The sequence below is a fragment of the Mauremys reevesii genome, linkage group 2 (genome assembly GCF_016161935.1).
Source record: "Mauremys reevesii isolate NIE-2019 linkage group 2, ASM1616193v1, whole genome shotgun sequence".
Taxonomy (NCBI): Eukaryota; Metazoa; Chordata; order Testudines; family Geoemydidae; genus Mauremys; species Mauremys reevesii.
Window position 1 is genome coordinate 156,143,066 of NC_052624.1, and position 287,608 is coordinate 156,430,673.

The following is a 287,608-nucleotide window of genomic DNA, read 5'->3' on the forward strand; positions in this document are numbered from 1 at the left end:
CAGAAGCCCTGCATCCAGAAAAACAAGGCCCAGCATGACGGCCGGGCCAATCCCAGCTGATGTCTTCAGTGTTTAGCCCTGTGGGAGCTCTAGCTAACCTTCTGGAGCAATTACTGATCTTAAAAGCCACGTTGTCCCGTGGCTCGAGCTGATGACTGATCTAAGCTTTAGATACAGCACGCTGAATCCTGAATCCTCATTCTGCAAGTTACTGGGAGACTCCCCCGTCCCTGTGACTTTGCTTTAGCTTCTTGGCGACCGGACGAGCTGGCAGAACGCTTGGTTTCCCTCTGCAGCAGCTCTGAAAGACGGCTGCCGCCTGTAGACAAGAAGCTGCACTTGGTGGGGTGTGGGGGGGTGTCTCTGCATGTTTAGGCAGGCAGCAGTCCAGGGGCACGCTCTGCCCCTGCCCAGATTCATTAGTCCACCCTGGTTACTGTAAAACACCACTTGGGCGATAGAATCCACCTCTGGAAGCCTGTTTGCCTCGCCAAACAGAGGGTGATTGGACCCCATTCAGCTGATATACAGCAGTGGCAGGGAGCCCTAACTGTCTCGGACTTGGGCTGAGTTCACGTTGGTCACGCGGAGCAGTATCATTAGTGGGCTGGATTCAAACCCTCAGTATTGAGGCAGAAGGGTGTGCAGCCCATCCCCGGCCCTTGGAGCCAGCCAGCCAGCCCTTTTATAAGGTTCCTTGCTCACACACCAGCAGAAAGGGTGGGGAGGTGGCTTTCGCCCCCTTGCCTTGCATAAAATGTATCCCAGGAGCAGCTTTGTGTTTACAAGGAGAGCTGGCTGTGGAGGGCAGGCAGAGGAGCTGCTTGCAGCTTACGCCCTTTCCAATGATCATGCTCTCCCCTTTAAAGCACATGCTGGCAGACTCACTGTGTGCTGGGCCCAGTGCAAGAAGAGAAGGGAAGCAGTTTCTCCTCTAATCACTGGCTGTGCGGGCAGTACAGGCCCGGGCAGCCTACAGCCCTGCTTTATGGGGCTTTTCAAGGGTGCAGAATTGCTGGGGTACAGCTTCCTGGCCCCACTCCAGTCCACCTCTGTTCTGCATGTAGCTTGATCCACAGCTGGCACCCAGCTGCTGCAGGGATGGCACAGAGCTGGTGATGTCAGGTCTGTAGCTGGCCTAGGGCCCTCCTGGGCCAGGGGCTGCTCCCTAGTGGTGGGCTTATAGCTGACCTATGGCCACATTTCACCAGCCCAGGTGATTGAAAGAAACCATCGCTTCATGTTGAAGCTGGGCCTTGGTCTTCAGACAAACCTCTGTCTCTTCTCTCACATATATATACACACACACAACCGCACACACCTTGCCCATTAAATACACCCTCCCAGCACTGCAAACCTCCCAAAGCCACCGGATTCAAGCAAGAGAGGTTGATTAAAATGATGAACAGAGATTAGAGTCAAACAAATCCCTTCCTTAGGAAGAAAATCCCCATCCACCACTCTTTCAACCCATTTTTTTTTCTGCTCAGGTGCCTTGGGGTTTTAATTAAATGTCAAATATAATTTGGGACTGCAGAGGCTGATGTGTGTATGAACATAAAACTTGACAGCTCACTCTGTGGGTCTCGTCAGTACTTAGCTAATACTGAGCTCTTTGGGCTAATTGACCACTCATTGGCAGAGGGCCATGGGAGAAATCTCCTGGACCCACTCATGTTTTAAGTAAACACTGAAAAATTAATAAATAAAGCTTGTTCCGAGCAAAGCCTGGAAGCTTCAGAAACAGCAATATCTGATTCTGTCTACACAGGAACGGAGGAACAGCCAACCCAGAGTGCCTCATGGGCCATTTAGTCTGGAATCTTGTCTCCAGCCCAGTTATGGTTTCCTGATTCTCTGTCTGCCCCCAGGGGCAGGTGAGAGCAACCACGACGTTGCTCTAACCTATGCCAGTTGGAAATGGTCCCCAAGGGACTACATGCCATCTGGAGAAGGCTAGTGCACATTGTTATCCTGTCATGCCCCCAGCCTGCCTCTCTCTGCTCCCTGCACTGGGTCAGAGGAGTAGGAGTTCCCAATAGCAGACCACAAGGCACAAGTGGAGTGGAGCAGAGCAGAGATCAGCTGTGTCTGGCCCTCTAAATTGTTCCAAATGCTCTGCCTGATGATTCCTCGGGGATCTTACTCAGGTACCTGCTGGTCTCGCTCCAAAAGGCCCTCTGTATGTGGGGAAGCATATGTAGATAATCTGTATATATAGCAGCACACACATTGATCATCTTCTTAAGTGTCTTGGATGAGGCCCAGAATCAGAGCGTTCAATTAGCCAGGAGAATCATGTCCTTACAAAACTATCACTTTCTCTCTGGCGGAGCAGATCTGGGAACCCGATCAATAGCTCTGACTGTGCTGCCGCCGAGCAGCCCTTGTTAGTCCTCCACACAATGTGAAAGGAACAAGTGTAAAAGAACTAGCTCTCCTATCTTCCTCTCATCACTGGTGTCGGCAAGGTGCTGGGTACGGGGCCTGAAGCACCTTGCCCTTGCTGCTGCTTTCCGATTCCTCGGCCCTTGCCTTGAGTAGTGGGGATGGAGCCCAGGCTTTGCCCTGTCCCATCAATCCTATCGGCTCTGAGTAGGGTGTGAGCGACTGCATGCCCCCATATCATGGGCCAGCATTACTTAAATTGAGCTGGGAACTCAGTAGCAGTAGGAACAAGGGGAGTTCCCCTCCGGGACGAGCTGGAGGAAGTCAGGCTGAATTACCCAACGGGAGCAGAATAACTTCCTGTGGGGGTAGGGGGGAAGCCCTGAGGTAGGGCCTCAGAGGCAAACTGCTGCAATCTCTGGTAAGGGAAGCAGTGGGAGAAGCCTGGTGGGGAAGAAAGCAAGAAAAGAGAAGCTCTGAAGGGGCCCAGAAGCAGAGGATTTCAGGGCTGCCAGAGGGGGCAGAACTATCAGTTTATGCATTTGGTTTGGACTTTAAGTGAGACCTTTTGTTACCCAGGAAGGGGATGGAATTGTTACGTGACTTGGCCGGGGGAGCCGAGCTACGGAAAACCCAGAGTCGGGAGTAGAGGTTGGCTGGGCTTGGCCTTGTGGCCAAGGAAGTGGCCTCAGCGGGTGGGGCGTGCGAGAAGTGAAATCCCCTGAAATGCTGCGTTCAGGCTTAAGGGGGTGCCCTTGAGGTGAGGATGCACGCCTACCCCCCACTTATTCCTCCACAGCTAGACCCACTCAGTCTCTGTAAGGGATTCATGCTCCACTATGTGGGTCTATGGTGAAAGTCACACTATAGCCCTCCGGGAGCAATTACTTGTTATGATTATTTGTGTTGTGGTAGTGGCAGGAGCCCCTGTCATAGACCAGCGCCCCGATGTACTAGGTGCTGTACAAACACAGAACAAACAGATGGTCCCTGCCCCAAAGAGCTTCCAATCTCAGCATAAGACAAAAGGCAAAAGGTTGAGACAGAGAGAGACAGCTGGGGTATGCAAGGAAAGGATGAGACAATAGTGACAGTTGAACTGATTTTGTGTGTTTGGGGGAGACATTGTCCCACTTGTGATTTGGGGGGGCTTTTTTTATAAACATTGGGAGACCGTGTGGTCCAGTGGATGAGGCACTGACTTAGGACACCTGGGTTCTATTCCTGACTCTGCTACTGGTCCCCTTTGTGACTGTGGGGAAGTCCCTTCCTCTCTGCATTTGTCTATTTAGAAAGTAAATTCTTTGGGACAAGGGCCACGTACTACCATGTATCTGTACAGCGCCTAGCGTAATGGGCCTCTAGCTGCTGCCATAATATAAATAACTGGTTCGTTATGTGCTTGGCTGTAACCAAGTGATCTATTTTTAAAAAGAATGTATATTTGAGAAACTTTCTGAAGTGAATCATTTTTAACTTAGGAGCCCTTAATACCAGAGGTGGATCTAAGCTGCAAAACTTGGAACCAGATCTGGATTTTGGACACCCTCTGAGTTTTGGGCACCCAGCTCCCGTGTGTGGGTTTGGTCCATCGGTAACACTTCTGTGGCTCTTGATGTTCAAAGCACTTCACCGACATTACCTAATCACACCTCACAAAGTTCCTCAGAGGGAGGCCGGGGTTATAAATGCCATTGTATGGGGAAACTGAGGCACAGATATGTGACTTGACAAGGTCAATCAGTTGCTTGGTGGCAGGGCCAGGAATTGAACCCAGTGTTCAAACTCATGATCTGATTTCTAGACCATGCTGGTCTCATTTCTAAAATTCAGATCCAACTGTGAGTTTGGATTTCAAACACCTGTGATGCTCAGGTTTGATGCCAAGCCCCCGGATCCAAATGCCCCTATTTCTAGAAGAGGTGAGAGGTTGTATCACTTGAGTTTGTGTGTGTGTGTGTGTGTGTGTGTGTGTGTGTGTGTGATAAGACAAAGGGCTAGATTGTGCTGAGCTTAACCTCAGTTGAAGTCAATGAGAGCAGCTGGTTGAAAACTAAGTGGGGGTGCTTGGTCAGAGGAGGACACGGGATGTTCTTAGGGCAAGTCTATGGGTGCAGTTGTGCCACTGCTGCACATCTGGTGCAGACACACCATGCTGATGGGTGAGCGCTCTCCCGTTGGCATAATTACTCCACCTCGGTGCAGTGGCTTTTTCACACCCCTGAGCGATGTAAGTTATATCAAATTAGGCTGTAGTGTAGACCTGCCCTAATCCTGCCTTAGTGTGAGGAGATGGACTGGATGACTTCTTGAGGTTCCTTCCAGCCCCATGTTTCTATGATTCTGACATAATTGCTTCAAGTTTTCTGGTGCTTTATCCCCTGGAGAGGGGGGTGCGTAGGAGGTTTAGAAAGGAAAGCCAGAGAAGGGAAAGCAAAGGAGAACGACAGGAGTGACCTTGGAAGAATCTCGTCTTATAGACAGAGAGGGAATGACAGGCTCACGAGCAGCATCAGAGCTGAATTACTTTGCCTTAATTACTATCATTCCGAGAGAATACAAAACTGCCGGCTTTCTTAATAGAAACTTGTCCTGGTCAGATGTCTCTCTCTGAGCAAACTCTCCAGACAAGGACATTACCAAGCTGGCAGACACTGTTCCATCAACTTCATATGCAGGAGGTTTAACGTTTGACAAATAGAGGAGTGTTTACTCAGAGGGGTCAGACCAAGCAGGAGATTCTATATTTGCCTGGCTCCTCTGCTTGCTTTTTTTTTTTTTTAAAGCTGCTGCTATTACCGAGCATCTTTTTCCACACTAACAATTACGTCTGTAGAAAGACCTCAATTGTGTGAGGGAGGGCAGCAAGAGGAGGGGCACTCCCCTGGGGTGGTTGAAGAGGGAGAGCTGGCTTGGAAAACATCAGTGAGGGTAAAAATAGCCTGAGCTTGGGGATGGTTGTTGAGGTGTATTGCTGTGAAGGGGTATGTGTAGGGGTGTTCTACAGACTCCTGCAGCCTGGTGCTATCTGCTGGCCACCACGGTTCCACTGCCGTCAGCGGGACTGCAAACTCAAGGGCCTGTCTGGTCATGAAGGAGGATAGAGTTCAAAACCTACTGATCTGTCCATGGAAACACTCCCATGGACTCTGTCCTTGCAGGTCCTGATCCAGGCTCTTTCCACTCACTCTCAAGCAGAAAGGCCATGGGCTGTACCTGTTAGTAGCTGACAGCCACACATCCTGGAGCAACCCGGTATTTCATCCAACACAGGGAAGCATGCCCACCCCGCTCCAGCTGGCCTGTTACAACACAGGTGCCTTTGCACAAGCAGGCTGTAGGTTTGTATAACAACCATGCTATGGGCCACCAATGAGATGGGCTTTGAGAACTAAAATCATTCACCTCATCTGCTTGAGCTAAAGAGCAATTCTGCTGGCTGGCAGCTGTAGGAGACTCTTTTCCTCAGACCAACCACTAGAGGTAGACAAAGACCCACCTTCCTAGAGAGAATTACATCTGCTAATGCACTTTTAGTGCAAGCAGTGACTCTACAGGGCCTTGCGCAATGGGGACTTGCCCATGCCTGAGGCTCCTAGGTGCTGCTGCAATGTAAACACTTAAAGGTAAAGTCGTGGCAATGGTCTCTTTCCAGCTGCCCTTTGCACGTGCTTATTGATTGTATCCCCACTCCCACAACACACTTTAACTACATCAGTGCCCTTGGATGTATGTTGCCAGCCTAACGAAGTGGCATTCGTGTGGACATAGATCTGATGTGCTTGCGAGCAGTTAAAATGAACCTCTCTCCACCGCTTGCAATGTCCCCCATGGGTTTTGTCCGGGCTCAGAGTTCCAGCCAGCAAGGAAAGCCAAGACTCTGTCTGGTGGCTGCTTGGAAGGAGGGGCTGTCACAGCCTCTTGCACCCAGGAATCCATGCTGCAGTGCTGGGACTGGCCCAGGAGCTTCAGCCTAGGCAGGAAGGGCAAGAGGACACAGAGTGAGCAGGACCCTAGCGACCACAGAGGGGACTGGGTGGCTCAGGGCACCACTGATTCAGGGAGGGTAGAAGCTGAAGGCCATACTGGTTGAATCCTGCTTGCTTTCCCAGCAGCACAGAAAAGATGTAAGGCCCTGCTCCCTGTGAAGTCAATGTCCAAACTTAATGGTGCTGCATCAAGCAGGGTGGAATGAGAGGCTGTCCCCACAGCCAGGCGCCCTTTGCCAATCAGAGCCAGCCAGATCCGATCCCTCTGCCTGCTGGGCTGCAATCACCATCCCAGGCAGGGATCCGTGTGCAGCAGCACCCTGGCAAACACCAGGATTTATGCAGTGCTCCCAGCCCCGGTCAGGCTCTGGGAGGGAGAGATGGAGCACTGCTGCTCAGAGCTACTCGTGTCTCCCCAGCCTCTGCCTGGGCCTGCCTGGAACTCACGTACCATTTCAATGTCCCATGTATTGATCGCTGGAGGCTATTCCACGGGGCTGTAAGTAATGGGAGGCCGGCCCTGCGCATAAGTACCCCATAACTCAGCCGTGCCAGGAGATGCAAGTAAGTTATGGCAGGGCAGCTGCGCAGATAATGCTAGCAGAGGGTCTATTCCATTTGTTTCGGGTCTGTTACCTCCTAGGCCTTGGGGGTTTGTTCATTTGTTTTCCCTTCTGTCAGGAGCTTTTATTAACAAGATGAAAAGGCACTTGTGTCAGGGACTGGAGCAAAGTCCTGGCTGGGAGCACTGACCCTGGCTCAGCAATGACCAGCAGTAGTCAGAGTTCCAAGATAACATGCCTCTCTGGTAGGGTTGCCAATTTTGGTCAGATGTATTCCTGGAAGTTTCATCGCATGACATAGTCTTTAATTAAAGATTCATCTTTCATTCTTGGAGATTCCAGGTCAGTCCTGGAGGGTTGGTAACCCTATTCTCTGGGCAACCTGAGGCCTGGTGGACTTTGCATTCTCCTTTCCTGGAGATCAAGGGCTGGGGAATGGCTCAGAGGTGACCTAGTCTAGGTGGAATGAGAGTCCAGAGCCCAAGGACCTTTGAGAATCTGGGCCCAGCCCCCTAGTAGGAATAGAAAGAACCAGGAGAAGAGAGCAAAGCCCAGTTCCCTCCTTGGACTGGTTCTCATTGCCCAGAAAGTGAGATCCTCCGCTGGGAAAGCCCAGCCTAAATGGTCAGCTGAGGAGCAACAGCTCTGCCCCCGCCAGGCCAGAGGCCAAACCTCAGTGGCAGCACATGTTGAAACCCAGCTGGTTCAGGTCTTGGCAGCAGCCAGTACTCACTGCAGATACTGGCTCCTGAAGGCTCTGCCTTACTGCTGTTGTGCAGAGCAGGTACAAGAATACCGCACGCTCCCAGGCATTAGGCACTTGGTGTACAGACAGAGTGCGTTTCCATTAGCCCGAGAGGAGAGGTATCGCCTTTACTATAATAAATAATACAGTCCATTGCCCTTCTCTAGCACCTTTCATCTGAGCATCTCAGATCACTTTCCCAGTATTAACCCTCGCAACAGCTCAGGCTGAGAGGCATTATTCCAGCTCTCTTACAGAAGGGGAAACTGAGCCACAGAGCACTGAAGAGACTTGCCCAAGGCCACACAGAGGGTCAGCTGCAGAGGAGGAATGAGAATCCAGTTGGCTTCTCTAACCACATGGTCAAGTTCCCCTCCCAGAGCCAGGAGATGGAACGCAGGTGTCCAGAATCCCACTCCCCTGCTCTCATCAGTAGATTTTACTCCCATCAGAGCAGGGAGTAGAGCCTAGGAATCCTGGCTCCCCACCCCTTTGCTCTGACTACTAGGTACTGCCCCCCCCAACATCAAAAGAAATATAGTGGTAGTAAAATTAAGCCACATCTTTGCCTCTTACTCCTGTAACAGAAGGCCTCCTGAACCTCTGCACTTCCAGCTACTCTCTTCATCAAGGCAGATGGGGATCACTGGCTGTTCACCAGATTTGTAATTAACAAGTAATTCATTAGGTGGCTAATGAACAAATGATCAATCTGGCAAGGCATGTCCAACATTTTGACTGGTGAGAGATGAAGTCGTTAATAACCACTTGGGAGCATCTGTGTTCCAAAGGCAGTTGTTTCAGCTGCAGCCGCTAAGGCTAAGAAATATGGCAGCCATCCACAGAGCAGAGCCAATGGATGGATCAAGGACAGCCATGCATCTCCGGGAGCTCCCTAAAGCAAAGAATGGATGAGTCCACTCCGTATTTCCTCAGTGGTCCAGCTATAGTATCTATATGGCCCGGTTCTGGGCTATATAGCCCATCATGGCTTGGAAAGGGTTAATGGGACCTGAGAGGCCAATTAACACATCTAGCTGCAGCTGGAGCATGGGCCAGCCCCCACTGAAGATGAGCCCCCACTGGGGGAAGAACTCAGTGGTGACTATGAAGGAAGGAAGCCCGGGGGATTGGAAGGAGAAGCTCTGAGGTCATTCTCCAGGACTACAGAGTGGTGAGAAGTGTTCAGTGTAGGAACAGGCCAAGGGGGCCTGGAGGTGGCAGTTGGTTTAATTTTATATTTTTGGCTTAGGGATTCAAGGGTCCAGCCCAGGCCCTGTGAGGAGGGTGACCTTGAAGATGCTGGGGGAGAGGCCTGCTGACAGGCTACAGCAGGAGGAAGTTTAGGGAGGCAGCCAGACCTGGAGGGGTCATTCCACTAGCTCAGGCTTTTCCGCTCCAACAGCGCTGCCTTGGAGCAAGATTATTGGGTGGAACTGAGGTTTCTTTTGCATTGTGCTTCTGGGTTGGGTGGTCGTCCCATGGCTATACAGGACCCAGAGCATCATCCAGCGCGCTGGGAATGGCAGCCGCAGCCTTCCTGAGGAGTTCACTGTTGGTCTCACTGAGGAGGTGTCTAGAGGGCCCACCTGAGATCAGAACCCCTGCAGATGAGATGCTGCACAAACAGTTCCTGCCCCAGGAAGTTCATTAAATGAACCGATGACAAAAAGACTAGGAAGGGAAACAGAGGCCCAGCCCCAGCCCTCAGAACACGGCTGGAGGTGTTCTTAGCATTCCAGTAACCCGCTGAGCCACCAGCACTGATCTGGAACTCCTTGTGCTAGGTTCTGTCCATACACCGCTTCTGCCCTGAAGAGCTTAAACAGATAAGGCAGAGCCCGGGGGTGGGGGGGGGGAATGCTGGAATCAGCGCTGAGGCTTTGGGGTTTGGACAGCACTCAGACCGGTCCCACCCGCCCGAGGATTACAATGTTAATGAGTAATCCATCACTTTAACAACCTTGACTCCAGCTAATGTGGTAATTCCTTACAGAATAGACTCCAAAGACGGGAGGGTAAGCAAATTCAGCTCGTATTAAAGGGACATAAATGGAAATGGTGGGGAGGGGAATCCTTTGGTCACATTTATCAATTTACCCAAGAAATAAAGTGAGACCTAGGAAGAACAGTCCCTTCCAATTAGCATGGACTCCAGCATGGGGCTTGCCCATAGGACCATTAGAAGGCTGGGCCGGTTACTCAAGGAGAGTAAAGGAACTGCACCCTGTGATCCCAAATATAAACTTCCAAACAAGGCCAAGCATCAAGTGCTGCCCTGAACTTGTGGCTTCATCAGTGGTACCTGTGAGGCACAGGAGGAGACTGGATAGAATATCCCAAAAACAATGCCAGCCTGTGTTCTCTCTGAATTCGGCTTGTGTGATTTGTGTTGGCATTGCACAAAGGGGTTGAAATTGCCCGGTACAGCTACAGAATAGTGTTACAAACATGTACCAGTATTTGTGGGGAAATGCATTGTTTGAGGCTGAGAGATGATAATGTCACCTACTGCAGGCGGGCATAGTCTGAGGTCCTATCGCACAGCAACACTCGCCGGTGTGCACCCCCAACACCCCTGTTATTCCAGCCCTGGGACCCGCCTTCGTCTCTGACAGTGCACCTCAATCCTGACCCATTACACCCTTTGCTACTCCAGCCCTAGGACCCCACCCCCCAAAACTCTGTCAATGCACCTCAATCCTGACCCATTACACCCCTTGCTATTCCAGCACTGGGATCCCCCAACTCTGTCAATGCACCTCAGTCCTGACCCATTATACCTCCTTCTATTTCAGCCCTCGGACCCCCCCAGCTCTGCCAATGCATCTCAATCATGCATTACACCCCTTCCTGGTCCAGTCCCTCCTTTTTCAGCTCTGCCTAGCATCACAAAAGCAGGATTGCTTGGATCTGGGATTTCGGTTCAGCCCATAGCAAAGAAAGGGACCTGTTTGCACAAACTGCCCCGTGGTTAACAGGAAGTCAGAGCTGCTTTTTGCTTTTCTCCGTCTTTTTACATGATGAAAGCAGCTGGCGCCCATGCACGCTAGCTCTTACCAGCAGGGTTGTGTAATGTAAAATGTTCCTGGTTTGAAAGGCATGTTTTGGTCTCTGCTGCACTGCTAATAAAGAAGACACTCTGTTGATGTGCAAATGGAGTTATTTTTGGAATTAATCACATTACTTGCACTGTATGGTGCAAATACCTTAGTACAATTGCACTGTCAGCCTGTATCTGGTCATGCTGTGCTATTAATGTTCATCTTGTCTGTAAATTCAGCATATGATTTAGGCTTTGTGTATACAATTAGGGCCACAGTTGCAAATGCATCTTCTAAAGTTGCATAGGCAAGATTCACCACCAGCAGGACCATGTTTGGATGTACTATAATCTCAGTGATGACCTGGGGACATCCAGTTCCTGACTCCTTGCTAGGATTTTGGAATCATCAAAGAAGAGATTGGCCTTTTCTCTGACCCCACTGCGTGCTGGGTCAGGACCCTGGGAGATTAGGCAATGCTGTGCAGACAGCCAGGCAGTGCAGACATGGTGCCTCATTTCTGGACTTCCCTTTCAAGACTCAGTGCCCTGATTTAAGGAGCTCTCACTGTATTATTTTTGAAGTAAATTACAAATCAAAGTGCAGATTGCTGGATGCTCCATGTTAAATCAAAGGCTGTAATGTAACAGGATCAGTGCTCTGTAATGCAAATGTAGTTCATGTTCACCAGGATTTTGTGTTACTAGCTAGTCGCTGGCCTAGCAGTTGCTGTGTCTGCAGTAGGGGGGTAACTTAATGAGCTGGGTCGTTTACCTCAGCTAGTGAAAGCTTTTTTTTAATATAGCTCCTGAGGTCTCAGGTTCAATTCCTGCAGATGACCCAAGGGGAAAGGCATTGTTATTCAAGCTAGCTGTGTCTGGGCACTAAAATCACATAGTGCCCCCTTAGCAGAAGACCATCCCATTGGGAAAGCACTTTGCAGCTAGCAGGACTGTGAACCAACCTCTTGTTGTGACCTGTTGTTACTATTGACACTGCACTGATGCTCACAATATGCCCCGTGTTTTCCAAATTGAGAGAGGAGGGCTTAGGGCCTGATTGGTAAAGATGCTTAGATGCCTAAAGATGAAGATAGGTGCCTAGTGGGATTTGCAAAAACACGTAGGCATCTAACTGCCTTTGAAATCTCCTGTTTTAACTGATAAAACTGCCAGCTCTGGCTAGAACACTTGTTGCAACAATGTAATTGAGTTTTTTTTAAATCTGTGCCCACAATAGACTAAGGAGCAAAGAGACTTGTCTCAAGCCAGCTGTAGGGGCTCCTGAGTTGCAGTGCAATGCCTAAGGCTCTTAACCACAGTGTTTTTCCTTTGTATGCCTTGCACACATCAGTGTCCAATCCTGGAGGGCGCTGAGTGCTTTCAATCCCAGCAGAAACAGAGGGTACTCAGCAGCTGGCAGGAGGGGCGCCCTTTGTGAAGGCTCACTTCACCTGCCTCCATCATCACCCAGTACAGAACAGAAGCTAACACTGCCTGCTGTGCTGGGTGGCGGTTGAGCTGGGTGCTTACTCCTTAAGGACCAAGGTGAAATTTTCCTAAGCAGGCAGCTCATAATGACAGCCAGACTAACCCCTCTGCAAAGCTGCTGAATCCCCACTCTGGGAGTCCCAGGCCTTCTGATTGCAACAGGGCTCATACCACCTTGACATCTGCATATCCATTATTATGTGGTGATAGAAAATCACCTCCCTTTGCCCCAGTCTAGAACACAGTGGTTTAGTGCACTGGCCACCTGTCTTTGGAGACCCAGAGTCAGAGTTTGGTTAGGCTGGTGAAGAGGGATCTTTACTTTTGCTGTTGGGTATTGGACCACATCTCAGAAACCACTGCATATTTCAGCATGATTGGCAGTCTCTGCTCAGGACTGGAGTAGTGCAGAGGGTGGCAGCGGCAGGTCAGGACTGAAGGGTACTGGCAGAGCTGTGTGCAGCTGCCAGAGGTGCTGTGTGTCAGGACTGTGGGTCAATGTTTATAAATGCAAAGTAATGCCCATTGGAAAACACAGTCCCAACCTATACATTAAAACAATGAGGTCTAAATTAGCTGTTACCACTCAAGAAAGAGCTCTTGGAGTCATTGTGGATAGTTCTCTGAAAACATCCACTCAATGTGCAGCGGCATTGATAGGAATCATTAAGAAAGAGATAGATAATAAGAAAATATATTGCCTCTATATAAATCCACGGTACACACACATCTGGAATACTGCATGCAGATGTGGTCACCCCATCTAAAAAAAAGGATATATTGGAATTTGAAAAGGTTCAGAAAAGAGCAACCAAAATGATTAGGGGTATGGAACAACTTCTGTATGAGGAGAGATTAATAAGTCTGGGACTTTTCAGCTTGGAAAAGAGACAGCTAAGGGGAGATATGATTGAGGTCTATAAACTCATGACTGGTGTGGAGAAAGTTGATAAGGAAGTGTTGTTTACTATTTATCATAACATAAGAACTATGGGTCACCCAATGAAATTAATAGACAGCAGATTTAAAACAAATAAAAGGAAGTATTTCTTCACACAACACACAGTCAACCCACAGAACTCTTTGCCAGAGGATGTTGTGAAGGCCAAGACCATAACAGGGTTCAAAAAAGAACTAGGTAAGTTCATGGAGGAAAGGTCCATCAATGGCTATTAGCCAGGATGGGCAGGGATGGTGTCCCTAGTCTCTGTTTGCCAGAAGCTGGGAATGGGTGACAGGGAATGGATCACTTGATGACCTGTTCTGTTCATTCCCTCTGAGGCACCTGGCATTGGCCACTGTCAGAAGACAGGACACTTGGCTAGATGGATCTTTGGTCTGACCCAGTGTGGCCACTCTTATGTTCTTATGACTGAAGGGCAGCAGCAGAGCTTTGAGTGGGGAGCCCGGGAGTGGCACAAGAGAAGGGGTGCTGGCTTCAAGTCAATACTGAAGGGCATTGGCAGAGCTGCTGAGAGAGGAACAGGAGCAGAAGAGCAGGGGCTGCTCCAAGTGAGCAGAGTTGCATGCATCGAGGAGCTGGCACAGCACCTTCCTGTGCTATGCCTGCTCTGGCATAAACGGGGAGAGGAGGGGGAGCAGTCTCCCGGACTCTCCACCCAGCAGCTTTCGCCAGTGCTAAATTCACCTGGGTGCTCCCAGCTCTTGGCAGTTTGGGTCACAACTCCCCTGCCCCAGAGAGCAAGGCTGTTTCCCAGCCCCCCTGTCTGAGCCCCAGGGAGAATCCAGGGCACCCTCCACATGGACATTCCCCCAGTGCAGAAACGGGCTGGAGAGCTCTCCACAGCAGAGAACCATCAGGCACCGAAACCTAGGCCTCGGGGTCTCTCCAAGGCAGAGCTACCACAGGGTCTTGTCCCCTCAGCACACAGTAATGAAGAGGGCAGCAAAGCCCCCAGAGCCCGAGCAGGAAAGTTGATTGCCTGTGTGAGCACCGGGAATGTTCCCACTGATTTCAGTAGGCTTGGGAGACCAGTAGGGGACATTTGTGGGAGGCACTCTTGCCTTGCCTTATCATATATATATATTTTAAAAAGCTTTTTGTCTGTCTGTAAAAGAAGAAGAGAAATGAAGCCAGTGTGAGGTCTGAGTGTGGCACTGTCTGGAGCTTCGGAAGATTTCACTGTCAATGGGCTCAGAGTGTGTGTGTGTGTGTGAGATTCCTCCCACACACACAGGCTGAGATCTGCTGGCAGCTTGCTTCATTTCTCCCCCAAGGAAGCGGATCCTACTTAATTAATTTACTTAATGTTTAAAATTCCGATTAAATGCAATGGGTAATGTATAGTTTATGTTGCAACCTCCCCCCCACACCCCCAAAAGAGGGGCCAAGCCATGCACTTTGCAAGGTGAATCGTGCATCTGCCTAGGGACAAACTCCCCCCCCCCCCCAGCTCCATGCCTTTCCTCGCTCCCTTGTTTCCTCTCTCTGCGTTCCTCCTGACGCTCAAAGCAGCTCCGCGGGAGCTTGCACATTCACCGACAGAGCCAGCCCTCGCCGACCGAGGAAGGCTCCCAGCGAGCCAGGACTGTGTGCGCAGGAGAGGGCTGCTTCCCTGGTGCCGGGTTGGATGCAGCCCCGTCCCCTGCTGCCGTGAGAGAGAGGGAGTGGGGTGGGAGCCCCATCTCAAAGCCCGGCGTTGGAACTATGTAGCTCTCTTCGGGGGTCTCCCGCTGTGGCACTGAAGGGAGAGAAAAGTACTTTAGAGCCCAGCCGATGGGGACGCCGCTCCCAGCAAGGATTGGAGCGAGCCAGCGCCTGCATCTTTGTGCGGTGGCAAAGTTTCCTGGCTTCTTCCTTGGAGCGGGAGGGCTGCGTCTAGCCTAAGAGCAAGGAGACCCTCCGCCTCTTTAAATAGTGTGTGTTGGGGGGGGGCAGCCTGCCTTATCTGTACACCCCCTCTCCGCCTCCCCAAGCAAAGGCACAGCCTCAACCCGCCCGCTGCGCTTTGCGAGGAGGCGACTGGTCATCGCGGGCTGCCCGTTGTCGTCTCCCATCACCCGGCTTTGCCTCCCCACCCCTCCGACTCCGGCCTCTCTGGGTTGCTGCTGGTGGGGGTGATGAGCGGACAATCAGCTGAGACAGGGAGGCGAAGTTGAAGGGAAGAGGCCGTTCTGGGCTGGCGCGTTTCATTCCAGGCTCTGGTCAGTGTCAGTCCCAGAGGCGAGCTGGGCAGTGGCAGGGCTGGAGGAAGCTGCCGCTGCTGCTCCCTTGTTGATTCTGCTGCTGCTGCTGCTTTCCACCACCGGGGATATCAGAGTGCAGCCCCTTCTCTCCACCCTCCCCCAGAAGGCAGAAAGAGAGAGACACGCAGACATCCCCAGTTTGCAGGAATTTCCATCAGCAAACTGGGCGAGCCAAGCGGGAAAAGGCAGGAGTCGTGAGCGCCCCACATTCCCCGCTGTCTAAAGGATCCCGCCGGATTGTGTCTACTCAGATCACGCTGTGGATATTCGTCTAATTTCCCCCCATTTCCACCTCCTCTCGGTTACCCTTTCGCCCCCGAAAGATGCTTGGGAGGAGTAGAACCAGAATTGTTCATCACTGGAAGAGCTAAAGAGAGAGAGAGGCTAGCTGGCTGGCTGCAGAGCTGGGGTGTATTTTTTGGGGGGTGAGGGCTGAAAGAAACCATTTTTTTAAAGTTCATCAGAGAAATCTCAGGATTTCTTTTTGCCTGGATTTGGGAGAGAGATATAAATATATATTTACACGTGGGGAACTATTGGATTTACTAACATGATTTTAGCAAACGTTTTCTGCATCCTCCTCTTTTTAGGTGAGTAATCCTGCTTAGGATGCAAATCATTACTCTCTGGTTTGTTTGGTGGTTATGAGTCTTTTGTCAAACCCCAGAAGCTCTGGTGCTTGGACAGCGTTTAAGAGCGGACATGTTTTGTATTAAAAGACAAACCCAAAACACAACGACAAAGCTTGGCACAGACCCTCACTTAAAAGTGGGCTCCAGTCCGGAATGAAATACAAGGATTGAGAGACGCTTATAGTTTTCAATTCAACTAAATGTCTCAGCAACGATTCTTACTGGGAAGGAATTGGGGTCCAGGGAAGGGGAGGGAGATGAGCAGAAATCAGGCTCTTATCTAGGGGGCAACTTTTTAAACTATCAAACTTACGATGACCCCCCGCCCCCCAAGCCTCTCCTTCCCGCACAGCCTCACCTCTCCAAGTTGTGGAGGAATTGAGTCAGATATTCTGATCGAACCCTCTCCTTCCATCTGAACAGGAGTAGCGCTGCCGAATTGGTACGCAGCATGCTGCAGATAGCTGCCCGGCTGCGCGTTAGTTCCCCTCTATACCAGCCCTTATGGTAGAGGCTTTTTAGGATTATTATTTTAAAAAGAACCCCCCCCTCGATTCAATCACTTTTCAAGACCCTTTCATTCCAGGCTGGTGTGAGGCAAGTCTCAGGGGTTTTTGGTGGCTGGTTTTAAAGTGTGCATGGAGGACTGATTTAGAAAGTTAATTGTGTCGTTGTGTGTTGGGGGGGGGGGGGGGAAGGAATTGCCATCTCTGTTGCAATCCAAGTGTCTGTTGTTTTAGATCATGTGTGACTTATTTAGCAGGCTATTTTGCCAAGAGGAAAGCTTGTATTTCTGAAGCAGCCTCATCCAGAGATGGGGAAGGTGCAGCCCTGGCAAGGGAGGAGTTGCAATGTATTTTAGGTGAAATAAAAGCAAAAAGCTCCCTTTCCCCCAAAGCACGTTATCACGTTGGCAAATTATCCTCTCGGTTCTTCCCAGTATTCTCATCTGGCAGGTAATGCCCCTTGTGCTACAATTCCACTCGTGCATGGAGACACAGTTACAGACAGTACCTGCAGCTCTGTCTCTGGGTCTCACATACAACACTGCAGCACAGAACTCCTGAGGAACTCTGCTGAAATCCCCTTGGCTTTATGAATTTAACCCTGCATGGAGTGGATTAGGGTTGGAGGACGAGAGAGACAAGGGGCAGAAGGATGTTTAAAGTCATGGGGGCGAAGGGGGTGAGGGAGACTTGAAGGCTGGCCATGGCACGAGTGGGAGTTCACTGCTTCAGGATTCTTCCCCTGGACTTTTGTTTTGGTTGCGGGGTTGGAGGGGGGCACAGCATGGGAAGCCCTCAGTAAGAGATCTATATGTAGGTTTAATATTTCCACAATAGGTCCCTGTGTCCTGGGATAGCAGGAGAATAAATGGCCCGCTCTTGGTCTCCCTTGCTGCTGGGCACAATTTTGCAAACACTTCAGTGACAAGAGCATGGCTTTTGGAAGGCTATTTTCGTTGATGGCCAGGGAAGGGTGTGGGGGAAGGATGTCATTTTGGACTGAGGGGGATGGAAGGTTATTTTCTCCTCTGCCTTAGGAGGGTCTGAATAGTTGCCTTGGGCAGGGGGTGACGGTCTCCTTTGCAATCAGTGCGTTACACATCAGTGTGTCTCTGTAGCAGGGTCTCTGGGATAAGCCTGGGTATGAGGCGAGATAGCTTGCTGCCTGGTTCTCTTTTGACAGCAAGTGGGAGTGCCTGACTCCATAGAGGGTGTGTGTGTGGGAATGACAGGGCTGTGGACTGGGGATGATGGAAGATGGAGTAGCCACTTGTAGGGCATGTTGTCATTCCCAATGGCTTGGGGGCTTTGCGGGCAGCAAGAATGGGAGAGTGGGAGGTGGGAAGGGGTCAGAAAGTGAATGCACAGATCCCCCTGCCGCACTGGCTCCCTGCTGAGAGCAGGGGGTGCGGTGGGGACTCAGGCTCTGCTCACAGAAGAGGTTGGGGTGGGGCAAACATCAACCACCAAATTATTGTAGTTGTTAGGAGTTAACCCCTGGTTTATTTGCATGCACATTTGGCTGGTTGGGAGGCCCCCTGTGAGCTAAATATGAGAGTCTGGGGATGGAGGGAACAGTCATAGAATCCTCCTCCCAGCCCTGCCAACCCAGGACACTCCAGCTAAGCAGCAGGCTGGGATACTGAGCAGCCACAAACCCACTTCATTTCACCCCCATGAGGAGGCTGTTTAGAAACAGGACCTTCCTCCTTTGGGTCCTTGTTTCTTTGTAATGGTCCCAATCTTCTGCGGCTCAGACTGGGCCAGGAGAATGGTGTGGAGAGGAATCAGGGAGAGGTGCAAATTGATGGATTAACAAGCTTATTGCAGGCAACGCTTACGCACGGTTCTAGACAGTGGGGCCGAGAATTGCCAAGCTGCACGCATGCTGGGTGCTGAGCAGAGCCTTAGTTAGCTTCCTAAATGGGAGCTGAGCTTTTCTGAAAGCCTGGCCCCAGCGGTAGGTGCTGAGCCCTTGATAATCTGTCCCCTTGTTCCAATGAGCAAAGAAAGCTATTGCTGTTGGGGCTAAACAAATGCCACCACAACGATGGCACACAGGGGTTGCATGTGCAGCAAGAGGAGAGAGCAGTACTACTGAGTTAAGCTAGGGCAGTGAATATTTGCTTATAAAGCACCCCATGTCCAATGGGCTCTGCCAAGACCATAGACCCATATTGCAGATGAAGTGACCGGGTAACGATTCGGGGAAGCTGTGGGGAGAGAGGGGTATTCTGACTAAGGAATGTTTGCTGGCTCTGTGACTGAGGTTTGTGCATCCAGCTACAAATCCTCACCGTGCTCTGATATCCTTGGAGACTGCTGGGGATTAGATGTAAATTCTCTGCAGATGTTTTATTAATATGAGTTCAGTATGTGCGTATGCGCTGGGCGTAGGAAAACACTCACTCTGCCCCTCCATGCAAACTCCCTCCTGGGGGCTCTGAGGATGCTATATATGCGAGAGGTGAGCAAGGTACATAGATAACTTCAGGCTTCCTATACAACAGCTGGGCCTGGGCTGGAGATGGTGGATGTCAGGGCACAATGTATCATTGGAGTCAATGGAGTGAACTTGGCCTCGTGTGTTTGGTCTGTGATTGTCATGGACCTCCTCCTCTCTGGCAGGATGGGCTGAGCAGGGAGGGTTTATTCTTTGCTGGGGGCACAGAGCAGGGAAACAGGCACCATTGATGCTTGTGATGCAGATTCAGGTTGGCACTGGGATGACAAGGGGAACGTTTTAAAGAAGGAGCTCATAATCTGGGGTGGAAGCAAGGGGGGCATGCAGGGATACCCAACTTCCAGTCATCTTTGAAAGCAGAGGGGGGCTTCCCCTTGTCTAGCTGGCTTGGGGAACAGTGCTCCCCCATAACTCTCCCTCCTGTTTCCAACCCCTGCTTGTAATGAGCTAAATGCACAAGCTCCATGGGATTTAAGAAGCAGGAGCTGGGGCATTATCTGTGTAGGGACCATTTCAGAGGTGCCTGCAATGGGAACTTAGGGTGCTTGGTGCTTTGCTGGATTGGGCCCCAACGTGGTGCCCCACTGGCTACCGGACCAGGATAGTCCCAGCGAATACGCCAGCCAAGATGTCTGGTTTGGGATGGCTGTGCCAGAGAGAAAAATTCTGGTCCTAGCACTAGAGAGTGGGCAGGCCAGGTAGCAGAGATAGGGCCACTGGAACATGCCCATGTCCCGCTCTCCATGTCACACCTGGTAGATTTGCTGTTGCATTTCCCATCATTGCCACTGGTGGGCATCTCTGCCCATGCAAGGGTCAGTGCAGGAGGATTGCCTTTCCATATGCACACTGGACCTCCCTCCCCATGGACTCTTTGTACAACCCTAGGCTCTCTTTTCATTACATCAGAACAAGGCCTTTTGTCTTTCTCATCTGCCTTGGCAGCATTTTCTGGGGCAGCGTGGCCTGTGGACCTGGCTCCCCCTTTGCCACGCCTGCCCTTCAGCCCCCAATGTAAACCAGTCCCATGCATTCACGCTTCTGCGTGCAGCTCGGGAGTCATGCGGAGTCAAGCTGGAGGCTGGGCTGTGCTCTGCAGGGGGATCTGGGGTGTGAGGAGCATGGCAGGATGGAGAAGGCACTTCAGATCTAGCTGTGGAACCTTGTTGAGAAGGACTGGAGCATGGATTTCCTTTTGTCTCCTGAGACCTGGGTCTGGATCTAGGCCTACTGAGGCTTAACTCAGCAGCGAGTCCTTGAAAAACCAAGGGTCAATGTCATCCGTGATGTAAATCCAAGTGTGTGCAGAGATGGGGGGCTGGGAGGAAGAGTCAGCTTTGGGGCGATGGGCAGATTTGGTGGATCTAAGTCCCCGGGGGCAAGCACCTTTGCCAGTTGTGGTGGGTTCTCTTGGATGGGGTGCAGTTGTCCTGGGTTGTTGTAGTTTTTTGTCTAGCTCTTTGGATCCCACAACTGGCAAAGCTCTGGACCTCGCACCTCTCCACTCCAAATCTTCATTCTTCTTGCAGTGATGAGCCCCTGATTGGTCCCTAGAAGGATGGGAATCTGGAGATACTGGCTCCTATTCCTCCCTCCACCAGCCCTTTCTGGAGTTTTTGGTTGCCTGGGCAAAGCATTATGTGAGGGGCTGGCTCAGAGTGGATGCGGTTGTGGAATGGGGAGAACAAGCCCGCTCAGCGCAGAAATTGTGCATGGAACCGGAGGTCTGACAGCAATATTCCAGTGCCGTTCTGCCTGATGGATCCCTCCTCCAGCCCACGTGGAGTATAGTATTGGAAGGACGAGAAGAACTTCCAGCACGGCAAGGGTAAATTTGCTCCCCATCTCTTGTCTGGATGAGGTTTTGAGCTATGGTTTCTTGCACCGACAGTGCCAGTTACTGGGACACCTTTCATGTCTGTCCAAATGGAACAAGATTCAGTGATGACCCAAAAGGTCAGACATCTGCTGAAATCAGAAGTAAATCTACTGTCTGCTCTTTGGCCTGAGGGCAAGTGATGGACACATTGCCAGTAAACAGCTCTGCAAAGGCATCTCGATCCAGACCTGTAACGCCCCCTGCTATTTCAGTCCCAGGCTTCCTCCCCCAGCTCTGGCAATGCCCCTCAGTCCTGACCTCCAACACCCCCTGCCATTCCAGTCCTCTCCCCACACACAGCTCTGCCAAGGCACCTCGCTTCTGACCTGCAGCACCCCCTGCTATTCTAGTTTTGGCTACCACCTCACCCTCTAGCTCTGCCAATGCCCCTCAGACTTGACCTGCAATCCCTCCTGCTATTTCAGCCCTGGACTGTACAACTCGCCTTCAGTGCTGGTTATTCCCAATCCTTAGCTTTTCTTTCTCTCTGCCAGTGCACTGAATGGTGTACTAATATTCTCAAAGGACTCGCAGGATAAATCACTAACTTGCAACGTAAGTGAAGGTTTGATCTCAGGTCCATGTATGAAAAGCTTGTGTTTGGTGCCTAACCTAAGGCACCACTCAGCTCCCAGGGCGGCATGTGTCTTATAGTGGCAGAGAAGAAGAGCAATCAATGGACATAATAGCGAATGAAAAGCTCATTCTCAGCTGCTGTGCGGGGCGGTAGGAAAGCAATGAGCACTGTTATGCACTCAGTCTGAACTAGGACATCAGATCCAAGAGGTGAAGCGAGGAGGTGAGAGGTTGCTGTGAACATGATGTAAAGAAACTCAAAACAAAGCCAAGTGACCCTTGCTTTCCTTGCCCTGCTGCTTGTTGCAGGTGGAATCTGCTCTCAGAATGAAGCTAGCATGGGCCTCCCAGCTGCCTCTAGGTGTCACTGTCTCACTTCCATACCTGGCCAGAGTGACCCGCGCCTGGGGATAAGGTGGAATTGGTACACTGAGGCTAGAGCCAGCCTGACATTTTCTGTTTATAGCTCGTGTTTTTCGTTACCAGAGCACACAGCGGGAAATAATCACTTGCGTGGCGCAGAAGGCAGGGCTGTAAAATCAGCAGTTTGCCTTTGAAGGCTGGGTGGGAGCAGGCCCATGGGCATTAGGAAGGACTGAAGTGGGGGGTACAATCCGTTACACCCCAGACACAGAGCGAGAAGAAGGGAGCCTTCCTGGCTGGGCATTTAAAGAGGCATTTTTCTTCCACTCTTACCTGCATGTTAGACTTTAGCGCCCTGTCGACAGGGCTGCGCAGGTTTCATTTCCAACCTGTCGGTGAAAGGCCTGGTTTTAAATTCAGTGGAATGTTGTTTAATATAAAGAAATACCCCCCGCTCCCCCGAATAAATCTAATGAGGCCCCTGCTTAGAAATGGAGGCTATTATGTCTGGATCCAATTATACTGTTTGGAGAAGGAGGAAAAGCGAGAGAGAGAGATGGGGGAGGCAGGGAGTCCGGGCATGACTCTGCTCAGGGGCAGGAGCTAAGTGGAAGGGAAAGACACACCGCTTTTATTAGCTCTCCTGCCAGCTCATGTGAAGGTCAGCAATAGCTGTGTGTAAACTGAGTAGCTAGTATATCCTGCATGGCTGTATCCAATGTACAGCATCGGCAACTCCCAAGTGTTCAAGAATCCTGAGTCCGATGCCCCAGAACTCATGAGGTTAAAAAAAAAATCCCATTTGGGGTTTGTTTCTTTGCCTTTGGTTTTTGAGCCTTTCCAGGTCACATCTTGAAGCTTTTTCTCCCAACCAGTAGGGCTAGAACCAAGCTTTCTTTTCTTTTCATGGGAGCTGAAATTCTCCTGTATTCACCTGACTCCAGGAACTGGGGCTTTAAGAAAATAAAGCAATTATTGTAAAATCACAGGAGTTGGCCACATTGGCTAAGGATTACATTCCCTTCCCCATAAATTCATTTGCTCACTTCAGTAACATTTTCCAGGGGAGGCCTATGGAAAGCCAATAAAGCCTCAGGGCTGCTCTAACATATGTTCTCCTTCCCATGAAAGCAGAGAATAGCCGCAGTGCAATATGCATGCCATGCCCCTTCCCTGCCACTGCCACTGCCACTGCCCCGTCCGCACCTTCCTGGGGAGCTGGGCTAGTGTATTGCTTTTATGCAGCTCTGCAGCACTACACCAACCAGGGGCTCCTTTAGGGGGCTGTGTCCTGGCCCTTTATGTGGCTCCAACAGCGTAACTAAGAATCAGGCCTTATACCTCCAAAGCTCATTTGATGGCTCAATGTAGACCTCCAGCATACTTCACTGATCAGCCTTGAGCCCTCAACATGGCTCTGCTGTGGCTTACAGCACCCCTGATATTCCAACACTGCTGGTGCCCATCACTGCCAACCCATAGCCCCCCTCCTTGCTGCTGTTCCAGCTCTAGGCTTCCTGACAGACAGCTGTGCTGATGCCCCTCACTCCTGGCCTGCAGCCCTCTCTGCTATTCCAGGACTGGCAGCTGACATTTACAGTGGCGTGTTTATGGCACAAGGTGGACAAACTTTCACCAGGGCTAAGAATGAAACCTGCCAGACTCAATGCATTGAGGACCTGAACTAGAACTGGCTCCTAACTCTGCAGGGGTGAAAAGCTGGTGCTCTGCAGCTGCTGAATTTCTGGAATGACTCTATGGAAGATGTACTATTTCCCATCTTTGGATCTGTGCTTAGAAAGACTGCAGAGATGCTGGTCTAAGGAGATATGTCCCTGTGCACCAGAGGGAAGGATCCACGTTCTGCGCAATCTTCCCTAACAGAGCAAACCCCGCAGCCAAACTGGCCAGCATGGCCTTGCCGTACAGTTAGCAACAGATGCAATACAGCTGTCAGACCCATTTGAAAACCTGCCGGAGGAGTGAGGTATTTAACGCCTGCACAGTCTGGAAGGAGGACTGGTCAGGGATGAAGGATGTGTGTGAATGTTTCAGTGGGGTCTGCTGGAATTGCACAGGGGAAAACTATTTTGGGAGAGAGCTGTGGCCCGATATTGTGGTGGGGAACTCCAGATGGTTCAGCTGGCTGATGGCCAGTCTTGGATCCAGTTTGCACAACAAACCAGAGCTTGGGTTGCTGGGGAATATATTTGGGAGCTGGCTGGCTGAAGGGGAGGTTGGGGCAGGGAAAGGAGGTAGTGCTGAGCCCTGGGCAGTGTTCAGTCATGGGGAAAGGGATGGAGGAATTGTCCCTAGTTATTCCCTTTTGTGCAAATATTTCCTTTGGTTTCCATTCATGCTGTCTGCTTGAGTTTTGCAGTCTTTACTGGTTTTTATTAGAGCCCCAAATAAGCTGCATCAGACCAGTAGTCTTATTGGATAATTACATATCTCCTTACCTTCCAAGTTCCTGTGAATGTAATCACTCTATAAAAGCAGCTGGGTGCTTCAGGATTGCTCATTGAAACAGGCGAGTTTTATTCACTTTTTTTTGGAAACCAGAGGGGAATTTCATGTAATTTTGATGTGAAACAGTTGCACATTCACTCGGCTATGTCTACACTGCAGCTGAGAGGTGTAATTCCCAGGTTAAGTAGACATATTTATGCTAGCTACAGCTAGTCCACAAAAATAGTGGTGTGAATGTGGCGGCCCCAGGCGACAGCTTGGGTAAGCTGCCTGCGTATAACCCCATCTGAAATCCTAGGTGCATCCTCTGACAACTAGCTCGAGCCACTGCCTGAGCTGCCATGGGCATACTGTTATTTTTAGCATGCTAGCTCAAGCATAGGTGAAGTAGGTGAAACTCACTAGCTGGCAGCAGGAGTAGACTCTTATCCTCTATGTGAACCAGCCTCTAGAGGGTGACTGGACATACGCTTAGCCAGTGGGTTACCCAACCCTTTGCCTGGCTCTGGTTTAAGCAGAGTCAGGGCTGAGCTGCAGGATTTGGAAGCAGAGCCAGGTTCCAAACCCCTTGAAAGCGAGAGGGTGTTGAATGCTTTCACCCACTAGTGACGTGTGACTGAGAAAGCTCAGGGCATTACTCAGCCAGGCAAGAAAGGAAGCCAGGACTGATGCCCATTAGGGCCCCTTGGGTGGCCTGCATTTGAGGCAGGTCAAAGGGGTTTGAGGGAGGGATAGCTCAGTGGTTTGAGCATTGGCCTGCTTAAACCCAGGGTTGTGAGCTCAATCCTTGAGGGGGCCATTGAGGGATCTGGGGAAAAAATCTGTCTGGAGATTGGTCCTGCTTTGAGCAGGGGGTTGGACTAGATGACCTCCTGGGGTCCCTTCTAACCCTGATATTCTATAATTCTATGTGAGATATGCTGTGCTCAGTGCTCCAGAAGGTGAGAAGAGCCCCTGTGTGTACTGGGCTTGGGGAGAGGAGCTGCTCCTTACTCCCAAATCAACGCATCAGTTACAACCAGTGAACTTGAGCAAGAATGGTTCTATATTCAGTTCCATTGATAAATCTGAGCTGCCCACCACAGCTGATTCCTACTGGGAACTCCAGCAGCTCCTGATTCCCTTTGGGGTGAATGGGAGGAGAACCAGGACCTGCATATTAACTGTCCATCTTGCCCCAGCACCCTGGGGAAGGTGGAATCTGCCAGTAGCTCCTGTGGCAGAGAGCTCCAGACATCAGCCACCCTCTAGAAACAGTTTGAGTTTGCAGGAAGGGAAAGGGGGGCGCTGCCTTCTGGCCTGTGGTCCAGTTCTTAGCAGTGGGGGACTGCTCAGGGCCCCTCTGCTGTTTGCACAAAAACTGCCAGGTCAGGACTTTCCATGAGCACAGAATCCTCCAGCTTTACTTATTTCTTTTGGAATTTGCTGCTTTTTGACGCATTTCTTTTGGCGAGCTGGACTCTCCCCTCTTCCACCTGCCCCTATCTGGTGCAACCAGGCCACTGACTGCTCAAGGATACAGTGCTGCAAATCCAGAATCGCTTCAGCAGACTCATTCCAGATTCACAGGACAGGGTGTTGGGCTCTCCCTGTGCTGGAGCTGGTTTACAAACAGCCAGTCAGGACCCCCTGTTGACTTTGGAATTAAACTGTAAGATACAGGAAGTCCTGAGCCACCATGCTGCATTGAAGTCACTGGGGATTGCAGCAAGGAAGGAATACAGGATCAGAGCTTATGTGGAAACGAGTGTGATCTAGTGGGTTGAACTCAGACTGGGAGTCAGGAATCCTGGGTTCTGTCTGACATTGACTCACTGTAGGGGTTGGAACGTGTCATTTCACTTTGCAGAACCTCAAAGTGGGTCTATCTTCTGTCATGGTGGGTCTATCCCATGTGCCTGGCTATCTCCTGGACAAGTTCACGAGCTATGTAAAGGCCAAGGATGGGCTTGGGGAGTTATTGTACCTCTAGAGATCTGGCCATGGGAAAGAAGAGCCTGGTGGTTTCAACCTAGAAGATCAGAAGTAAACTCCCACTGTATTTGTGGGGTTTGCTTATCTTGTCTTCCCAGTATGCCTGAACTCAGCCTTAGTTGCAGGCTGTTCCACACTGGGGGATGTAGTAATAAGCAGCAACAGGATCAATTATTTATTACTATTATTTGCATTATAGCAGCACCTAGAAGTCTCAGTCAAGATTTGGACCTCATTGTGCTAGGTGCTGTATATACAAACAGTAAGAGACAGTCCCTGCCCCTAAGAGCTTACAATTTAAATAGAGAAGACAGACAAAAAGCAGGAGGGGAAACTGAGGCACGGGGCAGTGATGTACCTTGCCCATGGTCCCACAGCAGCACACTGGTAGAGCTGGGAACAGAGCAAAGCTCTTCTGAGTCCCAGTCTGGTGCACTATCCACTAGTCCATAACCCGATGCTGGTGGGAAAGGGAGGTCGTCCCAATGAAGTGATTGCAGTCACCAGTGGGGGACTAAACCCCAACAAACGTATTGAGTTGAGGACCAGCGGATGCTTGATGGACACTGAGCTCTGTTGAAAATCTGGCCCTTAATGTGAATAGAGGTTACACATAAACAGGTGACAACATGGGCCTTCCTTGACATATCAGTGCAGCCTGGGACAGGAGGGGCAGAGAGACCTGGAAGTGGAGTCTGACCAAATTTACAAAGATCTCTGTCCCGCCCTTATTTCAATGGGTGGCTGCAAACTGAGAAAAAGACCCTTTTAGGTGGAACATCCTGGGTTCTGTGAGCCTGACGTTGGGACGCACCTGGAGTAACACTATGGAGTCAGTGGGCTTTGTTTTATCCTATGGATTGACAGCACATGATCCATTGAGATGGCCTTCATTTTTTGAGCTGTGTTGCGATTGGTTGCATTGGTCACATGGTATTTTTCTGTCTCCTAAGTGGATGAGTAAAGCTCTTATAACAAGGAGGAGCGGGTTGAAGAGTCCAGTAGGAGGTTGATTCTTGGCAGTCCTGCTCTAGTGTCTGCTGAGAGATGATTTACTGCATGTTTGTGAGCTGGTCTTTTCTTTCAGCAGGAGAAACTAGGCCTGCTCCACCTCCTCTGCAAGCTCTAATAAGGCTAGTCAGTGACAAACATTGCAGCCCTGGAAACAAGCTCTCTCTAGCTGATCCTGAGGACCGCTAATGTTTCCCAATGTCCCATGCTAGCACAATGTATCTTACATTCTCCTGCAGTGGCTGCTCCCCTAGAGGATAACAGTTTACTACTGCTGCTAGCTACTGGACTTACTTATCTAGCTCAAATGGCAGAGGTTGGTGTTGAAGGCAGGGAGTTCAAACCCTGCCGATGGCCTCTGTGGAAGGCTGTTGCCTAGCTCTTCAGAGAATGGAAACATTAACCCTTCTGTGACTGTCACCATAAGAGCTAAGCCAGATTTATTGCATGGTACAACATTTCATTACCTCTCATATTTTTAATATGCAGGATTTTCATTATATTGTAAGGATACTTCAGACTGAAGTGATGAAACTCATTTTGATGTGATCACTGACTACAAATATACTGCTTTATATGTGCAGAGCAATGTTATCGAGTAACTAGAGCAACTGACTGGGAGCAAGGATGTCAGGCTTCTATTCCCCTCTCTGCTCCTAATTTGCTATGTGACGTTGCCTGAGTTGCTTCATGGTATGGTGACTCAGTTTCCCCACCTGGCTAACAGGGTTGTAAGGACCAATCTACTAGCGCTATGAGAGGTAGTGAACTATGGGAACCTGGCCACAGGAGAAATGAGGCTGTGACACCAACTTAGTCTCTTGTGAGCTAGGCATGACAGACAGTTTGTGCTCAAGAGAATCCCAGGCCTGAAATAGCAGGTGAGCTGCAGAGCTGAACTGGGAATCATAGAAGATTAGGGTTGGAAGGGACCTCAGGAGGTCATCTATTCCAACCCCCTGCTCAAAGCAGGACCAATCCCCAACTAAATCATCTCAGCCAGGGCTTTGTCAAGCTGGGCCTTAAAAACCTCTTAAGGATGGAGATTCTACCACCTCCCTAGGTAACCCATTCCAGTGCTTCACCACCCTCCTAGTGAAATAGTGTTTCCTAATATCCAACCGAGACCTCTCCCACTGCAACTTAAGACCATTGCTCCTTGTTCTGTCTTCTGCCACCACTGAGAACAGGTGAGCTCCATCCTTTTTGGAACCCCCCTTCAGGTAGTTGAAGGCTGCTATCAAATCCCCCCTCACTCTTCTCTTCTGAAGACTAAATAACCCCAGTTCCCTCAGCCTCTCCTCGTAAGTCATGTGCCCCAGCCCCCTGATCATTTTTGTTGCCCTCCACTGGACTCTCTCTAATTTGTCCACATCCTTTCTGTAGCGGGGGGCCCAAAACTGGACGCAATACTCCAGATGTGGCCTCACCAGTGCTGAATAGAGGGGAATAATCACTTCCCTCAATCTGCTGGCAATCCTCCTACTAATGCAGCCCAATATGCCGCTAGCCTTCTTGGCAACCAGGGCACACTGCTGACTCATATCCATATCCATACTCATATCCAGCTTCTCATCCTCTGTAATCCCCAGGTCCTTTTCTGCAGAACTGCTACTTAGCTGGTCGGTCCCCAGCCTGTAACAGTGCATGGGATTCTTCCATCCTAAGTGCAGGATTCTGCACTTGTTCTTGTTGAACCTCATCAGATTTCTTTTGGCCCAATTCTCCAATTTATCTAGGTCACTCTGGACCCTATCCCTAACCTCCAGCATATCTACCTCTCCCCCTAGCTTAGTGTCATCCGCGAACTTGCTGAGGGTGCAATCCATCCCATCATCCATTAATGAAGATGTTGAACAAAACGGGCCCCAGGCACCGACCCCGGTGGCACTCCGCTTGATACCGGCTTCCAACTAGACATTGAGAAGTTGATCACTACCCATTGAGCCCGACGATCTAGCCAGCTTTCTATCTACCTTATAGTCCATTCATCCAATCCATACTTTTTTAACTTGCTGGGAAGAATACTGTGGGAGACCATATCAAAAGCTTTGCTAAAGTCAAGGAATAACACGTCCACTGCTTTCCCCTCATCCACAGAGCCAGTTATCTCATCATAGAAGGCAATCAGGTTGGTCAGGCATAATTTCCCCTTGGTGAATCCATGTTGACTGTTCCTGATCACCTTCCTCTCCTCCAAGTGTTTCAACATGGATTCCTTGGCCCAGTACTGGTACAGCTGAGGGTGTAGGAGAGTAGCACTGAGGGGGGTGGGGAACCCAGGGCTGATGTATGAGGAGTCGGGGAGGGATTGCATGTTAGGATCCCATTGAATTGCCAGAGCTGTGTGGGGTGTGTGTGCGGATGTGGCTGGTGGAGTAGTAGGAACTATGGGTCAGGATCATGTTGCATCAGCAGGACTGGGAGAAGGGACCTAGGTGTAGCAGGATGCTGGCTGGGTGGGGGGCTATTTGTCGGTATCAGAGGCTGTCAAAGGGCAGTGCATTGCTTCTCGTCCCTGCCACGTGGCTATCATCACTCACCACGCTCTGGCCTTTCTTTCCTTCCCCTCCCCTGCCCCTTGTCCAGAGAAGATCCTCCATTCCCTGGCATCCGGCCAAGATCCTCATGGTTGGCGTACCCCAGTGGACTGTGTCCGGGCCAATGAGCTGTGCGCTGCTGAGTCGAGCTGCAGCTCTCGTTACCGCACGCTGCGCCAGTGCCTGGCTGGCCGGGACAGGAATACCATGCTGGCCAACAAGGAGTGCCAGGCAGCTCTCGAGGTGCTGCAGGAGAGCCCGCTCTATGACTGCCGCTGCAAGCGGGGCATGAAGAAGGAGCTGCAGTGCCTTCAGATCTATTGGAGTATACACCTCGGGCTGACGGAGGGTAAGTGTCCTGCGTGTGGCGGATCTGGTCCATCAGGAGGGGGGTGCCCCATATGCAGCTGTTCTGATGGATTAGCCCCGTCAGAGCAGTGTGAGGGTGGGTCTGATCCCACGGGCAAGTGGTAAAGAGGCCCTTCTGTACCATTATGCGATGTTCCAGTCTGTTTGGTCAGGAGTAGCTGGGGGCTGTTCTGGTTCCTTGGGAGAAGTAGTTCTGATCCACTCGGTATGGCTGGAGGGGTGGTTCCGGCCCATTGGATTGTTGGTAGGTGGGTGGGTTCTGATTTGCTAGCTCAGCAGTAGTGTGTGTGGCTGGGTGTGGGTGGAGAGGGAACAGTTCTGATCCACTAGCTGCTCTGATCCACTCTGGCTAGGCCAGGAACCCCATGTGGCTAGTCCTGGGAGCTGGTGAAGCAGGTGTGAGTTAGGAGATGTGTTCAGAGCCTGACTCTCTCTCGTTGCCATTTACAGCTGTGCAAAGTGGAAGTAAAACATTCCCGCTGGTGTCCTGATTTGGAGCAATTCACACCTGTTCTGCACATGTGGGATAATGGCTGACACAAGTGCCAGGCAGCGAAGAATCAGATTTTTCATTAGTGTACTTGGGAGGAGGGTTTACTACGGGAATGGCAGAGGGGGCCAGCTGGTCTGGAGTGAAGAGCGTTAGTGGAGCAGTGTGTGTGTGGGGAGTCCAGGACTGGAACAGCAGAGGGTGTTGCAGGAAAGGACTGAGGGGCACTTGCAGAGCTGGTGCGGGGTCCAGGACTGGAATAGCAGGGGGTGTTCTGCAGGAAAGGACTGAGGGGCATTAGTGGAATTATGTGGGGAACGTTCAAGTTCATTCTGTGCCTTATTCTGTAGCACGGGCTGGTGTGAGCCTGGGTAGAGCTGGAGGGGTATCAGCAGGGCTGTCTTGGACTGGCATGTCTCAGCTTTTAACCCCCAAGGTTTCAGTGTTTAGATCCCAGGTAGATCTCTCCCCTCGTTCATTATCAAACAGAAGCCAAATTGATGGGTGGGGATGAGGAAGAAAGAACCAAACTCTCCCCTTCTCCTCCAGGCTCTTCCTCCTTTTCTCCACTCTCCTCCTCTAGATTCTTTCTCACCATTCCCCTTTCCCAGACTCTCTTCCTCTAGACTCAGGCACATCCCACCCCTGCCTTGGGAATTTGCTAGACTTGGAGAGCCCATGAGGCTTCCTAGTGCCTGCAGACACCCCCACTGCCATCGCCAACGACAGGGGCTGAGAGCTCGGAGAGCTGCACCAATGCAGAGGGCAGTCCCGGAGCCCGGCAGCTCTCTTAGCTCTGTCACTGCTTCCCTCTCCATGTTAAACAGCTGATTAGTATTCTGGAAGGAGCATCCTCACAAGAACCAGACTGGGCTGGAACAGGGGTTGATGGGGGTGAGATGAATGTGGGGTTGGGCTCTTCTCTGGTGCGGCTGCCTTTTCATAGCCAAGCTGCGAATGCCTGGCTGATCCCAGGCAGCCTCACCCCGGAAGGGGCCGCGCACACTGGAGCAGATTGGGCTGTAATGAGAAGACACGTCGGGGCATCGAGACAGGTCATGAAGAGGGGAGCCCATCGCGCAGGCAGCGGGGAGTTAATTTCCAGTTTGCGTTAGTAGGGTCAGAGGGCCAGGTCTCCAGTTGGTGCCTTTGCGTGGGCTGTTTGCCTGTTCCCCTCTCAGAGCAGGCTCCGGGCTGTCAATCTAGTCTTGGTGTATCTATATGAGTGTCCCCCAGGCCTTGCTTGCAGAGCATTTCCCTCCCCTGCACTGTATTGGCTCCTGCCTGTCTGTGTCCAGTGGATGCCCTGGCTTGCCAGGTGGGAACGGCACTTCATCCCTTTGCTCGCTGTCTCTGGAATTCGCATCTTCCAGGCAGGGTGGGCTCGTGGCTGGCGAAGCAGACTCCCTGCTGTCTTCTGCTCTGTTCCAGCCTGGATTATGGCAACTGCATTGGAGTTAGTGGAGTTGCTTCAGACTTACATTGGCATCAGTGAGGGCAAACTGTGGCCCTGGCTCCTGTTCTTGGCTCTGCCACTGATTCACTGAGTGACCTTGGGCAAGTTCCTTCCCCTTCTCTGTAAAGTGTCTTGAGATCCTCGGGTGCAAGAGGCTATATAAGTGCAGAAAGGATTATTCTAACAGTGATATGTGCCAGTACTGCTGGGTGGTGTTGGACCTGCCTAGCTGTGTGCCACAGTTTCTCCTTTAGCTCAAGCAGCTGGGGCCTGTGCTCAGGGAGCAAGAGGGCTGGGGTTGGATCCCCGTTCTAGACAAGAAGCTTTCAGTGGTCCTGTATCTGTTACAATATGATTCCAGCCTCAGCCCCTGTGCGTGCAGAACCCCTGCTACAGTTCAGGATGGGACTGATCGTCTGCTCTCCATGCCTCAGTTTCCCCAAAAAGAAGAGTGAGGAAGGGGACTAGAACTCAGGAGTTCCTGGTGCCCAAGATATTGCTTTGGCCATGAGGCTTGGCTGACTCTTTACGGACTTTTGATGCTGCGTGCATGCCATAGAGGGGCATGTGCCAGGAACAGGCTGTAGGCTGTACTAAAGCCCCACATGCAGTCTGTCAGCTGCCCTAAGTCCAGGAGAAAACCAGGCACCTCCTTAATACGGGTCATTCTCTGGCAAGGGTGGGGGTTGAGTGAGAGCAGTGGGAAGGACATGAGGGAATCTCGGAGCTGGCTGTTTCCATAAATGAACTGCCTCGAGATGCACCAGAGGCAGCTGTGATTGCAGGCCAGTGAGGGTGTAAATCAGACAGGGGAGCAGTGCAGGTAATTGAAATTGGATTTTGCCAGTGCTGGGCCGGTTTGTTTATTGGAGAGAGGATTATCTACTCTCTCCTCCTCATCAAAGGGATGGGGGAGGAAGCTGTCTCTTCCCATCCCCCACGTCAGCAAGTCAGGGGCCCTCCCCTCCCCTCGCTATCACATCGCAATCAGTGGCTCGACTGACTGGCTGTGCTAGGGTGTGGAATTGGGGACCCCCCAGACCTGAGGGGCTGGGAGAGCTGGCTGGAATTTGGTGTATGGTGGGCAGGTGCTGGCAAGCTTCCTTCACGCAGCTTTGCCCATGCCCCTCAATCCTGAGTCTGTAGCCGCTCTGGTCATTTCCATCCTGGGTCTGCATAGAGCAGGGGCTGCCAGTCATTTCTGAGTATCCCCCAGTTGGTTGCTCTGTGATATGTGAAAAAGTATCACTGGTGACTAGAACGAGCCTGAGTCTGCCTCAATCCCAGCTGCCACGACGCTGCTCTTTGTAGCAAGCAAATTTCCTCCCTCCCATTTCCCTTGCACCTGGGCTGCCCCCTGGATGATCTTTTCCAGACAGAGGTACATCATCCATCCTTGCTGTCCCGCAACAACGAGCCAGTCAAGACATGTCCAGCCCTATCCGTAGCGAGCTCTGTAGCTTTTCCTTAATACGTTTGCCCATGATGCTGATTGCAGACCATTGAATGCCTGGGAATGCTCCAAGTACCCACAGATGAAATGGCAGATGTTGCTTCCTTGTAACAGAGAGGTGAAAAGTGGGTGTATGTGTACTGGGGTGTCTTCCATGCAGAAAGCCGGTGCTAGAGAGCGAGGATGTTCTAGTGGCCAGCAGGACCGGTAAGGTAGCATGTAGGGAACTCAGAAGAGCCCTGGGGAAATAATAATTGCCACTTACAAAGGATGTTGGATCTGCAAGTGTTTTACAAAGGGTGGGGGGTATCACTATCCCATTTTAAAGATGGGTGGGGAAATGGAATCAGAGAACATTAAATGACTTCCCCAGGGTTACACAGCAAGTCAGTGGCAGAGCTAGGACTAGCCCACAGGTCTCCTGACTCCTAGTCAGATGCATCAGCCGCTGGACCAGGCTGCCTCATTAAAGATTCAGAGCCAGATTTTTCAAAAAGCTCTGTACCCGAAGCTCCTGCTTGGGCACCTGAATGGAGTGACCAGCAGATTCAACATACAGAAGGTCCCATAAAAAACCCAGCCCTTATTTAGGTGCCTCAGTGGGAACTGAGCTCAGCTGAAAGCCTGGGCCTGATTGTGGGGTGGAGGGAGGAAAAATTGGGGGAAGGAAGGATAAAGCAGAGAGAGCTGAACAGGAGAGAGAGGATGAAAGGAGGTCGGGGGGAGAGAGGGTCATAGGAGTGCATCCTGCAAATGAAAAAAATTCATTTATTTTCCTCCTGTAATTAAAAGCCAAGGGAGTGTGGCAGGGATTGAAAGGGGAATAGTTCATCTTTCTAACCATGCAGCGCAACCAAAACCATAACACTCCTCTTCCTTACACGGGATTCTCCTCCAGAGGTGGCTCCCCGGCGGCTCCAGGCTGGAGGTAGAATAGAATGCGGCCTACCCACAAAGTGGAATCTGTTCAACTATCACTGTGATTTTTAAACTAGTTTAGTTCAATCAGTGAAACTCTGTGTGTGGACGCTCTTCAATTAGGTTAAACTGGGCTTATGTTGTTTTAGTGTGTTGGTAAATGTACAGGGGTAAGCTCAACCACTAGAACCAGCTTTTAAACTGGAATAAGTGTGTCCACCCAGAGGTTTGCAGTCATTTAAAGTGTTGTAAGTCTGTGTGCAGTTGACATTGGGACCAGATTTCCAAAAGCACTCAGCACCCAAATGTGCTGAAAATCTGGCCCTGATTATGAGTGCTGAGTACCTCTGAAAACTTTGACCCCTGGTGACTCCCTTAGACCTTCACCCACGCTTGGTTAAAACACACTTTTTTCTGATGTTAAATTGCAAGTGAAGATGAGGCAAGTTGTAGTTTTAACACGTGTCAGCTGGTGGAGGTAAACCCTAGCCTCTAGGTCAGCTCCGCTGCTGGATGGCAAAAAAGCCGGGCTGGAAGCGGGAATCTCTACTTAATGGCGATTTGCCCCACAGCACCGTGCATTCAGCAATTTCAAAGGGCTTTGCACTCATGAATGAATTTAGCCTAACAACACCTTCAGGAGGGAGGGAAGAATACTAGCCCCATTTCACAGAGCAGAAAACTGAGGCATCAAAAGAAACTAAGGCACAGAAGGGAAAAAAAGGGTGTGTTCTTACCATGTGTTGGAAGGCAGGCTGTAGCTTTCACATAGGTTAGCAGGGTGAGATGGTGACTCTGGCCAGGATGCTAGGTTTACCTCAACCTGTTAACTCATGTGAGAACTGCATGGCTTTGCCTTCACTCAGATTTTACCTTGTGTTACCACATATTAGCTAATGGGGTAAGAACACACCTTTTCCTCTTGTGATGACAAGGCCAAAGGGCCCAAATTCATGCACAGAGTCAGCGGGGAAGCCAGGAATAGAACCCAGAATGACTCCTGACTCCACTTCTGTGGTCTAACCAGTAGGTAACAGACCATCTGTAGAAGGTTGTGCCTATGCCCAGCATGGAGGGGTATTGGCAGAGCTGTGTGGGGAACCCAGGACCAGAATAGCAGGGAGCTGCTGCAGGACCATCCAAAGCCATCATACAAAATCCCATCTTGTTTCAGAGACCTCACTTTGCAGGTAGACTCACTGTAGTGCAGCAGACCTCTGGGCAACATGGTCCAGTATTCCATCTCCTTCCATAACTAGATCTCTTCCCCCCTTGTCACACTGGATCAGAGTGGTCTATCTAGCCAGTATCCTGTCTCTAGCACTGCCAATATGTGATGCTTTAGAGAGGTTCAATTCTCCCACAATGCATCTCGCCAATAGACTGCTCTCTGCTCACCTTTCCAAGTGAGCAAGTTTTGCATTGTCCTGGTGTATGGCAGCTTAGTCCCCAGCATTAAGCCTGGTTGGTTTCATCCCAGTGCCTTTCCCAGAGGTTAATTGCTTCTCAGCCAGCTTAGGGGAAGTTCGATGCCCTTTTAATACTGGGTAATTTTCCTAGCGAGCAGCAAGGTTCAGCCAGTGTTTAATTATTTATTGCATTGGCAAAGCAATATAGAGAGAGGTTAGTGTTTCCTAAACACACTTTAATAAAGGTGCCATTTGTCATCAGAGCATTAGCAAACCCAGCACGGTGAACGTGTTGGCACGATTTAAACGAGGGACTCTTACAGGATGAGCGTAAGTGTTTCCTTTTCTTTTAATGGCCTTTCAGTTTTACCAGCCTGTGGTAACAGGCCAAAATAACACATGAGGAGGGTGAGGTTGTTGTTGTTCTTCTCAATATTCATTTGTAGTACTGTAGCAGAGGCATCAACCAAGATAGTCAGAGAGAGCCTCTGCTCTAAAACTCTCACAGTCTAGCTAGGGCTAGGGTGACCAGATGTCCCTATTTTATAGGGACAGTCCCGATTTTGGGTCTTTTTCTTATATAGGCTCATATTACCCCCCATCCCCTGTCCTGATTTTTGACATTTGCTGTCTGGTCACCCTAGCTAGGGCAGACATGGGAAGAGAAGGCACAGAGAGAAGCGGCTCCTCCATGGACACAAAGCAGGGTCTGGGGCAGAGCCAGGAATAGCATTTAGGTCTCCTGAGTCCCCAGTCCAGTGCGTTGCCGCCTTGTAGCTTGCCTTTTCTCTGTGTTCTTCCTGCTCTTCTCCTTTCCAGCCTGGAGGCTGGAATTCCGTTCTCTCACATCACTGAGGCTCCTCTCAGTGTGCTTTGATCACCTCCAGGAGGTCAGTCCGTGGTCTCTAAGCAGGCGCCTTCTGGTTTCTCTTGTGGGCCTGCAGCGCTGCTGCTCCCTCCCAAAAGGCAATTGGTACCTTCTTCCTGCTGCTAGGTACCCAATCGTGGGACTCCTCACAAGGCACATTCAGTGGGCAGGGCAGGTGTCCATTGCCGAAAGGAGCTGGTCACCATGGGAACAGCTTGGAACTGGGGCCGGCGGGTCTGTGCCGTGTAATGTGTACTCCGGGTGACTTCGGCCAGGTTGGTCCCTGGGCAGTGGAGGTGAGGTAGGTGGACAGAGAGTGAGGCCATGGGACAGCTTGTGAGAGACTGACTGTACCATGTCTGAGCTGAGATGACTTGGGCTCAGTTGAGATGGGGAGGTCTGGAGTGGCCAGCGTGACCATGACACAATCTGAGGGCTTGTGTTTCAGCTCACGGCTGAAACACAAGCTGTGTTGTTGTCGCTCGTGCTGACTAAGCACGAGTTACTTCTCTAGTCCCTTCATGCCATGAAGACACCTGGCCGGGGGAAGGGGACTGAGACCCACCAATTCATTTCTCAGAGGCCACCAAATGGCGGTGAAAGCTATTGGAGCCTCTCTCTCTCCTTTTGCTGATCTCCCCACTATCCGGGGGTCCCATCCCAGTCTTGCTTCTACTCTGCAGCAGGAAAGGAGGGTGGCTCAATCCCAGCGTCCCGACAACCAATTTTGCCTCACAATCCTTTTGAAGGATTTCCTGTAGTGAAATGCATTTATAACCATCCACGGAGGAGCTGCTGGAAGGGGAGCCGGCCCTGCCTGATTGCTTCCTCCCCATTAATCGGCCTTTTTTCCAGCAGAAGGTTTTGAGTGGCTTCTTAATTATGGGGGACAAAAGCACCCTTGCTCAGGCTAATAATATCCTGAATGATCCAGAAGAGCCTAGAAAAGTGGGCGTGGGCCACAGTCTGTTAGGAGGCTTGTACATCTTTTTAAAAACAGAAGCTTCCTGTCTCCTCCTGCTCTGGCTGAGCATCCTCCCTGTCAAGGGAACTAACTGATGGGTCACTGTGTGAGATCTCTGTTCATCCCCAGAATAGGTGCATCACCTGTGGGCCAGAGCAAGCTCCCTCCATGTTCCCCTTCACTCAAGAGAGAGAGAGAGACCCCCCTACTCCCAGGAGTGAGAGGGCAACCAAGTCTAAGATAGGACAATTAGCATGATGAGTGTTCTTGTGGAGGCAAGGTCTGGCTGTTGGAGAGATGGTCTCATGGTTAAGGCTCTGGACTAGGACTCTGGAAGTTTGGGTTCTGTTTCTGGTTCTGCCACTGACTCCCTGTGTGACTTGGGCAAGTCACTTTGTTTCCCTGTGCCTTATCCCCACCCTGCAGATGGGAACAGATTCTGTTTTGTCTTACCTAGTGACACTGTAAGCTCTCTGGGGCAGGAGGTATCTTTTACTTTCTATTTGTACAGCACCCAGGGCAATGGAGCCCTGAGCTTGATGTGGGATTGTAAATACTATCATACCAATAATTTAAAACACTAGGAATGAAATTGAATCCCACTCAAGTTACATCACATAAATCTCATGGGAGTAATTGCTTTTGATCGCTATGGACCTAGGTTGGATTTGAATCCATGACCTGGTGGTAAAGGCCTATATCCCAGCACTTGTCTTATGAGGAGAAGGCCCCCTTTTTTGTGCATGTAGCCTTACTCCAGATCAGCCTTGCAAATTTGAATTTGAAGAGAGAGAGAAAGAAAAAGCAGATCCGAGAGTGTGGATGTTGGTGTGTGTTGATGTTAGGGAGCAAGCAGAGAACCCCATATTGGGACTCCTGTGTTCTGATTTTGGCTCTCTCTTTGAGAACAGTGGGCAAATCACTTGAACTATCTGGGCAAAATCAGCTCTGGCACAAGAGGATGGAACTTTCATTGATTTCAAAGAGTTGCAGCTGCTCAGATCAGGGCTGATTTGAATCCTCCATGCCTTACTTCACCATCTGTATGGTCTACCAAAACTGACAGATTGTGAGGTTTGTTTTGGTAAAAAAATAATGTGAAAAATCTCAATGTTTGTGTTTTGCTTTGAAGTGATTGTTTCAAAATTCTTTATTTTAGTATCAAAGCAGTTTAAGGATGGTAAAGGCAAAACTCAAATGTTTCAAAATCAAACTGTGTTTTGATTTGCTCAAAGTTTTGGTTCAGCTCAAAACAAACATTTTGGAATCACTAGTGAACCGAAAAGAGTCGGTTCTTTTCACATCTGTACACCTGAAACCAGGCAGAAGGTGGAATTTGGAGGTCCCCTGTTACTCCTGACACCCACTTGTCATCCCAACCCCATGGCTTGGTTTGCTGTAGAGTCACCCGTCCATACCCATCCCTTCATGCTTCACTTCCCCCTCTGTATGCTCTGCCAAATCATGTTGTGTTCTCATGCCAGTGGCTGGCCCACCTCGAGGATAAGAGCCTGTTATTGCTGCTAGTTAACAGTGACTCCTTTAGCTCAAGTGGTTGAGGCTTGTGCTTTGCCCCTGGAGGTGGTGGAGTCAGTCCCTGCTGACTGCATGTGGTGTGGGTAATGTAGAATAGAGATGAATAATACATACTTTCCTGGCAAGGAGTGGGGAGGTTGAATTCAGCGGTGATCGCCAAGTGCTTGGAGATCCTCATGATTATTTCTTGGGTCTGTTGTGACGGGTGCAAGCCAATGACCACAGTGAAAAGTAGCTAGCTATAATTTGTGTTACAGCAGGGCCCACAGGCCCCAGCTGAGATCAGGGTCCTGTTGTGGCAGGGGCTGCACATACATAGGGTGACCAGATGTCCCATTTTCATAGGGACAGTCCCGTTTTTTGGGACTTTTTCTTATATAGGTGCCTATTACCCCCTATCCTGTTTTTTTCACAGTTGCTGTCTGGTCACCCTACACACACACATAGCAAGAGACAGTCCCTGCCTCGGGAGCTTACAGTCCAAACAGCCGAAGGAAGGATGATCATCCCTGCTTTGCCAACATGGAGAGATTAAAGCCCATATTCTTAAAGATATTTAGGCACCTAACTCTCCTTGATTGCAATGGGAGTTAGGCAGCTAAACATCTTTAAGAATCAGATCTTCAGTGTCTTGCTGCAGGTCACACAAGGAGTCTGTGGCCAAGCCAGGGATTGAACCCAGCTCCCCAGAGTTCTGGTACTGCACCTTATCTGCAAGGCACCCTCCCACTCTAGCACCACAGCTTCTAGTACTGGTTTGGGCAGACAGGACCAGATTCTCTTCTCAGCTACGCCGGCATCACTGCCCCCCGTAGACAATGGTCTATACTGATGTAACCCAGAGCAGGCTCTGGGCCTGCCTGCTGGGTTTGGAAATAGGCTGCTCTGTTTAATCATCTGTCCCTTTCCTGGAGAATCCCCTTTGCTGATCAGCAGAGAGCTAGCTTGGAAGGGAGCCAGCCCCAGCCCAGCCTCCACCTCCAGGGAGCCAGTGTAGGCAGTGTGGTTAGACCCAGTGTCCTCCTTGGTTTATGGGACCATGTGTGGCGTGGCAGTTCATCTGCTCCTAATCCCTCCACTGCAACCCCAGCTCACTTATCAGGAAGGTGGGCACTTCAGCATCTGCCAACCCTTCCTCCAGGCAGGAAATGTCTTCGGACAGGCCCTCTCCAAAAGGCCTGGCTCTCTCCCAATCCACAGAGATGTGCCAGGAGCTCACTGAAAGCATGGCTAGGTACAATGGAAACCGATGCACGAGGCTGTTGGTCAGTCTTCTGCTGGGAGCTCGGAGTGGCCTTCCATTGATTTTTTTTCTCTCTCTCTAGCAAGAGCCCCTGCACAATGGGAGCGTTCAGGGTCCAGGACTGATATTAATGGTCCTTTCACGAATCTCTCCTTAAGAAGGACAAATGCTTTCATGGCCCATACGGCTTGTTGTCCCATTCTTGACTTTGCTGACGGCTGCTCTTTGGGGGTGCAGTTTGGTTTAGGAATTTGTGTGCACAGGTGTGTGTGCGTGCAAGAGAGATCATCACCTGGAGCTAATTTTTTTATCTCTCCTGAAGATGCTTGAAGGCAATTTAGTAATGGGCTTGTTGCCCTGGAGAGCAATTCTCCAAAATCTGACCCTGTTAAAGTCAATGGGAGTGCTCCCAAGCTTTGGCCCCTAGTGTGGTGCTTTATGTATACTGGTCATACTGACAGCTTCACTCAGTTCCATGGAGATGTGAAGCAACCCTGGAGAAAAGCCACAAGCTCTTGAGCTCTCTGCATACCAGTGCTCCAAGGGTTAATATGCCATGTTCTTTGGCAGAGTTATGGTCCCTGGGTGGGGTTGTTAGCAAGGGGCTGTTGCATTCTGTTGAGCCTGTTTGGGGTCTGTAGATTTGGGTTATTAAACCCCAGTGAAGGTCTTGGAAGCAAAACATTTGAAATTATAATAAAATATTCACCCAAATTCTTCCCCCCTCCCCGCAAATATACACCTTTCTGTCATGTGGGAAAGTGTTTGTGAGAAGATGGACTTGGAGTCAAGAGACTTGGGTTCTGTTCTGAGCTCTGCTACAAGATGACTTTGCTGCATTCACACACACACACCCTCTCTGTGCCTCAATTTCCCCATCTGTACAATGACGATGACAACAGATTTATAGCAGGTCTCTGTAGGTAAATTCATTAATGTTTGGGAGGAGCTATGATATGATGGTGCTGAATGCTGTATAATTATCTAGATAGGGACCCAATGATACAAGGAACTGTAGGGAGCTGCTTATCAATACGATTCAAGGTTGGAAATGCCTTTTCCTTCCCCCCCAAAATCGGCCATGATTCTAACAAAGGCTAAGCCCTGAACTAGAGCTGTTCAGGGGTGAGGGGAGAATTTTGACATGTTGAAATAACTTTCTGTTCTGAATCAGAAGGTACTGTCAAAATACTGACAGTTTTTGCAAAGCAGGGGTAAAAAATCCCCCAAAGTTTTGAATCTGGGAAAACTTCAACATTTTTGATCGACATGCCAAAATGAGATATTTTGAACTGAAAAAAAAATTCATTTAATTTTGAAGTGTCCATTTGCAACGAACGTTTGTTTCAATTCTCCTGAAACAGGAAATCAAAAAGCTTTGGTGAAATTGACATTTTCCTGTGGGGAAAGTGTCAATTTTGACAATTACATTTTCCTATGGGCAAATTTTTATGGTCACATTTTTTTGACCAGCTCTGCAGAAATGAATAGTCAGAACATTCCAGGATGAATAGGATTTGTAGGGAAGTCAAAGGAATTTCCGTGGCTGGATCCAGCTGAAATTCAGTGGGATTTAGCACCTAATCCCCTTAGTGCCTTATGACCGGCTTCCCCCACAGTGGCTTGCGGGGGCGGCTCAGTAATAGCATGGGTGGTTGTTGGGTTTATTCAGTGCGGGGTTTCAATCTCTTTTATTTTATTTTTTTTCCCCTACTCCAGGAGAAGAATTTTATGAAGCTTCCCCTTACGAGCCGGTCACCTCTCGTCTCTCTGATATATTCAGACTCGCTTCAATTTTCTCAGGTAATAAAAGCAAAACAAAACATGCTTTCACTGTTTTATATTCTCTTCCTCTCGCCTGTGAATAGACCTTCTGCCAACCTCCAGGGGAATGATAAAACATTAGCTCCCTTTCCCATTCCTCAATCCCTTCCTCTCCAGCCTATCTCCCACCCCATAATATCTCATATTGCGCCCCCCCTTCCCCGGTTGCCTTGCAATCATTATTCTGTGACTAAGATGTTGCAGCCTGGAGCTATGGATAACGGTGACATCTCTAGCACTGCTACTGAGAATGCTCTGGGCTTGATTCTCAATCGCCCTGCACCTCATGCTGTTATTTCCACCCGTGCAAAGCGGGCGTGAAACACTACAGGGCAGATGCTCTTCACATAAAGCAACAAGTGAGTAAAAGTGCAAATCGAGAGTAGCTCCACTCAGGGAGATTTGGATTGCGCTGGTGTGACTGAGAGCAGAATTGAGCCTTACTGTTCTCATTCGTTAGCGGTTCACACACACCATGCGCTGATGATGCTATGAAATACAGGGCAACAGAAGCAGGTTCTTGGGGTTCACATGTATAGATCTATAATTAATGTGTTGCACCAGAGTCTAATCTCAGTGACGTTGGTGCCAATCTGGCGGCACTGCACTGATTTCTGTGGAGTTACTTGGAGTTTAAAGCAGTGTAACTGAGAGCAGAGTGCTGGACCAACGTGAGTGAACTAATAACGCTCTGCTGCAGAGTCCAATGGGAGGCAAATGTAGAGAGAAGTGCAGGGGTGACCCTACATTGGTCCCTGGTGGGGACAGGCCAGACTGAATCTCCTGGGTCTTCCCCCTGCTAATTTTTCTGAGCTGGGAGGAGTCCTCTTTGCAACCACACAGTGACGTTGGTAACCAACCGTTGTGGTGAGTGGGATTAGAAAAGGTGAATGGCTTTGTGCAGTTGTTGGAGCTGGTTACGTAGAGCCACCACCTGAGATCCCAGGGCTGGGTCAGACCTTGAGACTCTGTAACTGGATCTTCTGGGGAGTGCTCTAGTCCTGGGAGACCTTGCAGAGATGGAGTCTGGGAGCAGCATGGGACCTCTGGGCACTATTCTCTGCCTTTGGGTATTCAGGGTAGTTCTAATTCTGCAGCTCGACATTGCCTTCTCTCCTTGCCCTCAAGGGCTCCCTCTATCTCTGTGTCTCCTTCCATTCTATGTCTCCTTTCTTCTTCCCTCTCTCTGCCCCTCTGTATTGTCTCCAGGCCTGTGGGTCCCTTTCCCAAGCCAGACGACCCATGTGCACGTGTGCGTTCTATGCGGCACTGGTTCTTCCTCTCTATTTGAAATGCATTCTTTGATTTATGCACCTCCAAGGGCCTCCCTGCTGCAGCTGTGTAACTGTTGAAGCATCGCTTGCAGGTCCTCCCCTTTCTTATCTAGCTCCATTCCATTCAGACATTCAAGATTCCCATTGGTGTCAGTGGGAGCAGGGGTATAGCTGTGTCTGGTGCCTCCCATTTCCTGACATTGGAATCCATCTGCCAGATGCGTCCAGCAAAGCAACATATTCCTGCTCCCGCTAAAGTCAATGGATGACTAACGGATACTGAGGAACTCTGGGGTCATGCCCCTGGGAGAGGACAGCTTGGGAAAATAGCCAGAAAGGTGCAATGAATCCAGGGCCAAATTCCCTGCTGGTGGAAATCGACAGGGCTCCATTAACTTCAGTGCAGATGTGCCAGTTTACAGCAGCACAGAATTTTCCTGGTCTGTCTCTGTTAGTCACTTACCTAGGGTCATGTCTACGCTATGGGTGCTAAGGACACAGATACGGTGCTGCTGCTATGCCTCTGTAGCGTGGATGCTACGTACACCAATGGAAGGGGTTTTTCCACTGATGGAGGTAATCCATCTCCCTGAGTGGTGGTAGCCACATCGGCACTGACGGTTAGGTCAGCTTAACTATGGCACTAGGGTGCGAAAAATTTTACACCCCTGAGTGATGTAGCTAGGTCAATCTAAAGCATAGTAGGGCTCGGAGGGGCATTTGGGGGTGCAGATGAGGAGAAATTGGCAAGACAAAACTAAGCTGGAACGTGCTACCTTCTCATCTTCCGTGGCATGACCGTCAGCGTGAAGAGCACAGGCTCTTCCTTGGAGTGGATTTCTTTTTTTTACAGAGCTGTTGTGGTTTGGTGTTTTACTTTTTTTTTTCCTTTGGACCCAGCTGCCTCCAAGCATCGGATAATAAGGAATTGATAAAGTGGGCTGGAGATCTCGTAATTTGCTCATTTGTCTCGTAGACACACAAAACGTGTTCTCTCGCCCAGCAGAGTGTCAAGTCCATTAAGCAAAGATTTTCCCAGAGGGAGACACTTAGACACAGCTCCCCCCTCCCTCTGGGGGGCTGAGATCCTGCTGCCATTCCCATGCTTTGGGCAGGGGAGTCAGTGGTGAGGGGAACAGGAATGGGAATGAGTGACTGGGTAATGGGGCATCTGTGCTGGAGTTCCAGGAGGCTGTTTGACCAGGTGCCAGCCCTGGGTGGAGAGGGCAGATGGCCGTTGGTGTCACCTGCATTTGTATCAGTCTGGACACGCTGTGATTTATGAGAGAGTCCAGGGGTGGGGGCAGGTCCGGCTGGCAGGTTCAAAGCAAGAGCTCTGGAGAAAAAGCAGAGTTGATTTTTGATTGGTTTGGGTTTCTCTCTCTCTCTTTTTTTTTTACCTGAGGGATCTTGATTTCCAGATGCCCAAAATGGACATGAAAGGACCTTGTAGTGATAGGGTTTGAAGAAGGGTACCAGTATGTAGAAGCAGAAAGCCTTAAATGTTCTATTGGGAGAAAGGACTTCTCTCAGGGCCAATTTGTGCAGCCCTGTGTCCCATTGGTGAGCACTTGCCTATGGAAGGCCATAAGACCCCTTGTGGAGTTAATACTCACCTGACTAAGGATTGCACAATTGCAGAGTAGGAATGAGGAACATCCAGCCACATGTTAGTCCCATGGCAAAATAGTGAAAGAACAGGTTAAAGAACACTGGGGGGAATGAATCTAGTGGGGTCCCAAAGGGGTCAGCCCTAGGTTCGGTACTAGCCAATATTTTCATTAATGATGTGGATCATGGAGTGGAGAATATGTGTATAAAATCTGCAGATGACACCAAGCTGGGAGGGGTTGCAAGCACTTTGGAGCACACAATTAAAATTAAAAAATGCCTTGACAAACTGGAGAATTGGTCTGAAATCACCAAGATGAAATTCAGTAAAGACATGTGCAAAGTACTTCACTTAGGAAGGCAAAATCAAATGCACAACTACAAAATGAGAAATAACTGGCTAGCTGGTAGTCCTGCTGGACAGGGTGTAGAGGTTATAGTGGATCACAGATTGCATATGAGTCAACAATGTGCTGCAGTTATGGAAAAGGCTAATATCATTCTGGGGCAGGGGTAGGCAACCTATGGCACAGGTGCCAAAGGCGGCACGCGAGCTGATTTTCAGTGGCACTCACACTGCCCAGGTCCTGGACACCGGTCCGGGGGGCTCTGCATTTTAATTTAATTTTAAATGAAGCTTCTTAAACTTTTTAAAAACCTTATTTACTTTACATACAACAATAGTTTAGTTATACATTATAGACCTATAGAAAGAGACCTTCTACAAATGTTACAATGTATGACTGGCACGTGAAACCTTACATTAGAGTGAATAAATGAAGACTTGGACACCACTGCTGAAAGGTTGCTGACCCCTGTTCTGGGGTGTATTAACAGAAGTGTCATATGGAAGACAGTGGAGGTAATTGTCCCTCTCTAGTCTGCACTGGTGAGGCCCTAGCTGGAGTCCAGTGTCCAGTTCTGGGTGCCACGCTTTAAGAAAGGTGTGGATAAACTGGAGAAAGAGTCCAGAGGAGAGCAACAAAAATGATGAAAGGTCTAGAAAACCTGACCAGTAAGGAAAGGTTAGAAAAACTGGGCATGTTTAGTCTTGAGAAAAGAAGTCTGAGGGGGAGACCTGATAACGGTTTTAAATATGTTAAGGGCTGTTATAAAGAGGACTGTGATCAATTGTTCTCCATGTCACCGAAGGTAGGACAAGAAGTAATGGGCTTAATCTGTAGCAAGGGAGATTTAGGTTAGATATTAGGAAAAACTTTGTAACTGTAATGGTAGTTAAACTCTGGAATAGGATTTGAAGGGAGACTGTGTAATCACCATCACTGGAGGATTTCGAGAACAGATTGATACAAACCTGCCAGGTCCTGGTTTACTTGGTCCTGCCACGGCACAGGGAGCTGGACTTGATGACTTCTCGAGGTCCCTTTCAAGCCAGACATTTCTCTGTTTCTATGAAAAAAATATGAATGATGGAGCTGGTTGGGAATCTTCTGTTGAATGATTTTCCCCCACAGAAAATGAAGTTTCTGCAAAATCAAAATTTTCTGCTGGAAATATTTCTTTTCAGTTTCCCATTGGGGAAAATTGAAATGAAACATTTGTTGTGGGTTAGTTTGACCCAGATCAGAATACTTTATTGAATCGACCCAAAATGTTTCCTTTTGAATCAATTAAAAAATAACATAAAGCTGCATTTTTCTAGCTCATTGCCTTATGGGTGTTGTTATTTGGATACCTGTTGTCTCCTATGAGCAGCGCTCCCTGGAGGACTATATCTCACACAATGCAATGTGGCTCCCTCAGGAATGTCAAAATGTTTTTCAAAAATGTCTAAATGAAAAGTTTCTACATTTTTGGGGGGGAATTTCCATTCCATAATTATTATTTTTTTTAATTTCAAGTTTTCATCCTGTTCCAGAATGAAAGCAAATGTTGATATGTCAGAAATTCCAACTTTTGATCAGCTCCAATCAATGGGTTTAAAAGCAAGGCAGATCAGCTGTACTCTCAGGATATAAACATCTGTATACACCTGGGTCTACCTTACTGCTTAGCAAGAGTTCTCTGCCCTGACAGTGAGGGGAAAATGGACCAGATGGACCAGGCACACAATTTTGTCTTGATTCCCATGAGAAGAACCCATGCTGTATTTGGAACAGACTCTGGGTACAGCTGCTAAAAAGAGGGAAGAACCTTACCTGGGGTCAAGTCTGTCAGGACTCCTGGGTCTAGGTGTGCCAAAGAGACCAGTTGTAACTAGAGCTGTGTCAGTAACTAATTTTTCAGTCTGTGGCTGTCCTGTAAAATTGGGGTGGAAAATAATTCTGGTCAACCTGAAACAAAGTTTTAAAAAATGTTGTTTTTTTAACCAAAAAGTTGAAGAAAGAATGTATTTTTGGTTGAATAAAATGCTTCATTTTTGAGCTTTTTTATGCATTTTAAAACTTTTTAAATATAAGATTGAAGTAAATTTTGAAATGAAAAATTGTTTCAAATCAAAACATTTCAGTTTTGGGGAGGTCTTTTTTTCGGGGTTTCAGTTTTTTAACTGAAACAAGTCAGTGAATTTGACATTAATTTGTGAAGCATTTTGGTGTTTCCTAATCTGTATTTTTTTTCTTAGTGAAAAAAGTTTTGGATGGAAAATTTCTCCCAGCTCTAGTTGTAATTCACGCTAACACCATGGGCCTCTCTGTCTGTCACTGTGGGCCTGGAGTTAAGGTTGTCTGGGTGCTATAATTCTGCATTTCCAATCCTTAATTACCTTAACACTGAATTTCCTGAATATTTAATAGTTGGGTTTGGGATCACAACATCCTGTTGCGTCTGACGAAGTGGGTATTCACCCACGAAAGCTTATGCTCCAATACGTCTGTTAGTCTATAAGGTGCCACAGGACTCTTTGTCGCTTTTTACAGATCCAGACTAACACGGCTACCCCTCTGATACTTAACGTCCTGGTAAGGATTTTTACTCTTAAGCTACTGGTAGGAACTGTCATCTTACGTCCATCGTAATGTAGGTTTCTGTCCTGAAAAATAGGTTTGAATTTGCTACTTGTTTCTGACTTAGAGGTTTGATCCTCCGGGTCAGGCAAGAGCAGCTCATGGTTTTAGATACAGAGGTCCCAGGTTCAATGTCCACCGATAATCCAAACAAGGCTGTTACATCTTTATTTTTGTGTGGGTGTCTGGCTTAAGACAATTTAAAGGGGTCTGACTTTTCAGACAAGGTTGAGTGCCCTCCCTTGGAAAATCTTTAAACCCTTTGCAGGAGTCTCAAGTTGGGACCAAGAAGTCACTTATTAGCCCTGGCAACTGAAATCAAGTAAGAGCAGACTGGCTGGACAGAGTTCAGTGGTCTGTCTGTCAAGGAGGAATCTGAGAACCTCAGATTTCTCTCGGTGTCTTTCCTTCAGTGCCACCCACTGAGCATCCTTTGGAATGTCATCCCAGTCCATTTGTAACTTTTGGCCATCAGTTTCCATGACCACCCCTTGGCGCTGCCTTTCCATTGGCTTCTCCCTCTTCTCAAGTCCCCTACATCTCCAGCCAGCTAAAATCAGGACTTGCAATGCCTTGACTTCTTTTCACCCATTCTCCTTTTAACCCTGGAGATGAAAGCCAAGCCCTTACCATTTGCCTTGTGCATGACACGAACCCTGCTCTCCAGCAGCCATGTCACTATGGCTACGGAGTTCGGTTGTGGTAATATACGAGGCAGGAGAGGAGTGGAAGGGCCGGAATATTATTACTCTTCAGAGGTACATTACATGGCTCATTGCACCGTCTAGAAGGTTAGGGCTTCTTTAAGAGCACGTTCCTGGAATGGGGTAGGCTAATAGAAAAATGTCCCTTCAGACGCTTCCAAATAAAACCAGTTAAGGGCACAAACGGCTGCTTTTGTCAGCAGTGAAGTGACATATTGCTCTGCTCCGGTGAGAGGTTAATGCTCTTAACTGCAGTGAGGTAGCTCATGCGCCTATAACGGTGACACACTGTGCTGGCCAGCTGAATGCTCCTGCCTTAGAGGGCTCACGTTCCACAGCCAGGGCCGCAGCTCAGGGCATGGGTGAAGGAAAGGGGAGGCGTGAGCACAGCCTGCCACCATTAGACTTTTGACCCTGCTGAATGGTGGGCAGATACTAACAAGGGACTGGTTACTTTGGGGCGTTGGTAATGGACTACAGAGCCTTATGCTTAGGGCCCTTCCAAATTCACGGCCATGAAAAATGCGTCACGGACCGTGAAATCTGGTCTTTTGTGTGCTTTTACCCTATACTATACAGATTTCACAGGGGAGACCAGCGTTTCTCAAATTGGGGGCCCTGACCCAAAAGGGAGTTGCAGGGGGTTGACAGGTTATTTTAGGGGGGTCACAATATTGCCACCCTTACTTCTGCGCTGCTGCCTTCAGAGCTGGGTGGCCGGAGAGTGGCGGCTGCTGACTGAGGGCCCAGCTCTGCAGGCAGCAGCACAGAAGTAAGGGTGGCAATACCATACCTGTCATCCTTACTTCTGCACTGCTGCTGGCAGTTCCGTCTTCAGAGCTGGGCTCCCGGCCAGCAGCCGCCACTCTCCAGCTGCCCAGCTCTGAAGGCAGCGTCACTGTCAGCAGCAGGGCAGAAGTAAGAGTAGCGGTACTGCACCCCCCCCCTACAATAACTTTTTGACACTCGCCCTCCACAACTCCTTTTTGGGTCAGGACCCCTACAATTACAACACCTTGAAATTTTAGATTTAACTAGCTGAAATCATTAAATTTATGATTTTTAAAATCCTATGACTGTGAATTTGGTAGGGTCCTATTTATGCTCCTTGGTCACAGGCTCAGAGAAATCAAGCTGTTATTGTCTGTCAGCTCAGTGGCCTGCATGAAATGAGTTTACTGGTTCTCAGTTTTGTCCACCTCACAAAACATCTAGCATCACAATGGGGCGGGGGGAAGAGCTCAGCAGACAGGTCACAGATGGAGAGGATCATAGCTCTCCTATTAGTGCCCTTCTCTGTTCAGCACTGAAAGGGTTAATTGAAGGCAGCGGCTAGATTGTTTTCCCTGAAGTAATGCCCAGGCAGGATCAGGACCCCCTATTGTGCTAGGTGCTGTACAAATGCCTCGCCTGACCTAATCGCTGCCCTGAAGACTTCTCAATCTAGTTGAGAGGTGGCTCAAAGGGAGGATTTAAAAATGGAAAGTAAAATCATATTGTTGCTGAGTCGAACTCCTGGTTTTAACTTCTGAAGCAAAGGTGCTCCAGGGAGCTCAGCCCTTTGGGTTCCAGACAGCATGGCCATTTCTCCCCCCGCATTTTGGATTAAATTATCATCAAGGAAACATTTAGCTGGTGGAAAAATATGAAAAGTGAAGTGTGTGGCGTCAGGGATTATTAATTCGTGGGCTGATCTATTCCAAAAACCAACCCGTGATTAACAGGAAATGTTTCTGGCAATTGGGGCAGGGGGAGGAAGGGGCGGAACTGCCAGCCAGAGGGGGAGGCTGGGATATGGGATAGGGAAATGCTCAGCAAAGGGGAGTGTTGCTTTCACGGCTGCATGAGGCATAACGTGATTATCCTCAGGTTGTCTCCCAGGCCAAATGCGGAAAACATGTTATTTAAATTTCAAAAAGATCCGATTCCTCGCCAAACGGCTGTCAGAGCTGCTAAGTGTCACCGCAAAGCAGGTTAGAGCTGCTGCTCGGGCGTTGCTCCAAACTCCTGGAGGAATCACCACTAGCTCCAGGGGACATGAGCAGGAGGTGCAGGTTTGGGAACACGGGGAGCGAATAGACATTTGTATGTTGATCTGTTGCACCTCTCTTGTGCATAGTGGGATTCAGCCCTGGGCAGAGGAGCCCACGCTAGGCCTGTATCCCAGTCAAGTCCCACTTTAGCCCTCTCTTGATGGATTAAGTGGTGCATATGTGACTGCCACCATCTTGACCAACCCAGTGGGGATTGAAGCAGGGACTGAAAGGCCTGAATCTCTAAAGCCTGAATGTCCTACACCCATCCGCCCGCACACATGGGTGCACTGCCTCTTGCCTGCAGTTTCCCTTTCCCACCCCTTGTTCAGCTGCATCCCTTACCCTCCTGCTGCTCTTCTCTTGTTATTGCAGAGGATCCAACCACTCCTGCCCTGACTAGACCTCACCCTCCTGTCCTGCCTCAGACGCCACTCCATCCCCATTCCTGCCCTAGTCCACCACCCTGTGTGCCCGTTTGCTGAGGGCTTTTCTCCTGTCCTGGGCTGCTGCTCAGGATGTTCCCTCTATCCTGCGCTCCTACAAATTTCTTCTCCAGTGTCTTTTAAGAGCAGCCGAGGATATGGCTTGGTGCAGCTGCATCTCTCAGCCCATCCCTTCATTCCTTTTGCCCTCCACCCTTGGTGCTGTGTCCATGCATGCATGGCAGTAATGAGGCTGCGAAGGGAGCAGGAGCTTCCCCCCTGACCTGAAGCCGAAGCAACTGAAGCAAACGAGCTGTTACTGTTGTTTGTCGATAACAAGGCCGGGCCAGCCTGGCATTAATTGCCTGTGGGGATAGCCGTGGGATTATCGTAACCTTTTAAAAAGGAGCTGTGGAAGCAAAGAGGGAGATATTGCATACTCCAGGCTTGCTGGCTGCAGAGCAGCTGACCTGATTGGGAACTCCTGAAATGCCATCACCAATGGCTTTGGTGGTGGGTCTCCCCCTAACCCCTTGTGTGTTTTTGTTTCCTGCATCAATAGACCCAATGCCCAAGTTGGCACAATTAGCAGTTTGTGCTCTGGAGAGGCAGAGGGTGGAAGGGCAGGGGGGCTGCAGGGCAGGACTCATATGCATCAGTAGAGCTGTTTGTGGAGAGCCAAGACATGGAACAGCAGGTCGCTTGCAGAGCAGGTGAGAGGGCGTTGGCACAGCTATATGGGGGAAGCTGCTAAATGCACTTCCATCATGGGGGAATTTTCTCTTCTCTCTCTTTCCATTCACACCTTCCCTTTTCTCTGGAGACCAACTGCAGAGCTTTTCTGTCTGCTCTCTCTCTCTGGTATCCTTACTGTAATGCCTAGTGGTCCCAACTTGGCTCAGAAGCCGCTTGCACTAAGCCCTGTATGCACACCTAGTGGGAGACGGTTCCTGTCCTGAAGTGCTCACAATCTGAACAGATGAGGCAGACACAGGGTGGGACAAAGGGAGGATTATTCTCCCCATTTTACAGATTGGGGTGGGGGAACTGAGACCCAGAAAGATGAACTGACTTGCCTGAGGCCACACAGGGGAGTCTGTGGCAGAGCCAGGAATTGCACCCAAATCTTTTGAGTGCCCAACCAGTTCTTTAAGCACAAGACCAGCTTTCCTCTGTCTCTATCTCTATCCCAGATTCCTTCTCTCCTCCCCTTTCATTAAAAGCTTGCCATACTTTGCCTGAAGGTCTCCCTTGCAGTAGACACCATTACATTTTATTGTTACCCCTTTTGGCCTGAGCAGCTGGTTAAAATTTGGGACCCTTGCAGTTTTTCTAGTTGGGAGGAGAAATTGTTTCCCCAAACACAGGAGGAACAAAAAAACCCAAACCCACACACATTTCCTTTGTTGGTTGTCCCAAGTCTGCCTTTCCAGCCAGCACTCTGTATCCAAAGAGCTTTGTCTCTTAGCTTTATCTCAGGACCACATTATTGTGCTTCCAGGTTACGTTTACTTGGCTTTTTCTCTCTGCTTCTGTCTTTTGTATCCTTGTCTTGTGCCTCTTGTGTGCACCCACAGACCAGAGAAACTGTTCCCCCAATCAAAGCCCCGTCCATACACTTGAAACCCTTTGAGCCACGTAATTCAGCTTCTGCTTGGCTTTTCCGTGTGCCTATGTTTTGGGTGCTGCTGCTGTTGCTTCAGTCACGTGATCACAATGGATTCTTTACATTTATTCTGAATGAAAGCAGTGGCCATGTATGACCCATAACAAGGTTTAGCTCAAGCCAGAACAGTGTTCTACAGCCTGGTACTGTCTCTGCCCAATGTTTGCAGTAAAGGGAACCCACGCTGGACAAGGGAGCGCGCTGAGTTCAGGCTGCAAGTTGGTGGCAAATGTTCATTCATTTCCTGTGCTAGCAGCGCCTGGCTGTTGGCAAAGGGGTGAATAATGACACATCTGTCCCAAGAGCCAAAGGCAGCCCTAGGGAGAGCAGACATGGCTTCCGACAGCATTAGTGGACGTTAGCAGCGATTCATGTGAGACTCAGACTTTATAGCCATTATTTTGCCTCAAAATTCTTCCGGACTCACCTGTACTGGAGATTCTATGAAGCCTCTTTGTACGGGGGCTGATGGGGAGGGAGATGGATCTGGGGTGCTGATAAGCACCTAACTTCTGTGCTGGAGACCCTGATGCAGGCTCGAGCTCTTGTATGCTTGATCTGTACACAGTAGGCAGCATACACAGGGTTGCAGGTAACCTTCCCTTTCCTGCCCTGGAAGTCTCTGCACCATCTCCTGCCCCTGGAGGGCCCTGGGCCCTGTCCTGCCTATTGTGAGGGTTGGGATAAGCTCAGGGGCTGAGGGGAATGGAGTTGCCACTCTCCCAGAGCTCCCTCAGAAGCCCCAGCTTCATAGACCCCATTGCCTTTCTGCCTCATGAAATGTTAATGCTTGTGCCTCATTAATGAGCTCCCCAGAAACTGCGCTTTTCCAAGTGCAGGCTCTATTAAAATGCATCCAGGTCCCCGCAGGTCTCAGGCAGGACAGACGCAGATGCTCACGAGGATTATACAATAAGCCAGCACTGTGCATTGATCCCACATGTATGCCGGTGCATCAGAATGCTGTGCGCTCCGCTCTATTAAGTGTTCTGAGGGCTCTGAGGATGATCGGCCAGAGTGAGCATGATCCAGCTGCACCAGTGCCTGATTCCTTCTGGTCTAAACCAGATCCCAGAATGAATGCTCAGCGAGTGTGGGACAAGGTGAAAAAAGGCCCTGGGAGCTGGAGAGAGACAACTGCCATGTGTCTACCACCATATGTGCTGCCCCCAGGCATGTCTGCCTTCTTATCATCTGCCTATTGCTCCTCACTGTGGTATCTAGGGAAGGGGAAGTTGCAGGGTAGAATGTATGTAGCTTGGGAAGACAGGAATCTGGGCAAACTCTGTGTTCTGTATTTTGCAGGGTACGTTTTTAACATATTTGCTGTGTTAGTACTTAGCACTTGTCTAGAGGTTGGCAAGCAACTGTCCCAGCAGAGAACACTCCCCAATCCACTGCTGGGGAAGGATGTGGGATAAATAGCTGGCTGTGTATGTGTTGGGGGTGGGGGGATTGTAGCTATTTCCGTCCCTGCCTTTTGAAGCAGGGTGTGCGACATGGCACATCAGAGCCAGCTGCAGGTGTGATCATGGCTACACCAGTTCTAGCCTCTCCCAGCAGGAGGCGCTGTAGGGAATGGTGCAGGTGCACTGGCTGTAGGGCCATTCCAATTTTGGCTTCTCCCAGCAGGGAGTGCTGCAGGGAGAGGTGCTGGAAGGCTGTATTCCAAACGAGGCTTGAAATGTCTCAGTTGCAGAGATGGCTTTAGAAGCTGTCTGATTCTCTTAACAGCTGCTTTGGTAGGCAACAGCTTAGGAGGGCTGGCTGTGGGGGAGCTCTTGGTGGGGCCTGTGAGCACTGATGGAACAAAGCAGGGAGCGGAAAAAACAAAGCCAAGGTTTCCCACCTAGGTAGCTGCTTGCCATTTGCTAATTACCAAGGCTCTGCAAATATTTCTGTTAGGAAACCCTCCTTGATGCTGCCATCTGTCTCTGCCAGTGGAAACTGGGGAACAGCGGACGAATCCAGGATCCTGGTTGGTTTGTGGGGGAGGGGAAATTAGGGAAGAAATTACTGATGCTGTCAGGTGACTTTAAAATAGCATCTGGCTCTCCTTGGGCAATTCATCATTTTGACAAAAATTTCAGCTCTTGTTCCTTCTCCGGGGTGTGTGTGTGTTTGTATATATATGTGTGCGTGTGTGTGTTTGGTTTTTGTTTTTGCTGATTGCTGGGATTCCGGGAGCAGATGCTGCAAATCCAGCTGTGCACTTGGCAGGCCAGCATTTCCGCTTCTCCAGCAGCTCTCTTCACTTAACTGCGCCCCTTCTCCCTGGTCCTGCCTGGCTGCAAGCGGTCCTGTTGGGTCTCTAGCTCAGTGCTCTTGGCTTCCCTAGGCTAGGGGCTGTCCACGTCCATGGGACGATATTAGTGCAAGTGCCTAATACAGGCAAAAAAAAAAAAAAAAAAAGGCTGGTGCTGGTGTGGTTTACTCCAGATATGCCTCACCAGAGCCAGCCCTGTCTTACACCAGGGCAGTGCATCTCTCCTGGAGGGGCTGCAGTGATGCAGCTGCTTCACTGCAGAAGCACCTAGTATGCATGGTGTCTATGGGCAGTGGTCACGCGGCCCCCTGGGGGAACCAGTGGGGAAGGTGCTAGCTGGCTGGGACCCGGCACATCATAGGAGGTGATTCTGTTCTAGAGCTGGGCAAATAATTAATCCCGATTCACTGAATAATAGACTAGAAAAATATTGCAAATTCATGGCATAAATTATGCACTGAATATTATTTGATGAGCTTTGATCCTCCTGCTGCTTCTTGCCTGGCTCAGGTTAACCCCTCCCATGCCAGATGTGTACCTCTAGTCTGAGCAGACTTTAGGGAAATTCATGTTAAATACAGGTCCTGTTCTGGCTGCAGATATACACACTGATCTGGTGGCAGCTGTCTGTGAACCTCCAAACAGGAATTGGTAATGCGGATCTCAGGGGTGAATACGCCAATGTCTCAGTCGGGTCACAGTGCCCATGTTTTCTGACTTAGATGTCTGAGAGCACCTGACTAAGGTGGTCTGAGCTCCTGTGACTCTCATTGAAGTCACTGGGGGAGTGGAGATTGCTCTGGGTCTGGCCCATTGTGATGCTGAGGGCTGGAATTTGCCAGCAGATGGGGGCAGAGAGGGGTTCTGTGCCAAGTTGGCAAATAAGTTTTACGAAGTATTAACGCACTTTAAAAAAAATGCTCCAACAGCCAGCCAGCCTGCCTGTCTGTCTGCCTATCTGGTGGGGAGGGATAGCTCAGTGGTTTGAGCACTGGCCTGATAAACCCAGGGTTGTGAGTTCAATCCTTGAGGGGGCCATTTAGGGAACTGGGGCAAAAATCTGTCTGAGGATTGGTCCTGCTTTGAGCAAGGGCTTGGACTAGATGACCTCCTGAGGTCCCTTCCAACCCTGTGTTTCCTCAGCAGAGAACAGGAAATGGCTCTTGGTTTGAGCTGCCCACAGCAATGAACCCTGCAGCTGCTCATAGAAACACAGGTCTGGAAGGGACCACAGGAGGTCATCCAGTCCACCCTCTGCACTGGGGCATATAATGTATCTAGTATATAGGCATCTTTGCCCTCAGCCTGGAGTTCCAGAGGCAGGCTGGCTCAGGTAGGGTGACCAGACAGCAAGTGTGAAAAATCAGGACTGGGGTGGGGGGTAATAGGGACATCTGGTAAATCAGGACATCTGGTCACCCTAGGGGGGTCTGGGTTAGGCCTCCAGGGTGCTGCATTGGTCTGTGAGGGGCAGGTGGTTTGCTACGGTGCTTGACCAATCAGATGGACCATGCTCTAGTCTTCCCAAAGCTCTATTTGTTCAACTGGGCCACCATGCTGGTGGAGGAAGGGTAAAATCTGTGTCTCTTGGAGAAGTGGGTTCCAACCATCTATTCACCCTTGGAAATCAGTTCTCTGTGCGAGACACCCTGAGCCCGATGCTTTGCTGAGCCTGCCTTTGCACTCTTATTGACACTGCTTTGGCAGTGCAAAGGAGCCTGAGGCCTTAGTGTAAATAGGAACCAGGCTCCTCTTGTGATCAGTCACCAGTGCACTGTTGGTGCAAAATGCTACAAGTGTGGTAGCGCTTTACACCCACACTTTACTGGTGGGAATGACTGCACCCAGTGCAGGGCGGCAGGTTGTCATCCCCTGTCCTTTGCATGAACGGCGCAGTTCACGCCTAGGCAGATAACACATGTGAGGCCCTTGCAGCTCACTTCTGGCTGAAGGGGAGAATTTCACCCTGTTACTTGAGGTGACCCCCTGCTAGCAGCAGTTGGCCCAGCACCTCTGTGTCAGGCTGCAGTGGCTTACACAGAGACCGTAAAGCAACACCAACTGTGACACACGTCATTCACCGCATGCCTCTAGCTGTGCAGCGATGCCAGCATCACACATGCCCCCCTGGGGTTTATTTACCCAGTAGCCACGCAGTTAACCATTGCCGCTGCTGCATTTTCACATGGATCTTTGTAGGAGTTGTATCAATTTGTTGCCTATGCTCATATGTCCATATACAGACACTTCTTTTTAAAAGCAAATATCTTCTGTGTTCAGGCTCTGATTGGGAATGAGCCAAACTGTAATTACAGCGGCATTAGTGAAAGAATATGCTGGGAGAGGGGGGAGCAAAGCACCCAGGAAACCTAAAAGCGGTATTAAATTCCTAGTTGGACCTTGTTTTCCCCAGCCCTCCTTCACCTTGTCCCATGTGGCACCCCAGCAGCAGCCCTCCTTTTGTCCTTGCCATAGGGACCTACAATGTAGAGGTGTCTCATCAAGGCACGGATTTTCAGTGGAAGGAAGCATTGCCAAATAACCAATTCAGTGCCTCCCCCCGTGTGGTTGCCATGCTGGTGTGCGGCATCCTAACTGGCAGGAACGTGGCTGATGACTGCTGCGTTGAATGAGTGGCTCGACTGGGTTCTGGTGATGCCTATCCCAGTCATAGCATAATAGGCATAATGCAGTATGTGCCTGGGCACTGCAGCTGTGTCTCAGTGCCGGGGCATGCCAGAATGCTGTAGCCACCCTTTGGTGGGGATGCCCTGTTCTGGCTCCCCTAGTCACATACATCCTCTCCTCTTCCCTAGTTTCAGGGCATGCCAGCAGCATCAGCCACGCTGCCATCAGCTCTGAGTAACGCCCATCCCCTCTCCCTCTCTCTGCTTGGACAGGAATGGATCCTGCCACCAACTCCAAAAGTAACCACTGCCTAGATGCAGCCAAAGCCTGCAACCTGAATGACAACTGCAAGAGGCTGCGCTCGGTCTACATCTCCACCTGCAGCAAAGAGATCTCGGCCACCGAGCACTGCAACCGCCGCAAGTGCCACAAGGCCCTGCGCCAGTTCTTTGACCGGGTGCCCAGCGAATACACCTACCGGCTGCTCTTCTGCTCCTGCAAGGACCAGGCCTGTGCCGAGCGCCGCCGGCAGACCATAGTCCCCAGCTGTTCCTATGAGGACAAGGAGAAGCCCAACTGCCTGGATCTGCGGAATATGTGCCGGACGGACCATCTCTGCCGGTAAGAACTGTCCTCCCTCCCTCCCTCCCAGGCCATGCAGAGGTGCACGATTTGGTCTTGGTTATCCTCCTGCATGGCATTATGGGGAGACTAGAATAGGGATGCCCCACAAACCCTCATGGGGAATTCGCTGCAGATCTGGTGGAGTCCAAAGGCCTGATGGCAAATCCTTTTCCATCTGCCTGGTCTCTCAACAAGCCTGGATCCTTCCCAGTTCCTCCAAGCAGCCAGGACATTGGAGGTGGGAGAAAAGAAGCCTCCTCTTCCATTCCCAACTCTTCTCACCCTGCACCTGTCCGAGCCAGGCTGAGGAGTGGGCAGAGGGGATGTTGTGCTGGAGTGGAGGGAGGCACAGAACAGTCAGAGCACCACATCAATGCAATGATGCAGTGATTGTGTGGCCTCCTTTGGCTCCCTGGCAGTGCCGGGGTGTGCGGCTGGTCTGTATACATGTTTGCAGTGGTCTCTTCTGCACTATGCTCTGGCAGAGCTGGTTAGCCTCTGGCGACTGGGTTTATCCTGGTACTGGTTGTTAGGCTGGGTTTATCCTGGTACTGGTTGTTAGGCCCATGGTTCCATGGACTCAGTGACTCCAGGGACCTGGCGTACCCTTAGACCAGGGCAGTGCAACTCCAGGATGTCAATGGAGCTGTGCCGCTTCCTACCTGCAGAGGATGGGCCAGTTTTCTCTGACATGCTTGTCGTGACATGGTGCTTCCATGTTCCACAGTAGGCACCTTGCTATGTAATCCATCTGCTGTACTCCCTTTACTGGTTTTAACTCACTCGGGAGGAGCCTGTGATTTAAGAGATTAACTCAGATCCTTCTCGGTCACCCCCTTGCTACTGGATGAGTGTATGGGGTTGTAAACAATCCCCGACGGCTGCAGCATTTCCACCGATTGGTGTCTGGGAGATCCTGTACCGAGGCATAGCCACTCGGGTAAGCTGGCTGCCTGCCCGTACAGCCTGCAGACCGAGTGTTCCATTATTCCTTGGTGGGATACTAGAAGAACTCAGGCTGGATTGTGTAGTCCAGGCTCCGTCTGCTTCTGGGGAGGAGCTTTATTCTTTATGCATAGACTTGGATGTCTAGCGGTGTCCCCTCTGTTGGTTCAAGCATTGCCTTGGCAGTGATGTTCTGTCGCAGCTGTTCAGATTCCTTCATCTGTCTGTTGGCATGTGTAATCCATCTGTCTGCCTAGTCTACCCCAGCCTAACCTTTCTAGGTATTTACACCGCTCTCATCATCATGTCATCCAACCTTCCATGGGGAAGGGCTACAGCTGTACTTAGGAATTTGTCTTAAGTCTTTGTCTAATGTCATTGGCTTGCTGGAAGCGCTGGGGAATTTAGGGCCCAGATCTAACCTGCCCTACTGAATCTGGGTTTTACTGAATCTGCTCTATGGGGGGAGCTGGCTGGAGTATTTGTGTGTGTGACAGCCTTCCTTGTTACATCTTGAATTTTGAATAACAAGGGAGAGACAGTTTTCCCTCTTGCTTTTTATTTCACCAGCACTGCTAACAGGCCCAGTCTTAAGGGGAAGTACACTCTAGACTCTAGCTGTTAAGGCCAGGGAGTGGGAGTCCAAAGACCTGGATTCTATTCACCAGCTCAACCACTGACCTGCTGTGAGACCTTGGACCAATCACTTCCCCATTCTGGGCCTCCTGTTCCCCTCCCACCCTTTCTCTGTCTTGTCTATATACACTCATGGGCACCAACTTATATGGGCTCTTGGGGCTTTAGCCCCAGGAATATTCACATTCAGGGGCTCTGCTCCAGCAATATTTGGAGCTAGGTTTCTCCCCTGCTCTGGGCTGCCGGCAGCTGCCGCGAGCCCAGAGCCTTTTAAATCCCAGCCGCGGCCGGGAGTCAGAGGGCTCTGGGCTGCCTGCAACCGCGCGGAGCCCAGAGCCTTTTAAATCCCAGCCGCGGCCGGGAATCAGAGGGCTCTGGGCTGCCCGCTGCGGCGGGGAGCCCAGAGCCTTTTAAATCCCAGCCGCTAGTCAGAGGGCTCTGGGCTCCCTGCGGCTGCAGGCAGCCCAGAGCCCTCTGACTCCCGGCCGCGGCTGGGATTTAAAAGGCTCTGGGCTCCCCGCCCCTGCGGGCAGCCCAGAGCCCTCTGATTCCCGGCCGCGGCTGGGATTTAAAAGGCTCTGGGCTCCCCGTGGTTGCAGGCAGCCCAGGGCCCTCTGAGTCCCGGCCGCGGCTGGGATTTAAAGGGCTCTGGGCTCCCCGCTGCAGCGGGCAGCCCAGAGCCCTCTGATTCCCGGCCGCAGCTGGGATTTAAAGGGCTCTGGGCTCCCCACGGCTGCCAGCAGCCCAGAGCCCTTTGAATCCCAGCCCCTGGCCGCTGATTGCCCCCTCCCCAGACCCCTGCCCCAACTGCCCCCCAGGACTCCCACCCCCTATCTAAGCACCACTGGTCCTTGTCCCCCGATTACCCCCGCCCGAGACCCCTGCCCCTAACTGCCCCTTGGGACCTCAGCCCCTATCTAAGCCTCCCTTCTCCTTGTCCCCAACTGCCCCCTCCTGAGACCCCACCCAACTTCCCCCCAGGACCCTCCTACCTGTCCCCTGATAAACCTCCTGGACTCCCATGCCTATCCAATTGCTGCCTGTGCCCTTACTGCCCCTCCGAACCTCTGCCCCATACAACGCCCCCTGCTCCTTGTCCCTTGACTGCCCCCCGGAACTCCCTACCCCTTCTCCAACCCCCAAACCGCTTACTGTGCCACTCAGACCAGCGTATCTGGCTCCGTGCAGCTCCAGACAGTTGCTGCCATGCTCCCCCATGGAGCCCACAGCCCTCTCCCACCCCCAGCACCTGCCTTCCAGATTTGAACACCTCAAAATTCAGGAGTGCTCAAGCTTGGTTTGGGCAGCTTTTACTTCATTTCTCCCAAATCAGTTTCCCCTGCAAGGTGCCAACTGAAGGTGTTGGAGAACAGAGAGATCGGGTGGCCTCCTAATGCCTGGAAAAGAGACAAAGGCCAGAGGAGGGAGTGTCAGTGCCTGTGCGGACTTCTGGGAAGTGCATGGTGTTGAAGGGGATGCTGTGATGCTTTGGAACAACTCCATACAAAGCCAGTCAGGACTCTGGGGGAGCCTCCTCTCTCGGAGCATACTGTCTCCAGGGCAAGAAGCTTACACCTTCCTGGGTCTGACCTCAGAGCATTCAGCATGCCCTTCCACATCATGCACTTTCCACAGCGAGTCTGCCCAGGCTGGTCCTGGGGCAACCAGAGGTCGCTGCACCCCAACTCTGCAGTCAGATGTGACTCTCAGCCAGACAGTAAAACAGAAGGTTTATTAGATGACGGGAACACAGTTTAAACAGAGCTTGTTGGTACAGAAAACAGAACCCCTCTGTCAGGTCCATCTTGGGGGGTGGGGAGCCCAGAACCAAGTTCTGGGTCTCTCCCCATTTCCCCAGCCAGCTCCAAACTGACACTCCCTCCTCTGGCCTCTATGTCTCTTCTGGACAGGGAGGCCACCTGATCTCTTTGTCCCCAACACCTTCAGTTGGCCTCTTGCAGGGGAAACTGAGGCACCCACACAGTATTCAGAGAAAATATTAAGAACATTCCCACTTCATCACAACAGGTGCAACAAAATATAATACTGTATATTGAAGTAGGCAAGTGCTGCTTCTGACTTTCCACTTTTAATTGACCCTTGTAATCTTGTGGCACTGACGTGTTGTAGCTTCATTTTATATCGGCTTACAGGGCGGGAGCGGGGGGGCACCACCATTTTGGGCCCCACCAAAAATTATACAAACCTGCCACCTATGTATACACTGTGAGCATTTTGGGCCTGGGCCTGTCTCTGACTGTGTGTTTGTACAGTGCTTGGCATGCTGGGGTCCAGATCTCTGTTCAGACTCCTAGTCACTGCAGTAATAGAAATAGTAAGTAAGTAACAAGGAGTCCTCATTTGATGCTTTGTGTCTGGAGGATTGGGGTGTAGCAGGGGAGCTGCCTTTCAGTGGCAGGTGGGTGTAGGGAGAAGGAAGATGGCCCGATGGTTAGGGTGTTAGCTTGGGCTCCTGTGGTCAATTCCCTGCCCTGCCACAGACTGACCATAGACTTAGCCTCCTGGGTGTGTCTACACTGCATTTTAAAACCCGCGGCAGTGAGTCTTAGAGCCCAGGACTACAGACTCGGGCTCATGCTACGGCGCTAAATACAGCTGTGTAGCTTGGGCTCTGAAGCCCACCCCAGGCTTCATTTTTAGTGTTGTAACGTGAGCCAGAGTCTGTAGACCCAGGCTGAGACGCTCTGCGGCAGGTTTTAAAACGCAGTGTAGACGTGTCCCCACGGCCTCAGTCTCCCAATCGTACAATGGGGATAAAGCACTGCGTTACCACACAGGGGTGCTGTGAGGATAAGCCCATGAAAGATTGTGAGGTGCTCACTGCTCAAATACTACAGCGATGGGTGCCATTTCAATACCACTCAGAGATAAGCTCTTGCTTTAAAAACCCACGCCCATATCTCCACTTTTAGTGAAATCTGTTGGTTTCCCTGTGTACAAACTAAGTCGAGAGTGCTCCGGACTTTTCTCTGAGCATTATTATTCCTACAGCAAAAACTCCCCTTACTCTTCCCAGTGGCAGATTGGCTGTGTAAAGAATTTGTTTAATATTGGAGGAGGGTCCATTTCCTGTCGAATGGCTGCAGGGTCTCAGGGGTTAGTGCCAAAATAGAATCAATCATAGGACTGAAAGGGACCTTCAGAGGTCATCTAGTCCAGTCCTCTGCACTCATAAAGCTGTATCTACTTCTCCTTTCCTTGGAAATGAGTATGTCTGAAACTTCTGAATGTGGCTTTTCATCCACTAGTAATACAATAAACCAGTGTCTATGAATAAATGATATGGGGCAGGCTCTGTGCAGCGTCAAATTAACGGCAGTTCTTTGTCAGCAGGTCTGCAAGCCCGACACTTGCTCAGAAGTTAAATGCTGTGGATGTGTCCGACTTGCAGAGGGAAATAACCTGCATTAGGAAAGAGTTGAGAGAGAGTGCCTGAGAGAATGTAGCTCTGCAGAGCACAAATTATAGACCCTTTCCAGCATGAAACGAAGTTTAGACTGAAAGGGGAGGGAGAGCAGCAGGAGTGCGGGAAAGTGTGCAACATTTGCCTTGTGTGTTTTCACTTTGAAATATGTTCCTGGCAAAGAAGAGAATTTACAATGGTGCGTCAGAGCCCCAGGGCTGGGGAAGCAGGACTTCCGGGTTCTATCCTTAGCTCGTGGAGGGCAGCGCAGGTCCAGTGCTTAGAGCAGGAGACGGGGAGTCAGGACTGCAGGATGCTATTCCTGCCTCGGGGAGTGCAGTGTGGGCTAGTGGTTAGAGTAAGGGGGGTGTGGAAGCCAGGACCCTGAGGTTCTATTCCTGGCTCTGCCATGGGCTAACTGGGTGGCTCTTAAGGCCAAATTTTCAAACTTGGGTCATTAAACATTTACACTTAAATTTTTATTTAGGTACCTCTCTTTTGCCACTGAATTTGAAAAGTTTAGGCTTATCCTCTCTGCCTGTTTGTTCTCTTGGTAAAATGTAGATCGTGATAGTGGCCTATCCCCCCGATAGCTGTGATGAATTAATTAAACACTTGGAGAACATTTCATGAACATGCTAAGAAAGTGCAGAGTAGATGTTGAAGTCAGCCTGTGTAGAACCCAGGAATTCTGGTGCCCCTGTGCTACCTGCTAGACCTACACTGCCTTCCAGATCCCAGTATAGCACCTGGAGTTGTAACTCCAAATCCCTTGCTCTCTCCCTGAGGGCACGTCATGCTTGTCTGCTTAGACTCCTTATTGTCTGGTGGCTTTAGGAAGGGATAGTGCTGGTCTTGCACAGCAATGTCCTGCCTTGCAAAGAGTTAATCTATCCAAGGCATCCCAAGCTACCAGTGTGGAGTAGCTGGGAGCCCTGTTCACATGCGATGGGATTCTGACATGCTTGGGCAGCTCACTTGACCTGCTTTTGTTTGCAGCTGTAAAGCTGTTTAGAAGAAGAGACCTGTCTGCAGACAAGTGCGGCCCAACACCTGAGCTGTGTTTCCCTGAGGGATGCAGGTGGTAAAAAACAAAGAAGAATTTTCTTTTTAACTGTCGGGCTGAGAGCTAGAGAGGAGATCTGGTTCCTGGTGTTTGAAATGGAAATGGCTCTAGCAGATCCTCTGGCTGAGTTTTAGCTGGGGTGCGTGCGTGGGTGGGTGTTTGTGTGCACCACTCTGTAACCATGACGTAACCTTTAATTAAAAATGAATCTCTAATTTCTGGAGACTCCAGGACCATTCTGGAGGGTTGGCAGCCCTAGAAAAGAACTTTGTTTTGTGAAAAAAGTTGAGGTTTTGGCATTTGGTTTGATTCCACATTGGGACAAAACTGAGACCTTTAGAAAAAACAGAAAGAGAGAAACACGTCTACACAGACAAAAAGTACCCACAGCAGCAAATTTCAGAGCCTGGGTCAACTGACTTGGACTCATGGGGTCTGTGCACAGGGCTTAAGCTAGCAATGTCGGCATTCCCACTTGGACTGGAGCCTGGGCTCCAGGGCCCTCCTCTCTTGTCAGGTTTCCAGCCCAAACCTGAATGTCTACACTGCTATTTTGATCCCAGCAGTGCAAGTCTGAGTCAGTTGACCAGGACTCTGAGGTTTTTCAGGTGTGTAGACATAGCCAGAGTGCCACCTCAGAAAAGCCAGGTGGCCAGGCACTCACTTGGGATGTGAGATCCAGGTTCAAGTCCCTGCTTTCCCTGATTTGGTGCCCTTACCACTGGGCTAAAGAGTCAGTCTTTCTGGCCCTGGCTCAGTGCAATGTACAACAGCTCCAGCAGGAGTGAACCCAACCACAGAATACCCTGGGGGTCAGGGTAATCACTTGAGATGGTGGAGACCCAGGATTATGTCCCTGCTCCAAATCAGGAAGACCAAGGACCTGAACCTGGGTTCCCACATCCCTGCTGCATGCCCTGATCACTGTGGTTCTCTCATTTTGGCCAGGAATTCTATCCTGGGCCCAAGAAACCTTCTGGGGAAAAGTTTTGTTGAACCTGCACCATTTCAGTGAACAGTTTCGGTTTCGACAAATTGGTCTTTTCCAATGACAATAAGTGTTGTTGAAAAATTCCTGATCCGCTCGACTGCCCAGGTGCCTTAATCCCCATTGGCAGTACCCCCAGTTATTCTGGGACCCTCCACAGCTCTGCCAGTGACCCTCAATCTGGCCCTGCTCCTCCCCCACCCCCGCCCAACCTCATACCTTGCTCTCCTATCTCTGGAACAAGGCTGGCATTTGTGCCAAGCTGTGGATTTGGTGATACTTGCTCTGGGGGCCTTTCTCGGCCCAGTCTGAGCCTGAGCACTAATGGTGCTGAAAGACTCTCTGTGGGTTCTGTGGGGCCAGCCATCATTGTGGGATCTGAGCACTTTCCACTTAAAATCAATAGCAATAGTGAAGTCCCTGGTGGGTTTCCTGGAGTCTCTGGCACTTCTCCCCTTTTGGGGTAAAATCCCAACAACCTCTGCTTGGGGTTAGGATGGTTGTTTCAAACCGTTATTAATGTACTGGGGGGAGCGTAGGTTGATTAGTTTCAGTGTTGTTTGTTTTGGGGGTGTTTTGGGGCTTGGCGCTAGAAGCGGGTGTCAGTGTTGTGAGCTCCAGTCTTAGGGTGGGAAAACTGAAGTGAGATGAAGGCAGCAGCCCAGCCAGTCCCACTGGGGACAAACAGCAGAGTGGAGCTGTTGGCAGTGTAATAAAAATCCGTTGATGGAGGCAAAGAGGCTTCTGGGTGTCAGACGACATGAGTGCACAGGGCCAGCTGTGACGTGGGCATCAGGCTACCAAAAGGAGGGCAAACCCTGCATTTCCTATCTCTCCAAGGGGTGTGTGTGTTGGGGTGCATGTGTCTTAAGATAAATCTAGGTGTGTATGTGTGGGTAGGGTGGTCTGTATTGTGGTTATCTGGATGCTGGGGCCCTTTGTGTGTTTGGGGTGATTTGTGGGGGTTGGAGGATTTGGCAGGAATGTCATAAGGGGCACTTTGGGGTGAGCGATTTGGGGGTCAGGCCAATGTGAGGGTTGTGTGCCAGAGGTAGTTTGGGGAGGGGGTGTTTGGGGATGTGACCATTGGGGTTGGCACGTGGGGAGCTGAGTTGCTTTGGTCTATGCTCTCTTGCTGTGTTGTGGGTGGGTGGAGAGTGTCATCTGAGATCAGAGAGAGGAAAATCTTGACTGATGTTACAAGGATGCACGGAAGAGCCGGCCAAGGAAAAACATCATTAGCGATAGTCTTGTCTCAGTGTATCTGAGTCTCCCGCTGCCCCTGTCTATATGACTTTGTCTGTCTGTCTATCTAGCTGCTAAGACTCTCTGTCTTTGGCATCTAACTACAGCACTGTCCCTGCAGAAGGGTTGGGAACCTGCTGTTCCCATTAGAACCTGCACCCAGCCCTCTGTCTCCCTCACAGCTGTTGGGAAGGCTGAAGTGAGCACTTGTCTGCAGATTTGTTCCCATAGCTATTAGCCTTTTGGCTGTTGTGGGCACTGGCTTATCCATTGCCGGCTAAGTCTTGAGCATCCAGGAATCTACTGGAGCTGTTCAGATGAGGTTTCTGCTCACCTAGGGATGTCATTTGCATTTCCCACAATGGTGCAGTAAATTTGGAGCTGGGGAAAGCAGATTTTGGCATTCCTGGGGACACTACTTCTACTTCCCTATCTAATGGACTGAAGCTGGACAGAATCAATCTCTGCTCCTAAAGAGCACGTCTACCTGCAATTAAACACCTGCAGTTGGCCTGTGTCAGCTGCCTTGAGCTGCGGAGCTATAAAATTGCAGTGTTGACGTCTGGGATTTGGGACTCTCCCTCCTTGCCAGGTCCCCCAGAGCCCGGTCTGCAGCCCAAGCCCAAGTCAGCTGATACGGGCCAGCCATGGGTGTTTTATTGCAGTATAGACATACCCATAGACTGGAGCTGGGGGAGTCCAAACTCCTTCAGGGACAGTCAGTTGTACAGATATTTAGTCCACATTTCCCTGGGTTTGCATTGAATTAAGAAGGGCCCATGTGAGGATTGTGAACAGTCCATGTGATGGCCTTGTGTGTGCAGCTCCGGTGTAGCTTTGGCTGCCGTCGATTCCTACGCACACAAGATGTAGCCAGCAATGGATGAGCCAATGCCCACCGCAGTTGTACGCCGCTAGCCTAGCTTTGCCAGCCTGTGAGGTATCACTAACCACTGTGAAACTGTTCCGAGCCCTCACTGTAGGTGGAGCCATTTAGTAAACATCAGCACGAACTTGTAAGGTCAGTCCGGGCTTCCCTGACCATTTCAGCAAGGCCATGTCCAATCTTTACAATAGTAACGAGTTGGCATCCGACCCAAATCAGGCTCTTGTTAGCGATGGGCGGATGGGGTTCAGACACAAAATCTGCCCCGACCCTTTGCCCCAGAAAGTTGGATCCACCCTGGTTTTGAGATCTGAGAACATCTGCTTCACGTGGCTCCTACTAGTGTGAGATGGACGTGGCAGTGGGAACACCCAGAGAGAGAAACTGCTTTTCCAGCGTGTGCTGGAGGCTGGGTATCTCACAAGGGAACCTAATGGGGTTGGCTAAGCAGCCATGCTCTTATCTGAACGCAACTGCCCCAGTCACTAGAAGCCATTGCCCAGCAACCCCTGGATGATTAGAGCCTTATCAAGCTCTGGTGGGTTTGGTAGGGTAGTGAGGAGCCATGCATGATGACCTTCCCCCGGTATCAGATGCATCCTCTTTGGGTCCAGGCAAGATGTGCTGGCAAACAGGCTCCACGCTCACTCAGGAGCACCAGAAAGAGCCTGATGTTTGTTTGTAGTTTTGTCTGTTGCTGGAAAGGTGTTTCCACTCCCTTGTTTGTCTCCAAGGCGCTGTACATTTATAAATAACAAGGCATTGGCCGTGAACCAGTGCCAAGGCTGTAATTCAACCTCAGCATGCTGAGAATGTGTATAAATAGAGCATGCCGGCTTTGCCCTCGCTCGCTTTGCATCTGTCTCAATTGGGCTGCAGCCTCAGGCAGCCTTTATCTGCTCCTGCGTTACCCCTCCAAGCGCAGTTATGGTTGTGTAGTCCTGGCTCCAGAATCTCTGCCACAATAACAAACTCTGCTGACTTCCTTTGGAAGATGTCAACCTCATCGTTCCTCAGGACCAGCTGGCGTGGCTTCCTCTTAGATCCTCTGTGGATAGCACAGAGGTATCACTATGGTGGCCAGATATTTGTGCTAGTTCTGGATACTCTAACAAACTGGGAGCCGCCTAAGACTTGACACAGATTCTCCTGCTTCGGAGGAAGCACAGAGCCCACCCACCTGAGCTCAGAAAGAATCTCCACCAGCTGTTAGCAGTACAGGGCTTGGGACACACAGTTGAGCAATTCAGATTCCATCCAATAGAGGGCAGTGGTGCACTTACACACTAGCCAGGACAGTATAAAGTAGCACAAGTTAGTTTAATGGAGCATCTTCTCTATGGGCCTTCTATTCCAAAACATACTTTAAAGAGGTAATGAGATTGGAGGATGTGGGAAGAGGTTAAGAGGCACATACATGGGACAAGAGTGAAGAAAGGTGAAGAGAGGCAGAGAGCAATCAGAGAGGGTTCAGGGAGGCGGATGGCAGGAAGGGTCTCAGACCCGTAGCCAGGAGGTGTCAGGGAAGGAGTCTTGGCCTAGCGATGTCTGGGTAGGTGCCTCTGTCCCTCCCGCTAGCCCCGTTTTGGAAGCAGTGCAAGCTTTGGGTTATACCAAATAAAGTTGCACTGTCTTTTGGGACCAGAGCTCAGGGTCAGATTTCCAAGTGCTCAGCACCCACAACTGAGGCCAGATTTTCACAAGAGCTCAGCATGTTGGGTGCTGTGTTTGGTAGAAAATCTGGCCATGAATGTGACAATGGGAGCTGCTGGGTGCTGGACCCTTTGGAGAACTTTATTTAGATGCCCAACTGGCACTACTGAGCGCTTACCCGTTGTGAAAATTCCAGCCCTGATGACCCAGCTAGGGTAGTGTGCACCGCTTCCTTCTGTATAGGATGGAATTAGAATCACACAACTGCCACTGAAAGTGGAGGGTAACAGGGCCACATACAGGTGTAAGTTCGTTGACTGGACCACCCAGAGCCTGATATGTGCCTGTACTTATCAGTCCTGAGTCGTTGCATGATGCTCATCTTGTTAATGTTTACATGGGACCAAGAGTGTTGATTGCACTCTGAAGCAAATCAACAAGGAGCAATGCTACCTAATAGCGACACAAGGAAGAGATAAAGCTTCTCTGCCAGGATGGGAGGTAATTAAGCCTCCAACTTCCACTGTTAATGCAAGGCAACATGGACTGTAATCAGAGAACCTTTAAGCAGAGATTTCTGCTGTTCTCTCACAGCAGTTGTTGTAAGAGGAAAAAGCCCAACAAACCAAAAAAAAGCAGAGCCACCTGGAGAGACGTGCTTTTCAAGGAAGACTTTGGTGAATATCATGCTGGGGAAGCTTCTCACCTTCTTGGAGACAGATGACGTCCCAAAGTGAGCAGGGGTTTTGGAGACCTCGGCTCTGTTTTTTAAGATGACCACCTGATTTTTTCAGCTCATGCTGAGCACCAGCCCTTGGAAAACCAGGCCCCTTTAAGCTGATTCCAGTTGGGCTCCCCAAATCAGATTTGAAAATCTTGGCCAGGAGGTCTGATCTAAAGCCCGTTAGAAGTCAGGGGAAAATCTCCCACTGGCTTCAATGGGCTTTAGATCAGGCTCCAATGTCACATTTTTACAGAACAAATCTAACATGGACAAGATTCATCCTGGGCTTGGAGGGACTTTCTTTTAGGGTAAGAGCCAAGTGGGGAGGTCTCGCTCCAAGATCCATTCAGTCTCTGGCCTCTGCTGAGACTGCCCACAAAGGCATCCATTAAAATATTTGGTTTTGTGATTTGTCCAATTGGAACTGGCCTGAATGAGACCCCCCAACTCATCGCACAGGCAATTCAACTGCTGTCAAGCAGTAATTACATCTGGCCTGGGCTAGATTCCAGCTGGCAGCTCAGTTTCGAAGGTCAGTCAGAATTTACAGCTCTGAGGCGTTAGAATCAGAGTTTGGGGATAAGAGAGTCAAAATGGCAAGTGAGAGAGTCCCAAGTTCAGGCTGGCCCAGTTCAAAACATCCTCAAGCCAGGAGAATGGGATGTGCAGTTAAACACCCTCAGGGCCGCCGAGAGTGGGTTTGGGCCCTGGTGAAAATTTTTTTTCAGGCCCCCAGCAAGGGGGGACCGGGCCAACGAAGCCAGGGAAGCCGGGTCCCGGGCCCCCTTCCGGACCACCGGGCCCTGGTAATTTGTACAGGCTTCTCCCCTCTCTCATCGGCCCTGAGCACCCTCCAGTGTTTGGAGCACTGATGCAATAGTTGGTGAAAGCACTGCAACTCAGCTGATGAGAGAGGATTAGTGGGCATTTGAAGAAATAGGCACACAGGAGCTGAACAGCTGGGAACCCAGTGCCCTTATTCAGTGCAGCCTGGGAAGAACTGGTGCTTCTCTATTCAGAATTCTAGTTTCATCTTCCACTGCCACTCAGGTCTCTGCAGACAGCAGGTCTCTGTTCCAGTCCCATCTTCCACCACAGGTCAGGTTGCCAAGAGTCAGCTCTGAGGTTTGCCACAGGGATTCAGATACTCCCTCCCATGAAAATGAATGGAACTTATGCATCTGAATCCCTTAGTCAGCTTTGAAAATCTCACTCCAGTCCCCAGTCACTTGGGAACAGGCTGGGTTTTAGTGCAGTGCGTGGCCCCAGTCCCTGAAAGGAGGGGCGTTTACAGACTGAACGGGGTTGTGATGGCAAAAGGCAGATGGGGCTGTTTGCTGTGGTGCTGGATGCCGTAGCCTGTGTTAGGTGATGAAGCATGTGTAAATTCTGTGCTAGTAGAAGGAGCGTACAAGATTAGATTACAGACACAAGCTGTGACAGCGAGATGGCTATGGACACCGCTGTAGCTACAAAAAGGTTTCTGCGTATTCTCAGAGGGTTTGGTGCACAGCCACCAGCAAGAAAGCAGCTGCTTGGAATCGCAGTGGAAGCTGTTCAAAGCCAATTGCTACAAAATAGCAAAGGGATGCCTGCAGCCTGGGTGGCCAGGAGTTACTTATCCCAGAAATACCAGGCAGTCTGGCATGAGAGGCAGGCTCTGCTCAGGAAGGACCCAGGGCTGTGGTTGCTGGGCAAGCTGGAAGGGCATTGGCAGAATAGTGTGCAGACCCCAGGAAGAACTGTACTTCAGGACTGGGGGCAGAGTTTGGAAGAGTCACATTGGGATGGCAGAGGGTTTTGAGGGTCAGGATTGAGATCTCTAGATGTGATAAGTCTAGTGCACTGACTGGCTTCTCCCAGCAGAATCTTGTTTTCCTTTATCACATACTGGGGTTACCCCAGAACTTCCTCATTGTACCCTGATCACAGACTACAGCCTCCAAGCCAAGCAGAACCCAGAGATTGTGGGGGAGGAAACAGGACCAAGCTGTGACAAGAAAACCTTATAAAACAACCAGAAGCAGAAGCAAATTCAAAACAAGGATTGGAGACTTCACTGGGTAATGAGAACATCCCCAGGTACATCAGAGAGGATAGAAAGCTAGAAGACATTTAAACCCTCTTACTTCAGGGCAGGAGCCAACCAATAACTGATGGGGTCAGTAAGAAACTTCCCTGATGGGCAGATTATCCCATAATTGCCCACTTCAGGGTTCTTGCAACTTCCTCTGAAGCAGCTGGTCTTGGCTATCATTGGAGACAAGATGCTCAGTAGCACCAGCCCCAAGCATTCAAACATCATGGGTCAGGCCTCAACAAATCATGAGATTGGCTTAAAAATCATGATGGTTTTATTTCCTTAAAGATACATTTTAGCTAAAGCTGTTTGGAGAAACTCCAATGGAGCCATATTCGGTCAGACATCTAAACACTTCAGTTGACATCTAAACACTTCTCAAAGCTGGGTCAATTTTGCTGGAATTTCCTTTTGGGGGGAAAAATGGGGGAGAGGGAGCATTCCAGCAATGTCGAAATGGCCTTTTTCAACATTTTTGGGGGAAAATGTTTCATTTTTTCATTTTGAAATGTCTCTTTAATTTGCTGAGTTCCTTAAATTTTGTGTTACCTACTATTTGTGTCTAGCAATTATATATTGTAATAAAAATTAAAAAATGTCAAAATCAAAACATTTTGATTGACCAGAAACAAAAAAAATGTTTTGGAATTTTCTTTCCTTTGAAATTTTTGCTCCAATTTGGAATGCAGCTAAACATCAAAATCTCAAAACCCTCTAGAAAAATGAACTTCTGTCCTATGCACAGCAATGATTTTGGATTCATTTCCTTTGCCTTCTGATTTCTTACCCCCTAGGGTTACACTCAGGTCACATTTTCCAGATTTTCTTCCCAACTGCTAGGGCTTGACACTTAGTTTTTTAACCATAAAGTGAATTTTTCATTTAATGACATGAATCCAGGAGCTGGAGCTTTAAGAAAAAACATCAAACGCTGCAAGACTCATAATAAAACTGCAAGAGTAGGCAACTCTGAAGACTGGGTGAGCCACTGGTCTGATTCAGTACAGCAATTCCAATGTTCTTAAATTCCTGTCCTCCCCTTATGAAGCTTGGGCAGGCAGGATGTCTAACACCACGGACTGAGACTGGCCTTGGAGAAGTAACGCTTGCAGAAGTCAATACTGGAATATTTTTTTTCTGATTCCCCTCCCCTGCCCCCAGATGGAAAGTTTTTCTTTTCTTTCTGTTTTTAGTTCCTTTGTTTACTGGCTGTTGGTGGCATATTCTCAGCCAGACAATCATTCTGGAGATTTCACTGCTTTTCGCTGCTGCTCTCTGACTGCACAGGGCTGGCTTTTAAATGGTCGTCAGACACTGGCCTCTGTCCCATCAATAGTCATAAAGTTGGGGAGATAAAAGCTATCAGTTTTCCATTACGACTGAAAGCAATACTGTAGACAGCTATTTTCTGAATGCTGGAGATAGAGGTATTTTAACTAGCAGACAGTGTACCAGCCTGGAGGGCTGCAGCTCATATAAACAGCCTTGCAGTGAGAGGAGGCGGTGAAGTGAACAACGCGCTGCTTGCGTTTTACCTCCAGTCTCTGCTAACGTTGCTCCATTGTGGGCTGGATTGCTGTTTCCCAGAGACACCCACTGTGTTCTGCAGATGCCCCAGGCTGCCCCGAGTGGGCCAGGGTAAGATTAGAAAAGTCCAAACTGTAGAGGGGCAAACACGGTGGCCAAGAGGGCAGGGACCCCAAGCCAGTAACGGCTTCACCCCTGCACTGCTGAAGCCCAATGTTGCCAGAGCAATAGGGATGCTGCTCACTCCCACCATGGCGTGATCAGCTATTCCACTACCTAAGACCATCAGAGTCCGCACCAGCTGACGCAAACCTTGCTCAGGCAGTTGGCTTCCCCTCCATGGCTTTGCCCTTCACAGCTGCACTTCCCCCATAGAGCTGCAGTAGGCTGCGCTCTCTACCCTCTGCTAGCCAGCCGGCTGGATGCAAGTCTCTGCTGGCAGTGAGCTTGCATACGCTGCCATTGGTGTCTTTCCACAGCCACACACTCTACGAGAGCCACACACTCCTACACTTGGATTTACTTGTGACCGATACAAATGAAACATTGCAGCCCTCAGGCTGAGCATGCATTTCCTACAGGTAGCCAGGATTCATGCACCTGGAATAAAGAGAATAGAAACGTGGACTGGATTTCTGTGCCCATCTGGGATTGGCTCTGGGTACAGTTCCCTGGTGGGAGGAGAAGATTTGGAACTGGATTTAGTTTGCTGGCTGGAATGGGCCTGGAAATGCAGCAGCCCCATTTTATAGTTGTGCTGCCCAGGGAGGCTGAAGTGGTGCACGGATGGTCTTTGTGCTGGGGTGAAACGCAACATTGTGGCCAGATCTTAAGAAGTGCTGAGCTGCATCTGCAGCCCCCACTGACGTCACTGAGCACTGCCTGGGGCTTAGCGCTTCTGAAAGTTAGATCCTGCTGAATGACCTAATTGTGATGGGTTTAGAAAGGGCACCCAAGCTGCAGAGCCTGACCTGGATTTCCAAGCCCACCCCATTCTGGGAAGTTCTGATACGGGACCATGTGCTTTAGCACCCCAGAGAACAGCTCACCTGGAAAATGAGTTTTAATTGAGCTAAAGCTCCCTGGGGCTGTATCTAAGAAAGAAGCCACTCTGGGCCTGACTCTGCTCCCACACACCTGCCACCTGCACCCTGATGTGACTCCATGGATTTTGGTGGTGTTACGCCTGGTTTACACTGGGGTGACCAACAAGGAGAATCGGTCTCTCTCTTGCTACTGCTGGACACTGAACACCTGTAGACCGGCCTGAATGCAGCAATCCTGCACCATGCCCCAAGGTACCAACACTGTTACTGCATGTACAGCATGATTTTCAGAGGTGCTAAGTGTCTCAAACTCCCATTGACTTTACTGCAGGTCCTGAGCCCTTTAAAAAAAATCCAGCCCCTTCATGTTCAATCCAAAGCCCACAGAACTCAATGTAGTTGGGGATTGGTCCTGCTTTGAGCAGGGGGTTGGACTAGATGCCCTCCCAAAGTCCCTTCCAACCCTGATATTCTATGATTCAATGGAAAGGTTTCCAGGAACTCCACTGGGCTTTGGTGGGGGCCAGACCTCTCCACCAACTCAGGTACTTGGGCTTCTAGCTGTGTATCAACACATTGCGTGAATGTGGACAGGGAAGTTTGTAGAAAGCTCCCAAGGCTCCTGGGTACAAGCCTAGGCTTTGGAACTGGCTGAAGCATGTCTATTTGCTTGCACTGTAACGCCAGCAATACAAACCGGTCAGCTGTCTTGTGGTGGCTGGGCGGGTACTACTTCTCCTGGAGTGCAATATCTGTGCCCATGCCATCAGCATTTCTGGTTAGACTCTGTTCCAGGCAGGTTTGTGTGCCTCTGTGCTACTTTTTTAAAGTTTACAGGCTGCATCTGTCTATTGAAATGCAAAATGCCCTCAGCATCATTATTAGCATTAATCCTGCTTATTACGGTAGTGCCTAAGGACCAACCAAGAATGGGGCCCCACTGTGCCAGGAGCTGCATGACACAGAGGAGCAGACAGTCCCTGCTCTGAAGAGCTTGCAAACTGACTATGCAGGGCAGACTCAGGGTGGGGGAAGGGCTGTAACACACAAGCAGAGGAAGCAATGGGATGCCATGATTTCTGGGCACTCCCTTGGTTCTGACGCAAGGACTTGGTGCCAACACCTCTCGGATTGGTTATTCCTGAGGGTTGTGAATGGTTTGGGCAAGGAACTCTCCTGCCTGCTGTAGGGTAAAAGAAATCCTAAAGTCCCAGGATCTTTTTGGGAGAATGAGGCAAACATGCCTCCCTAAGCCAGGTGCTAGAACTGTTTCAACCTGCAGCTTCCAATGAAAGACCCTGAACAGCAGTGACCAATCCTAGCCAAACCCTATAGGAGCAGGACTTTCTGCTAGCTGGGTCTCCGAGTTACTGTAATTCACACACCACCTCTTCTTTAGTATGGAGCTCACAAACATAAAGGACTGGAGGCAGGGCCAACGTGGATAAGTGCTGGGCAAGCTTCCTGCCCAAGCCCTCCACCGATCACCCTTCACTCTGGACTTGTAGCACCATCCTAGGCCTGGGCTCCTCACTCGTCCTCCAGCTCTGCCAGAGCCTTGACTTGCAGCCTTGTCCTGCTATTCCAGTCCTGGGCTGTTGCACATGTTGCTCTGCTGATGTCGCACAATCCTGACCTGCCTCCAATGTGCTATTTGAGGCCCAACACTCTCAAATCCCTGTTCTGAGCAAACAAGCTATTGCACCGATTCTCAGCTGCCGCACCCCCGGGTACTCTAGTCCTGGGCTCTACCACAGCTCTGCTAATGTACTTTAACTCTGATCTGCAGCCATGCTGCTATTCCAGATCTGAGACTGCCACCTCTACCTGTCCAACTGTCCCAATGCACTGTAATTGTGATCTGCAGCCCCCTTGGCTATTCCAGCCCTGGTGCAACTAATCCAGTCTCTCAGTGTGCCTTACTCTCGTTTTCTAGCATCTATTGATTTCTCCAGCCCTGAACCAGTAGCTCAGCCAATGCACCTCTTTCAACCTGAGGTACCCCCTGCTCCTCCAGTCTTGACCTTCTCTCTCACTTCTAATGAGGCAGGTCAGTCCTAGACTGCAGCATTCCTTACTAGTCTAGTCCTGGTTCTCTCACTGCAGCGAAGCTTCCAGTTCCAGCAATGCAAAGCTGTAATGCCTGGGCATGCACAAGGGGTAATACACTAAATGTTGCCATGAGACACTTGGCTTGCAATGCTGGCCAGGATACAGGTGAAGTGAGCTGCACAGTCTCAGCCTATTCTGAAAACAGACTCTGTTCAATGCAGCGTGCCATTGCTTCTTCATTGCTCAGTTTTATTGAAACTGTTCTTCATCACCAGATGGTTGGATTCCGAGAGATTTGGGATGTGGAGAGGGGAGGTTGGAGAGGTCAAATCTCTAGGTGCCTTAGCATGAAATCCTACCTCTCCTCCTCATTTATATTATGATGCCTTTTGAAAGGCCCCTGAGAAACCCTCCAGTTCCCAAGCCCTGGCCCTCTCTTGTTCTCTGAGTGCTTTAGAGTGAGAGGAGGGAGCGTTGTGAATTGCGAGGCTTTTTGTGCCAGGAAACCTTCCCCTCTGCCACTGAGAATTCTGACAAACTCCCTGTGCAGTGTGTCTGATTGCAATGGACAGGTTTTAGCTCCCAGAATATAAAAGCCTTTTGCAAAACACTAACCTCAGCTAAGGGGAAAGGAAAGGGGGGGAAAAAAGCTGATTTCAGCAGCTGCAGTTTGCTATATTTTTCATCTTGCATCAGCAAGTCAAGACCACAAATAATCTGGTCTTATATGCTTCACTGATGCTGGTGCTTAAGAATTTCCCATCCTCTAAAGGCTGAATTTCCACAGCATCCAAAGGCAGGGCAGCTTTTAATTCTTCTTTGGTTTCTTTCCCCTTTCCCAATTCTCTCCCCTAAAACAATTGACTTATGGGATGGGGAGAGGGTGATTATTCGATTGTGGCACTGACTATATATATATATATATATATATATATATATATATATAAACTTGTGTCCCCAGCTTCATATCCTTTGCTAGTACAAGCAAAATGTCATTTATAATGGATGTTTCCTTGATAAACAGCATCAGAGCAGCTCAACTTTTTCATTACAGCATGTAATGAGAGTGGCTCAGTGCTGCTGTTTAGCTGTCGAGATATTCCCCCAGAAAGAAGAAGAAGGGGAAAAATATGTACATGAACTTACCGAGTGTTTTGAAAACCAAATAAAGAAATGAATAGAATAGATAGATTTATATAGTGAGATGGGAAGCAGGCATTCCCGCTGGCCGCCTGTTGGGGACTTTCTGGGCTATGGCATTGTTTAACATTATCATCTCGACTAGATCTTATTGGGTCGCTTTCCCCACTCTGTAGGCTTGCATTTGGCCGAGTGTCTTTGGATGCTCTTATTCGCATGGTGAAGCAGGAGGGAACTCCCCATTGCTCGTTGTCAGGCCACCAGGTCAGCACTCAGTTGTGGCTAGTTGCCCTGTTGCTGAAATTCCAGTTGCCAAATGTTAACCATTTCCTGTTGGCAACTAGAGTTCAGAATACTTGGGTCAGACTACTGGTCCCTCGGCCTACTGCTTCATCAATAGGGACCAATAGAAAACAGTGCAGACCAGCTGAAAGCAAGCCCACTTGAATTGCCACTACTGATGTGATCTTCTGGTTGGATGAGCCTTTCAATCAAGGTCTCAAAGGGTGACTGTGAAGAGGAATCCAAAGGGATTCAGGCTATTATCCAACCTGCCCTGTTTTATGCCTGCACTGATTTATATGAAGGATGCGCCAACTGTCGTGTAAAATTTGTGTGTGATAAAGGAATCCTCCCTTTCCCGTTAAGGCCACAGACTGAGGTTTAGATATCCCTGGGGATGAGGTGGGGCCTAGACGGTGGCTTCCTTCAGCGTCACTCCCTGATTAGTCAGCCTGGTTTGTTACCAAGGGATGCTTGCTATTCTTGAAACCTCCAGCCTTCCTTTGGGCCTCACTCAATCCATCTGCAGGGATTGTCCCTTCCCTGCTGCAGATGGGTATATGGAAAACATGGAGGGCCAGATTCTCCATTGCCTTCCTCCTTGCCTTGCTGTTCACGCCGTGCCAAAGTAATTGGTCCCAACTGGGACAGTGTGACGTTATTGATATAATCTGGGACCATACAGAACATGGTTGCAACCAAAGTCCTGTAGTGGCATCAAATCTTGTATGAAGGGGGTCAAATGAGGTGTTTAAGACCAGGTTATAGGTTGCTGGTTATGATGATGCTGTCTGTATGCATGCATCATTTTGTAGTTGAAATATGAATAGTGTCTCTGTACTGTCTAGTATCAGAGGGGTAGCCGTGTTAGTCTGGTTCTGTAGAAGCAGCAAAGAATCCTGTGGCACCTTATAGACTAACAGACATTTTGCAGCATGAGCTTTCGTGGGTGAATACCCACTTCTTCGGATGGATGCAAGCAGTGGAAATTTCCAGGGGCAGGTGTATATATAAGCAAGCAAGAAGCAAGCTAGAGATAACGAGGTTAGATCAATCAGGGAGGATGAGGCCCTGTTCCAGCAGCTGAGGTGTGAAAACCAAGGGAGGAGAAACTGGTTCTGTAATTGGCAAGCCATTCACAGTCTTTGTTTAGTCCTTTGTTTAGTCCTCTTCTTGACCTGCTGCTCACAAACAGGGAAGAAATAGTAGAGGAAGCAATAGTGGATGGGAACCTGGGAGGCAGTGACCATGAGATGGTCGAGTTCAGGATCCTGACACAAGGAAAAAGGGAAAGCAGTAGAACAGAGACCCTGGACTTCAGAAAAGCAGACTTTGACTCCCTCAGGGAACTGATGGGCAAGGTCCCCTGGGAGAATAACATGACAGGGAAAGGAGTCGAGGAAAGCGGGCTGTATTTCAAAGAAACCTTATTGAGATTGCAGGAACAAACCATCCCGATGTGTAGGAAGAAAAGTAAATATGGCAGGCGACCAGCTTGGCTTAACAGTGAAATCCTTGCTCGTCTTAAACACAAAAGAACAGCTTACAAGAAGTGGAAGATTGGACAAATAACCAGGGAGGAGTATAAAAGTATTGTTCAGGCATGCAGGTGTGAAATCAGGAAGGCCAAATCACACTTGGAGTGGCAGCTAGCCGGAGATGTTAGGAGTAACAAGAACGGTTTCTTTAGGTATGTCAGCAACAGGAAGAAAGTCAAGGAAAGTGTGGGCCCCTTGCTGAATGAGGGAGGGAACCTAGTGACAGAGAATGTGGAGAAAGCTAGTGTACTCAATGCTTTTTTTGCCTCTGTCTTCACAGACAAGGTCAGCTTCCAGACAGCTGCACTCTGCAGCACGGTATGGGGAGGAGGTGACCAGCTCTCTGTGGAGAAAGAAGTAGTTTGGGGCTATTTAGGAAAGCTGGACGAGCACAAGTCCATGGGGCTGGATGCGCTGCATCCGAGGGTGCTAAAGGAGTTGGCCGATGAGATTGCAGAGCCATTGGCCATTATCTTTGAAAAATCATGGCGATCGGGGGAGGTCCCGGATGACTGGAAAAAAGCTAATGTAGTGCCCGTCTTTAAAAAAGGGAAGAAGGAAGATCCAGGGAACTACAGGCCAGTCAGTCTCACCTCAGTCCCTGGAAAAATCATGGAACAGGTCCTCAAGGAATCAATCCTGAACCACTTAAAGGAGGGGAAAGTGATCAGGAACAGTCAGCATGGATTCACCAAGGGCAAGTCATGCCTGACTAACCTAATTGCCTTCTATGACGAGATAACCGGCTCTGTGGATGAAGGGAAAGCAGTGGATGTACTATTTCTGGATTTTAGCAAAGCTTTTGATACAGTCTCCCACAGTATTCTTGCCAGCAAGTTAAAGAAGTCTGGGCTGGATGAATGGACGGTAAGGTGGATAGAAAACTGGCTAGATGGTCGGGCTCAATGGGTAGTGATCAATGGTTCCATGTCTAGTTGGCAGCCGGTATCAAGTGGAGTGCCCCAAGGGTCGGTGCTGGGGCCGGTTTTGTTCAATATCTTCATTAACGATCTGGAGGATGGTGTGGACTGCACCCTTAGCAAGTTTGCAGATGACACTAAACTGGGAGGAGTGGTTGATACGCTGGAGGGTAGGGATAGGATACAGAGGGACCTAGACAAATTAGAGGATTGGGCCAAAAGAAATATGATGAGGTTCAACAAGGACAAGTGCAGAGTCCTGCACTTAGGACGGAAGAATCCCATGCACTGCTACAGACTAGGGACCGAATGGCTGGGTAGCAGTTCTGCAGAAAAGGACCTAGGGGTTACGGTGGATGAAAAGCTGAATATGAGTCAACAGTGTGCCCTTGTTGCCAAGAAGGCTAATGGCATTTTGGGTTGTATAAGTAGGGGCATTTCCAGCAGATCAAGGGATGTGATCATTCCCTCTACTCAGCACTGGTGAGGCCTCATTTGGAGTACTGTGTCCAGTTTTGGGCCCCACACTACAAGAAGGATGTGGATAAATTGGAGAGAGTCCAGCGGAGGGCAACAAAAATGATTAGGGGGCTGGAGCACATGACTTATGAGGAGAGGCTGAGGGAACTGGGATTGTTTAGTCTGCAGAAGAGAAGAATGAGGGGGGATTTGATAGCTGCTTTCAACTACCTGAAAGGGGGTTCCAAAGAGGATGGATCTAGACTGTTCTCAGTGGTAGAAGATGACAGAACAAGGAGTAATGGTCTCAAGTTGCAGAGGGGGAGGTTTAGGTTGGATATTAGGAAAAACTTTTTCACTAGTAGGGTGGTGAAGAACTGGAATGGGTTACCTAGGGAGGTAGTGGAATCTCCTTCCTTAGAGGTTTTTAAGGTCAGGCTTGACAAAGCCCTGGCTGGGATAATTTAGTTGGGTTTGGTCCTGCTTTGAGCAGGGGGTTAGACTAGATGACCTCCTGAGGTCCCTTCCAACCCTGAGATTCTATGATTCTATGATTCTGAGCTGATGGTGTTAAATTTGCAGATGAACTGGAGCTCAGCAGTTTCTCTTTGAAGTCTGGTCCTAAAGTTTTTTTGCTGTAGGATGGCCACCTTAAAATCTGCTATTGTGTGGCCAGGGAGGTTGAAGTGTTCTCCTACAGGTTTTTGTATATTGCCATTCCTAATGTCTGATTTGTGTCCATTTATCCTTTTCCTTAGAGACTGTCCAGTTTGGCCAATGTATATAGCAGAAGGGCATTGCTGGCATATGATGGCATATATTACATTGGTGGACGTGCAGGTGAATGAACTGGTGATGGTGTGGCTGATCTGGTTAGGTCCTGTGATGGTGTTGCTGGTGTAGATATGTGGGCAGAGTTGGCATCGAGGTTTGTTGCATGGGTTGGTTCCTGAGCTAGAGTTACTATGGTGCGGTGTGCAGTTGCTGGTGAGAATATGCTTCAGGTTGGCAGGTTGTCTGTGGGCGAGGACTGGCCTGCCACCCAAGGCCTGTGAAAGTGTGGGATCATTGTCCAGGATGGGTTGTAGATCCCTGATGATGCGTTGGAGGGGTTTGAGCTGGGGACTGTATGTGATGGCCAGTGGAGTCCTGTTGGTTTCTTTCTTGGGTTTGTCTTGCAGTAGGAGGCTTCTGGGTACACATCTGGCTCTGTTGATCTGTTTCCTTATTTCCTCGTGTGGGTACTGTAGTCTTGAGAATGCTTGGTGGAGATTTTCTAGGTGTTGGTCTCTGTCTGCGGGGTTAGAGCAGATATGGTTGTAGTACTGTCTGTACTTCAAACTTATGCTGTGCTTCTGGGTGACATCCCAGACAAGTTGGTGTTAGCTCTGCCTAGCCTGCTTGATGGCCCATTAAGGACCATCAGCTACACAACTGACCCATTGAGAGAAGGCAGATACGCCTTGTAACTCAGCAAAGTATTCAGGAACTTGCCCATGTGACTCCAGACTCCATTTTGCTGTAATTTTATACAGTAAGAACAAAGAGATGTTCTTACACCTGGAAAAGGCTATAAAAGGCTGATGCCTCATCTCCATCTTGTCTTCAGTCCTGCTTCTTACCTCTGGAGGGACTTTGCTACAAACTGAAGCTTTGAACAAAGGACTGAATGACCCATCCCAGCGGGGGATGTACTCCAGAGACTTGATTTAAACCTGCAGTTTATTTCATCACTGCTACAGGCCTGAACCAAGAACTTTGCCATTACTGTATGTAATTGATTCCATTTAACCAATTCTAGCTCTCATCTATATCTTTTTCCTTTTATGAATAAACCTTTAGATTTTAAAGGATTGGCAACAGCGTGATTTGTGGGTAAGATTTGATTTGTATATTGACCTGGGTCTGGGGCTTGGTTCTTTGGAATCGAGAGAACCTGTTTTTCTTTATTGGGGTGTTGGTTTTCATAAACATTCATCCCCATGGCGAGTGACACTGGTGGTGATACTGGGAAACTGGAGTGTCTAAGGGAATTGCTTGTGTGACTTGTGGTTAGCCAGTGGGGTGACCACTGTACTTGTGGTTAGCCAGTGGGGTGACCACTCTTTGTCTGGCTGGTTTGGTTTGCCTTAGAGGTGGAAAAACCCCAGCCTTGGGCTGTAACTGCCCTGTTTTAAGCAATTTGTCCTGAATTGGTACTCTCAATTGGGTCCCGCCAGAACCGCATTGTTACAGACAGGCCAGGTGTTATTTATCCAGTCACTAGTTAAAATTATGCTCAATTTATATTTTCAGTTTACAGTCTTATAGGGTGAATCTGGCACTGGTTTGACAGCTCTTGAGAGGGGAAAAAAACCCATTGCTTATCCACACAACAGATGCAGTGTGATACACTTCCTCCATGCTATGCCCCTACAAATGACTTCAATCTCACTGGAGGGGTTTCTTCCATGGGGGCACAGAGGGTTTGCCTGCCAAGGTGCACTGAGTCCTTGGTGTGTCGGCAGAGACGTCTAATGATTGCAGAGATTTTTGCAATGCAAATGCCTGTCTGTTGGGAGCAGGGCGGCATCCCGCCACACGAACACTTCTGTACAACTGTCAGATGACAGCAGTGTTGCACCAGTAATGACCTAGGCTGGATTTGAATTCATGAGCTAGAGGTGAATGGTTCTACAGCCCCTCATGCTCCCCATAGCCAGCCAGTCATGCCTAAATGCAAATCTCCGATAGGAACCTAGGAACCTCCAGAGCTGAGCAGAGCAGGGCTCCATCTAGCCCAATATCCTGTCTCTGGTGGTGGTCAGCTCCAGCTGCTTCAGAGGAAGGTGCAAGGAACCCTGCTATGATGGAATGACCTACCCCTGTGGAAAACTCTCCTCTAAGCTCCCAATAACTGATGATTTACCTAAATGTGCTTTAGAAAAATGCAAAGTCCCTTCTTCACCTGACTTCTGCATAGAGGTTGTTGAATCTATCCTCCTGTGCAATGCTGAAGAGGAATAAAGAGAACCAAAGGAAGAGGTGAAAGAAAGGAATAACAGAAACCTCTGTATTCCCCTCCCTTCTAATTCATTTCTTTGCACAAGAGAGGTGGCTTCACTACTCAGAAAGATAATGATAAAAGACCTCAAATCTTCAGCAGAAAGCAGATCAGCATTCAAAGAAAGTTTAAAGAAATCTTTCAGCTCAGTGGCTACCTTGCTCAAGGCTAACCACACTCTTAACACAATAATAAGTCAATGCTCACTGAATAATTAAATAGAGAACCTTCATAAGTATTGACTTAATGTGACAGCCAGTCTATACTGACTCAGGGTTTGCTTATGTAAACACAATCTCTTGTTCAGCTTAGTTAGCAGTTCAATGAAATAGAACATTCCTTCAATTAAAATCAAATGATGTGTGCATTTAATTCTTTCCTTCTCTTACTGGGTAATAATAGGTTTTGAACATAGGCGAGTGGATAAAAAAATCTTTCAAGTGCACTTATCCGTGATGAATCAAAATGTAGTGTCCTAAAAAATATGGGTGACTTTATTTCCTAATTCAAAGACAAAGTGGACTTATCTTTGCAGTTGACCTTTTGTCTATCTGACCTAATTTATTCCCCCCCCCCGCTCTCTCTCTCTCTCTCATCTAAATAAGAACTTACCTTAAGTTTATCATAAAAGACACAGCTATTCACTGCCTCTAGGTTTTTACTGGGTTTAGTTTTTTTGGTCTCCTTTTCTTTCCCCTCCCCCCGTTTACTTTTATTCATCATCAGCTTCCATTATGACAGGAAGGTTTTTATGAAGTGGCAGGTGTGTGTACATTTGTAACAAGATATTCCCTGGCACAGATTCCAGAGCTAAGGTTCAGTTGAGATTTGCACTCAAAGCATGACTAAGATTCCTCTGTGTCACACTGTAATGATTGACTTTAGTCTCCAAATCTGGGCCAATAGCTCTTCATGGGCCAAGTGAAATGTCCATATTTTACTTTTTTCAGTGACATATTGATGAGGCAACAAAGAATCCTGTGGCACCTTATAGACTAACAGACGTTTTGCAGCATGAGCTTTCGTGGGTGAATACCCACTTCTTCGGATGCAAGTGGTGGAAATGTCCAGGGGCAGGTTTATATATGCAAGCAAGAAGCAAGCTAGAGATAATATATATGCTTGCATATATAAACCTGCCCCTGGACATTTCCACCACTTGCATCCGAAGAAGTGGGTATTCACCCACGAAAGCTCATGCTGCAAAATGTCTGTTAGTCTATAAGGTGCCACAGGATTCTTTGTTGCTTTTACAGATCCAGACTAACACGGCTACCCCTCTGATATATTGATGAGGAAACATATAAATGCTCCTCTTGTGGATTTTTCCCCTGCTTCCCTCTTTTTTCCTTTGGACTCCTTTAGTTAACCAACCACAGTCCTCACAAATGCCAAACTCTGTGTCGCACACATGTTTTCATGAGCATGCATTCTTAACAACATCTCAGACATAAACCACTTCTGAACTTGAACAATTAAATGCATAAAGAGTCATTCTCCTTATTGGTCATACGTTTTGCCAGGGTTATCTGATGGAACTACATCATCCATCTAGTGGCTTCTGTTTTCAATGGAAAACACATTTTTTGTCCTACAAATTCCATTTTTGTGTAAGTTATCTATCCAGCTCTGTTCCTATCTATCTAGGCACTTATACTCACCCTGTTACAGTGGTATCTGACGACCTCACACTCTTTATCCTCAACACACCTCTGTGAGGCAGGGCAGAGCTGTTCTTCCTGTTTTACAGAGGGGGAACTGAGGCATAGAGGGGCTAGGTGACTCATCCATGGTTATACCAGCAGGCTGTGGCAGAGCAGGGAACTGAAGCCAGTCTTCTAAGTCCCAGGCTTGGGCCCAGCCAATCTGTCATCCTTCCTTTGACTCCCCACTTGTGCTCTGCGCACACACCCTGGTGAACCCAGGGTGCAAAATGAGCATCATAGGCACGTGTCCTGGAGGACCTTGGAGAGGGATGAGCAGGGTTGATCGAGGAGCAGGCAGAGTGAACATAAGGGAACAGGGGTTGAGTGCTGATTTGGGCAGGCTATGCTGAAGGAATAGGTTAGTGAATGAGAGGGGCCACTGCTGAGCAGGGGAAGGCAAGTGTCTGCATAGATACTGCATGTGAAGGTTTCCCCTGGCATAGCTTATTGGGCCCCAGAGCTCAGAGAGGGCAGAGTCTGAGGAGCCCACTAAATGCTGCTGCAGAAGCACAGGGCTCCCTACACTCTTGGCCTCCCATGCAGTCCTGCTCTTCCCTCTACGGATCCCTCCTGAAATCTCAGCCCGGCCTACCAGCTGCGAGTTTAGTGTGTGCCCTGTTGGGGTTGTAGAGCTCTTGGTGAGCAGGGGCTTGTCTGTGTGAGGTGCACACTCCCGGGATGCTCTGACACAGCCAACCCTCCCCCTAACCAAACAAAGGCAGGGGGATGCGGTGCCGGAGGCCGAGCCAAGCATGGAAGCTCTCAGGCAGCAATGAGGGTATTGCTCTTTCTAGCGCTTTCGTCCTGCCTGCCCGGTGGGTGGCTGAAAATCTTCTGCCTCTGGTTGCGCTCATGAGAGTTCCATGGCGCATCACAGTGACTCAGACAGGTGCTGAACTGCTGAGGGAGGGGCACATCAGAGCGGGTGTGCGGACGCCTCTGTCCATTAAAGCCATTTTGCCTCAGTCCTTGTAAAAGGCCCTTGAAAACACATCTTGAGTAATTTCCACATTGTGGATGTTTTCTGCATGAAATACTCAAATGCATGATACGGTTCATGGGGCAGCGAATTCCTCAAACTGTTCCTGGTGCTGTGCCGAGACCCTGCCAGGTGCTCAGGAAGGAGCACAGTTAGGGCCACTTAGGCACCTTGGCGTCAGTTCTCATGGCGTTTAAGACCCGAAGGGACAACCAGCTTATCCGGTCTGACCTCCTGTCTATCATAGGCCACCCACCGCACCCGCACGCTAAACCCAACCACAGAAATGAGACCCAAGTGTTACAGCCCTCGGGAGTCCTTGCTGGCTAAAAAATGCTCTGGAAGAGACTTTTAATGCTGGAATGTGGGTGTCTTGGTGGCACTGACAAACGGCATACAAAATGCTTACATGAGATTAGGGAGCATTGTACAACGGTAACTAGGCAATCGTATGCATTAGCAGTGTGGCCCAATGGTTGGGGTCCTTGCCTATTGTTCAAGAGATGTGGGTTCTATTTCTGGCTATACCATTGACTGGCTGTGTGACTTTTGGCAAGCTGATTCCCTTCCCTGTGCCTCTGTTTCCCCTCCTACCATTTGTCTGTCTTGTCTGTTTAGCTCTTTAGAGCAAGGACTGTCTCTCACTCTGGGTGTGTACAGCAATGCGCACAATGGGGCTGTGATCTCAGTTGTGGCGAAGAACGTTGATTCATATAAAAACCAGAATTGCCTCCAAATGTGACCTGGTGAGAGATGGGGGCATTGTGTGACTTAGGGCAAGTCTCTGAGGCCCAGATTCTCATAAGTATGTAAGCAGAATCAATGGGATTTAGGTGCCTAAATACTGTTGAAGCTCTGGGATTAGTCCCTCGGGTCTCAGTTCCCCATCTGTACAATGGGGATAATAGCACTGCCCTGCCTCATGGGGTGCTGTGAGGATAAATATGTTACAAGATTGTGAAGGGCCTTAGTTTTTAATAGGGGTAATTAGGAGCTTGGAGTTGTGGCAGGGTGGCCAATGGGAACAAGGATATGAAGTAGAAATTACATATCCAAGGTGGAAGCCAAATTCAAACAATTTAATGGGACCAAACGGGGCAGGGAGATAATCTTCATCCAAGAATGTTAAAGGAACTGTCTCATGAAATTACAAGCCCAAGAGCAAGGATTTTTAATGAATCCGTAAACTCAGGGGTCGTACTCTACGACTGGAGAATTGCAAACAAAGTACCTATATTTAAGAAAGGGGAAAAGAGTGAAAACTACAGACCTGTTAATTTGACCTCAACTGTATGCAAGGTCTTAGAACAAATTTGAAAGAGAGTAATTATAGACCTAGAGGTAAATGGTAATTGGGATAAAGTACAACATGGTTTTGCTAAAGGTAGTCATGCCAGACCAACCTGATCTCTTTCTTTGAGAAGGTAATTGATTTTCTAGACAAAGGAAATGCAGTAGATAGAATCTACCTGGATTTCAGTCAAGTATTTGATACAGTTCCACATTATGGTCAGCGATGAATTACCAACACATGATGGTTAGAAACCTTCCCCTAATTTCAAGCCTAAACTTGTTGATGGCCAGTTTATATCCATTGTTCTTGTGCCAGAATTTGCCCTTAACTTAAATAACTCTGCCTCCTCCCTGGTGTTTATCCCTCTGATGTATTTATAGAGAACAATCACATCTCCCCGAAGCCTTTGTTTCATTAGGTTGAACAAGCCAAGCTCCTTAAGTCTCCTCTCCTACGGTAGGTTCCCCATTCCTTTGATCATTGGGGTAGATGACCCCAGGTGTCTGGCTGATGGGTCTTGCTCACATGCTCAGGTTCTAATTGATCACCATATTTGGGGTTGGGAGGGAATTTTTTCCCAGGTCAGATTGGCAGTGGTTTGCTGTTACCACCTTGTCTCTGATATCAGTGACTGCAGGCCAAGTTTTCCAAAGTTACCAATGATTTTGGGTGCCCAGGCTCAGATGTCTTAAAGGGACCTGAGTGCTCCATACTTTCTGACAGTCAAGCCCCTTCAAGCTGTCCCACATTGGGCATAGAAAAATGGAGGCACTCCAAATGACTAGTTACTTGGAAAATCTTGGCACTGCACCCTTCCCACCTCTCATGACTGGAACAGCTGCAGGTGACTTGAGCTAATTTAATGTGGTCAAATTAAACTGCACTCTGCCTGTTTTCCTTTAAAGGATACAAGGAAACCTTAGCCAGGGAATCCCAGCCAAATTGAATTGTCCCGGCCTTTTTGTCCAGAAGGAAAACACATTTCCGAGATGAATTCATCAAAGGGGAAACAAGCCGGAGAATTTTAACTTTGAAATTCAGCATTCGGGTTGGTCTCATTTGTTCTTCTCTTTTAATCCTTTTTTTGTTCCTTTTTTCTTGGATGGATTTCAGGAAAATAACTTGACAGCCAAGATTTTTGGTGCGCGCGCGCTCTCTCTCTCTTCTCCTCCTCCCTCTTTCATGGGATTTGACCTCAGCTGCCAGGGAAGCTGACTCCAAAGCAGGTCTCAGATTTCTAGGCAAAGACTGGCTGGGCCCACCTGCTGCCTGGAGTTGTGAGCAGCAATTTGGCATGAGTTCCCCGCATTGCTGCTAAAACGGACTTGGCTCTGTCTCTTTTCACCGAGGCACTTAAAGGCAGAAATCTGAGAAGCCATGGGACTGTTCCAATAAGGTTTATTCCTGGCAGTTAGAATCTCATCCAACGACTGTGAACTCATTGTATATAACGGAAAGAGTGACATCTGGCTTGGATATTATGGAAAGATTACCAGCTGGCTTGTCATGTATTATGAAAAGAATAACATTTGCCTTAGAGGATGCTACAAGCCAGGAGCAGGGCCCCGGGGAGTGGGCTGACAAATTTCCATCACGCTGGGTGATGAACTTGCCACAGTTCTTTAAGGGAATTGACATAACTTTGTCTCTAATTCTGGGAGAGGGAGATGCTGTCATGAACTTTATTTATCTCCTGAGGAGCGGTGGGGGAAGGAAAGAAGGAAGGAGCTCAAGTACCTTCTTAGCACAAGTATGTTTAGAAAGCATCAGAGTTTTTCTGCAGTTGGGCAGGTCCCCCCTTGCCTGCAGATTGGCAAGAGGTTATGGGGGCTTTTAAGGCCAGATCTAACCTCACTGGTGTCAGTGGAAAGGGTCCCATTAACTTCAGTGAGAGCTGGATCAAGTCCTTGGCCCAGGACTCCAGGCTTCTAGGGTAGACTAGACTCTACATTCTTAGCCTCCCTCCCTTCTCTCTGCCTTGTGCATGGGGAGGCATTGCTGCAGCCCCTAGAGACATACAACCTGCAGGGGGTATGAATGCCCTAGCGGGAGCATGCTCAGAAGTGGCCTCCTGTCCATGGGAACCGCACGCTTTCCAAGGCATAGCTCAGCTGTGCCAGCTGGTATGAAAAAGTAGTTGGGGGGGACCCACTTTGGAGCGTCTCACATCCCTGGCGGCACTAACACTCTCCCTGCTGCTTGCACTCATGTAGCCTGATTCTAAGCTTGCTTGCACTGGGTCCACACCAATGCAGCACCACTTCAGCAGAGTCACTCCTGATTTACACCAGAAACATCTGCAAGGAGGATCAGGCCTCCAGGGAGCTAAGGTACAGGGACTATTCCCTGCAGAGGTGGGCAATGGGGTTAGAGCTTCGTATACTACCCCTTTGCCCATCCACTAGAGTCAGCACTCCGCAGCCCTCTGTCCCCTGCAGTCTAGCTGCAGCTTTGGTTATCTCCTGCAGGGTGGTTTATTCCTTTGCAGTAGGGCAGGAGTGTTTAGGATGGGCACTGAGGACAGGAGTCAGGCACAAGTAGAAGAGGCACAGGCTGGACATCCATGGAGGTCAGTCTGGAGGTGGTAATAGCAACACCAAGGGCAATGGATGCTGGAAGAGAAGTGGCAAATGTGGGAGCCGGGTCTCCCCTGCTCTGGATTCATGTGGTCTGCGTCTCATGTTGCATCATCAAAGATAGGCTCAAGTTGCCTGGATGCTGAATGGCCCAGAGCGGGGTGGCAATTGGGATTCAGGGATTTGGTCTAGCCCATTATGAAGATAGGGGCCATTTGGGAAATCCAGATCTGGGTGCAGATTTTGCACAACCCCATCTCTAAGAATAATTCTTTGCCCTTCTCTAGTCCCTGACTTCCCTGGATCTCCAGGCACCTTGCAAGCCTGCTATCTGTGCTTTTGCATTGGTGCCCATCACCCTAGTACCCGAGCTCCACATTAATGAATTAACCCTCACAAATGCCTCCCATCCCACCCCAGGAGGTAGTAGTATCCCCATTTTGCAAATGGGCAGATTGGGGTGCAGAGAGGTGAAATGACTCACCCAAGGTCACCCAGCAGAACAGTGGCATAGGGCAGGGAATAGAGCACAAGTCCTCTGAGTCACAGTCCCCCCTATTAGCACCCCCTTGAGCAGAGCACACACTCCAGCTGTGAAATGTAAGTCCCAGATATAAGTGGTGAGTGGCCCCCAGCCTTCTCAGGTGCCAGCAGCAGTCGTTTCCGAGCAGCAATGTATTCTTTTCTCACCCTTGCTGATGCTCTTTCTCTGGGGAAGGCAGGCAAGGCTTTTCACACTCTGAGCTGACATAGCTCACAGCTGGTTGCATTCAATGTCTTCAGCTTGGGAGGGGCGTGTTGACCAGATGCTCAGTAAGGTGGCTCAGCCCTGGTGTTCTGATTTCCCTCTGGGGTGCTGTATCCACAGTTTTCCATTCCATTGGTACTGGGCTTTGTTGTTTAACTTTCCCTTCCGCATCTATCCTGGCATCCCTTCTCTTTTCAGCTGCCACTGCTCAGCAGGACCTGTTTCTGTTTGCAACCTGCCTGCTGTTGTATATCCAGTTGTACCACTAGCAAGAACAAACCTTTCCTCCTTTCTCCACAGATGCTGCCTTTTGAGATTGATTTGTACCAAAATATGTATTCAGTTGGGGATAGAAACCCCCATGCTTCATGGCATTCACCAACCTCTAATTAATGGGGGTCAGGAAGAAACTTCTTGTTGGGGAAGATTATCCCATAATTGCCTACTGCAGGGATTCTTGCCCTTGCCTCAGAAGCAGCTGGTCTTGGCCACTGAGAGAAACGGGGTACTGGGCTAGATGGACTCCAATTTCGATCCAGTCTGGCAATCCCTGTGTTCTTTCTTGTGAGTTTCCCTCTTACTTTTTTGTGTGTTTGTGAACAGACCATCGTTCAAATGTATTTGCAGAACAATTATTGGTCTGTGGGTTCTGAGGGTATGTCAACACTGCAGCTGTAACTTCCACCTTGGGTAGATGTATAGGTGGCTAGCTTTGATCAAGCTCGCATGCTAAAAATAGCAGTGTGGCCGGAGTGGTGCAGGCAGCAGGAGCAGCAGCTGGCCACTTGAGTACAATCCTATCCAAGACCCTAGGTGTGTATTTGGGTGGTTGGTCCATGCCTCTGTCCACACCATTAGTAGACGTGTATCTACCCAACCTGGAAATTACACCTGCAGCTGCAGTGTAGACATAGCCTGAGATAGTGTCGTGCGCCCCTAGGTCACATGGTGTTGACTCCATTCCCTGGTGGGAAGAATGTAACTCTTACAATCAGATTTCCAGCATGAATGGCTGTGTTTGCAAATTCAGTTTGCTTTATCCTCATCTGGGGTAAACTGGCATAATCCATGGAGCTACACTGGTTTACATCAGGGGAGGATCTGGCCCTCCAAATTTGCTTCCTATGAATATTCTCCTAAATTTGGCTGTTTCCTTGAAAGTACCTTTCTGCTAGAAAATTTGCAGAAAGGGTGAAATCTTTGTAGAGGGGTCGCACAACTTTCCTTCCCCTTTTAGGGTGTGTCTTCACTGCAGAGTTAGTCCAGTTGATCTGCATGGCCATCTGAACACATGTGTTAGCCTGATTCGGGTGTGAGCACCCACGCTGCAAAGCCATATCTGAGTTACTGTGACCTCCCTGTTTCTGCACCCACCAATGGTTCTTTGAGCAGAGATATTCTGATTCTTTCCCAGCCAGTTGTCAATTATGGGAGAACTTGTCTGTCCTACCGGGGGAATTATGGGAAGACATTACAGGACTATCAGCACTTGAGTGATTTAGCCTGTGTCCTCATTGCAAAGCAGGCGGGTTCTAGCCCAAGTGAAAGTGTAGCCTGGGTTCTACTCTGCACCCCCAGCTGGGCCAGGTAGCTCAGGCTTGAAGCACCTCCAGACCTGAGTAAATGGTTTTTGGGTGTGGACTGTAGGGAGAGTTAGTGTAAAACACTGGTAAGAGCCCGGATTAACTCCTCAGTGAAGACACACCCTGGGGGGACTCAATCCTGCAAGGTTCTGAGCGCTCCAAAGCCAATCCAGTAAAGCACTTAAACACATGCCTGACTTTAAACACAGGAGTTGACTCTACATGTGCGTAGGTGCTTTCCTGAGTATGGGATGGAAAGCTCAGAGCCTTGTAGGCTGGAGCCCAGGGCACCTGTCACTGCGTTGATTCTGCCACAGGCTGTGGAAAAGTGCCTTTCCCTTTGGGAGAATAATATCACAGACCAGGGAAATAAACAAGCAGGTTTACTGAAGCCTAATCTGCTGCATTGTGAGGAGGAGTGGAGTGCTATCAGGTTAGCTTTGCGTTGGATTTACGAGTGGCACTAAAACAAAAGAGCTGAGCATGACAGAAAGGAGAGGTTTGTTTCCAGCAAGGAGTGGGAGCTGGCTCTGAACTGGGGGTGAGGAGAGGGTGGGCTGATGTATGCATTGACGTCCTTCCCTCCTGAGGGCTGACAACATGTACAGTTCGCTCACTGAAGGGTGGGGGAGTTGGATCAGGGGCCAGGCCGTTCTGATTTGCTTTTGTTCTCACATTTTCCACAAGAGAAGAGGGAATTAAAACCCACATCGGTGGCTCCTGAATGGAACACTCCTGACACGCAAGCAGCACGCACTCCTCTCTCTCAGGGTCCGTCCACACTGCAATCTGAAGTGTGATTGCGCTAGCTTTACGCACGCTAGCATGGCTTAAAACAGCAACGTAGGTGCAGCGGTGCAGGCTGCAGCATGGGCTGCACAAGCCCACCTGGAATGCTGGGCACTTATTCGCATTGGAAAGCCCATGCTGCCACATCTCCACTGCTAGTTTTAGTTATGCTACTGTGGGTAAGTCCACCCCATCCGCAATCCCACCTCCAGCTGCAGTGTAGACGTACTCTCGGTTGATGTGTCTGCTTACAGCACGTGGGGAGGTGTTAGCCAGGAGATGGAAGCCAGGGAATTGGTGGCTAAGGTGCAATAAGAACAGGAGTACTTGTGGCACCTTAGAGACTAACAAATTTATTTGAGCATAAGCTTTCGTGGGCTACAGCCCACTTCTTCAGATGCATAGAATGGAACATATAGTAAGGAGATATATATACATACAGAACATGAAAAGGTGGAAGTTGCCATACCAACTGTAAGAGGCTAATTAATTAAGATGAGCTATAATCAGCAGGAGGGAAAAAAAACTTTTGTAGTGATAATCAAGATGGGCCATTGCAGACAAGAGGTGTGAGGATACTTAAGATGGGGAAATAGATTAAATTCCTTTAGCTGTTTCTCTTTCTCCCCTGCTGTCCTCTGTCCTGCCCTTTCCCACTTGGTCATTAAAGACAAGTTTGTTATGCTGCTGGTTAGCCAGAATGCTTCTCTTGGGCAATCCTTTTAAACTGGAGAGAGGCACTCGGGTCCTATGGTGGCAAAGGCCATATAGACACCTAGCTAGACAGAGAGCATAGGACAATTGAGTCTCAGAATAAGGCAAAGGCTGAAAATTTGCATCCTGCACTCTTTACCATGCTTGCTGGCCCCCATTAGGCCCTGGGAAGCAGAGAACAGCTGTAAAATATACTGCTCTTTGGGGACACCGCCCTACCCAAGTGGGCTGGAAGCAGGCTCCACATATGGACCTCATACCAGCTATTCACCAGCCGGGGAAGACACTCTGAACAGAGGTTATTCTCATGGGACCAGTTATTCCCATGCTAAGTCCCCTTTCCGCTTCCGAGCAGCATAGAACGGGCCTTAGCGTCGCTGAGAATCAGGCCTGATGCATTTTTAAGTTCTTGCCTGAGCACTTGTATCCTTTAGCATCGCCTCGCCAGCTTAGGAGAATTGAAAACGCCAGGGGTGAGACATGCAGGAGGAGGTGATAGCTGAGCTCATTAATTCTGGCGAGCTGTATCATACCTCGCTGTTTGTTTCTGGGCTGGTAATGAATCGAGGCAAACTATTGTTTTTACACTGCCTAACTCCAGGGAGAGAATGTTGTATCCAGAGGAAGAGAAAGATCTCTTCATTGTCCTTTATCAGGGCTGCTTTGCAAATCCAGGAATCCCCTGGGACCTTTTAGCTTTAGCAGCTCCATAATTCATGATCCAGCTGAACAGCAGTGCATATCATTAACCCTAATGCTGAAGTCAGGGCTTCTCTACTCTCAGTACGGAATGTCTGTGCCAGGCACATTGGAAGCCAAGAGAGTAGGGGTTCAGGATACCCCATCTTGTAGTCTTATGTGTTCTGCAGGTAGAGATGTTCATGTGTTTATGGGAGACCTGGCAAATTGGGTCCACATTCCGTAATTACAGTAGCAAGCCCAGAGTTAGGCACTGTACAGATACAGTGAGAGACAATCCCTGCCCTGGAGATCTGACAGTCTAAATAGATGAGCAGTGGGAAGGAGGAAGATGAATATCCCCATGTAACAGTGGGGAACAGAGGCACAGAGAGATTAAGAGTACATCTGCCCTGCAGCTGGCAGCGTGCCTCCCAGCCCAGCTAGCCAGAACTGTGGCACACTCCCAGTTGCAGCGGAGACATTCCCTAAGTGACTTACCCAGGGTCACACAGGGAGTCTGTGGCAGAGCCAGCAATTGAACCCCCTTCTCTCAAGTCCCAGTGTCTTAACCACAAGACCAGCTTTCCTCTCTGTCTAAAGTAGATGCAGCTCCACTGGAGGTCTCTGGACCAGATTTATCAGTGGACTAAATGGTGGTGTCATCTGCATTATTATTATTATTACTATTGTTATTATTTTATTATTTATTACTGTTAATTATTTATATTACCCTAGTGTCTAAAGGCCCCAATCCCATTAAGATTGGCACATCCCATTAACATAGCCCTGGAAAATGTAGTCTGTAGATAGGCAGTAAGTGGGTCAGCAAACTGGTGTAAGTGCTAATTCAGAGCAAAAATGAGTGTAACTTACACACTAAGGGCTTAACAAGCAGCAGGAGAAGGTATAAGATACAGCACATGGGACGACTGTTTATCTTCCAGTTTCCTGGCGGCTGTTGCATGTTTCACTTCTAATCCTTTGGCATGTACAGCAGAGTCAACCACACTCAGTTTTGAACACACACAATGCCAGACTGGCACAAGTTGCACCACTTTCCCTCTTACCCTTGTTTTCCAACCACTTGCATCCTGTCCTCAATTGTTATTGCTGAGTGCTAGTAAGCAACTGCTGAGTTCCACCCCATGGGTGGCTGCATTTCAGCAGGATCTGTCACTCATTCTGTAGAGTGCTTTGATATCCGTTGTGACAAAAAGCAATGTATAAATGGAGGGTATTACTGCAGATCCTTCCACTTCATTCAATCACGGCTTCGTTTGTTCCTCCATTTAATGTGATCAAAAACTTCTGGATCCAAATAATTTGTATTTAACCCCCCCCCCCCCCCACAATTTCCGCCCTTTATTTTGATCAATTTGGATGGCTCTAGGCAGGTAGTATTGGATAATTCAATCACTGGTTGTAGAGAGCTGACATTTAATTAACAAGGAAGCAAAAAGAAAAAAATTGGAAAGAGGCAAGAAAAAATTGCTCAGGGGAGACTCCCCTGTGAAAGCCAAGGTCTTCTCTACATTGAGCAATATGATGTCAGGAGACCTGGCTACATTGACCCAGTTTGGCTGAGTCACAATTCAGTCCTCAATATGTTGCAAACCCTGATGAGGGAGATGCTGTTATTGTTACTGAGTTCCACAATGTGGTGTTTTTTACAGTGCATGTGGGGCACCTATTCCAGGTATTATGGTGAGGCAGTATAATCTAGGTATTAGGGCACTGGACTGGGAGTCAGGAGGCTTAGGTTCTATTCCATGTTGTGACTGTGGGTGTGTCACGTAGACTACTTCCTTCGCTGGTCTTGTCTGTTCAGACTGTAAGCTCTTTGGGGCAGGAGCTGTCCCTCACTAGGTATATGCACAGTGGGGTATGCAGGTCTACTGCAACATTAATAATAATAAGGCACCACGTGTTAGATGACTGGAACTGATTAGACTGAATCGAGAAGAGTATTCATTTAGAGATCCACAGAGTTCAGCTCTGGCTTTGCCAAAGCTGTTCTAGGTTTGGAGCTGGTTTTCTTTTTCTGTTGACTCATCTCTTGTTCAATTATTACTTTTGTTCCTGGGAGGAAACCCCATTTTTTTTCTTGGCCAGCTTTCCCAACTGTAGAAAGTTCCCTACCCAGCGCTGCCAGTTCCATTTTAGATTGAAATGATACGATTTGCAAGGCGGCTTTGATGTAACTGAGAAGAAAATCCCTATTGGCGGCAGTAAGCCATATAGCTGTAAGGCTGTAATGTAAGCAAACTCCTTAACTCCATATGGAACTCCTCGTTATTGGCCTTTCTGGAAATCTCAATCTCTCTCTCTCTCTCTCTCTCTCTCTCTCTCCAGGGGCGGCTCTAGCAATTTCGCTGCCCCAAGCACGGCAGCACGCCGCGGGGGCGCTCTGCCAGTCGCCGGTCCCACGGCTCCGGTGGACCTCCTGCAGACGTGCCTGTGGAGGGTCCGCTGGTCCCGCGGCTCCGGTGGAGCATCCGCAGGCATGCCTGCGGGAGGTCCACCGGAGCCGCGGGACCAGCGGACCCTCCGCAGGCACGTCTGCAGGAGGTCCACTGGAGCCTCGGGACCAGCGGACCCTAGGCAGGCATGTATGCGGGAGGTCCACCGGAGCCGCCTGCCGCCCTCCCGGCGACCGGCAGAGCGCCCCCGCGGCATGCCGCCCCAAGCACGCGCTTGGCGCGCTGGGGTCTGGAGCCGGCCCTGTATCTATCTATCTATCCTCCATGTTTCTCTGACCTCCCTCTCTTCAGAGTCCCCTCTTCCTTTCTTTCTGTCCCTGTTTAGCCAACCCCAAGAAAACCCCATCCTCTAAAGGAATTAAAACAAAACACATGAAGGAAGACACCAATCAAAATGGTGGCACTAACATGGTGTTTGCAGACCATCACTGTGTTCGCTCTGCTTGTATGTGCCATCCTTCCCCCTAGTCCTTGGTTCTGTCTTTGTAAGTTCTACAGGGCAGGGACTGTCTCATTCTGTGTTTTTACAGCACCTCATGCAATAATCTCCGCTGGGGTCCCTAGGTGCTACCATAACACACATAATAATAATAGCCGTGCTCCCATATGGCCCTCATCACCTTGGTATTTGAGAGCCTCCCATTAGGCAACAAATATTATGGTTGTTGTCTCTCTCTCCCCTGCCACCGAGAAGCAAGAGAAGACAACAAGGGGTATGAAGGAAAACAGAGGCAAAGTGGCTTATCCAGCAGTCTGAGGCAGAGCCAGGAATAGAACTGAAATTGCCTGGCTTTCAGTCTGCTGACTTAGCCACTAGCCCAAACAAAGATGGGCTTGGAAGAAAGGGAAGAGGCTTTATTTGCATCTTTATGTGATGCTCAGAAGCAGGATGTTCTGGTCTGTTCCCCCACCGCCCCTAATCCCTGACACCACTGTCATCCTTTCCCTTTCTTCTGGCCTTTTTGTCACCTTCATTCTGCCCACCCTGTAGCTTAGAGCTACGCCAGTGGTGCACTGGGGTGAGCATGAGAGCCTAGAGGGGAGCTAGTATGGGCAAGCAGAGCCTCTGGTTTCTTATTCCCTTTGTAAACTTGCGACTTTGTATTTCAGTGTCACCGGCAAATCACAAAAACAACCCAACCCCGGGCGCTTCAACCGCACGCCAGCCTCTAACATTCCAGGGGGCCGATAAGATCCAGCAGTGAAATTATACAATCCTGGAATGATGCTGGCAGCAGTGTGGCCAAACAAGGATATGAAATTTACAGAGCACTCGGAATGTAGGCAGTACTTAAAGAGCGAGCAATGTCCCAGCATACCAGTCACTGCTGGTAACTAGCTAAGCATATTAGGGCAGTGTCTTGTATGCCATCCTTATAGTATTTCAGGGCCGCCCAGAGGGGGGGGCAAGAGGGGCAATTTGCCCCAGGCCCCGCGTTCCGCAGGGGCCCCCACGAGTGTTTTCCGGGACCCCTGGAGTGTTTCCCGTCTTCCCGCGGCTCCGGTTGAGCTCCCGCAGGCATGCTCCCACCGGAGCCCGGGACGAGTGGACCTGCCGCAGGCATGACTGCGGAGGGGGCACTCGTCCCGCGGCTCGGCTGGACCTCCCGCAGGCATGACTGCGTCAGGTCAGCCGGAGCCGCGGGACCACGGCACCCGCCGCAGTCACTCGTCCCGGGCTCCGGTCGACCTGCCGCAGGCATGCCTGCAGGAGCTCAACCGGAGCCAAATGCCGCCCCCCAGGGAAAGGGCCGCCCCACGCGCCTGCTTGGCGCGCTGGGGTCTAGAGCCGCCCCTGAGCGGGGCCCCCCGCCGCCGAAGACCCCGGGCCCCCGGAATTCTCTGGGCGGCCCTGTAGTATTTACAGGGTAACTAGGAATCTGTGTGCAGTACTTGGACACCAACATAAGTGATGGCCCCAGCTCACCGCTCCTTCCTCAGTGGAAGGGCCCTGAGTAAGCAAGCACCAATGAGTATAGGGTTACTCACAGTACATGCAAGGTAAATAATAGTGCAACATGCATGGATACCCATGGAACTGTATAATGGTGTAGCTACGGCTTTGCTACTCCTAGTATTTCCAGTGTAGTTACTATGGCCCAGGGTCACATGCACAGCTAGCCATGTAACTGGCTGACTGTAGCAGTGCAGTGTAAACCAGCAAAGGGTTTCATTTAATCCAAGGTATCAGACACAAGAAAGGGTAGCCTTGTGATTTGGGCATTGGCCTGGGATGCAGGAGAGATGAGTTCAGTGCTTGGAGCGTCTGAAAACTTCCTTGGGTGACCCTTGGTCTCTCTACAGCATTGTGAAACAGGGGGACGGCACTGCCCTCGTTTGTGTAATCTGCTTCAGTTTGTAAGCTCTCCAGGGCAGAGACTTTCTATGGCAGGGGTTGGCAACCTTTCAGCAATGGTGTGCCGAGTCTTCATTTATTCACTCTAATTTAAGGTTTCGCGTGCCAGTAATACATTTTAACATTTTTAGAAGGTCTCTTTCTATGTCTATAATATATAACTAAACTATTGTTGTATGTAAAGTAAATAAGGTTTTTAAAATATTTAAGAAGCTTCATTTAAAATTAAATTAAAATGCAGAGCCCCCCGGACCGGTGGCCAGGACCCGGGCAGTGTGAGTGCCACTGAAAATCAGCTTGTGTGCTGCCTTCGGCACGCGTGCCATAGGTTGCCTACCGCTGCTCTATGGTGCCACAGCACCTGGCACGATGGGCACCCTGTTTTGGCTGCAGCCACTAGGTGTGACTGCTGGGGCGGGGTTGTTCCTAGAAGGAGCTATTGCTTCGGCCTATCTGTAATGCTAACACCTCACAACCCGTACGTGGACCCAGACACTAATGACATGAAACTTGTGGCAATGTGACAGCACGGTGATTGCTCTTGCAACAGGGAGAGTCGGCCCCATGCCCTGCAACAGAGCCGCTCTCACGTCCCCCCGGCTCTCTGCTCACCATCCCCTGAGTGCGTCAGAGAGGAGCTTGCAGGTCAGGTTGTTGAGAGAGATTTGAAGCGAAGATACGGAGTTTTTCCTGCTGTTTTGGCTGGCGAGGCTCTAAAGGCTTCTGTTTCTGTCACCCTGAGGGCTCAGGGATGGCAGGACCCAGCCACTCGGAACGAGCTGGACAGGCACGTCAGCCTCGGCTGTGCTCAGAAGCCACATCTCTCTGAAGTCAAGCAAGTATGAGCCACTCAGGCGGGGAGCGTTTGTGCTGAGAGGAGTGGGAGGGGGCTCTGAAGTGCCTGTCACCCAACCCCCTCAATGGTTGTCCAGCTCGTCAGGCTTTGAAAGCATTAAGGCTTGATCCTGCAAAGTGCTGGGCACTCTCTGCTCCCACTGGAGCTGGGGTGTGCTGACTGAACTCAGCACCTCTCAAAATTAGGCCCTTAGTGTCTGTTCCCATTCTGGCTTAGGAACAAACTGTAAACAGCTCAGAAATCCTTACCCCGTCAACTGCCGGGAAAAGCGTGCCAGGCTCTCGCTGACTTCAGTGGGTCTTAGGGCGGTGTGTCATCCAGCAACAGCAGGGAAGGGAGACCCCAAAGGACAGCTGCCAAGTGGGCTGCAGAAAAAGTAGGCCATGAAGGAGAGCTTTGATCTGTCTCTCTCTTTGTGAGCACGGTTGCAAGAGGCCTGATGTGAATTCTCCTGGTTTTTGCTGTGTGCGTAGTGCATAGTGCAGTGGCTGGATGCCGGGCAGGAGAGAATGGGTCACTGATGCTTCATAGAATCTTTTCTCCAGACCTTCCTGCTCCAAACCAGCATTTCTTACTGCCAGGGGAAGTGGTGGCCTTCGTGTCTGGGTCTCCCTGTGTTTGTGAGAACCTGTTTAAAACAACGATGGAGCAACGAGGTGAAATATTTCCCCTTTTGTTTCCCAATGTGTGTATGTATAAAAGGAAGGGCTTTGTCTCACTCTGTCCCCGGTGAGCTGCTGAATAGCTGAGGGATATAAATCCTCCTGCTTCAGGGCACAAACCAGCCACTAACTAATGAGGGTCAGGAAGAATCTTCTCCTGTGAGCAGGTTATTCCTTAATTGTCCACTGGGGTTTCTCGCCTCTTCCCTCTGAAACAGCTGGTGCTGGCCGCTGTCAGAGCCAAGTCTGATCTGTTATGGCAATTGTTATGTTCCCATGAGAAGCCATATGACATTTGCATGGGTCTGCTTGGGTTAGGCACTCTGATATTCTCTCCATATGTGTATAGCCATATCATTTCTTCGCTGTAAATCCAGCCTTACAAAAGCCCCATGGAAATGTACTAGCCCAGGCTTTGAATCTACTCACCCAACCTTTGGCATGTTCCTGAAAAACAAGACACCCCCCCATCCCCCAAACAACCCAACCCCTATAAATAGCTCATTCGCCCATCAGGAAATCTTACTCCTGGTGAGGAGTGGAATTTTGCAAGGTTGTGGTGATCAGCATGGCCGTAATCAGCAAAGAGATCTGGGAACCTGCTTATTCTTGAGAGGCAGGCCTGAGACCTCAGCCCACCCTGTCCCCTTCATGCTTTCTCTGCATTCTGATTCTTGCTTCTGAGGGTTTGTGTTTTTAGTGCAAAGTTAACTCGAATTCTACTCAAGTGTTGCCCCTAACCAGAGTCCCATCCATGCACAGAAACCTCTCACTTGAGTCTGCTGGTGCTTTTCACTCAAGCTGGCTGGACTAATGGGGGAGGGCAATTGATCTTCAGAGCATCCTCATGTTCTGGGTGTGAGCTATGTTCAAAACCTACCCGGATCTATGCTACAAAGAGGTTGATGTAAGTCACCATTTGTCAACTTATTTGTGCGTGTGTTTGCACTCAAATCTGTCTCCCAATAACATAAATGCCCTGTTACGGTGATGCAGTAACGCCATCTCCCTGAACGGTGTCGAGCCATGGTTGACATACAGTGGTAGATGCTGCATGAGTGTGATCGATGACAGAATGAGATCATATACATTAAAATATTGCTGCAGATCCTAGCCATTATTCTCCTTTAGCTCTTCTCTCTAATACGTTCTCTTCTCTTCTTTTCCTCTCTGCTTTAAAACCACTGAATTTACTAGTTCTTAGGGAGGAAAAAGCAGACAAACCAACCAAACCCTGTTCTCTCTCTTGTGTTTTGTAACCAGGTCAAGATTGGCAGATTTTCACACAAATTGTCAAGTCTCTTTCCAGTCACTTACCAGCTGCCCCGGGGATAATTACCAGGCGTGTCTGGGCTCCTACGCAGGGATAATAGGTGAGTCTGTCTTGCTCATCATGCAGAGCACAGCAGGGTTGCCTTTCTCAATCAGTGTCTGGGTTTGGGGGGACTGGTTTATGGATTGTGGCTTGGGGGACTTGACACTTTAGAGACAGAATAACTTAGTGCTGGGGCGTATTGGAGGGGTGGTAGTGGATGCAGACGTTGGAAGTTTAGCAAAGCTGCTGCAGCCAGCAAGAACAACCACTTGTATCTGCAGGAACCTTCCTCTTAGCTCGCAAGAGCAAAAGCACCAACCCCTTTGTGCATCTGCTGCAGGGTGGGGTTATAGGGAGATGCTGTGGCCTAGTGGACAGGGGGAGCTGGGTTGTATTCCTACCTCTACCTGCTGTGTAACCTTGGATAAGTCTCAGGTTTCCCTCTGTTAAAGGGGCATAGAGATGCTGGCCTTGCTATGTACAGCAAGCTCTTTTGCTAAAGGAGGATGTATTATTACTGGAGACAACTCTGGTTCTAGAGGTGCACCTGGGAGAAAACAGGTGAAGGTGGCAGAGGTGTTTGGCAAGCTCAGCCGATGCCGATTGGCCTTTCCCCAGAGGGGTGCTCCCGAGGTCTTCGGCAGTAGGTTAAATCCTAGGGTGCAGGTTGCAGGGGAGAGAGCTGTGAGTTTCAGAGATAGAAAATCCAGCCGCTTTGTCACTGACTCAGTTTCACTCTTCAGTCCAGGGTTTTGCTTCTCTTGGCTTTGCTCTGACCCAGAGCTCCTTCTCCCCCGCCTCCCCCGCAATTACTGCACAGCATTGCAGGGGCCACAGTGGGCAACCGGGAAATGTTGTTATGATCCTGACACCAGGACTCAAAGGCATCCTGACACCAGGAACGCAGAGGGGATGATGGGTGGGCCAGGGCCCCGTGTGAAGCTGTCAGGGCAGCTCTGCTCATCGCACCTGAAGAGAGAAGCAGGGGCACGTTGAGCAGGCAAGCAGCATGTCTGAGTCAGACAAGATTCCCACAGAGAGAAGGAAGGAGCAGGGGACCAGGCCAGCTCAGAGGGACCAAGAGCCATGTGTCTGCTTAGACAGGACAATACCAGGGGCTAGTTATGGGACATGGAGCCTTTCGCCCACCACCAAATTGTTACCCTCCCTCCATCTCCCACTGAGTTACCTGCTTCCCCTTCTGTGCTGTGGATCCCACCCTGAGCTGGTTCCTGAGTGAGCAGCTGGAGGGAGAGTCCCTGGTAGCGCGGGTCTCTCAGAGCCACTTGGGTTGGGGAGAGCTGGAGGCTGGAACGAGCCATCTGCAGTTCCCTTTAGCTCTGCCTGGATCATGGGGAATCCACTGGGCATGGAAGACGAGAGCCAAGCTGGTACACAGCCCACCCTGCTGTGAGGGGAGGCTGTCGGGGCAGAAGGGAGCGCAGAGCTGTTTCTCTCCGTCAGACTTTGCTCTTCTGGCCCCTGATTCCCTTTCCTTCCTCCTGAGCAGGGTTCGATATGACACCCAACTACATTGACTCGAGCATCACCAGCATCACGGTGTCGCCCTGGTGCTCCTGCAGAGGAAGCGGCAACATGGAGGAGGAGTGTGAGAAGTTCCTGAGAGACTTCACGGAAAATCCATGTCTCCGTAAGGCACCGCTCTTCACTCGTTGTCTGTCTGAAGGGGCTTTGGCCTGTCCCAGGGAGCAGGGCAGGAGCTCTGGCTGTGGGGCAGCTCCCAGATATTCCAGTCCCAGCCTCTCCCAGCAGAAGCTGTGGGAAGCAGTCTGATGCAAGGGACTCCATGGAGTGCTATATGCTGTGCTGCAGGAGCACTTTGTGTCGGTGGAAGCTCACAACTGCTGTATTGCAAGCTTCTCTCAGCAGTGGTGCTGCAGGTGTCTGTAACCTCCTAGATATTCTGGCCTCTCCACAAGACCCTGTCAGAGCTCCTGCTCCATGTCTCTGAACAGGAAGGAGATGTAGGAAATTCCTTCTGGCTTGGGCTTGCTTTCTGTGGAGTTTTGGGAAACCTTACAACCTTGCAGATAGCTATTGACAAGGTTCCTTTGATGAAGGAGGCTCTGGTGTGCTGAGCTCCAGGAGTTTCATTCTCTCCATTACTTATTATAATTGTATCCATTTAATTAGTTGTTATTCAATTTAATCATCCAAAAATGTTACCGTCAAGCTCTCGCCTAGTGCTAACAATGTCCCCATCCCTGCCTAATCGTCAAGCTAATTTAATCTGTTTTGGGGATAACAACTGAGTGCAAGCAGGCCTGGATTATTCTGCCATTGCAATTTAGTCCTGCCTTGCAGGATTAGCCTAGCGTACTCATGAAACAGAAGGCATTGTCGATTTCACACCAGGAGGCATTGTAGAGAAGGAAGTAGGAGCCCTGGCTCCCTTGGTACTATGTAAATAGTAAATAAAGAAATAATACAATTATTATTATTAATAATGCACCTCAATCCTGACCAGCAGCACCCCTCTTTTTCCAGTTCTGGATTCCTCATATGCTGGTCTGCCAATTCCCCTGACTCCTGACCTGTAGCACCGCCTGCTATTCCAGTCATGGCCCCCATTCCCTACCCCACCCTAATGTTTCCAGTGGGCCCCCCCCCACTATTCCTGCCTGCTCACCCTATTCAGCTGTACCAGTGCACCTCAGTTCAGACTTGCACAGCTGCCACATTCTGTACAGCACCATGTAGGACATACTATGCAAATAAGCTATTTTGCATATTTGCAGATAGTTTGCATTTACTCTTAAACTTCCCCTTAAAAGTATCATGAGGATTTCATGCTGGTGAAAGGCATCGGGCAGAGTTAAGGTTACCTATACAGCCCCCTTATGCATGTTCATTAGGACACAGTGTTTAATTATACCACTATATGCTGCTTTTCCCCCACATGAGTTACCAGGATTTGAACCTAAGGCCTTCTGTGTCACAGCATACACCTCAGCCATCTGAGCTATAGTATAGGAAGAGCTGTTGCTCTAAGCAGGCTGTTATCCTCTATGTGGACTAGTCCATAGAGTGGGGGACACGTCACCAATGGGTTATACTACTTTTTGTGAGGCAGCACTGGAATGCTGGGTGTCAGGATTCCTAGCTCTGGGAGGAGAGTATGGCCTAGTGGTCGGTGACAGCACAGCCAAGCACAGTTCAGCCCACAAAGTGGATGACACTTGCTATGTCATGTTTGAGAGTGGCACGGCATTTTACAAGCTACAGAGGCAGGCACAACAGAGCTGCCAAATGCATGAGTGTTGTGTGACATGCGTGATATGGGACTTTTGGACCAGCTTCATCCTCCACTGTTCCAGACTGAGGTTCTCCAGAGAGCTTACCAGTCCCGTCAAAAGCGTGTGTCCGTTTTGTTATATGGCTCAATGGCTGCCAGGGTTTAGACTGAGATCTGCCCAAACTCATTTCACTTGTGAGTGCTAGAGATGTTGGAGTCCAGAGTTAGGTAACAAATGTGTTGTTGCCTTGTCCCACCAACACCTGTTCCCCATCTCATCATATAGCTCAGTTAAGCCACTGCAGTTGCAACATGCCATTAATACGCTAGACAGACCCAGGTCTATTTCCACCTACATACAATCATAGAAGATTAGGTTTGGAAGAGACCTCAGGAGGTCATCTAGTTCAACCCCCTGCTCAAAGCAGGACCAACCCCAACTAAATCATCCCAGCCAGGGATTTGTCAAGCCGGGCCTTGAAAACCTCTAAGGATGGAGATTCCACCATCTCCCTAGGGAACCCATTCCAGTGCTTCACCACCCTCCTAATGAAATCGTTGTTTCCTAATATCCAACCTAAACCTCCCCCACTGCAACTTGAGACCAGAGAAGGGCTACTAGGATGATCCGAGGAATGGAAAACCTGTCTTATGAAAGGAGACTCAAAGAGCTTGGCTTGTTTAGCCTAACCAAAAGAAGGCTGAGGGGAGATATGATTGCCCTCTATAAATATATCAGAGGAATACATACCAGGGAGGGAGAGGAATTATTTAAACTCAGTACCAATGTGGACACAAGAACAAATGGATATAAACTGACCATCAGGAAGTTTAGACTTGAAATTAGATGAAGGTTTCTAACCATCAGAGTAGTGAAGTTCTGGAACAGCCTTCCAAGGGGAGTAGTGGGGGCAAAAGACATATCTGGCTTCAAGACTAAGCTTGAAACGTTTATGGAGGGGATGGTATAATGGGATAGCCTAATTTTGGCAATTAATTGGTCTTTGACTATTAGCGGTAAATATGCCCAATTGCTGGTGATGGGATGTTAGACGGGGTGGGATCTGAGTTATTACAGAGAATTCTTTCCTGGGTGTCTGGCTGGTGAGTCTTGCCCACATGCTCAGGGTTTAGCTGATTGCCATATTTAGGGTCAGGAAGGAATATTCCTCCAGGGCAGATTGGCAGAGGCCCTGGTTTTTTTTTTTGCCTTTCTCTGCAGTGTGGGGCATGGGTCGTTTGCTGGAAGATTCTCTGCATCTTGAAGTCTTTAAATAATGATTTGAGGACTTCAATGGCTCAGACACAGGTTTGATACAGGAGTGGGTGAGTGAGATTCTGCAGCCCGCATTGTGCAGGAGGTCAGACTAGATGATCATAATGATCCCTTCTGACCTTAAAATCTATGATTCTGTGATTGACCCTTGTTCTGTCATCTGCCACTACTGAGAACAGCTGAGCTCCATCCTCTTTGGAACCCCCCTTCAGGTAGTTGAAGGCTGCTATCAAATCCTCCCTCATGCTTCTCTTCTGCAGACTAAATAAGCCCACTTCCCTCAGCCTCTCCTCATAAGTCATGTACTCCAGCCCCCTGATCATTTTTGTTGTCCTCCACTGGACTCGTTCCAATTTTTCCACATCCTTTCTACAGTGGGGGGCCCAAAGCTAGACGCAATACTCCAGATGTGTCGAATAGAGGAGAATAATCACTTCCCTCGATCTGCTGGCAATGCTCCTACTAATAGAGTCCAATATGCCGTTAGCCTTCTTGGCTACAAGGGCATGTTGCTGACTCATATCCAGCTTCCCATCCACTGTAATCCCCAGGTCCTTTTCTGCAGAACTGCTGCTTAGCTAGTCAGTCCCCCGCCTGTAGCAGTGCATGGGATTCTTCCATCCTAAGTTCAGGACTCTTCACTTGTCCTTGTTGAACCTCATCAGATTTCTTTTGGCCCAATCCTCCAATTTGTCTAGGTCATTCGGGACCCTATCCATACCATCCAGCGTCTCTACCTCTTTTGCAGCTTAGTGTCATCCACGAACTTGCTGAGGGTGCAATTCATCCCATCATCCAGATCATTAATGAAGATGTTGAACAAAATGGGCCCCAAGACTGACCCCTAGGGCACTCCACTTGATACGGGCTGCCAGCTAGACATCAAGCCATTGATCATTACCCATTGAGCCTGATGATCTAGCCAGCTTTCTTTCCACCTTATAGTCGATTCATCCAATGCACACTTCGTTAACTTGCTAGCCTTCCTGTACCCTGTGTCCTTAAGCCACAACCCCTGTCTCTACTCCAAGTATAATTCCTTCCAGGTCTGTAAACTCCGAGTTCCACAGCTCTCCTCAGTTTCTCCTATTACCAGTAGTGCCAACCCCAACCCCCGAGTCTGGGCTTCAAAAATCATGAAATAAGCTTAATACTCATGAGATTAACCCCCAGATTCACACAATTTAGGGGCTTTTTTTCTTTGCCTTCTAGTTTCTAAGCCTTTAAGGAACACTTGGGTCACGTTTTCAAGCTTTTCTCTGTAACCAGATGTGACAGATGCTATAGATACATGGACTATTCAAAGATTACTACACTGACTTTATAAATGTTATATGTATCCTGATTGGCTGACTAGTGATTGTCACACCAGGAGGGCTGGAATCATGGCTTTTGTTTCCAAAAAACTGAGATTCTCATGCAGTCACTTACATTAGATACTGGGTTCTAAGTAAAACACCAACTATCATGAAACTCACAATCAAACCCTACGTGCTGGCAATGCTACCTAACTCTTCTACCCTCCTGCTCATTTGTCATTTCCTTTTCCTTTGCAATGAGCAATAGGGGTGTCATGGCGGGGAAAGTGGTGAGAGGAAAGATTAAGGTGTGTCGGAGGGAAGGGCAGCACCTTGAACTCAGTGGCTTTGAACCATGTGGCTGGCAGCTGATCTCTTCCAAGTTTCTGGCTCCTGTGCATTGTTCCTATCTGGGGGAACTGGAAAGCTCTGCTTCTGGTGTGCTTTGCCCATGGTGCATCTAGGGCTGATGAGAATGCCTATGGGCCAGAAGAGATGCCTGGCGAAGGGAGCAGGGATGCTGAACTTGGGGGATGAGGGTGGGTGTAGCAAGGGGAAGGGAGGAATGAAGGATGAGAAGGAGGTGGAGGAGGATGGGAGGTGATGGGGAAGGAAGATAGGGAGAGGATGGAGGTGAGGAGGTGGAGGTGGAAGATCCTCTACCAGATGGTATTTTTAGTTCTGCTTTCTAGTAACTCTCATCCCATCACTCTCTTCTTTTCTCTGCCTTCCCTAAACACTGCCGCCACACCCCCGAGATGCCTCTCCTGCACGCAGAGCTGGAGAGGAATCGGGGGCTCAGTGGAGACAGCGTAACTTGTGCTGTTTCCATCAGCAACTGCCATATTCTCTGTGATGGCGCCGCAGCGGGGAGCGGGGCAGGAGACAATGCACCTGGGCATTTATCTCTGCACTGGGCACGGAGCCCATGCAGCCAGAGCAGCGGGTCAGCGCACGATGCCTAGTTGCCCCTTCCCCCCACCCTCTTTGGAAGCTTTTCTCGTGCCGTTGGGTAGAATTGCCCCGGGCTGCCACCTTGAAACAGACTAGGGCCTCGTGTGCATGTGTGTGTGTGAGACAGAGAGACAGGGAAGGAGGAGTTACTATTGGAGCAGCAGAACTGCTGCCAGCCCCAATCTTCTGCATGGGAAAGCCACTGACAACCTCTGCAGAGCAATGGGCTGGAGCGGGGAGGACTCCAGGACCGTCCCAGGGGATCCATGAGACCTCTCCATCAGGGGTGGGGGTGCTGATGATGGAAACCATGCATGTGGTGTTTGTTATTACTACTTCAAGCCAAGAGGTGTGGCTCACCCCTAGTTCCAGCACTGCTGCCCTCAATCCCCTTCCCTGGGCTCAGGGAGGAGGTGGGGTCCCCACTAGAGATGAGAGTTCGTAAGATGTATCCCCTCTGTGGTGGGATTCATTTAGTGATATTTGAGAAATGGGCTTGGGGCGGGGGGGTTAAGGAGAGGAAAACACTTTGATCTGCAGGGGCTGTGTCAGAGCTAATGAAGCAGAACCTCAAGGCGGCAGGCTGGGTCCCAAAGCAATGAGGTCTGGGCAGGAAGGAGGACTGGAATGAGGAGCAGGGAATGGGAAGGAGGATAGGTGGGTAGAGAGAGTGTGTGAGAGAGAGAAGGTACGAGGCCAGGAAGGAAGAAGAGTATGAATGAGAGATGACAGCCTGACAGGAAGAGAAATAACTTGCCCACATTGTTTGATGCCTGCTCACTCCCACCCCTGGCCGGGGGTATCCCACTGCCAGCTAGTGACTCCTGGCTCTCTCTGCCATGGCATGCGTCTCAAAGTGGGACGTGTGCAAATAAAGCTTGAGGGCTTTTGCTTCGGCAGCTGCCTGGAAGCAAGCAGACCCCCTCCCAAGGAGGAGGCTGTCCGGCTGGCCCAACAGAGCCCCAGCAACTATCTCCTCTCATGGGCTGCTGGTGTGAGAGTCTGGGCGTGGGATGGCAGTGGATGTCTCTCAGTTGTAAGTCAGCCCCTAGCCATGATCCCTGATGACCATGAAGCTTGATACAACCAGCTGGGAGCCACCCTAAAACACAGCAAGCAAAATTTCTAGTGGTTAGAGGAGGGAATGGGCCGTCAGGACTCCTGGGTTCTACTCCTTGCCCTGGGAAGGGATTGTGCTCTAGTGATTAGCACAGTGGTCCAGGAGTCAGAACTCCTGGGTTCCATTCCCAGTCTAAGGAAGTAATGTTGTGTAGTGGTTGGAGCAAGGATGTCATGTCTGCCATGGCCTCTGATCTGGCGTCTACCACCAACTTGCTGTGTGGCCTCGGGCAAGTTGCATCCTGGTTGGGTGCCTCAGTTTCCCCATCTATAAAATGGGGATTATGCTGACCTGTCTCATGAGGAGGGGAAGTTCGTGAGCTTTAATCCATTCCTAATGTTTGTAAAGTGTTTTCAGATCCATGGGGAAGCACAGCATGTTTAGTATTTATTTTTGTATGCCCTGTGAGTTGTGTGCATAGAAGTTGATAGTGAAACCACATCCCCAAAGCCCTGTCTCTCTTTCCATTCACAGGAAACGCCATTCAGGCCTTCGGCAATGGTACGGATGTCAACCTGTCCCCCAAAAACCCCTCGCAGCCTGTCACCCTGCCCCCTAAGACAGAAAAGAGCCCCGCTTTGCCAGATGACATCAATGACAGCAACACCATCTACGACACCAGTGTGATCACAACTTGCACCTCTGTTCAGGTAGGACCTCGGCTCCGGCTCCTGCTCCCTCTTCACAGAAGACACGTGTTAACTGGATGCATGGACCTAGTTTGGCCAAAGCTTCCCACATATTGATGTGCCTGCCGGGACTTAGCCTATGGTCTTGGAAAGTGAGGGTTGTCTATTGAAGGCTGCTGTTTGCAAGTGTGCCTCTTGAGTTATTACAGCGCCAAATTCTCTGCTACCCAGAATCCCCTGGGCCCATACCCAGCACTGTATTCTCTGTTACTCAGAATCTCCCTGGGCTCTGCCCAGCCCCTGATACATCTCCATTACCCAGAATCCTCCAGGGCTCCTGAACAGCCCCAGCCCCAGCGTGCTCACTGTTATGTGTATTAGATGGTTTGATTTCTTTTCGCCTTCTCTTGATTGGGATGGATCTCTCCCAGGCTCATGCTTTCCCATGCAGTGACCCACGGGCTACCAATTTTTGCCCAGGTTGGCTAGCCTTCCTGCTTTGGGCGAGCACTGGAAGCTGAAAGTGCCCATCAGTATCCAGACACAGCCTGTGGATTTACGGCCCGCACGTATGCCCCTATGCACACACACTGCTATGTAATCCTGCTGGTGATGGGCTGGGGAGGAGGAGGTGGGATCTGGATCAAGATTAAGATTATGTCTGAGGCTGAATTGGGGGCCCATGCTCAGGTTCCAGGGCAATGAAACCTTGGCAAGTGATTCTGTTAAGACAATGACCCCAAATAGATAATCTCTTAGGACTATAGTTGCTTTTGTGGGATTTCCCACACCTTGGATTGCAATCTTCTGAGCTGCCCTCCTGAGATTTTAGCCATAACTAAACAGGAATCAGAACTGGAAAATAAGGTTCCTTCTGCTTTTGAATCGAATCCAGAAACAAAACCAAACCCACATGGGCTGGCAAGGTGTGACGAGCAGGGAGCAGGGCGGATTTGACCTGGGAATTTTTTTTTGTTTTTTGCATTAAATGGGAATATATTTAATGTCAGTTGAAATTGAACAGGCATATTTATGTTCAGTTGATACAAACTGAACATAAATTCCTATTCAGGAATTTTCCTATTAAGGAAGTGACATTAGAAGAATTTGATCACATACTAACATTTTCATTTTTCTGGATTAATTATTCAAATCCAATAACTCTGGCCAAGAATGCAGCAAACTTTTCTGGCTGTCCAGGAGAAAAGGGTTTCAGTGTTGACAAATCGATTGACTTCAATGGCTCCAAAAGGGTGTTTTTTTTTCACTAAAATGATTTATGATTAAATCTGTAAGTTGCCGGGGAGTTACATTGGGGATGAGAAGGAAGCTACCTGAGCTGTAACCTGAGCCAGGAGGGGGATGAGAAGAAGTGACTCCTTCTGCCCGGGAGACTGAACAAAGGAGAGGAAGAGCAGAAGGGAGCGGGGAGAGAGCTGCTGAAGGGATTTTTAGAGTCAGTTTGGGCTGGGTGGTGCAACGCAGGGAGCCCCAAGCTGGGGTCTAAGCTCCCTGAACCCCCCAGAAGGACTTGATGGAGGGGTTCTGGTTGTACCTACACACTCTGCTTGGGACTGTGTTCCTGTTGTCTAATAAACCTTCTGTTTTACTGCTGGCTGAGAGTCACTGTGAATCTCAGGAAGAGGGATGCAGGGCCCTGACTCCCCCACACTCCGTGACACAAGGATCTTAGAATTTAACCCTCAAAGCACAATTCACAGCTCCATCCTTGGCCTCCTCAAATTCCTCTGGCCATGCAGACTTCCAGTTGCTTGGGAGTTATTCTCATCCTGCAGCAAGAGCTGGCCATGCCCATTTGGCATTCTCCTTCACAGCTTTGCCTAGATGAGTGATATGTCTATGCGGTGGTCACAGGGTGTGACTGCAGGTTGTGGAGACGTACCTGGGCTAGCTTTAATCTAGCTGGATGGGGTACTGATAGCAGTGAAGTTGCGGCAGCATGTGCTTCAGCAGGGCCTACCCAGGTGGGCTTGTCCAACTTGTGCGCTACTCTGGTAATCGAGCTCGCTAGACTAAAGCCAGCTCAGGTACATCTACTTTACCCAATGATTACAGTATTGCTCTGTCCTAGGACTGAAAGATGTGTTGTTAGCTAGTTCGATCCATTGCTTTCTAAAACTCTAGTGAAGACAAGGCAAGCTGCACTATAGCAAGGCTTTAACTCAACCCGTTTAGCACGTGCTGTAGTACAATTTACCTCGTCTGGTCTAGAGTTTTAGAAGGTGTTGGGACCGAGATAGGTAACCCCATCCAATAACCTTCAGTCTTAGTCTAGATGAAGCCTCAGACCCACCCAGAAATTACTACTCCCCTCATCCCTGCACCTGAAGCCGCGTTGCTGAAGGCAGGGGAAGCATCAAGTTACCACACTGATCGGAGTGGTGTACAGACAGCTATTGGAATCACTCCACTGGCCCCCGTCTTTTAATGTTTATCAGATAGTAATGCCCAGAGGCTCTGATCTTCTCTAGGGACTGTACAAACACACAGAAAGACACGGTCCCTACCCCAAAGAGCTAGCTAGATAGATGGGCATCTCCTACTCACAGTCCTAACCGGCGATGATTCTCTGTCCACCTCTGCAGAAACAAAGTAAGTTTCTTCTTCTCCTTCAGGCTGGTGAGCACACGTGAAGGCAGCAATGTCACCCTTGGGCAGCCTCTAATTAGATCCGGCATGCTTGAGTAATTACATCTTATGTTTTCTAGTTACCACTCCGTGAGACAATCAGCAGCTCAATTTCATGCTAGAATTGCGACACATCAGGGCCCCGCCATCGCCTTGGCGGGCACTTGGCTCACTGTTCATTGTGAGACACGCTTGGCAGATTGTTCTTCTAAGTGGGAGGAAAGGGAAAAACAATGGTGTTATCAGCGTTACCGCATCTTCTGCTCCATTTGCCACCTGATGATGGAAGCGCTGGTGGTTGTGGTGTGGCGGTATATTGCTGGAGTCAATTACTAGTGGACTAGTTTTGCTCGTAGTAAACCCAGTGAACTCCACTAGGTTAGACCCTGAGCTCAGTTGCTACTCAGGGAGAACTGAGTGGGAAGAGAGCTGGGTAAAATGTTTTTGCTGTAACTCTTGTTCAGTGAAGAATGCAGATTTGGTTGAGAATTGGAGTTGAAGCCAACCAAGTTTTGGTTGAAAAACACCTTAAAAAAATTGGAAAAAATCAAAACGTTTCATTTTGACATTTTATGAAACAAAATATTTCGGGTTTTTTTTGTTTTTTTTTGGTTCAGAACAACTATGTGCTTCAAAATGTCCTTCTAATTTTATTGGAAAAAACCTCCAGATATTTAAAAATGGTCCAGAACCCAAAACATTGTGATTTTGTCAAAACAAAACATTTCATTCAACCTGACATTTATTTATTCTTTTTTAATTTTGGACTTGTCGGCATTTTTTGAAAAATTCATTATTGGTTTGCCCTGGAACAATTTTTTCCTGATTTTTTTTTCCAGAATTTCCAGAGAACCAAAACACCCATTATTAGCACAACCCTAATAGGAGTGATACCTGAGTGAAAACTGAGTAACACACAGGGCCCTATTCTGATCCTTTATACTGTGAGGAGGGTCATGTTCTCTGCTTGTAAAAACAGGCACAGCTCCGTTGGCTTCAGTCAAGCTGCCCCAAATATACCGGCAGAGGGCTTGGCCTGTGTTACTCCACTGATTTCAGGGATGTGACAATGGATTTACTCCAAAAGCAGGCTCAGTCACTCCTTTGTAAATCAGGAATAGCTCCATGAAGTCAGTGGAGTAGTTCCTGATATATACCTGTGTAAGATCAGAATCTGACCCCAAGTGAGCAAGTCTGGATTTGACCCACTAGGTAAATCAGGAGTATCTCCATTAGAGTCATTAGGCCTAATTCTCCTATCATGTACACTGGTGTGACTCCATTGACTTCACCAGAGTCACTCCAGATTTACACTAATGCAAGTGAGAGTAGAACTAAGCCCAGTGCAGTTACACCAACATTGACCTTAGTGGGGTTACTCACATTTACACCAGTGTAGCTGAGAAGAGAACTATGCACTTAGCTTTTCAGTTCATACCACTTTGTCAAGAATTAAGGTGTGCTCTGTCGGTGAGAGCCAGGGGACTAGAAAGCACTCCTGGGATTCACGTCTAGCTCTGCTACTGACTCACTATCTGACATCGGGCAAGAAAATGAAAAGAAAAAGTTAGCTTGTATTCTTTGAACTTCCGTAAAAGTTTTTCTTGGAAGAGCAGTGCCATGTGTGTGTCCTTGTGTGTATTTGTGGGTGTGCGTGTGCTTTACCATTGTGCAGTGGTGGCCTCCCCGGGAGCACTGTGGGCTCTGAAATATGAATGAAAATCCCATCCCCCAGCAACTCACTCAGATAGTACAAATCTCACTTTCTTGAGTCTGTCCATTTTCCCTTTAACTCTGAACTGCAGAAGGATGAAAGGAAGAGATGAGTCTAATGGCCCCCATCTCACTTCACATTGAGAGATTTCAGTGCTTTTATGGCCATCTCCAGCACTAAAAGGCCTATTGTAGTGAGATTGGGAGAGCTTCTTGTTAGTTCTTTTGTTCTTGAACTGTACCTGCTCCTTTCAGAAGCTTATTCCCCAGCTTCACCTTACCCTTCTCAGCTCTCTCTCACAAGAGCTTCATGGGAGAGCCTGGCTTATGTATGATTGGCCAGTCCGCAGGCTTAGAACCAGTGGCTGGAACTGGGCAAACCCCACAGCCCCTTTCAGACTGACACAAAATGGAAGGATAATTAGTCTCGTGTACACTCTGGAGCAGCCCTGATGGCCTGAAGTCAGAGTAGCTGCACTGCTGCCAAACCCAAGTGCAGCACAAGCAGCGGCAGTGGACTCTAGGTATTTATGCTCCAGTTTTTAGCTGAGCCCTCCGAAGCCACGGAAACTTGTAACTGGAATCACCACAAGTTAGTTCCGTTCATGCAAACCCCAGCCTGTCCTTGTCTGTGCTTGTGCTGGCCCATAATGGCTGAGTCGGGGCTGTTACTGGTGGGAGACCAGGCATACAATAGTCTGTAGGGGCAACCCACCTGATACAGAATCTGAACTCTTCTCAGGGCTATTTCCCCATCCCCACAGCCCCTCCCCTGCAGCAGGCAACAAGCGCCATTCACTCCTAAGCTACATTGAACCGCTTCTGCTCTCTGGCTGGATTCTGATGTGGGGCTTGTCATCACTAGAAATGTAGGTGATGTTAGAACACAGCCATCAGGACTCATAGAATCATAGACTCATACATCTTGCAGTCAGGGTCCACAGGGGCCTCTGTGTTTAATACCATGTCAGGGATTGAGCCTATATATAGTTCCAGGAGGGTTCGCCCACAACACAATGCTGAATGCAACAGTCCCAGCAAAGTCGTGTTTGACAGCATGTCAGTTAACATGACTCGTCAAGGATGTGTTCTAACACAACCTGTAAAAGCAGCAAAGAGTCCTGTGGCACCTTATAGACTAACAGACATATTGAGGCATGAGCTTTCGTGGGTGAATACCCACTTCGTCGGATGCATGACGGATGCTTAACACAACCTGGCATTCCAGTGAAGGCAAGGTCTCCTCTCCAGGTTTGTCTTCACCGCAGGGTTAGCTTGTGCTATCGACACTTGAGTTAATGCCTCTCGAGTGCGAGTGGCCACACAGCAAAAAACGCTCGAGTTGCACTAGCTCCAGCATCTGCAGCGCTCGAACTCCATCCCCCATCCAACAAGCCAGCTAGCTTCAGTTGAAAGCAACACTTATCTTAAGCTAGAGATGCGTGTGTGTGGATGGAAATTGGCTCAGGGGCAACACTTGAGTTATACCTCAAGATAACACTGCTGGGAAGACAGGCCCTTAGATAACTAGCCCATCCTGATGCAGATTCAGAATTTCCTCTCAAAGGGTATGTCTACACTGCAGTTAGACACTGCTGGCCTGTGCCTGGTGACTCTGGTTTGCAGGGCTCGGTCTGTGGGTCTGTTTATTTGAGGTGTAGATGATTCGGCATGGGCTGCAGCTGAGCTTTGTGACTCTCCCACCTTGCGGGGTCCTAGAGCCCGGGCTCCAGCCCGAGCCTGGACATCTACACTGCAATTAAATGGGCCCGCAGCCCGAGCCCTGCAAACCTGTCAGCTGGCACAGGCCAGCCGCGGGTTCTTAACTGCAGTGTGGACGTACCCTGTGTGGGAAATTTTACATCGTGAGTGTTTGTGCCGTGAGTTCCTCAGAGCAGGGACTGTCTCTTGCTAGATGTTTGTATGTCACCTAACACAGTGGGGCCCCCAACCCGGGTGGGGCCTGGTAGCTGTATTGCCATACAAAAAATAATAATGATATCTGGATTCATCTGCTTGAAGACTTTCAGGCAAGGAACACATAGTCAATCGAATTTGCAGAAATTGAATTAATATTTGCAGATTTATTTTGTTTGTACTATCTGCCCAGATCTAGGCAGGAGTCCAGCAGAGAGGCTAAGCAGCCCAGGGAGCGAGGGATGAGAATTTTCTTTCTTCTCTCCTTCTCAAAGCTTTTCTGGCAGCCCCAGCATACGCAGAGCACACAGAGAGACTTAATGTTTCAACACCAGACACACACTCTGAACTGCCTTCAAATGCCCCATGCAAATGTGGAAGCCTGGTAATTGCAGGCCTGTGATCAGAATAAAAACAATTCGGGATGCCCTTGTAGGCCAGCTCTGCAAGGACAGTGGAAAATGACAAAAGTTCAGCTCCAATGAAATTGGGCTTAGTGTGCTCCGGAGGGACAGCTTGTTTGAGTGGGGCTGGTGGAATGAGTCAGGCCTTTAGAACTGAGGGTACGGAACAGGCCAGCACATTCCTTTCTTACTAGCTAAAGGGAATGATTTGTCTCATCCACAATGTAACACCAGAGGTAGATCTTACTGCTTTTTTTGGAGATTAAAGAGAAATGACAGGAAGGAGGAAGCTTGCTCTGGAATTGCCTGACAAAGATGCTTCCTCACACCCCCTTTATTTTGTCACAGATTGTGAGGAGTGACCAGTGATGTTCCATGGTGGTTACAGGTGTTAATCTCTGATCAAGCACAGTCTGTCCACGATGCAGCATGATGGCCTATTACTTAAAGCAAGTGTCTGGGAGTCAGGACTCCTGGGTTCTATTTCCAGTTCTGTGAAGGAATGTAATATAGTGGCTCCTGTGCTCTGTTCCCCTCTGCCACAAACTTAATGTGTCATCCTGGGCAAGTCACTTTAGCTCTTTCTGCCTCTGTTTCCCTATCTATAAAATGGGGGTAATGATTGTTGGCTACCAGGTCTGATTTCAGGTTGCTTGAAACCCTAAGACCTTTGGCAAGACCTCCTGGCTTGTTCTCTCTCCTCCACAGGAACATGGACCGAAGCTAAACAAATCCAAAGAGCACAGTCTCTGCTTCTCGGAGGTATGTGTCATGGCATCTCCTGGGAAGAGAGAAAGGGGCAGGCTGGAGAGCATGGAAGTGTGAGCATGGGGGTGCTTTGTGCCATGTGTACATGCCAATAGAGGCAAGAGATGGAGTCAGATTCTGTTACAAATGAGGCTCAGCATATCTATTAGGACTATAAGGTTTCTCTAAGCTGAGCTGGTTTTCAAGGGCTGTATCTACAAGGCGACACTTTAAGGAATTAAAGAAAACAGCCAAGCTTTTAAAATCCTATGAGCCTTTTCCTACTCTGTTTCCACATCTTAGTGGCACTGTATGTGTGTATCCCTAACACCTACTCACCCCTGTTGTGTTTTGCTGGCTCTAGAATATGTGCTAACCCTCATTACAGCCCAATTCTGCAATGTTCTATTTGTTCAATCTTAGGTGTTCCTATAGGGCTCCAGCCTGAGCCTGAGTGTCTACGCTGCAATTTTACAGCCCAAGTCAGCTGACCCGGGCCAGCTGCTGGTGTTTAATTGCTGTGTAGACCTGCCCATAGCCTCTGTCACCTTGGAATCTAGGTATTGTCCAGGCAATGAAGCAATGGGAAGTTGAAGGGGCCAAGCATCTTGCCAGAGAGTGCTTAGTATCTTAGGCCTTATCTACACTAGAGAACTGAACCATTTCTATTCAGCTGGATTAAGCACAAATGGTTTAGCGTGTCCACATTAGCCAGGCTGAATCGGTTTAAGGATCCCTTGCAGGTTTGCTTCTCATCCACACTAAAGCAATACAGTTGCAATGCCCTCTGGGTACCTCTTCCACAGCTCAGCTTCTATATGCAGTGCATTCTGGGAGATTTCACAAGGCCACTGGTGCACCGTAGGATAGCAGTGGGAGGCATAGCATTACTGTTCAGCTAGACCGCGTCCATACTGGCATCATAACGACTGAGACTCAAAATGTGTTTTGTTTAGATCCGCTGAAGAAGAGTTGGCTCGGAACAGCTGTGACCCAGCAGATTTGAGAAGAGCTGGTTGACATGATATTTTTTTCTTCAGATCTTGAAATGTTGATGAAATTTTTAAATACCAAAAAAGAGGAAATTTTGGATGAAATTTTCACAAAAAAATTCACCTGTTTTTTCCCAACAAATTATAGAGCAGGGTTGATATTTTCAAAATTTTGGGGGGGGAACCCCTAAAAAATTTGGGGAAAAAAACAAAATTTTGAAATGAAAAATTCAGTTTTGAAAAAATAAAAAATGTGGGCAAAAAATCCAATTTTAGAGAAAAAATGCAAGCTCTTTGATTTCTTTGAACCCCCTCCCAAATTCAGAAGAAAATTAAAAGCTATTTCCCAAAGATCCCCACCCAACCCCTGTAGCCAACCAGATCTGGCTACAGTTGGTAGCATGATTTTTCAGCGATGAGGGGAAAAGCCATTGGAACAAGCTACCAAGGGAAGTGGTAGATTATCCGTCTCTTGATGTCTTCAAGTCAATATTGGATCCCTTGCTGGAAGATATGCTGTAGACAGACACAAGTTACTGGGCTCAATACAGAGATAACTGGCTGTTATTCTCTGGCCTGAGTTATGCAGGAGTCAAACTAGAAGATGTATTGGTCCCTCCTGGTCTTAAAATCTATGAGCAGTTAGAAACAGTGTTTATTACAGCAGATACATTATTCCAAGATAAGATCAGATGCTTGTCCCTTATGCAAACACAGAGCTCTGCCACTGAACTAAACTTCTGTTTTCCATTTCTCTGCCCACAGACACAGCTGACCACAGACATTATGCCAGACCAGAAGACTTTTGTGGACCAGAAGGCATCTGGCAGCCGACATTCAGCCAGGGGTATCCTCTCTGCTCTCCCATTCCTTCTTGTGAAACTGGCGTTATAAAGGAGAGAGGAGCCGCATTGTGAAGGAAATGCCAACAAAACCCATACTCGCGCGCGCGCACACCCAAAAACTCTTGCAAGAATTCTCTCTCTCAAGTTGTTTTCTCCCAGGGTTTCTGCTTTTGAGAAATTAAATAAAAGAGAATCCTTGTGTCAGACACTCAATGTGCAAGAATAGAGTTAATGCTGGCCCTGGAATCACCGACCTCTGGGTGGACATGCATCCCAGTGGATGAACTTTGATCATTTTCTTTTATAGGTACTTATGGTTTTTTCCTTTCTGAAGCAAGAACCTGAGACTCACAACAAACCGGAACACACCCACACACATATACACGCGTGCACACACAAACAATGGATCCAAACAGAACTATGGGGGAACAGGCGGTGACCTACTGAAGCTTTGGTGAAGGCCAAGGGACAGAGAATGACCTGCCACTTCCTGGATGGACTCTGGCAGTGCCAGGATCACTATAGCTGTTTGCAGGAGGATGGAGCAAAGGACAGAGACCTTTTTTCCCTCCCCATGTTCAGTTTCTCTTTGCGGCTTGAGAATTCTATATGTTTAATTCCCACCCCAGATGAAGTCTGGTATTCTGTATCCTGGGAGATCCACAAGCTAGTGTTTTACATCCTCCACTCAAACCACGGTGGGGCAGGTGTGTGTGTGGGGAGACAATGAATGTTTCACATGCGGACCCCAATCTCCCCTTTGAGGCTGCATCCCTGACTGGATGGGCGAACACTGGATCAGAATGTGGGCAACTCGGAACCCAGGGGATCTTTTGCCAGTTCCATGGGAAGGGGGTTGTCTCTTTAAATCTTTTCCTTTCCTGGGGTTGGCGAAAATTTTAAAATCAAAGACAAAAACCTCCACCGTTAAAAGGTTGTCATGACATTTCCAAATTGCTCTTTCGATGGGGATCTTTTCCTTTATCCCGTTGGGTTTGGGTTGGATGGGAGAGGCCATCCATGAATGGGGGCCACTGTATGTTACTCTCTTTTCGTTTTCTTTTGTTTTATATATACATATATAGTGTATGTATATAGAGACCACCTATATCTACATATATGTATGTATATACATAACCATATACATATACTGTGTGGCTTTTTTTTGTAATTCCTTTCTTTCCTTTTTTTTAAATGATCAAACAACAACAACAAAAATGTATTATTGTAAAATTTATTTTTTTTAATAATGTCTATAATGGAAAAAAAAATAAACCAAGAACAAAAATGAAACCTTAATTCTCCCAGCCTCTGATGGGGCTTCGGGAACAGGAGAGTGACCAATAAGTTTAACCAATGGCTAAAATAAACATCATAGGAAGCAAATGGTGTCCTGTTTAGTTCAAAGTGCCTGGTTCCTGCTGCTCTGTGGATGTCCTTGTGCTGGCTGCGGCCAGTGCCCCCACCAAGTGCAGCAGCAGTCAAGGAGGGTGGCTTCTAAACGGCCATTTGTGGCACAGTTCATGGAAACTGGAAGCAGAGGGCTGACTGGGCTGGCAGGAAGAAGGCATTTGTCCAGACTTGGTAGTCGGGTATCTTATGTTCCATGTGAGATCAGGTCTCTCTATTTTAGGTACTTATATGGCCCCATTACCACAGTGTCTGTCAGGGCCGGCTCCAGACCCCAGCACGGCAAGCATGCGCGTGGGGCGGCCCTTTCCCGGGGGGGCGGCAGGCTGGGCCGGCGGACCTGCTGCAGTCATGCCTGCGGGAGGTCCACCGGAGCCCCGGGACGACCAGACCTGCCGCAGGCATGACTGCGGACGGTTCGCTGGTCCCGCGGCTCGGCTGGACCTCCCGCAGGCATGACTGCGGCAGCTCAAGCGGAGCCGCCGGACCTGCGAACCGTCCGCAGCTGCGGGAGGGCCAGCCGAGCCGTGCGACCAGCGGACCCTCCGCAGTCATGCCCGCGGCTCCGGGGCGCCTCCCGCGCATGACTGCTTGGGGCGGCCAAAAAGGTAGAGCCGCCCCTGGTGTCTGTTCACCTCATAGTCTCTATGCATTTATTTTCACCACACCCCTATAAAGCTGGGCATTGCTGTTATCCCCAGGAACTGAGGCCCAGAGAGGCTAAAGGGAAGATTTTCAAAAGCATCTCAGTGACTTAGGAGCTTATGTCTCATTTTCAAACCTGACTGAGGTACTGAGAGCCTCAGTTCTATCGGCTTTCAAAGGCTCCAAAGTGCCCGAGTCCCTTCTGCAAATGAGACATAGGCTCCTAAGTCTGCTAGGGACTTAGGGCCAGATTTTTAAAGCTATCTAGGCCCTGAAAGAAGCAGCTAAGCATCTCACGGGATTTTTAAAAGTGCCCAACTCCCACTGACTAGGTGCTAGCTGCATCCTTGGGCACCTAAACACCTTTAAAAATCTGGCCTCTAGTGACTTACTCGGGGAGACTGTGACAGAGCAGGGAAGTGAATCCAGCTCTCCTGAGTCCTGTCACCTAAATGCTGCCTCATCCTTTCCCATAACCCCACCTTTAGCTGTACTGGCCCATCCACTCTGGAATCCCACCCCACCCCTCCAGGTTCCCCATCAGGATTCGTTGCTTGGAGGGGTCTGGGTTTTCCCTGTGGCCCTCCCCTGTAGAACGACTCCTGCACGGTTGGTTCATATATCCGTCCAGCTCCTCTCCCCGCATCTCCTCGCGTTTACTGTTTAGAGATGCTTCTCAATGCCTGTGTGAGTGGCTTCAGGTGTTTCCCACTGTCAGTGACTGGGGATGAGGAGCTACTCGCGCACCTGCCTACTTCTATGCTGTACGTGAAGGATCCCTAGCGCACTCTGGAAACAATACCTGTTACTGATGGCATTAACATTACCCTCAGCAGTGCCCATCTTAGGGAGATTGCTCGGTGCCTGGCCTCTTCAGCCCCTGGGCTTGATGCGGTGGAGCTGTGTGATACAGATTTGGCAGGACGAAGCATGGTTTAGGGCTTGCACAGCACAGTTGATCAGATCTGAGGGTTTTTTTGCAAAGCCGGGTCTGTGTCCTGGTTATCGGTTTCCCTTGCAGGGCAAGACGAGACTGAACCTCCTTCTGCTTTGGGCCTCCCCCGCTACCTTATGGCTCTGAGAGGGACGGCTCACTGCAAAACGAGAGAGTTGCATTATGGGCGGAAGAGCCACTGCTATGGCCATGTGTGTTCTTTACTCTGCAGAAATGGGCCCCCTTCACTGGAGGGGAAACAGCTCCTTCCTTATGAAACACAGAACTGTGTGATTCAATGGAGTGGGGCAGAAAATCACAGAAATCTTCCCCGAATCCTACCACATACACACAAGCCCCCACCCTCTGCATGAACACATTCGACAAAGGCCTCCAAAGAGGAGAATCATGTTGTCCCAAAGGCTACTTGAAATTTGCTAGGAGAGGGGTTTTGTGAAGAGCAGTGAGATAAGCCCTCTCAGAGCCTGCACTTAACACCAGATGCCCTGTTGTTTAGCTACAAATCCCCAGCCTCCTGCAGGAATAGAATCCTGCACAATCACAATTCCACAGTCTTCTTTTTATCACCGTGTTGTGCATCCTCTGAGAACAATTTGGGCTGCACTCCTGTTTTTCATAACTCCTTATGGGTCGAGGGAGGCTCAACTGATCAAGCTTTTTCGTAAGCAAAGTTCCTGTTAAGACGGGATCTCTTGTACACATAGATGGGCCTGGACAGTGGATGGATGGGGTGGACTGGTGCTCTGAGGTGGTACTGAGATTCTCTTTCTCAGGTGCTCACAGGCTCAGAGTCTAACTGATCACCAGATTCAGGATCGGGAAGGAATTTTCCCCCAGCTCAGCTTGTTGGTGACCTTGGAGTTTTTCGCCTTGCTCTGCAGCATGGGCTGTAGTTTGCCCGCAGGGATCTTCTGGATACAGCTCACCATTGCAGAGGAGTCAGGCACTGGTGCACCTTGGTCCCTCCAGTTCTCTGCCAGTGGCACATAACAGTTTATTCTCTTGAGGGCTGTAATACTTTGTCTAATTCTCGCTGTTGGGCTTGGTGTAGCGATGCTGTTGCGTGGCCTGACAGAAGGTCAGAGTAGGTGATCTGGTGGTCCCCTCTGGCATTAAACCCTAGGATTCTGTAACAAGGAGCAAATGTCTGCTCAGAGCTCCCATAGCAGTAGTGGGAGGGTGAAATTCATTCCGGTGTATAAGACCAGCATCACGCTACGAAGTGGGACTTAACTGATGCCCGGGCTTTGCACTGGCACTCTGCACAGGGTGAATTTCACCCCTTACAATGCCCTGAGCACCTGCATTGCAAGTTGACTTCAAGGGACATTGCAGCTGCTCAGCATCAGTCCCTCAGCACCGAATGCTGGCTTTGATGCGCTGCATGGAATGAAGCCAGGTGACAGGATGCCCTTGTGAACAGTAACCAGCAAGCACTGCACAGCCCCTCCTCCAAGGAACAAAAAGTGAAACTGACTATTTCTTGGATGCCAGTACCCATGTTATTGATCAGGGCTCCCCTGCGCTGGGAGCTGCACATACACATAGTATCCCTGCACTCCAGCAGGGAGATGTAATTCCCAGCTCAGATACATGTCAACAAGCCAACTTAGCCACATGGCCACATTGGCACAGATGGTGGCTCAAGCAAGCTGCCAGAGTACAAACCCACCAGAGATCCTAGGTACATACTCCAGTAGATGGCCTGAGCAGCCACTGCCATGTTGCTATTTTTAGCATGCTAGCCTGAGCAAAGCTAAAGCATGTGCATCTACCCAAACTGGGAATTACACCTCCAGCTGCAGCATAGATGCACCCATAGTAAGAGACAGCAGTGCCTGCCCCCAAAGCGCTTAGAATCTAAATAAACAAAACAAATGGGGAGGGGGAATAAAATGACTCACCCAAGATCACGCAACAAGCCAGTGGTGCAGCCAGGAACAGATCTTTATTTCTGACTCTCCGACCAGTGCTCAACTCTTTGGATCGCACTGCCTCTCGCTATTTGAGCCATATGTGTCACATATGCTTCATTTACTAACAAAACCAGTAGCTACCATTCTCATCCCAGCAGAGCAAGCAGGATTCAATTGCATTAACCCAGTTACCCGCTAAATTCTGTTTCTCTTCCCCCACCCTTACCTTCATGATCAGGGATGATGCAGAGAGCAGAGCAAGAAGAGCACAGCTCAGTTTTCCAGGAGTGAGTTGGAGACAGAAAATTTAGTGGGGAGAAATAAATGTCTCCTTTGAAATTTGTAAAACTAAACAAATTTGCTGTGGAAGTTGCCAAGGGGAAGATAAATATGTCACGTCTCTTGCAGAAGTCACTTTGCAAACCCAAACTGCTCTTTAATATATTCACCCCAATAACAGCTAAGGGAATGACAGGCACTGGAAACAGAAAGCCAGATGTGCTAAGCAGTTTGGTGCTGAAAAATATCAACAGCTATCCAGGACTCCAGAGGATGGGGGAGAGGGAGTAATTGAATGCCTGGCATGTGGGGTGTTTAGGGTCGAAGTTTGTGTGCCTTTTGCTGGCTAAACGCCAATTAAATCAGCAGGACTTGGGCCTCAGAAAGGATTGAAGGATTTTGCCCTTAAAGCTGATTTTCAAAAGGAAAAACAACTTGGATTGGATCTTCTTTTGTAGAAATCTGAATTTTTTCCCTGCTTGTTTTTTTTAACCCTAGAAATATCAGGAATGTCAAGCCTTGTTCAAAATAATATCCAAGTTTTGGAAGGGAATATCAACCCTGCTGCTTCCAGGCATGAATTTGTTAGTCTCTAAGTGCCACAAGAATTCCTTGTTGTTTTTGCTGATACAGACTAACTCAGCTACCACCCTGAAACCTGTCATCCCTAACAGAGGGGGGTAAGAAAGAAACTTCTTTTAGAGGCAGGTTATTCCATATCTGCTGCTTGCACCTTCTTGGGCTGAGCCCATATGGTAATCTCGATCTGTGGTGGGGTGTATTCCCTAAACAAGTGATGAAAGGGTTAAAGTGAGCCAGAGAGGCCAACTAACACACAGCTGCTTAATTGACCATGAAGTCCAGCTGGGAAGGGGCTGAGAGAGGACTATACACAGGGAAAGAGCGGCACAGAAATGGGGCTGGAGGGAAAGTGAGAGGAACCTTGCAAGCACTGTTGGGGTTGAGAGTGGGTCAAGGAGAAAGACTGGGGGACAGACAGACAGATAGATGGAGAGCTAGCTAGTCATGGGATCCTTGCCGGAGTACAGAAGGCTGGCAAGCAGCCAGGGTGTAGTGGTGTCATTCACTATGGAACAAGAGGGGCAATTGCCCCACCCAGACTTTTCATAGGCCTATCTACTCCATTATGTCCATATTTTGGGTGCCCCCCCAGCTGAGCTTGCAGGATGTAATATAATCACATATAATATTCTCTGTGCTAATGCAACTTTGAGCTGTGCCCTGCCCCTGTGCCCTCCCCTCTCCCCCCCCCCCCCCGAATGTTTCTGAAATGATCTAGGGTGGAGCAGGCTCTGGTGATTTGCCCTGAAAAGAGAGCAGGTGCTGAACTGCTAGGGAGAAACCCGGGAGGTGTTTAACTGGGGAATAGAGGACGGGAAGCTGGAGAGGGATGCAAGGTCAAGCCCAGGGAGGGTAGCAGTAGGTTTAAATACACTTGTTGGTTTGTGATTTTATTGGGAGATTCCAGGGGAGGGCTCTGTGAGTCCCAACACTGATAGTTGGGTGAACCTAGAGCGGTTGTAGGGGAGAGGGCTTGAGAAAGGCCCAGTAGGAAGAAGTCTGGTGGCATGAACCTTGGGTGCCTGTCCTGGAGTCCTTGGATTGGAGCCCAGTGGAAGAGGTTGGGGGGGCTGGGTTCCCCTGTTAGCTGGTTGTGTGGGGCCCTGAGGGGGACAAAGATAATGGAGAGCCCTGAGAGAAGGGTGTGATGACCATGGGGCCCAGAATCTGGGCTGAAACCCCTTTTAAAAAGAACATTTGGACTTTTAGTTGTGAGACTAGGGGTGGGACTGAATCATGACTCTACCAGAGGGCTGAGTTATGGGAAGAGAGACCACTGCAAGGCAGGAGCAGCTGTCAGCAGAGGGAGCCCAATGGAGAAAAGTCTACTACTCTCTTGTGCAATCTTTTGCAGGGGGTCTTAGCTGGAAATATGGACTGAGAGCTCTCTCAATCCCTAAGCGCATCTTTAACAAGGATATCTTTCCCTTAAGAGTCTCTCAGGCATTAGCGTTAAAGAGATATTCACCAGGAAACATAAGAATCACTCCCTCTCTTGGTTAACTGAATTTCACTTGCTTGGCTTCTCTGATGTCATAACCCTATCGAATTTGGTCCTCCATAGTCTTGTTTTCTAATAGAAAAAATTCAAACCCATCCCTGACTTTTTCTGGCCTTCTCCATCCAACATGAGGAAGCACAAAAGGCACAAACCATGACTTCTCCAGACCCCACTCCCTCTGCTCAGCTGTCACGTTCCAACCACCCCAGAACCTCTCGCCTCTGTTCCATCTGGTTCTTCCAGGGCCCAGTGATGATTGAGCCTAGTCCTATTTTAAACAAAAAAAAGCTCCCAATTATGCTTCATGCTGATTCAACAGCTAGTCTAGGCTTCAGAGAGACAATCCTGGAATCTTCTTGCATAGGAGCCCCAGTCATGAACCAGGTGCTGTACAACCTCAGAGCAAAGGGGTGGTCCCTGCCCTAAGAGATTGCAATCACTTGGGCTGAGCAGCGTTCTTGGGAACTTTGACCCCCCCATTTCCAATAGGCGATGAACACCTTGATTTTCAGTGAGGTCAATGGACACTGCAGTACTCGGCCCCTCTCTTTTCTCATGCTCCCAGAGATAAAGTGATCTTGGGTTGGTTTGCTCCTGAGATGGCATTGCTGCAGAGAGAGGCTTGTTCCTGCAGGGCTGTATTACTCACTTCAAAGCAGTTCAGGAGGTTGGAAACTCACTGAGGTTTTTTTTTCCTAAACGGAGCACGGCCTTGGGTTGCTGAACAAAGATATCAAGCCAAGGTGCTAATTGTCTGAGCATTGCTGCTCTCCCTGTGTTAGAGCCCGGCTCAGCATGCAGCCCCTGAGATCTGGCAAACACATCTCCCGTGCTTGGCAGGTTCCTCCTCAACATAGTGACTCCCATGGCCCCCGTTAGCAACTCTCTGAGCTGTGCTATTTCAATTACTCTGGCAGCATGGCAGTGGCTTCCTGGCGGGGGCTGGTAGGTGCCGTGCTGGAACGTGCTTGTAACTCAATGGCACAACGTGATGGGATTTTTGTGTAGCACATCAAAGGCAGCTTGCAGCTAGTGTGGAAGGGAAGCCGGGGAAGTGAACTGATGTTGACGTTATGGACCATCCATCCAGCTGTTCAAAGCAAGATCCTCTCACAAGGGGAGGCCTGACTGAGCCATGGTGAGGCTTTCCCCTTCCCTTTCGTCCTGCCAGATTATGTCATTGGTTTTATGCAGCTTTCCAAACAAAAAGGATGTGCCCCCTTCAGATATCCCTGCAACTCCCATAGCATGAGATACCACCCCATCCTTTCAAAGTGCCGGGCAAGATGCTGACATCTTCATTGTTCCAAAAGGAAGACGAGGCCAAGGAAGCCTATGTCCCTGGGTTTTTAGTCTTGACTGACTGGCTGCTGAGAAACATTCCATGTGCCCAAGTGCAGGCGAAATATGAAATTAAAGAACTGGTTAACTTAAGTTTGGTGCTATGTGTTGTAAATAAAGACCCTGATTAGCAAGTGAAAGAAGGCCTTGAAAATAATGAGTGATCAAGCCAGAAGGGATGGAGTAGGGAGGATGCCTGGCTCACATAATTGAGATAAGGGGAAGTTTTGAAAAAGAAGGTCTCTGAGGTGACTTCAGGCCTTTTAAAATAAGACATGGACCTTCCCACCCTACCTACCAATGTTCTCTTAAAAGTAAAGCCTATGTGACCCCAGGCACAATGGAAAAACTGTTGGACAGCAACCAGGAGGGGAGGAAAGGCCTTGGGGAAGGAAGAAGGCTGTGGTTTTTGTCTGGATTAAGATGGAAACTAGGGGTGAATTGTCTCAAATTGGTTTGTAGCTGAAGTCAGTAATTAGCAATGACATCATTTGTTAGTTAAAGGCTCTAAAAAGAGTTATGACTTTGAGGGTGCTTAGTCAAACCCTATCTGATCATACTGGCGCACACTAGGATGACAGGGTTTTCTCCAGGTCTGGCCTAATTTTAAGTGTACTGATCACATGCTTATGAATACTTTATTACTGTATTGGATGTAATGATTGCTTATTTTTAAGTTGTTAGGCATGTTTAGAGCTATTGTATAGCTTGCCCTTTGGACTGAAAGGAATTTATGGTTAAATTAGTGTCTAGCCTCCCATATTAATAATAGCTAATATTAATAGTTCCAACATCAAGTGGCTTGTACCCACTGTGCTGTCTGAATGCTCCAGTTGGGAGACACCTCTGTGAAATCAAACCTTCTAGGGAAGTGCTTCTCAAAGTCAGGCCGCTGCTTGTTCAGGGAAAGCCCCTGGCGGGTCCGGGCCGGTTCGTTTACCTGCCGCATCTGCAGGTTCGGCTGATCGCGGTTCCCAGTGGCCGCTGTTCACCGCTCCAGGCCAATGGGGTGTGGGAAGCGGCGCAGGCTGAGGGGTGTGCTGGCTGCCCTTCCCACAGCCCCCATTGGCCTGAAGTGGCGAACTGCAGCCAGTGGGAGCCGCGATCGGCCGAACCTGCGGATGCGGCAGGTAAACAAACCGTCCCAGACCCGCCAGGGCCTTTCCCTGAACAAGTGGCAGACTGGCTTTGAGAAGCACTGTTCTAGGGTATCTAAATCATGCACCCCCTCTATGCTGCTGGCTATTCTGGGTACCACTAGGTACTACCCACCAGCAGTGCTGCCAAGCATTCCCCATTCAGCCAGGTGGAATGTATCTGTGGTGCAGCTGAATGCCCCCAATGCATGTAGGTGCAATTATACCTTCTCTGACTCAGTTCCAGCCACACAGGTTGTACCGGCGCTGCTAAATATTTATATCCAAGATAAGACTATATCTGCTGTACTGATGAATGTGCCAGTTCCACTCAGGTAGCTCATACCTACTGTGCTGCTGAATGCATTGTAGCTTCTAGGCAGAACATATTTGTTGTGGGGCTGACGGCAGCAGGTTTAGGATGAAAAATCCTGGCAATATCCCCCGAAGCCTTGCTAAGCCTCTCTTCTTAAACAAACCGCTTTTTGTCAAAGCAGGGAGTCGGCATGAGGAACAAAGTGCTGACTGCCTGATGCAGCTGAGATAAACTGAAGGGAGTGCCCCTCTGATGTCACAAAGAGCAGGGTTGGAAGGCACCCATTCTAGCTGCTAGGGAAGCATTGGAACATAGGGTATGACCCCCTGGCCCATCTAGTCCAGTGTACTGTCTCTGACAGTGGCCACATACAAGAAACAAAGCAGATGTGGGGTAATCTGCCCTCCACAGAGGGCTCATAGTGATCTCTCAGCGTTAAAAGTTGGCTTCAGCCCTAAGCATGAGTTTTAAGATCCCTGCTGATATTTTTGTTATCAATCATGATAACCATGGATATTCTTTTCCATAGAAATGTCCAATTCCTCTTTGACTCTTAAGTTCTTGGCTTCTGTGACTTCCTGTGGCAGTGAGTTCCACAGTTTATTGTGCTGTGTGGAAAAAGTGTTTTTATTTGTTTTGGGTGTGCCACCTTTTAATTTCATTCAATGACCCTGTAGCTGGGTCATCACCCTGCTCTGGCCCAGAAGGGGTTAAAAACAGCCCTGGAAAAGGGCTGTCCCGGGGAGCCAATAGGAAAAGGCTGGGAGGCAGCTAATCAGGGCCAGGCTGGGCCCTATAAAAGAGCTGCAGAGCCAGAAGGCAGGGGAGTCTTACTCTAGTCCTGGAGTGGGGAGGGCTAGCTGCCTGGGAGCAAGGTACCTGAGGTGGATCAGTGCTGGGGAAGGGCAAAGGGAGCTGGGGAGCTCTAGCCTGGTAAACAGACATCAGAGCATATGCAGGCAGTAAAGTGGAGTTTGGGCAAGGGATGTACGCTTATCAGTCCCTTTAGAAGAACACTTTAGTGGCTGTATTTCAGCCATTCATGGAACACTGTGAAGCCACCCTGGCAAAGATGGTGAGTCTCAAACCAAACTCTTGCAATAAATCCCCGACGTATGTTTTGGTGATTGGCAGGTGCAACCACAGCCTCTTCCTGTGGTGATGGGAGGGTTACAAGGTTTTATAGAGCATGGATCTTATCACGGTTAGGTTATTTTCTTTTAATTGCCAGCTCTGATTTCATTAGACTGGTTGGACAAAGAGCATGTGATGTGAGGGGAAGGGATGTCTGCTCCCATGTCACAGGAGGACAAGTGATGTCACAGGAAAGGCAATAATATCAGACAGCATATCAAGAAGAAGGGAAGTGACGTCACAAGGAAGAATGAGGCTGGACTGTATGTCACATGAAGGGACGGGAAGTTGACGTGTCACAGGAAGGAAAAAGGAGGTGGGAAATTTTTCTGAATAACTGACACTGCTGTAAATCACAGGGACTCCAGCTACACTGAAGGCACATTATCTGATACAGAAAAGGATTTTATTTGCACAAAACTTTCTGGAACAGTCCTTTCTGAGGAGAGGCATGAATGGAAGGAACTCAAGCTGTGTGGAGCAGCTCTCCCTTCCACCGAAGCCCTGGCCAAGTCTTATCTCCTAGGGAGCTGGAAGAAGGCTAAAAGGGGGTGAGACTAGATAACCCTTGGGGGTCCCTTCTGACCCCATGATTCTATGATAAGACTCCCACATCTTGGGCTAATGTTTAGGCAGCTTTTCAAATCTCTCCCTCTGGTGATGGAAGCTTTTAGTGTGTGGTCCACTGAGAATCTCCCTCGTAATTTCTCTCTGTCATGGAGTTTGGGGGAGACAAAGCCCTGCCTCCCCAGCTTCCTGCGATTCACCATGACTCTCAGCCAGCCAGTAAAACAGAAGGTTTATTCAGATAACAGGAACACAGACCAAGATGAGTCTTGCAGGTACAGACAGCAGGACCCCCTCAGTTAGGTCCATCTTGCAGGGGGGCCCAGGGAGGCCAGAGCCCTGTCTGGGCTCCCCTCCATTTCCCAGCCAGCTCCAAACTGAAACTCCCTCTAGCCGTCTCACCCAGCCTCCCCCCGGCTCCTCCCCCAGCCTTTGTCCATTTCCCCGGCAAAGGTGTCACCTGGCTCCAACCCTCCTTCCTGGTTCTCATGTTACATGCTCAGGTATGTGGCCTCAAGGAAAGTCTCCCATCCCCAATGCAGTCAGTCCCAGCAAAACTCCCAGGTCAATACTCCTCTCTCCCTGCTGCATCACAGGCACCCACACAGAATTCAAAGAAAACTTTAAGAACATTCCCAGTTTGTCACACACTCTCATTCAAATTTTCATGGCTTGAGCCAGGCCCTGCAATTCAGAGAAATCCTCCGAGGGAAGGGAAAATGCTCTGGCTTTTTTCACCCGGTTTCGGCTTCAGCTCGGCTAGAAGAACAGAAACCTTCCTTCGCCATTCTTGTTTGGACACAGCTCTTAAAAGCAGTGGTGAGCTGGAGCCGATTCCCACCAGTTCCCAAGAACCGGTTGCTAATATTAGACCTCCGTGGAGAACCGGTTGTTAAAGGGCCAGGGAGTGGACAAAGAACTCCAGTCCACAGGCTGGACCAGCCTGTTGCTCCCAGAATCCCCAGCTGGGGAGGCTGAGGTTCCTCCGGCCCCTCCCCCGTTTCCCCCAGCTGCAGCGTGACCAGCCGCGGGCACCAGCTGGGCAGCTCAGCTGAGCTCCTGAGTCGTCCTGCTGCTTTGAGCTGCAGGCAAGGTAAGGGGGAGGGGGGTCTGTAAGCTCCAGGGCCGTTAGGGGGAGCAATTTTCCCCAGGCCCTGCAGGGGCCTCCGGTCCCACGAGTATGTCTCCCCCAGCCCCAGCCCCTCCCCCGCTTCTCCCCCCCCCTTAAATCAGAACTTTTTATAGGGAACCGGTTGTTAAGATTTTGGCAGCTCATCACTGCTTAAAAGGCAGGGAAACAAGAGAGAGAGAACAGAATACTCTCTTCCAGTCTTCTTTATGAGCACAGCATGCATTTCTGCCCCAATGCTTATCGTTATGCATTTGTATTCCAGTAGCACCTATAGACCACAATTGAGATCCGGGGCCCATTGTGCTGGGTGCTGCACAGACACATTAGAAGACATAGTCCCTGCTCTGAACAGTTTACAATTGAAATAGACAAGACAAAGGGTGGAAAGAAGCATTATTAGCCCTATTTCACAGCTGGAGAACTGAGGCCACAGGGAGAGATCACATCTCATTTTTGCACATGAAAAAGGTGGCCAGCCCTTCCAGAAGGTTTGATATGTGTACCTGTCATGTGCTGGGCTTTATAGAAAATCTGGCCATAAAGGTCACCCTGGGAGCTGCCAGGTGCTGAATGTTTCTAAAAATCTGGCCCTTATTTAGGTACCTAAATGGGAACAGTGCTCCTCTGAAAACACAGCTCCAAATGTGGGTTCTGAGCCTTTGGAATTTGGACTCTGAGTTCTTCAAAATCTGATGTATGTGACTTGCCTGGGCCCAGGTCTCTTGAGTGCCCATGAAAAGCCTGACACATAGAACAGCCTCTCTCTTTTGGTGGCCGTATCACACCCATCACTGTAGTATCAGTGGCCAACACCCCTTCTTTTCTATGGTCTCTGCTATCCCTTTGTTATGGCTGCCCTGGATACAGCTGCTCTTGCAGGTAAGAAGGAGAAATATCAATTCCTCTTCCTGCAAACGAAGGCAGCTCCTTCGATCAAATAAACAAAATCCAACCAGTGATTATTTCATCTGCCACGGAGAGCGCTTAGCCTTGGCCTGACTCAAACAGTGAGGGCAACGCCAGTGACAGCCGACGACCTTTGCAACATGCAGAGGTACTTAAAATAGATGGAATGGCACCTTTGCCCCCTTCCAATTAACTTGATGTTATCATTTAGACTTTAATAAGCACCCCAGAGCCAGCATGCTGAGGCAGGTGCCCTCTTTCCCCCCTGTTCTTAATTCTCTATTAAATAAGTTATCACCTTGGGGCTCTCTTGACACTTCTAGCTTTCCTGTGAGCAGATACTTTTGCCTCATTAACAATTCCAAGCTGCTTCACTTCACAGGAACTGTTTTCCATTGTGCTGTGTTTAATTTTAAAGACACAATAATAGCCTTTTGCATGGGCATGGTGTTTTTCCAGCCCCAGGCCTCATACTGCTTTGCAAAAAGATAAATACCACTAACGTTCTGGAAGGGGAGAAATTGAGGCCTAGAGAAGGGGAAGTAACTGGCCCAGAGCTGTGCAGCAAGCCAATAACAGAGCTGGGGTCTAACCCACGAATCCTAACTCACAGGTCTCAGCAGGGTGGCACTGGCTAGTGCCATGTACAGCAGCGATGGAAGTCCCAAAGGACTTTGCACAATGAGCATATGCCTTATCTATTTCTTCTTTGGCTGACATGGGATTCTGGTGCCCGCTGGAGAAAGCCCAGGGATGCACATGAGGATTTCAGGGTGTTGAATGGGCTTTCAGAGGAAGTTCCTGGGAGGCAGCCTGAGCTGAAGTGACTAGGCAGAGTTAACGGGCCTGGGCCCAAAAGGGGGCTGGGACACACTCTGTTGGCATTGCTTGCCTTGCAGTGGTAGCTGGAGGCCTCAGCCAAGGTCAGAGACCTATTAGGCCAGGTGCTGCAGTAAGAGACAGTCCTTGCCCTGGGAAAGTTGTAGTCTATATAGAGAAGGGGTGGGGGGAGGACAGACTATTCTCCCCATTTTTATGCACAAGGATTATTGAGGCGCAGAATTATTGAGGGCTTGATTCTGCAAAGTGCTGCATAGCCTCCCAGGAATAAGAACACCCCTTAGCATAGGCGGCAGGTTTGTATAATTTTTGGTGGGGCCCAAAATGGTGGTGCCCCCCCGCTCCCGCCCTGTAAGCCGATATAAAATGAAGCTACAACGCGTCAGCGCCACAAGATTACAAGGGTCAATTAAAAGTGGAAAGTCAGAAGCAGCACTTGCCTACTTCAATATACAGTATTATATTTTGTTGCACCTGTTGTGATGAAGTGGGAATGTTCTTAATATTTTCTCTGAATACTGTGTGGGTGCCTCAGTTTCCCCTGCAAGATGCCAACTGAAGGTGTTGGGGACAAAGAGATCAGGTGGCCTCCTTGTCCGGAAGAGACACAGAGGCCAGAGGAGGGAGTGTCAGTTTGGAGCTGGCTGGGGAAATGGGGAGAGACTCAGAACTTGGTTCTGGGCTCCCCACCCCGCAAGATGGACCTGACAGAGGGGTTCTGTTTTCTGTACCAACAAACTCTGTTTAAACTGTGTTCCCGTCATCTAATAAACCTTCTGTTTTACAGTCTGGCTGAGAGTCACATCTGACTGTGGAATTGGGGTGCAGGGACCTCTGGCTGCCCCAGGACCCCGCCTGGGCGGACTCACTGCGGAAAGTGCATGATGTGGAAGGGCATGCTGAATGCTCTGAGGTCAGACCCAGGAAGGTGTAAGCTTCTTGCCCTGGAGACAGTCTGCTCAGAGAGGAGGCTCCCCCAGAGTCCTGACTGGCTTTGAAGGAGTGGTTCCAGAGCATCCCAGCATCCCCTTCCACCCCATGCACTTCCCAGAAGTCCATAAGGCACTAACACTCCCTCCTCTGGCCTTTGTCAAGAAGGCTAACAGCATTTTGGGCTGTATAAGTAGGGGCATTGCCAGCAGATCGAGGGACATGATCATTCTCCTCTATTCAACATTGTTGAGGCCTCATCTAGAGTACTACGTGCAGTTTTGGGTCCCACATTGCAAGAAGGATGTGGAAAAATTGGAAAATCCAGTGGAGGGCAACAAAAATGATTAGGGGGCTGGAGCACATGACTTCTGAGGAGAGGCTGAGGGAACTGGGATGGTTTAGTCTGCAGAAGAGAAGAATGAGGGAGGATTTGATAGCTGCTTTCAACTACCTGATAGGGGGTTACAAAGAGGATGGATCTAGACTGTTCTCAGTGGTAGCAGAGGACAGAACAAGGAGTAATGGTCTCAAGTTGCAGTGGGGGAGGTTTAGGTTGGATATTAGGAAAAACTTTTTCACTAGGAGGGTGGTGAAGCACTGGAATGGGTTACCTAGGGAGGTGGTGGAATCTCCTTCCTTAGAGGTTTTTAAGGCCCGGCTTGACAAAGCCCTGGCTGGGATGATTTAGTTGGGAATTGGTCCTGCTTTGAGCATGAGGTTGGACTAGATGACCTCCTGAGGCCCCTTCCAACCCTGATATTCTATGATACTCTAAACTGACCGCCAAATTTAAGTTGCGTGTTTTTCCTGTCAGGTGAGGACTCTGGGGCAGGGCTGGGGATAAGGAACTTGGGGTGCAGACAGGCTGCCCCAGGGCTAGGGCCAAAGAGGACTCCCCTCCACCCTCCCTGGCAGCAGCAAGCTCCAGGGGAGGGACCCCTCCTCTCCCCCGCAGTTCACTGCACATGCTCCTAGGTCCCTCTCAGGTCCAGAAAGCCCACTCGCCTCCCCTATGGTGGGTACCGAGGGGGGAGGTTGCCATCACGTGTGGCCTCCCCTGCTGCCACTGGGGATGGGGCTGCCCCTTGCCCAGCATGGTGCAGGAGTGGGGACTGCAGGGTGGTAGCTGGGGAGGGGCACAGTATCACAAAATTCACCTAAGCCCCAGCTGCACAGGTCTAGGAAGCTCTCCTCCCCAGTGGTGTAGCCAGGTTCTAACGTCAGGGGGAGTGAACATGTAAAAAAAGATGCCAGCCAACATATCCAATTACTAATCAGGTAGTTCTATAACAGGCTGCCCTGGACCCCATCACCCCCTGAAGCACAAGGTAGGGGTAGGCACCACCATGTTGTGCAACAAACACTTGACAAAATTACTGGACTTAGTGATGGACAATGCGGGCAGGTGGGTATTATGTCATTCAATCATTCAACCCATAACATTGCACACATTTTGCCTCAGTGAAATTAAATATCCAGAGAATTACTGGGCCTGTGATGATGACCAGGGCTTGCTCACCTGTGGCTCCCCCTCCCTGTGCTGTGGAGGCACAGCCAGGCAGGTCTGCATCTGTAAGCAGGCACCCTGCCTCAGGTAGCTCCCGTGGGCCCTGATAGCCAATAGACTGGGAGCCTCCCGGCCAATGGAATGGGCTGGGCTGGGCTGGGCTGGGCTGGGCTGGGGGGCGGAAGACAAAGGGGTGTCAGTCTCACCACCACACTTGGAACTGAAAATGTGGGGACTTGATGGGACCCAACTTAAAAACTTAAAAGTACCTCTAATCTAGCTTACCACTCAATCAGGATAAACCAATCAGACAACACACAGTCCTTCAAAATTCCAAGGTCTTTCAGCCCAAAACAGAGTTCCCATGGAGTTCTTACACCAACAAAGAAACAAACCATTCCCTCCCCTCCTCCCCCTCCCTTTCTTAGGAGACACGGGGATACTACAGAGGGATACCTCCCTCCCCCCCCTGAGAATCCAGGAGGAACCCAACAACAAGTCCTTAGAAAAAAAGAATTTAAAAAAGAAAAAAAAACTAAAAAGAGAATCTAGAATCTCTGAGAGACACTCATAGGAAATATTCATCAATCTCTCAATCTCTCCCCCCCCCCCTCCCTCCAGTCAGTCAAAAAATCAGCAAACACAGAATAAAGCATTTTTTTTTTAAACACACAATTGCAAATGTAGAAAACAAATCATAAGACTAATTCACCTTTCTAATTAATACTCACTATTAACAAGAGAGATTTGAAATTATCTCGTCTCTGATTGGTCCTTTGGTCAGGTGGTCACCAGGTACTGCATGTTAACCCTTTACAGGTAAAACACACTTTAACCCTTAACTATCTGTTTATGACAGGGAGATTGTAGGGAGCTTTGGAGGAGGGGAGGCAGTGGGGGAGGGGAGTGGGCTGGCACAAAGGGGAGGGCTCTCTGGAGAGGAGTGACAGGGGCACAGGGGTCATTGGGAGTCTCTCGAGGGGGCAGAGGGTTGTGTGGGTCTCTGTGGGGCAGGGGGCTGTGATGGGCAGAGCCAGCTGCAACCTGGGTCTGCTCTGTGGGGGGTGTTGCTATAGTCCCCTCAGGAGCTCCCCCCATCCTGTGTATTTTATACCAGCCCCAGGGTGCCCATTGCTGCTCCTTTCCCCGCCCACGGCTCCATCTGTCTGTCCTCACTACCCCCCTGGCTGTGTCCTGGTGTGTGTCTGTCCCACAACCCCCTGGCTGTGTCCTTGTGTCTATCTGTCCCACAACCCCCAGCTGTGTCTGTCTGGCTGCCCCCACCACCCCCAGCTGTGTGTGTCTGTCCCACAACCCCCCAGCTGTGTCTGTTTGTCCCCACCAATGCCCCCCCCCCGGCTGTGTCTTTGTGTCTGTCTGTCCCCACCACCCCCGGCTGTGTGTGTCTGTGCCACAACCCCCCTGGCTGTGTCCTTATGTCTGTCTGTCCCACCACCCCCAGCTGTGTCTGTCTGGCTGCCCCCACCACCCCCGGCTGTGTCTGTCTGTCCCCCCCCCCCCGCTGTGTGTGTCTGTCCCACAACCCCCTGGCTGTGTCCTTGTGTCTGTTTGTCCCACAACCCCGGCTGTGTCTGGTTGGCTGTCCCCACCACCCCGACTGTGTCTGTCTGTCCCACCCCCCCAGCTGTGTCTGTCTGTCCCCACCAACCCCCCGCTGGGTCGTTGTGTCTGTCTGTCCCACAACCCCAGCTGTGTCTGTCTGGCTGCCCCCACCACCCCGGCTGTGTCTGTCTGTCCCCCGCTGTGTGTGTCTGTCCCACCACCCCCTGGCTGTGTCCTTGTGTCTGTCTGTCCCACCACCCCGGCTGTGTCTGTCTGGCTGCCCCCACCACCCCCCAGCTGTGTCTGTCTGTCTGTCCCCACCACCCCTCGCTGTGTGTGTCTGTCCCACAACCCCCTGGCTGTGTCCTTGTGTCTGTCTGTCCCACAACCCCCTGGCTGTGTCTGTTTGTCCCCACCAATGCCCCCTCTCCCCGGCTGTGTCCATGTGTCTGGCTGCCCCCACAGCTCACTGGCTGAGTCTGTCTGACAGGCACAGACCCTGCTGCTGCTCGGCTCAGGGCTCAGACGCTGCCGGTTGCTCGCTCCCCCTCCCTGCTGTGGAGGCGTGGCCAGGCAGCTCCGGCACCGCCCCCGGCAGCTCCCATTGGCTGGGGTTCCCGGCCAATGGGCTGTGAGCCAAGTCGGGGCTGGGGCCTCTCCCGGGAGCTGCCGCTGCAGTGAGAGCGCCCGGCATGGCAGCGCGGGGACCCCTGAAAGTACAGGGCCTGGGGCCCAAACATTGGTGGAGCTGGGCCCACCTTTAGGATTATTGGTGGGGCCTGGGCTCCACGGGCCCATAGAACTCGCCGCCCATGCCCCTAAGAGCCTGACTTCTAGTCGTTCAGCGCACTGGGAGCTGAGCAGAGCTGGTCAGGAGATGGGTTTTTTCCTCACAGAAAATTTCAAGTTTTCATCAGCAGTTTCTAACATTTCCTCACCCATTTCCCCCCACCAAAATAAATAAATCCAATAGTTTTTGACTGAAAACACCACCCCGCACATTCTTGTCCTGTTTTGGTTTTTACAGTGAATAATCAAAAACTTTCAGGCAAACAGGCGCTTTCCATGGAACTAGTCATTCTGTCAACAACAACAACAAAAATCCATTGAAGAATTTTCGAGGGAGGTGTTTCCACCAGCCCTACAGCTGAGCTCTTTGGGGGGGGGGGAAACATGGCTGCACTTGACCTGACCACAGTAGTTCAGCTTGCAGCTTACTTTATGATCCCTGTGTAAGTCCAGCAGCAGCAGGGTTAAAGAGAGCAAATGGAAGAAGTAGATCATTTTGTTTAAGAGGGAAAAAAAAAATCAGTGCTCACTTCTTTAGGTAGGTAATTGCAAAAGGCCTTCACAGGCCAGGCTGTGGTGCTTGTTAGAAATCACCATGCCCATTACATGTGAGCTCAACAGCTGCCTCTCCAAATGAGGAGGGAAATAGATCCAATCTCAGGAGGACGATGAAACTGAAAGATTCTAACGTGCGCAGAGAACAAACAGAACTTCATAAAATAGCTTATTGCGCCAAACTGCTTCCTTTATGGTAATTGCCTCTCAGCCTCCACCATCTGTTGGCAGATGGGGAAGCTGTGGGAAAGGAAGGGAGGGACTGCAAACCTTGAAGAGATTTAAAGAAAAAGCAAGACACATGGTTACTTATAAACAGCAGCTCCATGCAGTTGCCATGATGATGGGTATGGCATATAGAATAAGCAGAACTTGCGTAGGGCAAATTCTGTCATTCTTACTTGTGCTGTTATTTGTTACAGTAGCATCCAGAGACCTCAACCAGCAACAGGGTCCCATTGTGTTTGGTGCTGTATGGACACACAGTAAAAGGCAGGGCCTGCTCCAAAGATCTTTATAATTTAAATAGACGAGACAAAGGGTGAGAGAAGGGAAGTATTGTTACCCCCATTTTACAGAGGGGGGAAAGGGAGAGATTAAATGACTTGCCCAAGGTGTTTCAGGGAAGCTGTGGCAGAGCTGGGAACTGGACTCTCATCTCCTGAGTTCCAGCCGTGTACCTTAACTCCCAGGCCAACCTCTCGCCAATGTAGCCCACACTTCAGTGATCTGCAGTGCTTCCCTGAGATCTTTTAGTTATAAGGTGGGAGAGCAGCTCCATCTCCTGGGGCTGATATGAGCAATATTTCACATCCCAGCTGCACTTGGACAACTGATGTACATAGCAAGCCCATTCCCTTTTCTCCTGGACAGGGGCAGCTCTAGGCACCAGCAAAACAAGCTGGTGCCTAGGGCGGCCAAATCTAGGGGGCGGCTGGCTCGGCCGGCGGACCTGCCGCAGTCACGCCTGCGGGAGGTCCACCGGAGCCCCGGGACGACCGGACCTGCCGCAGGCATGACTGCAGAGGGGGCGCTCGTCCCGCGGCTCGGCTGGACCTCCCGCAGGCATGACTGCGGCAGCTCAAGCGGAGCCGCGGGATCTGCGAACCGTCCGCAGCCGCGGGGGGTCCAGCCGAGCCACGCGGGACCAGCGGACCCTCTGCAGTCATGCCCGCGGGAGGTCCGCTGCTCCCGCGGCTCTGGGGCGCCTCCCGCGCATGACTGCTTGGGGCGGCCAAAACGGTAGAGCCGCCCCTGCTCCTGGATCTCTCGCGCACGTGGCTCCAGCTGTGGCTAGCTCAGATATTAACTAATAACTTCTTCTCCAGGATCCTCCAGCATTTGGTAGCCAGCTCTGCTTGGCACTGGCCAACTTGTGTTCCCACAAAGAGACAGCTGTGCTGCAGCTGCTAAGTTCCCAATAGCTTTGTTTTGGTTTGCACTCCTTGGGCCTGTGCCAACCAACGTCACACCCCATAGGGAGGTTATACAGGCTGTGCCCTCTTGGCATGGGAACACACTCCCCCATGAGGCAGTGAAAGGTGTAAAGGCACTGTGCAGAGATACCAGCTGGGCTCCAAGCACCCCTTCAGCGATCGGCTGCAGCACGTTGGTTGGGGGCAGAATTGGGGTCAGCGAATTCCCAGGGATGTGTGGAGTTTGTGCCACTTGCGGGACTTGGTTGGCTGTGTGGTATGGAGTGTCTGGGTATTCACGCCACAGGGGGAACAGCAGCAGTGTGGACTACTGCTTAGTACAGACCAGCTCTAATGCAGAACCTGGACCCTATTCACCACTGACCTGTGGCTCCTGGGTGCTGTGCCAGCAGCCTGTAGGTTGGTGGATCAGTCATTAAGGAATGCCCCCAGCATGGAGAGGGCTCCTTTGAATCATAGCACCTGTGCGGTGTTCCTCACAGTCCCCAATGTAAGAGGCATGGCTGGAAGATGGGCACAGGGCGGCAGCTCCTTTGTGCTCTGGTTATCTTTTTCTGCCGGAAATCCTGGAACGGTGCCTTAGCACTGTGGCCAGTTGAATGTAAATTACAGCTGCTGTGAGGATGCTCTAAGTTAAGTCAGGCGGTGAGACACTCCCCTCCCCCAGCCACTTCCAGGATGTGGCAAAGCACAAACATGCCACTTTTGTGTGCCCCATTTCCTGTACTGGAATGAAGCTTGGCTAGGACTGAGAATTAGCCCCTGGGTGGCATGGGCTGCATGAGTCAGGCTGGGAGCTGGAAAGCCAGGTGGAACCATATGGTGTGTCTGTATCCAATAGCATCCTCTATCTAGTCATCACAGAGTCCTGCCTCTTCTCTACATGCTTGATTTTTATTGTTTTTTCAGGCCCTGGGGGAGCAAAGTAACCCAGCCAAGATTTCACCAGGACAAAGTCTGTCTGGAGATGCATGAAGCAGGAGCCACTGAATGGGATGAGAGGCCAATGGGAAAGTAAACCCTGGGAGAGGAGGAAGGAAATAACCAGAGGCTCCATCTCATTGTCTTATTACAGGAAAGGCCCCTCCTCCTGTCACTCAATTGCTTTGTACCCATAAGCCAGCTGTAATCAGAGGAAAGAATAGGACACATACAGCTCCATGGACATACTGGCCACTGCTTAATGTAATTGAGGGGAGCTGGGTGGATTTAGTCAGTGCCACAAAGGGAACAGGGCCTTTATGCAGCAAACAGGTCACAAAAGGCAAGAGCAGCAGCTTATAGCTCAGAGCCGGGCCTGTGGATTTAAGCATGATGGCACATTGCAGGCACTTTATTAGGGGGAAGGAGTCTCTCTAATGCCAGGTTAACTGGAGTCTATTCTGGATAATCCCAGGGGATAATGCCTGGGTGAAGCCATCATTTGTCTGATGAGGTCCTGGGGGAGGTGGAATCGATTTCTTTGCTTATCTTTAATATTATGAATGGAGCTCAGAGGACTAGTACAGGTCCCAAGGACTCCGGAGGCCCAGGGATTTAAAGGATTTGGGGAGAGCTGAGTGTGCAGTTCTGGTGTTATTAGCTGGAGTTTTGAAAGATGGGTTGAATTAGTTTTTTATTGGGATGGTAGCACAGGCTGAAGCAAAGCGCAGGGTTGGGTGAGCCATCCCCGCCGCAGCTCTGGCAGTGAATAAGCCGTGTGTGCAAGACGCTAGCAAAGGACTTGTCCTCACCATTCCCAGCTCCAGGCAGTGTTGTTAGCTCGCCCACTTTAGCAGGTGCACCTGAGAATAAGGGTGGCCCAATGGATGATGCACTGGGCTTGGAATTGGAACAAGTGGGGCCTATTCCTGGGCTCCAGTGTGTGACCTTGGTCAAGCCACTTCCCTCCCCATGTTTGTTTCCCTTCCTACCCTTTGTGTATTTAGACTCTAAGCTCACGGGGCAGGACCTGTCTCTCTGTGGTCATGTGCACACTGGAATCGTGGTGTGTGACTGCCGGGGGTGGCAGACTTGCCCCAGCACTAGCTTTAATCGAGCAAGTGCGAGAACCAATGGCGGTGAAGCCACGGCAGCACAGGCTGTGTAAGCCTGAGTAATTACTGAGGGCTTAGCCCATGCTGCTGAAGTCCATGCTAGTGTAGCATCAGTGCACAAGCTAGCTAGATTAAAGCTAACTCAGGTATTTCTATATGTGCTGCATTTATACCCCCTGCTTGTAGTGTGGACACACCCCATATGAGGCTCGTAGCGCACTTGTATTCAGGCTCTTAGATTCCCTAGGCACAATGGAACCCTCATCTCAGCTGACACCACGGTAATACAAGTCACAGATATTACCCAACCAAATATATAAAGCCTAGTATAGGAGCCATCCTATCTGCACCCCCAGGCCCAACTGGGCATAATACTTAGTCCTGCCTTGAGTGCAGGGGACTGGACTAGATGACCTCTTGAGGTCCCTTCCAGTTCTATGATTCTAACTGTGCCCTTTGGTGCAATATTCATTGTGTCTTCAGTATGGCCGACCCCAAATGTTCAAAAACCATGAGTCAGCCTTCCTCCCCCATCCCCAAATAATGAGACTTACAAATATATATTTCAATGTGCCTTCTCATTTGTAAGCCTTTAGGGGTCACTTTTCCAGTTTTTCTATGCTACTCTGGCTACAAACCGGAGCTGGTTGGACATCAGAATTTCAGTTTCCTAGGAAATTGACTAGCTGCTGTTCGTTTTTTTGCTCTGAATTGGAACAAGCTGAATTTTTCAAATTCTTCCGCAAAACAAAAATTCCAAATGTTTTGGTTCAGGACCCCAGCAAAATGCTTTGTTTTGATAACGTAGAATAGTTATATTAGTTTTATTTGATGATGTCAAAACATTTCATTTCTAAAAGTCAAAATGTTTCGACTAGCATTTCAATTAGTTTCACTTTGACCTTATCATATTTCATATATATTAAAATATAAATGGCAATATGACCTCATTTCGCTTATTGACTCCTTTTCTCATTTTGATGGGGTCAGAGGTGCCATAGCGTGTGTTTGTACGTTTTGGAGCTCCACACCTTTGCTCTTCACGCTTCTCATGACAGTCTTCCCATCACATCGCTATATTAAAAGTGTACATTTCTATCTGAAATGTAATATAATATAAAATAAATATTTTAGTATAAAAGTCAAAATGAAATATTTTGAAACAATCAAGTCAAAATGAAACATCTTTATCTTATTGACACAATGTTTTAACATTCTCAACATGAAAGAAGAAAAGTGAAATGATTTTTTCAGCTTTTTCCCCTTGAAAACTTAATAGAAATCAACGTTCCCCTGAACCATTTTAAATTCTGATGGAACTACAGTATTTAATTTTCAAATTTTCTTTGACCAGCTCTATGAGAAACATTCTTGGTGTTTCAAAGAGACCTGAGATTGTCCTGTAATGACCTGACTGTAGGAACTGGGGAATTAAAAGAAACTCCAGAAATTGAGATTGGGCAATGCTATACCTTTGTAATTGTGACTATTTGCCTAATCTTAACTAACCCCCAAATCCAGGATTTACTCAGTGATCCAAACTGTACCCCTAAATCTCTGCATCCAGTTAGGGAAGCAGCTAATGAGTTCTGGGCTGTAGCTGGCACAGTGCAGGTTGTTGTGTAGGTAATTGCAGAAACTTTCCTCAGTTCAGTCTTTTCCCCAGAAGGCCCCTCTTTCTCCTCTGGTCTGTAGAAGCTGCTGCATTTCTCTCAATTAACTCCTTGGCTGGCGTCGTTCCAGTAACAGTTAGTGGCGTTCACAGGACTCCCGTGTCCTGCGTTACAGCTTCCTAATATAATTACCACAGCCAATTAACAATGAATTAAATCAAGGGGAAGGGGGGTGGAGGAGATAAAATTGTGTACAACCACAAAAGGTCAGGACCGTGAGTGTCTGATGGGAGGTATTTTTCACAGCTAGTTCAGGGCTCCTATCCTTCCTGTTCAAATATGGGAAAGGGACGATCCCAAGGGGTAAAGCTGTGAAATCAACTTGGAATAAGAGACTGAGGGGAAAGGCCAAAATGCGTTGTGAGACAGCCCAAGAATCCTGGCAGAGTTCCTATGGGGGTGACGTTATGAATTTAGCGCTGGCATGGCAGTCTGCTCACTGCAAGGGAGGATAAGGCAGTAAAGGATCAGAACTGGGCTCTGGTGCTCACCGAAGCAGCCTGAGTGCATGGAAAGGAGAACTAGAACTGGATTTCTGTGTCCGGTGCCCCTGGGTACAAGTCCTGGGAAGGGGAGAACCTGGAAAAGATGGTCTGATATAATTTGGTAGTCCTAAATAGAGCCTTGCGCAAACCTGTTTTTAAACCTGCTTCCGTCCCTCTCCAGGTGGTAGCAGGACCCGTGGGATCCCAGTCCTGCTGCAGGGCTCTACACTAGTCCCATGCAGGGGTCTGTCCCTAAGTTCTCCTAATGAACAGATACCATTGTGATGGGGGGCACACAGCCACCCAGATTGGTAGAGAATATTCTACCTCTGTGGTTTGGAAAAGCTTTATGCTGTCAAGAAACACAGGAGGACCCTATGGTGCTGTAAAGTGCTGTAGCTGCCTGTATGTCCAATCGTGTGTACACACACCCAGTATATCACACAGTTCATTAAAGCTTTCCAGTGCTTATTACTGTACATAATTAAATCCATATGGGGGGAATTTTATATATGCACAGTCTGCCCTTTATGGCATCACTGGCTTTATGTATTATGGTAATTTTTAGAAAGCTGAGTTTTAGCTTTAGAGGAGAAAAGCCATACGCTTTCTTCTAAGGTTATACACTGAGTGTAATGCAGGCCTTGGTATTGAACGCAGCTCTTCTGAGCCCCAGTTTTTCTTACCATTTACTTTTCTTCATAGGCTATTCCTGCCTTGGGGCTCATACAACGCCTTCCTTTTCTGCCGCAATGGACTGCCTTTTGCCTTGATTCCCTCATGCCACCAGCAGAGAAAAAACTCTCCTCTTTCTCATCAGCTCAGAGCCCGGTTTTAATCATCATGCCCGTACCTCACATTGGGAAGGAGACTCATGAGATCTGACTGTAAGACCCAAGTTGTTGTGCTTTTCACACTGACAAGTTTTTGGAGGACCCTTCAAAATAATAAAACCACTTTGAATTCTAAGAGGCATGCAAACGCCTCTCCTCCTTGGCATTCATTAGCAACCTTGCTTGTTTGACTCTTGCTCCTAATTTGAGCAGAGGCTCTTCAGTTTTTAAGGCCCTGAAACCCCAGCAAATAGGAAGACAGATGTTTTTTTTCCCCACTGAGGTATCCCCAGAGTATCAGTGGGGAGGACTGGGCTGGTACAGAGGGTGCCAGGTTTAAGGTTGGGATTTCAAAGGAGATGAATGGAGTTTAGGTGCCTAACTCCCGCTGAATTTAAATAGATGTTGGATGCCTAAGGCCTGGCCTATGCACAAGTTTTGCACCTATTTAACTAAAGCAGTGTATTGAAATGGGACCTTGTGTAGACAGGTATAAATCAGTTTCTGAGAGATTTATCTTAATTTAGCTTGTGCACTTCCAGGCACAAGCTAAATTGCTATAACAAGTTAAACTGCAGTGTCTATAATGAGGGGTTGCATCCATTTTACTAAACTGGTCTCTAAACTGGTTTAATTAAATTGGTGCAATTTTTGGGTGTTGATAAGGCCAGGGGCGGCTCTAGCTTTTTGGCCGCCCCAAGCAGTCATGCGCGGGAGGCGCCCCGGAGCCGCGGGAGCAGCGGACCTCCCGCGGGCATGACTGCAGAGGGACCACTGGTCCCGCGTGGCTCGGCTGGACCTCCCGCGGCTGCGGACGGTTCACGGGTCCGGCGGCTCCGCTTGAGCTGCCGCAGTCATGCCTGCGGGAGGTCCAGCCGAGCCGCGGGACAAGCGCCCCCTCCGCAGTCATGCCTGCGGCAGGTCCAGTCGTCCCGGGGCTCCGGTGGACCTCCCGCAGGCATGACTGCGGCAGATCCGCCAGCCAAGCCTGCCGCCCCCCCCCGGCAGTAGGGGACGCCCCCTACATTTTGCCGCCCTAGGCACCAGCTTGTTTTGCTGGTGCCTAGAGCCGCCCCTGGATAAGGCCCAGTCCATTTAAGTGCTGCTGAAAATCCCAGCTTGTCTGGGTGTCAGGAGCTAATAGGTGATGGGGAAAACCTCAGGAGTTTTGGACTTGAAACTTCAGACACTTCCCAGAATCTTTCTAAGACATCCTTAGGCTGTAGATCTCATGAGAAGAGACTCCTCTACTCTGACTGGGTTAGAAATACAGTCAGCACAACATTCTTGGCAATTATTTGACGCTTCTGCATTCAGAGGCTGTGGGTGAGCATAGGTACCGTATGTATCCACATGCTGTCTGTCTGGGGTGCTCATGGGGCACCCACCACCATGGTATCTAGGCTGCGGTGGGAATGCGTGTGACTACACGGCTATCAGAAGGTGTGTATGTGACAGCCTGCAAGTACTGCATGAGACTGTTGGTGCTCAGAGGCCATGACAACTGGGGCGTGCAGGCCTGATCCAAAGTCCACTGAACTTCATTGGCTGTCTCTCCATTCAGTTCAATGGAATCAGACCTAAAGGCGTGCACCCCTGCTAAGAAGAGTGGAATTGCAACTGCTCACACCAGGTCTGATTCCGGTTCTTTGTGTACTTGTGTGTGTGTGTGTGTGTGTGTGTGTGCGTGCACATAATCCCCGTGTCTGCCTTTTGGGATCCTGTGGGCAGGGGCGGCTCTAGAGACCAGCGCGCCAAGCAGGCGCTTGGGGCGGCCGTTTCCCAGGGGGGCGGCATTTGGCTCCGGTTGAGCTCCCGCCGGCATGCCTGCGGCAGGTCTACCGGAGCCCGGGACGAGCGGACCTGCCGCAGGCATGACTGCAGCGGGTCCCGTCTTCCCGCGGCTCCGGTTGAGCTCCCGCAGACATGACTGCGGCAGGTCCGCTCGTTCCGGGCTCCGGTGGACCTGCCGCAGGCATGCCGGCAGGAGCTCAACCGGAGCCGCGGGAAGAGGGGACCCGCCGCGGGACCGGGAAAGGGCGGCGCAGCGCTCCGCGCTGCTTGGGGCAGCCCGATTTCTAGAGCCGCCCCTGCCTGTGGGGTGTATCTGGTGAGGTGTGCGCACATGTGAACTAACCGTAGAATATTTTATATCTTCCTCTAGCTTTGTAGGCAAATTTAAGGGGGGGAAGGGACTTGCCTGCCCTGAATTTCATGCATCTCTTAGTGTAAGGAGAATTATTTGTCAGATATACAGTGTCTGGGAGAAGGCCTCTCTTGAGTCAGTGTTCAAATATGTGAGTCAACTCAATAAACAGAGAGGTTTGCAATGAATTAAAGAAAGAAAGCAAGGGTCTTGGCACAGCTTGCGCTCAGCCGCAGCTTTCTATTAGCAGCATCAACCCCCCATCCCCACCCCAAAGTAGCGTGTAATTCCCTGGGAATGGCTCTGTAGCTAGCTCAGAAGGGGAATGCAATTGGATTGCAGTTGTTAAGTAGTTAGATGTATACAGTGGGGGTCAATAACAGGGCACATACAGACAATACAAGGTCCAGGGCTCCCAGCTGAGAGGCAATGTTGCACTGCTGGTGCCCTTTGTGTCAAGCAGGGGGTACGGCCCCTGGAAGCAGGAGTAGGGGATACAATGCACGGCTCACGCTGTGAAAAGAGCAAGGCTTTGGCTTCAGTTTACTCAATTAACCTTTCTAATATAGCAGCAGGTTTAGCAACAGGCAATTACTGTGAGGGGAGAGTGGCTTCTTATTACGTGCATTACAGTAGCACCCACACTGTGCTAGGACGACACAGGCACTCGGTTCTTTGTCTCAGGTGCTTGCTCTCATGCATAGGGTAGGTGTGGTGATAAGCCCCGTTGTGTTCTGAGGCCTTCTGGGGTCCTGCCTGGCCCCCATGTAAAGGTAGAGCAGTCGCAAGGCTGCTCTGCTCCCCAGGATCCCCTATGGACCCTGGAAAGTAGAGAAAAGCCATGTGTAGTGCACTCTGGCCATGCCCCTGATCTGCATCCTACCCTGGGGGCTGAGAGCACAATCAGTGGCAAGATCCAGCTGCGTCCCAGGGGAAATGAATTTTGGGGATGCATCAGGATTGTCAGACTACTAGGCTGCAGGCAAAGGGCCACAAAGTGTAGTAGAGTAGGTCTAGCCTGAACTGCTCACAAACTGCTCTGTGTTTCAAAGAGAGATCGGCACTGGGCACCATATAATTCTTGACCAAGCATGCAGTGACCTCCACTGCCATCCCAGTCTATCTTGGGCCACGCTGTGCCTGTCCTCTCTGAATAGTATTCAGCGGAGGGATTCTTCCGATCATCCCCTTCTGCATGTTGTCCCAGGCCACCCAATGGTATGCCTGCTATGGCAGACACTCTGGTTTCATTCTCAACATCCCTCCCAGGTATTTCCATCATCTCTTCTGGATCACTTTGGAGACAAGGAGTCGTTCGAACTGGATTTGAATGGCATGAAGAAAGGAAAGGGGGGCTCGGGGCAAGGGGAATACAAAAGGCAAACATACAAAGTTTTATTCGCAAGTTCTAGTCATTCCATGGTGTTACAGCTATCCAGGGTAATGCCCTTTAGATAAAAAGGACTGAACGGAAACTAATGGGATTCTAACAGAGTGCTTCAGGGGTGATATCAAGTGGAAATCTCCAGCTAATGCCAACAAAAAACAAAGGAGAACAAGTTCATTGTTCCCAGCAGTTTATTTCTTTCTTATCTTTAATTTGAGAATTTTGTTTGTGTGCGTGAGCTCCTAACTCTGAGGGATGCTGCTTCTTTTCCAAAGCAATTTGACATTCAGAGCTAGCACCACGCATCTCTGCCCCCCCATCAGCTACCATCTTGCTGCTCCTTGGACTACAGTTCTGCTGCCCCTACCAAACGGTTTTGTGAATTGTGTGTCAAAGTCACAGCAAATTGTCTAATTATAACAGATTAATCCATTAGGATTTACATTCTTCTGTTTACTGGATGGAACTATCCATTTCACAGCTGTGCCTCTCAGATCTAACCAGCTAGAAGGCAATTTAAATATAGAAAGCAATTTAACCTAGTTGGAGACCAAGGCATCTCACTTAATGTTGTGCATAAATTTCCAAGCTCTTTGCTCCCAGCCATCAAGGGAGCGGCCAACAGTTTGATGCCCTAAGAAGAAACCTGAAAAGCAAGGAGGCAGCATTGGAATGGGATAGGAGACAGAGGTAGGAAAGGAGCTTGTTCTAACGAGCAAAGATTTTCAAGGTCAAACAATCATTTCTTCTTTTTCTATTCCCTCGTGAGGAGAAATGTTGTGCTGTTTTTAGGGCAATCAAGTTAAGATTAGCTGTGCTCAGCGCCAACGCTGAGAAGAGGCCTGTTTATTTGGGACTGTTTACTCCAGCAAGATTATTAGAGCTGGTTGAAAAATGCCACATATTATCCATGGGAAATGTTAAGTGTTTTTTTTTTTAATTTCATAGAAACTTACACAATTTTTATAAGTACATTTTTGAAGAACCTTTTTTAAAAAAAATTGGTTTTCAGAAAACATTTTTAAGAATAAAAACTGGTTTTCAAAACTGTTTGGTCATTTTTACTTGCTTTTTGCTCCAAAAAAGCTGTCTTTTTGGTTTAAAAAATCCAGGAAATGCCATTGAAATGAAGATTTTCATAGAAAGAAATTAGTTTTTGACCAAGATATTTTTCATCAAAATTACTTTTCAGGATTTTTTTTGGATCAGCTCTACAGATGATTGTTAAATATTTCCTGGTACAACAATTCAAACTTTGAATTTGTTTTGGATAAAAGAAGGGGGCAATATTTTTATACAAATGTTCACAAACTATTTTCCTGTGTTTTAGACCAGCTCTAATGATCTCTATTACAGCAGCATCCTAGACACTTTAATCAGGTCAGAGCTCTATTATGCTACATGCTGTACAAACACAGAGACAGGGTCCTTGCCTCAAAGAGTAAGTAGGTAAGACAGACAAAGGGTGTGAGGGCAAACAGAGGTGAAGTGACTGGCCCAAGGTCACCCACCAGGCCTGTGGCAAAACTGGGAATAGAACCTAGGTTCTGACTTCCAGTCCCAGAATTATGAGATCAAGAATCTATTCAATGAAAATGACAGGCTGACAGTTTAAACATGAGGAAAGAAAATAATTTTCTCATCCACCCATATTTAGCTGGTGGAACTCATTGCCACAAGATATGATTAAGTGCAAGTGAGGAGCAGGATCCAAAAAAAGATTGCATGTTTCTACGGATAACAAGAACATCCTGTTACAATAGCAAAGATTTAAAAAAACAAGCCAAGAATTATGTCTGGGATATAAACCCTCATGCTTCAGGACATAAGCCAAACCCTAACTAATGTGGTTTAGGAGGAAAGTTTCCCTAGGGGCAGATGATCTCGCAATGCCTACTGCAGGGTTTCTTCCACTTTCTTCTCAAGCAGCTGGTGCTGGCTACTAGCAGAGAATAACTTGACTAGATGAATCATGCGGTTTCAAGATATTCTTCTTGCTCATGTAACCCATATAGGATACAATGTATCCCAGCTCACTGCAGGCAGACGCATCACCAGCTCTTATCTCTTCTCAACTGAACTGTTAGGCAAAGACCTCCTGTCCATCCAGCCATTCCCAGCGGGCTGAAGAGGCATATATCTTTCTGGTGCTGTTTCTACCCATCCATGCATTTTGGCTACGGCCACGGACCAGTTAACAGGGATGTCGTCTTATCTCTGACCTCTGTCATTCTGTTGAAGAGGTGGCATGTGAAAGCTCCATGCAAAGTAAATGCTGGTGTGTCTGATCGGCTCAGGGACTGTAAAGAAACACAGCAATGCACCTGCCTCCTTCTTAACAGCGACCTGTGAGTTCTCCAGCTGTGGCCGGGGAGACTCGAGCCAAGCCTCCAGCCTTGGCAAATAGCAAGGGACAGAGAATGACATTTCCGACAGCTAAGTGGCGCATGAGGTGAGCCGCTGGTACTCAGCTTGGCCCGACACTTCATTTATGCCCACCAGGATGTGATGAGAGGGCAGGCTGATGCCAGCAGTGATATGAGCTGGATGCACTAAACCAAAAGACACACCGCAGGCCTTCTAGGTGGTAAGGGAAGTTGGAGGGCCCGTGGCACTGCTTGATAGCCATTTACGTGAGTAACTGCAATCCACTCAGTCCATTAATGCCACCGTTCAGCCTCGCAGGATAGTCGCTCAGCAAGCTGCATTGCTGCTTTTGAGGAGGGGGTGGAGGGATCGCTGAGTTCAGTTCTGGGCATCTGTGTGCCAAGAGGAAATGGAAACAAACTGGGAGGAATTGGGAGAAGGGCAACTAAAAGGAGGAATGGCCTGGAGAGGATCAATGTATGAAGGAAAATTTAGAAACCTGAGCCCTCAATAGCTTGGCTAAATGGCAAGTAATGGGCAGCCAGCGATCAGTCTACACATCACGTGGGTACGGCTTTGAAGCATGCCCAAAGCAAAGAAGAAGAATGTTGTGTAATACAGTGGGGTATGACTGGGAGTAGGGGGCTAGATATGGAATAGATTTCAGTGGAAACCTAAATAATTTAAACCGAGGCTGGAGAATAGACTTCAGGAAGGAAAGGAGGCCTGGTGAGTATGGCACTGGGCTGGGATTCAGGAGATGAGAGGGAGGATAGTCGTGTGATTAAAAACCAGGGTTCAAGAACTCTGGGTTCAGTTCCCAGCTCTACCACAGGCTCCCTGTGTGGCCTCAAGATGTCCCTTCATCTCTCTGTGCCTTAGACTCCTAACCGGTAAAATGGGGGAAACATCCCCTCTTTGTCTGCCTTATCTATTTAGATTGTAATCTCTTTAGGGCAGGGTCTGTCTCTCCCTGGGCTAGCACAAGGAGGCTGCCATCTCAGTAGGAGCTGCATGTGCTACCAGAACACAAGTAATAATGGTAAAATAGGGATCAGTTCTACACTGGCCCCAGGGGGAGGGGGACCAGCTGGGAAATGAAAGATCTTTTCCAGATGCTGATAGGAACATAAGGAATGATCCAAGCAGCGGGCTGCTCATCTACCTCTGAGATCTTCCAGTGTGTTCTAGTCAGCAATGGTACCCTGCACATTCTCTTTCGCCCCAAGTACTTGCCTGCTTCCTTTATGTTTAAGCTATTTGCATTACTTGCTCCTCCCCCACCCCCACCTTCTATTTCATAAAGTGACTTCTGTCATAAAGATATTGGTTTAAAATTCCTGCAAGGACTGCCCATTCCTGAGCGGGAGTTCATGCCCCCACTTGCTCAAGAATTCTTATATAAGCTCTGCTAGCCAGTCCCTGCAGGGTTCTGTCTGCTTCAACCAGGTCACCTCAAACCTGGCTTGTCTCTAGAGCTAAGCTCCCAGGCTCCTCCTAGCTGCTTCTCCTCTCACCATCTCTACAACAGGCCTTTTTAGTCTTTTAAAGAAAGTGACCAGCGCTCAGCAGAATTTATTATATGTGAAGTTTAAGTGTTTTAGTTTAATTTCATTCTGTGCAGTTCTTGGTCATTCCCCGCCCCCCCATCTTGTATTCAAAGGCTCTCAGGGTAACTTGAGGGCCTGACTAGAGTTATGAAAAGTGGCAGTTGTTTTTCATGGGATTTTAAAAACAATTGTTTAATTCCAAGTGTGTGTGTGGGGGGGGGGAGGGGTGTTACAGGGCAGAGGGTGTTCGAAAAAATCATTTTTTTGAAAAACTGAACATTTTCATCAGAAAACATGGAAAAAATTTGAGTGAAACAAAAATATGCATTTTGGGTGAAAAGCCATTTTGTATAGGAAATTAGACGGGCATTGGACCCATCCCTTACAAGGTGCTGGTAATGCTTAACTCTCACCAGTTGATCAGCCAACACCCAGCAGGTGCTGTTCAGCTCCTCCCTGCATTGAAACCTTAGGGTATGTCCACACTGCACACTAAACCTGGCTCTGTGGGACCCGATGTGAGTGTTTCCAAGCCCGCACTTGAGCGTCCACATTGCATTGTAAACGCATCCATGTGACACTATGCAGGCATTCTGCGGTTTGAGCTGTGTCCACACTGCACAATGACAGGGAGTGGACCTGTGTCACAGCAGGACTCGGACTCTGACCCACTCCCCTAGTTGGGTCCTAGGACCTTGCTGACCTGTCAGACTGATTTCTGCGTGGATGAAAGCGGGGTTCAACTCCAGCCTGAGTCAAAGCCCAGGCTTTCATGCAGTGTAGACATCTCGATAGTGTACACCTAGCAAGCTAATCAGTGGAGGACGTCATGACTGCAGGGGTTCAGAAACCACTTTGAACCAGCCTCCTTCCCATACCAAAAAGCCTCTGTAAGATGTGGTAGGTAATACTCAAAGACCTTTAGGCCTAACCCTGCCCCTTCCTATCTTAAATGCTTATAGGGTGTGCATCACCACAATGTTGGAGCATATCACAGACTTCAATGTAACTGTATTTATCCTCTCTACAGCCCTATGATCCGGGGCAGTGTTATTGCACTGTTGTTCAGATGGGGAACTGAGGCACAGCGAAAGTAAGTGACTTGCCCAAGGTCACACAGGAAGCTCGTGATGGAGAAGGGAAGCGACCCCAGTCTCTCCAATCCCAGGGTAGCACTCTAAGCACGGGGCCATGTTTCCAGGCCTCTAGCTTAGGCCCACTGCTATGGAAGTTGAATTTATGAATGCTGGGAGGATAAAGCCGATTTGAAAGAGGAGGGGGAGCTCCCCGAGACACCAGCTCAGGAGGAACGGCAGCTGTGAGTGAGCCCTACTCCCCCCACACCAGTGAGAAGAGAGTGAAACGAGTTCCCCCTCACATTAACCAGAGGAAGCTCGCCCTACCTGCCAGCTGTGGAACTCAGCTCTGTGCGTAGCTCTCCCTGTACATCCCTGAATAGCAGGTAAAGAGAGACAGAGGGCAGATCCCCATGGCATCCTCCCCTGCTGAATCCTTTGGAGTGTGTCTAATAATTAATTAATGTGACCAGCCCTCCTCTTGCCTTCACCTGTTGACAATGCTAATGTGGGTCTGGCCTTCATCTCACTTTTGTTGTTCTCCCTCCTGATTGCCACAGACTATGGGGCTGACAGTGCCCATCACATCACCCTCGCGTAGGGGTGAAGCTGGGGTCTTTGTCGCTGGAATTTGGGCTTGTAGGACAGATGAGGTCTCTTCTGAGATGAGCCTCCCAATTCCTTCCTGAGATGTGGCCAGGGCTGCTCCTCACAAGCGGCCACAGGCAAGCTGGAACAGGAATGCTTCCTGGGTGTCTCTGAAGGGACCCTGCTTGGCATGAGGAGAGAATCCATCTTTCATGGGCCTGTTAGTTTGGGTTCCTTTCACTTTCCTGTTAGATGAGAAGTGATAAATCACACCAATTAGTCAAACTCTATTGCAGTCTATATTTTGTTCCTTGAGGGATTAAAATGGACTGCATCCAAAAATGACTGGCTGGCCCACTGGGGAGCTCCCATCATTAGTCTACAGCTGCAAGAGCTCCCATTCCAGAGAGCTCTGAATGCCACTTTGCAACGGGCATGTTGGAGTCAGCCCTGTGTTTCTGCATCTCATGCTCTGTGCCCATTACTCCATTAAAGCCAGATGGAAACCGGAGAGCCGTGTGGAGTGCAGGGAGCAGACACATCCCTGTTGGTCAGATGGTTTGATGTTACAGCAGGGCCTGCCCAACAGAGATGAAGGATCTATTGTGCTAGCTGCTGCACACACACATTGTACGAGACATCCCCTGTCAAGAGAGCTTGCAATCAAAGTAGATGAGATGGAAAGAAAAGATGACCCTCGTTGTACAGATGGGGAACTGAGGCACAGTCAGATTAAGAGACTTGCTCAAGGTCACACAAGAAGTCTGTGGCAGAGCAGAGACACAATTTCCAGTCCCAGTGCAGTGTCTTAACCACAAGACCATCCTTCATGTCATGAGGGAGTGGGTTATTGGATTCCCACACTGGTCCTGATCCCATTCCCATTGTTATCCGTGGAAAGAACATTGATGTCAATGGGTGCAGGAACAGGTCATATGGGCCAAACTCCCATTCACTTCACTTGCTCTAGATCAGGCTGAGCTTGGAAACGGGGGCAAAGGGATGGGATGGTTTGCAGCCTATGTGTAGGAGAGTTAAAATGGATATATGTCCAGCTGGTCCCATGAGAGGACAAGCAATCCAGGTTGAGGACCTGGCAAAGACCACTTCATGAAGTGCATAAGCCCTCAGGAGGTTACAGGCCTGATTTCCAGAAGATCCAAGCAACTGCCAAGTCAAGGGGAGCTGGATGTCAGGAACATCTCTGCAAACACTGCACATGCTGAGTGGGAGGGTGGGACACTAGCCATAATGCTCAACTACAGTGAGAGACAAAGGTCCATCCAGTTAATCAAGCTTAATACCCAGAGTTCCTTAGATTTTCACTTCATTTACAGGTAACACAGATTTAAAATGTCATTAGTTTGTAATAGGTGGGTTAAGTGAAGTGGAAAGAGCCTGCCGCTCGCAGGAGACAGATAATTCCGAGCTGGCCACAGGAGCCAGGGGAGGATTTTGTTCCTGCTCAGAATACACGCTAGCAGTGCTAACACGTGAGGGGTGGGATTTAATCCTTCCTGGTGCCCATGAGGGAGCCACAGCTGTTCCCTAGCAGGTTACACTAGACAGAGTTCCTCGAGGGGCAGTGCATACTGTCCCTTTAGAGAAGCCATAAGGGACAGTGGACAGAGAAGTGGCACCTGGTCCTGAATCAATGCCAGTACATTGTCAGCTCCTTTATGGCATTGCACACCCCTGCTGTGTTTATGCCATGAGAGCCCTTCTGTTGTATCAATTTACATGGAACATGTGGGCTAAGCATGTTAACATAACCCACTCACTGCCCAGCAGCAACCAGTATTAAAGAAGATTCAGGGGCAAACAGAAACCTCAGCCTGCTTGATTCCTTGGCAAACCCATCATTCAAAATCCTTGTAGCCTTTTTTTTTTTAAAAGGGTTGGGGGAAGGTAGTGTTAGAAATGTAAAGTCTTAGGGCTTTCATTTTAACAGGACCCTTTGTTCCCTCTCCTTGTAGATGGAGATGGTTTTTCGAAGGAAAAAATGTGTCTGATGGTATCAAAGAGGGCAATAACTGTCTGCTTGGGGAAAAGAGAAGAAGTTAGTTGAGATGGGCTGACGCCGCTGTGGCTGTTTGTTAAATTCTGATCCTGTTTCACCCCAGGTGCTGTTTGGGATTCAACTGGAGCCGGTAGAGGTGGCGATCTCCTCTGTGTCTCTCTTCCTGCCCTGGCCAGGTCAGGACATCACTAAGGATCAGGATGAGGAAGGATCAAGGTCCCAGAAGATGGGGGTGGCAGCCAGGATGATGAATCTCAAGTCAGTAGCCAATTTTTCCCCTCAAAGTCTCTTTCTATAAGGACCACAAAAGGCCGTGATGGGCAGAATAACCCGTCCCCTCATTATTTTGTCCACCAGTTTAGGCCTATTTTCCAGTTTTGGTTCACTGATTTCTGATTCCACTCTTCTGTCTATTACCAGGCATGATCTACACACAATTCTTGAGTTGTATCAGTAGGTCTTTTGGTTTGGACTAATTCAGCGTTTGTCTCTCTTTGGCGCCTTTTCCCATCAGCATTTGTTGTTCTAGCTCATTTGGGACATCTTAGGAACTTACTCACTTTTTACAGTTGAAGTTACAATTCAGGTAAATGTGTTATCACACCACTTCCTGGGTGAGCTATTCCATGGGATCCCCCAACCATTGGCTTCTCAACACACAGAGGAAAGGGGAGCGGCAGAGAGACCACCAAACAACTGATCCATAATAGCTGTTATGAGAGATAAGATTGGATCACCAACCTTCTCCCAATTACTGATGTCCCACTGATCTCTGCAGAGCAGTAACCTATCCTCCACCAATTGCAGCAAATGACATGCTGACCTTCCACCATTGCCACAAAGGGCTCACGGCCAGACTTGCAATTGCTGCCAAAGGCCATACTAGCATTGTAAGTACTTTCCAGCCCACCCGCTCCCCACCCAGAAAAAGAGGCAATGGTATCTTTTTCTGCAGTAGCATTAGGTGCAGATGAGAGCAGCAGCAGATGTGGCATTGAGCAGGGTCTCAGTGGAGTAAAGGTGGAGCGTTTGGGCTGAGGTCCAGTTTGCTGCTCTGGGAAATTCCAAGAAGTCTGTTCCAGATTACAGAGCGGCAGCTGTGTTAGTCTGTATCAGCAAAAACAACAAGGAGCCCTTGTGGCACCTTAGAGACTAACACATTGATTTGGGCATAAGCTTTCGTGGGCTAAAACCCACTTCATTAGCCCACGAAAGCTTAAGCCCAAATAAATGTGTGAGTCTCTAAGGTGCCACAAGGACTTCTCGTTGTTTTTGTTCCAGATTACAGAGTCGGGCTCTTTAGTTCAAGCAGGAGAGACTCATTGTTAGTTCTGGAGGTCCCTGGTTTGTCACCCAATAAAGTACCCCTGCTACCAGTGAAGAATTTTGAGTTTGTTGCATTTTATATTCACTTTCCACAGCCATAAAGGTATAAAGCAGCATTTGTCTATATTTACACAGTCCCGCATCATCACAGTATCTGAGCGCCTCATAATCGTTAATGTATTTCTCCTCACAACTGCCCTGGGAGGCAGGGACGTGCCATTATCCCCATTGTACAGATGGGAACTGAGGCACAGGCATTAAATGACTTGCCCCAAACACAGGGCTCCTGTGAGAGAGACAGGAATTGAACCCACATCTCAGGTGAGGGTCCTAGCCTATGGAGAAGCAGCCTTCCTCAGGGAAGGGTCAAGCCCCAGACAGTTGAGTCTGAGTGCTGCACCACACAGATTCCACCCACAGCTCTTCTACATATGCTGCTCCTTGCCCAGACTAGCCCCTGTCAATGAGAGGAAGGTGTAGCCCTCCAGGTTTCCTTTCAGATGGCAGCTGCTCTGTGCTCCACAGTAACAAGGGTTGCTTTATGCTCTGCTAGGCAGCTTAGCCCTTGGTCATTCCCCAGAGCTTTCTGGCCTGCTTTCATTAAGGTCCTGAGTGCTGGAGAGTTGCTTTGTGCAGACGCAATCCAGGCCTCCTCTCAGGATTTTCTGAAATTCTCCCACTGTTGGTCCAGCACTGGGGCAGCATTGTCTGTGCTTGCAAGGGTGGGAGGGCTAGTGTAGAGCAACTGCTCATATTTTGGCTTGTGTGTCATCTTAACGCACTCAGCCCAGCTCGTGCTGACCCAGTAGTAAAACTGGTCTATGCCAGCACTCCTCCTCTTGCTAGCTCAGACAAGCAGCCCTGGGGCTAGGCCCGGGGTGGGTGAACTTCAGAAAGTTTTCAATGTAGGAAAGTCCTTAAAGTCTAAAGAGGGCAGAGAGTCACCCAAAGTGGAGCCACCCAGAAAGACACTGTCCCTTTCAGACCCAAATCCTCTGATGGGCATTTCAACTCCTCTCACCCCCAGTCCCATCAGAAATCAGCTGTGCCATACAATGCCACCTGATGCACTGGCTCTCCAATCTGTCCCAGCCAGCACAGCATTTGGGGCTCCAGTTCCCTGTAGGTATCTTGCTGTAATCCAGTCCTGACTCATGCTCTGGCCCCAATAATCCAATCCCCTCTCCAGCAGACCGGTTCCTATGGTTGCAACAGGAGTTTTAAGGGGACTCTGTATTTAAAGGGACAGGCGTGCCTGCCATATCTCCATCATTCAGTTCATCACTTGGAGTCTTTAAGCCTGGATGAGTTTCAAAAAAATACACTCCAATTCAGCGACAAGTTATTGGGCTTGATAGCATTCTCCTAGTCCGAAAGAATAACTCCATCCCCAGCTGGAATTCTCCAGCATGTGCTATGCTGGAGGTCAGAATAGATGGCTACAATGGTCTTGTCTGGTCTTAAAAAACTTGGAATGGAGAACAGCTGTGAATATTAATCTATTGCACCATTTGGTGATTGTTTTGGAAATGTATAAAGCTGATCCCAAGCGCCAGTGCCAGAGAGTTGCTTGTCAAACAGGTGTGTGTGAGAGAGAGAGAATATTTGCATTTCATACCATAACAACAACCTGTAACTTTTCCACCTCTCTGTTTAATCCTCCTTGACATCCCAGTTGCTGCTGCTTCTGTAATGAATACACAGACAGGGAATTAAAAGAGTCTTCACTCTGTTTTATTTTACCCACTGAGTCTAATTAAAGTATGCAAAATGTGGCAGTTGCGCAGGCACTGAAGAATAATTCACAAGGACACAGCCACTTGTTCAGCTGGCTCATACAGCTCTGAGTATTGGGAAAGGGGGATGGGGCATGAAGTTTAGCTGTGCAGCCACGGCTAGGCAGCTTCTCTTCAGCTCTTGAGGCGGCCGTTGCTCACTGCAAGGTTACATTGGTGATGTCAATGCTTCCTTTTTTATCTTTGGTGCAAGATGAAGGTTCTCATGTTCCCCTCTCCCAAACCCTCCAGTGCTCGGAGCTGCTGCTGTGTGCAAGACATGCTGGCAGCTCGAGAATCTGCATTGTAATTCTGTGTGATTAACTAGGGCTGGTGCTGAATGCCTGGAATTGGCCTGGGGCTGCTGTTCTTGAGTTTGCTGCTAGTGGGTGCTAGATTGGGAGAGGATGCTGCCAACGTGGGGTCAGATTCAGCACTATCATCTCGTGCAGCAACCCCTGGACTTTAAAAGGTTGCATGGGGGTGTAAATCAGTGCTGGTCTGGCCAGCGAATATAGAGATGAAGAACTATTGTGTTCTCACCAATCCCTCTCCCTTGGCTTTTACCATTATTTATATTACTGTAGCACCTAGAGGCCCTAACCAAAACCAGGGCCTTTTTGTGCTAGGTACTGTACAGCTTAAGGACTTCTCCATGGCCCTGCAGTGGGGTGTGAGAGGCAGCATGCACTAGCATGCTGTGCTGTATCTGCCCCATGTGGACACTGCTGATGGGAACTAACAGGGATGTACTTTGTGTGAACATAGTCCTCTTCAGACAGGAGTTTGTGAATTTGCCAGCTAGGTATCTAGTCAGAGCCAGTCCCTGCTCCAGAGAGTTTATGATTTAATGAGACAAGGCAGACATCGGGTGGGAGGAGAAACCATAGCACGGAGAACAGAGGAAGTGACTTGGCCAAGGCTGTACAGTAGGCCAGTGGCAGAGACAAGAATAGAGCCCAGGTCTCCCCCATCAGTCTTCTCTGCTTTAAAAAAAAAAAATGGGGGCGTGGTGCAGGTGGCATTGAAAAATTTAATAAAATCGAAAGCAAAGAACATCCTACTCCCCACATGCTCTTACCCTTCAAAGGCTCAGTGAACTTCTTGAAAAGCACATGCAATGCCAACAAACCCCTGGTTGTTGACAGGCAGGATTGAACTGGGGACCTCTGGAGCTTAGTGCATGAGCTACAAGCCAACTGGCTGTTAGCTAAGGCTGTAGAGCAAACTCATTTTCTCTCTCTCTCTCTAAGTGGTCTTGATGCCACTAGCTGGGACAGAACACCATAGCCAGGAGGTGTGTGGGTTACACAAACAAAACTAGCCGGCTCCACAGCTCTGTGATTTGTAAGGCCAGCCCTGGGTTGTCAGCAGAAGGGCTTGACCCTGTGGCCTCTGGCTTTTAGTGCACGAGCTGCTACTTGCCTGAGTTAAAGACCCAGCTCTTTTAGTGATGGCTGTACAGGGCTCATCAATCTCTCTGTGACCACCACCAGTGGGGGCTAGAGCAGCAAGCCAAGTGCAGACGTTAAGTCTTATGCTACCCAGTGGTAGGTGCGTGTCGTCCTTCCCATTCTGCTGCTGGGGAAAACTGTGACACAGAGCAGGGAGTGCTTTGCCCCATTCACATCAGTGTAATGGACAGAGCAGCACATTCCAGATGCATCCAGCCAGTCCCTCTGGCCAACATTGTTAGACACGGTGCAGTTCTTGCTACTGTGCTAGGAAGGCTTTCCTGCCACTCCCTGGGTTTGGTGTGGCTGGTGCCATGCAAACTTCTGTGCAGCCATCAAGAGGTTAAAGTTTCCAGGGATGGTCTCCACTCCAGCCCTTGTTTTGCTTGGCGTATGGTGGGATGGGATTCCTGTGGCCCAGGACAGCTTAGTTCCCAGGGCTCCTCTTATAAAGAGGGTATTTTGCAAGGAAGCTGACCCCAGCCTGTTCCACAACACAATGGGGCCAATTCTTCCCTCCCTCCCCTGAGAGGCCAGGGCCCTCTTTTTACAGTGCTGGGAAGGAACAAGGGGCTTAATGTTCCATTTTGGCCTCATGGCCTTGGGCTCATTTCCCTGACCTTGCACAATCATCTTTTGATGACACAAAGCTAATGTATATGAGAATAAAGCAGGCAAAGGGAAAAGGCTGGGACCCGGCCCTGGCTCCACAATCAATACTTCCGCAGTGCATGCCAAATGGCGGAGACTGTGCCAGTGGCATCTTTGAGCACTGACAGGGGGAGGTTCCTGATGCATCTCCTGCTATCCTTCCCAAGGACCACACACACAGTGTGCCTGTCCTCTGCCTCTCACAGATACACACAGGATGCAAATTCATGGTCACCCTGGCCGCTTCCAGGCCCTGTATCCAGACCCCATTCCAGGTGGGCACAAAACTCCAGTTCTAGTTCTTCTCCTCCAAGGTGGCTCCATTCAGAGCCCATTCTAGATCAGCACAGGAATCCATTCCTGGTTCTCTTCCTCCCAGAGTCTGCATGCAGAACTCCCAGACCGTCCCACAGACATGCAGTCCAAGTTATTTACTTCCCTCTGCCTCCCAGGGGCTGCACCCAGACTCTCTTCCAGGTGAGCATAGGAATCCAGTTGCGGGTCTTCTTGTCCTAAATTGGCATGTGTCAAATGTATCTGTGATCAGGCAACACTGCTCCATCTGTGACCCCCTGCATTGGCCCCACACTGGCAATGAGAGGGTTAACGAGAGCCTGTGGACCTAAGTGGCAGTGCCCTGCTACAGCTGCAGGAGAGATCAGGTGTGGAATGGGAAGTTACAAGGAGACCTAGCCCCGGCCAGGGCTGCCTAGGTAGGAGAGCAGAGCTCTGTGTCTCCTCATGTGAGAGAAATCTGGTTGCCGCTCAGCCCCTTGCTGAAAAGGGACAACCAGAGCTTGGTGGACTGGCTGATGCCTGGATTGTTTGAAGAAGAGCCTTGAATAGAAGGCTGGGGTCCCAGTGAAGATTCCTTGGATGACTCCCTGTGAGTTGCAGGAGTTTTGTTCCTGATTTCTTCTGGATCTCAACATCCTAGCAGGTGTAGGACTGCTGTGTGTCTTGGGTCAGAGAACTAAAACACTGCTACTTCGGACTTCACAGGAGAAAGCAGCCTACCAGCAGAGACCTTCAGCTGGGTGAGTGGTGTCTGACTGACTGCATGGGGGTGCTTCAGAGTGTAGCCTGATTCTTTAAAAAGCATTGTGTGCACCGGGGGGGAGCGGTTGTTTTGGTAGGGCTTTTTGTTATAAATGTCCATGTGGCTCTGCGTTATTTTACAGAAGCCCAGGTCAGGAAAGGGTGTGCCATCCACCTGGAGCAGAAGGTGGTGAGGTCTGTGATAGCTCGGAATCGTTTGTGCATGTACAAGCAATGATTTGTCTAGAGTAGCCTTTGGATGTGGCCATTAATTCATGCTGGGTTCCAGTGGTGCTCCTGTGGAATGGTGGGAACCAAACAACTCCCTTGCGGTTAATGTTCCAAGCGCTGGCGCCAAGGGACTCGCGGTGGATATGTCAGATCCTATCATGGGCTGGGAATGCCTGCGAGGCGGCAGAGCGACTGGGGCATGTTCTTTCTGAGATGTGGTGCTTGTTTTCATAAAAGGAGAGCAGCTGAAGTCAACTGGGGGAAGGCAGCAGTTTGTCAGCCCAATGGGAAGCCTGGAATATGTTTCAAAGATCTCACCGAGTCTGTCTGTGGGAGTGGGAATGCACTTGGCACGTGTCTCTTATCTCGTGTAGTTAGTGATGATTTGCAGTATTTTGCCATGGCAGGCAATGCTAAGCAAGGGGTGGGACTCGGGACTCCTCAGTTTTGTTCCCAGGTGGATCCTGGCCTACGGGTAGGGTGCCAAGGTATTACAGTCATACAAACAAGAAGGAATAAAGAGCAGGGCACTGGGACTCAGGATTCCTAGCTTCATGTGGTGAGCATGGCTTACTGGCTCGAGCAAAGACCTAAGAGTCAGCACTCCTGGGTTCAACTCCCAACTGCCCCATATGTGCAATGGGTCCAGTACCGGAGTGAGATGCTTTGGGATATTATGGTGAAAGGTGTTAGAGACGAACAAAGAATTGGGTAACAGTCTCTGCTGGGATCACTCTGCTCTATGCCCCAAGGAAGGGTGGGGAGTGGTTAAGTGAATGGTAGCTGGATCCTTCTCAGTGGGGTGACTGAATCTTTTTGTTTGGTTTGGTTAGAGCTGGGCAGGATATTCTGGGTTCCAGGATTTCTGCCTCCCTGTCCCGCATCTCCACCCAGTGCCTTAGTAATTCCCGAAGGGTAGGAAGCCAGATCATTTAAAACCAACGTGGGCAGAACCCTGAATGTTCTTCCTCCACTCTCCTCCTTTCTGTTCTGATTTTTGCTCTTTATGGCACCTAAAACCAGCAAAGCAGCCTGTTCCCATCAGTTTCCCAGACTTGTTTCCCAGACCCAATGTCTGGAGAAGCATCTGTTCTGTTTGGGGCACTTCATCAGAATGGAATTGAGCCTCGATTCTCCCATTGCTGAGAATTACTTCCAAAAAGTAAAAGCATGTGATCTGACATCATCTTTTCATGGGAGAGCCAGGACTCGTTTCAGGTGTGCACAGAAAACCAGCTCAAATTCTTCTGCACCCTATGGTCTGTCCCAAGCAGGCATTGGACCATTCCTGTCCAACCTTGAATTGGATTATTTGGCATGCCTACAAGAGATGCTCCTATCTCAAATCCCCATGCCTTGCAGAATAACCATCCTCATTCATATTTTCCTGGCCTCCATCTGATACAGCCATATCATTTACACACACTGTAGGTTTTTCCAGCTAGGGTTGTGAGCTCCAGTTTATGGAGCTCACATTTTATTGCTTTATGCCTAGTTCCTTTCACATGTCCCCTTTGCCCTCTGCAGCATGCACCTAAACCATCTCTCTTTAATTTAAAGAGAAGGGAACAATCAAATAAACTTGGCTTACTGCATTCTTTTCAGCTTAACCTTTAAACATACATATATATATGAATTTATTTCCCTGGAGAAAACTTAGCTCCAATGTAGCTGGCATCTTGTTTTGTGTGCGGTGTTGTGTAGCTTATTTCCCCAGGGAAGTGTGGCTAACATGCCTCATCCAATTTCCATTGAAGTTCCTTGCTTTAGTTTTGTTTACCTGGTTGCATTCACAGAGGCACCAGGAGGTTGCCTGCGGTGAGGCAGTGAGTCAAGGGTGGAGTTGGGCATAGCAAATCTAAACGCTACCCACGATAGATGCAGTCCCTTGAACGAACTTCATGCTTCTGGGGAGCTGGGACTAGAACTGCCTGCTGCCACCTTCCAATACCAACCTCTGCCATGGGCATGGAAGGAAACCTCCCATTTGCTGGCTGTACAGCTCCTTGCACAATGGAACCCTCATTGGGGCTCCTAGATGCTGGCGTAATGCAACAAGTAAATATCAGCGATAATTTGAGTAGCATTTATTTGGATTTAAATACACATGCCAGCGTACACATCCCAGGTTGCATTATAAAAATAATAATCCCTATTTATTGTACCAAGAGCTCTGAGCTGAGATCAGGGCCCCATTGCGTTAGGTGCTGTATGGGCGCACAGTGAGAAATAGTCCCTGCCCCAAAGAGCTTGCAATCCAGGTAGATGGCAGATAAAGGGTGAAGGAAAGGCATCCTGATTCTTCATCTTCTTCTTTGTCTGTCTTTGGGCCAAGCTTTGCCAAAGAGTGTAGTGATTTTGGCTGCCCAACTTGACATCTGAAAGGAGGAGGGGGTGGGTTTTCACAAAGGGCTGAGCACCTGCCCTCTGAAAATTAGGTTCCTTTAAAGCACCCAAAAATAATCAGTGTCTCTTGAAAATCCTGGCTATTATTCCCCAGCACCTCTGAAAATCCGGCCCTTAGGCAAAAGAACTGCCCTCCACCCCACTAGTACAAATGTAATAGTAAGAAATAATTAGACTACAGGAAACCCAGATCTCTCCCTTTTTACTTTTCATGGGACTGTGGATCAGAATTTGCACCTTAATCACCCCACTTCCGCAAGAGCAGATCAGTGGAGGAGTCCTGCTCAAACCCGAGCTATCCTAAGGGACGAGCACTAGCTGGAGGACTACATGGATTTGCAAGGCAATATTTAATTAGCTGCTGAACACGGCGAGTGCTTTAATTCTGTATGTTCAGGAGACGTGCATTGCTGCCCACACACGCCAGTTGCCATAACAACTTTAATTTGTTTTGTAGCCTGCGCTGATGGATTTTTTGATTTTTTTTGTTAATCTCGCTCCTCCTTTTCTCTCTCTCTTCCATTCCCCAGTCCACTTGCCTTCCCTCTCCCACACCCCACCTCTGCAATGTTTAGCAACCTTGTAACATCTGCACCCAGAAGGCCTGCCCTCTCCCGGTCTCCGAGATCCCTTCCCCATGGGGAATAAGCCGCTTGCAGCCATGCCACCCCCTGCCCAGGTCCCTGATTTACTACCCAGTCAAGAAGCTGAAAGTGAATCTCCCCCAACAGACCTTTAAGCTTAACTGAACTGCTGAAAACACCCTGATCCTGGGTGCTGAGCACAGCATCCAGGCACCTTGGAGAAGGGCATCTGAGGCCATTCATGCTGGACTGTAGAGGGGGTATTTTTGCCTTCGACTACCTGTGACTTTAAGGGAACGAGACCTGTATCTTTGTCTCTAGTCACTGCAGACCCAAGGGGTGCTGGAAACTCTTAGGAGTCCACAGCCATGACAAATTCAGTGCCATGGATGCTGTGTCTGGGAGCCCATTAGCACTGTGTGTGTGTGTGTGGGGGGCACCATAGACACTGGCAGCTCTGCTGCTGCATGATGGGACAGGTGTGCCAGGTAAAACGCACCGCCAGCCCAGCCTGCACCACCATGTCCCACTTGAATTTCAATGGGGTAACAGGGCAGCAGCAGCCTTTAGCTGCAGGGGGGATGGAGAGGCAATGGAAGAGCGGAGTGCCAGGGACTAACACTGTGCTGCTGCCAGAAAGGATTAGGGTTCATTGGCATATGTGGGGAGGGCAAGACATTAATAAGAGGCTGCCAGTGGGGACTGAGGGGCACTGGCAGAGCTGTGTGTGGGGAGCAAGCCCCTGTTCACATTGGTTCTCATTTGCCCATTGCACTTACACCAGCATGGCAACATCACCAGAACTGGCAATCCGGTACTGACCCCTTCCTGATGGCAGCACAGGGTCTCTGGTGCTTCAGGGTCTCAGAGAGGTGCCCTGCAGCGAGCTGGCTTATCATACCTGCTTCGCTGTCTAACGTACCAAAGCCAGGGGCAGCGGCACTCCTCCATGCTGCCTTTTGTACACTAACGAGCAGGCGCAGTGGCAGAATGATTTATCCCAGACAATTTGTATGCAGTGGTCCTCGTTGCCAAGGGCAAAGTCATTGTCTTTCAGAATTACTGTCTTGCTAATTCTGCTGACAAAATATTAAAAAATGTCTCTCCTCACCACTTTCCCCCCTGACCCTACCCCATCCCTGTAGTTACTGGGACTGAAAACTGTGAATTTCAACTGCAAGACCATTACAGACTGTGAGATCAGGGCCAAAATGCAAATCCTGTCATCAAAACTACAGCTCTTAAAGGCAAAGGAACCTGCTCTCATCTGCAAATGAATGATGAGCAAAGTTATCCCCTAACTACCTCGCTGCAAAGAACCCTGCAGTAGGGCTAGGCACTGTTGGAGATGGGGCACTGGGATAGATGGATCCCTGATCTGATTCAATCTGGCAGTTTCTATGAAAATCCACTTTCCATATAAGAAGACTCGGTGCAAACACCTGTTACAGGTGCCATCCTCTTGAAAGGAAAGATAATGGTGTCAGGGCCCCCGAGGTGGTGTTTGGTTTGTTTGAAAGAGATTCGCCATCTGCTGAATTATTAAATAAATAAATATTAATGCACCAGAGGGAGAGGCGTGTGTGTGCATAAGCAGGGAAAGGTCACACAATCATTCCGAAGCTGCATTGTCTTCCACTAGCATCCCCCAGGGATGGGGGCAGGGAGACAGAAAACTTGCTTGAGCGAGAAGCAGGATGGCTATCTGCTTGCAGAGCAGTGCTTGTTGCTGCATGATCTATCCCTGAGTTCCTTCTCTGCACCGCAAAGACTGAAGCTGCATAGGGGGGCTGAAACTGAGGTGCCTAGTAGAACTGTGGATTGGAATAGCAGGAGGAATGGTAGGTCAAAGGTTTGGCGTGCATTAGTAACATGGTATGGGAGCACTCTGGACTGGGTTAGCAGTGGGTGTTGCAACAAAATCATCTGCTGTTCAAGTCTGGGGCTCACTCGTGGTTGCATGTGACCATCCTAGTTCTGGAATAGCTGGGGATGAGGTAGGTCAAGACCAACATGCATCACCAGAGCTGCTGGTGGGGACACCCGCGCTAGAATAGGGGCACAGCAGAGCCGTGGGTGGGGGGAGCCCAGCACTGCAATAGCAGGGAGTGCATCCAGTCAGGTTTGGGGTGCATTGGTGGGGAGCCCAGTGCTGGAATAGCAAGAGTGTGTGAGGTGAGGATTGGGGCACATTGGCGGAGGTATTGGTGGGAAGCCTCGCACTGGAATACCAGGGGTTCTGCAGAGCAGGGCTGGAGTGAAATTAGCAGAGCTCTGTAGAATAATCTTTCAAAGCACCAGCCCATACACTGCACAGCTCCAGCCAACACGGTGTCCTTTTTTTCTTTCCATGACCCCTGAGAGTTCCTTGCATTTAGCTTACAGGCACGGGGTTGTAAAATTACTCCTGACTGGATAGGCAGGGCCGGCTCCCCTCACCAAAGCAATACAGCACGAAGCACTGTGGAATAATATAAAAATCAATCGTCTTGTTTAACTTCATTGTTCATTCATTGTTTGACTGCACCAAGGAAAAGCTAAGTTATTGGAGGCCCTCTGGCGTGCCTCTAATATTCTGTGCATGTTCAGAGCTCCAGCATAATAAGGGGCAGGCAGCTGATGGGGGAAAGCATGGATCTGCTATTGATCCCCCAGCTGGTCTGCTGGACACAGCTGGGCAAATGACTGTTGTAGTGCAGGCTTTGGCTGAAGCCAGAGAGTGAATGAATATGAAAGGTAGGGTGACCAGATGAGAGGAAGAAAATATCAGGACACATTGGGTGGGGAAGCAAAAAAAAAACACCACACACACCTAAATATTGGGACGGTCCCAATTTTATTGGGATGTCTGGTTACCCTAATGAAAGGGCCCAGTACAAGTAGGAACATGGGATGCACTATATTGGGCCAAGGCCCTAGCTCCTGCTTGCAGAGGCCTCAGTCCTGGAATGAGATACATGTAGGTGGACCCCTGTGCCCACAGAGATCTTACTGCAGGATCAGGGCCATTGTCTGTGATTGCAGCAGAAACAGGCTCTCTTGCAAATGGAAGTAACTGGACGCTCTTTCCCAGTTCAGGCTTGCCTTGGCAGTAATGTCTAGTGGTTAGAGCAGGGTACCTGGTGTTGCTGATTCTGTTCCCTACTCTGCCACTGCCTTGTTGTGTGTGTGGTTTTGAATGAATCACTTCCTGCCCTGTGGCTCAGTTTCCCCACCTGTAAAATAGTGAGGATGATGCTTCCTCACCCCCCGCCCCTGGGGAGGCTGTGAAGACTTGATCCTGTAACCTTCACTCACGTGAGCAGGCCCATTCCAGTCCAGGGGGATAGTCGCATGAGTAAAGGCAGCGGGGCTGGGTGATTGGTCCCTTCTGGCCTTGGAATCTATGAATAAATCAATGTGGCCATCTCGTCTGACCTCCTGTAGTTCCACAGAACTGACCACAGAACTTCCCTGAAATAATTCCCAGATCAGACCTTCTAGAAAAAACATCCAATCTAGATTTAAAAACTCAGTGATGGAGAATCCACCATGACACTCATTAAATTGTTTCAATGGTTAATTACTCTCACTGTCAAAAAACATGGCCTTATTTCTAGTCTGAATTTGTGTAGTGTCAACTTCCAGCTATTTCATCGTGCTAGACCTTTCTCTGCTAGATCGAAGAGACCATTATTAAATATTTGTTCCCCATGTAGTTACTTACATACTGTAATCAAATCACCCCTTGACCTTCTCTTTGGTAAGCAACCCCTCTCATCCTGAAGGGTCTCAAAGCACTTTAGAAATTCCAGCACAGTGATTGGGCTCATACTAACTAGATGGAATTCTCTGGCTGCAGGAGATCAGACTAGGTGATCTAATAGATTCATAGATTTAATCATTTTTAAGGCCAGACGGGACCTAATCTGACATCCTGTGGCCAGAGAATTTCATCTCGTTACTCCTGTAGTGTGAACTCAATAAACTGTATTTGAATTTCTACAGTGCTTTGAGATCCTTCAGGATGGGGTAGCTATAGGAGGGCCACACTTTGTTATTATGCATTGGAACAAAACAATGGAAAGAATAAGATTGGCCAAGAATGTGCCCCATCATGCAGCGAGACAGAGGCCAGACTCTGGGATAGGGGCATGCACCACAGTGTAGGGTCTTCGAGTTTTCCACCCACAAACTGAAAAATAAATGCACCTCTATTGACCCCAATTGATGCTAAAACAGAATGGAAATGGGAAGGATTGTGTTGGCTCTGTAGAGACTAGAGGGGGAGAGGAAGAAGAGAGGCAGTGAGAAAGGAGCAGGAAATGGAGGAAAGATGGGAGAGAGGTAGCACAGAACGCTGTGGGAAATAGCACCAGATCCTCAGCTGTTGTGAATCAGCACTGACTCCAGTGCAGCCACACTGGTTTACACCAGATCTAGCCTGTGGTGGTGCTTTAAGCGCTCACCCCATCTGTTGCCTTCCCAGACAAGGGACCTCATTCTCCATCGCCTTGCAGCCCATGCAGTCATTTGCACCAGGGCAAAAGGCTGCTGATTTGCATGGGCAGCCCTTGGAATAGTGCTCTGCTCAGGTGCAAACGATTGCACTAATGTGCGGGGGCATCAAGAGAATCAGGCCCATGAAATCTCTTAGACATGTCCAAACAACTTCCACTGCTCTGGCGGCCTGTCACTCTCCCAGCCCAGGATTCTGCTCCCGTTCTCTGACTGGTTACCTACACGCTTAGCCATTCTGTAGGTATTGCAGCGCTACAAAGAGCATGAGCTGGGAATGAAAGGCAGCACTGATTGCGAATACTGGGCCTTTTGCATATGTGTGTCTCACACTCAGATGTCCACAGCATGGGCAGCTTCCGCTCCCCAAAGTATTAATTTGCACAGGAATAGCTTTCCAGTGGAACTGACATTAATAACAGGCTGAGTTAGAGCCTGGTGGAGGAGCTGGGTGTTAATGATTCTGTGCAGAGATGGAAGGGGATTGTTACTGAAAGTGATCTATGGGCTGTTGACTTTGCTGAACCCTGAAATCATAGTGAACTATCTAAGAGGTGGGTGCCTTCCAGCCAAGATCCCAAGCTTTGGGTGGGTGGAGGCGGTTCCAGAACTTGAATATGGATCTGGCTCTAAATGTTGAGCCTGGAATGTGATCTGACTTGAATCAAAGCCCTGGGATAAAATACCTCTGGAAAGGTCCAAGAGCTGGATCCAGATCCAAATCCTGGAGCTAGGGACTTTCTCTAGATCTCTGGCCCTATTGTATTCCTCCCTAAAAGCCCCAATTCCATATCCTGCTTGGTTAGTCTTGTCCCAGGAGTCACCTGGCCTTTCTACAAAGTTGCTGTTTTTGGCAAATCAGAACCCAGGAGTCCTGACTCCTCATTCACCTGCTCTAACCATCAGGCCTGCTCATGCCTTACATCTGTCTTGTTCTTAGGACGCCCCTGGATGGGGTGGATAGAGACTGAACCTAGCTCTAAACACATGAGCCCTTTCGGCTTTCTTCTAAAGCCTGTGGTCAATTCATAAACCTCTTGCCTGCTCCAGTCACTTGGGGGTGGGGGGAAAGAGGAGGGCTGTTTCAAAGACGTGTTTGGCCATTGTATTTTACACACACACACACACACACACACACACACACACACACACACACACACACACACACACACACACACACACTACCTTTTTCTGAGTGTCAGAAATCCACATCAGTCCAAATTCTCTCATGGGGCCGCTGTTTGTGACAACAGCCCTGGTTGTCCATGTGGACTGAACCCTGGATCTCAAAGCAGGAGCATGTATTGAGCTAAGGTACTAGGCTCGTTAACTTGCAGGGTGGTAGAAACTTATAAACTTCTCAAGTAGCCCATCCACTAGAGCTGGGTAAAGACTGACTCTAGGTGAGTTCTACATATATTGTGGGCCTCATCTCTAGGTTTGCTGAAGTTCCCAACCGGAGGCAATAGGCCTTAGCTTCTAGTCTGCCCTGGAAATTAGGGTTGCCAACCCTCCAAGATTGTCCTGGAGTCTCCAGTAATTAAAAATAAATCTTTAATTAAAGATCATGTCGTGTGATGAAACTTCTAGGAATTCATCCAACCAAAGTTGGCAACCCTACTGGCAATGAATCCTGCCAGCGGTAGTCTCCCAGCCATGGTCTTGCTGCTCTGTGAGGCCACCTTCCAGCTGTCTCGACTTGCCCCATTATTCCACTGCCTTGCAGCAAGCTCTCGGGACGTGGGTGCCTCTGTTTTCTTGTCTGCCATTGTCTAAACAAAGTCATAATTAGCCTGACATGTTTATGGGTTTAGATCAATATGTTTATGACATGGGTTTCCTTTAATCATGCCAAACACACAAAAGGAACCAGGATGTTGAAGCCAGCTGGGGACAGCCTGTCCCCAGCCTGTCAGGCACTGATCTCAAACAGCCATGATCTGCAGCCAGGCCATTCAGTTCAAACCCCCGCCCCTCCTCCCGAGCTCTGAGGTGTCCCAGAGCTTCATAAAGCCACCATACATCATGCTATTCTGCTGTTTCCTCTGCATCACATGTCAGCCTCTCAGCAGCAGCAGCAGCACCGGGGTGCCTAGTTGCCACAGTTTTATGGCTTCCCATAAACAGTCCTTTCCATCACCCTCTCTTTTTTAATTACCTAGAAGATAACCTCCATTCAATTTACAGCTCGTTTGAAACCGTGAGCCAGGGGCAATAAATATTTAATGCTTGTGGAAGTTGCACCAACTGTCCAGGTTTGTTCGTTTTCTAGGAGTTGCCTTCATTTTCCCCCACTCATTCTCCCAGATCCAACCCTGCCTCTCCTCCTCCAGTTTGTACGGAGAAAAAGGGAATGTGACCAAGGCAGAGTGGTGCAAGAACACTTACTGGGCCTCGTCCTTAGGGCTTAATTCTTCTCTCACTACTGTGATTATATTCCAGCATAACTCAATTGACTTCTATGGAGCTGCTCCAGACTTTCACAAGTGTAATTAAACCAGAATCAGGGCCTTAAACTCTCTCTTTTATAATGCTGATATAGATATATATTTTTCCTATGGGAGGAGCAGGGGATTTGGAGTAAGGACTCCTGGGTTCTAGTCACAGCACTTGGTTTAATAGGCAGCAGGTTTCAAACAAGTAAAATTAAGTATTTCTTCACACAAAACACAGTCAACCTGTGGAGCTCTTTGCCAGAGGATGTGTGAAAGCCAAGACTATAACAGGGTTCAAAAAAGAACTAGATAAGTTCATGGAGGAAGGTCCATCAATGGCTATTAGCCGGGATGGGCAGGATGGTGTCCCTAGCCTCTGTTTGCCAGAAGCCGGGAATGGGTGATAGGGGATGGATCACTTGATGATGACCTGTTCTGTTCATTCCCTCTGGGGCATCTGGCATTGACCATTGTCAGAAGACAGGATACTGTGTTAGATGGACCTTTGATCTGACCTAGTATGGCTGTTCTCATGTTGGTAATCATATGAGCTAGTAGTTAAAACAAGATTAAATTTGAAATTCTGACTAGCACTACCCATCAGGTTAAGAAACTCCCTCTAGAACAGGGATTCTCAGACTTTTGTGCTGGGGACCCCTTTCACATAGCAAGCCTCTGAGTGCGACCCTCCCCTTATACATTAAAACCACTTTTTTAATATATTAAACACCATTATAAATGCTGGAGGCAAAGTGGGGTTTGGGGTGGAGCCTGACTGCTCATGACTCCCCATGTAATAACCTCGCAACCCCCGAGGGGTCCCGACTCCCAATTTGAGAACCCCTGCTCTAGATTGGTTAAAATAAGAGCATTTCTCTTTTGTTTATTTAATCATTAAGACTTATCCTAAGGTATTAAAACTAATCCAGATGCAGTAACAATAGTCCATTGCAAACAAACTTTTATTCAGGGTTAACATACTAGAAGTACAAAGAATATCCTATTCTGTGGATGTACAGCTCCTAGCACTGACCAGTGTGGGGCCATTGGTGCTATTGTAATACAAATAGCCAAATAGATACATTTAATATACACTAGGATTTTTAATTAATACATAAATATAAATGTTTCCCAGCCACTTCTTAGCTGAGACTTCAGCCATTGGTTGTTTTTTTGGAGGCATCACAGCAGAAGTGGCATTTGAAGAAGGAAGTGTTTTAAGGGGTGAGATTCAAGGAAATTGTTCCAAGTATAAGGGCAACACAGAAGGGAGTACAAACAGGCAGTTGAGATCACCTCACAGAGCAAATAGGGAGGTGATGTGATGAGAAACAGAGTGAGTAATGGAGCTGGCTGAAAGTTTTCATTGAAAGAATGGTATTTTTTTCAAAAAAGTGTCTCTCACAGTTTTTTGAATGTTTCCATTTTGGTTTGGGTTTTTTGACAAAAATCAAAACGTTTCATGTTCATTTTTTTCTCTCTCCTGTTTTCAGTGCCAAAAATGGAGGGAGAACCAAAAACCTCCTTTTTTATTTTTATTTGTTTCCTTCCCCTCAAAATTAAAATGTCTCCATTTTTTTTCCAACCAGCTGTTGTAGATAGGGAAGGAAGGGCAGTAGTGAAGAGCCTTGCAGGTTAGGAGAATGAGCTTCAACTTGATAGGCTGGACGGGGAGGAGCCATTCAAAGAGTGGGGGGGTAATATGTTCAGAACAATATGTCAGGAAGACGACCTTATTAGTTGTATTTTGTATGGATCAGAGTGGGGTGAAGTGGATGCTATTAATTTTGCATTGATTGCACTCAGAACGGTATTGCATAGGGAGAACCTACATGCACTTCAGAATAGCCAAGTTCACTATGGCTGCCTTTGAAGTGGGATTTTGCTTTTATTTCCAGCATGCTCCATGCTCAGTGTAAAACAATTTAAAATACCTGTAAAAATGCCATTCTTTTCATCAAGGAAGTTGTCCAAAATCTTGCCAACTGCATTGCTTTCTGGGAATTATGCAAATCAACTTGTGCTCCTAGATTTTGTGTGAATGTACCCGAAACATATTTTGGTTGCATGTATTAATTACTACAACACATATTTTATTGTAACATAATAGATATATTTACTGTACAAGGAATGGCTGTTAATTATACACAAGTGGGCCTAGAAAATGGATTTGTTTACTTTGATGTCTAATGCAGCAGACTTTTGTCAGCTTGTTAAACTTAATCAAAAACAATCAAAATATGCTCCCATAAATTATGGCAAATTAATTTTAAACAAAGAGGAAAATAGTAGGTAGCACAAATGGAAACAATAATAAAAATTTTTTTGAGCTGGATTTGAATATTGCATTAAGTTTGTGTCTGAAGAGAGAGATCAGATCAGAAATAGTAAAAGTTCAGAGAAGGGCACCCAAACTTCTTAGAGGCGTTGAGGGTTTCCATTTCCACATGAGGAGACTAGCATGGATAGGAGACAGAAACCCAGCAGATATGCTAGAATGATAGTTAGAAGACTCAAAGCCGCAGCTGTACAACCGTATTGCATTTTAGTGCTGGTGAAAGTTAGCAGCCCTGGAGACAAGTTGTTAACAAAACAGTTACAGCATATGTAGGGGCAGTGCTGGCCTAGCAACATGCTGCCCCAACAGCAAGCCTCATGCAGGAGTAACAGAGGTGCCTTTTGCGGGGGAGCCAGTATTGTCCCGTGGGTCTGGCACTTAGGCTGTAAGCTTTTTGTTGTGGGTCTGTACAGCACAATGGAGCCCTGGTCCACATCTGGGGCTCCTAAGTGCTATCACACTACAAATGATAAATAATATGGCACTGCACTGGGACTCTGTGTTCTAGTTGTGTGACCTCAGAAATGTCATTTCACCTTGGCTCCTTTCCCTGCTCCTTGAAATCTAAATAGACCAGTTCTATGGGGTCAGGACTGTGTCTCTGTGTATTTGCTCAATATATCCCAATCTTAGTTCAGGCTTTTAGGACTTCTTATAATGTTATCACCTGCCCTACCTGAGACGGTCTATGGTACTCTTGTGGCCTCCATCGCCATAGTATCAGAGCACCTCACAATGTTATTAACGTACATATCCCCACAGCACCTCTCTGTGGTAGCGCAGTGCTGCTAGCCCCATTTTACAGATGGGGATCTGAGGCACAGAGAGGCTGGGTGTCTTTGTCACCCAGGAAAACTAGAAATTGAACCTGTATCTTTTGAGTCTCAGGCTAGAGTCAGAGCTGCTGCTAGAAGTAGTATGCCAGTTGCTATAACTGTCTTTGTGACGTGCACATAAGTTCACCATGGCTGAGGCTCACCCCTGTGCAGAGGACTTTTGAATTAGGAAAGAAAGTTGGCATTAGTCTGTATTGACTTGTGTCATAAACAGATAGTTAAGGGTTAAGGTCTCTTTTGCCTGTAAAGGGTTAACAAGCAGTAACCTGACGAACACCTGACCAGAGGACCAATCAAGGGACAAGATAATTTCAAATCTCTGTGGAGGGAAGTCTTTGTCTGTGTCCTTTGTTTGGGTTGCTGTTCTCTCTTTGGATCTAAGAGAAGCCAGACATATCTCCAAGTTTTCCTGAAGTATTTCCTACTATCCAGTATAGTGAGTATTAGAAAGGCGGTTTAGTCTTATAATTAATTTCTGCATTTGCAATTGTGTGTTGCTGGAGAAATATCTTTATTTCTGTTTGCTGTTACTTTGATTATTCTGAGACAGAAGTAGGGGGGGGGGAAAGCCTCTCCAGGTTTATAAGTTAGACCCTGTAAATTTTTCCATCCTGGTGTTACAGAGATAGTGTTCTTTCTTTCTTTTAATAAAATCCTTTTTCTTTTTTCTTTCTTTTTTTTTTTAGAACTTGATTGATTTCTTCCCTTGTTTGGATTTTCAGGGGAAGGGAAGGGGGATAGGGAATCCCTCTTTGTTTGATTCAAGGTACCTTTCCCAAGGAGTAGGGGAGGGGGGAAGAAGGTGAGGGGAATGGATTATTTCCCTTTGTGTTGAGATTCAAGGAGTTTGGATCTGTGTTCCCCAGGGAAAGTTTGGGGGAACAGGGAGTGTGCCAGACACTAAAAACCTGGCTGGTGGCAGCGTACCAGATCTAAACTAGGATTTTAGTTTAGAGGAGTCCATGCAGGTCCCCATCTTGTGGACGCTAAAGTTCAAAGTGGGGAACAAACCTATGACAACTTGACTGCAGCCTACAGTGCTATGTGGCATGTTTGGTTGGCTGCCAAGCTGATGGAAGTTATTCCTTGTAGGCTGACGGCGCGGTTCATCTAAGAAAATGGTTAGTAACCAAAGCTTCATCCTGAAAGTTTGGGGAGGAAATCAATCACCTTAAACATCTCTGCAATGGTTTTCCAGCAGGGTTTGGTTCAATATATTCACATCAGACCTTCCTGAAACACAAGCTGAAAAGTATGCATGTGCTGATGGCATCTGTATTGCTGGCACTAGACATGATTTCTATAGGACTGAAGGGAATTTCAGCCAAGACATGGATACTTTGACCACTTACTTCCAGCACTGGAGACTAATTCTTAGTGAAACCAAGACAGTGGCAACTATTTTCCATCTAAACAATTGTCTTTGCCAATTGACCCATCTCAATCTATGTACTAGGATGGCCACTGCCATTCCATCCTGCCAGATACTTGGGAGTAAAACTCAACTGTAGCCTGACATACTGGCCTCAGCACATGAAAACAAAGGGCTCTTCCCGTACTGCTCTGGTACAAAAACTATTGGGAATCTCCTGGGGATCAGACCTTTGGGTCTTCGGTACATCTGTATTGCCCTTGATGTTTGTTTCTGCTGAATAGTGCTCTGCTTTTAGGGGGTACAGTCACCACATTCAGCTTTTGGACATGTGGCTCTTATTAGTGGCCGCCTGAATTATACAAGAGCCTCCAGTTTGTATGTGCTAGTGTAACCCACACACCTCCTGGGTGTGGTGTTCTGTCCCATCTGGTGGTACTGAGACCACTTAGGGAGCAATTAATGAGTCTGCTCCAGGGCCGCCCAGAGGATTCAGGGGGCCTGGGGTCTTCGGTGGCAGGGGCCCCCCGCTTCGGCGGTAATTCAGCAGTGGAGGGCCCCCGCCGCGGGTCTTTGGGGCACTTCGGCGGGTCCCAGAGCGGAAGGACCCCCCCACTGCCAAATTACCGCCGAAGCAGGACCCGGTACTTCAGTGGCTGGTCCCACTTTGGCAGTAATTCGGCAGCGGGGGGGCCTTCTGCCCTGGGGCGGAAGAACCCCCTGCCGCCGAAGACAGCTCTGGGGGCCCAGGCCCCGCGAGAGTTTTCCGGGGCCCCCGGAGCGAGTAAAGGACCCCAATCCAGGGCCCCCGAAAAACTCTCGTGGGGGCCCATGCGGGGCCCAGGGCCTGGGGCAAATTGCCCCACTTGCCCCCCCCGCTCTGAGCGGCCCTGGTCTGCTCTGCAGCCTTAGCTAGCAGTCAGTTGGCCTTTATCTCACACAGTAGATGCTCATGCACTAAGCTCCAGAGGTCCTAGGTTCGATCCTGCCTGCCGCCAGTCATTGGAGTTAGACTAGCTCACGGAGCTCAGTCAGCCATTACTGTTAAATCGGCCTGGTTTCATCTATCACAGCTCTACAGTCTATTACGTATCCGGTGGACTGATGCCCTGTTTTTAGACAGGAAACAACAGTGCCAACAAAAAGGTCTGCTCGTATTCAGGAGAGGCACCACGGCTGATCTCTCAACACACCTTTGCTAACAGCAGCTCAGACTCTCCTGGACAAGAATGCTACCAGCCCTTCAATGGGCACAGATGATCAGCACCACCAGGGAGCTGACAACTGCGCTTTTATAGAGTGGATGAGTGGGAAAGGCCGTGTAGCAGTCAGCCATTTCAGGAAACCATTGTGGCACCTGTCTCCTGGTCCACTTGATTGTGGCTACTCACCAGCTCATCCAGATTTGCCACAACTGTGCACTGGATTGGCCTGGTTTCCTCTCCACTGTGACTGTGGGGCAGCGTTGCATGCAGTAATTCATACGGTGGAAGAGGGTCCAAACTGACACCTGGAGGGTGGTTAACAACGCCTAATCTCCCTTGATACAGAAGCTATCCTCTGGTTATGGAATCTGGACATTGAGCTGTGATGGCTACATATGAGAAGAAGATGCAGAGAACGTATGCACCACCCAACCCTTATTTTGAGACCATTACTTATGCACAAGCTCTAGGTTTGCTTTCTGCACATGGGTGCATTTCTCTTCTATTTGCACAGATCTGATGCACCCCTGGGACCCACTGCAACCATCAAATCTCTGAGCACATGCTCCATGAGTTCCCTTGTTTACTCTCTGCCCAGCTGCTACAAACAGAATAATTCCTGTCTCCTTTTTTTTTTTGGTCTGTAGAATGCTTTGAATGTTTAATAAATTGTTAATTAAAAGCCAAGCATCTAATCTATTTCTGTCAGATGGCTCTGGGTGTTAAGAGTAGGTGCCCCCACATGGGGAACTTCAAACCAATACACATACGTGTTTCAAGTGTGAGCATGTGCGTGCACCCAGCATTAGTATGCTGTGCTGTATTTACATAATTCTATTGACATTTTGAGGCTAAAATTATGTATGCTGCTTTAATTCACTGTTAAATTAAATTATGAATGTTCAGAATGTAGTAATTTCTTTTGTTCTATGAACAGATTGTTTTATATATCTGCTTATATTACTAAGTTATTAATGTAATGATTTCATAATAGCAGCTCATTCCTTTGGGTAATATACAGAGAAAAGTGTGTTCCACACACTGCTCAGGCTGGCTTGTTGTCCCTACATGGATTATGGGTTTTAGGAATAAAGATATTATTTTTGGCAGAGCATTTAAGTAGTTAGACAGAAAGTGGGATAATATGCTGCACTGTTTCCTCTTCTGTGTATTTTGGTGGCACCTGAAGGCCTCCTTGTACAGCACATACATATAGCAAGAGACAGTCCCTGCCCTAAAGAGGATGCAATCTAAATAGGTAAGACAGACGTAAGGGGGAGAAGTTAAGTATTATCCCCGTATGTTTGCCCTGAAACCATCATTCCTTTTTCTCCAGAAAAACAAAACTAAAGAAATCAAGTTTCTAGGTGGATTTCAGCTTGAATACCTTGCCAATTCTTTCCAAAATGTCCCATTACTCTCTTGTTGTTTGGAAATGACTCTTAACATCAATGCTTTCTTCCTATTTTCCTTCTAAAAGATGTCCAGAGAGCACGATTGCTGTCTGGCTCCAGACATGTGCCGGTACTAGTACTGCATACAGAGGGCAGGCCAATAATGGACTCAAAGGACAAAAGGCTAGGTCATAGCTGCTTCGCTCCAAATGCTTGCACTTTTCATTGAATCCAAGCTGAATATATAAGAGACTCCATTGTGAACCCAGAAGAAACAGGAGATGAATGATTGAAGGCAGTTTGCTAATTGGTTAACATTAATGGGACCCTTGAGCTACAACCAGCACTGAATGGATGTCCTATACCAACCGCCCTAGCCTAGTATAGCCTTGCGTGTATTCCGAAGGCTGTGTTTGTACTAGCAGATGGTTGGTCTTTCAGCTTCAGTTGTTTGGTGTAACGTACTGTGCGGCCAGTACTGAAAACGAGGGTTTCAGCAACACGTGCTTCCCTTGTTTTAGTGCACCAGAGCAGTGAGGAGGAAAGGGAAAGGGAGAGAGAATGGAAAAGTGAAAGACTTTACCTTGAAAGGTCATAAAAATGCAAGGCAGAATCAAGTAGTGAAAGCCAAAGACTGACTTCAGGCTGCTTTTGGACCAGTCCTCTAGCATTCACAGCAGTCTTGCTCCAGAACTGTCTCCTGTGCTCAGGCAATGCATTAACCAACGTGCCACTCTTCTTCATTGCTCTGTTAGTAACGAATCCCATCCCATCCAATACCCTTTCATCCCATTCTATCCAATAACACAGATCAGTCCCTCCTTATACTGTATTCTGCACTAGCCTCCTGTCCCATCCAATCCCAGGTCTACCAATGCATCCCAGCTATGCCATTACATCTTACCCCATGCCACTGAATCCATTGTTATCCAACACCTCATATCGCCATCTCCAATACCTGTCAGTACCAGCTCACCCAATACCATCCAATGGACCTCTCAAGCCAATGAATGGAGCTGATCAGGAAACTACATTTCCTTCACCAGGAACAGAATTAGGCACAAAAATGCTTTTTAATCAAAAATTCAGGTTTTCATATGAAATCCCCCCCAAATCTGTTTTCATTCAAAAACTCAGCTTTTGTTGACAATTTTCAGTGGCAAATTTGCAAACCGCACAGTCAAAGCCCCGCCCCCACTTCCTAAAAATCAGTACAAATGGTCACTGCCTTCAAAAATTTGTTTTGTCAAAAAAGATTTTAGTCTCAACAACAAAAACCTTGTGGCAGAGTGTGTTTGGCCGGCTTTACCGATCAGTATCTGAGGTCATAGTTCTCATCGCATAGCGGGACTCACTCTTCAGTTTAGAAGGTGCGTTGTCATAGCTGGTTGAGAGGAGGACACTTTATGTTCTCACATAAGCCGCAACGCAATTGTTCAGTGAGACTCGGGTAACTGCTGCAATTCCTTAAAAGTTAAGGGCCACTTAACTGAGAATAGAATTGGGCCTTTAAAAGAAATAAGATGTTCGCACATCTTGTGCCTTCTTAATGACCTTCTGCAGCATCTTAGGAAATAACTAAAGTCTGCAGAGTAACTTTATAGATTGTCAGTGATGGAGCTTGCAAGTGCTTTAGTAAAGGGGCAATGATCATTGCACACTTACATCAACTCTTGGCTTAATAGCACAGATATGAGTAACCCGCTTGTATAACAAAGATGACCCCACGTGATGTTTTCAGAAGAACCCTAGGGCAGGTCTTGGAAAATGTTCAGCACCCAGCACTTCCAATGTGATGCTTGGGGGGGGTGGATTTTCCAAACAGCTCAGCATCCAACCGTCTCCCACTCTGTCACCGCTACTCAGAAAAATCTCAAGTTCTCCTTGGCTTTTCCTTTTTGTCCCTCCAGCTGCAGTCATTGAGCTTTGTCCCATAGTGACCAAGAAAGCACAGGCTCCAGCTAACATGCAGCATAACCAAGTTCCTGTGCAACATTAATCAGCATAGCTTCTCTTACTTCATGAAAGCAAGACAGCTCACTAATCAGCTCCAAAGAGCTGTCAGACCCCTAGGGATAAGCATGTGTGACATCTAGGAGACTAGATAATCCAGGGATGTTCCTTTCCCAGGGAGATCCCAGAAACAGACTTACTCAGAGGAGCATATACATTAACCATTTCACTGCTGGCTTTCCATAGTGCCTATGCTGACGGATACTGTCAGATGATGTCTGTTCCATTTTTAAAATCAATGGAATATATGAGGAGATCCCTGGGACCTCCAGCCTCACTCAAGTGGTTAACGTCTGGCAAGCATTCCCTGGGGGCACCACACGGGTTTGTTTCCTGTCTCATTACAGTGCAGTGGCTGTTTCAGTTAATCATAAACATCCCTATGGGTATAACCAATTTAAAGCTGGCCCAGTGAGCACTTACGCGAATCACAACTCCGTATTCTCTCTTGATATCCCAGGACCTTATGTACTGTTTAATAGGTGCCTCAAAAAGTTAAGGCCAGGTAAGAAAAGGGAATCTAGACCCTGGCATGCCAGGGGCTCTCACTGAGTTTGAGCGTAGCTGTTTTCTGAGTTCAGCTGCACTGTTGAGATCACCGACTGTCAATCTGAAAGTTGAATGACTCTGATTAGCAACAAAGGTTTCACAGGAGCTGGTTGGGTTAAAAACTTCTAGTCAGCTTTGAACATCTCAATCCATGATCCTTGTTTCCTGTGGAAATGAAAGCTGGGTCTTGTAAGGGCCATGTTGCCAGTTCTTGCAATTTTACTGGGAGGCTCTCAATATTAGGTGTCCCCCCCCCCCAAAAGCCTCAGCTCCGGGGTCATGTGATTGTGAAAGAGACTGAGCCATCACGGTTGTAGAGAAAAGCTAGAAAATGTGACCCCTAAAAGTTCACTAACTAGAAAGCCAATAACAAGAACCCCAGATATATTATTTTTAATGTCCCATGATTTTTAAACCAATCTTATGAAATTGTGTGTTGTCCCTTTTAAGGAGAGTCCTCAGTCCAGCTCTGACTTGGGCAGGGATGCATGCTAGGACAGGGCACCTGCATCCTATTATAAGTCAACATTCCAAAATCTGGATCTCAGATTGGGGACTGCTCAGATCTGGGATTTTGGTTCAGGACCATCATTAATGGGGCTAGTCCTTCTCAATAAGCAGATCCTAGGTCTTCACTCCTATTGAATGACAATGCAGGTGTGCGTGCATGCTGGTGATGTCCAGGGGATCATTCCCTATGAGGATATCAAGGTTGGATTCCCGTATAGAAGCTGGTACTTGGCTGACTATCTAGGAGACGCATGGAACATGTTCTCCACTGGGCACAGAACATACAATCCCTTTCTTATTTGGGTCTCACCTTCAGTCACCGTTATTATTTTCCCTCACTCTGGCTTCTGATTACTCTCTCTAACATGTTTTGTTTCCTTTCTCATACTGATGAGGTTTTCTCCTCTGGGTGCCAAATTTCCTGCTAGACCCTACCCAGCTGAGCCAAAATGCCACATTCCCCTAGAACATCTTGGGATATCCTTCACCGCTCTCAACAACAACCTCAGCACTCACAGCAGTACTTTTTCTTTTTTTAGCTCAGCATGGTGTATAAATGGCAAAAAAGCAAGTAAATCAATGACCCAGTGATAAACCTAAGTGAATCGCTGAGCCTTGAACAATCTCTGACCGACCTGATGAAGATCCCAAATAATTTCCATTCTAATCTATGTTGCTTGGCTTCTAAGAAGGTAATAGCTCCTTTGGTGGCATGGTGTCCTTTAGATGAACAATTTATAGCTTTGCTTCAGCTTTCTGCACTCCTGGAAAGCGTAGGAGGGGAAAAAAGTCCTTGAGTTACTGCTCAACAATTGTTTTTTGGTGTGTGTCAAGGAGCAACAGGCAGTAAGGCCCAGGGCATGGAGTCTGCTCCTTGGGAGCCAAATCCAGCTTTTATTCTGTCCCTGCTAACTGCTTACTCGGGCAAATCTCTTAGAAGTCAATGGGACCAAGTCCTGAAATCCTTGCTTTTGGGGTGTATTTTTGGCTTTGTTGTGTGCAAAAGAAAGTTCTGCTTTTTCAGAAAGAGTGGCCCCCGTTTTCTCTATTTCGAGAGGGATTGCTGGCTAACAGGAGCTTGGGGTCAGAACTTCTGAGTTCTTGTCCTGCTTCTGGAAAGGAGGACTGAAATGATGCATAGGCCTGGTTCTGTCACTTCACACAGTTGAATTCATTCCCCCCCCATAAAGGACCCAATCCACAGCTCATTAAAGTCCATTTCTGTTAGTGTTAATGGGTATTAGATCAGGTTTAAGCATTAGAGCCAGTTGGAAACTTTTCCAACAGAACATTTTTTCCATCAGAAAATGTTTGGTCACAATCATAATTTGCTGCAGGGACATGTCAATTTCAACAATTTTTTAAAAAAAGAAACTTTTTATAAGGTCAAAAGAGAATTTCAAATTTTATGTAACTTTTATTTTGAAATGTATTTTATTTTTGATTATAGTATAAAAAACAAAGTAAAAATCTGAATAGAACATTTTGATTGACTTGAAACTATTTTAAAATTAATAATTAGTACTTTATTATTTATTTGAAAAAAAAATCTTTGTGGGAAACATTGAGGGTTTTTTCCCCTTCGATTCAGAACAGAAACATATTTTGAAATGTCAAGTTTCCCATGGAATGGAAGTTCTGACTTTCACCCAGCTGTGCTAACAATGAATGATTTCCCAGAAAAGTTGGTTGACACTGCAAACAAAAACAAAGCAGGAGGAAAAACAAACAAGCCCTCCCCCACCCCCCAACCCCAGTTACTTTGCTGGGAAATGTCATTGTGTCAGACTCAGTCACATCCAACTGACTCTGTGTTGTCTGTGAAGGCCCATTACAAATATTACAGCAGTGAGTGGAGTGAGTTGAACGTATTAAGCTTTTATACATGGATTTATGCACTATATCAGCGAGACTATGACTCTGTATTACTTATATTTGCAAGAGAGAAATTAACATTCATGATATGACTGCATGTGGTTGGGCAAATTGCTACACATTTCTGTGTGTTTCTCCATACACACAGCAGCACGGCCCTTCTCATGCCTGGGGTCCACTTGCCACTTAGTTCATTTGGCAGATCTGCACAAATGCACCTGGTGTATGTGGCCGGACTGAGAATTAGGAGATCTGACTCCTAGTTCTGACTTTGCCACTGACCTGCTTTTTGACTTTGAACAATCCACTTGATTTCTCTGTTTCCTCTCCCACCCTGTGTCAGTTTAGATTTAGCTCTTTGGGGCAGGGGTTGTCTCTTACATGGGTATGGTACAGTGAGGTCCTCCAGACTGTACTATAATACAGCTGATGACAGGGAGATGCATGAGGAGTTTTTCCAAAGCCTCGACGATACGGGCTGGGTTTCAGGAGTCCACAATAGCAGCGAAAGTCAATGAGAGCTACAGGTGCTCAGCACCTCTGAAAATCAGACCCTGGAAGTTTTCAGTACCTGTCTCCCACAGGGAAGGTGAGCTCCCTCCTGCACCCTTACTCGTATGAGCTATCAACGAAGCTACACATCTTGAGTTATAAGACCAGGGTCCCAATGCAAGGTCCCCATTGCACACACCTACCTCAAGTGGAGCCTTTGCAAATAAACCCTGCCATGCAGTGCAACAGAACCCTCTGCTGCTCCAGGAATCGATCACTCACCCAGCAGGAATTGCTCTCCAAACTAATCAGTCTTGGAAATACCAAGCTGTGTACTCATGAGTGTCAGGACAGAGTTTGGAGCTGAATGCTGGACTCGGGCCCTCAAAGGGAGCGGGGCTGCTTGCCAGTGATGTGCTGCTTTCACTGAAAACTTTGTCATCAGATCTACTCCATTGTCTCTTCATGTTTTCCATATCATATGATACCAATGAGACAAGAGGCACAGTGCTCGTCTGCAGGGTTATTGCACTTCTTGGAAGCCTTCAAGTCACTTGGCTACAGCTCTTCTAAGTTGTGACATCCTGCTGCAGAGCTGCTCTGCTTTGAGCATCTTTAGACTTAATTATTGACAATTAATATGAATCTGAGATGTGCTGAAAGCGCAGTCCCAAGGAGAGTGAGTTTGATTGCCTTGTCTCGATTCCTGATACTAGAAAGACAAGGTGAGTGATCTTGCATAGAGCTCAAAACCTTCTCTTTCATCAACAGAACTTGATCCAACAAAAGATGTTGCCTCATCTACCTTGTCTCTCTAATATCTTTGGGACCAATATTGTTATGACAACACTGCAAACATCTATTCCTGATGGACAGTTTCACCTATCACTAAACAATCAGTCTTTATTTGCCCATTAATGTATGTAGTGGAAGGAAGAGCCGGTCAGGATTGAGATGTATCAGCAGAGATGTGTAGGAGACGCAGGACTGGAACAGCATGGGGTTGGTGCAGGTCAAAATTAAGGTTCATCAAGAGAGCTATTTAGGATTGGAATAGCAGGAGATCCTGAAAGTTAGGAGTTAAAGGGTTTTTCCTGCAGTATTTTCAGCCATGTGAAAGTCTGAAATACTGAGAATTTCACTCAAAAACCCATTTTCATGAAATCTCCATCCCAGATTTGCTGACCTGATTGACTTAGACCAGCAACATCAGAACTATTGGGCCCGTCTCCAAATTGAACTGCCATTTGGAAGTTCGACCTCAGTATTGATAAGAGGTGGTTGTTGTTGTTATTACATTGTATTATAGTAACACCCAGGGCCCAATCAGAATGAGAGCCTTATGTTGTACACATGAATGGCAAGGAAGAGTCCCTGCCCCAAACAGCTTACCCACTGATTTTCTTTACTGCCGCTCACGCTCAGCCAAGTACTGAAGAGACATAGATAAACTAAGGCAGTTCGACCATTAGAATATTTGCAAAGTTGGTGCTGTCAAACCAACAGACACTCAAAATAATCTGTTTAGGCACTGGGTGAATTCATTCCAACCAAAAGGCCGTCACTGGTGTCAAAGGCAGTTAGTATCTTGCAGCCGGAGTATCTCTTTCTCGTTAGTTTCCCAATGCTGAACAGTAAACACATTTCACTATTTTGCCATCTTAAGAAAAAAAAATTTTTGACAGCTTGGTTAACCTTTCTCTACCCCCTTCTCACTTTTAAGTTCTGGAGATCTCAGCCCAGGGCCGCTGCGAACAGCAGCATGGGAGGAAGAAAGAACATTTCCATCAGATACTTTCTGTGTCTAAAAACACTGTTGGTTCCAAGCATTCTGTTGTCTCTCCTATAATTAAAGAAGCTTCTCTCATCCTATTGTAAAGGGTAATCCTGATTAGAACATGCAGGAGGAATGGATGGCTCTGAGAACTAGTGCTCGCATTCAGTACTAAGCTGGTCAAAAATCCTCAGTTTTCTCAGTGCAAAAATGACTTGTTGATTTTAAAAAAAATCAACATTTACAGAAAAAAAACTGATTTTTACTCAATTTTTTTGGCTTTTAACAAAACCCTGAAAATTTAAGAATAATTTTCCACACTTTTGTTGGAAAAAATCCAAGATGTTTTTTCAAAGACTTTTTAGGAAACAGAAGTGATTTGAAGAAATTATTGGTTTTGTTAGGGGGAAAAGAATAATTCCCTAATGGCTCCGTTTAGCACTTTTCACCACTCGGTGGCCTGGGGCTTACCTGGACTGATGGTGGATGAGGTCTTGTGTTCAATACATGCACAACAGACCATTAGGCGACTGAGTTACAACACTGCCACAGGGATCAGACCTGCATTATGATCCCAGTCCTTGGAATTTCCATAGTGCTGCACAGTCTGTGAATACAGTTAAGGTCCTGCAAGGAACAGAGTTGCAACCAGTTCAGGAGAAGATGATGTTGACCTGAATAGTACACTCTTTGGGGCAGGTACCGTCTTTTTGTTCTGTGTTTATACAAGGACTTAGCCTAATGGGGGAGGGCGGCTGGTCTATGACTGGGGCTTCAACCAACGTGCTACTGAAATACAAATAATATATTGGCACCTAAAGGCCCCAACTGAGATCAGGGTCCCTCTGTGCTAGGTGCTGTCCAGACACTTAGGGCTCTGCTGCACACAGGTTTTGTATGATTTAACAACCAGGGTAACCCACAGTGGGAATGCAGTCAGATAGACGGAAACACGTGTATGCCCATTACAATGGACTTGGCTCAGTGAGGGGCAGGACCTTCCACTCCCCCCTAGGCTGGATAAAGGCATGCCTTCTGTGACCCCTCTTTTATAAACTGATACAAATAAGTTATGTAGAACTCTTCTGACACGCTAAGTGACCACATTGTACCCGCTGATTCCATCAAAACTTCTCCATCCATCATCCTGACCATATTTCTACGAGGGGTCAGTGTGTCCCTGTACCATCTTCGGGGAGTGCGTTTATATCATAACTTGTATCGGGGTGATCTGGTACTGCCCTTCTGGAATGTGTTTACATGAATGCCTAGTGCCTACTGCTTCCTAGGAATGTCTGTATTTTAGCAATGCCAGACAAATTCTTGCCAAGTTCATGTATTGGATAGTGAACTGTCAGCAAGCATTTGCTTTGTACCAGGGCCTGACTCTTGCTGATTTTAGTTCAGGCTCCACTTCTTGTTTCAGGCCCATGCTTCAGGCTGTCTTTCTACTAAAACTTACAACACAAAACTCCCTCCAACTACATGGCACAGTTCCCACCTTCCCTGCCTGCAAGGAGCCTTGTTGACATCCGATGGCAGAGGTCAGACCCTGAGTCAGTAGGACAAGTCCTTTCTTTCTGTTGATGTGGGGTGAGTTAATGTGTGTGTTTGCGCCTTTCATTCCTGCCAGGGATAGAGCACTCATGACGCAATTACTTCATTATGTGGCATTAGCAAGAAAAGAAGGAAAAAAACCTGGAGGTTTATCAGCTAATTGTAGTTTTAAAGAAAATAATTATGAGAGTCAAAATGATTTACTAAATTAAGTCATTCTGCGGGACTGGGCTTCTTTACAAGACTTCAATTATGCCTTTTTACTTGTGTTACATGCAAAAAAAGAAGGCAGCATTGTGTAATAAGTAGGGATAGGGTTCCTGGAATGGGCACTTCTAGAGGCAGATGGGGGTATATTTCCAGCGGGCCTTAGCACCCAGCAGCTCCCATGGGCAGATGCCAAGGCTGAGGTAAGATGTGGAACCCTAATGTTACAGAGGAGTGGAGTCCCGACAAGGAGTTCTAAGGGCACAGGAGCACCCGGGAACCCAATTCCCACAGGGAGTTTGGAGCATAGATAATGAATGAACCACCAGCTCACGGAGGCTAGCCCCCAGCTGGTTCCACCCCTCCTGCCCCCTTCTCCTGCCAGAGCCCAGAGCACCCCCCTTCCCATGGCCACCAAGTAGGGTGACCAGATGCCCTGATTTTATAGGGACAGTCCCGATAGTTGGAGCTTTTTCTTATATAGGTGCTTATTACCCCCCATCCCCTGTCTCGATTTTTCACACTTGCTGTCTGGTTACCCTACCACCAGCCCCGGAGCACCCAGTGGGCAGCACCCCCTCCCCAATCTGCAGGCAGGTGGCCCCCAGCCTCAGCGTGCTCCCCCCAAGCATAGGGCAGGCATCAGCGCCAGCACCTCCAGTGCCTCCCCCCTCCGCCCTCCAGCGCTGGGCAGCCCCAGCCTCCCCAAGTTCAGCCGCCTAGCCCCAGCACGCTTCCCGGAAGACAAGCAGCCTGCCTGGGCTGGGGCCAAGAGGGAAGGGCAAGCAGGAAGGGGCCTCTTTGGGAGGAGTGTGGGCGGGGCATGCCGGGCTATTTGGGGAGGCACAGCCTCTTGTAGCCTACCATATGTGCCGCCCATGGTTTGGAGGGAGTCAAGAGCTTCCCAGGCTCAGAGGGGAAAGGAGCTATGAGGAACTGGTCGCAGCATGGGAGGGAGTAGTGCAGAGGGCAAGAGTGGAGGAGTCCTGTCATGGTGCTACAGGAGGGCAGTCCTGTGGGTCTCTGAGGTAAGAGGTGCTGCTGGGAACCGAATGGCTGTATGGAAGCATGCCCATGTTCTTGGCATCTAAACCACAGAGGGAGCCTGATGAGAAAAATTCACACACACACAGGATTATGGCTGCCCTGAGGCGGCAAGTTTTGTAGATACTAAATTGACAAAACACATAAACCTTGGGTGTGCTTCATTGCACACTAATGGCAATCGTAAGCTTCCTGTTCGCTCACTCTTGTCACGTAATAAATGTTACCAAGATCTATGCCAGTCCTTCAGTCCCACAGAGAGTTTAGGTAAGCAGAATCCTCGGTGCTGGAGTTCACCTTCCAGCTCAAGCAAAGAACGGGGTTCCCAGACACCGAGCCCACTAGCTTTCTGCAGGGCCGTGCATGGTCTTCCAAGAAGCAGGCAAGCAGGAGCTCAGTGCTAAGGGCATCAGTGAAGCAGAGGGGTGTTCTTAGGGGTAGCTCAGATGGTGGTGTACCCACCCGGAGTCCACTGATGGGCAGAAAGGCACAGGTTCTTAGCACCTCAACAGCACGTAGGGCCTGATCCAAAGCCCACTGCAGTCAATGTGAGTCTATGAACCCCTAGCATCCCCCAGGGGTGGGAAGTGGGAATGTGAGAAAAGTCACGCGATACAGTTCATGGTGAAGGAGCTGTGAAGAGCCCATTCAAAGGGCTCTTGTCTGGAGGGATTTGAATACTGCTGGCCTCTGACTGAGACTGTGACCAAGCAGAAAAGCAGCCTTGGTGGCGGTTAGATAAGCCCAGAGGCCAGCGACTAAAGGGTTCATAGGTTAAAGCAATGGAAAGACGGAAGGGGTCACGGAGCTCCATAAATTGATATTAATGGCTGGAAAATGCCAGGCTGAATGGCATCCACTGCTGACTCTAAAGGCCATTTCAAATCTGCCTTCTAAATAGACCGACTGTACTTGGGACAGGCTGAGGGAGAGGGAGCCAGCTGGGAAAATGAGGAAGGAGAGAAAAGGAGCGTCACATATTGCCGGCAAGGGGGGCAATTAGGAGGAATCAAAGAAACACTAGAAGGGCTGTCATCAGGCTGGAATTTTGTCCAGAGGTTGTAGGACTCATTCCCATGAAGGGTCCTTTCCTTGTCCCATTCAGAGAATCCCTCGGGCCACTTGGCAAGTTGTGGGCTGCCTGGCTAACGGCATGGCAGTTTTGAGGCACTTCCTTGTTAGGCAGGAATTGCTGGACTGGATCAAAACAGTGAACCACCTACCCCAGTATATATATATATATTTTTTTGGTCAGAAAATGCAGATTTGTGAAAAGAGAAACTGTTCCTGGGAAAGGATCAGTTTTCATGATTTTGGAAAAAAAAATTGTGGGAAGGGGGGAAGTTTAGAAAATTGTCAAAATGTCCTGTTTTGCCATTTCCTATATGAGCAATTTCCATTTTGGGGGTCAAAATGACTTTCATTTAGAAATTAAAGCAAATTTATAGTAGGGAGGGAATTAAGAAGGAATAAAAATGGTTGACACTGAAACAAAACATGTTGAAATTAGCTAAACAAAAGGTTTGAATTGACCCCATCCAAAAAACCTTTACAGTTCATAAAAAGTTTTGAGATTTTGACTTTTTGTACTGATTTTTTGGGACAGGAGAAATTTTAGAAATCTTGAAAATTCTTGTGAGATGACAAAACCATTTTCCCTACCCAATTCTCCCATGAAATAGGGAGTTATGGAATAACCTGACCACAGAGGAAGTTTACTCCTAACCTCTATTAGGACATCAGAAAGACACCTCATAGCTGTAGAGGGTGAATGGGGCAGGAAAGACAGACAAACTAAAAGCTCTTTCCCTTCCCTTGCTTGGAAGACTACAGCTTCTGACTTCATTGTACTTTTAAAATATTCTCTCAGAGACCGTCTTAAGGACCTAGCTAGAGATTGATCTGGGTGGTGTGCGATTTCCAAGGAGGCTACAGCCCTTTGGGATTTGCCATGATGATGAAACAAAACCCTTACCAGTGACATTTTGGAGACCTCAGACCACTAACTGGGTTTGGCATCCATTAGCTCTTCAAATGGGTCAGAACCATGGCAGGGACTCTGCTGGCAGCTCCCAGGACCTGGAAACAGATGGGCAAATTTGATGTGGAGTAGCATTTTTTAATGGGGCTGGACTGCTTTGGCTGCAATCGCTCAGCTGGGCCTTAAAACTCATTTTCTTTGGGGTCACCAGGCAAAGAGCTCCTCACATTTATTCAGATGCAGGGTTTGCTCATGGAACCACCTCCATTCCACTCCAGCTTGCCCAAAAGGTTCAAACATGGGGCCTCGGAATTACACACATGATTCTGTGCCAGTGAAAGTCAATGAAAAGACTCTCATTGACTTTGAAGAGGTTTGGATCAGGCCCAGAAATCACAAGCCCCTACTGCCTGAGCTAAAGGTATAACTCCTCTGAGCTGGCAGCAGTAGCAGGTTGTTATCTAGAACGGCTTGAAATTTTTCCATCAAAACTTTTTTTTGACAAAAAAAATTTGGGTTTTTGACAAAATGATATTTTTTGGTCAGAAAAATGAAAACTGAAAAAATTCAGCAGAACAACAGGGGAAAAAATCCAGTTTTGAGAGAGAGACACAGCTTTCAGCTAAAAATTTCAACAAAAACTCTCCCTTCCCCTCATTTTGTTTAAAATTTTCAATAGAATCCCTTCTCATCCTGTTTTCCAGACAGCTCTCCTGCTAACCTCCATGGCGCATAACATGTTTAGCCAGCATGTTCCATTTACTGAAAGGGAATGGAGCAAAAATTTGGCTTGGGTCACAGTAGCTAGGCCCATCCAGACCCACCCAGGCAAATTCCTTTATCCCAGCCGCTGGGAAATCTGTGCACCTGCCCCTTCCAAAGCCTGCCTGTAGCCCTGCCCTCGTGGGAGCTCAGGGACAGACCACAACTTCTTGAAGCTAAAAATTTCTAAATAAGAGATTCATTAAAGTTACTTTGAAGAGAGCTGTTGCACGTGGAATAGATTAAAATCCATACCAATTAATAAATACAAGGTCACAGAGGATTTAGAAAACAAAGACTCTTGCAGATACTTAGCCACAAACCTGCAGCTGTGTGATACTTACTCTAAGAGGCATTTTTCGGAAAAGCAATCCACTGATATTTTACTTAGTGTATCAAAACAGCTTCGCTGAGTCGACGCGTCATTCAGTGCGCAGTTGGGAAGAAGGAGCTGGAGATTGGGATGTATGAGTCAGTGGTGTGTGAATTAAAAGCAGCAGCTCCCAATCAAAGGCCATTATGTGGGTCTTTAGAAATGAAAAGAAGCAGAGAAGCAGTCACCAGGCTGGTGAAATACAGGAGCTGGGGGAGAAAGACATTGCCCTAGGTAGGGCTAAGGCACCCTTCTATTCCCAAACCCTTACCAATGCTTCACCCACAGAAACTTACTCAAACCAGAGTGGTGGTGACCCTGAAAAGGGAGATGTGTCAGAGATTCCAGGAAGAACAGTAGGGACTTTGCTATTGATTTTATGTGGCAGGGGCTAGGACACCAAAGTGATGGGCAGCAGTATAATCCCTAAAATAGAGAGCCAACTGAGGGAGATTAGAAGGCTTCCTATCACAGATATGGGGTGGATTTTTTCTGTGTGGCTTTGCTTCATGTCCCCTGTGGTTTGGGTTCATACAAAGGCAGACGCTCAGAGTGAAAGTGCATTGGAGCCAGAGGAAACTTAATTTCACAGGACTGACTCCAAAGAGCTGAGCCCGAGGGGCAGAAGCTCCTGGGAACACAGACCCAGGGAGCTCACAGGAGTAGGAGCTCCCAGAGGGAGCAGAGTCCCGGCACACAGTTCATAGGGGGAAGATGCTCCCAGGAAACAAGTCCCAGTGTGGGGCTCACAGGGAGGAAGAGATCCGAGTGGCTAAGCTCCAGCCCAGCACTCAGTGAGCAGGACCTCATTGGAGCCAAATCCTGGTACAAGACTCGGAAAAAGGCAGGAGAGTGCTGTAGGAGTATCAGGGTATGTCTACACTGCGTAGGGCCCATGTCAGCTGACTCATGCTTGGGCTGCAGGGCTATAAAATTGAAGTGTAGACATCCAGGTTTGAGCTGGAGCCTGGGCTCTGGGACCCTGTGAAAGGGGAGGAAACCAGAACCCAGGCTCCAGCCAGAACATCTTCATTGCAGTTTTATAGCACACAGCCTGAGCCCCATAAACGTGAGTCAGCTGACCCAGGCCATGTGTGGGTGTTTAATTGCTGCGTAGACATATCCTTATAGTCTAGTGGGTAGGGCACTGGCCTAGGTGCCAGGATATTGGGGTCTATTCTTCACTCTGCCACTGTTCTTCTGAGTGACCTTGGGCAAGTCACTTTCCCTCTTTCTCCTCCTTTCCTGAATTAATGCTGGACCTGGCCCATGTTCAGTCAGGAAGGGACCCTGGTGTGCAGACTCCTTCAGTGAAACTGGTTGAGTCTGGAATTTGTAACCAACCAGAGAGCTCTGCACCGAGTTTGCAAATGCCTCATACAGCTCTGGGGATGAGCAGCTGTGCCTTTAAGCAGCAGAGCCCTGGCTCCCATGCAAATGTGCCTATTAAGAGACCGGGAGGGGACGGTGATAGGGGAAATGCTCAAAATGGAGGCAGCAATATTTCAAAATAAAATGCCTGAAAGGTCCCATGCAGAGTTGTAGGGCTCTTGAAGGAGGGACGGGGGTGGCTCTGTGTGTCTGAATCATGTGCTCCTGGAAGCACGATCTGGCAATGCTACTGTCATTCTTTGTACTATTATGTGCAAGCAGAGAGTGGGCCCAATGCTGCAGGATCCCATCCCCCTGCACCTCCATCCCCCTCCCATGCCTTTCAGCCTTGGAAAGCTTGCTGAGAGTTTTCCCATCAGGGAGCACAGAGCCAGGCAGGAGCACACACCAGCATGTCCTGCGTGCATGATTTCTCTCTCTGCTGACATGGAGCCAGCCTGCTGGGATTTAGAGCTGACGTCTATGCCCACTTTGATGAAGAAGCTGCCTGTTGCAATTGGCAGCCTTGCGGGAAATTGTGCAAATGCTCTTCAGATGGAAGCCACTCGCTTTCTGGGTTGATGCTTGGGTGTGAATAAACCACCCCCTTGAGCGATGTAAATGACACCGACATAAGCGCTCATGGGCACAGTGCTATGTTAGCGGGAGAGCTTTTCCTGCCGTCGTAGCTTCTGCCGCTCGCAGAAGTGGTTTTATCATGTCGATGGGAGAGCTCTCTGCTGTCCGCATTGAGTGTCTTCATGGCACGCACTGCAGTGGCAGAGCTGCATCAGGACAGCAGTTTATTCTCCAACATTGTGCTCTGCTCACTTCGCTTGGGGGTAATGAGCCAACCATCTAACATATCTCACCATTAGGAAACAGTGCCTGCCCATCAGCAGACATGTCCGTGGTCTCAGCTCCATCCCATCACGCCTATTGTCTGTCACCTCACTCCTTCCTGGTTCTTTCCCCCCTTCAGAAAGTCAGAGGAAGTTGTTCTGTGCACCCTTCTGGATATAATCCGTCCATGCTATAGGCCTCATCTTCACTGCAAAGTTCACTCCAGTTATAACTTGAGCATTGCCCCTAATTCAAGTCCCATTTGCACTGAACAAACCTTAACATGGGCACGGCGGTGCTTTTAACTTGAGTTGGCTGGCCTGTCAGAAGGTGCAGGCTGAAGTCCAAGTTAGCACAACTCATCAGTTGCTAATATGGCCACTCTGTCATGTGGAAAAAGGATAGCCCCACTCAAGTGTTATGAGTCTGCTAATGTCTTCCCTCCATGTGCCCGGAAACAAAAGGCAAGTTCTCCTGCAATTCACTTTGAAAAAACATTTAGAGTTGCTTAGATTGGGGAAGCACTAAGAACCAGGGGCGGCTCTAGGTATTTGCTACCCCAAGCGCAGCAGGCAGGCTGCCTTCGGCGGCTTACCTGCAGGAGGTCCCCGGTCCTGCGGATTCAGTTGCAGGCCTGTGGGAGGTCCCCCGAAGCCAGGGGACCAGCAGACCCTCTGCAGGCATGCTGCCCCAGGCAACCTGCCTGCTGCCCTCACGGCGACCGGCAGAGCGCCCCCCATGGCTTGCCGCCCCAGGCACGCGCTTGGCATGCTGGTGCCTGGAGCCGCACCTGCTAAGAACGCTGGGATGTGCCCCAGTAGTGATAGTGCTACACCAGAGTCAGGGCAGCGTCAGTGTGGACACAGCCGCTCGAATGTTATTTCACACTGTGGCTGCTCTCACTCGAGTTGGGCTAACGCAACAGGAGTAACTGGAGCTAACTCTGCAGTAAGGACGTACCCAGAGACATTCACGTCTTTGCTTATGGGCCAGTCTTCAGTTCCCAGAACTTTGGAGAGCAATTCAAGGTGATGACCTTGGATCTGTTCAGCTCACTACCTTTCTCCCCAGGCGCTATTGAGGACAGCTAGGCTACTTTATCGAACAGTCCCTCTATTTTGGATATTAAAGAGAGCTGGAAAATAAGCATCTTCAGTGGCGGGAGCCTGAGTTTGCTTTAGGGCACAGTGCAAGGCTTAGTTCTTTTCTCAGGCATTTAAACAAGAGTGTGTCTACACAGCAGGTGGCAGGGTGATGGCTGCATGCATAGCCATAGCCGAGCTAGCTTGGATCTAACTAGTGTGGGAATCAATAGCAGTGAAGCCGTGGCAGCACAGGCTAGCGGCCTAAGGGAGCATGGGTACATACTTAAGTGACCAGCCCATGCTGCCGTGGCATCACGGCTTTGGGTGCTTGAGCTAATTACATCAAAGCTTGGCTGAATAATGGCCTTAAGCCCGGGCCGTACATTCCTGTACAAGTTACTGTCTTCCACTCTCTAGGTCAGAAGCACTTGATGTGTTGCTCGGCAAAGCATGGCATAGTTGGTAGTTTTAATTATGCATATCAGTAAAAAAAAAATCGGAGGATATTTATGGGTGTGAAGCTTTGGTTTCAGGAGGAAGGCAGTTAATTGCCCAAGACAACTCTTTGATTAGACTCCAGGAGAGGTGCAGGTTCTGGTATCTCCACTTTGCTGCCACAGCAACCAGTGTGTCTATGTGTTAATTAAAAGCAATGAAATGACTGTTCAATGTGTTTTGAGCACTGGAATTGGAGAGTGGAAGCGCTACAAAAGTTTCAAAGGGAGAGCATGGGGCTGCTGGGTTGTTGTGTGCTACACAGATCTCCACCCCTGTGGGTTCGGTGCTTGGAAATAAAACCTCTTTGCCCCAGATTAAATAGCCTTTCTCCCTCTGCCAGGCAAGCAATGCAATGGTGACACAATTAATTGTGTTGTCCAAAAAGTGGGCACTGATGATGCAGGAGCCTTAGCTATGGGGGGAGCTGCCAGTCTCTTCCAGTAGGGGGCACTGCAGGAGCTCTGGCTATGGGGGAGTGAAATATGATTGAGATGGGAAACATGTCCAAAGTTATTGGGATTTCATCTGTAAGTGATGGAAAGGGTGGTACTTCCTCTGAGAGGGGTTGATGTTTGGAATTCACTTGTCTGGGGTGCACAGATAGGAGGCAAAAGAGAGGTCTTGATGATGACCTGTTCCGTTCATTCCCTCTGGGGCCCCTGGCATTGACCACTGTTGGAAGACAGGATACTGGGCTAGATGGACCTTTGGTCTGACCCAGTATGGCTGCTCTTATGTTCTTAAGGTCTGCAAAGCTGTCCTAACCCGGAGCCCCAGGTTTTTTGTAAATGTGAAATAACATGAAATAAAGCAAAGCGCAGCCTATAAAACAAAAAACTTACCTCACCGCAGCGGCTCCTGTCCTGCAGGGCGGAGCCTGGTGCTCTACTCTGGATGTTGTGACTGGTGCACAGGGATGCAGAATCACTCACTCAAATATGGCTGCCACTGACAGCCAGGCCAAACCTGAGCGATTCTGCAACCCCATGGGCCAGCAGCTCATAATGCCCGGAGCAGGGCCCAGCCCCCAGAGGACAGAAGCCGCTGCTACAGGGCAAGTGGAGGATAGGCTCACTCTGCAAACCCCCATCCCACAGGGTCTCCCGCCCCTCTGGAGGCAGGACCTGATCCCCTCCACCCACACCCCAGGTCCTCCCAGTAAAATAAAATTCCCCCCAAAAAACCCAATACAATTCTAAAAAAATAAAAAGGAATTTCCTGGGGCTCTCTTCATAACTACTGTACTTCTTTCCCAGCCGGCAGTGCCTCAGAGAATGGTGTGGAGGAGCTCACAGCTACTCCCGTTCTAGTCCTTCTCAGAAGAAGGTGTTGCACCTGACGGTGTGAGAGCAAGGGCTATGGGGGAGCTCTCAGCTACTCCAATTTGAATCTCTACCCTAAATCCCTACAATGAGACGAGGCAGCTCTGCCCAGCAATGGGGCACAAACACTGATAGCCCTGCCTTGCAGGTCCCCATTGTCCCTCCCTCCTTTCTTGATGCAGAAACAACTGGAAAATGTTGTTCTGTGTTTTTATTTCACTGGAGAGGGGCTGATTCCCGGCGCCTGTCTCCTCTCCTCCCTTTCCAGCTCAGGCCTCTCATGTCTGAGGCTTGCTCTGTGCATTGTGTACAACAATCCCTCCAGCAAAGCTTTGCAAAATGGTTGGGATTAAGGCTTTGTGTGTGTGTGTGTATGTTCTCTATGTCTGGTAGAAAACAATTGTAGAACACAGAAGTCCCTCAGAAAGCCCCATCTGTGGACACTGCAGGAACTGAGGAAGTGGCTTATGAATCAGCCAGCTAGAGACTCCAGATGGGTATGACCCAGGACATTTGCATACCGATTCATATTTTAAACAGCCATGCGTTTGTCTCTGGTTTTTTGGCATGGGCCCTCTCTCCAAGGGTTGGAGGAGCTGCTTAGGAATAAAGCTTCTTGGAAAACAGCAATTATTTTTCCACAGGGATTTAAAAAAAATTGTTTTCAACTAGCATGTCCACCCCCCATTTCTGTTTGCAAAAACATGTTTTTGGTTTAAAAAAAGTTGTTTTTTTTTAAATTTTGGATGGAACAATTCATGTCGTATGGGGTAAAACGCCTCGGGGCAAAGGGCCAACACAATGCCCCCCAAGCCTTTTCCACGAACCATTGCAGAGGGAATGCACTGGTTAGAGTGGATGTTGCTCCTCTGTGCTGCTCCGCAGAGGCTGTGTTTCTAAAGCCCCTAGGTGGAGAGCTTTCCAGCTCTGAAGCTCCCTGGTTCAATCCCAGGTGCATCAGACAAGATGGCCATTGTCTCACACACACAGTTACCATAGAATGTAACGTATCAGAGGGGTAGCCATGTTAGTCTGGATCTGTAAAAGCAGCAAAGAGTCCTGTGGCACCTTATAGACTAACAGACATTTTGGAGCATGAGCTTTCGTGGGTGAATACCCACTTCGTCGGATGCATAGAATATAAGTGGTACAGGGATGAGTCAGCAAAGGGGTGAGTTCTACCCAAGGAAGATGCTTGCTGGGGTGGGTCAGGCCTGCAGGGGAACCCAACAGGTACTAAAGTTGGGGCAACCTGAGGACGACAGTTCTGCTGCCTGGCAACTTTTGAACGTTTGTTTCATTCTGCATGGGAACAAAACTCAAACCTTTTGAATGCTTCTGTGAAAGAGAAGCTGTGTGGATTCAGACGGGTGTGGGCCAGGGTCTTTCGAGCGGAGTTTTCATCCCCAATCAATCAGATTCAAGCAGAGCAGGGACTTGAAGCTGGATCTCCCCCATCCCAGGCTACTGCTGTAACCATGAAGCTATAGAGTCTCTGTCGCTCAACCATGTCAAAAATATTCCAGTCGGCTCTATTGATAAGGTTGAGTAACAGGACAGTTAGCCCTTTGCCTGCTGCCTCTCCACAGCATGGAGTGAGGTCTCCAGGTAGCCTCGCAAGAGCCGCACGGTTGGGGGAAAAGCACTGCAGTATTTAATACCAGCTTTAGGAGGCTTTGATTGCCCGGCAGTATATGAAAGCCATATTTCTAGTGAGTTACTGGGGTTACAGCTTACACTATTAAAGCCCCTTGCCTGTGCCCTCTTGCCCCCCATACTCCTTTCCAACTCTATTTGGTTTATCTCCTCTCATTTGTCATCTTTATTAGTTCTTAGTCTCCCATCGGCGTGACACGGTGGAGTTAAGAGCGGGATTACGGGGAAATTTAATTGGATGGTACTCTGTGGCCCTCGCACCATCAGATTCAATAAAAGTTTATGAAAAGATAAAAATCGCAAAGGGTTTTATAGCTCTGGACGGAACAAAGGGACCGGTGAGGAGAACAAGGTAACTCTTTCTTTTTCAACCTCATATAATCCGTGTTTTGACTTGATTAAACAAGGAAGCGGGGATTTGTGTGTGCGCGTGGTAACATTATCCCTTTGCCGTATGTAGGCAATAAGCAGCCTTCTGCTGCTCAGGCTCTCTCTGTGATTCTCCCTGACAGGAAGATGAATTGAGCTTAGGCCTGTGAGAAAATAACATTTATTTCACACTGAAAATATGCTGAACTGCTATAGAAGTTGACCCGGGAGGTCAGAGCTTGGAGAGTAGGAACACAGAGGGACTGAGCGGGGGGACGGGACTAGCTGCATTAGATTCCCTCCCCTTGTTCACTTCCCACTGGGTACCCAGCCCTCATCCTCCCCCTTTTTAAAAATTGAATTTGATAGTGGTGAAAGCTGCTGCTCTGTTTGATCTCACTTGGTGGGAAGGGCCCCACTCAGCTGACAAGCAGGGGGAGGGTCCCAAAAAGAAACAAGGTCAACTAAAAAGAGCCATGGGCAGGGAGTGCAGTCAGAGGCACCATGCAGAAGTGTCAGTGCAGGACAGTGCTTGCCACTCTGAGGAGAGGCAAAGGAAAGCTGTGTGAATGGACAAGGGTACAGTGAAAGAGAGACGTGCTGGCCTGATCGCCCCGCAGACAACTATTGATCCGCTCTAGAGGCACAGTGTGGACAGTGTCAGATAACTTATCCCCTCCCACGTACACACACTGCCCTGCTCCTAACTGGAATGACACTCCCACCCTCCCCCCCCGCTTCTAGGAGTGACAGTGGAGATCAGTGTCCATGCCCTGACAATAGGTGAATGGCTCTGTCCAGTTTCCATTGGGCAGGTATCTACAGTGGTGTGTTAATTCGCCCCCTTGTTGGCAGTCTCAGTGGAGAGGCCGGAGACTGAATGGGCCGAGAAGGCTGAACTGCATCCCTCCTCCCGAGCTAGCACTCAGCCACCTGCATCATCAATCTTAGCACCATCTGTCTTACTCTGCAAGACCCTGATCATTGTAATGAACTGGCTGGAGTGGGTGTACTCCTAGCCCCTACTGGATAGAATCAAAATTCAGGCCAGATCAGGGTCCTGTGGAGTTGTGTGTCACATCAGCCTTCCATTTCCCCTGGCTGCCGAGGACAACAGCCCCCAAATTGGTACCGCTGACTGCAGGAGTTCTTTGGAAGATACCAAACTGTTTCATCCCGCCCTTGGGTTAGAACAGAGCTGCTCCCAGCCTCCTCGTATGAATCTCCACAGAGGCAGGCACAGGGGATGAGACCATTCTTTAACCAGAAGCTTTTTCATCCTGAAGATAAGAGAAATGATTAGAGGCTTTTGGAGGAACAACAGCGCATGGCAGGAAGGATGAATGGGGGGCTGATTGAGACTCTGTTAATTCCCAATGAGGTGTGTGTATGTGTATATCCCATCTCCCAATGCTTTGCATTTGCCTGTCTCCTGAGACAGAAATCTCTTTCAATCTCAGGGACTCTTGGCTGGTTAAATTTAGTGTTCCAGCCAAAGCAAATCCATGCTATTTATTCTGGGACTATGCATCTAAATGTCACCCTTGCTGCACAATTACTTACAAATCTCGCTGACTGGAGTTGTTCAAATGCTGCGTTGGGAGGAAAAGAAAGCCGGGGGGGGGGGGGGAAGGAGGAAACAGGAGCTTCAAATAAATGTGGGGAGGGCAAAGAAAAAGAAATAAAAGAACAAGGCTGGAGGGAGCTCAGGTGATGAATAGGTTTTACATTGAGGGGAAAAAAACTAACAACCTCAGTTGCAAATTGTGAGCAGCACAGTAGAACCAGAATGAATTTGGTATCCTTCTGGTGTCTTGATAACTCATGCAGGGAAGTAGGAGAAAAGTCTGGAGGTTATAGGGAAAGCTGAAGTCAGCAAAGTTTATACATCGCTGGCTGAAAAATATTTTACCAAATTTTTTTGCAAATATCATTTAAAGTTTTCACTTTTTTTTACAATGTTCTGATTTTTTTTAAACAAACAGCTCTTTTTTTTTTGGTTCCCCCCTGTTTGCAGTAGCAAAATGGAAACACAAAAAAAGGTGAAAGGGAGGGAAAGAAAATAGGAAGGGGGAGTGTTGGGGGTTTGGATTTTTTCATGGAAAATATTTTGGGGAAAACAACAAATTTAATTTCTCCAAAAAGAGCCATTTTTCATTTTTTTTGAGTGGAATAAGACCAGCACTAGAAATAAAACTCGTATTGTTAACAGTTGAACAATTAGCTAGGGATGTTAGAAGTTTGCCATCACTTGGAGTCTTCAAATCAAGACTGGATGCCTTTCTAAAGGAGATGCTACAGTTTAACAAGTTGTTGTGCTAGATGCAGGATTACTGGCTATGTTGACACTGCAGCATAAGCCTGGGATTTAAACTGAGGATTAAGCCTAAGAACCCTTCTGTCCACACACAAATTGAGCTAACCCAGGGGTCAGATCCAGGGTCCCAGGACCCTATAGGGGTGGATGATCTGAGCCTGATTCAAGCTGGGATCCACCCCTATTGCTTTGCTGTATAGATACAGCCCCACTGGACTCGTGTTCTGGGAGCCCACCAAAAGTATCCCACAATGACTTTTTGTCCATTGGAGGTCAAGTTTTCCCACCTTTCACTGTGAACAAAGGGCTAGAGTGGCCACATTTTGGCAGGGCCCTGGGAAGTCTGGGATATGGGACTCAGGCCTGTGTAATGCAATATAGACGCTGGAGATCCAGGCTTCTACAATTCCTAACCTGGGGTTTACAAATGAATGTAAATGGTTAAACCCTAGGTTAACAAACCCAGGGTTCTGCTATGTAGTCATGCCCATGGGGTGTGATTCTCTGGCTTGTTCTACAGGAGGTCAGACTAGATGATCATAATGGTCCTTTCAGGCCCTAAAAATCCTGGCCCTATGAAGTGAATGGCAAAACTCCCATTGACTTCAATAGGTCCCAGAGCTGATGCAATGAATAGAAGGCTAGGTTCCCACCAGGTATCTCAGAAGAATAAGGAGGCTCCCTCTGGATCTGAATTGTAACCGGTGATGGCAAATGTCCCACAGGCCCCAAGTGGAGCTGGCTATAAGCAGTGACAATTTGATTTTTTTCCTCATGATATATTTTTCAGCATTTTGAAAAATGTTTTCTGACCAGCTATGGTTACAACGTTCATGTCAGATAGCCCTATTCGGCATATACAGACCTTCATATTCCCCTGCCTTGAATTTTCTGTGCCATTCACACACATGCAAATAGATTTAAAATGCTACTAAAACTGCATTTTGCACATGAGGAAATGACCATCTGTGATGCTGCTGATGCACCAGGGACTGAACTGAGGACCTGCAGAGCCAAAAGCATAAACTGGTCCAGCTTAAGTTAAAGCCAAACCTCTGAAGCTGGGGTCTGTTGTGGACTCATAGCCTCTGCAGATTGGGCACAGAGAGGGACCTGTAACATGCACACTGACCAGCGGTTTACAATGCCACATAAGTCCATAATCCACACAGCATCCCAACAGGGTGGATCATTTCACAAGTGTGGGAAACTGAGGCACGGAGATCTTTCAATTTGCCCAAGGCTTTTGTGGCAGCGATGGGATTAGAACTCAGCAATTCCTGGCTCCCACCCATGTGCGCAGAACACAATATGGATTTCTTTACAGGAAAAATACTTGATAAAGTATTTTAAAAGCCACCAAAGACTCAAGATCAGATCCTGAGCTGGTGTAAATTGGCCTCACTCCAAAGTCAATGGTGCAATATTGTTTTGCGCCAGCTGAGGATCTTGCCTTCAAATGTTTCTGGCTTTGAAACAAAGCAGTAGTAAGCCTCATTCCGCTTGCTCCATGGGGGATTCTTTCCTCACCTGCAAACCTGCTTCTCAGCCTCTGTACTTCCCGCTAAGCCTCCCTTTGCCAGCCCTACATCATGGCACTGTTAAATATGGAACACAAGCTCTGAAAGCAATAATCGGCAAACTGAAGACAATTACAGAGAGAGAGAAAAATCCCTTCGCTGAATCAAAGCCGACATATATTCAGTACCAAATTCACTGGGGGCAAGTACAGTGAGTAAAGACATTATCAAGTTGTTTTAGGCCCCAAATTTGGCTTTGGTAAAAAGGGATTTACAAAACCTAATGGGCCAGTTATTGCAGCACATACTTCTCACATAGGCAGAATTCCCAGTGGCATGGAACAGGGGCTATGCCTGAGTGAGGGCTGCAGAACTGGGCCTGGCGAGAGGATGAATCTTTAAATGAGTCAGGCTTTTAAAATGTACATTTAAATCTTCTCTGCAGGTAGAAAGGATGGTCTTGGGATTAGGGCAGTGGGCTGTGAACCCGTGTTTAATTCCCAGGTCTGCCACAGGCTTCCTCTCGGACACTGGGCAAATTGCTCTGTAATAAGCCGTATCCCCCTCTGTAATGAGGGGATCATTGGCCTTCCTCTCTCACCACCCTTTGTGTATTTAGATTGTAAACTCTTTGGGATGGAAGTGTCTCTTAATAGGTATATGTACTCCACCAAGCACAATGGGGCACTTTTTTCAGTTGAGCCTCTGGGTGCTATTCTAATATTAATAGGAATTGTAAATTCTGAAAGTTGAAGTTAGACATTTAAATGGGAAATAAGGCATATATTTTTAATGGTGAGTTTTAATTAACCATTTGGATCAGTTTACCAAGGGTTGTGGTAGATTCTCCATCACTGATCATTTTAAATTCATGATTGGATGGGGTTTTTTGGGTTTTTTTTTCCCTAAAATGATCTGCTCTAGGAATTATTTGAGGGGGGGGAGATCTATGGCTGGTGTAACATAGGAGGTCAGACTAGATGATCGCAGTGGTCCTTCCTGGCCTTGGAATCTATGAAGAAAATCCTAGCTACAACCATGCTAGGGTTAGTGCACAAGAATGAGGACACGAAAATGATTGGAAAGTGAAGCAGAGCAGTCTAATCCTATCATCCAATTGGATGAAGTGCAAAAAAGTAAACAAGTTGCATTGATGGTGAGAACAGAATCAGGCCTTTTCTCCCTAAAGATATTTGCCTTGCTAAGAATGGTTCCAGCTGCTTGTTACACACTTTGCATCCATACACAAAAGTGCTCCACATAGTTTACATAGGCCCTACCAGCTGGACTATATAGCTGATTCTCCGTTGCATGCATGGGGCCTTGAAGGGAGTGGAAGCAGGTTCCTGGGGAAAACACCACCTACATAGAGGGGAACCCTCGCTTACTGATGGCTGCCCTAGCAGTCTAATGCTGGCCAAACTCCCAGCAAAGGGGGGCAAGGAATGGGGCCAGAGTGTGTTCATTGCATTCTGGGTATTTTCCCGCTTCCCATGGGGCTCCATGCTGTGGATCATTTGTGCATAGCCTGGTTCTGTAACAACCAGTTCAGTAGTGCAGAGAAGGCTTCAGACTCGCATAAAAGTTGTTTGACTTCAGTGGAAGTTGAGGATGTGCATCACTTCTCAGGATTGGGCCCTTCATAAGACAAGGTGTAGCTAGCAACACAGGCAAGGGTGAAATCCTGACTCCATTGCAATCAATGGCAGAACTCCCATTACCTTCAACAGGGCCAGGATTTTCACCTCACAAGTTCCTCCCTTTGTATATATGTAAGTCTTATCCCCCGTTGCAGCCACTTCCATCGCTTTATCTGCCTGCCAGATGGAATTGGGCAGCTTTCCTGCACAATATCTGCAGGAGCTTATTAAACTCACTTTAAGGCAGAGTCTTTCTTAGATTAAGAGTCCAGTTTAAAAGAAGGGGGGGGTCTGGGTAAATGAGGAGATGTTTATCAGCTTTTTGTGCAGCTGTAGCCTCCGCTCTCAGAGCTCCGCTGCTCAGTAATGGCCTATTTCTAAGTAGAATGAAATAGTTTCCCCTTCTCTGACCCTGAAAACTCCTCATGAGCCATCTAAGTAGTAACTCAAAAGGAAAATTCCAACTTCTTATTTTTCATAGTCTTTAGTACAGATATCACAGGCATTGTCAGACTGGATCTGACTGTGGCCCTTCTAGTCCCGTGTCCTGTCTCTCACAGTAGCTAGAGCCTGCTGCTTTAGAGGAAGATGCAAGAAACCAGAAAGAGATCATCAGAAGACACTAGAGCAGGTGAAGATTTTTTTTTTGACTGAACAGTTTTCTGTCAGAAAATGCAGTTTTGTTGAGATCTAAATGTTCCATGGGAACAGGTTGATTTCCATAACATTTTCTATGTGAAAAAGGCATTTTAACTTTGTTTCATTGTGAAAAGGTAAATTCAGTTTATTTAGACTATCATTTTGTTCTGACTTTTATATTTTATTTAATTTTAATACAATCATACTATATACTTTGTTATACTGTTTTCACATTATTGAGACAAAACACTGTTGTTACTGAATCAAAAAAAAATCAGAATTCTTGTTTTGTGGAAAATTTCAAATTTTCATTCCAATTCTAACTGACTTCGCCCCAGCCCCCCGAAATGTCAGCATTCCCCATGGGATAGAAATCCCACTTTCCAAGGTACTCTAGTAGAGACAGTTTATTTCAGTGGATTGAGCAGTAGACTGGAGCCTTGGCTACACTGGCGCTTTACAGCACTGCAACTTTCTCGCTCAGGGGTGTGAAAAAACACCCCCCTGAGCGCAGCAAGTTACAGCGCTGTAAAGCACCAGTGTAAACAGTGCCCCAGCGCTGGGAGCGCGGCTCCCAGCGCTGTAAGCTAATCCCCACGGGGAGGTGGAGTACCTGCAGCGCTGGGAGAAAGCTCTCCCAGCGCTGGCCCTGCGACCACACTCGCACTTCAAAGCGCTGCCGCAGGAGTGTAGCCATGACACTCAGGAATCCTGCAGTTCTACTCCCAGCCTTGACCTGCTGTGTGGCCTTGGTGAAGCCTTTTCACCTGTTTGTGTCTCCTTTCTCTGTTAAGATCAGAAGCTTCACTTAAGAGGAGCGGTCTCTTACTGCTTGTGTACACAGTAGCCCTTTGTGAGTAGGCCCCGATCTTAGCTGGGTCCTCTAGACACTACCATAATAATAAACTTCCCATAAGGGGTATCTTCTTTCTGTGGCCACTGCCATCTGGTGCCCAGACACTAATGTGGACTAAACCAGATAGTGGAAACATCTTTCTTCCAGTTCCTGAATCAATGGGTGCAAATGTTTTGTGCTTTAATGCAGACTTTCCAGGGAACCTGTGCTGAGCCATTCCCATATCCACACTATCTTTTGCAGGTCTTTCAGGGACATATTTTAAGAGACGGCAGTGATTTTGGGGAATTGATGGTGCCTTTGCGATAGCCTATTGGTCACCTGAGACTTTTAAGGGAGATTTTGTAAGTGAGGATTGACATGTGCCCCCCTGCAGCTGTGCTCATGTTAGGGCTCACAAGGTGCGCAGAGCTGGGTCTGGTTAATACAGTACTTAAATTGGAGACCTCCAAGGGGCACAGTGGTGTGTGCTGTGATTCTGCAGCTGTGCTGCTTTGTGTCTTGTTCATTTAAACAAGAGAAGAACAGACATGGCATCACCTACTAATCAAAACTCCTCTGCCTTTTTCTGAGCTGCTTTTACATGCATCCGAGGCTTTTCTTTGCATGGAAGAGCCTGAGTCTCTGCAGAAGGAGGTGGAGCCACAGCTAGCAATGTCTAATCTGCCACCTCTCTGCAGACCACCAGTGGTCCAAGCAGAGCTGAGAACCTCTGTGCAGAGGTTACCGATTCTCCTCCTTAAACGTCTGTGAATCAGGATTAACTCCAGTCAAGTCAGTGGGGCTACACATGCATAACATTAGCATGACTGAGATCAGACAATCAGGTTCCCTGTGTACAAAAGTGACTGGACGTTGCCATGAGATCAATTAATTGCAGGTGAATCACTAATGAAGTGATGCAAGTCAGCAGCGCTGCTGACGGGCAGTTTGATCTCCGGGAGACCGGCAGGGAGCTGTTTGAAATCCCTTCAATGGGTTTGTTTTGAAGTTGTTTCAGTCACTGGCACTGCCACCCCAGGCTGATAAGGAGGGGAAGCTCTTGCAAATTAAGCTCCCATAGGAGACCAGGGCTTTTGGGCTGCTTGGTGAGTTCTGAAAGCTGTGGCAGTGAAAGGGGCTGCTTCCCCCTCCCCGCCATATTCCTGATGGTGTATTTGCTTTCAGGGACTATCAAAGTGCTTTTGAAAATGATACCTGGGGTTCCATGCTCTGCCTAGCATCACTGCAGTAATGGGGGACCGAGAAATAGAACACTCACACAAGTGATGAGATGGAAAGAGGATGGATTGTTGTGTGATATAGCTTGGATCTGTTTATCTAGGGGGCCAGATTACAAAGGTATGTAGGCATCTAAAGATGCAGATGGGTGCCTAGTGGGATTTACAAATGGGCCTAAGGAGGTTAAGCTCCTAACTCCCTTTGCAAATCTCACTCTAGGTGACTTAAGAGCCTAAGTCTCATTTCAAGTGACAAGCACTTAAGACCAGATTCAAGACGCAGATTCTCAAAGGTATTTAGGTCTCTAACTCCCACTGATTTCAATGGGAGTTTGGTGCCCAAATACCTTTGAGAATCTGGGCCTAAGGAGCCTAATTCCCATTTACTCCTCAGTGCCTAAGTCACTTAGGTGCTTTTTAAAATCCCACATTATGCGCTTATCTGGCCTGCTTTGTGGAAGTAACTGAGCAGGGAGTGACCAGGGTAATTCTGCTGCTGCTGTTATCATTATCCTTGTTGGTTGCATTGTGTTAGCACCTAGGAATCAGACCCACCACTGCACTAGACACTGAAGGAGGAGTTATGAAGGATGTCCACTTACCAAAATCTTGGTTCCAAATTTAGGGCAAGATCTGGATTTGAACTTTGCAGCTTGGGTGAGTCTCTTACCCAGGATCTGGTGTAACACTCCTCCCCGCCTCTTGGAATATCTAGTATAATCCGTCATTTCCCAGGAAGTTTGAACCTCTGATGTCATCTCTCCTCCCCAGAGGAGATGGGTGTCTGGCCAGCCAGAACCCTACTTTTCCTTGGAGGCTAAAAAAAATAATAATCAAGCTCTGTATTTACATAGCACTTGACAAATTGTGCTGAATCCCCACAGCCCTTGTCTTCCTGTGAGGTAGGTCCCTCAAAAGCAAAAATAGAACCCAGGCGTCCTGGTTGCCAGTTCCCCTACTATAATCAGTAGACACCATTCCCCTCCCAAAGCTGGGAACAAACCCTGGCTCCCACTCCCCTGCTCTAACCAACAGACTACACTGCACTTTACACCAGATCCTGGCAAATCTCACCTAATCAACCCATCTGTTCCATCTACTGTATTATACCCCCGGAAGAGAGATTCAGAATCCTACCCCATAAGGGGAGGCCCAGCTCCCCCTGCAGCTTTAGCTCACTTGCTGGAGGCCAGTGTTATCTCCAGAACCTCACCATGCTAATGGAACAACCTGTAGGACGGAGGATTAAGTGTGTTGGAGCTCCAGGGTTAGAAAGCTGCATCTAGAAGGAGGGACAGTTTCCCAGATTGCCCTACCCAGAGCCACCTTCCTCTGTGATCATTTGGACATGAGACTCAAACTGTTACCCTTTAAAAAATGCCTTCAACTCACCCTCTCCCATTATAGCTAGAGAGAGAGAGAGAGAGGTGAAAATGGAGAGACCCCCCCCCACCCCCGCCCCCCAGAAAGAGGATGGAAAGAAGGTGCTTTTCATCTGTGTAATAGCCTGTTTCTGACAAGGAGCCTCTGTTCTCTTCCACTGAAAAGCTTTTAAGAGCCCTGGAAAGGACAGGCAATTACAAGAAGGTTAGATGCACCTGATTGGATGTTGTTACAAATCACTCATTGTCATACCAGGCATTTGGGAAAGAGGCCATCGGCAGCTGATTGCCATTCAGGATAAGTGACTTTTGTTTAGAGTGGATAAGCAGATGCAGATTTGGGGGGAAGCTCAGAGCCCTGGCCCTACAGAGGTTGCTAAGTGGTTTGTTTTTAAATCAGCAAGGCCTGGGTGGCAGATGGGTGCTGCCTCCTGGCCGGCTTTCCCCTCTGCCTCACCCCACCCTCTGGCGAGCAAAGCACGTGGACGGCACCCGCCCATCCGGGTGCTAATGGTGCATTAGAAGCTCTTGAAGAGGTTTTAGAGGGAAGGCTCTGCAGTTAACAGTGTGACAGCAAGATCAATAGTCAGATCTATTCCCAGCATCCTTGGAGGTGAAGTTTATGCAAAAATCTTTGAGAGTTCTACTGGGAAAGCCCAGGAGAGAAGGGAATGCAGCAATGAATCTGGTTTTAGTTAAAAGAGCAATCGCCCGCCAGCTTCTGAGCTTCCCAGGAATGGCCTGAGGTGTAGGCTAAGTGCAGGTGCCTGCCTAGGGCACTGCTGAGAAGGAAGGGATGCCATAAGATTTCTCATCAGCAGGCCAGTCCCGCAGGGCTCCACTCCACTTGCTATGTTTCTGCCCATGTGGTCCACTTTCTTTGGCTCTCAGGCCAGGCGCCCTCCAAAATCCGATAGGCTGTCACGTCAAAACCCTCAAAACACCACGGCACCTGGTGCAATGGATTCTGGGTCAACTTTTGGGAGCAAGCATTGCTGGCTACAGCCCGCCAAAGGATGTCAGTTCAGCAGATGAGCACTGTGATAACATGGCCCTTTGGCCCAAGCTACAAAACCCAGAGCTCCAAATGTTACCTAGCAGTTTCCTGGTGAGTCAGGATGAGAAAGAAAGGGTCACACAGAAGGAAACCAGAGAGAATGTAGTAATACTAAAAGGGTGTGTCTGTATTTCGTCTGTTATGTACATCCAGAGTCTTCAGTCTCATTTCCGCATAAGTTCTCTTACCTCTCAGGCAAGTCCAAAGTTTCCTAGGGAGGCAGCTCCTACTGCCCCGTGCCCAAATCACCACAAATTCTGTACTTTTTCCCACAAGACAATTGCCTCTCCCCCTTATGGGACTGTTTTTGCTGTAGCACTCCTTCAGCATTGCAGTCTTCTTGGATGTTACCTCTCTGCGCAATGCACTGGGTCTGGTTTCTATACAGCCCCTGGACCCCTTCCACTCTCAGCAGTTCTGAGAGAAATGATTAAGTTCATTCATCTGCTTGGTTTGTCCCCTTTTCCCATGGACTGTTTACACAGTCTGTCTGCTTTTGCAAGTGCACCGTGGGCTGGCCGTGAATCTTCCCCATATTCATCGGACTTGGGAGTGGGGAGGTGGAGAAAGCAGCTCTTGATGTTTACAAGGGACCAGAATGTTGGAGGCTGATAAAGCCACTAACAGCCTGACAGCCACAAAACAAACACATTTAGAAAACATCTTAATGTCAAATAAATTGGAGGGTTAGATTAAACAGGAAAGTTAAAGCAATTTGCTGTGCACTTGCTCAAAAGAGGAAACAACCACATTAATTTTCAATTAAACTCATTTTGATGGCAACAATTGCTATCAATTTCTAGTAATATCTGGTTGCAAGAAAAGTTAAAGCAAGCTCTAGGGCGAGGAGAAAAGGGTAGGTTTCTGTCTGCTTTCCGTGATTAGGGCTGGGTTGGGGAACCATTTTCCCATCCTGCAAAAATTTTCCAGATTTCAACCTTTTCCTCTCCTCCTGAAGCAGGATGAAAAGTCAATCTTGAAAATCTTGTGAACCAAAAATCCCCCTAAAAATGTCGACTTAGGCTAATCAAAATGTTTTGTTTCAATAATTTCTAAACATTTTGTTTGAGCTTTGACCATTTAATTTTTTTTACTGAGCTTAGCTTACATTTTGAGCTGCAAAACCAGAATTTTTCATTTTGACAATTTCAGACCATTTCCCCCCACAATTTGTTCAAGTCACAAAGCATGTGGAAACCCGACCCTTGCCCATGAAAACGTTCAGTTTTGAAAATTGGTATTTTCTGATGAAAATCCGCTTTGTCGGGAAATTCTTGACCAGCTGTACCCAGGACTTTACCAAGGCTGCATTTTCTTCTGGGCTGGGTGATGCTCTGGTTCAGCGTTGGTCTCTATGGTCTTGCATAAGCTCTCTAGAGCCTGGTTCTTTATCCTAGTGCCATACATAAGATTCAGTGAATATAGCAGGAGTGATTGAATGAAATACCCGGGGTGGGGGGTCTCGAACTTTTCAGAGGATGGACCTCCTCTTAATACAGAGATAGTGGCATGGATAAACCCCCTCTTCCATTCACATCACCCAGCCCCACATAACTTCCCCTTTTCCATTCACTAAACCCCACACCTCTTCCCCCACCCTGTTTCACTATCAATCACCCAGTCCCACTCGCTTCCTATTGGCTGTTGCTCAAGCCCCGCCTCACCTCCACTTCCATTCACAGTCCCACAATATCAATGATAGCCAGAAATCAGGAGTAAAATCCAGCCCCTCTCTCTGTCTCTCCCACCCCCATCCCCCCGCCAGAACACTAAAGAACCTTACAAAAGTGTTCCTTCAAGTTTAATTCTACCAACGGGTGACTTTACAGGTAGAGATGTATATATTTTCTAGCATTAGTCTTTGTGCTACAGTAGCATCTAGAAGTGTGAATGAGGGATCCTGTCCTTGCTGTACAAGGAGCTGCACTGACCTGTAGTGAAAAACGTTGGATGCAGTGGTATTGTAGCTGTGTTGGTCCCAGGATATTTAATTAGAGAGACAAGAGGGGTGAGGTTAATATCTTTTATTGTACCAAATTCTGTTGGCGAGAAAGACAAGCTTTCGAGCTAAAACACAGCTCTTCTGCAGGTCTGGACCTGAGCTCAAGCGTGTCTGTCTCTCTCTCTCTCTGTCAGCACCAGAAGCTTGTCCAATAAAAGATGATATCTCACCCACCTCTCTAAACTAGTGAATAAGACAGTCCTTCCCCCACAAAGAGCTGACAAGCATTTGGGCTCCGATCCTCCCAGCACTAAATCACATGCTTAACTTAGGCTCTTGAAGCCCACAGGAGTCATCTCACCTGTAAAGTGAAGCATGTGCTTGTAGAATCAGGGCCTTGGTGGTGGACAAAGCCCAACAGTTGGGTGAACCAAACTAGCGGCTAAGGAAGAGGAGGTAGAACTAATACAAGCCTGATGTTGCACAGACCAGCCCACAATTAATTGCAATGGAAATAAACTGTTTGTTATTAGTTTGGGGGTTAGGGGGCTGACAGGGGGATTGGTTTTTTAAATTAATTCAACTTCATGGTTAATGAAACCGACAGGCTAAACAATGACATGCCTCAAAGTATTCCTCTGAGAGAGGAACTGGAGGTGGAATGGACCCTGTGTCTCTGGTACGGTTATTTTCCACTCATCTTAATGTGCTTTGAAAGCCCTAGCAATATTGCAGAAAGCCTCAGCCATAGGATAAGTTAATTAAACTTTACTTATGAGAGTTAAATATTCATTATTTGGCTTCAATTACTGCCTTTGCTGTTTTTCCCCACTTCTTTTCACTGGGGCTAATTTGTCTAATGGCTGGTACTTACAATGACCTGGCTTCTGTTTAAAAAAAAATATGCAGCACTTTATTATTTGTGGGGATCGGGCCTCCATCATTCTAGGCAATGTACAAATTATTAGCAGTCAAAAAGGCCCAGGGTGGGAAAGGAAATGGGTACAGAGTGATATGCCCCATGTCTTACAGCAGGTCACATCATGCAAGTTATGCCCATGGGTGTACAGCAGCAAACTGTGAAAGACTTAGGAATATATTTCTGGTCTCTAACACCTAGGGCACTGTCCTAACCACCAGACAATGCTGCCTCTAGATGCTGCTGTAGCACACATGAGAATAATCATCTAAAATTCATTGTTTTGTTCCCCTTAAACTCCTTTGTGTGTGGCAGCTCTGCTCCAGAGCCGTCTGAATTCCAGCTTTTCTTTCAGACTCTCTCTCTCTCTCTCTCAAGATCCAAGCACACTTGTACCGTGTCGGAGAATTAATGGTGTGTATTTGAAAACCGTTTGGCAGCCAAATTGCAACAAATAAAGGGAGGAAATAACTGTGCAGCTCCCAGCAATGACACAACATAACAGTTCTAGCTTAGCTGGCAGCATGAGGCTTTTTGACAGACTCTTTGAGAAGTGTCTGCAGGAGGCTCTTTAAGAGAGGCACTCAGCTACCATGGGATAAACACTTTAGAAGAAAAACAAATGCCCTGGAAGGCTCATTTAAATGTTCTGCATTTCCTTCCTTCTCTTGAAGTCCCAGCTGCCTCTTTGAATTGTTCTGGTGAGGACAAGAGCCTAGATATCTTGAGATTCAGGACTGCCATTTTCCAAGGAGCCTAAGGGGGCTAGGTGCTTAAATTCAACAGGAAGTAGGAGCCTAACTCCTTTGACAATCCAGCCCTAGTCACACAGTTTAGAGTAGTGGTATTGTCCAGGGCATGGATCATCGAGTAGGCTGGAGAAGAGGAAGGATGGTGTAGTAGTTAGCATGCTAGCCTAGGATTTGGGAGATGTGGGTTTAAATCCTTGTTCTGCTCTAGACTTTGTGTGACATTGGCCAACTCACTTGGGTTCAGATCCTTAAAATATGCAGGTGCCTACATTAATGGGAGTTAAGAGCCAAAATACTTTAGAGAATCTGGGCCTATCTCACAGGTGTGGTGTAAGGTTGCCAACCATCCTTGAGTCTCCAGGAAGTAAAGATGGTCATGTGATGAAACCTCCAGGAATATATCCAACCAAAATTGGCAACCCTAATGTGGTGTGAAGATAAATACATGAATGTCTGTGAGGTCCTCAGATACTGTGGTAACCGGAGCCATAAAAGTACCTTAACTAAAGTAAGGACCCTTGCAATTTCTTCCCTCCTGTACCACTAGCTTGCTGTGCAACCTTGGCAAGTTAATGCTGATTTTCAATAAGTCTTAGAGCACTGGGGAAGTTCCAGAGGACTGGAAGAAAGCTAATGTTTGTGCCAATATTTAAAAAGGGTAAATGAGATGACCCAGGTAATTATAGGTCTGTCAGTCTGACATTGATCCCCGACAAGATAATGGAGCTGTTAATACAGGACTCAATCAATAAAGAATTAATGAAGGGTAATATAATTAATGCCAATCAATGTGGGTTTTATGGCAGATCGTCAAATTACCTTGATTTTTTTTATGAGATTACAAATTTGGTTTGATGTAGTGTTGATGTAAGGCATTTGACTTGGTACTACATGACATTTTGATTAAAAAACCAGAATGATATAACATTAATATGGCACACACTAAGTGGATTAAAAGCTGGCTAATCAATGTGTATCAAAATGTAATTGTAATCAAGGAATCATCATCAAATGGGCATGTTTCTAGCAGGGTCCTGCAGGGGGTTCTGCAGGGATTGGTCCTTGGACCTGTGCTGTTTAACATTTTTGTTAATGACCTGGAAGAAAACGTAAAGTCATCACAGATAAAGTTTGCAGATGATAAAAAAAATTGGATGAGTGGTGAAAACTGAAGAGACAGGTTATTGAAACAGAGTAATCTGGATTGTTTGGTAAACTAGGTGCAGGCAAACAATATGCATTTAATATGGTTTACTGCAAGTGTATACAGAGCTAGTCAAAAAAATTTGTGAAACTTTTTGGGGGATGAGAAAAGGCTTTGAACCAAATGAATTTTGGGGTGGGGGAGATTCAATTTTTCTTTTAAATATTCAGGCTTTTGTTGGGGGAATAAACACAAAACTTTTTTTTTTTTTTGGACAAATTTGGAAATATTTGCTCTTTGTCAAAATGTTATTTTTGTGAGGCGGGGTGGGAGGGAAATATTTTCCTGACCTGCTCTAACATGGGGCTACTACTAGATATCTCCCTGCCAGGGATGCTGTGAAATGTTGGTACAGCAATTTAAGATGTAGGGAAGAGCAAGGTATCATTTAATCATCAACATCCATTGAAACCTAAAATCCCAGGTAAAGAACCTCAGATTCTGGCTGAGAGCTGGAGATTCATTTCTCCTCCCCCCTTCCTATGTCAGTCCTTCTCTCCGTATCTGTTCCTTCCCCTTAGATGTGTGAAGCTTTAGCTTCCTTGCTTTTCCTTCTTTTCTTGTGCAAGGAACCATTCCTCGGATTCCCTCTGGCTCATTGGAGAGGGAAGAGCCAGCTCAGTGGTTTTCAACCTTTTTTCATTTCTGGACATAGGTTCTGGAACTGGGGATGCTGCCACACCCCCTGGCTTGAAGCAGTAGTAACCCAAATACATGGTTTCAGCCGTCAGCACCCCTACTATAAAAATTCTTCCAGCACCACTGTTTGCAGACCCCTAAAAATTTTCAAATGGAGGTGCGGACCCCTTTGGAAATCTTAGTCTGTGGATCCTTAGAGGGTTGATCACAGGTTGAAAATCGCTGTTCAATGGTAATGACAACCTTTCGTGAACCCCTTAGACGTATTCTCCAGATCTCAGGTTGAAAACCTCTGATTTAACTTGCTCAACATCTCCATTGTCCACTTCTTAGTCCCCCAGCGCCTATGTCCCCCAAACACAACAAACTCTCTGGATGCTTTAAAAAGAACTCAATAAATCTGCATCCAGGGGCAGAATGATGAATTGCAGCCTATGGGAAGTCCTCTTATCGCTGCAGCGCACATGTGCCTGGGCCGTGGAGGAGTGTAAGCACGTGTTTGTGCACAGCATGCTGGAGATGGGGCGTTGGTAAGCCGCTCTCTTTTCCTCCCATTTCTCTCACGTGTTTTCCCCCGATGCAGCTTCGGGTGCTGCACTGTGCCCCATTACAGTCACCCGTCTCTTTGCAATGCAGAGAGAGGCAATCGAAAAAGTTGGGTTGCTGTCATGTGATACATTACAAGCAGGTCTGGTATCATTGCCTGTTAAGCTTGCCCGACACTTCCCATTATAACCTGTATTCAATTGCTTATAACTTGGCCAAACTTTGTGCGTATGGGCTGAAAGTTTTCATGCTGGCTGTCTGCCCCAGGCTGTACAAATGTTTAAAGTGAAATTCTGAAGTCAATGGGGCTTCAGTAGGGCCAGGATTTTGCTCATATCTGTGCTGATGCAGTGTCTGGTGGTGAAAGGCCAAAGCGGTAGGCCACTGCTGACAGGCAGCTTCTTCTGGGCTCAGAGCTCAGGCAAAAAACCTGCCTGAGCTACTGAGCCAGCTTCCTAGCTGGGTGCACCACAGCTCTGGGGGCAAGACTGGTAAATATGGCACACCAACTAACGAAGAGGGACATGGTAAAGAGCAGGGGGAGTGCCCAGGCTGGCAGGGAGCGAAGTGGTCCTGGTAGTTTGCCAGCCACCTGGGGACGACCCCTGGGAACTCCTGACACCCCTCTAATGAACTGCTTTCTCCACTTGTTCTCGCTTGACTTGAACTGAACAGGCAGCCCAGAGGATTTGTATCAATAAGAAGCAATCAGGGCCAGCCATAATGCTACCAATCAATATATAATTGTATCTGGGTCGGTCTATTACCGCAGGCCTCTTCTCACTGATTGCCGTGGAGGTACTTTGATTTGAACAATTGTTTTCTTGGGCAGCTGGGATCCAGGATAAAACATCCACTATATTGCAACAGGCGGGGCCTGCACTGCACTAGGCATCTGATGCAGCTGGGATCCCTGTAGAGGAGGTTAGGGGATGAGACGAGTGTGTGTGTGTGTGCGCGCGCACATGCAGGGGAGGGACCTTAACTTCACATGGGGATGCTGGGCAGGTTTTAGTAAATGCTACAACGTGTTTGCATGTAGAGTGTACAGAGACAGGTTGTGTCTCCAGGTCCCTATACATCTCTCTGGTGTCATGGAGAGGCCAGAACTGTGGTGCTAGGGGCAGAATTCTCCTGCTGCAGGCACAGCAGAGGGATGCCCCATCACAGGGGACATGCCAGGTGTGGGTCCGGGGTGGTGTGTTGGAAGCTGGAGGTGGAGTCTCTGTAGTGCTCACTGCTAGGCTGTTCCAGACTGCAGAGTAGTCCTCGACCCTAAGCCATCTTTGGCCCCTCTCCTGCTGGGTTGCATCTCCTGGAGGTCAGGGTAAGGTGTGAGATAGTAAAATGGAATGGAGACAAAATGGGAATGTGTCCCTCTCCCTTGGGGGTCTCCTGAGTGTGCGCCTCAGAAAGCCCAGCCGGGGTCCCAGAAATGTGGCTCAAGGGTCCAAGCCACTCTACCATAAAGCCAGTGGAAAGACTCCCATTAAGCTCAGCAGGACTTATGACTTGGGACGGAACTCCCCTAACGCCTGAACTTGTTCAGACTCAGCATTGTGGTTCAGCTCACTGGGGCTGTCGGCACCGAATTGGGGTCTGAGCCTAAATGCCTCCAAACTGAGGGTAGAGTTTTAGTCCTCGTGCTTCCGGTTGGCTTGGTTCTCCCCTCACTGGTGCAAATCAGGAGGGACCCCAGTGAAGCCAATGCTGTGACAGACCCTTAGTGAGGGGAGAATAAGGCTGTGCAGCTCTAATGGGACCTGTGTCACTCTAGGGCCAAGGTTGTTAAGCAGCCTAGCTCTGCAATGTATTACCCTTCTCTGCAGTAGCTTTAATAATAAATTGGTACCTACCACCAAATAGCTGCCTTATCAAATCTACATGAGAGGGGCATTCAGGAAGCTGCATCAGGAGCATCTCCAGATAGCAGCTGTGTCTGGAGATACCATCTGTGGCCCTGGGCTCATGGGAGGAAGTGGTGATTGGAGAAAATATCACTGGATATCCATCCACCCACCAAGGCTGGGATCGTTCCATCTTGCTGTCCTATAAATATTCCATCAGGGAGTGAACAAGGGGGAGAGGTGAAAATGACATCCCACTACCCGAGCGACTGGGGAAAATCAGCAGCCACTCCAAAGCCTGGAACCAGATTCTTAGAGGAGGGCAGGGGATGCAGGAGGAGCAGAGGGAAATACAATGCTGAGGACGTGTGGTTTCCAGATGTTCTGCTAAGGCTGCAGTTAAAGCACAATCATGTGTTCTCTGGACAGCCATTTGGTGGTCTGTATTGGTGGCCCTGGACTCCTTTCTGCATTTGTCCTAGCAAAAAGGCCATGAAGGCTGCAGACCTCTCTCACCCATGGATGTGAAAGTCACAATAGGGTGCACGGGTGCAGTGCTTGTATTGCAGCTGTACTCGCTCTGTGGATGCACAGAGAACTCCGGTCTTCCCTCATGGGAAAGAGGCATAATGGGATGGACAACAGGAGAGCATGTGGGGCAGTGTGGGGAGCAACTTGTATTATAAAATAAACCAATAATGAAGGGAGAAAAAAATATCTCTGCTTTCATGGTTTGTGATAACTCCAGAGGCCCTGGAGACAATAATAGACCCATGTTCAGAGGCTTTACCCTGATCCCCCTCTGACATCGATGTAAATCACAAGTCAATGGAGTGACACTGGGAGAAAAAAGAAGCCCATTGAATTTATACATGGGGAAAGACCAATCAGGTCACCCAGGCCCATGCAGTATGGAAGCCCATGTTGCAGGTCCCTCCATCTGTTACTCTGTTCTGCTTCAAGTCTGCAGCGACATGTGGCCAGCGTGAAAGCACAGAGAGGCTGAGCTAAGGGAGCGTGGAGTCCAGGCGTGCACTGTTTGTTTGGAATGCAGAGACCCATGACAATCCAGCAGTGAGATGTTTTCCTCCCACAAGTGGGTCAGAGGAGCTCTGCAGAACGGGGACCTGAGCATCAATGTTAATTGCCCAGCATGCACCGGAGTGTGCAGTCTATTTCAGCAGCTTCGAGCTGCAGCTCTGATTTATGTAAGGTTTCTAAGCCCACTGCCGCTACTCCAGATCTCCCCAAAGAGCAAAGCAGACATGACTGCAGTTTGGTTACATCAGATGCCGTACCTGCCAGGGAAGGAAATGCCAGCAAGTGGCTGAAATGAAATCAAGTTCCTAGCAGTCCCAGGAGCGCTGTGCAACTTCCCCCATCACCTTCAAGAAGACAGACAAACTCTTCATTAAGAGAGGCCTGTCTGATTGTGGACTTTATCCCATTCCCATCACTGTAGTGTTTGGCTTGGCATTCAGCCCTCCAGATCCCCTCATATAAGGTGCATAGAAACCCTAGACCAGCTTCTCACGTCTCCCTATAGCCCTTTTAAGTCACTCTGACTGAGTAAAGGGGCCACAACATGGATATGAATGGCCCCTGAAAATACCCCATGGCCATTGTAAAGGCTTTGTCTCAGCCAGGATTCCAGCCCCTTGAATGGGGGGTGGATCAGTGGCATGGCTGCATTGCTCTGTACTATGCTATGGCTATTCTCAGCTTCTCTGGCCACGCAGAAGGCCCTGGGAAGCAGAGCGTATTCTAGAGCAGCAGTTGGGGCTGGACAGTCCCCTGCACAGGCCCAAAATATAGGAACCTCCAAGGGGGTTTAAAGCATCTTAACCCCTTTCAACCCTGTCCTAAGTACAAGGACAGTGTAACCGAGTCTCTCACGATCGAAATGTCCAGATCTAAAATGTTCTTTGCTTTATGGCTGGACCTGAACCACAATCCTAGATCTGAACAACCCCAGACTTTGGAGATGTTCAGATGCAGCTTTGGAGCTGAGTTTTCCTGATGGTTGGGGTTCAGGACTACCCTGGATAAACGTCCTGAACTGGGAACATCTGAGCTTCTAGGAGGCGAGATCCATGCAACCCCTGATGAACTGATAGGGCAAGATCCTGCTGGATCCAGGTCTAGTTGAAATGTTTTGACCAAAAAAAAAGTTCCTGATGAAATATGGGGTTTGTTGGTCAGAATCATCAATTTTTGCATGACAATTTCAGACTTTTCCAATGGGAAAATTCGCTCTGTTTTGAATCAACTTTTTGAAATGTCGAAAATGTTGGCATTTCCAAGTGGAAGGCTTCTGCTTGAACCCTGAAACTTTTTGTTCCAACTCTTCCAAATTGAAATCTTTCACAACTTTTCATTTGTAATAATGTTCGGTATTCTGACTTTTCAGCTTGTTTCAGGATGAAAACACATGTCAAAATATCAGAATTCCCCGCAGAATGGAAATTTCCATTCTCCGTATACCCCTAGGTCTGGTATGGGGTCAGTCCACCACTGCCTCTGGACCCTTTTACAATGTGCATCACTTGTTGGCACCATCACTTATTCCCACACCAACCATCTAAAGGAAAGTATCAGCAGGGGGCACTCTCTTCCCTGCTGCCAGTGGCTATGTGATTTAAACCTGACTCTTCCCAACCCCCGGCCAACTGAGTGTAGGCATCCTAGCTCTGCTAGAAAACATGATTACTTACCAAGTCAGCTGCGTTCATCAGCCTGCCAGGGACCATAAAAACCTTGATGTATGAAATTAGCTTGATTCTGTAAAATAGTTACATCAGGACGGTTGTCAGGAAATCAATAGCACGCTGTAATTATGCCCATAAACATGCTGAAAAAGCAGGATGGGTTAAAGGGAAATGAGGCGGGGGGCAGAGGAGGGCGAGGGAGTGCGGCAGGCGCTGGGCCCCAGCGAAGATGACTCACGTTGTTCTATAACACAGCACACTGCAAGAAAAGAAAAGAAAAACCCATACAGCCACGCCGCAGCACTGGGGGGAGGAGTTAGATCTTTGTCCTGGTGGTGAAGGGTCTTGGTTTGAGTGTGATTTTTTTTTTTTACCTGAATTATTTCCATGATCCCAAGAGGACACTTCCTATTAAGGGGAAACAGGACCTGTAGCACCCCATCCGCAGCTCACAAGGGTGAGCTGTAAGGTTTGAACTGGGGACCTTCAGCGTGCCAGCATTGACTTCTACTGTTAAGAGCTCCACAGAGGAATCTGTTTGGAGCCCACAACAAGCTTTATTAGTCCTATGAACCCCACATTCTTGAGCACCATCTACAGGCACCTCCTCTGTTAAATACCTATTTCCCTATCGACGGCTATAGAGCACTTTCATATCATCAGCCCAGAACAATGGAACAACTCGAGCCCAGTGGAAGAGTGATGCCTATGAATCCCCTAGGGACTAAAGAATAAGAATAATGCACCATTGCTGACTCAGGGGAATCTCACTCTGATGGAGCCCTGTCCCACTCTGATATTGCTGTGGATGCCAGTGGGGGGTGCTGCTCCCCAGGACAGTCACAGGGGCATCTGACACCTGAGTGTTACTATCTTGAAATCGATCCTGAGAACTGGCCCAGCAAGCCACCCCCGAGCCCCAGCAGAGCATGCGGTGCTGCAGCCAAACTGCGGGATGTGCATTTGACAGCAGAAGGAGCCAGGCCAGTGAAGTGAAGAAGGTTGATCTGAATCACGCAGGCTCTGTTGACCAAATAAAATCCCCGGGTCTTCAGAGACCCCGTACAAGCTTTCTCAGCTTTCCATATGGAAACCATTTGTAGGAACACACCAATGGTTTTGTATATGCATCTTCCCCTGCCTTCATCATGTCCCATGAAATCATGCAGAGCAAGCTGGCCGCTTGCCCTGTGGAGGAAGAGAGAGAGGAATTTGGGTGGATCTTGGCCGGGCTTTGCAGTTGGGAGTTAATGAAAGCGTATCTATTAAGATGATCTTGGCAATTAGATCAGTGATGCTGAAATCCTTTGGTGTGTAATAACCAGGGATGGGAATCTCTATTTTATCATGGGGCCATTAGCCCACACCCAAATGCTCCAGTGCAGAAATCCAAATCCAGGCTGCCAGAGCTGCCTTACTCTATTCCTGACCCATCGCCCCATTCCCTGTTTTCCCTTGGGACTCAGAAGGGTGGTGAGATGAGGCAGGGGGAGTGAGTGCGGAAAACATCTGCATGGGAGGAGGTGCTGCAGCTCAGTGGTAGTAAATCTAACCGCAGGCCAGAGGGATGGTGCGATGTGGGGCTGATGCTGTTGCAGCAGCATCCCAACTGGTGGATATGAAAGTTCTCTCTCTCCTTTGCATGCCTCCCAGCACATAAGACTGGGCTCCAAAGGGTCATTGGATGGAGAGGGTGGGTGGAGGAATCCCCTAGGCTGTGAAATATGAGGCATGATCCAAGTGAGGAGATGCATTTAATGTTACTGGGGCAGGCATCAGAGCACCACTTGCTGCCCCACAGGGCAGTCCAGGGAGGAGCATTATGGGACATCTTAAAGGAGCCCCAGCTGGCTTGGCATTCTCTCAGTTACACCCCAGAAGGACACAGCTGTGTCCTCATGGGGCTTCATCTGTTTGCTTTGTCAATGCCATGTGGAGGGAGAGAGTGTCAGAACATGAAGGAAAGCAGCGAGCAGCTGCTCATCTTTGTCGTGGCAGGTGGGCCGTGGCCATTATACCCACCAGTGCCTGAGACCTTGCAAAGGTGTGAAACACCTGCCAAACCCAAGGGATTTACTCAAAGAAGAGAAATCAGAGAAAGGTGCCATGTAGACAACCAGCATAATTCTGATCTATGAGCATCCCATCAAGGCTGTATGAAGCCCAGTGGCTTGACCTGTATCTGCCTGTCGGGTCTACATGCTGAGATCACTTGGGCTGATTGCTTCTTGGAATAACTGGGAGCATTTTCAAGTGGACACAGAAATCCAGTTGAGATCTTTGGCTGCAGCCAGAGCCCATTGCAAGGGGCACAGAATCCCCTTCCTGGTTCTTGTTTTCCATTATTCCAGGTGAATAAAGCCAAAGGAGGCCTCTGTTGACATTAAAACCTGGTCTTTGCTAACCAATGTTATTTACCTTGCACGTTCCTGAGCCGGATGCTTTCTCCTTTATCCACCTAATGTGGCTCATGCTTCTCATTGCGTCTTTTGCCCTTCACACAACAAAAATAATATGAAGACCACACAAGGGGCACAGCTGAGTTCCAGATAATGATGTTTACTAGTGCACAGCAGCAGGGTCTGCACAGGCAGTTAGTGCAAGGCACAATAGTGCTTTGGAGTGTCACACTCCAGCTTGTTGCGCACTAGCTCTTCGTATAAACATGGTGGCCTTGATATGCACAAACATGCCAGGCCTTGGTATATACGCTCTGCTCCAAACATAGAACACAGTGAGCACCACTGAAAGGCTCACAAACTATTTAAAGGGCCACTACTCCATTCCATTCATTTTCTTTCCCCGTTCAGTTAAAATGACATTACAAAAAAAAATTACAAATGCATTACTAGCAAAACTACTATCACTAAATATACAACATGCTACAAATTAAGTCTGTGAGGTGGTTTATTACTTCATTGTTGCCAACTCTTGTGATTTTCTTACAAGTCTTGTGATATTTGGTGTTTTCCATCAAGTCCCAGCACTAGGAGTCCTGTGATTTCATGAATACCTCAGTTTAAAATTGTAAGTTCCTAGACCTCACAGTGGCAGAGAGAGGCTTAAAAACATGAGCGGAGTATGCCCTACAGCAGTGATTTTCAAACTTTTGTATTGGTGACCCCTTTCACACAGCGAGCCTCTGAGTGTGACTCCCCCCCTTTAAAAATTAAAAAGGAGGGGGGTTAATTTAATGGAGACTCCCATGTAACCGCCTTGCAACCCCCAGTTTGAGAAGCCCTGCCCTATAGGTACAAAAGCTAGAAAGCAAATAAACAGAACTCAACATTAAAAAATAGATCATGATTTAAGCCAGTCTCATTATTTTTTTGGCACTGGCCTGTGATTTTTGGACACTTGAGGTGTGATGAGTGCTGCAATCTGGCTGGATAACATCTCGTAAGTATTGTTAACACCTCTGGTCAGTGCTTTAGGAGCAGCTGGTTCGAAGGATGAGAAGCTGGAGAGAGTTCTAAAGATGGAAGAAAGTTTTAAAAGGTGAGAGGCAGAAACGGTGCGTGCGCTGATCTGAGAAGTGGCTCAGCATTCTCTACTTATCTATCATGTTAAGTAGAAACAATTCTATTCTGCACAGAAATCGCCTGCTTGTCATTGCCCATTAGGAGAGTTTATAAGATGCCTGGAAATATTGAGTCTGATGTTTGTTGGCATTAATATCGCCATTAATATTAATATCTCCTGCAACACCAGAGTCATGTTAATAATATTTCCTGCAGGCTCCACCGTCTGCTTCTCAGCTGCATGTTTCCAGACCTTCCTAAGCTTGTTTTTTAAGGATTTCTTTTTTTAACAGTTGATTGATCATGCAGTAAAAAGAGGCCTGGTGTGAGCTCCAGTCATTATTCACCCAATATACAGTACCGCCACAAGCATTGTTAACCCCATGGAGTTCAGATCATTTTTCTTTCACTCTTACTTTAGGATGCATTCAGATATCATGGTGACGACAAGCCCTAATATTTACTATTATTATTATTTATTAGTTGTACTGCAGTAGTGGCTAAGAGGTGCAGTCCTAGACCAGGACCCCATTGTGTTAGGAGCTGTACGACCACAGCACAGAAAGACTGCTCCTTCCCCAAAGAGCTGGCAGCCTGGAATCTAAAACCTTGATGGGTTGTTAGATGGTTATTTGTACCCGTAAGGCCAAATTCTACCTTCATTTACACCATTACAGCGTTATGAAGGCTGAGGTGAGTTTATGGCATAGCTGTGGGGAGCTCATGGCTGGGCTAGCAGCATGGCTGGACTGAGATGCCTTGGCAGAGCGGTGTGTGGGAAGGTGATGACTGGATTAGCAGGGAGGCTGTGGGTCACAGTGGCAGAGCTGCGTGGGGAGCCCCAGGCTGCAGCTCAGGATGGAGATTGCACCACTGCAACTGAAAGGAGAACTTAGTTCATAGTTCACAAGTACATGTCAGGGTGTGTTTCTGTTGAAGCTCAGCCTTAATTAAGATCCCATTAACAAGCATGGCCATCTAAAAACCTTGCCCAGCTCCACAGCCTTTCCAGCAGACATGCATATGGTTTGCTTTCTCATGGAGACTCCAGAGCTATCGTTCTTAGATGTATCCAAGTGTTTGTGATTATTGTTTATTAAATAATTATCACTTCAATTGTGCTTTTCATCTTCAAAGCACTTTATAATGCTAGCTAATCCTTGGATTAGTGTGTTCGCACTCATGGAAATGAGGGACTGGGAACTTTGAAGATACCCAGGCGTAATATTAAAAGATGCTGAACAATTGTACCTTCCCATCAGCTCTGCAGAAGCGCCTCGATCCTGACAGGTAGCACCCCCCTGCTATTTAAATCCTGGGCTTTTCTACACAGCTCTGCTGATGCACTTTGATCTGTGTTTGCAGTATCCCTGGCTGTACCTGTCCTGGGCTTCCCACACACAGCTGTCCCGGAGCCCCTGAGTCCTGACTTGGAGTTCCCCTTCATCCTGCTATTCCAGTCCTTCCTATATCACTCTGGCATCTGAGCACACAATACTGGTACCGCCCTGTGCCAGGGCTTGCCAACTGCACAGAAAAGGACGTTTGAGCGGGAGGCCAGATACTTTATTGGAGCCCTCTCTCTTTTTTTTTTCTCTCTCTCTTTCTCTCTCCAGTTCTGTAACTTTTCCAGCTAGTATACAAATGTGCTTTGTTCTCTTCAGGTCTTGTTGACCTGACCTCTTTGCCAGGGATTGTGTTTTTCTGTTGATGCAATCAATGGAAACGGCCAAGCGGTGATTATGAGTTTGATTTGCTGCTGTCTGTGATTTGAAGCAGCCCTTTCTAAGGGCTGTGTTATCACCATTCGAGCTGAGGGACATCTCCCACACTCTATGGGGATTCTTAGCCTTGCGTGGCTTTGTTTGAGAGGGTCTGTGTGAATGCGTAGCTGGCCTTTCTGTTTGATCCTGCATCAAGACTCTGGCTTTCTTATTTCCCCAGATTCCATTAGTACCCCTCAAATCATTCTAGCCAGTGAAAAGACACTCTTGGCCAAGCTGTTGGGTGTGCGTCGAAAGATGGAGCTTTGGTTTTTTTGGAATGCACACATTGACTGAAGCAGGGAAAACATTTCAATACAGGGGATTATTTAAAAGATTACCATGATAATAGGGATGGTGCTGGTTTGAGGACAGGAACAGCTGTAGGCAAAGTAGGGGTGATGGGCAGCTAGTGGGAAATGCCATGATTTTTTGGAGAGACAAGGTGAGTGAGGTTATATCTTTTATTGCACCAACTTCTATTCGTGAAAGAGCCAAGGATCTCTGGAGGGATTTCACAGCAAGGAAAAGCTATCTAGCCACAAGGCCCCTGAGTTGCAGCATCCCTGTGCATGCTAAGCAAACACGTGTTGCGACAAACCCTTGGTTGGAAGCCGTTGAGCTTGCAACACCTTGTGCCCTTTGCCAACATCCACCTCCTGCATTGGCCAGCCTTTGGTTACTGCCCCCAGGGAGATGCTGCTAGTGGAGGTCCAGCTGAACCCACGCCAGCCTCGGCGGGTTTTCCCTGGTCGTAACAGGAAGCCAGGCAGGGTCAGCTTTAGGATGTGGGGGACCCAATTCGAACAGTTTAGACGGGGCTCCGGCAGGGAGGAAAAAAACAAAACACGTAAAAAAAAATACGTGGGGCTTGTACTCACCGGGCAGTGCTCCGAGTCTTCGGCGACACTTCAGAGGTGGGTCCTTGACTCGCTCCAGATCTTCGGCGGCACTGAAGGACCCGCTGCCGAAGTGCTGCCGAAGACCCAGAACAAGCGAAGGACCCACAGCCGAAATGCTGTCGAAGACTCGGAGCGCCGCGAGGTGAGTAAAAACTTAAAAAGGCACCTCTAGCCAAGGAAGAGATTCTCACTGGGCGCGGGGACCTCTTAGGCGCGGGGCTTGATGCGGGGGAATTGGTGGAATTGGCCTAAAGCCGGCCCTGCTTAGGAACCCTAACCCTAGGGCCGGATGCCCTACCCATAGGAACCCTAACCCTAGCTCCAAGTGCCCTACTCTCAGGAACCCTAACCCTAGCTCTAAGTGCCCTACACTTAGGACACCCCGCCCGAGTGTTAGGGTTCCTACGCAAAGGAACCATAACCCTCGCTCAAAGTGCCCTACCCATAGGAACCCTAACCCTAGAGCGGGGAGCCCTACACATAGGAACCCTAACCCTAGTTCCAAGTGCCGTACCCATATGAACCCAAACCCTAGGGCGGGAAGCCCTACCGAAAGGAGCCCTAACCCTAGCTCCAAGTGCCCTACCCTCAGGAACCCTAACCTTAGGGCGGGGTGTCCAACCCATAGGAACCCTAACCCTAGCTCCAAGTTCCCTACCCTTAGGAACCCTAACCAGAGGGCGGGAAGGCCTACCCTTAGGAAGCCTAACCGTAGAGCGGGAAGCCGTACCCATAGGAACTCTAACCCTAGCTCCAAGTGCCCTAACCTTAAGAAACCTAACCATAGGGCAGGAAGCCTTACCCATAGGAACCCCAACATTAGCTCCAAGCGCCCTACACTTAGGAACCCTAATCCTAGCTCCAAGTGCTCTACCCATAGGAACCCTAACGCTAGGGCGGGAAGCCCTCCCTTTAGGAACCCTAACCCTAGCTCCAAGTGTCCTAGCCTTAGGAACCCTAACCCTAGGGTGGGAAACCCTATCCATAGGAACCGTAACCCTAGCTCCAAGTGCCCTACCCATAGGAACCCTAATCCTAGGGCGGGGTGCCCTACCCATAGGAACCCTAACCCTAGCTTGAAGTGCCCTACCCTTAAGAACCCAAACCCTAGGGCGAGAAGCCCTACCTATAGAAACCCCAACCTTATCTACAAGAGCCCTAACCTTAGGAACCCTAACCCTACCCATGAAAACCCTAACCCTAGCTTCAAGTGCTCTACCCTTAAGAACTCTAACCCTAGGGCGGGAAGCCGTACCCATAGGAACCCGAACCCTAGCTCCAAGTGCCCTACCTTTACGAAACTTAACCCTAGCTACAAGTGCCCTACCCTTAGGAACCCTAATCCTAGGGCGGGAAGTCCTACCCATAGGAACGCTAACCCTAGCTTCAACTGCACTACCCATAGGAACCCTAACCCCAGGGCCGGAATACCTACCCATAGGAACACTAACCCTAGCTCCAAATGCCCTACCCTTAGGAATCCTAACCCTAGGGTGGGAAGCTCTACACATAGGAACCCTAACCCTAGCTCCAAGTTCCCTACCCTTAGGAAACCTAACCCTAGGTCGGGAAGCCCTATCCAGAGAAACCCTAACCCTAGCTCCTGGTGCCCTAACCATAGGAACACTAACCCTAGGGCGGGAAGCCCTACCCATAGGAACCCTAATCCTAGGGTGGGAAGCCCTACCCATAGGAGCCCTAACCCTTGCTCCAAGTTCCCTACCTTTAGGAACCCTAACCCTAGGGCGGGGAGCACTACGCATAGGAACCCTAACCCTAGCTCCATGTGCCCAACCCATAGGAACCCTAACCCTAGGGCAAGAAGCCCTACCCATAGGAACCCTAACCCTAGCTCCAAGTTCCCTACCCTTAGGAAACCTAACCCTAGGTCGGGAAGCCCTATCCAGAGAAACCCTAACCCTAGCTCCTGGTGCCCTAACCATAGGAACACTAACCCTAGGGCGGGAAGCCCTACCCATAGGAACCCTAATCCTAGGGTGGGAAGCCCTACCCATAGGAGCCCTAACCCTTGCTCCAAGTTCCCTACCTTTAGGAACCCTAACCCTAGGGCGGGGAGCACTACGCATAGGAACCCTAACCCTAGCTCCAAGTGCCCTTCCCTTAGGAACCCTAACCCTAGGGCGGGGTGTCCTACCCATAGGAACCCTAACCCTAGCTCCAAGTGCCCTACCCTTAGGAACCCTAACCCTAGGGCGGGGTGTCCTACCCATAGGGACCCTAACCCTAGCTCCAAGTGCCCTCCCCTTAGGGATCCTAACACTAGGGCAGGAAGCCCTACCCATAGGAACCCTAACCCTAGCTCCAAGTGCCCTACCCTTAGTCTGCAGCTGCCACACCTCCTGCTTCCATCCCACAAGGGCTAACTAGCAGCCCCTACTCCTGGCAACAGTGCTGGGCACGATGGGCTCGGTACTTCGGAAGTCCTCAGCAGAGGATAAAGAGATGGTGATTTTTATCCGAGGATCTCAAAGCAGTTTACAAAGTCAGGTAAATATCACAGTCCCCATTTTACAGATGGAGTAAACTCCTAGGAAGTGACTTTGCCCAAGGTCATAGAATGTCAGTGACAACGCTGACAATGGAACGCGGGGGCCAGTATGATTGTAAAAGGTGATAGTGTGTATGCACCAAAACAGTGTTGCACTGCAAAACAGTCAACCATTTCACACAGTTGCCATCTTTGCAATGGTTTTCTTCTTGTTCATGCTCCAACAACTGGCAACAGTTCAGGCTTACAAACTCCCTTGCCTCACGTTTCCATTTGAATTCTAGGCCATATATATTGCCTTTGCTGCCAGCCTAGCATTACACACTCATGATTAAACTGTGGAACTCTTTGCCACAGGAAGTTACTGGGACAAGAATTTAACAAGATTAGAATGGATTGGATATTTCTCTGACTGCCAAGAATATCCACAGTTATTAATAATTAATGATGACAAAACATTTTGGAAGGGATATTAAATCTTGTGCTTCATGGCTTAAGCCAGTCTGTAAATATTAGAGACCAGGATGAGACCTGTGATGGGGCCTGGTATCCCTCATCTGCTAGGGCAGGATTCTTACATCATTCTCTGACTCACCTGGTGCTGACTACTGTCAGAGACAGGATACCGGGCTACATGGACCCCGGGTCTGATCCAGATCTGATTGCAAACTATTGCAATTCCTATGCTTCTATGCAGCACTTGTTGGTTTATTCCCTTGCTTTAGGATTTCCCTATACCAGGCTAAAGAAGAAATCTTTAGTGTTTGGTTTTGGAATGAAATAGTAGATGGAAGCAGCTGGTAAATAAAATGACACATCTCACAGCAGAGTGGTGCTAGAGACCTTGGGTATTAGGAACAGATGAGCAGCCCCAACCCTGCTCCTCCTGAAAATGAGGAGGGGCAATCGCACATTTATTTTTAATAGCATGTTCAATTAGGTCTGAGTTTAAAACTTGACTTATGACACCAGTAAATGAAATTTGCTGCAACCTGCAGTGGGTTGCCAATGAGAAAATGTTCCCTCCACTGGCTCTCTGGGAGGGAAAGAAAGAAATAATCACAGCAGCTGGGACTTTTAGCAGCTGCTTTCAGCTGCTGGTGAAAGTCTGGCCATGTGTTACCTCCCTGTTTCAGCACACATGAATGGTGCTCCTTGCTGGCTACTGGAAGGATAGGGTAGCTTGGTGATGGTGCCTCATAGTGACCTCTCCTGTGTGGCGCAGCCATGCACTATCCTCCCTGACTCTCAGCTTTTACAGAATCGCTTAGTTTCTCTCGGCTTTCTTCAACTGTCATGGCATCCAGGGGCGGCTCTAGGCACCAGCAAAACAAGCTGGTGCCTAGGGCGGCCAAATCTAGGGGGCGGCAAAAGGCTGGGGCCTCAGCCCATCCTGCCGCTGCCGGCCCGTCCCCTGCAGCCGAGGGGGGGGCGGCAGGCTGGGCCGGCGGACCTGCCGCAGTCATGCCTGCGGGAGGTCCACCGGAGCCCCGGGACGACTGGACCTGCCGCAGGCATGACTGCGGAGGGGGCGCTCGTCCCGAGGCTCGGCTGGACCTCCCGCAGGCATGACTGCGGCAGCTCAAGCGGAGCCTCCGGATCCGCGAACCGTCCGCAGCCACGCGGGACCAGCGGACCCTCTGCAGTCATGCCCGCGGGAGGTCCGCTGCTCCCGCGGCTCCAGGGCGCCTCCCGCGCATGACTGCTTGGGGCGGCCAAAACGGTAGAGCCGCCCCTGATGGCATCCAGTGCAAAGATAGAGAGGGGAAGAAAAAAGATGTTACATTCAAACTGTAATGTTCAGAAGGAAAACAAATTCAGAGTTGCAGGGGAAGTGTCAGCCTAGAACACTCAAGTGAGATTTACTATTCTATTATTATTGCAGTTTTACAAAGGCGTTCAGCAGACGATGCACCAGTGAGATGCATGCTCTAGCGTGCTGTGTAAGATGGCTGAGGGGACTGGACGGCTTTGGGGTGGGCGGTGGGATAGTAGGGGATGGCCTACAAAGCCTGTTAGCCCAAGGGGCCAGATTTAAAAAGAGCCCAGTATGCAATTGTAACCCCCATACCTCCTGGGTGTGATGCTCTGTCCCATCTAGTGGCACCGAGACCACTTAGAGAGAGATTAATGAGTCTCTGCTACAGCCTTTGCTAAGAGACATGTGGCTTTTAGCTCATGCAGTAGAGGCTCATGCATTTAGCTCCAGAGGTCCCAGGTTCAATGCCACTCGCTGACGACTGAGGTCTATTGGTGTTATACAATGTGCACTCAGCCTGAAAGTGGGCTCTTCTGAAAATGCAGCCTCTTATTCAGGCACATAAATGGGAGCTGAGCTCTTGGGAAAAATCCACCCTTAAGTGCTACAGAGAGTTGCTGGGTGCTGAACAGTTCTGAGAATCAGGTCCTTATTTACGTGGCTAAATGGGTTTCTGGTTTGTATGTAGCTCAGTTCAATAGGAGCTAAATAAATGTTGCTACTATTACATTCTCTACAGCTTCTTACTCTGCTCTGATTCCCATAGTGTCTGAGTGCCTTCCAGTCATGCATTAAGTGACGGACTGACATCTGTCAGGTGTGGTTTGTTCTCTCGCTCATCCTTTCCCCAGGAGAATTGTGTGTGCAGAGGAGGAGTTGATCAGCAAAAATTTCATTTTGGTTGACATTTTCCATTTTTGTAATTTAAACTAAAAACACACCAAAAACTGAAACATTTGCTTTTGGTTTAAAAAAAAAAAAGTAAAAGGTTTTTTGGTTTTTTTTTTCATTTTTGGAAACCAATCAGTTTTCCTGAAAACAGCTTTCAAAAATCCCAATTTTTTTCAGTTTTTGATTCTTCATTTTAAACAATTTGCAGGAAATTTCAGGATAAAAATGATTATATATTATAATTTCCCAATGAGCTCTAGCAATATTTGGATCTAGGCTTGGTAACCTGGATAGTCTGGTTCTGGGGTTTTGAGTCAGTCCAGTCAAGGGCCAATTCCAATCCAAACACCTTCCCATGTCCGTGGTGTGTAAGTCTGGGGTTTCGGCCCTTTAGCTGGGACAGGTATCCACTGTCTCCTCATTGCTGCCTTGGCCAAGGACTGATTGCCCATGGAGCCAGAATTCCTCTCCCCTATAGAAGTGGAGTCCTTCCAGGTCAGTTGATGAGCAGTAAAGAGAGATCTCCCTCTCCCGCTCGCACTGCTCTGTGGACAGGCAGAGGTCTCACCTCACTGGAGCTGTCAATCTGGGCACCTTTCTCTAGCACAAAATTCACTGTGGACAAAACCATGGACATACCTATTTATTCCTAGCAAGTTAAAGCCTTGTTCCATCTGGCTTCTGGCCTTTCTTCCAGCAGGTTGTCATTCCCATCCGAGCTGGAAGCTGTGGTATACTAACTACAGGGTGTCGGAGTCACTATCATAAGGAATAGACCTGTTAATTCCTGTTAAGGAATAGACTTGTGCTGGGCAGCCCAACAGGTCAAACCTGGGGGGCACACTCAGTGTGACGTAGGCTGACTGACTGGTAGCAGCTGACCTGACAGCCCCTAAACGACAGTAGTGGAACAGTCAATGCGGTGGTGGTGTAGCCATGCTAGTCCCAGGATATTAGAAAAACAAGGTGGGCAAGGTCATAACTTTTATTGGACCAGCTTCAGTTGGTGAAAGAGTCAAGCTTACACAGACAATTTGAAGAAGATCTCTGGGTAAACAGGAAAGCTTCTCTCTCACCAACAGATGGTGGCCCAAAAACAAATATTACCTCACCCACCTTGTATCTCTCTAGTCCAGGGGTCCGCAACTTTTCAGAAGTGGCGTGTCGAGTCTTCATTTATTCACTGTAATTTAAGATTTCATGTGCCAGTAATACATTTTAACATTTTTAGAAGGTCTCTTTCCATAAGTCTATAATATATAACTCAACTATTGTTGTATGTAAAGTAAATAAGGTTTTTAAAATGTTTAAGAAGCTTCATTTAAAATGCAGAGCCCCCTGGACTGGTGGCCAGGACCCGGGCAGCGTGAGTGCCACTGAAAATCAGCTCCTGTGCCGCCTTTGGCACGCATGCCATAGGTTGCCTACCCCTGATCTAGTCCAACGTAGTGATACTTGAAAATCGCCCTCTTGTCAGGCAATTTTATCCACTAAAGATCTGTGTTAATGGGGCCAGTTGTCTCTGACCTTACAGGGGGGGAAATACATGATATGACATCCAAAGCCCCTATCACAACAAATGCCTCTTCCCCCATGTACATTTCTTTCTGTCCCAAGTGAGCCAACTCCTTGCACTTGAGCATTACACAAGAGGTGTGTCTGCTTAGAGTCGGGTGCAGCTCCTGAAGTGGGAGGTGCCACAGAGTGTATGCGGTGTCAGTCGGGGATTTTGGCCCTCTAGCTGGGACAGGTATCCACTCTCTCCTCGTTGCTGCCTTTGCTGGCAGGCTCAGCTGAAAGGCTAAGGGCTGACTGCCCACGGAGCTAGAGGTGGAGTCCTTCCAGGTCAGTGTGTGATGTCTATGGATGCTTGTGTGTGTGTGAATGCACATGTACAGGAAGTGACTATGTGAGGTTGTGGGTTTGAGAACATATATGTGGCTGCATGTATGTGTTTGTGGGAGAGCATGAGACTCTGTGTGTGTGTGTGTGTGAGAGAGAGAGAGAGACAGAGAGAGAGAGAACTTGTGTTTCAAGCAGTCTCTCTCTTGTGTGCTAAGGGTGTACCACCACCTTTAGTAGCCTCCTTCGCCTGATGCTCCCTTAACAAGCAGAGCTGGATCTGTTTCATTTTCCTCTCTCTCCCGAAGTTATTCCCTTTTGTCGGAGAGCACAGCGAGAGCCAGCGATAAATTGCTGACTCCACCAACATAATATTGTTCAATTATTCACAGATGTGTTTTGGCCCTGCTTGACAAAAGCCTCTGCTTCAGCACATTTTGTCTGCTCACCAAAGGCAGTCATGCTAATATGGAATCAGCCGTCATTAGCAGACTCTTAGCAGCTTTCAACCACTCCACACTTTTTCTTTTATCCACTCCATCATTTTCTCTTACGATTTCATTAATGCAAGCCAAGCGTATCCTCCACTTGTGCTTCTCCGGGCAGGGGCAGCTCTAGACATTTCACCGCCCCAAGCACAGCGGCATGCTGCGGGGGGCGCTCTGCGGTCGCCGGTCCTGCGGCTCCGGTGGACCTCCCGCAGGCAGAAGCCGCGGGACCAGCGGACCCTCCGCAGGCATGCCGCCGAAGGCACCCTGCCTGCTGCCCTCCTGGCGACTGGCAGAGCGCCCCCCGCTGGGGCCTGGAGCCGCCCCTGTCTCCGGGAAGTCTAACAAGTTCAGTTAAGACACCTGTTGAATTTCCTGAGCTGGGCCTTGCCTTCAGTTATTCATCCCTGCAGTTCTGCACCCTAAATCTCTTTCCCCTGACGTCTCAGGGAGACTGTCCCTTTCGATGCAGAACTGAGCATTACAAAGCTGTCTGAATATCCCAGAAGTTGGTGTGGGTGCCCAACTCCTTAAACCCCCAGGCTGCTGTTAATAGATCTGTCAGGCTGGGATCGTCTATTCAGTATAAACTCATGCTAAGCAGCCTGCTAGCAGCATTTGTTGTCACTGGCATCAGTGTGTTTCACAGCCAGTGCACCACCCCCACCTATTTGTCTGCTACCAGGAAGGAGCAATGAATAATTGGGATTATTATGGTAGCCCCAAAGGCCTGAGTTAGGATCAGGGCCCTGTGGTGCTGGGTGCTGTCCATAGACAACAGGCAGTCCTTGCCCTGGAGGCTTACATGCTAACTGACTCAAAATGGATGAAGGCTAAGGGACTGGGGTATAACACATATGCAGAAAAGGAGGAAGAAGCAACCCCTTGGACCAGCACCCAGATCACTGACAGTCAGGGGCAGAGAGCGGGGGTGACCTCCTCCCTGTGCTTCTCCTGCTACAGAGATGCTCATTCCCATGCATCCCCTCCTTGCTCTTGCAATCCTCCTGTATTGTCCCCACCTCCCGAAATGAACCTCCTGGCATTGCCACACATCCGTCTGAAGATCTGTAATCCTGGCACTAATCCATGGTAATCGGGTGACAACGAGAAGGAGCTGCCCTCCCTGTATCAAATGGCCCCAAGAGGAAAGCGTGTCCTGGTTGTGCAGCTTGATGTTTCCTAGAGTCGAAGATAGCGGAGTGGAGAGCCCTTCACACCGCACAACATGGAGCTGACGCTCTTCTTCTTTACTCTGCACTGGGTTTGCTGGAGTCACTCTCGAGTTCATCACCACCCCTGAGGCACATCCTGAACAGACATAGCCGCCAGGCAGAGCAAGTGCCACCCAGCTCAATCTCTAGCGAGGTCCTTAAGGTGGTCTGGCTGGATAGTCCATTAAACTCATCATGGGCGATCTGATTGCACCCCTGAAGCTTTTGGTGACCACATGATTGCCAGCTGTGTCACGGCATTCCTTGTCAAACCTGCTTTGTAATTTGCTGTTCTTCCATCCTAATATGTCCCTACCAACACAGCTGCCGAAACCAAACCAGCACTGACAGAGGTGGTTCTGGGCTCAGCTACCGCTATTCTCATTGATTTTTGTCCTGCCTCTCCTGAATTGCACCAGTATAACTGAGAGCAAATCAGACCCTGACAGACAGTGAACCCAGCATAACCCCTGTGAAGTTATTAGAGGGATTCACAAGCACAAGAGGACTGATTTTTCAGAAGAGCTCAGCATTGGGTGCTTATCTCTGTTGAAGATCCAGCCCCAAATGTTGCAGTGGGAGCTGCAGGGTACTGAGCACATTGGAAAAATCTGTCTATTATTTAAATGCCTAAATTAGGCGGTGGGCCCTGGAAAATCTGTTCCGGAGCTCTGTTCAAAATCTGGCCTACACTGATAGATGTGCACAACCCACACTCTTCGTTAGTGCATGATTCTGTATTGCATGAACCAAGAAAATTAAAGTGAGACCAGATTCTTGTTTCACTGACACCAGTGTAAATCTGGAGTAACACCACTGAGCTACTGGAGTTATTCCCTATTTGCACTAGCAACCCTGATATCAGACTCTAGCCCCCAGGCCCTGAATCACAGCAATGCAGCTCTGTTCATCTCAGTGGAGTCATGTCTGATTTAGACTGGAGTCAGTCTGACTAGCTGATGTCCCTCTCTTCCTCTCAGGGTGTCCATTTGATCAAATCAACCAGGGGACTTCCATGTTTTAAACCTGGCAGCAGCCCCCCTCCTCTCCCCTCCTGTATACACACTGGGAATCGGCAATAGATCTCCAAGCTTTATTGAGACGTGTCCAGCCAGCAGAAGGCAATTTTAAAAGCTAATGTGATCTTTGAGATTTACAGCTCTACTTTGTGAAAAATATAAAAGTGGTTCCTTTTCACTCACCCCCCACCCCCTTTCCCGTATCCCCCTGGTGCTCTGTCTACTGATTTAGGGGCACCAGGTTTGTGGGCACATTAATCAGAGGGCGAATGAGAAAGCTGAGAGCTTTCACTGCATGCATAGGCTCTGTGTTGCAATGGCGGTTGTGATAGCCCAGTTCCATTTGCTTTAGGGGTATGGGGTGGAGCTTCTTGAATCCTATTCATCCAGCTGATCTTTTTGATTAATTTAATTATGTTTTCTAACCACTCTGTGGAGGTGTTTATGTAACCCACATGCTTCCTGGGTGTGGTGTTCTGTCCCCTCTAGTGAAACCATTGAGTCTGCTACAGCCTTAGCTAAGGGCCATATGGCTTTTAGCTCATGCAGTAGCGATTCATGCATTTAGCTCTAGAGGTTCCCAGGTTCAATCCTGCCTGATGACAGACCAGGGTCTGTCGCAGGGCCAGCTCTGGCTTTTTTGTCGCCCCAAGCGGGGGGCGGCTGGAGCAGCAAAGCGGGGAGGGAGGGGACAAAACAAAAACACGGCATGGCAGGAGCGGCAAAGCGGGGGTGGGGGGGACGGACACGAAACAAAAACACGGTGCAGGCAAAGCCGGGGGGGGGGGGGGCGGGAAACGAAACAAACAAAAAAAAACCATGGCGCGGCTGGAGCGGCAAAGCAAGCGGGGAGGGAACAAAACAAAAACACGGCGCGGCTGGAGCAGCAAAGCAGGTGTGTGGGGGGAAACAAAACAAAAACAGTGCGGCCGGCAAAGCGGGTGGCGGGGACAACGGCGCAGCCGGCAAAGCAGAGGAAAAAAACAAAACAAAAAATGCTTCAGAGTGGCCGGAGCGGGGCAAGAAGGGCAATTTGCCCCAGGCCCCGGGCTCCGCAGAGTCCCCACGAGAGTTTTTCGGGGCCCCTGGAGCGGGGTCCTTCACTTGCTCCAGGGGCTCCGGAAAACTCTCACGGGGCCGGGGCCCCCGTGTAGGTACAAGTGCTGGCAAGCCACACTGTATCTGCATTGAACCGTTCATTAGAACAGTATAGTATGCACTTTCTGCTATGCTAGCTTAGTCACACAAGACAATGGCCCGGTGAAGCCAGTGATGAGAACCAGCCTTTACCAATCAGAATGAAGTAAACAGGTGTATCAATCATATAGTAATAAGTAACCTGTGTGATGTCAATCATGTAATGCTGAGAACCAGTCTGTAAGAAAGAGAATAAAAGCAGCGGTCTGGGACTATACCAGGACGCCTCACTGCAACACCGTCTCTGTTTCCCGTTACAACATCTGGTGACCCCGACGTGATCCAGACACAAGACCCCCGACTCATCGGCTGGCATAGCCTTGGTGCACCTCAGCGCAGTGCGCTCCCTCGTGAGTATGGGGGGGGATTTATCTATTGAGCAAAAAGATCATGCAAAAGAGTTATTGAAGCTTATCAAACAGGACGGGTGTACTGCAGTATCGTTACGGCACTTGGAGGAATTGCTCCGAGTGATTGAGTATAAGTGCCCATGGTACTCGAACCGAGGCTCCCTAAATCACTCCGATTGGATAAAGATCGGAGAGGCATTGTTTAGGGAACCTCGAGCCGAGATCCAACATATTCTGTTGTGGCAGCACTGTTCAGCTGCGGTGGGGAGATTACGAAAAGAGGCGTCCCCCTCCGCACCTCCCTTGCTCTCGGTGGAGGCACCTCCTGCCTATCCCCGAGTGCTCCCTCCAGCCCCTTTTTTAGCACCAAAAACTTCTACACCAGTGGTGGACACCCTGGGGCAGAAGTCCCTTCATCAGGGTGCTGTCTGTGCCGCCCTTGCGGCGGCGCGGGCGAGCGGGCAGGACCCCTTATTGGAAGAATGGGAGGGAGAAATCCCTTTGATGTTTCCCCTGTCTTATGACCCTCCCAATGAGGCAGGTGAAGTGGTAGCTCGGCACTCCACCCTCCCGTACTCTATTCTTAGGGAACTTAACAAAGCGGTACGTGAGTCTGGGCTGCGTTCCACTTATGTGCAGGGTATGATAGAAGGGATCGCTAATAGTTATACTATGATCCCGGAGGACTGGAAACATCTATTTCGTATGATCCTTTCCCCTGCACAATATGTGGTATGGGATAATGAGTTTAAATTAGCAGCCCTAGCGCTCGGTAACGCGCAGAATACTGCTGAGCAAATATATGGGACGGGAGCTTTTGCCACCATAGAACAACAATCTATATTGCCCATGGAATCTTTTCACCGCACGGCAATGTGCATTCATAGAGCCTTTAGGCGCATTCCAGCCTCTGGCAAGCCCCTTCGATCATTCACAAATGTTAAACAACAAGCTACGGAACCTTATCATCATTTCGTTGATCGCCTCAAGGAGGCTGTTCAACGCCAAATTGACAATCCGGACGCTCAGACGGAACTCCTTTTACGCTTAGCGTATGAGCAGTCCAATGCTGACTGTCGGAAAATTCTCCAAACTATCATTCACCGCCCTAATTACACACTCGCTGACATGTTGCAGGCATGTGCCGAAGTAGGCACTCAGACCCACGCTATGGCACTGTTGGCGGGAGCAATCCGTCAAGGTAACAAACCTACAGGTAACTGCTTTAACTGCCAGCGACCTGGACACTTCAAAAAGGAGTGCAGGGCCCCAGGAGGTGGTGCTCATAAGGGCGGAACTAACACCACCGGGGGCCGTCCTTCTAAAAAGTGCCCAAAATGTAATAAAGGATATCATTGGGCTAATCAATGTCGCTCCTCAACCCCAGCTAATTCAGGAAACTTTCGACCGGGCCCCCCTTCAGCCCCAGTTTAAAGGAGGGAGCTTTGCCTGCCACAGCTGCTCGACCAGCCACACAAGGCAGTGCTGGTTTGGATCTTATTAATGCAGTAGATATGCAATCCCCTCTCCCTGGTGACGTACTCCTCATGCCTACGCAGCTTTCTGGTCCGCTTCCCCCAGACACATTTGGGTTAATTTTGCCTCGTTCTTCTGCCAGTAGTCAGTCTATTATGATTGTGCCCGGAGTTATCGATTCTGATTACACCGGAGTTATCTACGTTCAAGTTTGGAGTCACCTTCCCCTCAAATTAAAGGCGGGGGATTCTTGGGCTCAACTGCTAATCTTACCTTACACAGCGCCGGCCAGACCCGGCCAAGCGAGTCGTGCCGGCGGATTTGGTTCTACTCGCGTTAATCTGGAGCAGGGTCCCCTTTTTCATCCACAGATTGCTGCAGTATTACAACACATTCGAACCCACAAGCCGACCCGTAAGTATACCATCAACGGTAAGGAGCTCTATGGGTTGTTAGACACTGGAGCGGATGTTTCAGTAATTGCACAAAAGCATTGGGACCCTTCCTGGCCTTCCGAAGTTTCCCCTTCTGTTTGGGGAGTGGGAGGCCCACAATCTTCCCGACAAAGCACCAATTGGCTCTCAGTATGGGATAGTGAAGAGGGGCGAGAGGTTGCAAAAATTCGTCCGTGCATTTTGCCGATTGACATTAATCTCTGGGGGCGAGACTTATTGTCTCAGCTGGGAGCCTCCCTAGTTGTGCCATGACACGTCAATGCTCTTCACACACTGCCCTCCCCCTGGAATGGAAAACCCACATCCCAGTGTGGGTTGAACAATGGCCACTCCCTCAGGAAAAATTAATAGCCCTTAAAGAATTAGTTCAGGAACAGTTAACCAAGGGACATATTGAACCTACTACTAGCCCATATAATACTCCGGTCTTTGTTATTAAGAAAAAATCTGGACGCTGGAGACTATTACATGATCTCCGAGCTATAAATAAAATTTTGGAACCTATGGGAGCCCTTCAATGTGGGACCCCGAACCCGAATGTTATCCCACACGATTATCAGTTAGCAGTAATTGATCTTAAGGATTGTTTTTTCTCTATTCCTCTCCTCCCTCGTGATCGAAAGTATTTTGCCTTTACTATCCCTGTTTTGAATAATAGTCAACCAACAGAACGCTACCATTGGAAAGTTCTTCCCCAAGGTATGCTAAACAGCCCCACCCTCTGTCAATACTACGTAAATCAGTCTCTCTTACCTTTTCGCAAACGGTACCCTATGCTTAAGGTTTATCATTATATGGATGATATCCTCATAGCAGGACCAGAACTCCCTCCTTCATGGCAAACTGACCTGCAAACTATGCTCCAGGAATACGGCCTTCAGATAGCCCCAGAAAAGGTACAATGTATAGAGCCCTTCCTTTATCTGGGACATAAAATGCTGGCCGCCTACTCCATTCCTATTATCCCGCAAATTGCTTTGGAAACCAACATTAATTATGTTACCCTTCAGCAAGTTCTCGGCATAATTAATTGGGTACGTCCCTATTATCGCCTTGATACCAACATGTTAAGTCCATTATTTGATGCTCTTCGGCAGGGGCGTCACCCCTCCGATATCATTTCTCTCACAAAAACACAATTAGATGCCATTAAGCAGGTAAATCAATCTCTCGCAAAGGTTTGGGTGGATCGTGCCGTGGATAACGAGCCTCCACGTCTCGCTTGTCTTCAAGGGGTAACCCAGCCTTGTGCTGCCCTCTTTCAAGCACCCGAGGCTGGGACGGTATGAATCCTTGAATGGCTTTATCTCGCCCACACCCCAGCAAATACCCTTACTCCCCTTCCCTCCATGCTTGCCTCCCTTATCACCAAGGGACGCCAGCGAGCATGGGTCCTTTTAGGCATTGATCCCGTTGAAATAGTACTTCCGATCCCCTTGCATTTATGGCAAACTCTTTGTGAAACTAACCCCGAGGTTCAGTGTGCATGCTCAGCCTTTACTGGGGTCTTCTCCTGTCACACTTTGAAGGACCCCCGTTTCAGCATGACGCAGCGATTACCCCTTAACTTTTGCTATTTACTCTCCCCAACCCCGCTGCCAGATGTGCTTACAGTATTTACGGACGGAAGTCCACACCGTGGGGTTCTCTCTTGGCGTGACCCATCTACTACCCACTGGTGTTCTCTGTTTACCCTACCCCAAAGCTCCGCCCAGCGTGCTGAGCTGGCTGCAGTAATTTTAGCCTTTAATCGTTTTTCTATGCAACCGTTTAATATTATCACTGACAGTTTATATGTAGCCAATGTTGTTTCAAATATTAGTGGTAGCTATGTATCACCAGCGCTAGATAAAAATTTGCTAGCTTTGTTTTTAGCATTGCAACATCTTATTCATTCCCGTACCGATCAGTTTTTTATTGCTCATATCCGAAGCCACCAACCATTCCCTGGCATGTTGACAGAAGGCAATGCCCAGGCGGATGCCCAACTCAGGGCGTTCCCTTGTACTCCTATGGAAAGTCATGCCCTACACCATCAAAATGCCAAGGCATTGGCTAAACAATTTCAGATCCCTCTCTCAGATGCTCGAGGTATTGTTCAACAATGCCCTCAATGTACTCTTAACCCACAGGGTCCTCCCATAGGGGTGAATCCCCGTGGTCTCGGAGCCAATCAACTTTGGCAAATGGATGTCACCCTTTTTCCCCCTTTCTCCCCTTGGAAATACCTGCACGTTGTTGTCGACATGTTTTCTGGTTACATTTGGGTAACTGCCCAAAAAGGGGAGGCTACCAAATATGTTTGCAATCACTTGATTCGCAGTTTTGCGGTTATGGGCAGCCCCATTGAGTTAAAAACCGACAATGGCCCTGCTTACTGTTCCTCCGCCATGGCCGCCTTTTGTGCCCGGTGGGGCATTCTCCACAAATTCGGCATTCCTTATAATTCCCGGGGTCAGGCCATTGTTGAACGGGCTAACCGCACCCTAAAGGAGGCCCTTACTAAACAAAAACAAAAAGGAGGAGTGCCCCTATCCTTACCAGATAAGGAAGAATGGCTAGCTCGTGTCTTGTTTACACTGAATCATTTAAATTTAACTTTGTTTAATAATCAGTTTTCGTCTAGAGCTCAGCGTCATTATAGACAGACCGAGCCCCTTCCGGCACCAAAGGTGATATATCGCAAGCTGCCAGGACCAGAGTGGAGCTTGCCCGTGCCGTTAATCACCTGGGGCCGGGGCTACGCAGCAGTGTCAACTGAAACCGGCCCTGTGTGGGTTCCCGCTCGCTTTGTAAAGCCGTGGAGAGATGGCCTGGCATCAGGGGCTAAAGAATCCCATTCCGGATTTCAGTCTAACCCTGACGGATAGGGTGGACAAGATTGACAAGGCCCGAAAGCGTGGCACACCTAACACTGCCATAACTTGGGGACAGGTCAAAGCTTTATCACGGCAGGCTGAACATGTATTAGAGCGGCTATAGATTATTTACTTATGCTGCATCATTATGGATGTGAAAAGGTTAATGATATGTGTTGCTTTAATATTTCTGATCATCATCATTCAGTTGAAAATCAACTCAAGATAATTAAAAATTTAACAGATCAAATCAGATACAATCCAGACCCCTTCTCGGGATGGTGGGATTGGCTCTCCTCATGGCTTCCTAACACTGGGTGGTTGCATCAGCTTGTCACCTTTGGGGGACTCACTGTACTGTTTTTGCTGCGGCATTCAGTGCGTCCCCTCATTTGTTTCTCTCTTCTTTAAGGGCTGTCCGTGGACTAACCCAGGGCCCCCCTCGTAAGTATTAGTCATGTTAACAAAACAATAAAGGGTGAGATGTAGGTACAAGTGCTGGCAAGCCACACTGTATCTGCATTGAACCGTTCATTAGAACAGTATAGTATGCACTTTCTGCTATGCTAGCTTAGTCACACAAGACAATGGCCCGGTGAAGCCAGTGATGAGAACCAGCCTTTACCAATCAGAATGAAGTAAACAGGTGTATCAATCATATAGTAATAAGTAACCTGTGTGATGTCAATCATGTAATGCTGAGAACCAGTCTGTAAGAAAGAGAATAAAAGCAGCGGTCTGGGACTATACCAGGACGCCTCACTGCAACACCGTCTCTGTTTCCCGTTACTACACCCCCGGACAAGGGCGGCTCTATGAATCCTGCCCCCCCAAGCAGGGCGGCGCGCCACGGGGTGCGCTCTGGCGGTCGCCGGTCCTGCAGCTCCGGGGGACCTCTTGCAGACGTGCCTGCGGAGGTTCCGCTGGTCCCGCGGCTCCGGTGGAGCATCCGCTGGCATGACTGCGGGAGGTCCACCCGAGCCGCGGGACCAGCGAACTCTCTGCAGTCATGCCTGCGGGAGGTCCACCGAAGCCGCGGTACCAGTGGACCCTCCGCAGTCATGACTGCGTAAGGTCCGCCGGAGCCGGCTGCCGCCCTGCCAGCAAAATGCCGCCCCAAGCGCCCGCTTGGCGCGCTGGGGTCTGGAGCCGGCCCTGCCCCCGGAGCTTCTTCCGCTCCAGGTCTTTGGCGGTAATTTGGCGGCAGGGGGGCCCCGCCGCGGGTCTTTGGGGCACTTTGGCAGCGGGTCCCAGAGCGGAAGGACCCCCTGCCATCGAATTACCACTGAAGCGGGAGCCCCCCGCCGCCAAAGACCCCAGGCCCCCTGAATCCTCTGGGCGGCCCTGGGTCTGAGTCCACTTCCCAGTGCACAGGTGCGCACTTTGCTGAACTCACCACCAAAGCTGGCCCTAACTGACCCTCCCAGTGATGGAGGACTGAACAGGCCCATAGAGACTGTCTCCTCTTCCTCCTAGAAGAAGGGGCAGGGTCAAATTATACCAGCAGGGCCACGTGGGAATGCCTTGCACTGCTGTTGTCTGCACTGTGCCTGTTCTGGGGATAACCAGCAGCAGCCTTTCCATTTATAGAGGCCTTTCATTCCAGTCAATTCATGCCATGCAGGACTCATTTGCCCCACAGCTGAAATGCATCTGCCTCTGGGCAGCTGTAATGGTTCACAGCAACACTGCCTAAGAGTTTAGGATGGGAAGTGAAGAAAAACACTGTGTGCAATTGAAACTACAGGGGAAATCTAATTGGGTACAGCACTGACTCCAGAGTGCCCCTTATTAAATCATTAACATCACTTCTTGAAACACCCCCGGCTTACCCTGGAAGTTTCCTATCCAAGCATGGACCAGACTCAACATGTCTTAGCTGGTGACAGCAATGAAACTGGTACCTAAGGTGATGTGGCTCTGGATGTCTAAATAGTTCCAGCAACAGGATGGAGTGTGATGGTGTTTTCATACCTGCAGTAGATAGACGGCATCAGTGGACATTCCAGATAGGAGGCTGGGCAGCTTTGAGTGTGTGTGTGTGTGCGCATTTGGGTGTGCGCGCGCATTTGGGTGTGCATGTGAGCACATCTCTGCATGTGGATGTATGTGGATGCATCTGTGTGTGTGTGTGTGTGTGTGTGTGTGCGCGCGCGCGCATAGGTGTTTGTAGGTGTGTTCGTGTGTGTGTCTGTGTGGGTGTGTACATGGGTGTCTGTAGATGAGTATTTGTGTATGCACATTCCTGTACCAGTGGATACAGGTGCTAAGTTACGCTGTGTCCATTTGTTTTGTAGAAAGAGCCAAACCATTTTTCAACCTGGCATCAGAGCTGAAAAGACAATCAAAGCCTCTCCCCTCTGCCCTCTCCTCCGCCCCTCCCCGCCCCATGGTCTTTCCATCACACCCTCTCCTGTTGCTCCCACGAGACTCTGAGAGGCTCTGCACCATGTGCATTGACTCCTAGCCATTTCCATCACCAGGCTGGGGCTGACAGCCTGACAGATAACACCCTAACAGTGCTAGATTGGAGAAATACTAGATTTATCCAGCCCTGCCATGCCCAGCAGAGCTGCTTCGATAGATTTGCCACGGTTACGAAGCGACAGCATCGCAGGCATGTGTGTTAAGCGGCGGCACAGTGTAGCTGCAGCCTCCCAATTGGTTACAGGCGATGGTTGGTCTTCGGAAACTTTTAACTTGTCAGAACAGTTTAAAGGATAGAGACAAAAACGGAACTAATATGACACTGTGGACGTGCTCCCCTGCTGCACAGGCATGCTCTGCTGTCCTACAGGCAGCCGCCGGATCACTGTTCCTTGCATCTCCTTGTGAAGGCTTCTGTCTCAAACTGCAGCCGAAGCTTCAGACCTGGGCAACGAGGTTCAGGTTACAGGCCCTCTGCCCGGAGATGTAGTGCTTGGGCTTTGGCCTCCCACCCAGGGCAGCGGGGCTTTAGCTTTGGCCACCCTGCCCCGCCCGTGACAGCAGTGTGGCTCAGGCAGGCTCGGGCTTCGGTCCCCTCTCCTGGGGTCGTGCAGTAATTTTTGTTGTCCGAAGGGGTTGCGGCGCAATGCGGTTTGAGAAACGCTGCCCTCAATCCTTCAGCACTGGCCTACACTGCCTGCGTTAACCAACTGAGTCCAGCACCTATTCCCCGTGGCTCAGCCACAGATGGAGGGAAGGCATGCGCCGAACAGTGGGTTATGGCTGGACTAAATATTTTTGCCCTTATATTTCCCACCATGGCCACTACAGCTGCAGCTCCACTCCTGGGAGGCCTAGTGAAGACAAGGTGCCAGCACCCCACAGCATTTTAAGCAGCATATTGTGCAGATTTGCTGAGCAGGGTTAGATGATATAGGGGCTAGGGTGTTGTTGGGTGCCTAGAACCCTGTAGGTATTAGGGCTCCCATCTTTGCTACCGTTGATGGGGTTGTATCACTCCTAGTGTTACCTGGGGTTCTTTCAACCCAAAGCTCTTGGTGACTTTTACTCTGTGCGAGGAGGTGTCAGGAAATAAATCAGGGGAGACACAGCCATCCGACCAACAGATGGCTGGCACAAACAGGACAACACAAGTGCTTTCGCTGAAAGCTAACCTTTACTTATTCTCAAGCACTTACACACGTCCGCACAGGTTAGTAAAACACCTCCAACCCTCGATAACTAGCTGAGTGTGGCTCTCGAGTGGCACAGTGGCAGCCCGTCTGCCGGTGGGGAACACAAGATGCATCCAGAGGGAGATACCAGTCCCGAAGAGTCCCCCAAAGGAGTCCCACCTGTCTCAAGCTTTTCCCCCTTATTTATACATTAGTAATACAATGACATGTCCCTTAAAGAAAACTTGTCAAGTAAGAAGTTTCAAGCAAGAGGCTCCTTCTGATTATTGATTAACCAGGTGTGGGTTTTTCCAGAACTTGCAGACTTGAGACCTCAATAGACATTCCTGAGGGTACATCCTGCTCTTTTCAAATGCATGTATCAGCAACTTTAACACAATTTTTATCAGGAAGGATGCAGGGTCAAGCTGCCCTTTCTGTGGCACCCAAAACCCCCCTCCCCTCCTGCCTTGGTCAAGCTGCATGGCCACTTTACAGCCTACTGACTAGGTTGCTTTTTAACAATAAGCCATAGTGGTTTTAGGCACTTTACTGGTTTGCCAAAGTCTCCCTGTACACTAGGAATGGTGGGAGAGACCCTCCCTCTCTCTGTCAGGGCTTCTATATGATGCCCATCACTGTGACATCATCATCTCCCTCCTGCTTCCTCTCTCTTTGGAGAGTGCTTCTTCAGCCCTTTAAAACTCCCCACAGATTAAAAGTAGAAAGAAAACCGACCTGCCTTGGGCTTTGAAAAGCCACTTAAGTTTTTCCAAAGTGTTTCAGATTCAGTGCTTTGAGTGCACACTCCCAAGCTCTAGGGCTTTTTTGCAGTGGTCAGAAGAAGGTAATTGATCACTGACTTTCCCAGGGCTGGAGCACACATATCAGCATGTGGGTTGGGTTATGGATGGCTGCAAACCGTGTGAGTAGATGCTTTTAATTAAATTTCAGCTGAATAGCCTGTTACTACTGAAGAGGGATGAGGGGAGGGGAGGGAAGGGAGATGTGGGGAGAAGTTTTTTTGCAATGCTCAACTTTCCACCAAGTCTAGGCTGAGAAAGTGCTGACTAGCCACACGGAAATCTTCCACCCCAAGTCTCAGTATTCAGGCAGGGTGCCAGGCAGAGTGAAAGCTGCATCCTCCTCTCTGGGAGCTGAAAGGAAGTTGGAAGGTGCGGAGTTGATGGTAGGTGGGAGTTATGGTTTTGCAATTGCTCATCCTCATCACAAAACCACTGTGTTGTCTAGCACGATAGATGGTCGGTGCTCTGGGAGGGGTAAGGTGATTGGAGTAACGGGAGGCCTACGGCTGAGCAACGAGGGGCATGATTGTCCTGTAGTTTGGGCACAAGCCTAGGACTTGGGAGACCAGCGTTCAAGGTCCTGCTCTGCCACAGACTTCTTATGTGACCTTGGGTGAGCTCTGTGCCTTCATTCCCCATCAGTACAATGGGGCTAAGAGCAATTCCCTGTCTCACAGCGGGGTGGGGAGGATACCTACATTCCAGATTGTGTTGAGCTCTGACACTACGGCGATGGGTAAGTTCCACAGGCAGATAGTGACTTTTTCCTGGGAAGGGGTGTGGTAAGAAGAACTGAAACAGCAAAGGGGAGTGCTGCCGCTGTGGATTGAGAGGCAGCGGCAAAGCTGTGTCTGCAGGAGCCCAGGGTAGGAATAGCAGGGGATGCGGCAGGTCAGGATTGAGGGTGGCGGCTGGAATAAAGGGGATGTGGGGCAGAGTTGGCAGAGCTGTATGGGGAACTCAGGGCTTGAGCATCCTTCTAAATATACAGTGGGCTCAGGAACTCAGAGTATGTGTTGGGATTAAGGTAGAGGGGGGTGGACAGACTGTGGGAGCTTCTCATCCACGGGTACCTCAGGGAAACCTACAGCCTTTTCCTCCAACTGGTCAGTGGGTCCCAACCTCTCCAGTGAGTGTTCTCTGGACTCCTCTCAAGCCAGGACTTTGAGGAGGTCAGACAGGGACGCAGACTCGGCTGTGTCCTGGCATTGGTCTTGACTCTTGAAATGAAGAGACATAATCACAAATGGGACCAAATTGAGTCTTGGGAGCTCAGCAGATAAAACTGAATTAAATGGCCAGTTGGTTTGTACTAAACAAAACAAAGTAAGGGACCAGCATAAATAGCTCCATTGCATTGACCTGCCACTGTATTTCTAGGATTCAGAGCTGTCTGCTCCTTGACACCATCTCCAGTCACTTCTTTCATCCTTGCCTCTCCTACACAGGTGAGTTCAGGACAGTCAGTCACCCCGTGTTCTTCAGTAGCACAATGTGTTGTCATTTGGGGTCAGAGTTTGAATTCCAGAGGGCCATGGAAGTGTCATGCTCAGTCATGGTATCAGAGGAGTAGGTGTATCACTCTGCAGTGCCCTCTACAATAATAAGCTAGTGACAGAGTCAACTGCCACCTGGGGAGTTAAAAAAACAACACTCTCAAGCAGCTGGTTCCAATTAATCAATCCTCTCTGAAGCTGCTGGGAGTGAGAGGGGTCTGGAGTCTTTACAAGCCAAACCCTGCTCATTCCACAAAGGAAAAGGAGAGGCAACACCCAAGAAGCTTGTGTGCTGAAGGACTAGTGTTAAGGAGGAAACAGTTTCAGGAGGGGGCAGGAAGAGAGAGAATCACCTTGGGAAAAAGGTACTGAGTTTGGGGAGAGGTGGGCATGGGCTGGGGGCTGCCTTTCTAGGCAACTTTGGACTTGCCTGAGAGGTAACTTGTGGGGAAATAGGACTAAAGACTTTGGGTGTAGATGATAAACTGAACGCTGAACCATTTTCTTTTTTTGAACCATGATAGCTAGATAGAGCTAGAGTGGGTATGCTTACCCAAGCTGCAACTGTGCCTTTAATTGCTGTGTAGACATAATCCTGCTGGTGTAAATCTAGTTTTTGTATACTTCCATAGCCCCATTACTGCAGTATGTGAGCACATGGCAGTCTCTAATGTATTTATCCCTCACAACACTCCTGGCTGGCAGGGCAGTGCTTTTATCCACCTTTCACAAGAGAGGACTGCTGTATGCAGACTTAGGCCCAGACTTGTTAAGGTATTTAGGGGCTGCTATGCTCAGCATTGCCCTGCCTAACTGATTTAGGTGCCTAAATCCAATCAACAATTGATGGGTCTGGGTATAGGTGACTTGCCCAAGGTCACATGGGAGCCAGTGGCAGAGTAGGGAAGTGAACCCAGATCTACTGAGCCCCCATGCAGTGCCTTAGCCACATGATCATCTGTTCTTTCCATGCTATGCTGCTATTCTTATCTGTGTTGCAACACTGTTGACCCCAAACTGATTACAACAGAGCCTCAGACTGGGTAATTGGAGCATAAGCAGAGCCTACAGTTGTATCCTATTGTGCTGTGTATTGCACTGCCACTTTGCCAATAGACTGTCCTCTGTGGCTTTCATTTCTTGCTGGTCAAGTGTTCTCAACATTCTCATCGCAGCAGCTGTGCTGGTTTTAGGGCCTTGAGAATTAAGCTTTGCATCACTGAGGTTATTTCCAGGTCTTTGCATTATCTGCAAATCACTATCTTCCCCCTCCTCCGATTACTTCTCTAACAATCCTATCTTTAATTAAACTGTCTGGACTTGCTCCTCCATCAGTTCCTTTTGTTGATAATTTTGTGGGCACACTAAGACTGACACTTTCATCTGAACTTCTGTAGTTCATGTGAGAAAAAACACCTTTCCCCTGGCTGGCCATTCTGTTTTCCTGCAGCGAGGGCAAGGTGAGGGGTTGCAGCATTGTGGTACCAACCTAATCACCCATTGCCTCAGCTTCTGGTTAGAGAAGGAACAGGGATGTGATATTGGGTATGTTTCTCAAAACCCCAGCTCCTGGAGTCCTGTAAATCTGGGAGACTCTCAGCTTCCATTTTGAAGAGCAGAGTATGTTTCTAGTCCTTATGGTTGCAGGGAGAAGCTTGAAAATGTGACCTCACGGGTTTAAAAGCCAAAAGATAAATAAAAATCCAGATTTTTTTTTTTAAAGGCAGCCCTGCAAGCCTGATGTTGCTGTTCCTACCTGCACATGATGTTCACTCTGGGCCAAATCAATCCCTGGCATAGCCGGATTGACTTCAGTAGTTACACGAGGAGTGAGTCATGCCCTCTGACAAAGGCTTTTTTTCCCCCCCTCCTTTCAGTTCCTGAGCTATGGTGCTAGCACAAAACACGTTCTCTGAGCAGCTGCAGTTCCAAACACCCCATATTGGTCCAACTGAGATCTCGTCAAGACACTTATGTTCAAGAATAAATAGCTCAGCGTAGGAGCCTTAGGCAGTGAAGGGGTCTTGAAAGGAAATAGGGCTGAACCAAAGGGAAAACTCAACAGAGTTTGTTTATAATCCTGTAACAAAGGAGGGGAGGGGGGAGGAATCTTTGTGCAGAATAGACTGGAGGAAGCAAAGAGCTGGAAATAAAGCATTTTCCCTACCCCTTTATCCTTAAATAAAAAGCTTCAGAACAAAGCCTCTGTACAGACCAGAATTAGCCCTTTTGCAGTTAAACAGAAAGCAACCAGCTAGTGCTGGCCTCATGCCGACGGCCCTTTGGCGCTGTGCTTTCAAAGCATCCAAACGCAGTGTATGAGTGGCCACCTTACCAAAGCATCAGTTCACCGTTGGAGGGCAGAAGGGTGCCTTTCCTAGCTATCTGTGGTACTTATATGGGCCCTATTATGGTAAACTGAAGTCCCAGTCTAGTGGTCTAACTCCAAATCTTTCCTTTCCTTTTTCTTTTCCACAATGCTTAATGGCTGGAGAGTTGGATACCTTCTAAATGTGGGGTGAGGGTGGAGAAGTCTGGTGGCAAATTTTATACCGAGGGTATTTTAAAAAGCAAATAGGCTATTGATAAAGAGGAGAGAAGGACTGGGATTGTTGCCAACTCTCACAATTTTTATTGAGTCTTGCAATAGTTGTTTTTTTCCTTAAAGCCCCAGTTCCTGGAGTCATGTGACTGTGAGAATTGCAGCTTTCACTTAAAAAAGAAAAACAAGGGGCAGATCCTTGGTGTAAATCCTATGACAATTTATACCAGCTGAGGATTTTCTCCCAAGTGTCTACTCTTCCTGGCTTTGAAGAAAAGCGTGAAAATGCAAACCCTCAAGGCTTTTTAAAAAACAAACAAACAAAACCATACCCCAAAATACTAGTTTTAAAATCTCATGATTTGGGGGCATAACACACAATGTTTGACTGCTTGGGATTGGTGGTGCTTGGGATTGTTATCTGTCTTCTAAAGTGCATGGGAATTATGTGAGTACAGCACAGATTTCCCCAGCCCTTTGCATAGCCTGTCCTGTAGCTTGTCCTGGATTCACAACTGTTGGCCTTGGTTCTCGGCTCCTTTGTTTCTTTAGCTCTCATACTTGGATGCCAAGTGAGCGCATGCACCAACTGAGTGTAGAGGTCTTCTCTGTCACACTAATAACCAATTATCACGGACAGGAATAGGCTTAAGATTTTAACTCCTTTTCAGGATTCAATTAAGTACACAGGTGCCTGGGCCTGGGCCTCACTTCTGAACAGTCTGAATTCTCTCTCCTAAACCCTTCAAATCCAAAATAAAGCAATAACTAACTGCAGCTCAACTTCTGTGCTGGCAAGAAGAAACTGAAATTCCTTTTGTACCCAAGGGCAGTCCAGCTGCTTGCTGTTCCCTGTATTTATGGAACTTTATATCATTTTCTCATAGCTGTCAGTTTCAAGGGATTTTTAAGTTTTATTAGTGATTGGTTCTTAGGGTATGTCTACACTGCAATAAAACACCTGCAGCTGGCCCATGTCCGCTGACTGGGGCTTGGGCTGCAGACTATAAAACTGTAGTGTAGATGTGCAGGCTCGAGCCTGGAATCTGGGACCCCATGAGTGGCTCCCTGTTTGAACTTGCCTACTCCAGGAAGGCAGTTGTGGGTCAGTGCCCAGAGCTGGGATTCAGGACACCTGGATTCTATCTCTTACACAGTCAGTAGATGAAGGGTGGGGTAGGGGCTAGGTGGCTAGCCTTGAACTTGGATTAAATTCCTTGCTCTCACATCCAGTTGTGTGACCTTACACATGTCACTTAGCCTCTCTGAGCCTTGGCTCCTTAGCTGTAAAATGGGGATAATAGTGCTTCCCTGTCTCCCAGGGGTACAGCTTGTGAGGCTCAGATACCGTGCTAACAGGGGGCCATAGAAGCTCCTTGGGCCAGTCAGTTGGCTGCTCTGGGGATCAGTTTCCCCATCTCTAAAACAAGGATGAAAATAATACCCACTTTTCAAAGTGTTTGGAAATCTGCAATCATTATATAAGTACCAAGCATTTAATTCTTTCTAGGGGTGGATCTCAGCACTGCAGCCAGGAGCGGCTCTAGCTTTTTTGCCACCCCAAGCACAGCAGGCAGGCTGCCTTCGGTGGCGCACCTGCGGGAGGTCCACCAGTCCCACAGCTTCGGCGTACCCGCAGCCGAATCTGTGGGACCGATGGATCTCCCGCAGGCAAGCCGCCAAAGGCTACCTGACTGCCGCCCTCGCAGGGACCGGCAGGGCGCCCCCCGCGGCTTGCCTCCCCAGGCACGTGCTTGAAGCGTTGGTGCCTGGAGCCACCGCTGACTTCAGCCATTGAGATTGTGGCTCCATTACGCTAGATGTTGTGTGTCCACAGAGTAAGACAGTCCCTGCCCTTAGGAGTTGGCAATTTAGTAGTCAAGACAGATGAAGGCAATACTGTATTATGACCCCTGCATTTCAAATCGGAAACTGAGGCAGAGAGGAAGCAATTTGGCTGATGTCACATGAAGTCTGTTGCTGAGCTGGGACTTGCACCAAGATCACCTGTTTACTAGACAAGTGCATTAAATACAAGCCCATCCCTCTTCTTGAAGCCAGAAGCTGCTACAGGCTGATCAGACTTTTGGAAACTTATTTAGTTCCCTTGACTACAGTTCTATAAAATCCTTGAGGTTACCAGGAGCATTTGAACAAGGTGCCTTTTAAGAAGGCCAGGGTGGACTAAATAGATGCTAATTTAGTTACACTTACGAATAACTAACTCCCCAGCTCCTATAAGCCAGGATACCTTGTGGGTCCCAAGTCAACCCTGCAAAAACAGGAGGAGAACGTTAATTGAAAAAGAGGGCACAGCTGCTAGCAGAAGAGAGGATTTGTTTCTTTTATGGTTCTATTAAGATAATGCTAGAAATGGCGCCTTGGCTGTTATAACAGATTCTTATTTAAATCTCTCCCTCCTTTAAATAAAGGGAATATGACTCCTTTGCAATGTTTTTCAATGAGCGTAGGAATTTTTTGCGTATTGTAATTGATTTATTTTGTAATGCAATATTGTCTAACATTCACAGACTCATTTGACTAAATTATTCATCAGCATTTTTTTTTAAATAATGCAGCAATGTTCTCTTGCAAATTCCACTTTCATTTCTTGCTTCTTGGGCTGGGGATGGAAACTAATATGCAGAGGGGAAGGGGAGTAAATCTGTCTTGTCTTGCTCCAAGTTAACTGCAGTGTTGTAGCTATCATGGTCCCACACAGAAGAAGAGGAGAGCTCTGTATAGCTTGAAAGCTTGTCTCTTTTGTTAACAGAAACTGTTCCACTCAAAGGTATTCCCTCACCCACTGTGTCTTGCTCCAAGTTCAGAATGACTTACCAGCTGTGGGATTTAAGATTAATTAGGCAATTACTAGAACCCATATTTAGGGTCTGATCTAATGGCACCACTCCCACTATCCTTGCTGTGTGGTGGAGTATTTGGGGGGCTCCTTTTCCCAACAAACTCGGGGCAAAATCTGGCCCCTTTGAGGTTAGTGGCAAATCTTCCACTGACTTCAGTGGAGCAGGATTTGGCCCCATGGAGTTTGTGTTCTCTTGCTTATGCCATTGTGACTCCACTGGCTTCAGCAGAGTTACTCCTCTGGCTGAGAGCCTTGAAAGCAGCAGGAGAATCTGGCGACGGGAGTCCTTTTGTCTGAAGAGAAATGTAAAACCACGGCCCTGCTATTGCTGACCCCTGGAAGAGCTGAGACTGCATGAGGTAGGCAAGAGTGAGGAAACTAAAATCCGGGCAATGACTTCCCACCCCTACCTATCGTTAATACTGGCTGGGATTTTCAAAGGTGCCTATGAAAGTTATGTGCCTGATTCTTTGAAAGTGGATGGGATTTTAGAGTGGGAGGGTCAAAAGCACCTACGTGACCATTGGGGATTAGGAACTTTTGAAAATCCTCCCCACTGGGTGTCTAACTCTCTTGGGATCATCTGAAATTCTGTCCTGTTAATTCTTAGACTCAGCTAGGGATCAGGGTTCTGAAACACTGCAGCTGAAGCTCCAGCAGCTACTTGTAAAACTCCAGCAAAAATAATTGGATTCTATTCATTCCCTCTGGGGCACCTGGCATTGGCTGCTGTCAGAAGACAGGATATTGGGCTGGATGGACCTTTGGTCTGACCCACTGTGGCCATTCTTATTCTAGGCAGGTACTTTTCCTGCCCTTATCACATCATACATGAGCATCTCCCAGTTGTGCATTAAGCAATGCGACTAACATCTGTCATGTGTTTCATTCCATCTCCTCCTTTCATAGGGGGAGAACTGTGTGTGCAGTTAAGTGTTTTGTTTTTGTGGACTTTTTTTTAGTGTGTGCGCACTACTCTGTGTGTTCATTAGAGAAGGCCAAGTCAGAACTATGCCATGCATTTGGAGGCGAAGGTGGTGAGTGAGATCTGTGATGATCCTTAGTTCCTGAGGGAGTTTGTTCCATGGTATTGAAGCAGCACTAGACAAAGCTGTCTCCTGCACAATTCTCCCTGTTCTGTGGAGCCCCTTCAATAAACAGTGGGAGGAGAGCTTGAGAAGAGGCATAGAGATGGATTTTTCAAAGCAGAGTTATGAGAAATGCTTTCTTTCTGGCTCTTTTGAATTTGCATAGTGTTAGAAATCCCAGTGGCAAATTAAAGGAAGGGAACAAGGTGTTTTGCCTTTGATTCAAAGAACTACGTTTGTTTTTTTTCAATTTTATTTGAAGTAAATAGAGAGCAAGATTTGTTTCTGAATTTGTTTAGTTTAAGGGAGGGTGAAAATCTTGCTCCAACTGAAGATGGGACATTGTATCTTCCGCTTTCCAGTTAGGGACTGCATGTGACTTGAGCATCTAGTGTTAAAGGGAGGAATGGACAGGGCCCCATGCGCTTAGAAAATGGGCAAAACACACTAGTCTTTCATTAAAGATGTGTTCTCTCTCTCGCTCTCTCTGCATGCGCTACAAAGAAAGCGTGCAGAGCTCTCACTTAATTTGCATTCCTGTGTAGCAGTTACTGTTTTCAAGTCCCAGGATGTGATGCTGATGAAAGACAGTTAATTCAATTTCTACACAGAAATTGATTAATGGACTGGATTAAAATAAATCCCTGGTGTCCTGGGTCCATGCAAAGCATGCCAATTCCACTTTATCTCCCAGGTCCCTCCTTCTCGCCTGACACTTTGACAATGTGTTTGGGAGAAAGAAAAGAAAAGGGATCGAAAGGAAGTTTTTAAAGAAGAGGAGGAGAGATGAACACTGGCAGATTAATGATAAAATACATCTCTATATTTAGTTAGCTTGATTAATATTTTAAAAATAATTTCCTGTTGCCTATATACTAATCTTGGATTTGTTCTAGCTACTTCCAGTGGATTTTCAGAAAGGGTATTTAATATGCATTTGCAAGAGACCGAGTTCAGGGACTTGGGAACAGAGGACAGCTACTCTTTGCTGACACTCTGGGTACGTCTCCGCTGCATGGCTAGCAATAGCAACATACATGTGGCAGTATGGACTTCAGCATGAGCTATACAAGCATGCCACAGACTCTGCATAACTACTCCCGTTGCTAAAGGTAGTGCCACCATAGCCACACTGCTAATTTGAGATGTGCTACTGCAGGCAAAGCTAGCCTGGGCACATCTCAAATTAGCAAGTTGCAGCCACTCCTTGGATTTCAGTCTAGAGATACTCGACATTTGTGGTTTAAATCCAGCCCCAGTTGGGGAATAGTGACAGACCATCCCTTTTGGAGGTCCATATAATTGATGGTTTCAATCCAATACCTTGAACAGCTGTCCACATCACACAAGCCCCCCCCCCCACTGTAACAATTATCTATCTTTGTGGGGAGTTTCTGCAGGGATGCCAAGAAATGAATGGGCCAGTGAGAATGACCCGCTTGGTGGCAGTATGTTGGCAGAGCAACACATGACAGAAACTTGCCCTACTGCTGCTCATGCTGAACTCTATTTCAACTAAGCCACATGCTTAGGTCTTAACACACCTAAACAGGACAACCCACCTGCGTGGATACAGCTATACCAGTATGAAGGTTCTTAGATGGGAATCAATTTAGACCAGTATAGGGAGGGGAATAAGTGATACAACTATACTGGTATAGCTGCATCCACTTTAGTGTTTGTACTGGTATAACTACTGCTGTTTAAAAAACCATGCCCCTAAATAGAATAGCAAAGGGTGTAGTAGGATAGAAAGGCTGGTCCAGTGGCTGAGATGCTAGCCTGGAATATGGGATACCTGCCTTTAACTCTCTTCTGTCACTGACTTTTCTGTGTGCCCTTAGTCAAGTCATTTAATCTCTCTCTGCCTCAGTTCCCCATTTGTACAATAGGGATAATAGCACCCCCATGCCTCACAGAGGTCTTGTGAGGACACATTTGTAGGCATAGTTTGATGTCTATATTTGGGGGGTGGGGCAGCTCCAGTTAGGCCAATTGGCTGTGTGTGTGTGTGTGTGTGGGGGGGCAAATTCCATGCCTGCCTGATGCTTGCAGTTTTGGGGGCAATGCCCCTCCCTGCCTCCTCCTCCCCCCCAACTACACCAATGGATATATATGATGGTAGATATAATAGGGCCATACGTACCTAGCTAAATGTGTATCAGCAGATCTGGGGGAAGGTGGCGGGCTGGACTAGCGGGGCGGGGGGAGGGCTGCAGGACCCTAGTGAGGTGCCTCAGTAGAACTGGCTGGGGCTTCTGCCAACTGGGATTGTAGTACATTGGCAGAGCTGAGTGGGGAGCTTGGCATCAGAATGGCAAGTAGGGTTTGATGGCTGAGACTGAGGTGCCTGACATCACCTCTCTTGACCCTACTTTGACAAGCCTTAAAATTCACCCGTGACTTCTAAGTACTGGAACCTAAGAGGTGAGCCAGGATGGGAAGCAGTGACAAGCTGATCTGGCTGAGTTTCTCCAGACCTTGTTGGGATCTGTCCCTTTACCAGCACAGTGTCATGGTGGTCAGGTCGGCTCTCCCCAAAATTTGATAAAGTCATCAAGAAAAGCCCTCAACCAGTGTCTTGAAGATGTAAACGTATTAGGGACTCCACCTCTTCCAGAGACCAAAAGGGTTAAATCATTCAGGATGATGGGGTGGGGTGAATTGCTTTCAATAAAATGCTTCTCATATACTTTTCAGCTACACAAGCCAAAGTGCTACAGATTCTTTTTAACCTGTCTCTTGGACGGATCTGCTCTCTTTGCTCCTCTTAGCTTTTGGGCCATGCAACCCTGGAGGAAAGGCCTCTGCTCCCAATCTCTTCCTCGCTTCCTGCATGAGCACATCCTTGTGGGCTTGCTCTGATCTGCTCACAGCGCCGCTTTGCATACAGAAAATCACTGGGCATGAGCAATTTGTCAGCTGAAAGGGGCTTGAAATAGAACATATGTGGTACATCTTGCATTCAAATTCAGCAGGCTTCTTGCATAGCCCATTGTGCCTTCTCTAACAAACACCACAGAGCTGTTTGTGCGTGGCCTAGATTTTCAATCACCTCTTTGATTCCTTAGCAGAAGTATTGTGTGTTGCTGTGTTTCATGTACAGCAGGGTACCAGGTACCCAGGTGTGCTGCTGCTTTCTTCTAATGCACGGCACTTCGAGGCAGCTATTACGCACTCGAACAGATGGCAAGGGCTTTTACTGCTAAACCGGTACTGCAATTTCAGCCTTCTAGGGTGCTCTCCAAACCACAGAATTGTAGCCAATGAGGAAGATGCTAAGGATCTGGTTTCAGTAATATTCTGCTGTTGAGGCTGTAGGGCATCATTCTTTGAGTCTGTCTTGAAGAAAAAATTCACCATTTATGGGCGACTATTTGATAATAAACTCTTGCTTTCCAAGTGCTAGCATAATAGTGACTTCTCACATGATCGCTGTTGAAGGTATCTGTGCCTCACCAGGATTTTGTAGTGACCAAAGTAGAGAGACATACCTCCCAGGATCCATCCCAGGTGTCCCAGTGAGCCCAGGTTATGCTGGGACAGGACTTTGGGGTCTTGCTCAAGGGCTGGGTGGAAATCCATGCAGTGCAGGTATAAGCCGCACACCTCTTGGGTGTGGGGTTCTGTCCACTTGTAACACCGACAGACCCCGCTTGTTAGCGGGCAGGATTGAACCTGGGACCTCCGGAGCTAAATGCGTGAGCCTCTACTGCATGAGCTAAAAGCCGTATGGCTGTTAGCTAAGGCTGTAGAGCAGACTCATTAAACTCTCTTTAAGTGGTCTCTGTGCCACTAGGTGGGACAGAACACCACACCCAGGAGGTGTGTGGGTTACATAGGCATGATCAATAAGGAGTTGCATATCTTGAGTCTGATTATCTTGGGAGTTTGATAAGGCTGGATGGAAACAAAGTATTCTTTTTTTGGGGGGGGAGCTGAGGTTTTGAATGTCTTTGTTCTACACTGGAACATACACAGACACACACTCCAGAGCTCCCACATCCCAGATGAGTGCTCTAATCACCAGGCTATTTGCTGGACTTTGGTTTTGACTAGAAATTGCATTCTGGACCTGAGAAACCTTCACAACAAACCAGCATTTCTGGGTTGGGGCAGGGGAATGGAGGGGTGGGTGGAAGTAAACAGAACTTCCGACCAGCTCTAGAGTTTGCACATGAGCCTTGTTTGTCCCATCACCTCAGTGGGTGTTACCCTGGAGTAAGAGCCAACCGCAGGGAGATCAGGGTTTGGCCTGGTGAGGTGAACTCAGTGGGAGTTTTGTTGAGTAATGAGAGAAGGGACTGCAGGGTTTCTGGTTATTATAACTTGACTGAAATGGGATTCTGAAGCTTCTGCTGTGCTAAAATCTAGACATCCTCTCTGCAGTCCTTAACTGGGCAAATTGCCAAAGAATTGCATGAGTAAGGCTATGTAAGATTTGGCATAAAACATTAAATAAGGACCTGAAATACCACAGTGAGTGGAATAGGGTAAGAACCTAGGTTAGGGTTAGCCCACTGAGGATTCTTTGTGCGTAAGGACTCCAAATGACATGAAATATAAATGAATCCCATGATGATGGCTTATTGAGTTTTGGATGGCAGTCATGCATGCAATGCTGCCCTGAGAGTCCCAGGGCCACTTTGTGCAGTCATTCATATCCATACCAAGTGAATATGAAGTGTCACCATTCTGGCCTGGTAGCATGTTACATCTGCTTTGCATTTCCATTGGGTTGGCAAATGACTGCATACTGTGCAGGAGAGTCAGGCCCACTGAGTACTGCTGGGTACCTAGTGTGGTGATCTGTGATCACTCAGCGCTTATGGTGCTTGCAAGAGCTCTGCTTTATCGGTGTCCGGCTCTAGCTAGCGGAGTATAGCAAGATCTTCTCGGTGTACTGTCTGGACTTTGTCGGCCCTTTAAAGGTACAGTCCCCAATCCAGCATTCAGGATGCGTCTACGCTGCAATCTGCGGTGTGCTTGCAACTTTGGTAGTCGCACCCGTGCTAAAAATAACCGTGCGGGTGCAGTGGCACAAGCTGCATTAAAGGTTGTACAGACCCGCTGGGGACTCTACTCTAGGTATGTACTTGCATTGCTTGCCTGTGCCACAGTGTCTTCACTGCTATCTTCATCTGTGCTATGCTAGCATGGGTGTGTCTGCCTAACAATCCCCCCAGGTTGCTGTATAGACAGACCCTCCAATGTCTTGAGCCAGGTCTTGCTATTTGCACGCCAAGGGATGAAGGAGCTTATTTTGGTAACATAGTGTATCTGTAGGAGCTTCATGAGCTGACCTGTCTCCACAGCTCCTTGCTGGCTCTCTCTCGCAGCAGTGTTAGATTGCTCTCTGCATTCAGCCCACCTCGCCATAGTGAGGTTCTCACCAGGGATGTGCTTTTCTGGAAAATTTGAGGAAGCCACTTGGCAATTTTTTTTCCTCTCTGACTGCATGTTTTACCCTCATTAAATGCACTTGGGGGACAAAGTGGTGCCAGAGCCCCTGTTTAGGGTCAAATATTCCACACAAAAGCTGAGGGGAAGGGATAGCTCAGTGGTTTGAGCACTGGCCTGCTAAACCGAGGGTTGTAAGTTCAATCCTTGAGGGGGCCACTTGGGGATCTGGGGCAAAATCAGTACTAGTGAAGACAGAGGGTAGGCCTTGATGACCCTTCAGGGTCCCTTCCTGTTCTAGGAGATAGGTATATCTCCATTATTAAATAAAAAAAAAAAAAAAGCTGTCAGCTTCTGAAAAATATATACCCCCTCTTCTTTCCCTCCCCCCCCTTCTGGTTGAACTAAACAATCTATTCTAAACATCTAGTCTTGACCTAAACTGCAGGTGGTGGAGTGGCTGGCTTCCCAGTGAGTGAGAGTGTCTGTTGCAGACCAGGAAGCTCAGATGAGAGGAGCAAATCCTTCAGTTCTTTTCTAGCTAAATGGTTCCACTTGCCTTGGTCACCAATCCCTGTTCCATTTCTCCCTCTCACATTCTAAAGAGAGCTTCCTCCTTTCCCCTATTTTTAAATGTTCAGCATTATTTTAACATGGGAAACAGGCGACTGGCAGCCCCCAGGCATGAGGCAAAATGACGTCCGCTGCCCTGCTGCTGTTAAGGAATAATTCTGAAACAAGTGGGAGTTGGCTTTCAAAAGCAGAAAGCTCCCAACAGTAACTCTTGTTTCCTGGAAGCTAATTGAATTTAAAGGCACTGTGGAAAGCGGGGAGGAAAATGAGCATGAGGGAGAGTGAACAGAAGCAATTTTCCCTTAGAGTGAGGGGTAGCAAGCTGATACAAAGGAACCCATTACGGAAGGCTTGCTTTTGTGAGCTATACCCAGATGATCCTAGCCAGTGGCCTTTACCCTAGGCTTCCGAGGAAGGCAACCCCCCTATTTACCCCCCTCCCCCCTGCAAAAAAAACCCACAAGGGCCCTTACCTTCTCACCTGGGGGAAATTCCCTCCTGATCCTGAATCTTTCTATTACAGTAGCACCCAGAGGCTTTGTGCTAGGCGGCATTGTGCTAGGTAACGTTCACACACCTAGCAAGAGACAGTCCCTGGCCCGGAGAGCATGCTATCGAAATAAAGACCACGAAAGGTTGGTAAATATTGTCATCCCCATTTTACAGTTAGGAAACTGAACCCCACATTAAATATTTGCCCAAGGTCTCACACCATTTGTGCAGAGCTGGGAAACGAATCCAGACTGTTCCACATCTGTGCTTTAATCCTGAAGCCAATGCTATAGCCAGCCATCAAATGCTGTGATTCATGTGCTCATGTACACATACTTGTGCTAGCACAAGTAGAAATCATGTAACTACAGTAGCACGGCAGAGCCACGCAGAGTAAAACACTCACTGTTTTCAGCTAGGTACTGTCACAGCTACGCTGCTATCTTAGGCTCACGCTAGGTCTCATGCTGGTATGTGTACACAGATGGGAATTGCACCCCTCACTCATACTGCAGACATAGGTCATAATATCTGTCTTTATGCCATGCCTGGACCATTGCTACCAATGCTGGACTGCTAACAGTCTGACTGTTTTTCAGCCACTTTGTCCCTTTCAAACCATTTAGCACCCTTTTGTCCTTGGATTCCAAAACAAAGGTACCATCCGACAGAGCCATGTGTCTGACAGGCTGTCAGAGCCAGCCAGGCCTTCATTTTAATCTGAGGGTTGTCTTTATTTTTTTTATGTTTGACTGGAAATTAGATTGAGGTGATTTCAGCTAAAATGGCTTTTATTGAAGCTTTCAGGAAACGTAAATGTCATCAGCCCTGTCAAAAAGAGACGCAGGAGAAAATAACAGGGCTAAACACAACCAGAGACTTGCACAGGGGCTGCACAAACTTGGTAATAGCTTTGCTTTTATGGGTCCTTTACATGGGTTTGTGTATGTATGAAGCCTGGGTTCTCTTCAGCTCTGCCAGAGACTTGCTGTGTGAACCTTGGTCAAATGACTTAGGGTACGTCTCCACTACCTGCCGGATCGGCGGGTAGCAATCGATTTCTCGGAGTTTGATATATCGCGTCTCATCTAGACGCGATATATCAAACCCCGAACGTGCTCCCGTCGACTCCGGAACTCCACCGGAGCGAGTGGCGGTAGTGGAGTCGACGGGGGAGCCGCAGACGTTGATCCCGCGCCGTGAGGACGGGTAAGTAATTCGAGCTAAGATACTTCGACTTCAGCTACGCTATTCACGTAGCTGAAGTTGCGTACCTTAGATCGACCCGCCCCCCTCCCCAGTGTAGACCAGGCCTTAGGCTTTTAAAAGATATCAGACACTCATTGCCTCCCATGGTTCTCACTGAAAGTGGCTGCATGAGCATCTGATGCTTCATCTCTCTGCCACAGTTGCCCTTCTGTAAACTGGGGATGATACTGTGTTTTTTCTCACCCTTTGTCTCATAGACTTTTCAGGACTGGGCCTCTTACTCTGGGTTTCTACAGCACCTAGCACAATGGGGCTGTTCTCAGTGGGGCACGTAGGTGTTACTGTAATACAAATAATGACATAGTGACAGATAACAGGCCAGATCCATGGAGCTACAGAGATGTACACTAGTGGGTGATCTGTACCAAAGACGAGACAGCAGATGTGAAATTCAGGGGTAGATTTTTTTTTTTCACTTTTCTTCATCCCACCTGTGACCCAACAACTTCTCAAATTTCCTTTCAGGTGACTTTGGTCTTGGAGGTCAAAAGCAACCAAGTCTGGTCAGCTGCTTTGCTTTGTCTGTTTCCAGTGGACAGAATTGAAAAGTGGAGACATGACCTTCAGAGAACACAATTATTATTTTTTTAAAAAAATCATGAGGATGTTTGTCCACCCAGCTGCACCTGAGCAGCTTAAATTTCTACATGGATTTGTGGATGGATTCATTTTAAAGGAATTGTAAAGTGCACAGAGTTATTGTACAAACCAGGTCTAATAAGCATGTAATTAACTACCCTGGAGTTAAATGTAATTGCTCTCTAAACACACCACCATTTTTACACATCCCTGTAGGTCACCTGGAAACTAGATTTGAAGCTGTCAACTGGTTTAAAGATTAGTCACAATGTAAGCTGAGGTTTCTAACTTTCCCATAAGGCTCCAATTTAGGAGACAGAAATAGCTCAAGAGTTGCCCTCTGATTTACCCTGAGCAACAGACTAAAGTTACAATGTAATTACAACGTTAGCCTTTCAAACAAATGCAATGCCAGGTCTGCATTGGCATGGAATGTTTGGTTTACTTTTTTTAGTACATTTCTTTCTCTTCCTTTCTGAAATAAATGGGACCTAGGTACTTTTGAGAATCCCACGAGGCACCTATCTGAATCTCTAAGTGCCTGAATACCTCTGAAAATCTGTCCCTATGTGCCCATGTCACTTGTGAGAATGGGATTTAGGCTCTTAATGCACTCTTGGGATTTTTACCCCGTGACTTCTTGCTTATATTGGCAAGTACCATCACAATCTTGAAACAGAAATAAGGCTGCCATTGCGAATCCAGTATGGGTCTGTGGTGACCACATGGTACCTGTCTGGTGGCCTATGTAAAAAGAGTGTGATAGAGTCTGTTCTTTAGGGGACAGGTAACCATATCTCAAACCCATCCATTATGATTGGTGCTGTTGAGGAGTCTGGCCACATTCGCAAAGTTCTTCCCTACCCCTTAGGTGTGGTCTCCCTGGAGCAGGGTTTAGCTCCCAAATTGCAGAAGCTTTCTGTACCGTTGCTGTGGTTAGACTTGTTCTCTGCAGAGGACTAGTCTCCAGAGCATGCAGTGTGGCCCGTCTCACCAGCATGACATGCACAAAGGAGAAAGAAAGTTTCCTTACAACTCAAAGTGGCAAAGTGCCAGTCAGTGCTGAGAGGAAACCCCTGGTGGGGACACTTTACCCCTGCCTATGCTTTCTCCTCTATGCTGTACATGTGACTTCTTAGCCATCTTTATTGCAGGTTAGCAGCATTTCACAGATGGCGTCAGATGGGCACAGGCTGATGTTTCCTTTGCCTCCATGCACTCTGGCTCTCCGTGGACTTTGGGGAGCTCTTGCATTCAATCTCAGCATGTACATCCTGAAGGTATCATGGGATTTCATTTTTGCCTACCTGCTAGTAGCCAGAAACGATGTCCAAGCAGTTCTCCTTCCTGCTGCGGCAGCAAGCCAAGGATTGGGAAGCTCGGGAGTTCCCCTCTGAATTCTGTCCCATTAGCTAAGTCTCCAGCCTAGTTTCTGGAACTGCCTTGTAGTGCTGTTTTACTGTGTCAGCAATGCTGCAATTTGCCGGCAGAGAGACACATCCAGCAAGTAACACTTATATCTTTATTATAAGAGGAGTACTGTCTATGTTCAGAAATACATGATGCAGCTGTATAACAAACTCATCCCTTTTTAATGTCAATGGGGATTTCAACCAGGAACAAGTGGGGCTCACGTTAAAGCTGGGGAAGTACCCATAATGGGCAGCTTTCTCTGTCTTGGCTACGGCTCTATTGCTCAGCCTTGGTGGGGATTCTGTTCTGTTAATGTAGCATGCCCTTTAATGAGGATTAACTGGAGCTGCTTACATATAATTGGGCATCACCTCTAAATACCTTACTAGGACTTCAGAACAACCCCAGAAAAGACTGGCCTGGAGAGTCTATTCCAGGTTTTACACAGAGCCCAGTGCTTGCTGGGACAGGACTTTGGGAGTTTAGGGTGAAATTATCCCACGATTGAACGAATCCTCAGGTTTGCATGGGAATGCCAGTGCATGCAATGGACACATGATTAATCCAGCTCATACTTATTATATAAGCCATTACTGAGTCTTGGTGTGTCAATTTTAAGGAGCTTCCTGGAACCCAGCACATAGCACCTGTTATCTGCAATAGAGGGGTGATGAAGGGGCATGTGTGGAGGGGGTTAAAGAGGCGGGCACTTCTAACACTTTATCCTAGGGTGACCAGACGTCTCGATTTTATAGGGACAGTCCAGATATTTGGGGCTTTTTTTAATATGGCCTCCTATTACCCTCCACTCCCTGTCCCGATTTTTCACACTTGCTATCTGCTCTCCCTACTTTATCCATTGTAGCAGGTTAATTCAATCCAAGAAGTAAGGTGGCAAGGGATCCTTAATTGATAAAAGGAACAGTACTGACTGCCCCTGGAAAAAGAAGAAAGTCCTGGGGCTGCCATAGGAGTGAGGCCAGGCTGGAATGTGACTTCACTGGGTGAGGCACCATTGCCAAGCAGAGAGGTTTTACCCCTTGTCTTTACTTAAAAGGGTTTGCCAGTATAACTGTACCAGAACACCCCCTTCCCCTCCTTCCAGTGGAGAGGTGACTTACACCAGCAAATCAGGCCTATATAGTTCCCAGAATAAGCTATGCCAGTAAAAGGTCTTTGCTGGCAAAGCTGAGTTAGGCCTGTGTTCTCTCCCCACCCTCCTAACAGACACAGCTAAGCTGCTAAACTTTTTAGTGCAGACCAGGGCTTGTTTAGTGTATTTGCTACAGAGGTTCTTGTGTGGATTTTCTAATGTGCGCACATGTGGTCGTGCCAATGGGAGAGTGTTCAGATGTGTGAGCCGTGCGCATCTGAGTGCAAATGGATGAGGGCAAGTGTGAGACTCCCAGTGCAGACCAGTCTGATGATGTGGGTATTGCACGTGTGTGCATACACACTGCCCAGTGGTGTCTCTGCTTCTTTCACCACTTTGTTTTTGCTGTAGCTGGGATTGATCTGTTATTTCCTCGGCAGTCGCGTGAGCAGTTATGTTGGAGCTTAGGGAGGATTACTACAAACTGAGGAGAAATATTGATGTGGTCTCAGATGCAGCAGCCAGCTAATTTGTGGCTAAAAGCACTGATGCGGTGGATACCAGGGCTCAGCCTGGCTGTTTGAAGGGAGGTGGGGGTGGCTTTTGGAAGAATACGCAGCCCTGATCTTTCACTGCTAATGGAGCAGGTCAGAGAGCGCAGAGTGTGAGCTCCCTTCTAACACATGGGATGTTGTCCTTTAAATCCTGACAGCCACAGACTCCTGAGTATTTAGAACGAAGGATAGAACTGGAGAGCCTGACAAATAAGGTCCAGTTACAGCAGTAGTCCGCTCATGGTCTCATCTGGAGCTCATTGAAGTCAATGGAAGACTTTCCTATTTTATTTTATTTTTTTTAGACAGGCTTTGGATCAGGCCCTTAATGGATAAATGCCAATGCCTGCACACAATGGAGGTGGATGGAGACTGAGGGTTGGTGGCTGTAGGGTGGGATGAGCTTCGGCCATCTCTCCTTACTGGGAACACTACCCAGGGCCTGTAAAATCTTAGATAAGTCCCCTTCCACTTCTTGACAAGACCTCTGGAACCACCTAAAGAGACAGTCTCCCCTGAGAGAATCCATGCAGGGTTTCACAGGGTCACTATTGTGTTGGGCTCTACAGAGGCACAACAAAGATGGTCCCTGTGTGGAACCGCTTCCAATCTAAGCAAAAGTGTTTGTGTATTAGGGATGGGACTGTTATCTCCTTCCAGCCCCAAACAAACCTTTCTGTGATAGTGGCTGATGTGAGAGGCAGGTATTATTATTATTCAGGTTCTTATTCTGCCTTCATTATCATAGCCCTGGCTGGGATGATCTAGCTGGTGTTGGTCCTGCTTTGAGCAGGGGGTTGGACTAGATGACCACCTGAGGTCTCTTCCAACCCTAATCTTCTATGATCGCATCTGAGCATCTTCCAGCATTGCGTTAAGCACTGTGACTAACATCTAGCTCAGTTTCCTTTGCTCATCTGGATCATACACAGGCATAGAAGAGGTTGAAGCTCAACTACAATATATTTTTGGGGGTGGTGCGCAACCTGGGGGTGGAGGAGGCTGAACTGGGTTTCAGTCCTGATGTGCAGTGGACCTGGTGTGCTGCTACTGTAAATCACAGCCACAGAAACGCCTGGGCTCCTTACACTAGTGGCTTAGACACACTTCAGCTATACCACTGCTGAACTATGGGTACTGATTTTGCTAGAGTTATTGCACTCTAGGAGAAGAGACCAGAGCCTTTATGTGCCCCTAGTCTCAAGCCAGAGACCTTGTCTTTTACATGTGAAGCCATCTGTACATCCATGGCACTCTGGCTATGATAACAACAATAATAATAATAATGGGCTTTGGGTACATCCCCCTGGAAAGCAGGCACTTGTACAATCATGGGTAATTCATGTGGAGTGCAGTTCCTGATGTCAATAGATACAATTTCACATTTGCTGAGAAGTATTTATTACAGGGAAGAGTTGAGGTACATGAGGAGCTTATGAGCACTTCAACTGCATTCTGCCTCCTCTTTTGCCACTCACTCCTTTCCCAGAATAAAATGAAATCTATTTGATTAGTCCAATTTTTGTACACAACTCTTTGCACAATTAGTGAATAATGTTTTGAGAGTACAAGCTAATTGCCTGCTCCATCCTTGTCCTGTAAGGCTTTTTGCTTTCATTTGTGTCACTAATTTGTATTACAACCCCAGGGGAAAAAACAGTCCTGTGACGACTGAACACATGCTGCTATCTTCCTTAGGGCAGGAAATTTCATCCTTGGTCACTTTCTTATCTCCTCAAATGTGGTTGGGTTCATGGCATCTAACCTTTAACTGTTGGGGTCTGGTCAACTTACAGGCAGTGGGATGGATTCAGAAAGTCAACGAGGAATTAGCCTGATGTCCTCATCCTGCAAGGTGCTGGATTCCTCCAGGGATATAACCACTCTCATCTCCTATTAAATTCACTGGGGTTCTTATTTTCCACTCCCTTGCCCTTCGTCGTCATTCACATATATGTAAAATAGATGTAAAATTATTATTTGTATTGATGTATCCTCTAAAGGCCCTAACTCGCATCCAGAACCTATGGTGGCAGGGATTGTACAAACTGGTTAGAGACACTTCCTGCTCCAAATACCAAAGAAAAATAAGAGGAAACAAAGTCACAAAGCAGGTTAAGAGTAGGACCCTGCTCTCCAAAGATCAAGGTTTCATGCTCTGTCTCCGGATCCAGTGTGTCTCAGGAAAGCATGACAATGGCACATTACACCCCCTCTGAACTCCTTTTGCATTGGTGTAAATGTTCACAGGAGGTTCAGGCCAGACAATGGAGAACTAGATCCTGGAACAGTAGTACATACAAATAGATGTCGCTCTCTGTTTCTGCTTTGTAGTGACCTGAGTGACACATTGCTGTCAGAGAATGCCAATGATTCTGCCCCGTCTATTGGAATGTATACACTGCCTTGCATTGCTGGAAGTCCAAGCACAGCAACATTGCTTGAGTGCCTGGGAACCAGACAGTGAAAGGGGCTAGAAACACGGCAATGAAGCTGGGCAGGCTGAGTTGTGTTGTTGCAGTCCAATGACATGCAAAAAAGCAGGCAGGCCACACACAGGGTGAGATGTAAATCAGTTTTATTAGCCAGAGGTTAGTTGGCTCAGGGATGTTTAAACAAAAATGATCCAGGTGGAGAAGTCCAAAGGGCAGTTAGGCACCCAACTTCCATTGAAAGTAAAGGGAACTGGGCACCCAACTGGCACTGACTTTCAGTGGCAGTTCGACACTTAACTCCCCTTTGTGTCATTGAAATTCTCCCTGCCACTCACCCCTGGCTTTTTATCTTGAGAATGTCCCTGTAAAAGTCACTCCGCACAGAGCAGCCTGACTAAATTGTATCCCTGGCAGTGCCATTTGTCCGAGACGTCACTGGGACTAGGGCACAGCTAGTGTGTCAGATGACATTTCAGCTCACGCTGTCCATGACAGCAGCTTCCCTGGCCCTTGTGCTGCTGGCATTTGCAGTGTTAGCCTGACCTTCAGGGACCCAGTTTCCACACAGGCCTGGCGAAAGCAATTTGTCCCCCTGGCCTAACTCCCTTCTGTGGCCAGTGGTTCGGCCTCAAAAGAAGAGTTCCTCAGAACAGCATGCCTTTTGCACAGCAAGGCGCACAAGCCACTCTGCTCTGTCCCAGCATCTCGTCTGGTTATATTTACAGCAAAGCTATTTGCTTATTAAACATAGCACAAGTCAATGTTATTCCAGCAAGGGGTTCAAAGCAATCGATACTGTCCGTTTTCCCTGTGATAGATTCCTGCAACACTGGGGTCCCGATCAATGGGAGGTGACATATATCATGCTAATTAAACGATCTTTAACATATATTCTCCAAGTGTCCAGGCCAGCGGTGGTGCGTGACCGCCCCCCTTGGTAATCCTGCTGCTTGACTACAGCCTTCCCGAGGGCTCTCCTTGCACAGTTTAGGATAATTGATTTCATGGTACCTTTTCTTGGTGGATGTCAGAGCTGCGCATAGCCCTTGAGAACAGCCTTGGCAAGTTAGCAGCAGCAGCGGGAACAGCTGCCCCATGCTGAACATGCTACACTCAGTGCTTTCTGGGTGGCTTTCACTGTTCTCTCTCGCATTGAGTTTCCCCTGCTACCCATAAAGGGCAGATGTTTGTGTAGGACTGAGGGTCCTGTGTTCTCTGCCTGACTCTTACTGAGTTGCATGTTCTGATTTTTGTTTGCACCAGTGTAAACCTGGATCTGCTCCCCTGAAGCCAGCAGAGTTGCTCGGGGCTTACAAGGCAACCGGCCTCTTAATTCCTTCTAATAGGATCCAGGAGGCCAGACAGCCAGTCACAATAGTAACTACAACACCCTGCCCACTGGAGCTGCTGCAGGAATGGGTTTGGGTTGCATTTGACAGGTCATAGAGCAGAGCAGTCTATCCCTTCCCATTCCCTCAGCACATCTTTGCATCCTCTATGGATGAAGCTCAGCTGATATTGCTTTGTTGGGTCTTTGCCTCTCTGTACCTCAAGCTCTGGGAGTAACAAGGCTAACAAGGAGATCAGGCAGCGCTAAGGGGAAGATGGGGATCAAAAACACAATGACTGTACAATACTATTTCCTCACACATCCTTGGGAGGAGACAGCCCTTTGGTTCCTGCTGAGGCTGCAATCAGAGATGTGCCCCTGGCTTCCTTTTGGAAGTAGTAACATTGCTGGGTCCCCAGCTCCTGAATATTCATATGGCCACCGCTATGCTATGCCCCATGCTGTGCGATTATCATTTTAAAGGCTCACAAATGCTTATCAGAGTGTAGCATGATTTAAAGCAGCATTGAGCTGGGTGCCTGCAGGGACGTTGGCTGATCGTGAGGGTGGGGGGTGCATCTCTGTGCAGGGAAGAGAGTTGGTGGGCAGGCTTTTCACCCACTCATAAATGCTCTTTCCTGGGATGTGATATTGGAGGGGAGTGGGAACCTTGGGTTGCTCCTCTGGATAACAGGAGGTAATCTTGCTCATGTCACCAACCGACACACTGCCAGCATTCACTACTTCACATGTGCAAAGTGTTCTGAAATCCTCAGACAAAGGTTTGGGACAAGGGCCAGGCTGCCCACTTAGAACTTTAGGGCAGGGGTCAATCTCAGGTTTGCCTCCTTCAAACCCAAATACTCCTCCCGTTTGAGCTAAACTATACTATAATGGGGTTCAAAAGGGAACTGGATAGATTCATGGAGGATTGGTCCATCAATGGCTATTAGCCAGGATGGGCAGGGATGGTGTCCCTAGCCTCTGTTTGCCAGAAGCTGGGATTGGGTGACAGGGGATGGATCACTTGATGATAGCCTGTTCTGTTCATTCCCTCTGGGGCACCTGCCATTGGCCACTGTCAGAGGACAGGATACCGGGCTTGATGGACCTTTGGTCTGACCCAGAAGGGCTGTTCTTATGTTCTTAAAGGAGAACTCTGCTAGTACTACTGTATAGGGCTTGTGACCCACAGATGGGCAGTTCTGATTCCATCCACGAGAAGGCGCCTGTCATTCATGCACACTAGTCTGTCCATTGTGGCATTCTCATGTTATGATCAATATGTCATGCTGTCCTGTGCAATGTGGAGTGGCACATAAGCCCCTTTGGGTGCAACACATGTACATTTGATTAAAGAATATGGTGACAACACACAGGCAAGAGTGCCTGTAAATGACAAAACTGTCAGACACCAAATATATTGGGGGCTGTCATAAAATAAATGTATCTCCATGAAACATTTAAGTGCACTATACAATCTGAATGCAGAAAACACTAGACTAAAGCCGGGAACTAGTGCAGTGGGGTCCTCGTTGCTGATTGAGATACCTAGCGACTACTGCAATATAAATTACAATGGAGCAGCGTTTATTTAATTGTTGTATAGCTCCCATGTGTACACTACATATCCATTATCCAAGTACGCAAAAATAGCTTTGACCATTTATACTTGCAAGTTCTTTGTGACAGAGACTGTCTTTGTGTTAGGTACTGTACAAACACCGAACAAAATGGGATCCTGGTCCGTGACTAAAGCTCCTAGTTATGGTAATCTGAATAACAGTTCTCACACATGTGCTGCATCCCACCTTGAGCCTGGTTGGTTGGTTGGTTGTTTTTTGGAAGTGCTGAGCACGTATCACTAAAGCCTGTAAAGAAATGGAAAGTGATTTTAAAAACAATATTGACACTTCAAAATTGTTTCCATTTCACAGAGTTTGAAATGGTCTGTTTTTGGAATTGGTTGGGGAACTTTTTTTCTCCATGAAAAACTTAAATGAATTTTTTTTTATAATTATTTTTGCATACATTTCTCCCAAAATGGTGAGTGGCTTTCATTGAAAGGCCAAAAGCCTGGAAAAAAAAACACTTTTGTCTTACAGTTGCCAAAAAATGCAATTATTTTGGGGTTTTCCCCCAGGAACTAAAATCTGAACATTTTCAGCTGACCAGAAAAACAAATTGGGCAAAACCTTCAATTTAAAAACGAATCAGCTGAAATTTTTCAGTAGTAAAAACAAACAAAAAAAACCTGAACATTTTTTCAGTTTTGCTAACTCAATTTTTTTTCAATTTTCAGTGAAAATGAACATTTCCCATGGAAATAATCACTTTGACAAATGAGCCATTTTCCAGTTTAAAAAAATATTTTTAATGGAAATTTTTCAACCAGCCTTACCTCTTTCTTTCTTTTCTTTTCTTTATTTCTTTCTTTATTTATTTGGCATGAAATTGTCCACTATTTTTATCAGCATTTTTACTGGGTGTGTTAGAAATCTTTCATTGACCAAAAACCAGGTTCTGGTCAAGAAACAAATTTTTCAGTAAGTGAAAACATGTCTAAAGTGGCAATGACTCACACTTATTTTAACAGAAATGTTTGCGTGTGTGTGTATATACATACATTTTTTCACAAATTAAATTTTTATTTATATAATTTGTGGGGAGGGGGAAGGCCTTTTTTCTTTTTCTTATGCAAAAAAGTCACAATTTCAAATGACATTAATGGGATTGGCAGCTACTTCTAAAAATCAGGTCCTACTCAATACTGCCTGATCTCAGATCCCAAGACCTGTGCCTCTGGGGCCCTAAGCCTGCCCAGTAATTAGCATAGCCACATCTATGGGTGGGATTTCTGCTGTAAATAGATTGCCTGCCAGTTTTTATTCCCTTCTCAGGACTTTCCTGTAAATCAGCCTCAACCCCCTGGGTCATCTCCAGTTAGGGTGATCACATGTCCCAATTTTATAGGGACAGTCCGGATTTTTTGGGTCTCTTATATAGGCTCCTATTACCCCCCACCCCGGTCCAGATTTTTCACACTTGCTGTGTGGTCACCCTATCTCCAGTCATAGAATCATAGAATATCAGGGGTTGGAAGGGACTTCAGGAGGTCATCTAGTCCAACCCCCTCCTCAAAGCAGGACCAATCCCCAACTAAATCATCCCAGCCAGGGCTTTGTCAAGCCTGACCTTAAACCTCTAAGGAAGGAGATTCCACCACCTCCCGAGGTAACCCATTCCAGTGCTTCTCCACCCTCCTAGTGAAAAAGTTTTTCCTAATATCCAACCTAAACCTCCCCCACTGCAACTTGAGACCATTACTCCTTGTTCTGTCATCTGCTACCTCTGAGATCAGTCTAGATTAATCCTCTTTGGAACCACCCCCTTCAGGTAGTTGAAAGCAGCTATCAAATCCCCCCTCACTCTTCTCTTCTGCAGACATAACTTGAGGGGGGTAGTTTCTGCCAAAAGCTTTGTATGTTACAAGCATCCTTTGGATGTGCGATTGGAGCTGGCTCCCTCCCCTGTCGTCTGACTTGGGATCTTGCTGATGATTAAGTTCAATGACTCATAAACTGTTTCACCAAATTGCTGCATTAATAAGGGGCCCTGTGTTCTTGGAGGTTCATTAATTATAGATACATTTTTATTTCCCCTGCAAACTAGCCTGTGTCCCCGCTCAGCGATTATGCAATCATGTAAGGCGCTGAACAATGGGAAAGGGAAGGGAAACGTTCTGGTCCGCGATCCTCCTCGGATGAGTGGAGCATGCCAGCCTGAAACAAGGGAACAGGGGCTTTGTATGCAAGAGCTTAAATATTTGAAGGCTGTTGCTTGTGTGCAACAGGAATGATGAGAGTGTAAAGAGGAAGGAAAAGAGCTGGCTTTCTCCCTTTGGCATTTCTAATGTGGGTATTTAATGGGTGCAGTAGGTGCCAGCTGTTCCACTGACCTCCACTAATTCCTTATGCCACAACTATATGGTGCCGTCAGTTGTGAGCTTGATGCAAGGCACTGCGTTGAGTGGCTTAAGTTAAAGGGGCGGTAGTCAGGACTCCTGGGTTCTATTTCCAGACCCTGTAAGCAAGTGGCAGGCATGCTATTGAGCAAGCCAGATTTCATGGGTGCTGCAGAGCACCTGCCGCTTGACTAAATAACATTGGAAATGGGGGCGCTCAAGCCCTCCATCCCCCAGCTTGCTGAGTACCCAACATGGAATAGATAAGCACCACAGAGACAGAGCAGCGCCATTCTCAAGGTGCTTACAGTCATTTGTATAATTGTGTGCAAATCATTTCATCGCTCTGGGCCTCAGTTTCCTCATGTCTCCTTATGAAACACAGGTGAGACCTTGCCCTTCTCCGTCTTGGTTCATCCATTATAAACATCAGTCGCTACCATTCACAGCACCCCTGGATCCCCAAGCGAGATCCTAGCTGTTTTAGAGAGAGGCAATTTGAGGAAGAGAAAGGTGAAATGTGTTGTCACCCGGCGGGTCTGTTCCAGAGCCAGCAGTAGAAGCCATGAGACCTGACTCTGAAGTCACCCTGCCTGTGCCTCAGAGTGGGGTGGGGTTTGGGGGTTGAGAACCTTCCTTAGCTAAAGTTTGCAGAGCTCTTTGCACTTCAAAGCACCCTCGGGTCCCAGCATGTCAGAGCAGCATTGTTAGGTGTCTATAATCAGATTACTCTGATAGCAAAACTGCCCTGTGCAATTGTTATCACTATTGATTTGCTATTAACAATCATTTAGGTAGAGCTGTAGGTTTACATGGTGCTCTATGTGTTTGGGATCCAATCCAAAGGCGACAGGAGTCATTCCATTGACTCTGGTGAGCTATGGGTCAGGCTCAACGGAGGAGATACATTCCCCTGCTCCAAAAAACGTGTTGTTAAACCCAGGACAGCAGATCAGAGGAGGATTTGCAGATTATTCCTGCTGAGGAGTGGTGTTTAGGAAAGCCCGGTAGGATTGCAATGGCGTGTATAGGAAAGCTATGTCAAACTAGGGCTAGTGAACTACCTAATCCTGTATCCAGCCCCCACCGTATACCTGCAGGTGGAGATTGTCATGGGCGCTATAGGACACCCACAGTTAGATCAGTGCCTGTCTCTCAACAGCAGCTCTTCTGACCTCAGGAACACAAAGACCACACTTGTCCAATCCGACTGGCTTTGCCATTGCACTGTCACAAATGGAGCACAAAAGATGAAAGCCATCAGGGATAGAGGGCTGCGTGCAGGCCAAGCGTCCCCAGTGCTTCCTCTCTGTTGCTGGTCTCAGCCCATCCAGGAGCAGGTCCTGCCCTCAGATACCATGATAACAGCTTGTAAAGACCGACAGACCCCCATCCCGCTCTCCACGGGCTGTGGTGTCACACTGCTCGTTTCAGCAGGGGTGTATTTCGGGTGACCCTATACAGGAATCTGGAACAAGCTCTCTTTGCTAGCCTTGTTCAGGCATGGGGTGAAATGACTCTTCTAGGTAGCTCCCTAGGTGGGGTGGCCAGCTCTCAGGGATAAGGACGGGGAGGATGAAATGGAGCTGGAGCGAGGGATTTATGCTTGGCCCTTCCAGGCTTTTCAGGAGCCAATGGGGAAGTGGCACATTTACTGAGAGAAGATAAATTCCCTTCTGCAGATTTATTAGAAGAACTTGAAGGGGCGTAAAACTGGATCATAGATTTTTTTTTTCTGTTAAAGTCTTTAAATTTTTATGTCACGCCATAATGGTAAATGAAGTCCGCCCTCCAGTTTAAATAGTCCTTGATTAAATAATCCCCACCGCCCTCGGCTGTCTGCTGAGAGCGGATAAAAATGTCCTTCCTGCAGTATGTGCAGTTGGATGGTAGGAGCACAACTGAACACACAGCCCTGGGGGCAGTGGCTCCAGGGGGCCTGCCTGCAGACCTGGATTTGAATCCTGGCCTTAGGTCACCAATGGAATGAGTGGGTTGAGTCTCATTTGGGTGGATCCTGGTGGGGGTTCCAGTTGCATCAAACAAAATAATAGTCGACATTCCCGCACAATTAGCAGCCTGAGGCCTGGACTGAGACAGCAGTTGGGGGGCTGCAAGTCAGCATAAAGGTGAGTTGGCAAGGCTGTAGGGGAGGGTCCCCAGAATGAAAGAATAGGACAGGGGGTGCCTTGGGTAGGCATAAAGGTACAGCAGCAGAGCTACGTGTGGGGAACCCAGGTCTGGAAGCACAGGGTGCTGAAGGCCATTGACTGAGCTGTGTGGGATCCCAGGACTGCAGCAGTGGGAAGAGCTGCAGGTCAGGAATGAGGTGCATTGGCTCAGCTGGATATGGACCCAGGACTGACATAATGGATGGGTTTCAGATTCCGACTGAGGTGCACAATGTAGTGCCTGGGAATTATGGGGAATGCCCGTGTAGTATTGCATGTGAGGAAAACTTTGCTTCATTTCCCAGGATTGAAGGAGGTGAGCAGTAGGGGTTGAAAGGAACACCATGTGCCCGTGTGTATTTTCCAGACTATTTCTGCAAGCTGTCTTGCAGTGATCGCTTAGTCTCTCTCCAAGACTGAATAGCCTCACACTGACATCAGTTTCACACCACATCACTTACATCAGCTGAATGGAATTACTCCTGATTTACAATGGTGTGTGTGAAAGCAGAATCCGTCTCTAGAGAGGATATCTGAAAGCTTTGTGTTTGAAGGATTTGTGTTTCCCAATCCCACAGGAGCTCTTGAAAATTTCCCCCCATATGGGGAAATCATGCATGCATTTTCTTCCAGCAGAAACCCAGCAGCTATCCAACCATTTTCCGGTGCACGAACGCACGCGTGCACCCATACATACAAACACACACTTACTCTCTCCCCACTTCTCATCAAAGATTTAACAGGGGAGAGACAATGATGTTTGCAGCAATGTCTTTGAGACTTCATCATCTTCGTGGAATATACTACAGTACATTTACTAGTACATTAGGAAGCATTATAAATATTTAAAGCTAAACTACCACTGCCAAAATAAACGAGCAGAGTACATTTTGGGAGGCATTAGCCTGGCTCTTTATTTGTTCACTTCCTCATTCGCAAAATCGTTCAGCAGCCCCGTCAGTGAGAATCAATGAGGCTCCACCATAGGGCTCCTTTTATGGCTGCTCTTGGCACAGGGGCTGTGCCAGACAGTGACAATCTCTCCCTCTGGGCTTGATGCAAAGCCAGTGGAAAGACTCCCATTGGTTTCAATGGGCCGTATAGTAGGCTGCGGTGTGTGTGTGTGTGTGCCCTCATTGCTTTCTGTGGATTGCCCCTCCTGTGCTCCTTTCTGTGGTTACGTGTCTGGGAGGGGACTCAGTCACTCAGGATCCTGTCAGTGTAGGGGTTGCCTCCCCACCAGAATAGGCAGCAGCACCCACCTCCTCAAACATCATGGTTCCCCAAGGATCTGCATGCTACCTGGCAGTTCAGTGGTAGATATGTAGAGCCCCTAGATCCTATTGCCCTGGCCATTCTCCAGCAGCATGGCTTGATTGGATCCACTTTCCCAGGGTGCCAGTGGCCGATGCTGCCTCAGAGAGCCCTGTGCTGAGAGGACTCAGTGGAGCAGGTAATAAAGCTCTTTTGCTGAGTCGAGAGGGAAGCGCCTGACCAGCCATCCCTCCAGACAGCTCACTCCTCTCCCTTGTTGATCTGCTGACCTGCAGACAGCCTGCCATGGTACCTGGAGAGAGGGATGCTGGTGTCATATATCCCCCTTTGTTTGCAGGAGTGGGGAGCTCTGTCTGCAGAGTGTCTGATTGTAGATCTGGAGACCCTGCCACACCACACCCTCCAAAGTGAATAACTTTAAGGAGGCAATGTGATCTAGTGGGCATAGCGGAGGGAGCCAGCAACCCTGGGTTCTACTCCTGGATCTGAGTGGGGTCTAGCGCCTAAAGAAGTGGGGGCTGAGAGTCAGGACTCCTGGGCTCTGTACCTAGCTCTGGACAGCAGTGTTTTCTAAGGGTTAGAACCAGGAACTGACAGTCAGGACTCCTCCTAGGTTCTATTCCTACCTCTAGTAGGCAGTGTGGTCTAGTGGGTTAAAGCAGGGGGATTAGGAGTAAGGGGACTCGTGGGTCATATTTTTCGCAACTCTTCCATTGACCTGTTCTGTGGCCCTGGGAAGTCATTTGACTTCCCCTTCGTTCCATTTCCCCTTTGAAAAATGGCAATAATAATACCCGCCCTTAGAAAGTGCTAACCAATATTAAATAAAATCCAATGTTATAGGTATTAAAGGTAATACTTTTTCCAGTATGATCATGTTTAAATGACTCCAGTTACCCCTGGCTGATTGACTGTAGAAATTTTGCTGTCATATACAGACAACAAGAACTTCCATCATATACTTACGGGCATTTGAGAGGACTAAAATGCTTTTTGTTTCTTAAAAAATGATTTTCTGTTCTGAGGTGGAGCCAAATATCTATATGGGGAAAATCTATAGATCTTGATAGAAGATTGTCCAGGCATAATAAACTTCATGCACGACTCAGCTATATATCAGAAGGAAAATAAATATATTGATAGGTCTCCTTAGAAGAGCATCTATAAATTACAGTTGCTTGATGTTCCTAATAAGGTTACGGGTGATGTAATCGGCACATTAAAAGCTTGGCTCCAGAGATTGTGACTTTCACAAGCCTAGAGGAATTGACAATAGAATCCAAGAGGAAATGTCTAGTCATTAAGACAAGGGATTGGGGAGTCAGAACTCCTGGGTTCTATTCTGAACTCTGAGTGTGCGTTTGGTCTAATGGTAGGAGCAGGGGAAAGAGGGTGTATTCATAACGAAGTCTGACCAGCTTTATGAGTTAGACGCACACAGGATACCAACATCACGCAGCTGATACTTTCATTCGTCTTGTACATGTTCTGTGCAATGTCAGAAACCCCCTTACACTTTTCCTTGGAAAGTCAGATTAAAGTGGAACTCACACCAAACAGCCATCCAACAATGGATGGTACAAGGCATGCGGGCAGGGTGCAGAGAAGTCCTTGGTTGAGATTTTCAGTTTTAAAATGAATGGGAGCCGTGTGACTAAGTCCCCTAATCGGCTTTGAATATTTCAACCTGTCTCTTTTGGAGATCAGTAGGTCAAAAAAGCCACTTGAAGCCTTCTCTAGAGTCCTAGACAGGCCCATAACATGCATCACTGCCGGAAGCCTGGCAGATGGATCTACAGAGCAGCAGGAACCCCTCCACAGAACATAAGCTGAGACCATCTCTGATATATTGCAACCAGCTGGTGATTTTCAGCTGCCCTTCTTTGTTTCCACAGGGCCATTTGTGTCCCTGTGAGCTAAAAGGCAATTCCTCACCCACATAATTCTGCATGGTGCTTGGCCTCCATCTAGGCACTTGGTCCCAGATCCTCAAAGGTATGTAGGGGTCTAATTTCCCTTGGGAATTAGGTGCCTAAACACCTTTCAGGATCTCAGCATCAGATACTATGGTGATGGAGAGAGGGCTGGAGGGCTCTGGAGTGGGAGTCAGAAGAGCTAGGTTCCATTCTTGGCTCTGCCACTGACCTACTATGTGTCCTTGGGCAAATCTCTTCCCTCTCTGTGCCTCAGTTTCCCCTCCCACTCTGTTTGCCTCACCTACTTAGATGGTAGGCTTCTTTGGGCAGGGACTGTCTCTTACTCAGTATATGTACAGATCTTGGTTGGGGGTCTTCAGGTACTTCTGGAAGATAAATAATATAATCGGAGTAATCAATGGGCTGATTTACTGGGGGGACACATGGAGCTGGATTAATGGAGCTTCTCCAACACCCCGAGCCAAAGGAGAGAATACAGGGATGGGAGAGAACTTTTCCCTCTTCCCTTTAAGAAAGAGCTTGTATAATGGATTTTTATTCTTCTTAGCTGGCTTTCTTGTGCTGTTTGGAACAACACCTCAACTCTGTGAATCTCTTCCTGGTTATCAGGACAGCCTGATGAGTCCATTCACGATACGCAGTGGAGCATGATTAATATCAACAGATTCAGTGGAAAATCCTGCTTAATGGAAACTTTACTTTCTATGCACCAAGAGCCCTATCCAGATTCCATTGAAGCCAATGGAGTGATTTCCATTAGTTTCAATGGTCTTTGGATCAGGCACCAAACCATTTAGGACTGATATGTTACCGTTGTGCCTGTTTAACATCAAGTGATTTCCTGCTCCAGATAACACTTAATGTCAATTATTGCATGCAGCGCAGGCACTTTTTCAATTAACTGCCCTATATAATTTTATGTTTCCAGTCTAGTTGCATGTAGTTTGTGTATAAACCTTGTGAAATGATGGCCCAGGCAGACAGGAGCCATGAATTCACTTTTAAGAGGACATGGCTGAGAGCCACAAAATCTAGTTCTTGTTTCCCGCCATCCCGCTCTTCAGTGCTTGGGATCTGGGATTCTGGGTGAGGCCATGGTGCCAGCTCAGACTGGATCCTGAGTCTCTCCACCCAGGGACGGATCCTGCTCCTCCCTATGTCCATGCACATGGTAGGTGGGGAACCTCCCTGACTAAGAATCTCTGCTTCCATGAGGAAGACAAGACTCAACTTCATCCATGACTCTAGAGCTTAGGGAGGCCTCTCTGTGACTTGTGGAGTCTGTGATGGGGGACTGTTTGGAAACTAGGCATGAATGGGATAGGGATGGGACTTGTGTAGGATGGCAGTGGCAATGCACATTGTCTCTTCTCTAGCCTGGCAGGAATTAGGGGTGGAGGTGGGGGGAACTAACACAGACCCTGGAAGTAACATCTCCCTTTGGTATTGCATAGTTGAGTTGAAACCTCTGTAACCTCCGGCACAGGCTGCTCTTGGGGACAGAATATCAGACAAGATGGACCAGTTCAGGTATAGCGCTTACTCTTTGGCCCAGTTTTTTAACTAGATGCTGTGATGCCGGATGGCCGGACATACAGACAGACTTACTAGGATCTGCGGGGTAGGGTGGGAGAATGTCCTGGAACCATGAAGCATTGTTAACCGTTTAATTGCATCCATGACATCTCAATGATCGGTTCAAAGACAACTACTCTGAGTCAGTCTATTTAACTGGTTGCCAGAGTTGCCCTTAATTTGGATAAAGAACAGCACTGACTCTCTATATATTTGCTCTAATAAAAAGTTCACATTTTTCTTAAAAAATCCCCTGCGAAGGAGGAAATAAGTTCCATGCTCTGCCTGTCGAATTGATGAATGTGCTGTGGTCCGAGCCAGACCACTTAGTCTCTCCTTGTGCTTAAACTAATCCCTGTGTCCATCAATCATCAGGGGAAAAAGCCTGGACCCTCATTTATTATTGCGCCGATAAATATGCAAAGACAACTTTTCCTTAAGGGAGTGGGAGTGGAAGAAAACCCTTTTTCTTTTCCCTGAGTCTGTTTGTTTTAATCACTTTCTCCCTCCTATTTTAGCTCTTCCTCATTACTCTGGTAACAAACCAGGCCAGGGGATATTACAAAGTGTCTGCCATTGTGAAAGAGAACAGGAGTAGGAGAAGGAAAGGATGGGCTTCTCCAGGTGGTGGGCTAGGTACCAGTCAGTCAGCTAACCAGCCACTGAGTGGCACTGTTGCTTTGCACCTTTGGAGATGTATTTGTATCTCTCTGCCAGAAGAACCCACAGCTGCTAAATCAAATGGAGCCATTAGGGACATGATCCAGAGCAACAGAAGTCAGTGGAATGACTCCCATTGATTTCAATGGACTTTGGATCATAGCCTTGGAAAGAATCATTCCAGGGTGATAGCGGGACACTGCAGCACATACTCAGCTGCAGAAGGACGTAAGCTCTTTGGAGCAAGAATTGTCTCTTTGATCTGTGTTTGTACAGCACCTAGCACGATAGGGTCCTAGCCCGTGACTGGGGCTCTGACCACAATTCTCTTTTGCACTCCCTGCTCTGCTACGGAAGGAAATGAAGGCTGTACATCAGGGAGTGCTTTAACTCCATAATTTGTATGCCTCAGAACACATACAAACATATTGCCGGAGGTCCCCTACTTCCCCCACCGTAGGCACTAATTCCATAACTGCCCCCAGAAATGACCAAAGTGCCTCTGTAATTAACAGTTAGGATTTGTTTTATGTAAATCGTCATTAGAGGAGTTTGTTCAGATTCAGCGAGGCAATTATTATATGCTAAGTAAATAACTGATTACTGAGAAACACATGTACAGTACAGGGGTGTGTGTCTGTGACCTACTGTAGTTAAGGCTCAGTAAATATGCTCTTAATAATCAACTGGTATTTATTTAATGTACAATAACTCTGATGCTAAGCTTCAGTGAAAGGCACAGTTAATTAAAACCGTGTTTTGAAATCAGTCCTCTGGGGAAAATCTTTTACATTAGCTGACGTTCTCCTCTTTTCCTCATGTGTCCCTGCTGTTAATTTCATGTGTTACATTTTTCTTCCATCCTCTGGGGTTATCAGTTCCATACCGATCCCCATAATAATGCAGCTTGGCAGAGGATGCTTTGGTTCTAGCAGGCACAGGAGGTGAGGTTTGCCATTGATTTCAAGGGGGCCAGGGTTTTACCCAGGATGTTTTTATAAGTAATTTAATTGAGAGGAGTATTGCTTTATTCATATTGCAGTAGAGGCTCTACAAGCTACAGCCAAGATGAGGGCCCCATTGAAGTTGGCACTGATAAAACACAGAGTGAAAGAATCCATGCCCCCAAGAGCTTACAGTCAGACAGGGCAGACAGTGGCTTGGATGGAAAATGACAGGTTCTCAGTCACACAGCAGAACCTGGAACAGACACCAGGAGTCTTAGTTTAGGGGCCCAGAACCCTAACCAATGTAGGAGCCTAAGTCGCATTTTCAAAAGGGATTTTTGACTCCTAAGTACCTAAATCCCTTTTTAAAATGAGTTGGAGGCTCCTAAATCTATTAGGCGTTGCAATGCTGAGTGCAGCAATGCGTAAATACCTTTAAAAACCTGGGCCCTAGCCACTAGCCCACACTGCCTCCCAATTACAGAGCTCACCCAGTTAATTGCTCTTTCTTCTAGGTGTAGCACAGAGATATGCAAATACAATATTTGTATGAGAAAATTAGGTCATGTGTATGTGCCTATATCAGTGCAAGGAATTTTCTCTAGTGGTTAGTGCTGAGGCCTGGGCACCAGGATTCTTGGTTTCTGGTTCTGATTCTGCCCCTGGCTTACTTTCTGATCGCTGATATTATTATTATTCCTCTCTGCCTTACTTGCCCTCTCTGTGACGTGGGGATAATAAATACCTGCCTACAGGGGATCCTGAAGTCTAGCTAATGTATGTAAAGCATGGAATGCATGATAGAAATTCAGAATATGCACAAGAAAGTCCAATTCGCCCCCTCTGCAGAGGGACAGCCCAAGGGGTATACATCATTTCAATCCCATTTAAACCCTAGGGTTTAATTTGGATTTAGGTGGTGTGTGGACTTCACCCTGCCCCTCTGCACAGGGATGAATTTCAGCAACTAGTGCGTGTAATGAGAAGTGCAGAATATGAAACTGGACACAGGAGAATAGTCCCCTCCACCACCAGTGTGTGGGTTTCTTGAAAGCTGGGCGAAAGGGTTTCTTGCTACATAGTGTCCCAGAGCTGGTCTGGTTCCAGTGACTCATTCTTCAGTGGTCTTTGTCTCAGTTGCTGTATAAACATGTAATATGATATTGGTCCCAAATAGCATACAGTGGTGATGCTAAAATGTCCAAGGCTGTTACTGTAGCATGATGTACCATTTCACTGCTATTATTATTATTATGAAGAATGGGGCAGGTCATTCAAGGTGGGTCCTTCCACATTCTTCCTGTGGATGGAGTCTCTGATAATGCCTGTGGCAGGTACCTGTTACAGATTGTCATGGATAAAGTTCCTCTCCTTGCTCTCTACTGGCAGTGGGTGGGATCTGAACAGCCTGGAAGAAAAAATGATAAACATATGAGGGAAATCTGTCTGTCCGTGATCACCATGTACTCACTTTGTTGAACCTAGGCGCTAATGCTGGATGCTCTGGAAAATGAAAGCATAACCCTGCCCAGCCTCCAAGAGTGAAAAGAATCCAAAGCCTATTAAAGTGCAGGAGAAGCAAAGAGCTGACAGATTTATGGGACTTGGACAAGGCCCCAGTTTCCCGGGTGCCTCGGTCGTCCCTTCCCCTGAACAAAGGCGAGGTGATTAAAAGTTAATATCAGTTCACGGCTGGAAGCAGTAAGCCGGCTGTAATTACTCGGATGTGGGGATATTAAGGGCCAGTGTAATTATAATTCTGAGGTAATTGAGAGAATGCGCTTGGCCAGGTTTTGTGCTAATGTTGTGTTTTACATATCACATCGTGGCATTAATCAGAATGCTCCTCACCGCCTTATCTCCATTTCCCTTCCTACACCACTTGGAGGGCATTTATTATCTCTTGAACAAATGAAGAGCAGAAT

General features: G+C 48.4%; 1 protein-coding gene and 2 long non-coding RNA genes across 8 annotated transcripts; all 3 read left to right on the top strand.

The window, feature by feature from the left end:
* Positions 1-8,758: 8,758 nt before the first annotated feature.
* On the top strand, positions 8,759-121,872 carry GFRA2 (GDNF family receptor alpha 2). Of its 5 annotated transcripts, none has more exons than XM_039521337.1 (9): positions 8,759-8,859; positions 29,890-30,189; positions 42,266-42,349; positions 58,216-58,564; positions 102,909-103,018; positions 104,471-104,611; positions 111,339-111,514; positions 118,885-118,938; positions 120,681-121,872. In XM_039521337.1, the coding sequence occupies exons 2-9, from the start codon at positions 30,048-30,050 to the stop codon at positions 120,807-120,809; spliced, it is 1,185 nt and encodes a 394-aa protein (XP_039377271.1). In that variant the 5' UTR covers positions 8,759-8,859; positions 29,890-30,047; the 3' UTR covers positions 120,810-121,872. The 5 variants fall into 5 exon arrangements, with proteins under 5 accessions (XP_039377271.1, XP_039377268.1, XP_039377269.1 ...); XM_039521334.1 differs by lacking the exon at positions 8,759-8,859 and adding an exon at positions 15,309-16,016; XM_039521338.1 differs by lacking the exon at positions 8,759-8,859 and adding an exon at positions 23,769-23,833.
* A 9,862-nt stretch (positions 121,873-131,734) lies between these two features.
* On the top strand, positions 131,735-147,346 carry LOC120399282. Of its 2 annotated transcripts, none has more exons than XR_005595069.1 (3): positions 131,735-131,916; positions 143,113-143,388; positions 147,103-147,346. It is a non-coding gene; the product is annotated as an uncharacterized LOC120399282 (long non-coding RNA). The 2 variants fall into 2 exon arrangements; XR_005595068.1 differs by lacking the exon at positions 131,735-131,916 and adding an exon at positions 131,969-132,291.
* A 104,392-nt stretch (positions 147,347-251,738) lies between these two features.
* Positions 251,739-266,338, top strand: LOC120399402. Its single transcript, XR_005595133.1, has 3 exons — positions 251,739-251,888; positions 264,513-264,624; positions 266,216-266,338. It is a non-coding gene; the product is annotated as an uncharacterized LOC120399402 (long non-coding RNA).
* The last annotated feature ends 21,270 nt before the right edge of the window (positions 266,339-287,608 follow it).

Excerpts from the sequence above, each read along its gene's own strand:
- GFRA2 (XM_039521334.1), top strand. The coding sequence starts at position 15,977 with ATGATTTTAGCAAACGTTTTCTGCATCCTCCTCTTTTTAG. Across the intron at positions 104,612-111,338 it reads CACGGAAAATCCATGTCTCC|GAAACGCCATTCAGGCCTTC; the intron begins GTAAGGCACCGC and ends TTCCATTCACAG. Across the intron at positions 111,515-118,884 it reads CAACTTGCACCTCTGTTCAG|GAACATGGACCGAAGCTAAA; the intron begins GTAGGACCTCGG and ends TCTCCTCCACAG.